The sequence below is a fragment of the Typopeltis vanoorti genome, chromosome 17, assembly GCF_054136105.1.
Source record: "Typopeltis vanoorti isolate ZY-2024b chromosome 17, IOZ_Tvanoo_1.0, whole genome shotgun sequence".
In the NCBI taxonomy this organism is placed as follows: Eukaryota; Metazoa; Arthropoda; class Arachnida; order Uropygi; family Thelyphonidae; genus Typopeltis; species Typopeltis vanoorti.
Genome location: NC_143565.1, coordinates 67047310 through 67331766, shown reverse-complemented (window position 1 = coordinate 67331766; position 284457 = coordinate 67047310). Strand labels below are relative to the sequence as shown.

General features: G+C 35.9%; 3 protein-coding genes across 7 annotated transcripts; 2 read left to right on the top strand and 1 right to left on the bottom strand.

Annotated features, from left to right (window-relative positions):
• Positions 1–40221: 40221 nt before the first annotated feature.
• Positions 40222–94875, top strand: LOC150097457 (uncharacterized). The gene is made up of 5 exons (XM_090406925.1): positions 40222–40384; positions 85901–85981; positions 87286–87521; positions 89690–89731; positions 94794–94875. Exons 1-5 carry the CDS (start codon positions 40222–40224, stop codon positions 94797–94799), a joined length of 528 nt encoding a protein of 175 aa, XP_090263051.1. The 3' UTR covers positions 94800–94875.
• A 24774-nt stretch (positions 94876–119649) lies between these two features.
• LOC150097456 (zinc finger BED domain-containing protein 5-like) lies at positions 119650–120228 on the bottom strand. The gene has a single exon (XM_090406924.1). The coding sequence runs from the start codon at positions 120226–120228 to the stop codon at positions 119650–119652; it is 579 nt and encodes a 192-aa protein (XP_090263050.1).
• A 5896-nt stretch (positions 120229–126124) lies between these two features.
• On the top strand, positions 126125–281010 carry LOC150097455 (tribbles homolog 2-like). Of its 5 annotated transcripts, XM_090407245.1 has the most exons (6): positions 126125–126212; positions 140494–140630; positions 155426–155542; positions 265722–266030; positions 272454–272746; positions 279778–281010. In XM_090407245.1, the coding sequence occupies exons 4-6, from the start codon at positions 265785–265787 to the stop codon at positions 280268–280270; spliced, it is 1032 nt and encodes a 343-aa protein (XP_090263371.1). In that variant the 5' UTR covers positions 126125–126212; positions 140494–140630; positions 155426–155542; positions 265722–265784; the 3' UTR covers positions 280271–281010. The 5 variants fall into 5 exon arrangements, with proteins under 5 accessions (XP_090263371.1, XP_090263374.1, XP_090263369.1 ...); XM_090407248.1 differs by lacking the exons at positions 126125–126212; positions 140494–140630; positions 155426–155542 and adding an exon at positions 251219–251325; XM_090407243.1 differs by lacking the exons at positions 126125–126212; positions 140494–140630; positions 155426–155542 and adding an exon at positions 251492–251649.
• The last annotated feature ends 3447 nt before the right edge of the window (positions 281011–284457 follow it).

Genomic DNA, 284457 nt, shown 5'->3' with positions numbered 1-284457 from the left:
ACACTTATCTAGTTACTTCACTGGAGAATTATATGGAAGATGTGAAGAAAACAATTAATGTTAAAAGTTTTGAGTGAAAAAGAAAGAACATGTCAGTGATGTGTATCACAAAAGAAAAGTCTAAGCTAGCTCACCAAACTTTGACTACAAATCACACTGTTGGTTACATCATCAATGGCCTATTTAGGAGAGAACTTTTTTCTAGACAAATCACAAAATCTATAGCAGTAATTCGTCGTTCCCTTAGCAGAAACCAAGGATTTATTTTAAATTATGTCTGTAAATCATTAAATAGATCTCTTGACATATCAGACTAACTACAACAATTATAGTTTGCCCACCGATTAGAGGTCCCTCAACACTTCTGTGCATGTCAGAAAAAGGAGAATCCATTCCAATAATAGGGTAATCAATCTGTCTTCTGGGATGTGTTTGTTTATTATTACAGGTTGGAAAAGTTAGCTTTTCTTTTACGAACATTGTAGTTTTTAAAGCGTAACTATTTTGCTTGTATAACAGTTGGAAAAATGTACGTCGAGTATTAACAAAATTAAAAAAAGGTATAGCATAAAACAAAAATTTAACTAAGTTTATTTTAAAGAAAGTTTTCTATAAAATAAAAATAATTATACAGAAAAACAGAAATTTTTTCAAATGAACTTAGATATTCTAAACTTACAGTTGAAAGAACTGAGACACTTTAATGTCCTAAACCGATTAATTATTTATGACTTGTTGTGACTCTTTTAACAAACCCATGCAAAAAAAGGTTGGAAAAAAATACCATTATCAAATCCTTTTAATCTTCATAGTCATCTGAATCGGTGTCCGAATCGCACTTCACTTAAACTGATCACCAAAGGTTCGCATAATTCTTCAATAATTCCGTCTCTGTCCCAATACATATTTTCCAATGAGGTGACATGAAAGCAATATTTTCCCCAGTTTTGAACTGTAATATTTTCAATCGCCTGGTCTGAATGCTTAAAAATTTTTTTACATGTCAATATCTCTAGTTACGTTGCGATGGCGAATGAAACTTTTCACTTCTGCCCAAACATACTCGATAGCATTAATATCGCAATGATATGGTGGTAGCCTCAAAGCTAAAAATCCATGCTCTTTGAGCATCGTGTCGAATTTAAATAGTTTAGTTGTGGGCGAGTTTCTTTTGACCAAATTAAGCAATTCAATTTTTTGCATATCTGGGGAATGAGAAATGTTATTTGCAGAGAGCTAATCCATAAGAACTTGCTTCTTATTAGACCAATTTGGAACTTTGTTTAATCGGATAGAGTGATATGAAGAGTTATCAATTATAACAACAGCATTTTTAGGAAGGTTTGGAATCAGTTTTTCTTCTTCCCACTTTTCGAAGATCGTAGAATTCATTTGCCTATGGTAATCGACTTTGTATAGTAAGTTTGAATTCGGTAAAAAACCCATCTCTCCATCCGCACACAAAATTATTATGCGCTGCAAGGCATTTCCGGTTTGTAGCACTCCACATTCTTCTTTAGACTGCCAACATTTCCATAAGTTAAATTACTATCAATCAAAGTTTCATCTAGATACACAATCGGTTTTTTCTCTTCCCTGAAACATCTTATTGCTCTCTCAAATACTGCGTTCTAGATAAAAACAATGTCACTTCGCTCCATGATAAGCTTCCTTTTATTCTGGGACTTTTTAAAACAAAATCCGATTTCATGAAGTATTTTCCTTAAAGTTTCTCTTTTCCAAGGAAAATTAATTTTTTCTTTAAGCACAGGAATCAATTTCGGAACAGTTGGCACTCTTTTCTCGACCATGTAAAATTCATGAATGGTTCTTCTTATAACATTTACATCAAAATCATTCAAAGCTATGGTTCTGATGGTTTTCTTTGCTCTGGCGCTTTTTTTTTTTTTTTTTTAGGAGATTTATTCACCTTTTGATTCCCTACGAATTCTTTTAACAGTCGACCCCGATACACCCGCAATTGCACTTGCACGTTTTATGGCTTGAGAAAGGGGAACAAGGAGACGATTCTTTTTCGCAGAATGTTAGCACATTATTCAATATTTTTTTGCAAGAGCTACTGAAACATTCCATTGGATGAGCATGGAATACTCACCCTTAATGTTACCTGGTGTTTATGAGATTCCATGCTCATGCAAATTATCTTACTTTGGACAGACAGGTAGGTCTGTTCAGAAACACATCTTGGAACATCAAGACCACATTCGTCTTCTTAAACCGCAGAAATCTGGCCTCTCTCAACACGGAATTGAAAATCCAAACCATAGGATCCATTGGGAAAAGGCTAAACTTTTACATAGATCTTTATTTAAACATGAATGTTTGTACAAAGAAATTTCTGAAGCCCTACTACACAGACCAAACCTAAACCGCAACGACGTTCTTACTATTCCTAAAGTATGGGAAATTATCATACAAAACTGTGTTAAATAATTAACGTTTTTTTTTTTTTTTTTTTTTTGTACTACTTTAGCACGTTATGCACGTTTTCATGAGATTCTATTGTAATCATGCGCCCTATCTGTATGTTATTCCTAATTTTGTTTAAATACTGTACTGATGATGTCCTAAGATACTTAGGATGAAATATTTACAATTAAATAATTTTCACTGTGGTTTATACGTGTGTTTATTCTAACTATGTCTCATTGTAGTCATATTTAATTTACACTGAATTGTGCTCTTTTAACAATTTTTTTAATGTCAACTGCTTTCTTCATTTTTTCCATAAAAAGTCACCAGACACGTTTTCAAAAGTAGTCAGTTTTGATTTATCTCTAGCATATTATGCAATGACTAATATACATTCCTTAATATCTGTATAAGTTTTTATAGTTGTAAAATACAATCGATGTCTACATGAAAATCAAAAAGTACGTGTATGCATAGGATAATAATATTCTATGGGTTCTGAATTTTTTCTATGGAAGATTCATATAAAAAGAACATTACATTCTAGACCACCAGTCCTACAGAAATCTGGAATTATGACATTTACTAGTAAAGGAAAAGATCTCGATGAGAAGCATTTCGCTTACAACACTTAAGAATTAATAATCAGTCAGTTTGAAGGAAACAACTTTAACAAACATATTCAGAACATTTCTTCTGGTATAAAACCACAAAGATGTCAAATAGAAACTGCGTTTTTATTTCGATTAGTTTCATGAAATACTTTGTTTCACTTCATCAAGAAATACTTTGTTTCACTTCATCAAGAAATACTTTGTTTCACTTCATCAAGAAATACTTTGTTTCACTTCATCAAGAAATAACATGAACTAAAAACTAGAAAGCAAGTAATAACAGCATTTCATGTTTATCTGTTAAAATCATGTTTCCCTGGTGCAAAAATTCATGATATTAGTCATGTCATCCAGATGGGAAAAAAAGGTAAGGCAAAGAAACTGATTGTCTTGATTGGCACAAACAAATGATTTGAGAGGTATTTGATGAGAGAGAATATAAAGGAGTTGTTAGAGGAAGCGAAACGGAAGAACAAGAAGGCAAACGCTGCAAGTCTCCTGTCAATGGATCAATACATAGGTTGTGCAGAAAGAATGATGCAGGATTTTTGAATCTGTGATCAGAGGAAGCGAAACAGAAGAGCAAGAAGGCAAACACTGCAAGTCTCCTGTCATGCTATAACAGAGGTGAACTGAGAGCGTTAATAGCTAATGGATCAATATATAGGTTGTGCAGAAAGAATGATGCAGGATTTTTGAATCTGTGATCTATGACTGAAGGAAAGAAGGATCTGTATAAAGCTGATGGACTGCATCTGAATAGTTTTTGTGTTAGGTATCTAGAGAAAGCTTTGTTCACTGAGCATACTCAAGCGCAAAGAACATACTCAAATTCAGGAAAACTTAGCAATTAAGGTAAAAGCAGGTGGGTTTGTGTGAAGGTATCCATGAGACAAGTGAGTGTAAGAATGACCAAGTGCAGAATTTAGTCTCTCAAACAAAAATAATAAATAGGGTCATCAATTCAGGAAGTAAAGGTGGGTGTAGACTAAAGGGATGCTGCAGTTTCTATACACCGTGGTGTTCAACCTTTTTTACTACATGAACTACTTTTCTATAAAAAGTTATTCGGCGATCTACTCTCTTATATATAAGTCATTCAGCGATCTACTCTCTTATAAAGATCAAGTTCCCCCAACCTGATATCTGATTACGCAGAAATAAACAACTAAAAACCAATACACAACTAAAAACTTTATTTGTGTAATTAAAAATTTATTTATCATTTTTAATTATTTTAATACAACAACAACAACAAAAAAAATATTGGAATAAAATATTTATTTTTCTATTTTGGAAAACCAAAGTTAGAAAAAAACAACAGATTGATTACAAACTCACAAGTTACAGGAAATGCTGGTTGATTAAAAAAAAAAAAAAGCTAATGTGAAATTTGGCATTGTTTGGACCTCACAATATTTTCATAGTCAAGTTGATATGAAGAAGTAGCCAATCGCAGACAATCATCCAAATGTTCATTTGTAATTTGGTTTCTTAATCGATTTTTTATGACTGTCATATTTGAAAAAGCGGATTCTAACAAGTATGTCGATCCGAAACACGACAGAATTTTTAGCGTAATATCAGTTAATATTCGGAATTTTTCATGTGCATACTTCCAAATTACTTCATTGTTTATTGATTTTAAATGTAAACTATTTTGAATGTTTATTATCTCAAGTTCTACTTCAGCTTGGTTTATATCAAACAGCCCACTAATTTTATTTGAAATTTCTGTGATGTTCAAGTTTTCTTGAAATGGATTATTGATAAAAGATACAATCATTTCAGTTTTATTAAAATCTTTAAATCTTGAATTTATTTCTTCCTCAACTAATTCTATTTCACAAATAAATTCTTTTAAATCATAGCAAAGCATCTCTTGATTTCGTTCAAAAAATTTTAATAAATATGGGAGATGTCTAAATTAGCGGTCATTTATATTTTTCTTTAATAAAAGTAAGTATTGTTGGAAAGTTTTTATTGAACTTAACATGTCAATTATATTTTTATCCCTACCTTTTAACTCTAAATTTAAATTGCTTAATTTCATACAGAAACCTACTAAAAATGATAAGTGTAACAACCATCTTTTATCACTCAATTGTGGATAAATTTCTCCTTTTTCATCAAGAAAATTTTTTATATCGTTAATTAATACAAGAAATCTTTCTAAAAATTGACTTTTGCTGAGCCAGTGAATATTATTGTACAACAGAAGTTCCCTTTCATCATCTGCCTGTAATTTAAATAACAGCCATTGTAGGGCTTTTCCTCAAAAGCCCTGCAATGGTTTTACTGAATTTACAATTTTAAATGTAACATCCAAAACATCTTTTGTGTTTAATCTTTTACTACACAGTACTTGTTGGTGAATAATACAGGGGTACGTTAAAAAATCTGGATATTTGTCATCGTTTTTACATAATGAAATGAAGCCTGATTTATTACCTATCATTGGAGGAGCACCATCAGTAGTACTAGACACAAGTTTAAAAAGCGGAAGTTTGTGATGAATTTGTGAAATTCATCAAATGCCGAAAAAATGTCTTCTTCCCAAGTCCTTCCGAATAATAGTATAATTTTCAAAAGTTCTTCTTTAATTGAATAATCTTGAAATAACATGAATAAATACCATTAACTGAGCAATATCAGTGAAGTCATTTGATTCATCAAATTGTAATGAAAACGCAACACACTGGTGAATGTCTGACATTAACCTGGCCTGGAAACTTTTCTACAGTAATTGGAATTCTTGTCTTCGGCCAAGAAGTAGTCTCTCTATAGAGACGCCTCAAACCGAGAAGCTCCTTTCTGGAAGTGGGAAACTCCTCTCTCAAGCAACGCGGATCCGGGCAGTCTCTCTGACGACGACTCTGGACTGGATGGCCTCCTCTCTGATAGCAATTCTGGAACCACGACCCCTTCTGCTTGCTTCAGTCCCTTTTTATTAGGCCTCCTCTGAAACCTCGCATGAAGTTTGGCAACCCCCAAAGAATTGGTATGAGGCTTTCATCTTAAGTTTCAAGTTCAGCATGCCTTTTGTTCTCCTCCGCTTTCTTTTGATTGTAAGTTGCCGGCCATCAGAAAGTTTTTTGAACTCTTTCTGACTGACTTCGGAGATGTTTACACTTCGAGTCTGCAAGCCTTTCTCATACATACAAGTTTCAATAACGATCTTTCTAATGCTGGCATGTACAGCTTCGGCGACATAAACATTGCCTTTGTTTTTAACACTCTAACATATTCTTATTAAAGCAGTAAAAGCAGTATATTCACTCGACTCGCTGTTTGACTTCCACTGATCCAAATTAATTCATTTACCCAGACATATAAGAAAATTACTGATTTGACAATTTTAACGAAAAATAAATAAACAATAGCAATTAAATTAAATTTGTAAGTAAGGAGGAATACACAAGAGATTGACCAAAAATCGCTCTGCGATCGATAGGTTGAACACCCTATATACTAATACCAGAAGTATCAGGTACAAAAGTCTGTGAATAGTCCGTTTTTCCCCCTCATTTTTCTACGTTTTTGAGTGCTAAATTGTTTCTCTGAATATGAGTGTACTTCAGTGGTTGTTTTTTGGAAGTTAGTTGCTGTCGCGATATAATATATTTTGGTTACCGTCGGAATCGAATGCAATAACGGTGGAAGACAAAACGAAGCTAAGTTTTCATTACTGTATTTAGTTATATTTCATTTTATTTAATTATATTTAGTGTACTTAAATGTTGTTTTGCTTGTAACTGTTTGTACTTTTTTTCTTATTTATTTAACGGAATTTATTAATTGAATAATTATTAAAGATTACGCTACTCGGTAGTAAGGAACGATGGCGGATTCAGCTGCAGTCGCAAGTGGCATATCACCAAGTCCTCTGCCATTTAAGAACTCTATAATAAGTAATAGCATAAGGAACTTTGTGGCGTGCAGTACTTGCGGCATGTATGCATCTCGGGAACTGGATATCTGGCTTGTGAAAGAGAGCATAGAGAGTATGTTAGCAAAATGCAGGGAGGTGGAGGAAATAAGTGCATTAGAAATATCGATATCCGACCTTGTTGCTCCAGGAACTGGGAATGAATGTAGGAAGACAAGTAGTGTGATAGGAGAGAATGAAAAAAATATATATATGAATGAGAAAATAATAGTTGATAGTGTGAAAGGTGTGAGTGACTATGAAAGTTTAGGAGATGGTTTGGTTTGGGAGAGTGAATTTAGATTAAGAGTGACTGACCTGCAGATGGAGATAGATGAGCTGAAAGAGGAGGTGAAATGTCTTGTGAATGAGAGCAGAAGTATGAAAGATAAGATTAGGAGAATGGAATAGATAAATGCAAGGCGAATCAGAGTAGGGGAGAGAGAGAATTTAGGGAGTATGAGTGAGAGGTATGGGGGTACTAGACGAGGAGAGAATGGAAACAGTAGAAGAGAGGGAATGAGAGAGAGGTATGGGAATGCTAGCAGATGAGAGGATGGAAACAGTAGGAGAGACAGAATGAGAGAGGGATATGGAAGTGCTAGAAGTGGAGAGAATGGAAACGGCAGGAGAGATGGAATGAGAGAGAGGTATGGGAATGCTAAAAGATGAGAGGATGGAAACAGTAGGAGAGACAGAATGAGAGAGGGATATGGAAGTGCTAGAAGTGGAGAAAATGGAAACAGTAGGAGAGATGGAATGAGAGAGATGTATGGGAGTGCTAGATGAGGAGAGAATGGAAACAGTAGGATAGAGAGAGGGGTATGAGAATGCTAGAGGAGAGAATAGCAGTAGAGGAGAGGGAATGAGAGAGACCTATGGGAATGAAAGAAGAGGAGAGAATGGAAACAATAGGAGAGAGGGAATGGCAAGAGGTATAATGTATGGCAACTCAATGATCCGTGGTGTTCAAGATAGGATGCGTGAGGAGTGTTTGCCAGGAAATGGCAATTAAGGGAGGTGCACCTATGGCAATTAAGAGAGGTGAAAGGGTGGATGAGATGATTGTGATGGTAGGAACGAATGACTTGAGTGGTAATGTAAGTCGGGCAGCGAGAGATATGAGATTTTTGCTTGAGACTGTACGGAAGAAGACAGAGAGAGGAAAAATAGTGTGCATGTTGCCTAGGTATGATAATCATGAGCTGAGCAGAAGATTAGTGATACTGAATGGCATAATAGCAAGAATGTGTGACAAGAGAGGACTGGTATATGTGGATGCTTAGAATGCGTTTGAGGAAAGAGAGGAATTGTATGCGAGAGACCATTTACATTTGAATGAGGAAGGACGTAGGCATCTGGAGAGATTGCTGTTCTGAACGAGTCAGTGTGTCCCAGGGAGGATGATAGCAGGGGTGGCCTCTTGTGGGAATGGATACTTGGGAGAAGGGAGACGATGTCAGGTAACACTGAGCCCAGTGGAGTCTAGAAGGGATAATGCTGGGTATAGAAACAATGGCATTTATATGCTTTATACTAATGCCAGGAGTATCTGGAATAAGGGAGAGGAATTGGTGGCGCAGATAGCATCAGCCTGGGCAAAAATTATTGCGATTACTGAGACATGGTTGATAGAAAGGGATATAACAACAGGAATAGAAGTCGCTGGGTATAGCATTTTTCGTCAGGATAGGAGGGGAAAGCATGGTGGTGGTGGTGGGGTACTGCTTATGATAAGTGATGAGCTATGTCCTCTAAGAGTGGAGGCTTTGGAAGGAAGTGAGACAAATGATTTTGAGAGTGTATGGTGTGAGGTAGAGGTAGGCAAGACAGGATATTTAGTGGGGTGTTGCTACAGAACCAGAAGCACAGAGGATGGGGACCAAGAGAGATGTTTAGACAGCTAAGTTTGGCAAGTGCAAGAAACATGATTGTTATGGCAGATTTTAACTACAGTATTATAAATTGGAGAGAGGAAGATGCATGTAGCAATAGGAGAATGGAATTTCTAGAATTCTTGAGGGACAAATGTCTTAGGCAAAATGTAACAGAGGGAACAAGAGGCTCAAGAGTTTTGGATTTGGTTATAGCATCAGAAGAGTTGATAATAACTGAGTTGACATCTCTCCCACCAGTTGGAGAGAGTGACCATATGGTTTGACTTGGAAAATGAGTGGACATGCAGGAGTATCAAAGAGATGGGAACTTATGTGGAATTATAATGCAGGTGAATATAACAGTCTTAGAAGTCAACTTCGGGAAGTTTCATGGAGGGAGGAATTGGAAGGCCAGGATATCATTAGTGCTTAGGAAATTGTGAAAGAATATTTGTTAGCAGCAATGGTAAGTTGCATACCACGAGTGAAGAAGAGGACACAATTTGGAGTAAAGTGGATGACAAACAATATTAAACAGGAATTGCATGCAAAAAAGAGGCTATGGAAGAGATATAAGGAGACAGGTGAAGAGAAGATGCATGAAGAATATAAGACACAGGCCAGAAGAGTGACTAGTGTGGTAAGGAAAGCGAAACTGGAATATGAGAGGAGACTGGCGCTAAGATCCAAAGAAAATCCTAGAGAATTTTTTAACTATGTGGCCAGTAGGAGGAGAAATGACTGAGGAAGAATGATATTGTGGGATAAAAATGGGAATAGAGTGACTGATGCAGAGGACATAGTGGAATTGTTCAATGAACACTTTATTGGAGTATTTCATCCTAGAGGAGTCAGTTTTAATGCTAGAGGGATAGGGCTGGTTTGAGGTTTAGAAGTACAAGAGGAGAGTGTGTTTCAGATACTGAGTACTCTGGATGTCAATAAAGCTGTGGGACTGGATGGTATTTCACCATGAGTTTTGAGAGAACGTGCTAGGGAACTGACAGTGCCTTTAACCTGGCTTTTCAATGAAAGTCTGGCTTTGGCAAAGGTGCACAGGGAATGGAAGGAAGGCAAGATAGTGCCATTGCATAAGGGTGGTAACAGACTGGAAGTGTCTAATTATAGGCCAGTCTGTGTGTCATCAGTAGTTGTTAAGATCTTGGAGAAAGTAGTGAGGGACGTATACAGCATTGGGCAGATGAGGGTAATGTTATCTGTGAGAGTCAACATGGATTTGTGAAAGGGTGCTCTTGTTTTAGCAATATGCTAGCCTTTTATAATAAAGTTACAAGAACATTAGATGAGGGAAAGGCATATACTGCAATTTTCTTAGACTTAGCGAAGGCATTTGACAGGGTGCCACATGATAAGCTGATATTTAAGTTGCAGCACATGGGTCTGGATGTCAGATTGGTCAACTGGATTCAGGATTGGCTGTCTGATAGGTATCAGAGAGTTGTGTATGGTGGAGCAGTTTCAAGGAGGCAGAGGGTTACAAGTGGGGTCTCACTGGGCTCAGTACTAGGACCTATATTGTTTAACCTTTATATCAATGACATTGCCAGTGGATTGCAAGGGGATATTCAGTTGTTTGCAGATGATGCGAAGCTGGGAAGGATTATTAGTAATAGTGCAGATGTGGTAGCCCTGCAAGAGGATTTAAATAAGCTAGATAGATGGGCAAAGGAATGGGGATATCAGTTTAATGCAGCAAAATGTAAGGTCTTGAGGTTTGGGAAGCATCGATGGGATGCTGCATACTCTATGGGAGGAGTTATACTGGAGGAAGTAGGGGAGACAAGAGATCTGGGGTTGATGATTGATAGAAACCTGAAGTTTAGGGGGACATATTGCAAAAGTGGTAAAGGTAACACAGAGGATTGCTGCAATTATGAGAAGGACACTGACCGGCAGAGATAAGAGGGTTATCATTCGGTTGTATAAGTCTCTGATCAGACCACACTTGGACTATTGTTCTCAGATTTGCTCCCCAGGATTTGAAGGGGATAAATTAACTGTGGAAAGGATACAAAGCGGATGACAAAGATATTTTCAGGACTGTACAAGGATAGTTGTGAGGATCGGCTGAGGGAATGTGGACTGCAGAGTTTGGTGGATAGAAGAAGGAGAGGTGATATGATTGAGACTTTTAAACTGTTGAGAGGTGGTTACAGGGTTGACACTGGAGAGTTCTTTTGCTTGGTTGAACAGCGGGAAGGAGTGATGACAAGAGGCCATCCCGGGAAGTTAAGAAAGGAAACTGTCAGCAAGAGGGTAAGGAGTGGTTTCTTTGCGTGGAGGGTGGTTGAACCGTGGAATGCATTGCCTGATGGAGTGGTGGGAGACGAGAACAGTCAATGAGTTTAAAGAGTGGTATGATAGACTATGTGTTTCTTGGGGGGGGGGACCTCCCCTTGATGAGTCTTGACAGACTATGTTCTTAGGAAGGACCTCCCACAATGAGTCTTTTGACTCCATGGAGGCCTGAATAATAATAATAATAATAATAATAATAATAATAATAATAAAAAGGAGGAGTTTTTTGCATTGGTTTTTTGCAGTGCAACCTAACTAAAAGTTATAGGCATCAGTGAGACTTGGCTAACATCTGATGATGTAGTTACAGGGATAGAATGAATTAGAAGGGTTTAATATTTTCAGAGAAGAGAAGATGGTGGTGGTGGGGGGATTACTGCTGATGATACCAGATGAACTGTAGCGAAAAAGAATAGAAGATAGGCAGGAGGATGGCTGTTCATTTGAAGCAGTCTGATGTGAGATCAAGGTCAATAAGACAAAATATACAGTTGGTTGTTGCCAGGGAGTAACAGATGATCTGAAACCCATGCACTGGCAAATTAGTACAATGAATACAGGTCAAGTGTTTATTATTATGGGGAACTTCAACTATGGAGGTATAAACTGTAAGGAAGAAAGATCACTCGGAAAAAAGGAAATGTATACCACTACTGAGAAATAATTACTTGAAGCAACCATGATAGAGGGGCCTAGGGATGTGAGAGTACTGGATCTGGTGATAGGATCAGAAGAGCTCTCAGTATCCAAGGGGGCTACTGCTTCCAATTGGCAAAAGTGACTATGTAGTCTTGACCTGGGAGATTGTAAAACGTGAAGAATATGATGTCAAGAAGGGATATGTGTGGAACTATAAGACAGGTGATTATGACAAGCTTAGGAGGAAACTTAAATCGGTACACTGGCATAAAACACTGCAGGGTAGGGATGTTAGTAGTGCATTGGAGATAGTCAAGAGTTATCATATGAAGCAATATTAAATTGTATACCTAAGGTAAGGAGGGTTAATCAGGTAGGAGTTAGCTGGATGAGTAATATCATTAACCCATGAGCTACAGAAAAAAGAAAAAAGAAAATGCTGTGAAGGTACGAGGGTGGTCTGAAAAGTTCTCGGCCTCGACCATAGATGGCAACACTATCAGCAAGATTTTTTTTCCTAAGTTCAAGCAACACATCTGTCATAAGCATCAATGTGAAATTGCAAGTCATCCTATCAGGTAGTTTGTTTTATACAGCCGTCTGAAGCAAAAGTGTTGTCTGTATCCCTTGAAATGGATAAAATTGCGTATCGTGCAGTTATAACATTCTTTGTAAAAGAAGGTTTAACGCCAAAAGAAATTCATTAGAAGTTCATAAAAGTTTATGGCACTCTTCTCCTTTTTTCCGAGAATTAAGAAATGGGCTGCTGCATTTAAACGTGGCTGTACCAGCCTTGAAGATGATCCATGTGAAGGACGTCTAAAATGGGACACCAGAATTCATTTATCAAGTGCACGATATGGTATTGGATGACCGGTGAGTCAAAGTGCGTGAAATTGCTGAGAAAATAGGCCTTTCAAAAGAATGTGTAGGATATATTTGCATGAAGAATTGCAAATGAAAAAGCTTTGCACAAGATGGGTACTGCACTTGCTCACAGCAGATCAAAAACGCACTTGTATGAAAATCTCTGAATAGTGCTTGGAACTTTTTAACAAGAATACAACTGATTTTGTGCATCGATTTATTGCTATGGATGAGACTTGGATTCACCATTACACACAAGAATCCAAACAGCAGTCAAAACAGTGGAGAGAAGCCTGTTGTTCAGTGTCAAAGAAGACAGTCGGTTCCATCAGCAGGAAAGGTCAAGCATCAGTGTTTTGGGATGCTAAAGCCATTTTGTTTATTAATTATCTTGAAAATGGTAACACAATAACCGTAGAATATTATTCTGATCTTTTAACCAGACTAGATGAAAAAAGTCGTGACAAAAAACCCGGTTTTCACAAGAAAAAAATCATCTTTTATGTGGACAATGCACCTGCCCACAAAGGTGTTTTGGCAATGGGAAAATTAAGGGATCTGTACCACCCTACTGCAGAGATTTGGCTCCCTGTTACTTATCTCTTCCTCGCTGGCCAGCATTTTTCTTCAAATCAAGAGATGATTGAAGCTGTAGAGGGGTATTTTGCAGATCTTCTGAGAACCACTATAGGGACGGGATAATGGTGCTGGAGCATCACTGGAATAAATGTAATTAGTCTTAAGGGAGATTATGTTGAAAAATAAAAATAATTTTGAAATTATAAATTTGTTTTTTCATTGTTAAGCCAAGAACTTTTCAGACCACCCTCGTATATCAATACAATATACTTACTGAATCATTTACAACTATAGCTCTCCTCCTCCTCTTCTCAACTACTATTATGCAGTGGCAAGAGATAAAGAGTGGGACTCTTTTGCTGTTCTTTTTTTAGCTCTTAACACCACTGTCAGATCTTCTCATTAGTTATGATTCATTCCAACTAACAAAATAGCAATATCCACTTATTCTACTTGCTTAGATATTGCTTGAGTCATGTTACAAATCTTCACTCCAGTAAAACATGATTTCACTGTTCACTTATCCAGTATGCCCATAATCATGTAATCATTTTATATGACTATATCATTTTTTCATACACTTCTTTTGAGCCTTACTTTAATTCTTCACAGTTTTAATTTCTTTGTATACCTTTACAGTTTTTGATAACAGTTTGATAATACCTGTGGTATTATAAAACTCAAAATTTCCAACATTGTACCAGACTCATCAGTGTTTCATTTCTTTCATATCATCTTTTTCATATTATTATTATTCCAAGACCCCATGGAGTCACAGAATTTTAAGTGATCTTTTTTGGCATACACCTAGCTCATCATACCACGCCTCAAACACATTCAAATTCTATGCACACATCACGCTCTCAGGCAATGCATTTCAATCATTCACAGCTCTCCATACAACAAAACCTGCTTCTCACTCCTTTGCTCACTACCTCTTTATACAGCTTGCAGGAATGACCTCTTATTCTTCCCCAATCTCCCACCATTTTATAAAAAACGTCTTCAACGTTAATTCTATAACAACCCCTTACTAATTTGTATATCTCTATAATATATCATCCCTCTTCCTCCTATCCTCTGCAAATTGAGTCGTTTCAATCTTTCCTCACATTCAACATTCCAGAGATCAGAAACTATTTTGGTCAATTGCCTCTGGACCCTCTCTTCTTCATCCTTTGAAAACCAGATGACAATCTGTGCACAGTAGTCCATATGTGGCCTAATCAGAACCTTTTACAATGGAACCTTCTTGCTTCCACAGGTGTCCTCTGCATCATTCCCAAAATTTGTTGTGTTGTCCTCACAAGATCTCTAATTTCCTGCACCTCCAACAATATATCTCCACCAAGAGGTAAATTCTACATCCCATCTTTATTTTCCAAATTTTAAACCTTACATTTCACAACACTGAACTGACATCCCCATTCCCATTCACTAAGTTTATTCAAATCTTCTTGTAAGGCCACAACATGTGCTCTAATCCTCATAGTTCTTTCCAACTTTGCATCATCTTCAAACAACTGAATATCCCCATTGAAATTTTCCCCAATATACAGGTTAAACATACCCTTGAGGGCACAGCACTAATGACTTTCCTCTTCAAGGATACTGCTCCCATATACATCTTGCTGTTATCTATCAGACAGCCAATCTCCAATCCAATGCACTAGTCTAATATATAAATCCATCCACTCTAGTTTGACTATCACCTTATTGTGTGGTAATTTATCAAAAGTCTTTGCAAAATCTACTTATTCTACTGCATATCCAACCTTGTCCAATGCAGCTGTCACCTTATTGTAATAAATAAATAGATTACTAAAACATGACCTCCCTTTAGCAAATCCATGCTGTCCAACAAAGATAATACCACTCTTATCAATCCAATTCTGGATCATGGTTCTCACTAGCCTCTCCAATACTCTAACTACAACTCCTGACACACAAATTGACCTATAATTTGATGTAAGACTCATATTAAACAAATATACCAAGGCAGATGTCAACTCCCTGGCATATTCCTTCAAAATACGTGGTGATATATCATCAAGTCCCACAGCCTTATTAACATCAAGTCTGCTCAATTCCCCATATACCACTAGCTAACTCACAGTTGGTCTCTTCTCCTCATTCATTGCTCTCAAACTCTTCATGATGTCACATCACTTTTTTTTTTTTTTTTTTTTTTTGCTAGCTAGTATGTTAGAATATGTTACCCAGGTATGACAGTGATGAGAGGAGTTGGAGAACAAGAATTGTGAATATTATTATTATTATGTGATACTTCCAGGGAGAGTGTGCCAACAGCATCGAACGATTGAACCCCTTTCAACTACTAACCGTGCTCAAACTTGCTTAAGTTTTTGCTGAACCATTAGTAGCAGAGGCTCTACCAATCGACCAACCTTTGCTGGCTAACATGTCAACAAAAATCTGTGAAAAAGAAGGGCAGTGCAATTTGTTAATGTGTGCAGAATGTTAATGTGTGAAGAATGAATCAAACTGTATAAGAGTAACAGACTACATTTGAATGGTTTTAATGCGAGTCATTTGGAAAGACTGCTGCTGCTGGAAGGGAGAATAATGAGTGCAGAGAATGAATCTGAGCAAGTAGCGATGTGAAAGAGCAGAAGAGTAAGGAGGGAGGGATGAAATGGTGCTTACGAATGGAAAAAAGAATGAGACAGCATGGGTGCAAAACAAAGAGGGAAATGAGGAGACTCAGAGTGGACAGGAGAACACAGTGTGAGAAAGGGCAATCCTCAGAGCGGAAGTGAATGTGTAGACAAGACAGGAATGGAGAACAGTTGGATTTGAAGAAGGGTCTGGGATGGGTAAGGAGAAAAAGAAATGGCTTGAGAAAGGTATTGAGAAGTCATATCTAATCCAATGGTATCAGTGAAATTTGTTATAGATCCAGGAATGAGCTGTTATATTTGTATACAAATGCTAGAGGTATTATCAGAAACAAGGGAAATGAAATGGTTGCAGTGATCGAGTTTGTTCACCCATAAAGGTTCGATATGATAGACATGCTGCTAGTTGAGTAAGGCCTCACACAGTAAGTCAACTGACTCCATGGAGGTTACTGTAATAATTATCATTTACTTTTTTTTTCTTTTTTTTCCAAATTGGTATATTACTTATTAGGTTGCCAATCTGATATTGGCTTACATTTCTGTCTTTTAAAGCACTCCTGACTTAATCAAAATATTCCTGTGGGGTCTTTTACAAGTCACATTTGCTTCAGGCACTCCCATTCTACTAATCTTTTATCTTCCGTTCTGTTCTGATAGCTATATAATAAAATGTGATATTGATGAGTGAGTTATAACTTTGAGTTTTCCCACAGCGAAAATTAAAAATATAAAAGAAGCAATTCAAAAACAGAAAAGAAAAGTAAACGAGATTGTAATTGTAGTAGGTACTAACGACTTAACTAGCGATAAGTTCAGTATGAGAGAGGACATGAAAGGATTGTTGGAAGAGGCAAAAGTGAAGAGCGAGAAAGTGAAAATGGTCAGTATTTTATCTTGCTATGATAAAAATGAATTAAAATGAAGGGCTATGATGGCAAACGATTTGATGCGTAGACTATGTAGAAGGAATGGATGCGAGTTTTTGGATGGGTGGAGTGAGTTTGAGGGAAGATTGGATTTGTATAAGAGGAACCACCTACAACTGAATGCATTTAGTATCAGAAGTCTCAAAAAACTAATAACTGGTATGAGATCTAACACAGAGAGTCAGGGAAATAAATTATAAGGGAGGAATGGCAGGAATGTGAGTGTAAGAGCGAAGTTATCTAACTCTGTTAAATAACATCGCTCTTATGGGAATGGGCTTTATCATGGAAACGCTGACAAGGAGAGAATGATTTTGACTTTGTGTTAGTCCAGTTCGGACCCTTGAAATGTGTGCAAAAATGTCTACAAGTATAAGGCACTAGAGAAGAATAGAGATCCACAAGTTGCCCAACTATGTCATGCAGACTGTAAACAACAGTATGCAAAAGAACATGCAGGTAGATTATTATGTCTGTACATGAATGCTAGGCGTCTCAGAAACAAAGGGATAGAGTTTATTGCCTTGGTCAATATTTTGGGACCTGAGATTGTAGGCATTAGTGACACCTGGCTATCAGAATCAGACATACTAACTGGTATCAAGTGTAAAAGTACAGTATTTTTAGGAAGGATAGAGAAGATAGGAGAGGAGGGGTGTGCTGCTAATGATATCGGATGGTTTGAATCCAGTTAGAGTTGAGACCTATGATTGTAGTACTACTACTACTAACTGTATTTCATGTGGCAGTTAGTTTGAAGCCATCTGATGTGAGATGGAATCTAAGAAGATCAATTATATTGTGGGCATTGTTACAGAACTGGTGTATGGTTGCTAGTGATGAAGAAATGCGTCACCAAATAGAAAAGATGAGCACAAAAACAAGAATCATAATGAGTGACTTTAATTATCCAAATATTGATTGGGTAGCAGTAGAATCTCATAAGAAGAATGAAAATGAATTTATTCAGCTGCTGCAGGACAGCTTCCTCAAGCAGCATGTGACAGAAGGAACAGCATGTAGTATTTTCTGAATGGAACATTCAAAAAAGGTTACATGTTGAACTACAAAGCATGAAATTACCAACCAAGGAGTATACTGAGTTCAGTGGAATGGGATCTGTTGCTGGATGAGAAGAATATCAACAGTGCATGGAAAACATTTAAAAATTACACAAATTATGCAATATCAGAATGTGTCCCAAGAGCTCAAAGAATAAATAGGGTAGGAGGCAAAGGGATGTGTAATCTTATTAAGAAAGAGATTAATAAGAAAAGGAGGATGTGAAATGAATACCATGTGCATAAGGATGATGTCCGTTATGAAAATTATAAGCAGCAGGCTAGAATAGTCACAACTGTTGTACAGAGAGCAAAGTCTGAGTATGAAAAGAAACTGCTTCTACATGCTCAAGAAAACCTACACAATTTTATCAATATACTGCAAGTAAAAGAAAGAATGAATATCAAAGAATAAATCTTCTAAATGCAAATGGCATGAGAGTAAAAAATGTAGAAGAGGGTGTTCAACTAATCAATGCCCATTTTGTTAAAAGCTATTAACAAACAGCTATCAAAGCACAATGTATGCAACATTGAGCTCACTGCTTCTTCTTGTTTACAAATACCTCGTCCTTGTAAACTCGTCCAGGTTTACAAGGACGAGGTATTAGAGCTGTTGCACAAATTGAATAAGAATTCAGCAATAGGGACTGATAGGATATCAGCATATGTGCTAAAAGCGCGTTGAGCTAAACTGGCTATTCCTTTGACCAGGCTGTTTAATATGAGTCACAGAACAGGGAATATTCTGCAGGAATGGAAAGAATGTATGGTAATTCCAATGCACAAGGGCAGTGTAAAGAACGATGTATCCAACTATCGACCAATTAGCATCTCAGGAGTAGTGGTGAAATTTTGGAAAAATTGGTTAAGGCTCACATTCAGAAATGGGTTGAATCTCTACTTTGCAATGAGCAACATGGGAAGGGAAGGTCACGTTTAGCAACTTGCCTGCATTCTATAACAATGTTACCATTGAACTAGACAAGGGGAATGGATACACCATATTACTTTTGGATTTGCTAAGGCTTTTGACAGAACACAGCATGGCAAACTGTTGCATAAATTGGAGAATATGGGTTTGGATTATAGAATATTAGCATGGATAAGAGGATGGCTGAATGACAGATATCAAAAAGTGGTACGTGGCAGATGTGAGTCTGCAAGTTTTAAGGTAACCAGTGGTGTACCACAAGGATCAGTGCTTGGCTCACTGTTATTCAATCTGTACATTAATGATATGGGAAAGAATTTGGCAAGATTGCCATACAGCTATTTGCTGATGATACAATGATAACTAGGGTAATCAAGAATGCCTGATATGCAGTACTTGCAAAATGATTTGGGCATGAGAAAATGGATGTCTGTTCAATGTCAGTAAATGTAAAGTCATTCACTTTGGCGTGATTAGATATCCAATGTAGTATTATATTGGTGGCAATATAATGCTAAAAGAAACTGATGAATGCCATACAGCTATTTGCTGATGATGCAAAGATAAGTAGGGTAATCAAGAATGCCTGATATGCAGTACTTGCAAAATGATTTGGGCATGGGAAAATGGATGTCTGTTCAATGTCAGTAAATGTAAAGTCATTCACTTTGGCGTGATTAGATATCCAATGTAGTAATATATTGGTGGCAATATAATGCTAAAAGAAACTGATGAATGCCATACAGCTATTTGCTGATGATGCAAAGATAAGTAGGGTAATCAAGAATGCCTGATATGCAGTACTTGCAAAATGATTTGAACAGGCTGGAATTATGGGCATGGGAAAATGGATATCTGTTCAATGTCAGTAAATGTAGAGTTATTCACTTTGGCGTGATTAGATATCCAATGTCATATTATATTGGTGGCAATATAATGCTAAAAGAAACTGATGAGGCTAGGGATCTTGGAGTGTTAGTAAGTAGGAGGTTGAAGTTAAGGGCCATGTAGCAAAGATTGCTAATACAACTCAAAAGATAATTGCAATGCTGAAACAAGCATTCACATGTACAGATAAGTATGTCATTTTGCCTCTTTATAAGGCTTTGATAAGACCTCACTTGGACTACTGTGCACAGGTCTGGTCTCATGTTTTCCGTTGTGATTCTGGTATAGTGGAGAGAGAGTGAAAGAGAGTGATAAAATGATATCAGGATCGTGGAATACAGATTATGAAGACAGACTGAGAATTTGTAGACTGCAGACACTAGCAAACAGAAGAAAGACGGTGATATGATTGAGACTTACAAACTTCTAAAAGGGCCACCATACAGGATTTCAGTTAATGGAATATTTCAAATTATGGAGGGTGGGTAAAGAACAAGAAGGCAACCTTGGAAGCTGAGAATGAATGCCACTAAAAAGGGGGTAAGGGCTAGATTTTTTTTCTCATAGGGTGGCGTGTGATTTTCAAAATTTATTGCCACTGGATGTAAGTGCAAGCAGTGTGAATGAATTCAAGAATAAGTATGGTAGCTGGTGCATGTAGTATGTGGTCTCCCTTGATTAGTCTCTGGAGGTCTCTCTTAATAATATCACTTCAGGTTAGTTCTGTTTACAGATTCTGGAATATTAAGGTATCAAGTTCTTTTCTTTTCTGATATCTCAATAGAACATGCATGTTAGAAATCAGTTTTATGTTCATTTGGGTAGAACGAACAGGTAAAATACACTAAGAGCATATGGAAGGGAAATAAAACCCCTCAAGACTGTTAACCACAGTGCTGAAAAACAAACAACAGGCGAATTATATCACAGGAGAATTATAATCAACTTTGTGGCCAAATTAATATGCATAACATGAGATTTTCCACTGTGTGTGTGTGTACAGTAGGCCCCCCCCCCCATATCCGGGTTTTGGTTCCATCGTCTTCCACGGATACCTGAAACTGCAGATAGTAGCAAACCCTATATATACTATGTTTTTTCCTATACATAAATATCTATGACAAAGTTTAATTTATAAATTATGCACAGTAAGAGATTAACAACAATAACTAATAATAAAACAAAACAATTATAACATACTGTAATAAAGTTATCTGAATGTGAATGGAATATCAGCAACTCAGATGTATGTAGCTTTCTCCACCTTTGCAACAAGTTGCCCTGGTGTTGGACAATCTCTGCAATCAGCCAAACTGTCTATTACTAAAAGAAAGAGCCACACGGCTTCATTTCGGCTATGTAAAATTACATAAGCAAAGTGGATATTAGATCCAACATTATTTCAAAGCCGAATGTTTGTAGAGACTATGAAAGTTTCTTAAGTAGACCTTTCGTATGTTAATATCTTCGGACCGGGGTTGACCGCGGATAAGTGAAACCGCAGATACGGGGGGGGTCCTATTGTGTGTGTGTGTGTGTGTGTGTGTGTGTGTGTGTATATGTGTGTGTGTGTGTGTGTGTGTGTGTGTGTGTGTATATATATATATACTGATAGATAGATAGATCTGGTTTTTCTCCCTCACTTCCATTATATATATCTTTTTAATTTTATTTATAGATATATATATTATGATACATAATATAAAAATATGAAAATAAACATATAACATTTTACATGTATGTGCGTGTGAGAGAGAGCATATAAGAATAATACTGACATGTTAAACTGTACTAATAACACAAAAACCTATAATTAACTTATACTCCAGCCATAACAACTAATCCATTATTTAAGATGCATAAATGGAATGCTTCTATAACTAGTTATTGACCATTCTACATATTATAAACTACAACAATAAAATATAAACTTTGTACATTCATTCTCTCTTCTTCACTATCTATTCATCATGTTCTCTAACATGATGAATAATGATATGGACTAAAGCAAGAAATTCATAACATCTATCTCATATGCTGTATCCTGAACTAATAACTTATATAACTTTATTAAATCTCCTCTCCATCCCTTCTTGGCTAAATTCCACAAATTACAACTAACCAACAAATTCTTACAACCATCATGATACAAGTCAGCCTGGTTGGCTGAGTGTTAGTGTTCTCTCCAACCAACAGGCTGCAGATTCAAATCCCACCATGGATGTTTGTGATTGTCCTTAGATGGCAGAAGAATTTCATTGTCCGGTGTGAGACCACCACCTACTGGAGTCCTAAAGTATGTTGAAAAAGTTTCATATCTAGTCTCTAGGGCAGGGTTTCCAGACTATGCAAATATATAGTACAGTAACCAGGGTATGAAGTGCATGTGGCAAGTGTCTAACTTGCGCCCCCTAACCCCCAAATGACAAAAATTTAAATGTAATAAGTTAAATTTTACTCAATGCAATAATATGTTAAATACTTAGCATTAACCCCACCAAAATGAGTTGCAGAATTTGTGTGTCTAAACGGCGTATTGCCGAAATTTAAAAATACAATATAAAATAGCGGACTTTTATATCTATTTCTTTATTTTCAACGTTTTGCGCCCCAAACCCAGTTGCGCCCGTGGCGGGCGCCTCTTTCGCCACGTCGTCGTTACGACACTGCAAATATATAAACTAAGTAAATATTTTCAGAATACCTCCGATTCTCTTGACAGCCATTAAATTCCTAGGTGAACAAAGTTGTGGACCATAATTCAAACATTGGCATGATCAGATATCTGTATAACAGTATCACAATTTCCCTTGTTCTAGAAAGTGAAGAGCCTACAATCTACTGAACTTGACTAGTTAGCCTATCAATATGACCCCTAAATTTAAATTCCTTATCAACTCATACACAAAAACTGTTTTCAGTAACTAGGCTAAAGCCATTCATGAAAATATGTTCAAATTCTACCTTCTTATCAAATAGCATATACTTGAATATTGTTCACACTAAATTTCGAACCACACTTCCCTGCCTAATAGTTATGTAGAAATGAGTTTGTAATTTAAATTTGTTGCACTTAAAAGTGTTGTCACTAAGTATTTTACATAGTTCAATACACGATAAATTTTCCCATAGGTGCATATATAGGAACATGTAAGAAAAATTATAAAAAGCAGACGACTAAAACTAAGAATTCAACTTACGCTGCTAAATAAATTAAAATTTTCATATTATACTTTAAATTAACATTTGGAAGAAATCAATACCACTGTAATTCCTTTGGATACAATTTTTATTTTATTTTAATTAATCACATAAGAATAATTTTCTCTTAATAACCTTCCCATTAGCACGCCGTATGTTGTCAACACACATACACAAAGCCACCTGTGAGCATTTTCTAACAGATCAGTCGAATACCGATCACTTTAATGTGAACACGGTGTTACCCGTCATCATTTCTGTCACGAGCTAAAAAGCTCGATTGTTAAGGGTAAACTTTAACATGGGCGACAGAATCTATATTCTGTTAGTACCTGATAAATTTTATCTAACTCTGCTTTTAGAAGGGAGGGAAAAAGCCTCCCTTCTAAGTAGCAGTGTACCAGCTAGTTTTAACCTAATACTAATAGTTTTGTAAAGCCTCTGTGTTACACTTCCTAGGCATGATTACTTAATTAAATTTTAAATTGTAAATTTTAATTTTAATTTATATTTTAATTTATGCCTTGGCGCGGCCTGAATAGGCCTGTTAAATCAATCGCCAAGACTCTTTAAGCAAGGTGTTTCTTCCTTTTATCTACTGGGCGTGTGCCGCCAGAAGCTTGTTCATCAGCTCCCTCTCATCCAAGTTGGACAGCACGTTTAGAGCTTTGGAAATTTCTGTTATGCCTTTTCCACTTTGTCCAGGTATTATTTTTAGCTGTTTTTTTTGTAATCTTTCTTATATTTGGGAATGTTGTTTCCCCCCATCTGACTCCGAAGGTCGCATAGTCCTTGGTGAAGATGTAAGGGGACCCTATGGTACCAACTACGTTTTCAATTTCTTCTGGGTGGTTAACTTGGAGGGGAAAGCCCAAGGGCTCTTTGGCGTCTTCCTCCTCGTCCGGTTTGGTCTTCTTCCCCTCGTTCTGTTTTATACTGCCTGGACGTTTTTTCAGACTTTGAGCGACAATGTTGCTCCATGATGGTGGGTTCGATGTACTTTCTTTAAAATCCTCTCCTGAGGAATCTTCATTATCAGTGCTCCAGTTTAAGGCCGGACGGCTTTCTGAGGCTGACTGCCCTTTATCTGTGGGTGCGGTTGAAATGGTTTGGACTGTTGCTGGAGGTAGGTGGAACTTCCATTGACGTTTTTGCTTTGTCAATTTCATTAGCAGCTTCGACTGTGAGAGTCGGCTCTGTAACTGTTGGAGAGGATGTAGTCACTGCATTCTCTGTACTAGAAGTAGTAGCAGGATCTTTATCTTTACTGGGGAGGGAGGGAAAAAACTTCCGGTAATGATGAAAACGTGCAATGATATCTTCTGTGGTCTTTTTTGCATAGGCTACAAGGTGCCGTACACGTTGGCTGGGAGTGGCCGATAATTCCACAATTCCCGCACTTGTTCTTCGGGCAGTCTTTTGCCGTGTGACCGGCGTGGCGGCAGCGGCTACAGTCTTGTCATGCCTGTGTAGCTTGCCATCACACTGTACCCATCTATATTAATAAAATTAGGAATAGATTTTTTCATTTTAATTTTTATGCAGATTTTGTCTCCTTGCTCTATCGTTGGATATCCATCCAGGTGGGACCTGCAAACACATTCTACGTCCCCGTATTGCTGAAATTTAGCTTTTAGGGTTTCGTCTGTCACTTCCGCCGGTAATTTTTTTAAATATACGTATTTTAAGTTCTGGTTCTGTACTGGAACAGGGTGGAAACGTTCATTATCAAGTACGATTCCTTCCGTTATGAGTTTGTCTTTGCTAGGATGAAACTTCATAGTCACCTCATAAAGGCCACGCTGGTAGTCCCAGCAGTTGATGTACTTTACATGGTCTAGCTGTACTACTTGAATTGTGGCTTCTGCCAAACTTGCTGGATCGAAAGGTCTTTTCAGGGAGAACCTAACAGTCAAATCCCTCGAGCCTTTTATGGAAGCCATTACAAAGGAGGGGGGGGCCTAGCCCTAGTCCCACCACCAAGTGTTTATTTTTTCCCCGGTCCGGGGTTTGCTGTGGATCTGTGCTCGATGCTTGATATCAAGAGTCTCTAAGAAACCCACACTGATGTCAAGCGTCTACGAACAGATGCTACACTTTGCCCTTAGCTTAAGAGCTTTCAATTACGTTCACGTTTGGATCTAAGCCAAAAGGCAAGCATTTTCTAACAGATTAACCAAATAAGTAACATTAAGAAAGTTCTGGTAAATCAGCTAACAGTTAGGTTGTTTTTTATATTATGATCCATGTCATTTATTATTATTATTATTATTATTATTATTATTATTATTATTATTATTATTATTATTATTATTATTATTTGACACCTCCAGGGAGTCCAAAGACTCATCGAGATAAAGTTTGCCAACAGCATCGAACCAGGGAAAGTAAAGCTCTTAGATACATTCCCCCCTACAGCAGTCACAGAAGATAGGATGGATCATTCTAATGAAGGAAGTATGTTGACTGAACCAGAATCAAGTCACTCCACGAATACAGAGAATGCTGCATCTCAGGATAATGCTCCGCAGTTTGTGGAAACCAACACAGAATTTCAAACAGTCAAAAAGAAAAGGAAAATCTCCTCTACTGCAGATACACTCAAAACAGTGGAGATAGAACCAGATAATGTAATTAAAGAAAGGGTACCCCCAGTCGTCCTAAGGGCCAAGGAGCACTGGACGTCCGTTGCATCCACACTGAAATCTTCAGATATCACTTTCATTAAAGCCACAAACACAGAAGAAGGGATTCGCATACAACCTAAAACATCATCAGATTACAGAAAAATGACCAAACTTCTAGACAAGAACAACTTGCCATATCACACTTTTGCACTCAACAGTGAAAAAAATTTAAAAGTAGTGTTAAGGGGAGTAACTGAAACATTACAAATAGAAGACCTCACTGCAGACCTCCAACTTAAGGGATTTAGCCCAATTAAAGTCAGCCGAATGCGGAGGGCTGATAAAACACCCTATCCCCTAATTCTAGTGGAAATAAGCAAAGACCAAAATCATATATACAATCTCCAAACCATCTGTGATCTAGTCATAAAAGTTGATGCATTGAAACACAAATCAACTACAACCCAGTGCCATAAATGCCAGAAGATTGGGCATGCCCAACGATGCTGCAAGGCTGAATTTCGTTGCGTTAAATGTGGTGGCAAACATGCATCAAATGAATGCCATAAACCTCGTACACTTCCAGCAAAGTGTGCAAACTGAGGAGGACCACACCCTGCAAACTATAGGGGCTGTATAGCATTTCCTCAAAACCAAAAATTACAACTCAAAACCAGTAAACCTCTTCAAGAACAAGCGTCTTCCCATCAAACCATAGTCTCCACAACGGATGGAAGATCGTATGCTGAAGTTACAAGATCAACCTTCCAAAAAGACCCAAAACCAAAGCAGTCACAGCAAACCAACAAACCTATCCTACTGAACATAACAAGCCACTTAGGTGAAATGCTTGCTGAACTCCAACAAACCAACCCAACTCAAGAAGCCAAAGATATCATCTTAAGGCATACACAATCACTCTTTATGGAAATTCTTAATGGATAAATCTAAAAGAAAACCGAAATCATTACAAATTGTTTCATGGAATGCAAATGGTTTATCTATCAAATTACAGGAGCTGCAGGAGTTTGCAGCAGAAACTCAAGCAGACATCATCCTCATAAATGAAACACATCTTCGTCCAAGTGACAAAATCAGAATCAATAGTTATAGCACTTACCGAACAGACAGATGCTTTGCTAGAGGTGGAGGCACTGCCATCTTTGTGAAAAGTAACATAAAACATAATTCAATAGCAGAACCCCAAACAGAACACATGGAAACTACAGGGATAGAAATACATATGGAAAATACAAGCAGCATTACGATATATGCAGCCTACAACCCCCCAAATAAAAAACTCCTTGAATCTGACTTAGAGGTGATACTAAATACAGGCAGAGCAGTGATTATAGCTGGAGATCTTAATGCCAAACACTCCGTCTGGAATAGCAGAAACTCAAATATTAATGGAAGAATACTCAACTCTTACACCACTTCAAGAAATATAACAGTAATAGGACCCACTGAACCCACACATTATGGAGCTACCGGTCGTCCTGATGTACTAGATATAGCTATATTAAAAAACATAGCGCACAGCTATCAGATACAAGCAATCAACGACTTAAGTTCTGATCATAACCCCATCATATTACAACTAGGCACCATACAAGATATAACAGAAAACACCACCGCATTTATAAATTGGAAACAACTTCTCTCAGCCTTCCAGGAAAACCTTGGTCCAATACCGCATATAACATCTGCTGAAGATGTAGAAAAAGCAGTGAAGACTCTTGAAAAACAACTACTGACAGCTATAACGCAGGTAACAAATATAACCAAATGTACACCATCAAATAAACTTCCACAGGATATAAAACGTCTTATCCAAGAGAAAAACAGATTAAGAAGACAATATCAGAGAACAATGGACCCAGCGGATAAACAAGCAGTCAATAGAGCAACAAACCAGGTTCGATATGCCCTAAAGGACCACCGTAACCAACTCTGGAATAACAAAATTCTCCAATTAAACACAGAGGATCAATCAATATGGAAAATGATGAAATCACTCCGTTCAAAGCGTTTTACATTTCCTCCAATCCAAGGTGAATCTAATGTTGTCTACAACGACGAGGAAAAAGCTGAAGCATTTGCTGACAGTTTAGAAAAACAATGCAGCCCCAATTATATCAATACAGATATAAATTTCATAAGTAAAATTCACACCCAAGTGCGTAAAATAACTCAAAATGCCTCATTCCAATCCAATAACAAATCCGTATCACCAACAGAAGTATATGAGATTTTAAGAAAACTAAATAACAAAAAGGCTCCAGGTCCAGATGGAATAACAAATAAGGTACTCAAGTTACTTCCTCGCAAAGGGGTTATGCATCTAGTAGCCATCATTAATGCCATCTTCCGGCTAAATTATTTCCCACAACGATGGAAAATTGCCGACGTTTTCCTAATTCCCAAACCTGGGGAAAATACACAGTTTCCTGTAAATTACAGACCAATCAGCCTTCTTTCATGCATAGGTAAGATAGCCGAACGTGCTATTCTCACACGGCTTCAAGAGGCAACAGATATCAACCATATAATTCAAGATGAACAATTCGGCTTTAGGAAATATCACTCCACAACGCTACAAATTTATAGAGTTATCGAACATATAACCCAAGGGTATGAATGGCACCAACACACTGGCGCAGTTTTTCTAGACATCACTCAAGCATTTGATAGAGTATGGCATCATGGACTAATTTTTAATCTACACGAAGTTGGTATTCCATTGCCACTAGTGCTACTTATCAAATCATATCTACACAACAGAAAATTTAAAATAAAACTCAACGGTATCAGATCCACGGAGAGGAGAATCACGGCCGGAGTACCTCAAGGCTCTCTACTATCTCCCCTACTCTTCTCCATATACATGGCAGATCTCCCCAAACTATCTCCAGCTATCACCGCTCTGTATGCCGACGATACAATCATTATAGCCAGATCCCTCCGTCCACACCTGGCCACAATCAAGCTGCAGAGAGCAGTCAATGAATTGGAGGATTGGTACACCAAGTGGCGTATCGCAATTAATCCAAACAAAAGCTCTGCAGTACTTTTCACCAGACGTAAGGCAGAACCGAATACAAGCATACAAATGTTTGGTAAAATCATCCCTTGGCGCAATTCTACCAAATATCTGGGAATTCATCTTGATAGACGTCTAAACTTCAAGTCACATATGGATAGTGTTACCACTAAGGCAAGTCAGACTATAGCACAGCTATATCCACTTTTGAACAGGAACAGCTTCCTAAGCATAAGCAACAAAATCTTACTTTTCAAATCGGTAATCAGACCGCAACTAACTTATGCCTCTCCAACCTGGGGTCACACGACTAAAAGCAACATCAACAGACTTCAGATAATTCAGAATAAATGCCTAAGAATGGCATTTAATGCCCCATGGTTCATCAGAAACATCCAGTTACATCAAGAAGCCAATCTTCCAGATATTAAGACCTACATGACAAACATTGCAGAGAAATTCTTCACAATCACGGATAATCACCCAAATCAGTTAGTTCGACAGGCAGCGGACTACAAGCCCTCAGATCGTTTCAAACATAAAAAACCGAAATCCTCCATCGCAAGAGAAAGCTGATACAGCCTCAATGCTCACAATGAGCGGGTAAATTACCCACAATAATCTCATCACCCACAATCTAAAATCCAGATGAAGGGATAAAGAGTCAAGGACTCAGTCCATCAACCAATTAAGTTCAAGTTCAAGTTCAAGAACGATTGGTCCCCTTCCAATTTTCAACAGAAAAATCAAAAACTATGCCCTTTAAAGGACAACATCCCGCAAGAACTAAAATAGTAATAGATAACAAGATCTTAGAACAGGTGAATTCATTTAACTACCTAGGATGTATAATCACATATGAAAATGAAAAAGTTATAAACGTAAAAATTGCAAAAATTTAAAAATAACAGGTGTAATTAACTCTATATTTAAACCAAACCTAGTTCAAAAGCAAACCAGACTAAAAGTGACAATAAAATAAAAAGACAAACAAAGATTAATAACAGCAGAAATGAAGTTTATGAGAAAAACTACAAAGTATGCCCTATTTGATCACAAAAGAAATTATGAAAGAATTAAACCAAGAACCAGTAATTGAAAAATTAAAAAAATATAAACATAAATGGATGGAACACGTTTAAAGAATGAAAACAGAAAGATTACCAAAACAAGCCTTAAAGTACAAGCCATTAGGAAAAAGAAAAACAGGACGTCCTCTTAAACGATTCAACGATGACTTCTAAGGCCGGAACAGGACAAGCTAGGCCTAAATCCTTGATAACATGATGATGATGATGATGATGATGAAAGTTCTGGAACGACCTGTTACACAGGTATATTAAATTCGATGATTTAGAATTAAATCAGCTAATAGTTAGGTTGTTTTTTATATGATCCATGTCACTTACAATACGTCAATCCACTAATGCTTTTTATTATCAGAGGAAGTAGGCGGGGTCCCTTTAGATGAGTAACTTTCGGTATATCGACTGGCGACCACATTTCAATAGTAGTCCAGGGTGACCACCCAGCGAAACAAGTTTGTACCAATTTATGCAGGAAATAGGTACTAAATCTGAAAAACAAATGTACTAGATTTTTATGTAACATTTTATGTAAATAATGTAATATTAAATTTTCAGTTATTTAATATGCTATTTACATATATAGAGGTTACAACTCACAAGAAAACACTGGAAGTATTTATCCATCATTTTTAACAGATTTGATAAATTAATTAACTCTTCAGAAATAGTAAAGTCTGTAGCTGATAAATGTCTCAATTTTTCTTTTGTCAAAAGGAGTTCATTCATCAAGGGAGATTGTAGTTCATTTCTTATTTTATTTTTATTTATTGTCACTGCTGAAAATATTCTTTCGGTTGCTGCTGATGAATGAGGGAGGCACAGTACAGCTTAAACTAATGTTGTTAAATTAGGAAACATTTTTTCTCCTACCGCATTTTTCATTTCAAAAACTTTATTCCAAAAAAACATGAATTCTTGACCTTTTTCCAATGCTTCTACAGTTTTCAATAGTTGCCATTTTCTATCGAGGTTTTCATAACTATTTACTTCAATAACATTAGGAAAATTTACAGCAAGTGGCATTATACTGTAAAAACAGTCTGACTTGCACATTTCAGGATTCAGCATCGCTAAACTTTTGAATACAGGATCTTTGAAATTTATTCGTTTGAAAACTTGGCTACAGAACTCAACATAGAAGGACAAACCTTTCACATTAGGGTCTTATGTCTCTTTCTGGAACTTCATTCTTATCTAAACTCATTAGAAGGGCTTCCACTCTCACCCCTAGATATACATTTTCTATGTCTAAAAACTGACCATTGTCAACTGGATTTATCTTTTCAATTGGTGAATTTGTAACAAATTGAGAATTCATGATCATTTTCATTTTATCTCCTACTGAGGATAGAAGATGAAGATGATATTCAGTCCATTGGTAATCTAAATTTAGATTTACTACTGTTGGTAAGATGAATGCTAAGAAGGGAAAATCTACCTTAATTAAGGGATTTTGTAGTGCAGTTAAAACTGATTTGGCTTGCTCAATTCCATCTTCCACTGCGCTCAAGATAAAGTAGGAAACTAAAGCATTCCATTGTTCTACTATTCTTTGCACAACATCATGCATTGAGAGCCAAAGAGGTTGCTGAGGTTGGGTAAATCCCAACCTCAGCAAATTATGTGGTTTCAAGTGTGATAGTTCCTGAATTTGTTTGAATTCTGTTAATCTTTTCAGCTTCTTTTGTATGAAATTGTAAATATCTGCACATAGTTCTGCTAATGAATTTGGTAATTTCTTACATCCTTCAGCTGCACATAAATTAAAGCTGTGACATACATCTGGCGACATATAAATGTTCATTTAATGATTTAAGGCGAGCCTGAATGCCGAATTTTGTCCCATCATGACTGAAGCATTATCAGCAGCAAAGCCTAATAAGTTTGCAAGAGGCACATTCAGCTTGTTTAATAATTATATTAGAGCTTCAAACAAAGCTGAACTTGTTTTGTCACTAACATCAATGACATTTAAAAACGAATCCTCTGCTGATTTTGTGAAATCATCATCACGAAACACAACTGCTAGAGATTTATTTTCTGTGATGTCAGTTGACTCATCAATAATTAAAGAAAAATAAGTAGTTTGAAGGTTTTTGAGATTTTATTGAGTGAATCTACAGCCAAAACATTTTTTATAAGACAGTTACATTTAGTGTGTCCACACTGTATTTTCATAGCAATTTCACTACCAGGGGCAATTGTTTTCAATAGAGTTGGAAGAGAATCCGTAAGCCTCGAAGGCAGATTGTGTTCTGCAACATATGCACATAATCTTAATTCTGCCTCTTTAATTTTTTTTTCCAACTGGTATTTGGAACTGAATTTAAACAATGACATTATACCTGGTGTGTGCTTCTTTTAGATTCTACATTCTGCTTGTGTGTTGGAGTGTTTGCATGACAAATCATTAGACTTTTTCTACCATTAATGCTTTTATCACAAAGTTTACATTAAACAGTTTCTCCTTTACTTTCACCTGAACTGATCCATGATTTAAGAATGGGATCCTCCAAACAGTCTTCTTCGAATTTTTGCTTATATGATTTTAAAAGAACCTTGTAAACCTGAATCTGAATTTGAATCATAACTAGCATCATTTTCTCTTTTATCTGAATTACCTGTGCCAGAAGTGGTTTCTTGTAAGTGGGAAGGGATTGAGACCTTCACTTTCAATGATTCGTTTATGTACCTTCCAAACTGATGCACAGCACTTTTTTCCCTGAGATTTAGAATTAAATTTAAATTTAGAAAGTTTTTCTTGCCACTTGTCCATGTTTAAAGGAAAAATCAAAATAATAATATTTTTGATGAAGAACCGAACAAATTTTTTTAATAAAATTAATTTGGACTTCTAAACCCACGAGTACTTCAAATCAAATCTGCTACAGCGAGCAATGAATTGAAATTCGTACAACATCGATTGTATCTCATTGGTGAAGTTTTATATTTTTTAAACATCTGACAGTTTAAATATCCCGACACGCAGAACGCAGAACGTTACTGGTTTGATGGATGAAGCATATATGCTTTACATATTCCCCTTTGTCTGAGAGGGAAGTTCTATGAGTGGAGAGTTATTGAGTTTTAAGCTTGCCATGGAAGGGCAGTGAGATTAGTTGTGTTCAGCTGAGCATAGAATTGACTTGGGTCTTTTGTATTTGTAGAATTCTGCTTTATTGTAATTTGAAGCTTGCTTGATCAGTGGGTTTGGATGATTGCTTGTCTTGGTGAAGAACTTTTCTGCTAGATCATGAAGGAGGGATGAGATGTAGGGAGTGTTGACTTCTCTGTGAATGTGGGAATTTCTAATGAACCATGGGGTGGCCAGAATCATTCTCAGGCATTTATTCTGTATCCTCTACAGCTTTTGAATATTTGTATCCAAGGTATGGCTCCATGTCTGAGATGTGTAAGTGATGACTGGAAGTATTACCATCCTGTATATGAGTAGTTTGTTCCAAGTATCTAATTTGCTTCTTCTGTTGATCATGGGGTAGAGTTGACGATTACTTTGGATCTCTTCGAGCTTATGAGTTTTATGTGACTGGTTAATTTGAGTTTTTTGTCAAGCATCACATCGAGATATTTGACCTCAGTCTGACATGGAATATTGACTTCTAGCAGGTGTATGTCCTCATTGGTCTGGACCTTCTTTTTGGAGAACAGTATGGCTGAACTCTTCTAAGGGGTTGACTTGGACCCTTCAGTCCATCAGCCACTTCTCTAATCTATGAATATTGGTTTGCAGTCTTGTGATAGCCAATTTGGGGCTGAGAGATCTTGCTAATGAAGAGTAGCATCAGCATATGATTCTGTGATTGTGGAGCTTGGGTTTTGAGGGATATCAGCTATGTAGATAGAAAACAGCAAGGGATCCAGAAGTGATTCCTGTGGCACATCTGCCAGGATCTTGCGTCTGGTTGATACAGTTTCATTTATTTTGACCTGCATGTATCTGTTTTTGAGGTATGTGTCAATTATTGTTACTAGATTAATTGGTATATTGAATTTGATGAGTTTGTAGAGAAGACCCTGATGTCACACCTTATCAAAAGCCTTTGCAGCATCTATAAACACCGTAACTGACAATTGACAATTGACATTTATTCTTTAAGTGTGAAGCAAAATGCTTTTCATATTCCCCGCTATCTGTTGTGGTTACAGTGAGGGTAAAATTTACGAGCAGTTTGCTCGCCCTGAATGGGCATGGAGATTATGTATCGCTATAGGAGGCTAATATAGTTTTTGGTCTTCTATATTTAAATATGTCCGTTGGCTCGTATGCTGCAGCTTGTTGAACCAAATCGTTGGGATGTGTGAACGTCTTTAGAAAAAATTTGGAAGCTAAGGATTGTAGATAAGAGAGAATATAGGGAATATTTGTGTCTCTGTGGAGTTGGCTGTTTCTAACATACCACGGGGCGTTCAAAATCATTCTCAAGCACTTGTTCTGCACTCGCTGTATCTTAATAATGTTAGTATTAGAGGTGTGGCTCCAGGATGGAAAGGCATAGGTGATTATAGAACGAATCGTCATCTGGTATAGCTGAAATTTGATTCTGTTGCTGAGTTTGCTATTTCTATTAATTAGCTGGTAGATCTGAGCTATGGCTTTAGATGCTTTTGCACATGCAGAGTTGATATGTTGGTTGAAAGATAGCTTTTTGTCGAGAATCACACCCAGGTAATTTGTTTCTTTCTGCCAGGGAATTTTAGTATTGAATAGTAATACATCTCCTGCAGGAGACATTGGCCTTTTTGAGAAGAGAACCGCTGAGCTTTTCAGGGGGTTGACTTCCAATCTCCACTTGGAGAACCAACCCTCCAGCTTTAGAAGATTTTCTTGAAGCTTTCTGGTAACGAAGTGGGGTCTGAGAGATCTGGTTAGTATTGCCGTATCGTCCGCATACAGTGCTAAAATGGAAGTCATCGGATTGTGTGGGATGTCTGACATGTATACAGAAAACAGCAATGGAGCCAGTAGAGATCCCTGCGGCACTCCAGCAAAGATATGGCGCTGGGGCGATGTAGAACCGTTAATTTTAACTTGCATTGATCTATTCTGAAGATATGAACGGATTAGATGAACCATTTTTAGTGAGATACCGGCTGAGATAAGTTTGTGCAGGAGTCCAAAATGCCAGATTTTGTCAAATGCTTTAGATAGGTCTAGGAATACCGCTCCTGTGCACTGGCGCCAGTTGTAGCTGGTGGTGATATATTCCACAATTCTGTGGATTTGCTGGGTAGTACTATGGTGTTGTCGAAATCCAAACTGTTCTTTAGGGAGGATGTTTAGGTCATTTACTGAGGTTTGGAGTCGTGAGAGGATGACCTTCTCTGCAACCTTACCCAGATTGGAGATGAGACTGATTGGACGATAATTCTGCGGTAAGTGTGGGTCTTTGCCTAGCTTATGTATAGGAATCACATCAGCCATTTTCCAGGTGGAAGGAAAATAGTGAAGTCTTAAGATTGCATTAATTATACTGGTCAGATGCACTATAGCTTTTCGAGGCAGCAGCTTGATCACCCTGTTTGAGATGCTGTCTGGTCCAGGAGCTTTATTGTTCTTAAGTTTTTTAATAATATCATATAATTCAACAGGTGATGCGGGTGCAATATGATCGGCACTGGTGTCCGGGAGGTTTAGTGCATGCCTAACCTGTCTGTGGATTTTGTACAGATGATTGAAATCAATGTTGTTATAAGAAGGTTTGCACTGATCCTCAAGATTTTTAAGTATGGCTTCTGCCTTATCTGCATCTGTGTGGACTAGGCCCTGGTTTGAGATTATAGGGGGGGAGGGATCTAGTTTTATTTTTGATATTTCTCAGTAGGCCCCAGATAGAGTGATCAATAGGTGAGATAGAGGCTAACTTTTTATCCCAAACTTCGTTTCTATGTGTATTAAGTGCATCTCTTACTGCTCCATTCAATCTGTTAAGCACTGTCTTATCCTGAGGTGCGCGAGTGTTATGAAATCTCTTCCTAGCTCTGCTCTTCTCTCTGATCAGGTCCATAATGTCCTCAGGCAAACGATCAGGCTTGGGAACAGGTTTCTGGTAGGATGCAACCATTATAGCGGACTTAATCTGTTGGGTGAGGCTAGTCACTGCAGATTCCACATCTTCTGGTGTACATATGTGAGGGACGGGTCCTATTTGATCCCGAAGTGCTTTAGACAATCTCTCCCACGATATGCCTGAATGAGAAGGAGGAGACAGGCATTTTTGTTCTCCCAATTGCAGTAGAATTGGGTTGTGATCCGACGACAGCTCGTTTAGTGATGTAAGGCTGTACTGTAGATTAATGTCTTGCAGGATGGCTATATCCAGGATATCAGCAGTGCCAGATGTACTGAGATGAGTTGGTTCGGTAGGTCCAGCCACAACAGCATGGTTTAATCCTGTGTAGCTAGAAAGGATGCGACCATTTTTGTTGGTAGATTTACTGTTCAAAGCAGGATGCTTTGCATTGAGGTCTCCAGCAATGATGACCGGTCCTTTTACTCCAAGGATGGCATCCAGATCTGAGGTCAATAATGTCTTTAATGGAGAGTTGTATGCAGAAAAAATTTTGAGGTTTCCAATTGAGTTTGTGAGAACATTGATTCCTGTGATTTCGAGGTTGGTGGTAGTAGGGTTGGTTATTGAGTGATGATTGATATAGTTTTTGATAAGGGTGGCTGTACCTCCACCTCTATACCCAAGCCTGTCGTTTCTGTAAATGTGATACCCTCTGATTTTCAGGGTGTCAGCAGGCCTCAGGTGAGTTTCATTAATTAGCAGTATATCTGGGTTGTATCTATTATTAAATTCCTGGATTTCTAACAGTTTGTTTTTTATACCGTTGGCATTCCAACCGATAATCCTAAGAGAGTTTGGGACGATTTTTTCCTATGCATCAGAGAGTGCCGATAATATGGATTGTGTTTGCTGTAGGAATCTTTTTTTGTGACACTTAAGGATGGATTTGAGTTGCTGAAATCCTGCAGCATGTTTGCAAGAGAAGAGGTGATAACAGCTGATAGATTTGAGTGTGGATTATTCCGGTTCTGGGTTTGTACTATCTGATTGGAGCGGGCCACATCAGCATATGTTCTTACTTGATGTTCAAGATTCGTTTTCTTAAGGGGCTCAGTTAATGATGGATGAGCACCTGTTGTCATGTATTCACTCTTGGAGAACTGAGTAGCCTGAGCTTCAGGAACTCTCTCACTAGATGACGAGGTAGATTGATGACTTGTATCATTCCATCTGTTTTTGGGGTGATATATACACCCTCTATAATTAGCAGGGTGAGGACCCCCACAATTAGCGCACTTAGCCGGGGTGGATTTTGGCTTGGCGCAGGTGTTTGTGGGGTGATTCTCGCCACATTTTAGGCATTTGAACTGAGCTTTGCATAGCTTCTGGGCATGGCCAAATTTTTGGCATCGGTGGCACTGCCCAGAAGATGATTTCTTTCTCAATGGTTCTGGGGTGATTTTGAGTCCACAGATTGATTTTAAATTATAAATGTCTTTGTAAATGTTATGAATTTCTACTAAAACTAAAGGCATAGGTGTCTTATTTGATCTAAACATTCTAGTAACCTTTATGGGGGGGGGTAGTTCTTGTAGGTTAAGGTCAGCAACTATTTCATCTGTGTCAATATCCTCGGAGACTCCACGTAAGACTACTTTCAGATTTTTTTCGGAGGCAAGTGAAAATGTGTGATATTGGGTTCCTCTAGTGTCCAGTTCCTTTGTAAGATTCTATAGTCAGCCACCGTGGTGGGCTGAATACGTATTCCCTCGTCTGAATTTTTAGCAGACGTGTAACGAATCTGTGAATTAGCCATGATGGTTCTGAGTGATGACCATCTCTGCTTTTCCCTTAGGATAATCGGTGGCACCTTTTAATTGGGGGAAACAGAAGGATCTGAAATGGGAACATCCTCGTCCATACCAACATTTGTTGACTCAGCAGCAAGAATTTTTCTCTTCTTACGTGCGTGGGTTTCTTCTTGATCAGAAGGATTAGAGGTAGAGACAACTAGATTGAGTTTTCCCTCCATTTGAGGGGAGTCTTCATTTTCCTCAGCATCGACTTCAGGTGATGAATACAAATTTAAGTAGCCGGGCCAATCCCGTTCAAACTTTTTGAGGAGCTTTTTAATGAAACTGAGTGCTAGCTTTTTATCGAGTGACTCGATAACAGTGTCGGGGTCAATCATACTAGTAGGCCATGTGAGCTTGAACTTCTTTTGGAGTTTATCAATGAGTTCAAGAGCTGGCTCTTTATCGAGCAAATCAGTGAATACGTCTAGGTCAGGTACGCTCATATCGATTTAACTTCGTATGTGCGTTAATAAAATATCCCGCAGGTCTGAAGACCTGCCAGCAGAAATTTTTGTAAAATATCCCGCAGCCGCAAAGGACTGCCTGCAATATCAATCATAGGCGTGTCAACCAGCAATAAGATGTTAAAGTACAACAACAATGGCGATACTAATGATAGTAAGCCTAGAGTATCGCCTTTGCGAAGTCAGTTGACTTACCTGGATGGAAACCAGTATGGAAAATAAAATGCCTGTTTATGGCAGCAGCAAATAACTGATATTACTAAAGAATAAGCATAAATCTCTAAAAATTTATCAGTCAAATTCACAATTCACCATCAAAATACACGACACGAAACACTAACACGCGAGCCGCCATCTTACCTTCTTTCCAGCTCCCTTTCTCCACACCGTAACTGTGTGGAGGTTCCAGTTGAAACCTTTAGTGATATATTCAACCAGATGGTGTATTGTTGTTCAATGCTATGGTTTTTTGTGAATCTGAACTGCTCGTCAAGAATAATTCCTAACTTGTCCGTTGCTGTCTGAAGCCTTATAAGGATAACATTTTCCACTACCTTTCCAAGGCTGGATAGAAGACTGATAGGTCTGTAGCTTTCTTGCAGTTGAGAGTTCTTTCCAATCTTTTTATTGGCGTGATATCCGGCGTCTTCCAAGTTATGGGAAAATGCTTGAATCGGAGGATGGCATTGATTATATTGACTAGATGAGCAATGGCTTTTCTGGGAAGTAGTTTGATTCTTCTGTTTGTGATTCCGTCTGGACCTGGAGCCTCGTTGTTGTTCAAATGGGTTATGATATTTATAACTTCTACTGGAGAAGTGGGTGTGATTATCCTTTCGTTATGTTATGACCTGTTTGACTCAGCGGTGAATCTGTAGACAAGATTAATGTTCAGATTTTCATAAGAAGGGTTACATTGAGTTTCCAAGCTGTCAACTAGAGTTTCTGCTTTTTCTTTGTCAGTGTGGGCTATTCCCTTTTTGGTCTGAATTGGGGGTATAAGTTGCCTTTTAGTGCGGAGGGTTTTTAAGAATTTCCAGAAGGAATTATCCTCTGGGTTTAGTTTCGTCTGTTTGGTTTCCCAATCTTGGTTTCAATATTTTTGCAGACCTTCACGGACTTGTCTATTTAGATTATTCAGAGTTGTTTTATCTTGTGGGGATCTTGTGTTATTGTACCTCTTACTGCTTTGTTTTTCAATGTGATTAAATCCATGATTTCCTTGGGGATCCTACAACCAGGGTGAAAGACTGTATTTTGGGTGACTGACTTTATTGCTTTTTTGATTTGACTGGTTAGGTTGTTTACAGCAGAATCTATCTCCTCTTTATTGTGGATTACAGAGACTGGGCCAATGTACTCTTGGAGAATTTTGGAGAGTTTGTCCCAAGATATAAAAGAGTGCGGAGGAGAGAATTGCTCTTACGTACTGAGCTTAAGAAGAGTGGAGTTGTGGTCGGAAGACAGCTCATTTAATGTTTCCAACTGATACTGGTATCTAATGTTTCTGAGGATGACTATGTCAAGTATATCTTAGCTTCCAGCTAGGCTGTGATGGCTGGACTCTGTGGATCCGGCTATAACAATAGAATTTTGCGTTCAGTAATGGTTTAGACTACGATCTTTATCATTGACTGTGGAGCTCAACCACGCTGTATGCGTGGCATTAAAGTCTCCAGCCATGATGGTGGAGTCTGTGGAGCCGCGAATGGAGTCCAAGTCAGATACCAGTAATGGAATGCTGGATGGATTGTATGCAGCGTAGATTTTGATGCTGCCGGTATTGTTAGTGTGAACTTCAATACCTGTTATCGCAAGGTTCTTGGTTTGTGGGTTGATCAGGACGTTGTGGCTTAAATAGTCTTTGATGTATACAGCTGTGCCTCCTCCACCGACGGTAAATCTGTCTGTTTTATACATCGTAAAGCATCGTAATTTTGGACTATTAGCTGGCCTAAGGTGCGTTTCGTTAGCTAAAACTATATCAGGGTTGTATCTGTGAGGGTACTCTTGCAGTTCGAGGATTTTGTTTAGTAGGCCATTCGCATTCCATACTATTATCGTAAGTGAGTTTGGTTTGAGTTTTTAAGTCAGTAAGGATTGGGTTTGTAGATAAAATCTCTTTTTGGAAGATTCTGAGGAGCTTGATTTGCTGAATTCCTGCAGAACGGTGGCAAGAGACATAGTTAGAACTCATGTTAACATGGAGCTTACTTGCTCATGTGATGAAGGAATCAGAGTTCGAGCTGCCCCTGCATGTGTCTTGGTCATGGATGAAGATTGCGTGCCTTCTTGTGCTGCTGAAGTTGAAGTATTTCGAACAGCAGAGGAACCTGCTTGGTTGCTTATGGTGTCGTTACTTGGAGGCGCAGGGTTCACTCTTGCTGTCTCAAGATTTTTTGGGTGAAAAAGGCACCCCTTGTAGTTTGAGGGGTGAGGTCCTCTACAATTGGCACAAGAGGCAGGTGCAGGAGCTGTTCTGGTGTCCTTCACCACATTTCAGACATCTGTAGGCTGCACTGCACAAATTTTTGGCATGTATGGCATGGCCTGCCAATGCCCTTTTCCTGAGAGGCTCAGTAGTAATTTTGAGCCTGCAGATATCTGTCACTTCGTATATCCTTTTCTGGGTGTTACTAATTTCTACTAGTACTAAAGGCATTGGTCTTTTGTCAGATCTCAGCATTCTGCTGACTTTGATTTGGGTAAGTCCTTGACTGATGAGCAGGGTGACCACTCAGCAAAAATATTTCGTATCAACTTATGCAAGAAAAAGGTACTAAATCTGAAAAAAAAGTACTAGATTTTTATTTGCTTTCGTTTCACTCTGTTTTGGGCATTTTATGATATCACTACCTTATTATCATAGATGAACTCGATGTAAAACCTCTAAATTAACACATGTACGACAAAAATGAAAAGAAAAAAGTCAAAACTCATCTCACTGTAGTCATCTATGAGTCCAAGAGCTGCAGTTGCCATTCATCATAACAGAAGTCCCAGTTGTAACTCTAGCACTTAATATGTGTATTAATTTAATATATAATTTTTATTGTTTAAAATAATATAATGCATATTGTTTAGTGTTTAAAATAATATAATGCATATTGTTTAGTGCTTAAAATAATGTAACATTAAATTTTCAGTTATTTAATTTGCTATTTACATATATACATATACAGAGGTGCCCATTCACAAGAAAAACACTGGAAATATTTATTCGTTATTTTTAGCAGATTTTGCTAAATTAATTAACTCTTCAGAAATAGTAAAATCTGTAGGTGATGAAAGTTTCAATTTTTCTTTTGTCAAAAGGAGTCCATTCATCAAATGAGTTTGTAGTTGAGTTCTTATTTATTATCACTGCTGAAAATATTCTTTCAGTTGCTGCTGATGAATGAGAGAGGCACAGTATAACTTTAACCGATGTTGTTAAATTAGGGAATATTTGTTCTCCTACAGCATTTTTCATTTCAAAAACTTTTTTCAAATGCTTCTACAGTCTTCAAGAATTGCTATTCTCTATCAAGCTCTTCGTAACGCCCCTAGATATACATTTCCATGACTAAAAACTGCTCATTGTCGGTTGGATGTATCTTTTCAACGGGGTCCAAATGACGCTGTGTATAAATAAAAGGTGGTTACTCATATTAAAATATTTAATTTTACGGCTTGTTTTAATTGCTGTAGTGATCGTATGGCCCGCGAGAGAGGTGTTTGAATAGCAAAGAATATATTTTCATTGGCTAATACCAGTCAGATTGTGTGAGTATGGGTTCGGAGGTGGGGAAGAGAAGGTTAGCGAACAGTGAGAAGGGGAGAAAAAAAGAGAGAAATCATGCTTGTGTCACTGAATATGACATATGGGATGGTGGGAGAAGACAAAAATATTAAACTCATATGTCTAACTCTCATGTTGGTGTTATTATTATTATTCGGAAGGAAGGGAGTACTAGATCTGTTGGTGAACGTACTAGAACACTAAAAATTTATAAAAAGTACTAGATCTAGTACGAATGTACTAGATGTGGTCAGCCTGCTGATGAAGTCGGCAGTGACCTCATCTGTTGTGATGCCCTCGGAAACCCCTCTGAGGACCACTTCTAGATTTTTCTCGCTTGCCAGTGTAAATGAGTGGAAGGGAAATTTGGAATTGTCCAACATTTTTGTCATTTTACAATAATCTGAGACAGTAGCAGGATGAATCTTAACTCCCTCATCTATGTTTTTGCCCTGGAAAAGTTGATGTTTTGTTCCTCAAGGGTCCTTGAAACCGATGTCCACTTTTCTTTGTCTTGTAGAATCACTGGTGGGACTGTTTATTTTTTGTCTTCTGAAATTTGTGGTGTTAAATCTTCGATAAGATTTTCAGCGGTCCTCCATCTTTTGGTCGCCTGCGCACCCTGGGAGTCGATCTGTCGAGGGTTCTTGGGTGATGGGACTTTTTTGAATTCGCCTCTGTATCCTCATCCTCTCCTTCTTGATCATTGACCTGGACGTATATGTTTATAAATCCCAGGAATTCTGTATCAAACCTTTTTAATATCTTCTTGAACAGGTAAAGCAACTGCTCTTTCCTAAACGCTTGAACAATATCATCCGTGATGTCCATACTTGGATAAAAAGCGTCGGTAGTTATACCACTTGTTCAGTTTTGCCTGTTTTGGAAATCCTGTAGGCTTATAGCCTACTATTAGTTCCTGTAGACTCACATGAAAGTCCTAACTAAGTAAAGCAAGTTTGTAATGCCTACTAAAGGGGAAAGGAGTGTCAAGAACTCACTTGGCCACAGAGCAGTGGCGGCCCGTACATAAACGCTGCGACACTGCAGCACCCTCCAAGGAAAAAATGAAAAATTTAAAATTTGTTTGTGTTTATAAATAATAACAATGCTTACAACATTATATAAATGCAATGCCACATGTTAAAGGTTACAGCTTATGTTTTAACATTCATTGAATAGTTAATAATTGGAATTGTTCGAATAACACTTTAGTTTACAAAACGAATGCACTGCGATCTAACGAAGATATTCGTTTGCGCTTGTCATTGAATGTTACGTCATTCCCACACTGCGCAAACGGCAGTGTATCTTTAGTATGCTTACGTGCGTTATTTCTGTGAGATCAAAAAAAAAAACAAAAAATCAGCTAACACCTTTTTATTCCCGTACATGGAGTAGGCGAGGCCGTTTAGCCCTATCTAACTTTTGGAGACTGAGTGGGCAGTTCAATCTCTACTGGCAGCCAATCAGAGATAGCTGTGTCACCTTGTGGTAGCCGACCACACGGCTATCGATGCTTTCAGCGGCATCAACAGAGAGGGAGAATACAGCATGTAACTGAAATTTATAAAAAAAAAATTAGCGCAGTGCAAGTGGCGTTTGAACTCCATGACACTTGACTGCACGAAGGAAGACTTAGGTTCAAATATAGTAGCTGACCAGAGGGAAATTTTCTAACCTTCTTTCGACCGGTTCTCAAGTTAGTCGATCTCTCGCACTGGCAAGAGGACTTTTTTACGAGAAACTGGGGTTTTTCGTCCCGTAAATTCAAGAAAACCGACCGTATAACCAACACGATTTTCAGACATTAAAAATACTGTGTTCGATCTAGGTGGACACGTGATAGACACTTCTTAGCCGTCTCTTCACTTCCTCCTGATTAAATTGGTGATAGCCTTGGGCCAGTTATCTCTGATTGGCTACCAGTGGAGAATGAACCACTGACTGAGTCTCCAAAGGTTATACAGTGCTAAAACGATCTCGCCTACTCACTATACAGGAATAAAAGGTGTTAGCTACTTTTTTATTTATATTATATATATATAGGTTGACGCTATACTCTATACAAATAATACAAATAAAGATAGGGGATGGCATTTTCGCAATGCCATCCCCTATCTCTGTAGTTTTCGCATATTATGCGAAACTACGGAGCAATGATTATGACTATTTTCCCGTCCTTGCTAACCACAGCTTCCAGGGATGACTTCTTGGTTGGCTCCCACTAGCCAAGTGCTGAAACATTTCCTCTGCATCAATCCTATAAAATCCTTTAAGTAACTTAAATGCTTTTTAAAAAACATCTAAAAAGCTTGAAAACTTAAATCATATCCCCCCTCCTCATTTTCGCCTATCAACTTACTTTTGCATCCACAAACCTTCAATCTATCCTCGTAGGACGCATTCCACAGACCCCCTCACCATCTTGGTCACTTGGCTCTGGATCCTCTTTATAAAGCATTGATATGACCAGATGTGGTCATATCAATGCTTTATAAAGAGGAATGATAATTTGCTTATCTCTACTTTTTAGTGTTTTGCAATGACCATGTTCTGTGAGCTACCCTGCATACTTTAGCAATATCCCCCCTAAACTTCAACACTCTATATATTACTACTACCCCTGAAATCCCCACCTTCGTCTCCTAGAGTACACTTCCCTCAATGTGGAACACAGCATGTAATCTTTGTATTGCAAAATGCCTAACTTTATTACTTTCCCTTGGCCTCCATAGCACGGTCGGTGGAGCTAAGGAGCCTGAAGTCCCCTCCCCCCTCTTATTTCTGATGGTTTTAGCATTAGTGCATAGAAACTGTAGCATCTCGTTTGGCTCCAACCACCTTTACATTTTGAATAGACTACACCTCTTCTTTCACTACGCGTTATTCTCGCTTCCTATGCAGGGTCCAGGTTCCGCGTGTTACTTAGATGCGACTTCTTGTTAGTACCACTCTCAACCGACCTGTCGTCTAGCCTGCCGCTGGGGGTGGGATATATTTTTTGACTGTAGAAGCATATGTTCACGGGGCCGGTTTGCCTGCTTGCTAGATGAAAAACGCCAGATAAACTGGCGGAAAAAACCCTACTGCCCGTGCCCAAGACCGGCTAACTTGGCTATTGCTGAGGAAGATCCTCAAGTTCTTCACGTCTTCGACGGGAATCGAACCTGGGACACTCCTTCCCCAGGCATATGGTTGCGAAGCACAAAGCCACTAAGCTAACCTCGCGGACTTTTGAATAGACTACACCATGAGATATTATTGCCTGGGAGACTAAATTCCGAATTTTTTTTTGTTCACTCGCACAAAAAATGCTGACTTGTATCTGCCCTAATTTTTATAGTTTTCATGAAATTGCGCTTCTATACGCCTAGTCAACAAAGCTCTCTGGACACCAACTTCTGAATCCATTTAAGGTCAATATAAATCTTTCTGTCTATCAAACTCAGGTGATAAATTCACAAACGATGCATCATTGCTTTTACACAACCTAAATATTGATTCATTAGTTATCATTGCCCTCCTCATTTCGCCTATGGAATAACATGGCAGCAGACTTCCTCTCGTTCTTCTTTTTGTCTTCTTTCAATAAGTCGTTCTTCTTTTTGTCTCTCTTTCACATCCTATCTCACATCTCAGGCCATTGGTTCCTGACATCAATTTTTTCGCCTTCTCTTTTTTTTTCATTCTGACGTCATATTATTATAAGTAGTAGTATTGTAGTATTGATAATGTTATTTATTCCCCACCAGGAAAACAAGGTTTTTTGTAGCGCTTTTGTAAAGTAATATCCTTATCAGAGAATCGCTGTCAAACATTGTCTGCTTATTCTCTTTCTCTTGTTTATTCTTACACTTTTGTTTTGTCATAATGAACAACATAAGGGTATGGTAAGGGTGTGTATCGCACTGCGTCCATGTCTGTGGTTATCAGTTTAAGATAACCACAGACTCACTTTCAGATGTGAATTGCTCGGGGTTCTATGAACTGATAAAAATGACACAACTTTTTGAAAGAAAGTTTATTATGAATGGTAAAGAAAAATATGATTGGTACAGTTAAAGTGAATAAATATTTATTTGAAGATCTTTAATGTCCTTCTGTCTTTAAAACATCAGTAATGCCCTAAGAATTGAGTAAAAGGCCAATGACATTATAAAAAGGAGTACTCCTAAACAAAAATAAACAAAAATAGCCATAAAAATTAATATTTATTTAGAGGAGTAACTTGGAAATTTTTCCAGAAATAATACTATAATAACCAAAGATTATATTCTTATGACAATGTTAAAAAATATGTGTATTGGTTTAAAAAATAAAAATTGTAGTAATTAATATTGCTACAGTAAAATTTCCCAGACTGGCAAAGAACATGAATAAGATTTGCTCTATGACGTCGCAGTGTAGGATAACATCACAGCAAGGAGACACCGAGAAGCATAAGAAAACAAGTGCACAAAGTCATCTCCATGAATGATTACATTTTAAGGAAACAAACGGGCTAAACTAACCTATAAGAAACAAGACTCGAGTGCATTTTCAGTTCAGTTCATTGCATTTCATTACAAAATCATATTGTGTTGTGTGTCTGTTAAAGTAATATGAAAACTATAATGGATGAGCAACAAAAGCCACTGAAATTTTCTTTCTTCAGGAAAATAGCACAATACAAAATATAAAAATAGCGCTCCACATATCTTTAAAAGGATAAGAACCATTGTTTTGGAAGATATTATTATTATTATTATTATTATTATTATTATTATTCGTGACACCTCCAAGGAGTCCAAAGACTCATTGTCTGAGGACACTGACTGTGCAACTCTCCATATCCACCACTACACTGAACCTCTACCACCAATCATCTACATCAACGCCATCTACTGCCCACCACCACCACAACTAGTATTTTTGTCTGTAAATTGTGTGTGTTCTAAAGGGCCAATTTTCTGGGAGAAAAAACCCTACTACCTCCACATAAAATCGGCTAACTCACCTTCAATTTAAAATGCCCATATAAAGATTCCTCCCATCACGACGAGAATCGAACTTATGCCTTTTCTAATCGCAGGGTGCAACGTACCGTCGTTCTTCCAATTGCGCTACGGAGGCTTAAAAATTGAGCCGGACGTGATACATACAATGTGATGATACGATATCCTTGGTTATCTGCAGTGCTGACTACATTATGAAGTAAACATCGGAGACTAATATTCTCAAATGCCAAGATGGTAAACTTACCACCCATGCAACAAAAGATGATGTAAGTAAAGTTTTCTCTTTTACCTATGGAGAACCTGGCCGATTTTCAACCAAAATGTACGACATTGATAATCAGTTACTGGTTTTGGAAACTGAATTACCAGCTATACGAATTATGAGTCGGATAGTAGTAACTCTTCGATGATAAAATTAGACTTCCAAGACTTTATTCCGTTCGATAAAGATTCTTTAATTTGGGACATTTACGAACACTATACGGAGACCGCTTGTGCATATTTGGTGACAAAGGAATATATGGAATCTTTAACAATGCATCGTGTACTTTCCAGGCTAACACCGTTCAAACGGTTCCGGATCTAAAGGTTGTTTTGCGTGACCAGCTATTTTGATGTACTCTAACCAAAAAACAGTGAGTAATGAGCAATTTAATTATTAAACTCATTGGAAATGCGAAGAATGAAAACTAAATCTTGTGAAATATTTTTAGGTAATTACATGTTCGAATTATTCTCTGAATATGTAAATACTATTTCAGTAAAATAAAATGTTAATTTGTAAACTTAAATGAATGCATTTTTGTCTCGTTGGTGTGTTCTCCATGTTTAAGTTACATCACGTCTATTTTTAAAGTCACAGTAAAATTTTTACTTAGTTATTCTTCTTAGAAGTTGATATACAAATCCATAATTTTATGCCTTAATACAATTCTGTTTCATTAGGGTAAAAAAAGAAGTTAACATTTAATTAGGAAAAAAGTAATGACCTTTTAAGATCTATAAAATGTATCTATATGAAGACTGCTTGTGTATATTTGGTGACAAAGGAATAAATGGAATCTTTAACACAGATCAAAATATTGGTTGAGTTTTATATGTAAAAAGATTATTGAAAACATAAAGATTTCTGCATGCAAAAATATTTAATATTGAAAATTACCAAACTGTAGTATAAATACTACAGTGAAATTAATACAGGAATGAAAAAGTGGGGAGAACAGTGATATCCAGTAATGAATTATTTTAGAAAAATGTGTACTGCTACCTATTGACAAGAAGATGTGAATGTAAAAAAAAATGTGGCGGCATCTCTTGACACTAAACTAAAAATTCCTAGTCTAAATTAGGGAGGAAATACCAAACACTTAAATTATTTGAAAACTCTTGCTGCCACACATATAAACAAATGTTCTCCCCCATAATTCCAGATTTGAGCAAATTACCCCAACATTTGTTCAAACACCTTCAAAATTTCACTCTCTAATCATAACCCATAATTTCACACTCGAACCAAAGGCCCATGTGATATCATTTACAGATGGCATCACCAGGGCACGTCCCAGAATTCCACACTCAAACCAAAGACCCAATATGACATCATAGGTAGCTGGGTCTCCCAGGGCAATTCCCAATGTTCCATACCCTAACCAGAATTCCAAATTCTAACCATTACCCAGAATTCCACACCTGATCCAAAGCCACAATATGATGTCATACATAGCTGGATCACCAGGGCATTTCCAGGATTCCATGCTCTAAGCAACACCCAGAATTACATACTCGAATTGCATTATGGAACTCCAGAATTCCATAATACACCACTTCAACCAAACAAAAAGGGGCACTCACATAACTCATACTTCCAGGATACAGATGTCATCACTTATCTAATCTGATAAATGATGTCACTTATCTCAAATCGAAAACCTCAGACAGGAACGTCAACAGTGACGTCACATCCTCCCTTTATCCTACTCCTATTTTGTCATAGTGACCAGACATCTTCTGTCCTGTTAAGGACTACATGCCAGCACACTATTTCTTCGTTCACATACTGGACTACCTCCACTGCACCTTGTATATTATCACTGATATTTATATTTCTGGACTTATCAATCAATCCTCTCAACTAAACTGTCACAAATGCATCTCACAAACTTTACACAGTACAAAATCATGTAAATTTAATTACCCAACAGAGAAGTCTTGGCTTGCATTGTTCCTCTCGCATAGGTATCATGTTGCCAATATGTGGCAAGGCAACGTTTCCCTCAACTTAACAAAACTTGAGATATTAGTCGAAGTGACTTAAGCTGAGAATTGTTACTTAAAATAAAAACTAGTAAATATAATAATATTGGGAAACCCATGTAAAAAGAATGCAGAAATATCGACTTGGAAGAATTTGCAGATATCTTGCAAATGCTAATATGCAACTAAAATGGTATTTAAATTTTATAACAAAAACGGTCATAATATTTTCATATTCATATAATGAAATCTCATGGTGATAAATTCTATTGGATGAAAGTAAGCCAAGCTGCTTCTGTTTTATGAAAAATTGTAAATGTCAGACTTCATGATCCTCATCTTCAAAAAGAATCTTGTTTGTGTATTGCCAAAACTGTTTTCTTGTTCTTCCTCTTTTTCCTTGTCCACTGGTTTACATTTTGAGAGCAAGAGCACTGAACGTAGGTGAAGGTGAAGGTCTAATTTCTGTGTCCCAACCATCTCAGTTGACGTTTTTTGAATTGTTTATCTTAGGGGTATTTGCTGGCTTTCTTCAAGAATGATACTATTAGGAATATAATCTTGCCATTTATACACTAGTATTGTTCGAAGGATGTTGTTCCAAAGCCCTTGATGATAAATACTTGTTGAGCAGTGATATTCTATGTCTAGGAACCATATGTGATTATAGCTCGACTGATGGTTATATACAGACAAATTAGGGTATTTGTGGTGATGAGATTTTATTTCAGGATATGACTTAGGCTTATGGAATTGAAGAGCATTGGAGTTTCTTTTCGCAATGAGTATTAGAGGATCTATGTAGGAATCAAAATACTGTAAACATTTACATCTTGAATAATTTGGTTATTTGGCCTAACATTTCCTTCTATTCTGTTCTCTAGGACTTTACATTTACTTCTGTTCACTGACAACCCAATCAGTGCTGAATTTTTACATAAATGATCTAAGTGGATTTAGGAAGTCAGAATGTTAGAGTGAATCAATATATCTGCAAAATACTGCTTATGTGTGTTTGTCATGCTGAACCTTTGAGAGTTATTCGGTACAAATTACTTATGAGTCTGAATACATAATTAATGGTAATAATAAAGAGATACAGTGCCAAAGATTCTGCCTGAAGAACTCCATTGGATATAGAAAAGCTCTCAGTTAACACTTCACTGACCATTATTGTTTCATGATAACCTCAAGGACGGTTCTACTATTGGTTTGATCATTTTCACTGATTTGCCATAATAACTGAGAATTTTAACATCCTTGGTCTATTGAACGAATCGAAAGCTTTGAATAAATCTATGAAGTTTATCATTAAGTTTTATTTTCATTAAGTATCATTATGAAGTTTTATCTCTTGCTGAAACGAAGAATAACCTTTTTTCTAGTGAAATTGCTGAATGAAATGAAAAGCAGGAAATTGTGATGAAAATATTTTTGAAGGTAATGAAAACAAGTTAAAAATTTACCAAAAGTTACACAGGGCTAAAACACCTTACTTGTTCCCTTTAAGGAATGAAAGACATTAACTAATTTGTTATATTAATATACTATAATGTATTTAATTTATTCAAAGAAATACAGAAATTGAAGTATAATCATTTACTTATGTTTTCAATATATCTTATTGACACATCTGTCATATGCTTGTTTTGAAAATTTTCTTCTATATTTGCTTCTTTTAATCTGGTGTTTATTTCAAGTCTCCTGAAGTGTGAATGCTTATTTGTTGTAGTACACATGCTGGCCACTGAATTAGAAACCTCTATGCAGAAGTACGTAAACGATTCTTATGCTGTGTACATGCAAAATATTTGGTCAAGTGGGAGAAAAACAAAGGATCTTTCGAAGTTCAATTAAAATGGACTTATTGTAGATCCCATCTGTCTGGCACCACGATTCTGTAAACAGCAGAGATGACCAGTTTCTGAAAAGGTGAGATATCCCAGTTTTTTAATCAGTGGAAAAATTACCCACATTGCTTGTCTAAGAGGCGTAATGGTTGTCCGAAGACAGTCTGGCAGGAACGATATCGCCGTCATGTAAGAAGATTTGTACGGACAAACAGAGCTTTCGTGAACGAAGCATTTAATGAAGGCTGTTCTTGACCCATATCTGATCATGCTATATGTAGGGAATTCAGGAGGATTGATATTGGAATTTGCATGCCTATGCGGTAACCGTTGTTTTATGAGAAGAACTGAAAATTTGTCTACAGCGTCGAGAACACCATGCCTGGAAGAATGGACAAAAGTCATGTGGTGTGACAAGTCATGGTTCACCTTGTTCTGTACCCCAATGGGGGGAGAGAGAGAGAGAGAGAGAGAGAGAGAGAGAGTTTGGCAGTAGTCCCATGAAACAATGAATCCAGCTTGCCTTGTAAACACAAATCAAGGTTCTGGAGGTGGTGTTATAGCGTGAGGCATTGTCTGTTGGTAGGAAATGGGTCCCGTGACATTGCTGGAAGGCCGAATGTCCTCCAAGGAATATCTGAATATTGTTGCCGGTCAAGTCCATCCTGCAATGTTGACTTTTCATTCATCAGGTGTCAGAGTTGTTTCGTGGACAACAATGCTACTGACCATCACTTTAGAATTGTTCATCAGTGGTTCAGGGAGCATGACAGCGACTTCTACCATCTTTTCTGGCCACCACCACAAAGCCTGGATCCGAACCCCATTGAAAATGTATGGGACATATTAGGAAAACAGATCTGGGAGCAAAGTCCTCTTCCATCAAATGTGAGACATATCAAGGACTGTCTGGTGAATGCCTAGTATGTTGTAGATGTAGATGAAAGCCAACATATTATGTTCAATGGAATTGAGGTCAGGACTCTGCATTGGGAGGGCAGTCGTTTAACGTCCATCTCTTCATATCTTTCCATAACAGCTGCAGGTTTGTGGCATGAGGCATTGTTGTCTTGATAGTATCAAGGGTCCATTCCATAAAAGCTCCATGTTGTAAACAGCACTTGATTATCCAGAATATCAAACTACTGAGCGGCCTTCATGGAACCATGAGCAACAACCAGTGGTCCCACTCCAAACCAGTTGAATGCACGTCACGTGATTACTCCTCTACCACCATCACCATCAAACTTTACTGTGGGCAGGCCCGGCTCGAGGCAGGGGCGGAATGGGTGAATGCTGCAGGTGGTAAAGTAAAAGGGTGGGAAACTTACAAAGAGTTTATGTTACAATTATACTGGAGGCAGAAAAAATAAAAAATAAAAAATAATAATTAAATTGAATATATCATATATTTAAAAAATATTAAATTTATATATGCATATTTATAAAGATAATCTTATTTTATTCTAATTATATAAGCTCCAAATAATTATTTTTATTTTGATAATCCCTGGAACAGAAACATTTAGATCCAATTTCACTGAGAAAATTTGAAAAAAAAATCAGCTAACGCCTTTTTATTCCCGTATACGGAGTAGGCGAGGCCATTTAGCCCTATCTAACTTTTGGAAACTGAGTGGGCAGTTCAATCTCCACTGGTACCAATCAGAGATAGATGGCCCAAGGCTATCACTAATTAAGTGGTACACAGTGAAGAGAGACGGCTTGAATGTGCAGCCATCTCGTGGTCCCTAACCCTAACACAATATATTTTAATGTCTGAAATAATGTGGGGTCTACGGTCGATTTTCTTGAGTTTACAGGACGAAAAACCCGAGTTTCCGGGAGGAAAAACCTGCTTGCCCGTGCCAGAGATCGACTAACTCGGGAAACCGGTCGAAAAAAGGCTTAGAAAAATTTCCTCTAGTCGCCGACTAGACTCGAAACCAAGTCTTCCTTCGTGCGGCCAAGCGCCGTGGTATGAAAACGCCACATCCACTGAGCTACACACTCTCTTGAGAAAATTTGATTCTCTTATAAATAGAATATTTTTATTTAAGAAACAAAATTAATCGGGAATTTTTATTTAGTAATTTAATATTTTAATATAAAAAATTTGATATATTAATAAATAATATAAATATGAAAATTTTTTTGAAAAAATCAAAAAAATTTAAACTATATTGTAGTCGTATAAGATATTATTATCTATAATTACAAATTGTTCACATATCCGCAAAATTTTCTTAGATGCCAGTTCGCTATCCCTGTATTAGTGTGTATTATATTATTAGCTTGCTGAATGAATTTTGTTACCTCGTATTTATGGAGGTAAGTTTGTAGTTAAATATGTGATTTATCTTAGTAATGATTTTTGAAATAAATTACTAATTTCGTTTTCTTTGTAGCAGTGGTTGTTTTTAACTTTTTTTATTTTTTATTTTACGAACTCTTGCATATATTTGAAATTGTGCCCATTGACTAATAATATACGGAGTTTAACGTTAATATTAAACAAGGAAATTTTTAATTTTACTTTGCTAATTTATTTGTTTTCTTAATGCAGTAAAATCAGATAAAAGATGATTGTATAAAGGGGCGAGACTTGGCAAATGACAATTCAATTCTAAATTTTGTACGTTGTTTTGTGCCCATACTTTATGAAAAATAAATAAAGTTTTTTTATGATTGTAGAAACAGACAAAAATGGCAGAGCAGAGTGTGTAAAGTTAACAGCAAAGAAGAATAAAAAAATCCCATCATGTTAGCAATATTATTAAGAAAAAGGCTTATATAATAACATATATTAATAATTTAGGGGGAAAACTGTAATTATTATGATGAATAAGTTTATTCTTGATGATGAGGAATCAATAGACAAAAGACATTTATAACATATGCAGACAAAAATATCATTATATTTAGACACACTTCATGATGAACTTATGACTTATGAGGCCTTATCTATATTAAAAATGAATGGATCCAAGAAAAATCATGATACAGACAGAATCAGTGGCGGATTACCCATTAAGGCAATGAGGTACGTGCCTAGGGGCCCCAGGCTTTGGGGGACTCCAAGCCAAGACATTTTCCTAAAATAGATTAATGTTTTCAGTAAACATAATAAAAATCTTGATTATTTTAAGCGAAAATGTTTTCAAAACAATTATTACGTTTTAATACGTATTTTGAACAGCGCGCACTATCTACGCTTTAAATAATGCCGCAATACCAATGTCAGTGCTAGTTGACAAGCTTCGTATTTTGTATTTTGAACAGTGCGCTATCTACGCTTTAAATTAAACCGCATTACCAATGTCGGCGGACGGCGCTGTTGACAGCTTCGAGGTCATGAAAACTGATTGCATTGCCGAGATGGGAAGTTTCACCTCGTTGCTCCTTAACTTTATTTGTTATTGAATCGTGCAAGAGTGAGGTGTTTGTTTCAAAAATAACTTTTTAGTGTGACTTTTCGTGTTTTCGTTATTTGAGTGTAGTGCAAGTAAAAAAAACTTTGTAAAATTGTAAAAAAAATTGATAAACAATCAGATGATTGTTTATCATTTTTTATAATTTGTAAAAACGACATAAAAATTATTCATTAAACTAAAAAGTTTTATTATTTATGATCCTTTAACCCTTTAAACTAGGGTTAAAGGATCATAAATGCCTAGGGGCCCCAACTATCCTTAATCCTCCACTGGACAGGATGCTACAGACTTCTAATAGATTGATACATTGGCCTATACAAGAGACTTATTAAGTTGTAATTAGTTTATATTTAGACTCCAGTCAAGTTAGCATAGACACTATCGCAGAAGTTAATAACAAATCATAAAACACATCCTGAACTAAAAACATGATGTACAACTGATGGAGATGGATGGATGTTCAGAACACGAGTCTTCAGTGGAAGCATGGTAACCCTTTCAGTCCCTTAATTATAAAGGGACTGAAAGTCTAAAAATTATTTTATCTTACAAAAAATATTTAATAATAGAGGGGCAGCTATAACAAAGGAAACTACATCAGTACTAAAACCTGTCAAACGAAGCTCTCCACAAAATACATGTAGTGGACCAGAATTCAGGAACGTCTAATATGGTTACTTATTGAAACTTTCTTAAACAAAATTTTTTGCTTTTGCCAATAATGTAACAATCATGATTAAACAATAAATGTGGCTTACAGTTTCGAAGCAATAATCAATAAAGAACAGAACGTTTCAAAATTTCAAAACGGGAGCGTGAGAGGAAAGTAACATTTAACAGTACCAAGGTGAAACGTGTTATATATCTCACATAAGTGTCCAAAACAATCAATTAATGGTTTTCTTAAGCGGTGAGATTCTAGAAGTAGTCATTGAAATTAAATATTTGGGAATAATCACTGACAGCAAACTTAACTTTAATAAACATATCTCATATTGCTGACAACGGCTTGCAAAGAGAAATTGTAGAGAAATTAGCAAGGATTAACTGGGAGTAAGGCCTTCTATAAATTATTAGGCTAGCAATATAAAATGCTGCAGGAATTAGAGATAAACTTTTGAACACTGCAACAATTTATATTGACAGTTAGATAGATCACTATAGATGACATAACAAACCAAAACAGCCACCTACCATTAAACAGAATAGGCAAGGAATTTGGTAAGGATTCTCAACCTATATAAAGATGGAAAATTGAATTCTGCCGAATAAAGGCACACACCAGAATGGTTAGAAATGACAAACAGATATCAGATGGAAGTATTCATGAACAGTTAGAAATCATGTATGTAAACTTTTCAAAACCAACTATAAAAAACATGCAGAGGAATTAAGTATAATTTCCTGGAAAGAAGAATGAAGAAAGTCTAAAAATGGATCAAACAAATTAATTTTTACGACTTATCAAAAGCAGATTCTATATGAAAGCAGACACCGTCCCTTCAGGATTAACGATGCAACTAACTGGATATTAAAAAACAGTTCATTATCTTCACAGATTTGACATTGGGAATCACTATCTTATCAAAGTTTAATACCTTGATGGAATTTTTTTTTTCCATATTAACATTATTCATTCAGGGTTGTCCCCTCTCAGCAACTCTTTTCATATTGAAAAGAGTTGCTGAGAGGGGACATCCCTGTCGGACTCCTTGGATTATCTCTCTTGTATATGATAGTTCATGATTTAATCTTATTTGTATTTGATTATTTTCATATATACTTATGATAGCTTTTAGGATATTATTTGGTATTTGTCTTTCTTTTGTCAAAGGAATTTAGTATACTTTTACCTCTATAGTGTTTAGGGTCATCTCTACTACCTTTTTTATAGGTAGGAATCACAGTTGCTTTTTTCCATTCTATTGGGAGGTTACTAGTTGAATAGATTTTAAAATGTGGTATGTGGTATGTAAAAAAATATCTTGCCCCTCCCCCAGCACTGCCTTCGCACTCACTCCACACACACACACACACACACACACACACACACACACACACACACGGTTTCAAGAAAATCTGATTCTAATCTGTCAAACGCAGAAAAAAATGTGTTATTCATGACAGTTTACATCAGTTTAACAAAATAATAATAATAATAATAATAATAATAATAATAATAATAATAATAATAATAATAATAATAATAATAATAAATATATTGTTATATCAGTATATTAAGCTAATAAAGATATTAAATAAATGAGCACAATGGATAGCTAATAATTGTTTAGAATATTATGATGGCATTGTTGGCACTGTAACATAAAAGGTTAAGGAAGTTACTGCGTTCGTAAGGAACATCATTTCTATGGCAAAATCGATATGAAAAAAATCGTGTGCTTTCTTCTCATCCTACTAGTGTGGTACCAGGATTTTCCGTGGAGAAAGGAGGATTTTCAACAAGGTTTTGTAGCATTTTCAGATTGCTCTATGATGGATTTAATTTCATAAATGTTAGTTCTAGCCAAAACAGCTTCCGTCAATTAGTTTAATTAGAAATTTTCCAATTGAATGATGTTGTAGATTGTTGGTAATTTTCTATGAAAATGTTATTTTCAGTAAACCGTACGTCTCACAAGCCAGTTGACCCATTTTAAAACAAAATGTAATACAAATGCGTTATTTAGCGCCAATCTTATGACAAACATGGTAAAAAACGAAATAGAAAAAACTATATAGCCTTACTCATAAAAAAAATAAGATACAATAAGCGACAACCGACAGCTCATAGCGTAGTTGCCTATGGCAACTTACGCTATGAGCACATATTTTATTCCATGTGACACTTTTTCTTGTACTTGCTAGTCACATTTGGCTTGCATACAAAAAATATATTTACATAACACGTCTATTTCTAAATTTATTATGCATGTGTGTGTGTGTGTGTCTATATATACATACACATATATACAATAAAACCCCGTTTTTACGTTCCCGCAATTTACGTTTTCCTGTCATTTACGTCATTTTCCGTTGGCCTCGTCTTAATGCCTATTCTTACGATATATTATTTTCCCGCCATTAACAACTTGATGTGGACGTCATTTCCCGTGATTTGCGTTTTTTTCTCGGGTAGCAATACTGATTTTCGAATCGATTTCTGTGGAAATCTGCGCTTTTCTGTTCCCAGATGGCGTTACTTTCGTCTGTAGTTTCGCTTCCGCCATCACGGTGACCTGCACGCTTGCAGCAGTAATGTAGTGATGAGCGATACCGTGATTTTTCAATCACAGTACGAATTAATATAGCAGAATTTCTGCTACGTAATTTAGCGTGTGAAAGTAGCTTTCATGTTGGGGTAGTGGATTATCCATGTGAGAAACATGGAGAAAAAAGACAGAAAATTTATTTCGGTAGAAGAAAAGATGGCAATTCTGCGACGTGTAGATTGGCATGTCAGAACACGTGTGCATTTAGCAAAAGATCTTGGACTCTCCGTGTCCACTTTGAACACGATAATAAAAAACAGGTCAAGCATTGAACTCAATTCAAAACAATCTGGCGCTATGTCCAAAAAAAAAAAAAAAAAAAAAAAAGCAAAAACAATCAACAATTAAAGTTTTTTTTTTTTAAATAGATAAATGTAAGTAATTGTAAATTCATTTATTTTCAGTTATTAAATTTTGTAATCGAGTATGTAGCCTCACATACCAGCAGTAAGTCATCTTTTAGCCCTTTTTTTAAATGTTTTTTTTACATTTCCTGCTATTTACAATTTTTTCCATCAGGCCTCTGAAAAGTGTAAAAAAGGGGTTTTACTGTATATATCGATTTTAATGCAAATAATTTCCCAATCTAGTCACTGAAAATAAAAAAATACGGAAGTCCAATAGCCTTTCAGCAACATTCTGATTCCATTATGCTAGACCACTTCAATATCGTAAGTCCGACTACACTCACTTATTAGAAGAAATTTTCAGTCAGGCGCTTTCCAGTCAGTTCCCGAGCAATTCGATGTTTGACACAAGTAAATCAAGTATTTTTACCTCTCTGAAACTCGGAAATGAGAAAAAATTCAACCGCCGGATTTATAATCTTGTAGGCAATACGAAGTAGTCCGCGCGGTTAGCCTAGTGGCTTTGCGCTTCGCAACCATATGCCTGGGGAAGGAGTGTCCTAGGTTCGATTCCCGTCGGAGACGTGAGGAGCTGAAGGATCTTCCTCAGCCATAGCCAAGTTAGCCGGTCTTGGGCGCGGGCAGTAGGGTTTTTTCCACCAGTTTATCTGGTGTTTTTCATCCCGCAAGCAGGCAAACCGGCCCCTTGAACACACAGGGATACAGCCAAGAATACCTTGAGGCATAGGAGTGACCATTCTATCCTCGTATTTCGGTTACGAAATCCAAGCATGCTTGGAAGGTTGTGGGCCTTAAAAAAAAAAAGGCCTGTTAAAGCCATTGGGATAGAGGGGAATACGAAGTGGAGTTTAAGATCGCGAGATAGTGGTGGTAGTTGTCTGCGATATTTTTTCCTTTATGCCTTTAAAATCATCGGTAGCCATGAACTCATCTAATGGTGACGATTAAAGGTGGAGCCCAGCTATTCCTGCTAAAAGAGCTCCACTTACTTCCTTTAGGAATAAAGGTATACATCCATCCATCCATCAGTGGCTTTAACGAGCACTTAAGCGCCCATAGCTCTCTGCCTCCATATGAGACCAGCTCACCTTTAGTCGAAAGAGACCAGATGATTCCTCACGTCACTGACGGGTATCGAACCAACCCAGGTCTTTCCGACCAAAGGGCTTCGTCTATACTGACTGAGCTACAGAAGCTCAGGAATAAAAGCAGTCCCATAGAAATACATCCATAGCACTTTGGCCGTCCAAAGAATGTCCGTCTTTTGGCTCGATTCTAATCGCCAACTAGAGAACCTTTTCCTAAATCTTTCTTTGGCGAATTAGTTCCTAAATTATTTGATCTTTGGGGGGGAAGTAGGGTTCCCGCCTCTCCCCACAGAAATTCGATTATTTGTAATCCCATATATATAAAAAAAAGACTATAGAACTATAGACTATAGACTGTAGATTGTTGGTAATTTTCTATGAAAATGTTATTTTCAGTAAACGCAGCACTCTCTCTCCTGAAAAGCTTTAATTCATTAACAGCTTCGGTTCACTATTCTGTAGTTAATAGATGTTGTTTTTTTAATTAATTTATCTCTTCCTTCATATTTACGAATTTAGGGACACAAAACATACGTGTTGAAATGATTATTTTACTTATTATTAATAAAATAACAAATGACGTTTCGACCCCTGTATTGAGGTTATCATCAGAAAAATACATGTGTATATGAAAACAAGCTACATGCTCTTGCACTCTACAAATATAAATTGAATCTACGCTGTGAACTGATCTTTTACTTAGCCTGACATCTAGTGGTAAAAAAACTCCACAGTACTAAACTAAACTAAGCTACACTACTAAACCCTGCTGAAGTCCTCCGTACTAAGATTTTATTATTATTATTATTATTATTATTATTATTATTATTATTATTATTATTATTATTATTATTATTATTATTATTGGCGACTCCAAGGAGTCCTTAGGCTCATCGAGGGAGGCCCTAAACATCATGTCCACACAACTATATGACATTCTCACAGTATCTATCATACCTTGCTTTGAACTCACTCACCGTCATAGCACCCACAACAGACTCCGGCAGCTTATTCCACTCATTTACCACTCTAAAAGTAAAGAACCCAGCTCTAACACCCTTGCTAACCACACTCTTGCCCAGCTTCCATAGGTGTCCCCTAGTTCTCCCACAACCAGTCCTGATCTCAAAAATATCCTCGGAATTAATCCTATAGAAACCCTTTAGCAATTTGAATGTCTCAATCATATCTCCCCTTTTCTGCCTATCAACTAATTTCTGCAACCCACAAATCTTCAACCTGTTCTCATATGGTTCATTCCATAGACCTGCTATCATCTTAGCCACTCGCTTCTGGATCCTTTCCACCTCCTCCCCATCAAGAAGAAACCTAGGGGACCAAATCTGGGCACAGTAGTCGAGATGAGGTCTTATCAAGGCTCGGTACAGAAGTACAATAACTTGCTAGTCTCTGCTCGTCAAAGTATTTTTCAACAACCAAGTGAGTTGATGAGCTGATTTAGCCACTTTTGCAATGTTCTCCCTAAACTTCATCTCCCTATCCACCAACACTCCCAAGTCCCTGGCCTCATCACCCTCCTGGAGTACAGTTCCACCAATGTGGTATACTGCTGTACTTTTTCACCCCAAAATGCATAACCTTACATTTTGTCACATTAAATTGACATCTATTCTCCTTAGCCCAGAACTCCAATCTATCCAAGTCGTCCTGCAAGATTTTTTGACATCTTCGGCATTCACTATTGCCCTATACAACTTTGCATCACCAGCGAACAAATGAACTGTTCCTCTGAGATCATTCCCTATATCGTTAATGAACAAATTAAACAGCAGTGGTCCAAGAACAGAACCCTGCGGCACACCACTAGTCACAGGCCATCTTTTGGACTCTACTCCTGAATAAACTACTCTCTGATATCTCCCCATCGACCATCCACCTATCCGTCTCACCAACCCTATATCCATTCCCACATGTTGCAGTTTACGGATTAGAATTCCATATGGTATCCTGTGAAATGCCTTTGCCAGGTCCAGCAGTATCACTGTAAACGCATTACCCTTATCCAGTTCAGCCATCACCTTCTTATAAAACTTGAGCAAGTTAATGAGGCATGATCTACCCTTCACAAAGCCATGCTGTCCCCGTACAGTATCTCATTTTCATCAATCCATTGCTGTATTTTTCCCTTGACTTCTTTCTCCAAGACCTTGACAACGACTCCTGATATGCTGATCGGTCGGTATTTTGCAACCGTAGTCTTGGATCCTCCTTTATGCAGTGGAACTATTTTCCCCTCTTTCCACACCTTCGGGACTAAACCAGACCCGAGACTCAGATGAAACAACATGGTCAAGGGCACTGATAATTCATTAGCCGCTTCACGTAAGACCCGTGCCGGTATACCATCCAATCCCACAGATGTATCCACATTAAGGTTCTGTAATAGACTATTTACCTCCACTTCATTCATCACAATTCCCGTAAAAACTAATGGTTCCTTCATTTTTTCAATGTCACCACCTGGATGATATACTCTTGCAAAGTGCTCGCTCAATAATTCCAATCGACTGATTCAGTGACCTCCTTACCATCGTCATTCCTTAAAATCATTCTGCCGTGTACAGTTTTTTTTTTTTTTTGCTTGCAGCATATTGAAAGAACTGTTTGGGATTCTCTTTAGCTTGCATAGCTAGTTTCCTTTCATAATCCGCTTTTGCTTTTTTCTTACCACACTGGTTACCCTTCTGGCCTGCGCTTTATACCGTTCGTGTGCCTGCAGGTCACCTTTCTCTTTAAATTCCCTCCACAGTTGTTTCTCTTTTTTTTTTTTTTTTTGCAGCTCAAGCTTAATAGTGTTATTCATCCATTTAACCCTTACTTCTTTTACTATTCGGACCCTAGGTATACAATCAGCCATAACCTCCTATAAATGACCATTTCCCATGCTCTATCGACATCCAGCCCTTGCAGTTTTACATGCCATGGCACTAAACCAAGCAATCTCCTAAGCTTGTCATACTTGCCAGCACGGTAATTCCACATATACCCTGTCTTAATCGAAAATTCCACACCTTTAGCCACCTCCCAGGTCAAGACCTTATGATCACTCTCACCAATAGGTGGCAACATGGTCATATTCATTACAGTCAAATTCTCAGATGCTATTACCAGGCCAAGCACTTTAAAACCCCTAGTATTTTCAATTACATGCTGTCTCAGATAGTTATCCCTTAATAACTGTAAAATCCAGTTCCTTCCTCACATGTGTCCTCTCCTCCTTCTGATCAATGTTACCATAGTTGAAATCCCCCATAATAATTACCCCTCCTTCCACTCATTGCTTCTATTTGCTTTTGCATACTATCTCCACCATCTATTCCATCATCTGGTCTATAGCACCCAACTGTATATTTTGTTCTGCCAATCTCAATCACACATAAAATAGACTCAAATGAGCTCTTTTCACTATTCTGCAATACAACTTCAATTCTCCTTGGCTGCAGTTCATCAGCTATCATCAGTAACACTCCTCCCCCCATTTTATTCTCTCTGTCCCTCCTAAACACACTATAACCTACGCATTCTATCCCACTAACTATATCATCTTCCGTCAGCCATGTTTCACTAATGCCAATAACCTGTGGCCAGGAAGAGCCAATCAAGGCCAAAAATTCTTCCTTCTTGTTCGTAATACTACTGGCATTAGTATACATGAAATGCAGAGGTCCCTTTGTCCCACCCCTATCTTGATGCGTTATTTTAACTATCCCATTCCGATTTCTTGTCCTTAGTAGTGGCTCGGGTACATTATATACATTCTTACACTCAACTGTCTCACTGATGTCCGTATATCCACTTCCCCCCCCCCCCTTGGTAGTTCTAGTTTCCCTGGTTCTGTACATCCATTTTCACTTCATTCAGCAACACTTTTTCCAGTCTTCGCACAACAAATCCATTCAAATACAGGCCATCCATCTTGTATAAATCCTTTTTGTCCATCAAACTCATTCCACACGTTCACGAATTCCACTCCACACCATCTGCATAACCTGCGCATAAAGTCATTTGCGATTATGGCCCTCCTTGTAAACTCCTCTCTATCGTACCGCTGCAAGAGGCTCACCATCCTAACTCTGTCACTCTTTTCTTTCGCTACCTTTAACAATACTTTCAAGTCCTCTCTCACAAAAAATTTATCACCTTTCAATTCATTCGTACCCGCCACAACTATCAATTCTTTCACCCTCTGTTTTTGCACTCTAATACTCTCACTTACATCCTTAAATTTCGCATCCGGTAAGTACGATTTAATTAAACTCCCATCTTTCACTCCTCTTAATAACGAGTCACCATACAACACTTTTTCCTTCATTTCAGAAACTCTCCCACTCTTACGCTTATTTTTCCCTTTCAAACACTTGTTTATTTCCGTTAGCCAAGGCACTCTGGAAAGAGTTTTGCAGGTGCTCCAACTACCGCTGCGCACTGTGTATCACCGTGCGGAACCTAGCGATCTCACTTTCTACAAATAATTCCTCATTTTTTTCATCATTTAAACCCTTTTCTCTCTCTCTCTCTGTACAGTTGCTTTCACTCTCTCTTTGATCACCGCTCTCATTGCCATCTTGTACAACATCGCAATTCCCTATCAAGCCACTATTTTTACTCACATTCTGGCTTTTTTCAACCATAACTATCTCACGACCTGACACATACTTCAATTCCTCACTTTGCTTACACTTTCGGCACATTCTCCCACCACTATCACTTTTCCATCGAAACTCCAGCCTCCTTCGGGAATGCATACATCCCACACACATATCACATTGGACAAACTCCTTCACATTACAGTTTTTGAACAAAGGCATCGTACGTTTTGGACGCCATTATCTTATGTCGCATTGGCGCCATGTGCTATTCTATGAAACTTATCTTTAATATACTAAGTTAAATAAAACGGAATTCACACAAACACAACAAGCTACCAAAAATAAAGAATACTACGTTAAGATTTAAACCAATATTCCAATTGTCACTCAAAATTATACTTAGCTTTCAGGAGCTCTCTGAAAACAGTACAGACCATGCAGCCCTCTAGCAGCAACATGTCTATTCTTCTTTCTTCTGGACTTGTACAGATCAGGTTGCTATACTAAGATTTTACTTTCGAACTTGTACAATTCAGGTCGCTATTGAATGTTAAAAAAAAATAAATAAATAAAAAAAACTTCTCCAAGTCTTCTTGTATCAAGATTTTTCTTTGGCTTGTTCTGGTTGCTATTATCGTTGCAAATGGATCCTCCAGGAATGGTTAGACCATCATTTTTGTTCAGGTTAGAAGTGTGTTTGAGCATTACACATGCTTCTTTAAATTTCCTCTCGAATTAGGTTTTGGTGCCGTGTAGGATACCTTGGTACCTCTCCAATCAATTCTGTGGAATGTCTGAAGTCTGTGGTCTGAAAGGCCGGTTTTTCCAAAATGGAGGTATTTAATGTGTTCGTCCTTCCTAATTGGGATGGACTTACCATACATAGGGCAAACAGGGCGAACATGTGTTCGCCCTGTTTGCCCTATGTATGGTAGGTTACATGTACATTGTATTTTGTAAACCCCTGGGTGACCTAGGTGTGGAAGAGGATCCCCTGTTTCCCCTACCATACATAGGGGAAACAGGGCAGACTATCCCAATTAGGAAGGGTGAAACAAACGACACGTTAAATACCTCCATTTTGTAAAAACCTGCCTTTCAGACGCACTTCAGACATAGCACAGAATCGACTGCAAATGCATCAAGTCCCTACACGGCACCAAAACCTGGTTCGAAAGGAAATTTAAAGAAGCATGTGAAATGCTCAAACACAATCCTAACCTGGACAAAAATGATGGTCTGACCATTCCAAGAATGTTGAGGACCCATTTGCAACCATTATAGCAACCAGAAAAAAGCCAAAGAAAAATCTCAATACAAGAAGACTTGCTGAAGTGTTTTTTTTTTTTTAAACATTCAATAACGACCTGAATTGTACAAGTCCAAAAGGAAAATCTTAGTATAGCAACCTGATCTGTACAAATCCAGAAGAAAATCTTAGTACGGGAGGACTTTAGCAGGGTTTAGTGTAGTGTAGTTTTTTTTTTGTTTGTTTGTTTTTGTTTTTACCACTAGAGGTCAGGCTAAGTAAAAGATCAGTTAACAGTGTAGATTCAATTTACCTTTGAAAAAAAATGTAGCTTGTTTTCATATACATGTATTTTTCTGATGATGACCTCAATACAGGGGTCGAAACGTCAATTGTTATTTATTAATAGTAAGTAAAATAATCATTTCAACACGTGTGTTTTGTGTCCCTAAATTCGTAAATATGAATGCTGATCACCATGTAGCATTAAAAGAAAGAGTAATTTATCTCTTATTTCAATTTATGTAGTTACGACCTTGGTGTATTTTAAATAATGGCATTCTGTATCATGTCATGTACGTGTTTTTACTGTGTACGCTTCCGGTTATACAATATACTACTTGTTTAACTTGGAAGTCTAACTAAAGATACTCTAGATATTAGGTAGAAAATTTTATGCTAAATAAAACGCTTGATGTACGTTTTTCGTTCTTAATAATTGCTTATTTCGTTACACTCGCGTAGTTTCAAAGACTAATGAAGAGCCGATCTCTAAACAATTCAACCGCTATGGAAAACTCTCAGCTTAACATGCAAAATGCGATAACCGAATCAGATTCTTAAAAAAAAAAAAAAAAATTGCAGGATAATAGAAACTTTTCAGTCATCAAGAGCTCACTATCCTGCACTGGCTCACAGGTCCTTATTAATCTTACTGCTCGGTGAGGCTAAAAATGTTTAGCCTTGTTAAATATAGACATTAATTCTACTAATGATGAATTGGTCTCAACTTTGTCTCCTGTGTTCGAGGTTGTATCATACACCGTATCTCTACCGTTTCTGCCAGCATTGTCTTTGCCGCTACATGCAATAGACTTATAAGAAAATTTTATCCTCTAGTTAACCGTCATCAGTCATATTTCTAATCTGCTAGGGAGCCTAAAAGGATAGAATTAATATTTCAGGTCGACCTCTCTCTCTCTCTCCACTGAAGAAATAAATGCTCACTGGATTTTGCTATACCTCCGAAAGTCGATCCTGTTATAGATTTGTTTTTAGTTATGAATAAAACGCTAGTGATATTCCTCCAGCTACAACTAACCGCCATTTCACTTTCGATTTGCACACAAATTCTTTTCAAATCCAAGCCTCAACCTTCTAATTTATCTTACACAGAACTAAAGTCCTTACTCTCTCTCTCTCTCTCTCTCTCTCTCTCTCTTTCTCTCTCTTTTTCTCTTTTTCTCTTTCTCTCTCTTTTTCTCTTTTTCTCTTTCTCTCTCTCTTTCTCTCTCTCTCTCTTTCTCTCTCTCTCTGTCTCTCTCTCTTTCTCTCTTTCTCTCTCTCTCTTTCTCTCTTTCTCTCTTTCTCTCTCTCTCTCTCTAGGGAAGAACATTCATTTTATTATTACTAAAAGTGATAAAGGAAAAGCATTAATACCGAGATACCATCAAAACGGGAATGAATATTACATAAAACCTAACTTCTTAACTTAATGGTCTAGGGCTACTCCACGTATCGTCCTTTTCCTAATGATCTGACTACTACTAGACAAATTAAAAGACCACGCTCATTGAGAGTGTTTCTTCTTGGGATGAAGAAAGTAAAAAAGGAACTTGAGACTTCTCTTACATCTTCCCTTGGTTCTCCTTCAAAATTGCAATGCACTTCTAAATTCATGGGAAAATCCTCTTCATTTATTATGAACAGTTCTCGTTTTAAACAAAAGATCTCAAAGCTTTGTCTTCGCCCTAGTGATCTCTTATTTTGCAAAGATATTGTGTCTCTGGTTGCTAATATTCCCTCCCCCTCCCATCCTGCATAAATCACTGGAGATTCTTTAGAAAGGCTTTCCTGTAGATATTATTCGCCTCTTTGACTTTGTGATCCACTCTAGCAACTTCACATATTAGAATAAACTCTATCAGCGGATTGACGGTACAACTATGGGCAATCCTCTTCCTACAACAGTAACTATTCGATGGAGCAATTTGAACAATCCACTGGATGGTATCTCTCATAAACCTTACTTATAGTGACAAGTATGTGGATAAGTTCATGGACAAGTTTGGCATCGTCCCCTCACTGAAGATGAAGATTTCGTCGCGAGATTAACAGAGTCCATCATAACATCCAGTTCACTTTTGTTGTAGAAGAAGATAATTGGACTGCCTTTTTGGACCTTCTTTCTCCTCATCAAACAGATGGTGCTCTTCCCTTCTGCAGTGTTTAGAATGAAAAAACCCAGACAGGACTTTACATTCATGCTCTTTCACATTATTCTTTTCAAAGAATATGTCGCAAGCACGTCAAGTTTACGCTCTGTAGTCTATTGAAGCCCTGATGTCTGAAGAAATAAATTAAAAAAATTATTCCACCTTCATTGCTAATGGCTTCAAAGAATCTTATTTTAACAAATTCGTCAATAGCCATAGGGTTTCCCTGTCACCTTCCTCCCAAGAAGCGATCCATCTTGCTACCATTGTTTCTACAGGTGTATAGCCAAATTCCTTAAATATGTTGTCCTTCAGGTATCCTTTCGCCCTACTGAAAAAAAAAAAAAAAAAAAAATCCCGCTTTTGCAAGATTTTTGCAAAAAATCTTGCAAAAGCAGGATTTAGTCCATCCTGCTTTTAGCCCATCCTGGAGTTTTCAAATACTTTGCCGGTGTGAGTTATATTTTGGCTAAACACAGATCAGCGGCTATTCGTCCTGAAACATATTGATCACATTAAATTTCAAGAGTCAGAATAGTGTGTGGACTAGCAGAGCATGCCAACTTTACCAAACATCGGGTCCATTGGGAAAAAAAAGGATTAAGGTCCTTTACAAAAGCAATTATCCCATGTTTATAAAAAGAATGTCGTGAAAGTTAGCTTCACCATTCAAATCTGAACAGAAATTATTGCCCTAGAGTATCCCTCCTATGGGAACTTATTTCTTCTCCATATGTTAAGTAGTTAATAGCCTTTTTTTTTTTTAGATGAACAATTTCTCTCGTTTCAATTTATGCAGCTAGGAATTTAGTGTCATTTAAATCTTGCTACTCGTGTTATGTCATGTTTGTGTAGCTCGTGCTTTCGAGTTATCTATTCCACTCGTTTAATTTGCGTTATACAGAATCAGAATGTGTTCTAGATCAGGAGTCAGCAAAGTTTTTCCACGAAGTGCTGGATAGTAAATTTTTACGTTTCGCGGACAAAGAGGTAAAATCGAGGAGATCATCTATGCATATGTTAGAAGAAAACAACTTACACTTTTTATTGACAACAAAATATAACTGTGTACAAGCATATTTTTGATAAATTACTGAAAAGTGTATTTGTTCGTAAGACATAATTACGTTTATTTGACATTCAAAGGTAAGTGTTCCCAATCGTCGAAACTGATTGCAAAATATAGCATCAGATAAGAATGATCTGAAATCGCATTTTGCGCATTTCATCTTAGAAATGTCTTTTTCAAGATATCGAATTTGAATATTAGAAAATATGTACCAGTGTTCAACCACATAAACTCGTGATACGTGAGACTAAGACATGTGTGGCATGAAATATTTGAGACACAACTACCTTAGGCAGTAGTATGTAACAGAGGGTACACGGGGATCAAAGGTCTAGGATCTGATCATCTCATTAGATGATGTTACTATAAATGGGGTGTTCAAATCTTCCGCCACTTGGAGGATGAAAACCATATGAAGATGTCTGTTAGAAAGGGATATATGTGGAACTATAAGGCTGAAGACAGTTTGCAGCAATTATATGGAATGAGAAACTGGATGCAAAGGATATCAATGCTGCTTGGACCTTACTCAAGAACCACCTAGTAGAGGCAATATAATATATATATATATATATATTAAAGGTTAAGAGGCCAAATAGAACAGTGTTAAATGGATGAACGAAGAGGTAAGCGTTCCCAATCATCGAAACCGATTGTTTTTTCAAGGAGTTTTTTCGATACGTAGTCAGTAAAAGAAAGAATTATTATGAAAAGATGATACTAGTTGGTGAAAATGGTAGAATGACAACTTCAGAGGATAAAGTCGAGATGTTTAATGAGCATTTCATAAAGGTATTTAATTCTTATAAATGTGACATCATACAGATGAAAACAGTGGGAAGGATGGAAGAGAAGGTACTCTTGGTCAGTGAAGAGGAGGTATATGAGGAATATTGAGTGAACGTGAGGTTAAGTCAGTAGGGCTTGATAACATATCACCACGTATTTTGAAAGAATGTTCCCAAAAGTTAAAAACACCTTTGACATAGCTTTTTAACATGAGTCTTGCACTGGGCCGAGTTTCAAAGTCGTGGAAAGAGGGTAAAGTTGTTCCGCTTCATAAGGGAGGTGATAAGACTAAAGTTTCGAATTTATAAACCGATCTGTGTGTCTGGAGTTGTGGTTAAAGTATTGCAGAAGTTGGGACCAAGATTCAGAACTGGAATGATAACAGCAGCATTCTCTTTGATGGTCAGCATGGGTTTACTGAAGGAAGATCGTGTTTTATTAATCTGTTTACTTATGTAACAAGGTGACCAATGCATTGAATAAATGTGATGGATACACAGTGGAATATTTAGTTTTGCAAAGGCCTTCGATAGACTGCCATATTATAAGCTGGTGATTAAACTGGAAAGCATGAGGTTGTATAGTAAGTAAGTTGTTACTTACGTAGTAAGTACGTTGAACAAGGGATTGGCTGTCTGATAGGCATCAGCAAGTTGTGCATGGAGGAGGAGCGATATCCCAGAAAATGAAAATTACTAGTGGTGTAACTCAAGAGTCAATTTTGGGGGTGTTGCTGTTCAACTTGTATGTTAATGATATCGGGAAGGGTTTCAATGATTATATTCAGTTGTTTGCAGATGATGCAAATTTGTGGAGGACACACAGAAATGACGTTGATGTTATGGCTTTGCAAGAGCACTTGAATGTGCTGACTAATTGAGAAAGTGATTGAGGTTTACAGTTCAATGTTGCAAAGCGTAAAGTTTTAAAATTTGGAAAGCAAAGATGGGATCCAGAGTATACAATTGGTGGTAGTATCTTAGAGGAAGTGGTGGAGATGAGGGATTTGGGAGTGATAGGGAGTGATAGAGAGATAAGGACCTAAAATGTCGGGTACATTGCCAGAATAGTGAATACAACAGAAAAAAGGATTATGGCAATGATTTGAAGGACACTAACTTGTAGAAGTCAAGATATTATGGTTCCACTATATAAGATTTTGAGTAGGCCACATATGGACTATCATGTACAGATTTGTCCCAATACCTTTTAAAAGGATGAGGAGATATTGCAAAACATCCAGAGACGATTGACTAAGAAGGTTTCTGGAATGTTAAGTATGAAGACAGATTGAGAAAATGTAAATTGCAAAGTCAAGTGAATAGGAGGAGGAGGGGAGATATGATTGAGACATACAAGTTATTAAGGGGTTGTTACCAGATTAATGTGTATGATATTTCACATAGAATGGGGGAGAACAAAAGGAAAACAAAAGATTATTTGTGGAAGCTGTATACGCAGGATGTTAGCAGATTTTTTGCATAGAGAGTGTTGTGGATGTGGAGACTGAATATATTTAAAGCACGGTATGATAAACTGTGTGTAATACTGGGACCTCCCACGATGTTTCACTTGACTCCATGGAGGTCAGTAATTTAATAATAATAATAATAGTAATAATAATAATTGGATTTGGATTTACTGCAGCGTGACTGTAAAAACGGCGATGTCCTTTGTTCTTCGCGCGTTGGTGACCACAGTTCACTCTGTCTTAAACTTTCAGCACTCAAAATTTGGGATTCAACTTAGCCGATTTTGATGAATTGTATCTCACTGTCTTCAGCGTGACAAGTAGAGTTACTTTGCAACACTTTCAAATTAAAACAACAATTAGAACTACTTTAAAACTAAAAAAAAAAAAAAAAAACCGGAGCAGCGATAACACCGTGTGCTTACGTGAATAATAATAATAACACTGTCAAGTTATTGACAGTGTTATTGTAGTATGATTGCGAGCGGCATTGGTGAAAGTGCAGACGACGACAGTGCAACATACGGTCACCGTTGGATAATCCGCAATGAATGGAAATGACACATTAACACCTCTCTCTTTAGATAAACTTTTATAACTGTCACGAAATACATTGAAAAACAGTCCTTAGCTCTCGGCAGTAGTTTGCTGATCTCTAGATATTGGTGTGAAAAAAAAAAAGAATTATGCTGAAAAAAACGTAAGCTATTCCGCAGTTAATAAATTATTTATTTCGTTATGCCAGCTTACGTCTTTTAGTCGTGCAATAATAATAATAATAATAATAATAATAATAAAACTTTCATACACGTATCATGATGCGATCTGTACCTTCTGTCTTCCTCCATTTGGGGGAAGAGTGAAGAAATTTTCATTCAGTATTAAATTTAATTATGTTTATCAATATATATTTCTAACAGGCATTTTTATTTTTTCTTTTGTAGGCATCTTTTCACGAATAGCCAAACTAAACGTATATAATAACTATGAGGATTATGCTCCGTCAAGATTTGGAGATTACTCTATAATAATATATTTTACGAAGATCTTTCAGGCATTTTTTCACCCAGAACCTATATCCATTTGGTATACAAAGAGTCCAAGTTGCACTGAAAAAATGATCAGCGAAGTAGTCCGGATAATGTTTGCTATCCATCAGTTTGTAGCCGATCAATTTAACAAATTGACTGGAAAACCAGCACCAGAAGGATGGCTAAGAAAATATTTTAATTATCTTTCCAGCAAGTTAACCACAATGTTTACTAACGAACCATACTGCCACAAATTTAGACATATTTTGAATTATGATTGTCTAAAAAAATTTTTGACAGAAACTGATTCTGACTTTGAAGAAGACTGTCAGCAAATTTCCTTCATACATTGCGGCGTTTATTTTTTTCTCAGAAAACTGACGTCTCATATAGACATGCTGTTGTTAATTACGGTGATACTTATTATATGGTTTACGATTAAGTGGATGCAGGTAGGATATTTTTTTTTTAAAAAAAAGCTTAGTGTCTTGAATAACAATTATGAAATTTTAATGTCACTACAGGCCTACATTAAGCATGGTCCATTTTTCGTTATGAGTAGGAAGAGAGAAAGAAAAATTAAATTAATTGTCATATCCTATTCCTTTTTTGTTAATTTAAAGTGTACTCAACTACAGCGGCTTATCGATTATAAAGAAAGAAAGAAAGAGAGAAAAGACACTGAGTGATGTAAAATGTATTGTTGCTTTTAAGTGAATAAGACCACGCTAAGGTTCTGGCAAAAAATTGTCACTGCATTCATACATGAAATATTTGTAAATCCAAGTCTTTTTAAAGAATTTTTAATATAAATTGGAGCCGTTTTAAACTTATTATTTCTATAAAGGCTCACCTTTTTAATTAAATATTGCAGACAAGTTCTTTGAAATTGCATTTTTTTCTTTATAAATTATTTACTATCATTTGCACACGATTTTTCGCAATCTAAGGCGTTTTTAATCCTGCAACAAATTAAAGGGAAACAAATTAACAGGAGTCTACTGCTTCGGATACGTCTGTGAACTGAAGATTGTTAAAAGTTTAAGTCCGTTATATATGCTGCCTAGGAAAGGTTTATTGAATAAGTTTTAATCCCTACTTATAATTTTAATTATAAGTACACGTCTTCAGGTAGTTTAAAAAATACTGATATTACATCGACTGGATTTTGCAACAACGAAGTTTAATGTATCAGTAATAAGGAATATAATAAATTTAGTTTAATACTTTATCCAAGTGTGAACAAACAAAATTTTCGCCTGAAAGTATATTCAGGACTGGGGTAAGGTGGTACAACACCTTATATAGGAGTGATGTAAGCTTGCTCCAACTTTGCAACGAGTTTCCCGGTGTTGTACCACCTTACCCCAGTCCTGAAGATACTTTCAGGCGCAAACTTTGTTTGCTCACACTTGGATAAAGGATTAAACTGAATTTATTATAGTCTAACCAAGTGAAAAATAAACTTTAAACATCTTTCTCTGAATCCAGAGTAATTTAATAAAAAGGTGACACACCATTTGGCAACTCCTATAGGTAGAGATGACCTGCGAATGCTTCTGCCTCGTATCTCAAGCTTGGGCCTGGCTCCCACCGAGGAGACCTCAATAAAGGTCGAAACTAGTCTGGGTAGTGGCCCTTCCCTTAATGCATAACATTAGACATATCCGCAAGGAGATGTGTTTTGCATAATGGGAGATACTGAGCTAACATCACTCATCTCAGTATCTCCCATAATGCAAAACACATCTCCTTGCGGATATGTATAATGTTATGCATTAAGAGAAGGGCCACTACCCAGACTAGTTTCGACCTTTATTGAGGTCTCTTCAGTGGGAGCCAGGCCTTTGCAACGAGTCTCCCGGTATTGTACCACCTTACCCCAGTCCTGAAGATACTTTCAGGCGCAAACTTTGTTTGCTCACACTTGGATAAAGGATTAAACTGAATTTATTATAGTCTAACCAAGTGAAAAATAAACTTTCAACAGTAATAAGGAAGATCTGCATATATGGCATGTATACTTTTAACATATTTAGACATTAGCTACAGATTCTTCCTTAGTATGAAAAAAAAAGAAAAAAGAAAAAGAGAGCGAGACGCTGACTGACATATACGTGTTGTTGAACCTGTCAGCGAACTGGCTCATGTAAGGCATTCATGGAAAACCGTCTCTATGCCTGATATGGTGTAACCTACTATAATAATAATAATAATAATAATAATAATAAATTTTTTTAACATTTTATTATTTCTCAGAAAAATTACATACATTATATGAACACAATTATGCATAACAAATACTTTCTCGTACATAAAGTTTTTTTAAATAATAATAATAACAATAACTGTTTACAACGTATATTATTATAATATTCATAATAATGATTATTACAGATGTTTCTTTGCAATTTTACACTCTATATATACAATATCAATGGATATAATCACTCTATATTGCATACTTTTGTTACAGTTATTACATACATTTGATTACATATGATACATTACTTACATTTGTTTATTATCTATGATACTTACATTACTTACATTTGTTTACATATGATACTTACATTACTCACATTTGTTTACATATAATACATACATGACATACATTGGTTTAGATGTGATATGTACATTACATGCATTTGGTTACATATGATACATCTTAGATGAGAACTAATTTCTCTGCTTTCATCCTCGAAGCTTATATGTAAGCTTATCTGAGGATGACGCCAGTTGTTTATTATTATTTTGTTTTTGCTGTGTTGGGAAGCTACGAAATCTATGATTGAGAAATTCGCGCGCGCGCTCGCTCACACACACACACACACACACACACACACACACACACACACACACACACACACACACACACACACACACACACACACACACACACATGCACACACACACGCACACACAAATAACTTGGATGTATTGATGCGTCGCTGAACTGGAAATCTGAACGAATATGTTGTGTTTCATTAAGTTTGTATGGTATTTTGGGCGTGTTTCTTGTAGTATGTCCTTAGAGCTCTTTTCAGGCAATTGTAGTTTGTAAAGTTTCTGTATTCAAAAGGTAATTTGTTTATCATGTCTGGGATGAAGAAGTTTCGAGTGGCCTTTCCGTAATGATTATTGAATTTATATGCGATATAATTAGTTGTCTGAGGTCTTGTTATACGGTATGTATTTCTGACTGTCCTGTAGTTGGCATCGAAATAATGTTTTAGCAAAGCTGCATAGTGACATAAATGTCTTGCTGTCAGTATTTTGTGTTCTGACATTGCAATGTATATATTATTATTATTATTATTATTATTATTCCTGATATCTCCAAGGAGTCCGAAGACTCATCGTGGGAGGACACATACAACTGTCTCTACATCTAACCTCTACTACGAATCATCTCCATCAACGCCATCTACCGCCCACCTCCAACACCACCACAACTAGTAATTTTTGTCTGTAAATTGCGTGTGTTCTGAAGGGCCGATTTGTATGTATGAGGGATGAAAAACCCGAGTTTCCGGGAGGAAAAACCCTGCTACCTCCGTATGAGATCGGCTAACTCACCTTCGATTGAAATCGACCAGATAAAGATTCCTCCCGTAGCGACGAAAATCGAACTTAGGCCTATTCCAATCGAAGGGCGCAATGTACCGTCGTTCTTCCAATTGCGCTACGGAGGCGCTCAAAATGCATAATGCTGTGCATTATGGGAAGAATCATTACCCAGACCAGTTTTGATCTATATTGAGGTCTCATCATTGAGAGCCCGACCCAGAATTGATATAAGGTCGTATTTTCTCTTTGTTCCCAAAAGATCAGTTTTATCATTTTGCAGTGTAGCGACATTAATCTATTTAATTCGTAGGGTGCAGAAAGCATACGTTGTTATAGCGTATCTTAGTATATTTTGGCATACTGCTTTGTATATTAGTGTTTTTAGGCGTATGGGAACTATGTCTTTTAACCTGTAGAGTTTGCCACTTATTGTTAGGAGTTTGTTGTGTAGATGGTTTATGTGGCTATTCCAGTTCATATCTGCATCGAAGTAAATTCCAAGGTATCGTATTGTTTCAACCTGAGTGATTGTAGTGGTTTTGCTGTTCTGTGTGTTTTTTATGTTGGAAAGTGGATGTTGGATGGTTATATATTTGTTATCGGCTGGTCGTGTCAGTGGATTTCTGAATATCATTAATTTTGTCTTTTCTGAGTTTAGGTGTGTGGAGTTTTTCGTGAGCCAGTCTATGATAAGATTTATGTCATGTTGCATATTTGTTTGGGCTATGCTTGCGTTATTATGGATGGATATTATAGCTGTATCGTCTGCGTATTGGAATATCTTACCTTTGAGTGAGTTGATTAATATCGTGCGTGTAAATGTTGAATAGAGTTAGGGAGGGTACAGCTCCCTGTGGCACTCCACAGGTTACTGGTAGCTCTCTACTTCGGTTTGACCCGATACGTGTGATATGCTTTCTATTTTGAAGGTAGTTTGTAAATCACCTGTGAAGAGGCCCGTCTATTCCAACATGCCTCGGCTTTTCTAACAAGGTTTGATGTGTGAGTGTATCGAATGCTTTAGTTAGATCGATAAAGACTACCATGGCAATTTAGTTTTTTTAAGTGGTATTAATTACGCCTGTAAAGTCTTCCAAGAGAGATGTTGTTCCCTTATTTTTCTGAAAACCATATTGTGTTTTGGGGATAATATGAAAGGTCTCTGTGTGTGCTGTGAGTTTCTTCAGTATGATCCGCTCCATAATTTGATTGATAATTGGTAATGTTGCTATGGGTCTGTAATTACTGATTAAATTTCTTTTTCCATGTTTGTATATGGGTGTGATTATGGCGGTCTTTAGCATACTTGGTATCTGTCTGTTTTAAATATTTTATTTATTAATTTTAGTAGGATAGGACTTAAACTAGTTGCATGTTGCTGGGTGGAGTCTGCAAAGTATTGGTTAAAATCATTTGCTAGTTGTTGGATAGGTTTTGCATCTTTCATGAAGCTGTGTTGTATGCTTTCGGAGGCAGTGGTGTTGGGAACACAATCTAGCATCCCACTGATCAGATGCCAGGTTTGTTTCATGTTGTTTTGTGCAGAGGTTAGTTTGTCTCTGTTAGTAGCTTCTTTTTGCATTTCTGATTTGTGTTGTAATGCGATTCTTTGTTATCTTATATTCAGTTTTTAAAGCTGTGTTATTTGGATATCGCTTTAATTCTTTCCATAAAGCGTCCTTTCTGTGTATTTCTAGGATTAAGTTTTGTGTTATCCAAGGATTTTGTGTTGTTTTTGAACGAATTCTGACTTTCTTTGTGGCTTTCTTATATATTTCCTCCAGTGTGAGTTTAATGTTGTTGCATAAGATATCTGCTGAATCTGATGCCAAGTGTTCCCAGTCTGTTTTTCTTATTTCGTGGTTGACTATTTCTTCGTCGATTATTGTTTTCTGTCGCTTTTCTTGGGACAGTGCATGGATATTGTCTTGGTGTGCAGGTTTAGAGCGGTGAAGTAATGGTCTGCTACTTTGCACTTTATGACTGATGCAGTGTAACTGTTTAGTGGTGCTCAGGAATTTATATGATCTAGACAGGAGGCAGTGATAGTATTTCTGAATATTTCTTCTCTAGTACATGATGTTATTGTTGGTATTAGATTATACATGGATAGCGTGTCTAGGTATTGTACAGTGTTGTTCTGGTTTTCGTTTGCAATATTTATGTTTATGTCGCCAATAATAATAATAATAATAATAATAATAATAATAATAATAATTTTTTTTAAACATTTTATTGTCTCAGATAAATTACATACATAGATACAACAATAGTTTTATATACACGTGTATATATATACATAATTTTTATAATAGATTACAATTGTGAATAACAAACGCTGGCATGTTATTAATATTTTTAAATAACAGTAATTTTTTTAAATAAATAATATTTTTGTTCACTGCTAAAATATTTACACATATATATACAATAGTTATCTTTGGGTTACGACAGATGATGGAAAAATATCGAGAGAAACAAAGGGAGCTACATCTGGTATTTATTGATCTGGAGAAAGCATACGATAGAGTGCCAAGGCAAGAAGTCTGGAGGTGTCTGAGGGAGAAGAAGGTGCCGGAGAAATATGTCAGGTTGGTGCAGGAAATGTACAGAAATGTGAAGACAAGTGTTCGGACCTGTTTGGGACAGACAGAAAGTTTTCAAGTAACAGTTGGCTTGCATCAAGGGTCAGCATTAAGTCCGTTTCTGTTTAATATTGTGATGGAGGTGGTAACAGAGGAGGTGAGAGAAGATGCACCTTGGACAATGCTGTATGCAGATGACATCTTGCTGTGTGTAGATTCAAGAGAAGAAGCGGAAACTAAACTGGAAAGATGGAGAAAAGCACTGGAAGTGAGAGGTATGAGACTGAGCAGAAGTAAGACAGAGTATATGTGTTGCGCAGTGGGCGGTGGCCAGGAGACAGACCTGGAGCTGCAAGGAAATGTCATCAGGAAGGTGAGAGACTTTAGATACTTAGGTTCGACAGTGGAAGAAGATGGAGGAGGTGAGAAGGAAGTGGGATGCAGGATACAAGCAGGTTGGAGGAACTGGAGGGAGATGGCTGGAGTGTTATGTGATAAGAGGGTGCCGATCAATCTGAAAGGCAAAATTTATAGGACAGTAGTGAGGCCAGCTATGACATATGCTATAGAAACTGTGGCCCTGAGGAAAAATAACATTAGCAGGATGGAAGTAGCAGAGATGAGAATGCTTAGGTGGATGTGCGGTGTGACCAGATAGGATCATCTGAGAAATGACTATGTCAGGGGAACAGTGAAAGTTACGAACTTAGGAGCGAAAATACAGGAGGCAAGGTTGAGATGGTTTGGTCATGTGATGAGGAGGGAGGACGAATATGTGGGAAGAAAGGTCATGCAGATGGATGTGCAAGGAAGGCGGAAGCGTGGGCGGCCAAAGAAGAGATGGAGGGAGCTGGTAGAAGAGGACTTGAAGATGAAGAACTTGGATGTGGTGACAGCCCAAGACAGGAAGGTGTGGAGGAGACTCATAATAAACAGTGACCCCACTTAAGTGGGAGAAGCTACAGAAGAAGAAGAAGAATACAATAGTTATCTTGAGTATAATAATAATATTTTTTTTTTAAAAAAAAAACATTTTATTATGTCTCAGTATAAGTTACTTACAATAATAATATTTACAGTGTTTACAATAAGGATTATACAGAATTTTTTTTTTTATGTCTCAGATGAATTGCATACATAGTTGCTGTAGTAATTATGTATATATAATATTTATAACGCATTACAAGTGTGTATAACAGATACTTGCAAGTTAGTAATTTTCTTCCTCGAAGCTTAGCAGAGCTTATCTGAGGAAGATAATAGATGACAGAGGGTGGTGGTGGTTTCATGGTTGTGTTCCTATACTGGTCTCAAGCCAGGTGTTGATTTTACTGTTTGTTGGTACGTGCTTGAAAGACTTCGACTGCTATTACAGTTTAACTTTTTTTTTCTTTTTTTTCTTTCTTTTTTTGTGCAAATAGGGTTGGATTTAGACATGGTGTGTTTGTTTCTTTGTGTTCTTGTAGTGATAGTTTTTGAGAGGGAGGGGTTTGTCATAGGTTTGTGTGTGTGTGCATGTGCGGTGGGGGAGAGAGAAACAGGAATTGCTCTAATTTTCATTCTCGCTATAATATTTATATAGTGCCTGTTTCAGCTCCCTGTATGTTCCTAGGTTTCTGTTGTCGAACGGCAGTTTGTTTATCATGTCAGGTACGTAGAAGTTTCGGGTGGCTTTGCTGTTGTGATTGTTGTACTTATATGTTATGTAGTTTGTTGACTGTGATCTTGTTATTTGATATGTTGTTCTGGTTACTCTATATGTTGGGCTGTAGTAGTGTTTTAACATGACTGTGTAGTGGCATAAGTGTTTCACCTTAAATATTTTGTGTTTTGTCCATGCTTCCTGCATAAGAGTGATAATAATAATTTTTTTAATAATAATAATAATAATAATAATAATAATAATAATAATAATAATAGTAATAATAATAATAATAATAGGAGCCTGTGTAGCTCAGTGGATGTGCCGTTTGCATACCACCGCGCTTGGCCGCACGAAGGAAGGCTTGGTTTCGGCGCCTAGAGGAAATTTTTCTAAGACTTTTTTCGACCGGTTCCCGAGTTAGTCGATCTCTGGCACGGGCAAGCAGGTTTTTCCTCCCAGAAACTCGGGTTTTTCGTCCTGTAAACTCAAGAAAATCGACCGTAGAACCCATATTATTTCAGACATTAAATATATTGTGTTAGGGTTAGGGACCACGAGATGGCGGCACATTTGAGCCGTCTCTCTTCACTGCGTACCGCTTAATTAGTGATAGCCTTGGGCCATCTGTCTCTGATTGGGTACCAGTGGAGATTGAACTGCCGACTCAGTCTCCAAAAAGTTAGATAGGGCTAAATGGCCTCGCCTACTCCTGTATACGGGAAAATAAAAAGGCGTTAGCTGATTTTTTTTTGATAATAATAATAATAATAATAATAATAATTTTTCAGACTATCAAGGGCAAAACGAAGGTAAAAACCTTCGTTTTGCCCTTGATAGTCTGAAAAACTAAGTGACAAATAATTTTATGGTTCGCTATAATCCTACCTTGCTTAACACTTTCATTGCCAAGCTGAAAATTGGAATTTCGTGTGGTGGCTAAATTTTTTTATTTTTTTATTTAGTTAGCGACGTCCACGCGATAACGCGTGATCGACCGTTTGGTGAGAACTCGCATCGCGCGATATCACGTGATTGGCAATGAACCTGTTAAGAGAAACCTAATGCGGGTAACATATTTTGGTTCTTCGGAACAGATTTTCGTAATCCCATTTTTGACTCACGCCTATTAGTACTGTATTGCAGATGCTCAACAACCTATTGTAGGGTTGAGGGTGATTCAAAAAAAAAAAAAAAATCAGATATCTCATACCGACTCACGTGATAGTTATTGTTGCAATAGTGAATGCATAATTCGCATTCGGTAAAAATAAACAGGAGTTTCTTATCCGAACATTAGCTTAAAATTTAGTTTTCTCAGTGAAATTATCTATTTCCCCCCTTATTACTAAATGTATATCCATTTATTTCTACTATAGCATAAAATCGGGTTGGTTGGCCGAGTGGATATCATCTCCGCTCTGCAGCTGTTGATACAAATCCCACTATGCCGTGCATGTTTATGAATGTCTTTAGGTGGTAGATGATTTTCATCATCTTGCCTTTAACCACCTCTTTGTTTATTGGATGTATGAAAAAGAAAACGACTTTAAAATGTGCCCACCATGTGTGATATTTTGGGGTAGGGTTTGTCGGATTATTTAAACGATTGACCCATCCGCGATACTAAAGGGCTTTATGTTCATGTCTTGGATAAGATTGTCACAAGAATCAAATACAAAATTATCTCATTAATGGACACCTATGAGGCATCGTTCAACTGATGTGTTGTTTCCACGTTTACAGAATTTGTCTGTGCAGCTGATTTGCACACCTCGTCTTATCTTTGCTAGCCATCTTTAAGCTATGGTCTATAATTTTTTCTGTCAAACTTGTGTCACACTTCAATATCTTTAGTATCGTCTGATCATGATATGCTAATTATAAATTCGAAAATTTAAATACTTGCAGATATTTTTCTTACTTGGGTTTCGTTGCTTTTTTCGTTACATTTTTATTTAGAAAATGCTGTGATTCATTTAATTAATTCATTCATTTCGACTGTTTCCGCGTACGCGCGTGAGTCTTATACAAATAATTACATTATTTATTAGTCTTACTTCACTGAAGAACTGACCAAGAAACCTGTGAGAAAGATGTCTTACCCATCTGTTTTTGTTTACATCGGTGTCCATATGCCATCTACCCTGAACATGAACTGAGTTTCAAAGTAAAAATATGCCTTCAAGAAAAAAAAAAAAAAAAAGCTTTCTTTTATATAAAAATTGAACTGCCAACTCGGTCTCAAAAAGCTAGATAGGGTTAAAAGGCCTCGCCTGCTCCCAATAAAAGAATACAAGGCGTTAGCTCATTTGAATTGATTATATAAATGACCTATGCTAAACGCATTTTGGATGAAATTAGTAAAATTTATGCGTTTGAAATGCTTTATATAATTAGGGTTAATTTCAATTTCCAGTAAATGAACCTGAAAACAATATTTTTTCCTTTATAGTTACTCCATTTGGATATCAAGAATAAAAGGAAACATTTATGGCAAGGTATGATTTTATAAAGAAAAATGCTAGAAGTAAGGCTATTCTAATTACACCCCACACAGTAACATTATCAAAATATCTTACATAATTTCACTGAACATCAGGAAATTCCGTACGGTTCACTCAGCGACTCGGCGATGTGCCACACGAATTTTTCGGCGGCAGGTCCTACTGTTGGATTTTTTTGAGGCTTCAACTTTCTGAAGACCAGTCACCCAAGACACCGTCCGTCCATTTAAGAGCCTGTATAGCTCAGTAGAAGTGGCGTTTGCACTCCACGACGCTTGACCGCACAAAGAAAGATTTATAAGTTCGAGTCTAGTCTCCACCTGGAGGAACATTTCCTAAGACTTTTTTCGATCGGTTCCCGAGTTAATTGATCTACAGGCAAGCAGTTATTTTCTCCCGGAAACTCGCCTTTGTCGTCCAGTAAACTCAAGAAAATCGGCCATCAAACCCACACTATTTTCTGACATTAAAAATATTGTATTAGGGTTATGGACCACTAGATGGCGGCACTTGTTAGCCGCTTTCTTCACTGCGTGGTGATTAACTTAGTGATAGCCTTGGGCCAGCTATCTCTAATTGGCTACCCGTGTAAATTGAATTGCCCAGTCAGTTTCCAAATGTTAGACAGGGCTAAAACGGCCTCGCCTACTCTCTGTACAGGAACAAGAAAAACGTTAGCTGATTTTTTTTTTATTTTAAATTTCAGCTTTCTTCTTTCAATGCTCTTAAGGAATCTTAAAATTCTACAGCGCTTTTCTTGGACCAATGTTTTTCAAAAGCAGCTATCATTTTCCTATCAGACTTCTTTAGGTTCCATGTATCACATCCATAAATGGTTAGCGAAAAAAAAAGTTTTCAGAATTCTTAACTTTGTACTTGTAGTGAGAGATCTGTCCTTACAAAATTTAGATAGGTCTCTAGCCATTGTTCTAGCCATTCGTAATCTTCTGATGTCTTCTGAACTGCACTTCTTCACATTAATAATGGATCACAAATACTGAAATTTGTAGACCTCAATCATTTCTCTATTAAGGGGTATTTGTATGCTGCATGTGGTTATATAATACAGATGTTGCCTTCGTTTGGTAGAGAGAAATATTGTTCATACACTAAATTCAATTGCCTGGTGTGTGCGAACATTACACCTAATTAGAGGTCTGAAATGGCTTGAAAAAGTTGACGTTTTATCTAGAGCAGCATTCTGGTTTATTTAACCCTTACCCCAAAAACCGTACTCCAACTAATGTGCAACAGGTTTACAACCTTTTGTAGGTGGAATTCATGTAAAAATAAACACTGATCAACATCTACAACTTCTCTAACTAACCATCTCTGGATAGTTTATTATTTTTTACACAATTTACATGCATGCTATATCAGCTAACGGATGAGAAAGATGAGTAAGTGATTTTTCTGGCGAGTGAAAAAAAAAAAAAATTGGAGCTAAAGTACTTGTTGCTGTAATATCCTAACTCCAGTACATCTTCTACTGAACACTTCCCACACACACAATCGGCAAGAGGGAACTTAAAAAAAAGGGCGGTAGAAGGAAAAAGTTACTGTATTTAGTTTGATACCACGACACAATTTCCGAATTATTTAAAGAAGCTGTCCAGAGGCTCGCTTGAGAGAGACGAGAGAGAGAATTACGGCAGCCCTTTGGAAATGACATTTTCATCCACCCTGATAGGCCACCCCAGAAGAAAGAGTGCTTTCTACTCTGTGAGCAAGGGGAGATTTTCTCCCATAAACTTTGGTTTTTAATTCCTCAATTCATGAAAAGAGACAATACATTTCATAGTATTTCAGACAACAAGATGTGAGGTTATGGTTAAGGACACGACATGACGGCAGTTGTCTGCCATACTCTCTTTACCGAATGTCGGTTAAAACCATTGATAATTTGGGCCAGCTATGCACAAAAGGAATAAGAATTCAGCAATAGGGACTGATGGGATATCAGCACGGATGCAAAAAGAGTGTTCAGATGAACTGGCCATTCTTTTGACTAGGCTATATATCAGGCTCTCAGATCAGGAAAGATTCCACAGGAATGGAAAGAATACATGGTAATTCCATTGCACAAAAGTGCTACAAAGACTGATGTATCTTTGGGGTGGTGGTAAATATTTCAGAAAAGTTGGTTAGGGCTCGCATTCAGAAATGGCTTGACAGTGAATCTCTACTTTGCAATGAGCAACATGTTTTTAATAAGAGAGGTTCATGTTTGAGCAAATTTCTCACATTCTATAATAATATTTCATTGATCTAGACAAGGGGATTGGATATATATATATATATCGTGATGCGTTGGGATTTTGCTAAGGCTTTTAACAGAATATCGTGATGCGTTGGGATATTGCTACGGCTTTTAACAGAATACAGCATGGAAAACTGTTTTCATAAATTGGATTATACTGGTTTGGATTATAAAATATTAGCGTAGATAAGAGGATGGCTGACTGACATATATCAAAAGTGGTATATGAGATATGTGAGTCTTCAAGATTTATGGTAGCCAGTGGTGTATCGCGAGGATCCGTCCTTGGTCCACTGTTATTCAATCTGCACATTAATTACATTTGGAAGGATTTCATAGGCGACGTATAGTTATTTGCAGAATAATTTGAATAGGCTGGAATTGTGAGCATTTGAAAATGGCTGTCAGTTCAATCTTAGCAAATGCCAAGTGTCCTCGTGGTAAGCCTAGTGGCTGTGCGCTTCGCAACCATATGCCTGGAGAATGAGTGTTCTAGGTTCGATTCCCGTCAGTGACGGGAATTGAACCTAGAAGATCTTTGAGGTTTAGTAGATAGAAAGTTGAAGTTCAAGGGCTATATAGTAAAGTTTGCTATATAATTTCAGCATTGCGATAGAACTTTGACATGTAAAGATAAGGATGCCATTTTGCCACAATACAGGCCTTATTAATACCTCACTTGGCCTATTGTGCGCAGGTCCTGTCTCCTTGTTTCCATTGTGAATCTGATGCCGTGGAGAGAGAGAGAAAGAGAGAGAGAGAGAGAGAGAGAAAGTGCAAAGGAGAGTCTTAAAAATTATATCAGGATTGTGAGATACTGATCATGAAGACGGATTGAGAATTTGTGGACTGCAAGCAGGAGAAAGTGGGGCGATATGATTGAATCTTTCAAACTGCTGAAAGGTTCATAAAGGATTTCAGTTGATGGAATTTTTCAGTTTATGAGAATGGGGAAACGACGAGAGGGCACCCTTGGAAGCTGAAAATGTATGCAATCAAGAAAGGAGTGAGAGCTAAATTTTTATCTCATACAGTGCTGCGTGATTGTAATGGATTGCCATTTGTGTGTGTGTGTGTGTGTGTGTGTGTGTGTGTGTGTGTGTGTGTGTGTGTGTGTGTGTGTGTGTGTGTGTGTGTGTGTGTGTGTGTGTGTGTGTGTGTGTGTGTGTGTGTGTGTGTGTGTGTGTGTGTGTGTGTGTGTGTGTGTGTGTGTGTGAATGAGTTCAAGAACGAGTAGAACAGCTGGCACTTGTAGTATGTGGTCTTCCTCGATGAGTCCCTAACTCCCTGAAGGTCTCTCTTAATAATAATGATAGGTCTTCCTGGGGTAGATATTCTTTCCAAAATTGCTGGAGACGAAATAAAAAAAAAAGAAATGTATAAAGTTCCTGTTTAGAATAGAATCACCGACGAGAGCACATAATTGCGATGAAAAGAATTTCTTTGAAGTACTTAAATTATTATTTGCGATGCGATTTTGTAAAATGCACAGTGGCTCTGTTTCAATCATATTTAAATATGGTTAATCTTATAAGGAAAAAAAATACTAATAAGTGCATTTATTTTGGCTTTATTAGCTTTCTGACAGAAAATTTCGTTTATTTCTCTTATATTAAAGGAATTTGTGTTGGATGTCTAGCCTGTATTTCTGCTATTCTACTGTGGAATACTCTCAGTATTGGGCATGCTTATTTAATAGGTAAGTGTTGAAATATTTTTTTTGAATGATTATCGCAATGAATTATGTAAGTTTATTTGTAAGAGCTGTACTTATTGTCAAAAAGTTCTAATTCACATATTTTCAAGAGAAAAATTAATTTGTAATCTGTTGAATCATTCCGCAGTCTATACACAACAATTTCCGGAATACAAAGAAGGGGAAAAAAAAGAGAGAGAGCTTTAAATTATGTCAGGATCGAAATCATGAATATTGCAGTCACTGATGGACAGCCGTACGACAGCCGTACGATTCAAAGGGGTTTGATCAATTTCTGCAAACCTTTAACTACGGATTCTTTTGTGGCGGTCAATTGTCATATCGGAAACGACACGAGTCTCTGACTCTGAATTGGTGTAATGCAAACGAGAATGGCCAGTACAGTTTTCGAGTCGTAATCAATCCAAACACTTTGAGCACTAACGGTAAACTTGATCGTTGCGTGTGGAAGTTTTTTTTTTTTTTTTTTTTTTTTTGAGTTTTCGCGTTTTCATGCCAATAGTAACCCTACCAGGAAGTAATTTATTTCCTACATTCTCCATTGCATACAATACGAGTACATATATGTAGCTTCCAAGTGTGTTTAAAGTGTGGCTAACAAATGCATGGTGGCGATTCCAGGTTATGGAATCAGTATAGGTAATGTCTTAATTTTCCATGGCCAGTTAGTAGCGTTGTTAAACCTGGAGAGATGGTATGTATTTTCAGCTGGGGTCTGCCTCTGATACTTAACAAGAATTCTTTTGTTGATAATCTGTTTTTAGATGCTTTCCATTCTTCTTCTCACAAGTTCTGGCTTATTTCTTATATTGTGTTTACACATACTGTTAGTTAAATATATGAAGCAAGTGTATATTTCAACAGAAGTACTATTTTAATAGGAAAAAGGCGAATAATCCTTTATAAAAAAACAGCTTTTATAATAATTGGTAAAAAATGAACTCTGATAATTATTTACTTTTTTTCCAGTCATTACTGAAATTACAGAAAAATTAAAATTACCATCTATATCTGACTTCTTAACAAATAGCGACTGTTTTTATTGATGTTGTTTGATAGACACATTTTCGTTGATTCACAATTTGGCTAGATTGAATTTCGATTTTGAATAATTCAAATAATTTTAAAGAACGATGCTATCAGTTTTTTTATATGGCTCATCCATAAATTACATAACGCTTTTGTGGTAGAAAGATATCAACGTTTTGTAACAGTAGACCAAAGAGCATTTCATAACTTGAAGACAATCCTAAATGAAATAAAAACAATTTTTTTCTACAATTTAGGCTCCCAGAAACTATTGCAACGGAGTAAGCAAGCTACAGCTTTTTCGCTAAGGAAAATTTTTTCCAAAAACAGCAACAAACAGTATCCCACTTGGAAACATTTTTTAGTTGGAAATATGATTTTGGGCAAAGTGTGCCTCTGTACCGAACGGGTTTTATCTTTGATTGTTATCATTTACCGGAAGAATGAGCTGATTATTTCCGCACTAGCGCTGACTGTTGTCGTTGTGATAATGGTAAGATTTATTTCATTGTGCAATTTTTGCATTTAGTTCTACTTGTAATATTTTAATTCTTTCACTGTTTTCAGAAAAAGAGTGAAAAATAGAAGTTGTTAATTGTATTATATTTAACAATGATAAATTTATACAATTAATACAAATTCAGATTTATTAAAAATTAGAATAATTAATAGTGATTTATTAAGTATTATTTGTGTATTAATATATTAGTGACATTTATTATGTAATTAATTTATTACACTAATATTGATATAAATTTATTATTCAATTACCGTGCATTGATAAGTGTGCTAAAAGATTTAGATCGTTATTATGCGCTTTGTCGTTTTCATAAAATCACCAAATACTATTCTTTCTTCCTTTTTTTTTTCTTCTTTTTTTTCCCTGACGTTATTGCATATGGAATGATCTTGGTAATGTCTATTTTTCTTTTCCCTGCTTTCAGTCCTCTGTACCACACACTCACATTGCTTTATCAGAAAGATAATTCTGATATTAAAAAAAAAAATTATTGATCAGTTAACTTAAAAATATATCAAAATCTATATATCAAAAATATAACCGCAGTTTATTTATTCATTATAGAGATTTATGACAAACAAATAATTGGGGGGGGGGAATGATTTCAAGATGCCAAAAACAGAAAGCTTATCTCATGTATAAAACGGCAGTTATGTGTTTCCGTTTCTTTGAAGGAAAAAAAAAATATCGTTATTGGTATCTCCTGTTCTACATCAATCGTGTAATATAGCACAATTCACTGAAGGCTTTTTATTTGGCCTTCAACTTCTGCATTAAAGTAGGAGGTGATTTAAACAAATCATTTTCGTATCATGCAGCTTTTTCTTTAAGTGGGAACTTTTTTTTTTTGTCATTAAGTTATTGTTCTGATATTCTTACTCCAGTCATTTCTGAAATAGATTTGTACCAACTTAAAACTAATCATTAATGATCACCCATTTGATTTCGCAACTATCGACCAATGAGATTTTTCTTTCACACATCGCTCTCTATGGTAGAAATACATGTTTTTTTAATGACATTTCGAGGCATGAAAACTGGAAAAAAAATAAATAAAAAATCTAATACATAGTACCATAGGCGTGGTAGAGACACTCGAGCAATTAATATTTCTATGACATTTGTTCTTATTGTATAGCAAAAAGATTTTCTAAATAAATTCTAATTTCCGTGTAGTTAATTCTATATTAAAAAAAAAAAAAAACTCTTCTTATACACTTCATCCTCTCAACTGGCATCGAAAGATACTGGACACATTCTTCTTACATAGATTTTTCGACTCTTCCCATATAGACTGTCTTTAGAAGGTGGTATCCAGTGAAAAAATGAAAAAATATTTGTTTGCAAGTTTTCTGATTTTCCCACATACAGCCATTTAATAAAAGCAGTGATTGAAACTTAATAAATTAGCGAATTTTTTTTAAAAAATATTTCTATAATCCAGGTAATTATTAGTACACTTTACTCTCACAGTATTCTTATAAATTTGAAAGTTCTCTTCTCATTTCATTACTATTTCATTATAAGGCATAGTTATCAGGTGTCATCTTGCAATAGAAAGAACCGTGCATTAATTCGATTGGCCTGCCTCTAATAGTAGTAATAGTTGAAAAATGTTAAAAGCAATAAAAGTACAGTTTTTTTTATTTTAACGTATCGTTTTAAGCAATAGCTTTTCGCAGATGTAAAAATTCGATAAGAAATGTAAAGATTAATGACGGTTTTCACATGTAGGAAGTAGTCAATACACAGGACCGATGAAAATGTTGACAATAAATATTAATAATTAGGTTTTCTTATATAGACACTTAACTACATGATTGATGTTAGGAGAATTAGAACAGAAAGGTGTTTTGAAATTATTAAAAAAAAAACCTATAACACTTGGCATTCGAAAGAGAGAGTGCTGAGATGAACAGCACTTGGAAAATATGAATTAGCCAGGTGTAAACTTCAAATTGACACATTTGAAAGGATAAGTCATTTCGACTATCAATCAAAATATGTTTATTGTCTTATTACTGTTATAGAATGCTAGTATGTATTTTGATTGTATCTGAATATGTTATACAAGTAACAAATGAATAAAGAAGTTTCATAGGAACATTAAATCTTTTAAATTTTTTCCCGCTTTTATTCAGGTAAAAGTATACCGAATGAGACCCTCTAGGGAAGTCAGATTGGTATGTATTGATATTTGTATTATTTCTCAACGATATAGTTGTATATACAGTCCTACAGAATATAATGGACAATTTTTTTAAAAAAAAATCGAAGTTTTTTATTTCTCCAAACTGCCAATCTATCATGTAATTATTATTTTGGCCTTCTATTTCAGTAACAAATAACACTAACACTCCCCCCCCCCCCAAAGGAGCATCATGACAGCCAAAAATTACGCCTTTTTTTATGTGCCTCCTACTCACGAAGGATTATAAACACGATCATTTTTTAACCATGCATTATTTTTAATTTCTTACATAATCTGAAAACCCTCTTCTAGAGACTTAACATGGACCCTTTAATCCGCATCAGGCCTCCAGTAAGTGGGACAGTAATCTTACAACGAACAATGAAATTGATACTCCACCTCGCCAACTGTTGCCCAGCACAAGATTCGAAACTGCAGTCTGCTGGTTAGTTGGAGAGTGGTTACACTAACTAGTCGGCCAACCAAGCCTCACCATTATTTGTTAATGGTTATGTGGGTCATAATATAATCTATTAGTAAACTGGATTTTCTATTAAATATAAGCAGTAAACTAAAGGACTTTTTATTTTCTATTTCCAATTAGACTCCTTTTACAACATTGCAAAAATACATAGAAGAGATTTCACACTCAGTCCCTGCCATTCATTTTGTGATGTTGGTGGTATAGCCCCTATATTTATCTCCAGAAAAAATATATTGGTGAGTAATTCTGAATGCGGCTTTAAAAATACTTAGCAGACAAGCTGCGGTCCTCGAACGACCAGGTTCACATACCCGCCAGAGATGTTTACGAGATGCTAAAATTCATTATGATAAACATTCTATTACAAAATTTATATGACCACCCTTAATTTTTTTCTTGAAAACACTACGTATCAGTGATAGGCCACTTAGCATATAAAGGCAAGAAATGAGTGCTAAATAATTATAATTCAGTACCTGACTAGACACGAGGCATGGTTTTTAGTTAAATTACGGTGAAGTAATTGCATTGCATATGTTGACACCATTAGTCAGTTATAACAAAGGTAAAGCATTCGAAATTAACTATAGCTGACGTCATAAAAGATGAAAACGTGAATCTAAAAATATTACAAGAAATAATCAAGCAGAGCACATAAAGCTGACGGATGGGAGAGTCCGAAAGGGTAAAAAAAAGCTGCACATCTTATCGTGTCGAGAGGACATTGCAATGTTCAAACGTCGGTGGGAAAACTTGGATTTGATTCCCATCTAGGACGCCAGAAATGGTATGGACTTTTTCACTGAAGGTGATCCAGCCTCATAGGAATACGGCAACATGTTTTTTTTTTGTTTTTTTTTTCAGAAACTGCTGTTTCATTCGGCAAATCAGGCAAACTTACCAGAGAACAGAATTAACAATCATAGTACACGGTCTTAAAAGTTTTAGTTGCTTCGGCTATATCTTCCAACTTAACCAACCCTTTCTATACTCGTGTATTGGTACATTCTCTTAGTATTTAAAAAAATATACAGATTACATATCGAATCCACACCATGGAGTAGTGATTGCAGAGTAGATCGTTCGAAAATCTGTGGTATTTTCGGCCTTGACGATGAATCACGATACACAATTTTTTTTATTTTTTTCTAATCCGATGGATATGTTTGTGTGTAGTGACTATTAGGAGAATGTTATTTAACAGTGTTCATCCTGGTAGAATACGTCTCCTGGTTTGCACTATCATATTAACTGAAAAAAAGTTAATATCAAACGGTTCACTAATATTTGGAGATGAAATCTGTCTTGTCTACGCTGTAGTGGTTTTACGAAAACGAATTAGTTGAATATCAACAGGATGATGCGCCATGTCATATCGCAGGTGCTGCACCTGGGAGACATATTCTGGAAATGGGAGTGCAAAGATTATATTATTCAGGACACAGTCCGATCTGAGCTGACAAAGCACTTACAGGAGATCACAATGTATGATGAGAACATATCCTAGGAGCTGACTACCATTTTGTTTGTTTTAAAATCTAAGCGAGTAGTATCTGGCTAAATGTGTATTGATGTTGATGTTTTGGGGAGGGGGGGGGGTGAAATACTAAAAAGGTATCCATATAGGTTTTACAGAATAGTGGAAATTACCAAGGAACAACCCTCATCTGGTCTCACGTTCATAAAAGCTTTGCTTTAGAAGAGTGCCAGTTAGGTCGATTAGAATTATGGCCGAATCAACTTAAAGCTATGAGACCAGTATTTTAATATAATTATATATGTTGACAGCGGGTGCTCATCCGGCAACAGTTCTCTGACTCACCTTCAATTCAAGCATTCTTAATACTGACTGAGATACAGAAGATCTTTTGAAAAGAGTTCTCTACTGCTTAAGTAGAAGACAAGCATTTTTAAATTAAATATATAATTTATAGTCTAACCAAGTGGGAAAAAACTTCCACCACCTTTCTCTAATCCAGAGTAATTTAATAATAAGGGATGACACCTTTTGGTAACTGGCATATGGAAATATGAATTCTGCATTGCTTCAACCTTTGTATCACCTCTAGGTCTTGCTCCCACCGATGAGATCTCAAAAAGGTCGAAACCGGTCTGGGTAGTAACCCTTCCCATAATGCATAGCAGTATACATGTCGACAAGGAGATGTGCTTTGCATTATGGGATACTAAGGAAAGTGATGAGAACTTAGTCCACCTTTGCCACGAGTTGCCCCAGTCCTGAAGATACTTCAGGCGCAAACTTTGTTTGCTTACACTTGGATAAAGGATTAAATTAAATATATAATTTAAAGCATTTTAGAAACTTTTTTATATACTCTTCAATTTTATGTAAGTTCTGCAAATTTTTTGTATTTCATGATCTCAGTCTCTCTGAATGTAATTACATTCCAAGATGTAAATAGGGAGGGGGGGAGAGAACAGTAGCATATGCACAACTGTTTATGGTATAGTGTACATTTGTTTGCATATGACTTACCCATCTCATAACAGTCGTACCTCAATGAACTTACAAATTTTGCATTTGTTCTAATAGAAACACTTTAGCTCAATTAAATTTTCTTTCAAAAATCAACTTAAATGCATTAATCAAGCCCACTAAGTTTTCTTCTGTAAAATTTTCACATGTTTTCACATGTAAAATTCTGTGCACATCTTCAAATTAAACAAATGAAAATCATGCCTGAGATATCCATTATAGCTTTAAACTGTATTATGAACCACGAATAAGAAACATCAAAGAAGAAAAAAAATTAGTTAATCGACAAGTTTCGAACTACTTCCACGTATATCTTCAGGATAAATTATAGAATTGGAGGGGAGGGGAAATCTTGCATTAACAGAGTGATTTCTAAAGTAACTACTGCTCGTATATAGAATGAACTTAAACTACATGCTGAACATACCATCAAGATGCCAGACGAGTGGTTCATTTTGAGTTGTGTTGTGTAACAACTATCGTATCCTAATTCACAGTTATGCAGGACTATTGATATAAGCGGACGGACCAAAGCTGGCATTACATCAAATGAGACCTTGGTTTTCTTTACACTGGACATTTCTGTGATTTCTTTGAAGCTATGAACATTAATGGATTCAATATATGGCATTCCTGTGAGCAGCAGAAGTACCTGCTGCTCACGGGATCTGGCCAGACTTCAAAAAATCGATGCTTCAAAAAAAAACTTTACAATTGCAGCGAGTTTCTCAACAGCTTAAACCACAATTCAATTCACAGTGGATGTTGAAAGAAATACTTTTTTTTAATGTTCTTATCTCAGTAGCGGACCATAACAGAACAGAAAAAAGTTCAACACTGGAAGATAATTGAATGCTATGCCACACCATCATTTGGCCCAGAATACCGTTTTTTACGTGAGAAAAAAACAATTCAAATAAAAAAATCGTAAAGAATGATTTAAAAGTTGCAGGAAAATAGCAATAACTAACCCGATTTTTTTGAAAATTGCTTTTTTCCTGCAACTTTAAATCGTTCTTTATGATTTTTGTATTTTAATTTTTAATGGTCTCCCAGAAATCAAACTAGAAGTCACGAATAGAATCAGAAAGGAAAAGGAAATCGCAATATTATCTTAATGTGTGGCGCGACTTCATACGTTAAAAAAAAAAAAGGATAAGAAATCAAAAACAAAACTAAACAGCACAACTGAAACCATTTCTAGTTAATTTAGAAACAATTACGATATGAGAAATTCTTTTAAAAAAATTAGCTGGTAATGAGAAGGCCCAAAATATAAATGTTTTGAAAATTTAGGTAATCAGCATAATTTAACTCCTGATAATTTATATGGCTGATTAAGCCGAACTTTTATAGTAAATGTTTATCTGATGAACTTTATCGGATTCCTAAGGACAACGTGCCACGAATACCGAAGGTCATCATAATTGATGAGCTTCGGTATTCGTGGATGGATGGATTCATGCCTGGGTGGATGATTAGATAGATTCTCGCTCTCCAAAAGTCTGTGTTCGAATTTCACTGGAATATAAATGTTTGTGAATGCATTTATATGACAAATAAATCTCACTCTCCAGTACAACACCTCAACCCTGCTTACCGGACACCTGAAATGGCTTGAAAAAGTTCCATGTTTGCTCTTCGCTAGAGCAGTTACCCACTCACGGTGATAGGTTTACAGCTTCGAGTGGGATTTATATTATACAAATAAAGAAATAATAAAAATACGAGTATTCGTTGTTGGCAGTTGATTCACTTAAATTCGTGTTGTCATGTGAACTCATAATTGTCCTACAAATTAATTATTCATTTTTCCAAAAGATATTATCCCAGAAATTTAACTTATAGTATGTATTAATATTAATTTATAACCACAGGTATTCTAATCTTAAACTTTAAAACTGGTTTAATCTATTCAGTATTAGTAATAATGACAATACTATCTGAGTCGATAATGATTAATTACTCCTTTTAGTTAATGTTTAGTATATTGTTCCCCATTTTCTAAAATATTTAGGAGGCATTTAAATCGTTAATTTTAATGTGCTAATGAATTACTTCTTTCAATTCTAGATGTAAGACATCAGTCCTGCACCAAGTAATTAGCCTGCACCAAAGCTGGTTGTTTTAAAGAGAAAAATATTTTGGCTTTTCTTTCATGTGTTTAAATTTCTGTTGTTCAAGTTCTATTCTTTTTTTTTTTTTTTTGAATAACTACTCATGCATTTTATATTAAATGTAAACATTGTTGTAAAGCAATAAAATTAATCGAAGAAATGCGACTGTGAAGTACTTTAAATCTGATTTAAACCATACCGTCTGGAACCAGTGTGCGTTATTTCTTTAGGAGAGTGAAATAAAAAAATAAACTGATATAACAATGACTAGGTCTTACAACAAACGTAGTTGCACAAATAAGATATATGCATCCTGCCATCTGTGGTTTCCACAATTCAAACGTTACACTTAAGAACGTTAAATTGGGACAAACCATTTATTGGGCCTTTACAGCTTATTCATATCATCCTGAAGTGCCATTACAGTTATCATATCTAATAATCCTCCCTAGTTTATCCTCAGACAAATGAATATTTCTCTCTGTAGTCCACAACAATATTTGCATTGAGGTTGAACAGTAATGACCCCCAATACCGAGCCCAGTAGAAACGCCCTTATAACTTTCCTTTTTCAGGAAATTGTTCACCAACACAACACTGATATCTGTCAGTAAGTGAATTATTAATCAAATCCATTAACTGATAAATAAATTGATACGTCGCAAATTAAATATGTACCTGTCGTATGGAAGCCTGTCAAATGCTCTCGCAAAATCCAATAAAATTACAGTATGCATTTCCCTCATCAATTATCGTGTTATTAACAAAAACAAAAAAAAAAAAAAAGAAAGAAAGAAAGGGCCATAGTAATCCTCATTAATAAAATTATACTCATCTGCTAATCTTGTACACAAACTCCTACTAATTTCTCCAAAATCTTAACCACCACAGAATTATAGCTTCATGTCTCCATTCTACCATCACCTTTAAGAAACGATCTTACCGCACATTTTTTAAACAAGTGGCGAAATATCATTCAGTCCCACCACCTTGTTGACATCAGTGATACGTATTATAAATACATCTACTTCAGTCAATGCTAAATTCTCTTTAGGGTTCCGAGTATAAGAATATTTATGATTAATTCTATAATGTTTTTATTCCGAAAATGGAGTGAGCAGACATCTAGTCCTAATACTTGGAAACAAGATTATCCTTATTCATCACTGGTAACCGAATTGGTTACCAACGGCTTGAAAACATGAAAGAAAAGAAATGGAAAAAAAAAAAAAAAAAACTCATATGCTAAATCCTAGCTGTAACATTGTCTGAAAATGCTTTCGTTATCTCCTTTTTTTTTTTTTTTTGAGTTGGCGGGATTAAAAACCAGTTTCAGGAAGAAGAATCCTACTTGCCTGTATCAGTGACCAACTCTGGAAAAAGCTATGAGTTATAGTTCATTATAATGGTCTTTCTTCTTTCAATCTATTGCTATATATGCAGAAGTCTTGTCACACTGAATATAAAACAGTTTTTTCTATCTTTAGTAGTCTAATCTTATGAGCAGAAGACGTTACCAGGCCAGACACACTGATATGCAGGCCCCTTCACGAAGAGTTGTATACCATCAGTATTGTAGGTAGATTACGGGCTAACAGTCTGGAAACCTCACTGAAAATAAAAATTGTGCTTTTTCAAGCCATTTCAGTCTTCCATTTTTTTTTTCACAACAAATCCCCCCCCCCGCGCCCAAACTCCTAGTTAGTTTCATTAAAACTTATAAACGCTTATTATGTTTATAATAGTTTATACAAGGTTGAAAAGCATATATCTAATGAGACATCATTCTACGTTGTACAGGTATACTGCAGCTGTCTACTTCACATTTCCTGTTATTTTCACAAGACTTCTGCAATCCAATTCGGATATTGATAAAATAAGTGAATATCCGTTATGTAATTTCGCTTTACTGGAATAGGGAAAATAACCAAAAGCATACACGAGGGGAGGGTCTGGAAAGTTCTGATAAACACCTAGAACAAAAATGATATCAAAGCAACTGATAACCACAAGAAAGAACATACGAAGATATACTGTAAGTTACCTTCATAACTTTGCTACTAGTACGTTCTTTCTTGTGGTTATATTAGCAAAGAAATGATATAAGAAGCATGTATATTAAAATATACAGTTAATTTTTTTCTAAAATTGCATGAAGTTCTGTCTTTAGTGCACGCAAATAATATCGATATAGAAATTAATGCACAGGTTTGAGTGGTATCGTAGTAATTTTCAAGATGCTAGATCTGCGGGAAAGATTAGAATGTGCCGATTCTAATCCTGATTATTTTTCAGCAGATTCCAGAGGTGAGCGATGTTTAGCAGATACATATAAGAGTTTCTATATATATATTAACGCAGATTTCATATATCCTAGAAGAAAACTGTGTTTTCCGTTTCAGCTCAAAATAACTGACCTTTCTAACACACACACACACACACACACACACACACACCAGTATATGAATAAATAATTAACCACCACCCCCCTTACCTGGAAATGGAATACGCTCGACTTCCGCAAGGCTAAAAGAATGCCATCTACCCATTGAAGAATGAAAAGCGTTAGAGATTTCTTCCTTATCTAGAAATTGAAAGCACTCAACGTCCGTAAGGCTAGAAGAGCGCCACATGCTCGTGAAGAATGAAAAGCGTCAGAAGATTTATTTATTTGGATATTATACACTATAAGAAAGAAAAAAAATTCATTGATATAAATTCCATAATTTCTATTTCATTAGCATTCTCAGCTGCATATGTAGAGCATGCTGTAAATTTGAGAGAACAGGAAAGCTTAATATTTGGTATCAGCAAATTTTCCTTCCTGGAGAATAAAATAAAGCATACGTGATAAGAATATTGTTCTTGTTTTCGTTTTACCCCAACGTAAGCTGCTGCTGCTCTTGGAAAGATGGAAGAAGCAACTAAGACTATGAGGCTAGTGCATTATGTCAGTTAATTGAGTGCTTATTCTAGCATTATATCTTTATTGTATGATTTAAAGTTTTTCAGGGAAATCATTCTACCACCCAAGACTCGATAAATTATGCTAACGACGTTATTCGCTCAAGAACTCCTTTCTCCATTTTTTTTTTTTTTTTTAATGATATATACCCCAATAGGTCAACAAGAGTTCCTTAAAGTGTTTAGGGATATTGTATGCTTTGAGAAGTTTATTATTATATTTTTTTATTAATTACAAAAAATATGTTTTGTCCAATCTGCCTCTTCTCGCCAACTAGCAAAATTCATTTCCACGGTTGAGTGGAGAAGCGCATTTGTTGAATGCTTCTAACACCATAAATGAAATGAGACCAACTCATTTTATTTGAACAATCCTTATATAAAGGTTTGCATCAGCGAGGGAATTCGAATCCAGCTTTTTCACACCATAGGGCAGTGGTGTTCAACCTTTTTTTACTATGCGAGATACTTTTCTATAAAACGTTATTCGGCGATCTACTCTCTTATATAGATCACGTTCCCCTAACCTGATATCTGATTACGCACAAATAACCAACTAAAAAAAATACACAACTAAAAACTTTATTTGTGTATTTAAAAAATTATTTATCACTTTTAATTATTTTAATACAACAAAAAATAATAATTTATTTAAAATAAAGAGCCCAATAGGCTTCAATTCGGCGATGTAAACATTATTTAAATTAAGGGGATATTAAATCCCACATTGTTATAAAACCGAATAAGAAACTCAAAGATCGGAATCAAGGAGTTTCATGCCGAATATAGTAACTGTAAAAGTATCGGCGACTACTAGCGTAAGCCAAAGCACGTAGTTCAAGTACGTAGTACAAACTAGGGTAGTCGTCGCCGATACTTTTACAGTTACTATATTCGGCATGAAACTCCTTGATTCCGATCTTTGAGTTTCTTATTCGGTTTTATAACAATGTGGGATTTAATATCCCCTTAATTTAAATTAAAAAAATAATATATGGGAATAAAATATTTATTTCTCTATTTTGGAAAACCAAAGTAAGAAAAAACAACAGATTGATTACAAATTCACAAGTTACAGGAAATGCTGCTTTCTTAAAAAAATAATTAAAAAAAAGTTAATGTGAAATTTGGCATTGCTTGGACCTCGCAATATTATCATAGTCAAGTTGATATGAAGAAGTGGCCAATCGCAGACAATCATCCAAATGATCATTTGTAATTTGGTTTCTTAATTGATTTTTTATGACGGTCACATTTGAAAAAGCGGATTCCGACAAGTATCTCGATCCGAAACACAACAGAATTTTTCGCGTAATATTAGTTAATATTGAGAATTTTTTTATGTGCATACTTCCAAATGACTTCATTGTTTATTGAGTTTAAATGTAAACTATTCTGAATGTTTATTATCTCAAGTTCTACTTCAGCTTGGTTTATATCAAACAGCCCACTAATTTTATTTGAAATTTCTGTGATGTTCAAGTTTTCCTGAAATGGATTATTGATAAAAGATACAATCATTTCAGTTTTATTAAAATCTTTAAACTTTGAATTTATTTCTTCCTCAACTAATTCTATTTCACGAATAAATTCTTTTAAATCATGGCGAAGCATTTCTTGATTTCGTTCAAAAAATTTAAATAAATATGGAAGATGTCTAAATTCGCGGTCATTTATATTTTTCTTTAATAAAAGTAAGTATTGTTGGAAAGTTTTTATTGAACTTAACATGTCAATTAAATTTTTATCTCTACCTTGTAACTTTAAATTTAAATTACTTAATTTCGTACAGAAATCTACTAAAAATGATAAGTGTAGCAACCATCTTTTATCACTCAATTGCGGATAAATATCTCCTTTTTCATCAAGAAAAAATTTTATATCGTTAATTAATACAAGAAATCTTCCTAAAAATCGACTTCTGCCGAGCCAGCGAACATTATTGTACAACAGAAGTTCCCTATCATCATCTGCCTGTAATTTAAATAACTGCCGTTGCAGGGCTTTTCATCGAACAGAATTTACAATTTTAAATGTAATATCCAAAACATCTTTTGTGTTTAATCTTTTACTACATTGTTGGTGAATAACACAGTGGTACGTTAAAAAATCTGGATATTTGTCATCGTTTTTACATAATGAAATGAAGCCTGATTTATTACCTATCATTGCAGGAGCACCATCAGTAGTAGTAGACACAAGTTTAAAAGGCAGAAGTTTGTGTTGTTTCACAAATTCATTAAATGCCGAAAAAATGTCTTCTTCCCTAGTCCTTTCCAATAATGGTATAATTTTCAAAAGTTTTTCTTTACTTGAATAATCTTGAAATAACATGCGAATAAATACCATTAACTGAGCAATATCAGTGAAGTCGTTTGGTTCATCAAATTGTAATGAAAACGCAACACACTGGTGAATGTCTGACATTAACCTGGCCTGGAAACGTTTCTCCGGCAATGGAACTATTCCTTTCGGCTTGAAACCTTGTCTGCGGCCTAGAAGTAGTCTCTCTCTAGCGACGTCTCGAACCGAGAAGCTCCTTTCTGGAAGTGGGAAACTCCTCTCTCAAGCAACGTGGATCGGGGCAGTCTCTCTGACGACGACTCTGGACCGGGCGGCCTCCTCTCTGACAGCAATTCTGGAAACGGGAGACCCTTCTGCTTGCTTCAGTCCCTTTTTATTAGGCCTTCTCTGAGACCTCGCATGAAGTTTGGCAACCCCCAGAGAATCGGTATGAGTCTTTCATCTTAAGTTTCAAGTTCGGCCCGCTTTCTGTTCTCCTCCGCTTTCTTTTGATTGTAAGTTGCCGGCCATCGGAAAGTTGTTTGAACTCTTTCTGACTGACTTCGGAGATGTTTACACTTAGAGCCTGCAAGCCTTTCTCATACATACAAATTTCTAATGCCGCCATGTACAGCTTCCGCGACAAAAAACATTGCCTTTGTTTTTAACACTCTAACATATTCTTATTAAAGCAGTATATACAGTTAGCTTCAAAAGAGTTATTTACAAAAACATCGAATATAAACTATACCGAGACAAACAAAGTTTAATATTTTTACAATATTCACATGGGGCTTAACCTAAGTAAAAATATCGATGTAATGTGCTTTTGAATATTTAATGTTTAAGCTACAATCGAGTTTTTACACTTTGCTTATAATCGTATTCATTCAGCTCGCTGTTTGACTTCCACTGATCCAAATTAATTCATTTATCAGGACTTATAAGAAAATTACTGATTTGACAATTTTAACGAAAAATAAATAAACAATACCAATACACTTAAAGCGAATTAAAAATAATGATAAATAAAATATTATGTTTTCAGTTTTAATTAAATTTGTAAGTAAGGAGGAATACACAAGAGATCGACCAAAAATCGCTCCGCGATCGATCGCGATGAACACCCCTGCCACAGGACATCAGTGCTGGCTTTAACAAAGCACTGATGGGGCCTAACCGGACTGAAGCAAGAAAATTAATATTTGATAAAAGTTTGGAATATTTTGCTGAACAAAAAAAAAGCAAGAAAAACTTTATAATCTCGATTTTGCTAAAGTAAATATATTATTTCATCTTTAATATCGTTTAAGAGCATATATTCCCAATAACTATATTAAGTTAGGGATCTCAATGATTCTAGTTGTGTCCTACATTTGCCCAGCAAGTTGCAAATGCAGGACCCAGTTGGAATAATTTTGGTTTGCTAGTGATGGGAATGCCAATAATAAGTAGCATATTCCCCAAGAAGGGAGCATGCTGTACGTTACTAAATTCTAGTGCCACTTCATGTGAAGTCATCTGCTTCTATATACAAGTCGACTAGGCTTGAAAACGTTTCAAGATCAAACTTTTTATTTCATTTTGCTATCATTTTTTCCCCGAACAACTGGATGAAATAAGGATAAGAATTTTATTTCTTAAAAGTAACTTATGCGTGGCACTTCCAATGAAAAATCTTGTTGCAACTATTCTAATCCGAGTATTGTAATACATTTTGATATTTGTATATGGAGGTACGATATCTGTCACTACGTTATTTCCATTATCTCCTTGCGTCTAGCTTCGAATGATAAGACAGCTTATCAGAAGAGTAGTAGGGGGGTCACTAGTGTGGGGGGGGGGGGGTGGGGGGGGGGGGGGGTGGGGGGGGGGGGGGGTGGGGGGGGGGGGGGGTGGGGGGGGGGGGGGGTGGGGGGGGGGGGGGGTGGGGGGGGGGGGGGGTGGGGGGGGGGGGGGGTGGGGGGGGGGGGGGGTGGGGGGGGGGGGGGGTGGGGGGGGGGGGGGGTGGGGGGGGGGGGGGGTGGGGGGGGGGGGGGGTGGGGGGGGGGGGGGGTGGGGGGGGGGGGGGGTGGGGGGGGGGGGGGGTGGGGGGGGGGGGGGGTGGGGGGGGGGGGGGGTGGGGGGGGGGGGGGGTGGGGGGGGGGGGGGGTGGGGGGGGGGGGGGGTGGGGGGGGGGGGGGGTGGGGGGGGGGGGGGGTGGGGGGGGGGGGGGGTGGGGGGGGGGGGGGGTGGGGGGGGGGGGGGGTGGGGGGGGGGGGGGGTGGGGGGGGGGGGGGGTGGGGGGGGGGGGGGGTGGGGGGGGGGGGGGGTGGGGGGGGGGGGGGGTGGGGGGGAATGTTCGAAAGCATGTGGGGCAATAATAGATTCCCCCAAACAGAGCTGGCACGCTATGCACTAAATCATAATGAGAGTTGCAGTATAAAAGGCAGATCTGTTTACTTGCATTTGGGCCCTGAAATACCACAGAAAAATCAGCATCTGCTGAAAAAATTACGATTTGGTATTCCGGAGTCAAATGCTTTTGAAAGAGATCTGCTTCTGGAATACCGCAAGAAATGAGCAGAACCCCTGCAATTTTGTGCAAAGTTAAAGACCTCTTTGTTTGTAACTTTTTACGATCTAATCGCTCTTGTCTGTATGTTTGGACATCTTCAGTTTGTGCAGAAACACCCAGAACAAGTGCTCAGGCCATGCAAAGATTGTCTTCATTGTTAATTTCCACAACAGCTCTTTTGATTTTCATAAATTCATCCAGGCTAAGCAGCGTTCTTCTTTTAACATTGGTTCTGCCGCCACCATTGTTACTGATATTGATAAGTACGACATCGATCACAAGATCATTTGCCAAAAGAAACTCATGTTTCGAATGGGTGACAGCATAAAAAGCATCAATCCTTTGGATAGTTAGTTCAGAAAGCAACATGAACGGTAAGTTTGTTGCTTTCTAAACTGGATGCACTAACGCCTAACCGAACGTGAGAAAAAGTTCCAGAACCCGATAAACGCTGAATGATCTCATTAAGCATATCTTGAAAAATATCAAAAAAACACTCCGGTGAAAAGAGTTCCAGATCACGAAATCGAACTTGATACTCTAATTGTCGTTTGATACTTGATAGATTTACGTGATCGGGCCACCGAAACAGTATAAAAGTCCCTGTAGAGTGAGGGTTCGATAGTTGTAGAAGTAGAGAGTTTAGTTTCACATCCAGTAACTGAATGTGAATCATATAAATTTTGGGGAGGGTCACGACTTCCTCCAGCCACACCAGCGATTGTTATATTAGAATTAATACCACGTCCTGTGATTTCCTCATTTTCTCCAGTCAAATCTACCTCTACAATGGTGGGTTGATGATTGAATATATTCCCATTACCATCAATAAACCGAATAACAGATGATCGCTATTAAAAAAATAAATAAATAAATAAATTACTTTCTAGATTTCAGAAATATCGTTTAGAAATAAAAACTCAAGGTGATTTTAGCAATTTCAATACTACATAAGAGTTTCACTAACACACTTTTACTAAACATCACCACTCAAAATTTTCCCCCAAAAAATCCTAATAAGCAAAAAATAAATTAAATGTTACTCATCATAATTTATTAGCAATTTCGACACTATGCGATGGTTTCACTAATACAATATTAGTAAATAACTACACTCAATATCTTTTCCCAATCAAAAAAAAAAATATATATATATATATATAATGACTTATGGGATTTCACTTAACACAAAACAGATTGAATATCATGAACATGATTATTCGTTTTCCATTGCAAAAACCACCTTATAACATTATAGACAAAAAATGACAAAATTAACTTACCTTTTCTCCAGGAAAACTCATTTTGAAACTATAATAATCTTCTGAATGCATACAAATTTACCAATACTAGAAACTCAAACAAATGAAACGTGCGACCCTTGAGTCTATTTATAAAAAATTAGAACCAATGGAAAACGAATAATCACATCATGTGACAATGAATAACTTAGTTCTCAACGATCACACAAAGTCAAATTACGAACCTTTGCTACCTATCAGAAAGTTGACTAATACGCATCCCTGAGAAAAATTTTACCTTTGAAGTAACCGTTATCTATACGGTTAAGAAAAGAACGATGACCGACTGATCGGAAATGAGTCATTCAGTTATCTACAAACAAGGTTAATGAAAATAAATACTGTGGGAAAAAATTCGCAAATAAATTCTACTTACAGAAATAGGTTAAGAGCACAAGGAATCGAAGGTAAAATTAATAGTTATATTGGTAATTTCCCAACGGAAACCAAGAGTTCGAAACAAAACACACGATTTCTCACCTACGTACAACAAAAGGCGACCGGATACCTTAAAGATAAGACATAATGAGAAATATACAGTGTTGGAAAATAAATTCTCATATATTCTATATATATTCATTAATTCTGCTCAGTTATTCTGTTAGAATATGACCTGTAAAAGTAAAATACAGAAAATAACCAATCAATTTGAAAAAAAATAAATAAATAAAAATGTCACTTGTCTGAATTCCATACTCTAACAGCCATCAGAATTCGAAACTGGAAATAACACTTACCCTAAACAAAACAGCGCATAGACTTTCCCACCAAACGGATACTAAAGTAAATGAAGTAGTCCACTAGCTTTTCTGGTTATTTACAGAAATATCTTTCAACTCCTATGTTTTGTATGTTTTGTGGTGTGAATATATGTTAGCCACAGTATCCTATAATGAAAAGTCTTTTCAGATTTGTGTTTGTGTTCTGTGAATATATGTTAATCAACAATTTGGAATATTCAGAAAACCTAGATAGTACCACGATGTTCCCATTCTGGAAAGAAATGTAAGTTTTTTTTTTTTCAAAGAAATGTTACGCCAAGAAAAATACCATTTGCATTGGTGATATATGTAAATTCAATTCCGATTTCTGCATATTGCAATGTAAATAATATCTGTGAAATAAATATGTAAACTTAAAAGAACAAAAGTGTCTTTGATGTGTTATGTATGTTTAAGTAAGAACACTTTTGAAATAACCGTGAATACACACACGATTTGTTTATTTATTTATTTATTGAATTTTAAGATCTTAATTTTAGACAAATCAAAATATTCGGATGAATTATGAATAAAATATGAACTTGATTAGAATATGTATATAGAAGAAAATACAGATGAGTTATGGAAATTATTAATTATAATTATTCAGAAAAGCTCGAAAGACTGCCGCCATCACGACTTACTCTAAGAATTCCCACCCTTTAACAGGAAACAAATACCCCAAATGTATTGGAAAATTAGTACAACCATCTATATAAAATAAAATAAAATAAAAACCGTATGTTTGAGTGACACCAGTATATAATTAATTATTCAGAAAAATCTAATCACGCCTGACATCACGACATACTCTAAGAATTCCCACAGACGACAATGACGGATGTGTGTCACCCTGGGAAATTCAAAGATATCTTATCTCAAAACATAGCCCACAGTTCCATAGCCAAACCAAAATACCGCACAAAGACATAACGTCACGATTCTTATCTCTAAATATCACCCATCACACCACGTGATGTCCCCGACAGACGAGGGTCCCAGCGAAATTCCAAACTCAATAACAACAAACATTCGCGTCACGATTCCTTATCTTATCTTGATCTTGTTTAAAGTGTCCCACCAATCACGACACGATTTCTTATCCACTAATATCATCCATTCCATTCAAAACAACAATGTCACTTATTTACAAATAACAAATGGCGACATTTATTTACAAATAACAAATGATGTCACTTATCTACATCTGAAAACAACACACACCCACGACACGAATCCTTATCTCTACCATCACCCATAATCCCATACGCGAACCAAAACACAAGAACTGAAGCCAGTGACACATATGCTCCCAGGGAAATTCCAAACATTCCACACCCATGAAGCCACGCATACCGGAAGCATTTGATTTAAAGTGTCCCACCAATCACAACACGATTCCTTATCTCTACCATCACCCATAATTCCATACGCGAACCGAAAAATCACCCATAATTCCATACGCGAACCAAAACACAAGAACTGAAGCCATTCACACAGTTGCCCACAGGGAAATTCCTAACATTCCAAGCTCATGACGTCACTCACAATGACGTCAGGAAGCCACGCCCACCGGAAGCATTTGGTCAGAACTGTCACCCCTACTAGAAGCTGAAGCCATTGACACATATACCCTCAGGGTAAAGCCACACCCACCGGAAGCATTTGGTCACTAGTGACCCCCCTACTACTGAAGAGTATAATAAGTTTTTGCCTCTTGCAGAACCTCAACAGAGTTGAGGTTCTGCACAGCGCTAGAGGAACCAACGCTGATTATTCTGAATTAATCCACGTTTAGTGTTAAATTTCAGATGACTTTTTGAAACACTTTTTATACGTTCTTTACGTCCATTTAAAGGTCAGTGTTTTGCTGCTAGCTATAGCCAAGCTAAGGCAGGCTGGTAGGTTTGTGCCTACCTTCGCGGTTCACAGTACCGTCTAACTGGAACCCAGCTAATAATTTCAAAACGATCTAGGTTTTGAGTGATGCGGTCTAACTTTTTTTTAGATTCAGTTTTATGGAAATTCTTTGGGTTTTTCCATAAGGTCAAAACCGGTTAGGTAGTGATCATTTACATAATTTACAGCATTATATACATCTGACACAGGGTTTGTGCATTATGGATCAGGGCAACTTGGTGTGAAGCCAACTGCTCAAACAAGTAACCCAGTCGTGAAGATGTTGCATAATGTGCAAACTTGTCTGCTCACGCTTGGGTAAAATAAGGATGGAAACAAGAATATATTTCTCGAGTGCAATTTACCTGGTAACATAGGGAAGAATGTCAAGAAATAAGTGTTGTAAATCAGGTTTTATTTTTTAAAACCTTAAAAAAATAAAAAAAATAAAAAAACGCCATCTACAGAAGCGCGTGGTAACTGCTCGCCATAACTGGAAAAAATATTCAAATATTTCATTTAGGAAACTCGAATTTGTAACAACTTTCTTGTCTTGTCATTTTCCAATATTTTGCCAACTAAGTTCTACACAAGAGAGCTCTACAATGCAAAACGTCGTAAGAATTGTGTGTTTTTTATTTTAAATAAAAAACCGAGTAATGCCATTCAAGCTAGTCCTTTAACTACACATTCGTCACTTACTGACACATGAAGCATGCGCTGCACTCTACTTACAATTCTGAGTTGTTCATATAGATTCTAACACCTCGTTGACAGTAATATACTCTCACTATACCAAACCAAGCTTGGTATAGGGAATTTTCTTAATATTCACTATGAGGCTTCGGTCAGTGCTTGGTTATAATAAATGCCTTTGCAATGAAGGTATTTGCTATAGCTACAGTGAACTGTATTCTGTAATTTACATGCTGTGCGTTATTAACTGCTTATATTGAATAATTCAGCAGTCTATAATATAAGCAGTAGTGCTGATACTTATTTGTAGTGTCAAATGGAAGTAAAAATAATACGTCACGAAGTAAGACTAATTATAATATACAGTACATGACAATATTTTAGTTAATGCATTGGATATCATTATAACTTAGTTTTTAAAAAAGTGTAAAATGCTAAATCTGAAAGTTTCAAAACATTTTTTAAAAACCTTTTTAGATTGATATGTGTTGTACGTATCGATATTTTAATACGTACAACACAAGTTGTTTATCTGAGAATAAAACTCTATTAATCCATTGAGTGACTGATTACCAATCGCTGAAACCCATATTTTCTTCTGAATGCTGTAGAAACACTCTTCAAAACTCATGAAAAAAAAAATTGTTGGGAAAAGACTAAGATAATTGACTGGAAAAGTAAAGTGTGAAATTCATAAAAGCTCGGAGAATCCCTCACAAACTTTCACTGTACTAATCGGTCCCACACACACACATACCTCTACTGTTCGCTTTGCAGAGCGATAATTCTGTCGCCGTTCAGTGCCATTCAGACCAATATTAACTGAACTTTTAAGCCGTTTATTTGACCTTATACAATGTAATAACATAAAAGATGCAGAAATATAAACCACAATAAAATTACAAAATATTAAATAAGACTTGTTTGAACATTTTAAAAAAAATAAAATAAAATAAATACATTTTGCAACACAAACTAGCCGAATAAATTATATAACGTATTTAATTCCATGAATTCGTCTCGCTAAATGTATGTCTCTGGGCATTAAAGTGATTCTTTTTGCATGGAGACTGCACAGATATGAATCCTCAAATAATTGAATTAAGTAAGCTTCTGTAGCTGTTTGAAGAGCTTCGATAGCTAGAGCTTCCCAACGGTAACAATCTCTATTTAATGATAAACCCATACAAATCTCGCGGACAAGTCGAGAAAATGGCAATTTTTTAAGCAAAAGATTACTACTTGTCTGATACTTTCGAATCTCCTGCAGTGCCCGTGATTTCCTTTTCAACCTTGTTCGACGTCGAAGTCGTTTAGTTACGATTTTAGATGCACTCGTTACCGGAGTTGACGTGATTGGCTTCGGCACGCCATCTGATATTTGATCACTAGTTGAAGTAATTGATCTCGCTGAATTTTCTACACGTTTCATTTTTTTCTGCTTTTTGCGCATTTCCAGTCGTAACTTTCAGCAAAGAAAGCTTCCACCTCCAAAATTATTTATAGCGATATTTATTAACCTCGCACCTTTCAGAAATTTACAGAGGGTCAACAGCTACTAGATGTCACACTGTGACATAGGCAATATATCAGAATATCGCCCATTTTGTGTGAGTGTGTGTGAAAGGGGGGATGGAATTTGACTCCGGGATATGTTTGTGTATAATAATAATTTTGTAAGGAGGCACATCTAGATCTATGTATAGTATTGGAGAAGCAGGTGCCAGAAAGCCAGTGATAGGATATATTTACCAGTTATCATTGAAAGAAAGAAAAAAAAATGCGTTTAGATACGAATTTGCCAAGGGCATCGAAAACTAGCTATGCATGTGTGTGTGAATTTTCTACGCGTTTCATTTTTTTCTTCTGCGTTTTGCGCATTCTCAATCGTAACTTTCAGCAAAGAAAAGTAAAGAAATACCCACAGACACAAATGTGTGTGTGTGTGTGTGTGTGTGTGTGTGTGTGTGTGTGTGTGTGTGTGTGTGTGTGTGTGTGTGTGTGTGTGTATTCATTTTTCTAAATTAACTGACTTAAAACCCGAGAATTATAACACAAGGACATTTATTTGAAAAAACGCAACATGTTTCGTCAAGAATGACTTCATCGGGCGATAAGAACATAGAAAGATATTAAAAGACACGAAATTAACATTGACACACTCTAAAGCTATACAATTATAAAGCCATAATATTCGATTGTAAATTACAGTTATTATGAGCTTGAACTACAGTCCGAGTTAAAGTTCTATTGTTGTACACCTGTGCGTGTGTGGAATCACGCGATCTCCAGTATCTAATAGTAGAGTTGAAAGAGTCAGGCAAATTATAGCTAAGATTGTTATTCATGTGAAAAGGGTCCAAAGTGATTTACTCTATAAAAAATATTAACAACCAATTATCCCACCATCAACGTAGCAACGTAGAGACATAGGACGACTCCAAAGGTCATATCGTCTTGCCATATATCAGCACACTATCCAAAAAGCTGAGTAGAATTCTAAAGAAGTTTAACATAAAAACGTGCTTCTCGACTATGCCAAAAATAAGATCACGCTTCAACAACTATAAACAACCTCACAACCTTCTACAATTCCCAGGTGTATACAAGATCACTTGTGAATGCGGAAAGCCTTACTATGGGCAGACAGAGAAATCTATCTTACTACGTCTCGAAGAGCACCAGCGTGACATTGCTTATAAAAGAACCAGAGCAACTGCTCTGTCAAGCCATGTCCTGTTTTCAATAAACACGAACAACGAAAGCCACCAACATGAAATAAACTAGACATCAACTTCAAATCTACACATCTGCCATGATGAAGTAGAGCGCCGCATTGTCGAGTCAAAAGAAATCACCTTGGACCCTTTTCACATGAATAACAATCTTAGCTATAATTTGCCTGACTCTTTCAACTCTACTATTAGATACTGTAGATCGCGTGATTCCACACACGCACAGGTGTACAACAATAGAACTTTAACTCGGACTGTAGTTAAAGCTCATAATAACTGTAATTTACAGTCGAATATTATGGCTTTATAACTGTATAGCTTTAGAGTGTGTCAATGTTAATTTCGTGTCTTTTAATATCTTTCTATGTTCTTATCGCCTGATGAAGTCATTCTTGACGAAACATGTTGCGTTTTTTCAAATACATGTCATTGTGTTATAATTCTCGGGTTTTAAGTCAGTTAATTTAGAAAAATGAACATATCCCAACCCCGAGTTAATAGTACTAATCATATATATATATATACACACATACACACACACACACACACATCAAGTGCCTCCATAACGCAGTTGAAAGAACGACTGAACATGCGATTAGAAACGATTCGAATTCTCTTCAGTTCAGGAAAATTTGACAGAGACTGCATCCATTAATAGACTAAAATGCTATTGGTGGGTAGTATGTGATGATGTAGTGTGGATGATGGATTGGCGTGGTGTGTAGATGATGGAAGATTAAGTTCTGTAGATGGTAGGCTGGTGGTGTAGATTGCCTTGGCGCAATGAGTCCTTGTACGCCATGGAGATGTTATGCAATATCCATACACAGGGTGATCAAAATTAAATTATCCCCGTTTAAGGCCTTGTGGAGCGCCATCCCGTGATCCAAATGCTGCGAAACTTTTCAGGAATACATTGTGCGTCATGCGAAAGCGATATCTGAGTGGGAAAAAAAAAAAAAAAACAGTCGCTCCAAAATTCACCACCAAATGCATGGAATTTGCATGTCACGCAACTCGGCAGGCGCCAGAGGATTTAAGAAGATGGACACGAGATTTTTCCCTTCATTGTAGTTGTCGATCGTTAGTGATAACACTAATCTTGCCCCACTGAAGCTGTATTACCTAAACAACTGCAAAGCTAACACTCCGCGAATTTCGTCGCCTGAACAAATGTCGACGAGGTCCACTATTTCCATGTGCTCTGCGATGAATGATTAGTCGTTTTGCAGAAAGATATTTGGGAGTTAGACCCGACAGAGGTCGCAAACCAATAAGTTCACAAGTGAATGAAGTTGCTACTGTTGTTGTAGAGCAGGCCATGAATAACGGCGTTGGTTCCTGCAGTGCATATCAAGACACACGAATGTGCCTTACACAACTGTGTGGAAAATTCTACGGAAGATTCTGCATTTCTACTATCCGTTCAAGATGACCCTGCCACGGGAGTTCCGCCCGCAGGACTTTGAAAGTCGACTGACATTTGCTTTAACATTCCTTGCTCGAGTAGAGTTGGAGCTGCGTGGCCACACAATTTTGTGGGGAAATGAGGCTCATTTTCACCCGAATGGAGTTGTGAATACCCACAATTGCAAAACTCACATGCATACATATGTTGGTGGGCAACACTGTCTGTTGTTGGTTTACAACTTCGTTTATCATTAGACCATTCCTCTCTGAGGACATTCGCCACTTGGGTCCTACCGAGAGGAATCGCGATATGATAAACATTTTTGTTGTGTTACAGCAGCGCGCATGTATGGATTCAGTCATTTTCATGCAGGATTCCCCCCCCCCTCCACACATCGGTCGATCCTTACAGGAAGTTCTTCAAGAACATTTCACGAAAACCAGAGTGATCAGCCGTGCTTTTCCCACTACATGGCCGCCTCGTTCACTTGATCTGATTCCCTTGGCTTCTTACTCAGGGGATGTCTCAAAAACGGTTTATCAGGATCATCCTGATAATTTGCCAGCGTTGCAAGACAGCACAACGCAGCATGTGCACAATATCAGTTTCGACCAGCTGCATTCTGCCGTTAAACACACCGTGCAAAGGGGCAGTTTGTGACATACTGGGAAGGGCAGTACATTGAACACTACAGCCCGTGAATGCATAATAGAAGTGAATAAAAATGTGTTATTTATGCTTGTGTCGCTTTTCACCTTCTTATACACACAGAAAATTACTACATCTACATCATACAACGCTCCTGCTGGTTAACTACATTTTTTTTTTCTTGGCTATTGCTTTCGCATGACACATAATGTATTCCTGCAAAGTTCTGCAGCATTTAGATCACTGAATGGCACTCCACAAGGACTTAAACAGGGATACGCTAATTTGAATCACCTTGCATATGGGAGTTGGGAGTGAAAACATAACCGCTTACTATATTTTAAAAATAATTAAAAAATTCAAATATATATATACAGGGTGTTCGGGATAAATTTGACAGTTTCGTAAGGAAAAAGAAAATCTTCTTTGTATCTATTAAATTTAACGAATTGACAAAAAAACATTACAGGCAGAGTTAATTACAATACTATCAACAAGATTTACTCAAAATAACCACCATTAGCATCGATCACAGCTTCAATTCTGCTTCGGAACCTCGAACAAGCTGATGCTACAGTCTCCCTGGGAAGGGCCGCAAAAACTGTTTTAATTTTATCCATTAACTGGGCTTTTGTATTACTGGAAGTGCGATTGGTGTCTTTTTCAACTGCGCCCCATACAAAATAATCCATGGGGTTAAGGTCTGGGGAGTTTGGAGGCCAAACATTTGAACTGGTGAAGTCGTAGAAATTTTCAGACAACCATTTTTGACTTTTCCCAGAGGTGTGGCAAGGGGCCGAATCCTGCTGCCATACATACGGCCTACCATTGGCTACCCTTGTTATCCAGGGCTTGACTACAGTTAGCAACTCCACGAACAAAGCCCGAATTCCAATGCCAGGGTTCTTCAACACCTGTTCCTGCAGATTTGCGAGGAATTCTGCTGTACGAACGCAATCAGATCGTCTGCTAGGGATCTTTCTTCTTGCTACATCCTCGTAGTCACCATTGCAAGTCTCTAGTTCATGCCTGATTGTTTTTACTGTATTCAGGGAGCATTGGGCAGCAGTCGTAATATCCTTATTTTGATGGCGGGCACGAATCATCATGATACAAGTTATTCTCTTCCATGATTCAGGTGGGTTCCAGCTATCCATCCTTTCTGACATCTTGTATATGAATGAAGAAGGGTCCAAACTTTTAAATGAAGAGAAGTGTGTGTTAATACATGTAACTTACGGAAAAATATAATTAATTATAAATATGTCAAATTTATCCCGAACACCCTGTATATATACATAGAATCCAATGATTAAGTTATGCACATGAAGCATTTGAAAAATCCTCCCCCCCCCCCGTGTAATGAGACCGTATCACCTTCATATGAGAACATGAAAAAAAAATATCCTTCAGAAAGGTACTTTGCATTCTAAACAGGATTCGGACCTAGGTCTTGCTGATCAAATGCATTGATTTCGTACTGATTGATCTACAGAGGCTTGCTGAAAGCCATACCTCATTACAATGGTGTAGGAATAAATGGTTGGTTAAGCATATATTAATATCATTCGCGTACGTCAATGTCGTGATGAAAAACAAAATGCTTAATATTCATCATATCCTAGGCTTGGGTGGTTAAGATGTTTTATGATGGAGTATTACATCTAATGTGAAACGTCCTTCGTTTTTTATTACACGTTTGGGAGATATGTAGAATACGGAACGCCTCCTTGAATTAACTACGTAAGTGTTGTAGGCAGTATAGGTAATTTCGGTTTGTTACAGGATAAGGTGTTCTACCATGCAAATTTCTCCGGAGTAGCAAAGTTGTTCTACATAGCAGATGCCACACAGGTAATGGAATGTGATTTTTTTTTTTTTTTTTTTTTTTCAATGGAGGATGTGGTAGTTTAGGCAGGTGGTAAAAATATGAAGATCTTCACCACCAAATGCATGGAATTTGCATGCCACGCAACTCCGCAGGCACCGGAGGATTTAAAAAGATGGACACGAGATTATACTATACCACCAAATCCTGTTAGATTTGGTGGTATAGCGTCCGTAGCAGTTTCAATACCACCAATGATATACACCCTCTGTCCAAAAAGAAACCGAACTTTTCGAAAATAGAAAAAACTAGTGGCGCCACCTGTTGTATCTTTTTGTTGTCGAAAGCGGCAACCTTCATTAGTGTTGTGTCAACTGTTTATGACATTCGTTTCATCAGAAGCCGAGTTATAGTGCCAAGAGTGACAGTGTGTTTTGACGAACGGTCGGGAAATGAGTTCCAAACAAAGAGCTGTGATTGACTTTTGTGTTAAACTTGGTAAACGTTTTACCGAAACGCATCAAATGCTTCAAAAAGCATAAATGCTTATCCCGTACTAAAGTTTACGAGTGGTTTAAGCGATTTCAAAGTGGTTGTGAGACGCTTGAGGACGACGAAAAGCAGGGCCTTCCAAAAATTGTACTGATCGAAGTTAACATCCAAAAACTGCGTGATTTCATCAAAGAAAACCCGAAATCATCCGTGAGATTGATTGAAGATGAATTGGGGATTCCAAAATCAACTCTGCGCAACGTTTTGACCGAGAGTTTGGGCCTTCGTCTCTTCTATTGCCTTCGTAAATTGAATTGGCGATTTGTTCACCACAAGTTGACCGACAACCAAAAAATGTATCGAATTGAACACTGCAAGGACCTCATTAAAACCGCTCGTAAGGACTCAAATTTCCTTGAAATGATCGTTACTGGTGACGAAACGTGGTGTTTTGAGTATGAGCCCGAAACAAAGAGTGCTGAGTGGATACCACCAGAAGAGGGGGCATCCGAAAAAAAAGTCGCTTGGAGAAGTCAAAAGTAAAACAATGCTGATTTGTTTCTGCGATTCCAAGGGCATTATCCACAAAGAATCCGTTCCTCCTGGCCACATGGTTAATTGTGAGTTTTATGTCAAAGTTTAGAAGCGATTGATAGCGAGAATTCGTCGCGTACGGCAGGAATATCGTGACGACCGGCCGTTCGTCAAAACACACTGTCACTCTTGGCGCTATAACTCAGCTTTTAATAATGAAACAAATGTCATAAACAGTTGACACAACACTAATGAAGGTTGCCGCTTTCGACAACGAAAAGATATAACAGGTGGTGCCACTAGTTTCTTCTATTTTCGAAAAGTTCGTTTTCTTTTTGGATAGAGGATGTAGATGCTGTTGTATCCTTGAACCTAATAGAACTGTTCACTTTGTTCACTGATACAGAAACGAAAGTGGAATCGCCTCAGATGGTACAGGCGATGACAACAGACATTCGATATTATGCATCAAGATATTATGCCACTTCCATTAACAAACAAGCTATCATTCTAACCATGACTGTATTAATCGACATTTAATCTCATATCGCGGAATTGTGATGATGTGGAGATGAGCAAGCATTAATTCTTTATTCTGCAATTCTCCTGTTCAGCATATTGAAAAATATGAATGTGAACACATCAGTGAGTGTGGATGGTGTGTCAGCCCATCTACTATGTAATGTGCAAGATAACTGGCACTGACTCTGATGACGTTGTTCATTGTACGCCTCAGCTCTGGCAGGGTTCTGGGGGAGTGGAAAGAGATTAGGAAAGTTCCATTGCATAAAGGTGGCTCCAAGACAGCAGTAGCAAACAACAAACTAATTAGTATATCAGGGGAGGTTGTTAAAGTATTGGAAAAGTTGGTTAAACACAAAATATAACAGTGGATTGTATTTGCAGGAAATGAGGCTAGGGACTTGGAGCTAATGGTGGACAGAGAGTTGAAGTTCAAACAGCATAATGCAAAAGTTGGTAAAATAGCTCAAAGGATTATTTGAACGTTAAAAAACACTCTAGCAAGTAAAGATATGGAAGTTATTATCTCGCTTTATAAGACCATGATTTGACCACATCTTAATTACTGTGCGCAGATTTGGTCACCTGAGTAGTAGGGTGGTCACTTTGAACCAGATCAAGATCAAGTTAAGATAAGGAATCGTGACGTGATTGGTTGTTCATTTGATGACGTCATTATGGGCGTGACTTCATGGGGTTGGAATGTTAGGAATTTCCCTGGGGGCATATGTGTCAGTGACATCGGTTTTTGTGTTTTGGTTCGCGTATGGAATTATGGGTGATGTAGAGATAAGGATTCGTGTTGTGATTGGTGAGACACTTTGAACCAGATCAAGATAAGATAAGGATCGTGACGTGAATGTTTGTTGTTATCAGATGAAGATAAGTGACGTCATTTGTTAGTTGTAAATAAGTGACGCGTTATTGTTTTGAATGGAAAAGGGAAATATATTAGTGTATAAGGAATCGTGTTGTGATTGGTGGGACACTTCTGACCAGATCAAGATCAAGATAAGATAAGGAATCGTGACGTGAATGTTTGTTGTTATAGTGTTTGGAATTTCGCTGGGGCCTTCGTCTGTCAGGGACATCACGTGGTGTTTTTGGTTCGCTTCATGCATTGTGGGTATTATTTAGGGATAAGAATCATGACGTTATGTGTTTGGAAATTCCTAGGGAACATATGTCTCTCTGTGATATCATATGATGTTTTGGTTTGGCTATGGAATTGTGGGCGATGTTTTTGAGATAAGATATCTTGGAATTTTCACAGGGTGACACACATCCGTCATGTTTTGTGCTTGGTTGTCTATTGATGGCTGTACTAATTTTTTTCGAAATTAACTTATTCGAATTAACGTTATCTTGTTTACAAATATTTCGGTAATGGTTTTTTTTTAGTTTACATGAAGAGAAAAAAACAAACGGTATTTTAAAAATAAACGGAGATTTAAAAGGTTACAATAACCTTTTTGTATGTAGTCTAGAAATTCTAATGATAATTTAAATTTACTTACAGTTTTCCAGAATGATTCTTCTTAATGCAAATAGAAATTCCAAAATAGTTGAATTTTTATCCACACCACAACATACAAAAACACAATCTTGAAAGAACGAAATTTCTGTTATAACCTGAAAAGCTATATGACTCTTGTTCCTTAGATTTTCTGTCCATTTAGTACAGTATGTTAATTCCTTACCATTGGGTCACAGTATGTTTTTATTCCCAAAGTGGTGAGTAACCTAATATATCCAGCGATCGTTAATTGTTGTGGCTACTTGTGAACTTTTCTGACTGGTGAGGATTGGAATTCTCCTGGTCTTATTTGAGGGTTTGATAATCCGAACGTCACCTTTTTCATGACTCATGTTCTCCCTTTGATGTTTTCCCCGGTATTATCAGTTCAGGGAAGTACGACTGTTTTTCTAGTGTAAAAGTCTTATGACACATATCCTAAAATTATTCATTCCAGATTAAGGATTTTATGCAGTTATTGTTTTCAAGTAGATGGGTTGTTTATTTGATTACATTTTGTGTAGCTAGGAAACTGGAATTTATTTCAAATGAATATTAGCTCTGTAAATCTCTCTTATCCGGTCGCCAATTTTGTTGTACGTAGGTGAGAAATCATGTGTTTAGGTTGGAACTCTTCGTTCCCGTGGGAAATTATTGGGAGGAGGTTAACGAAAATCAATTAACTGCCAAAATAGCGAAGTTGAAGCAGATCGTTAGAGAGACGATGCGGGAATTGCAAAAAGTTGAGAGGTGTTTAAATGAGCATAGGGAGAAAAAAGAAAAATGAACAGTAAAATAAGAAACAACAAAGCAAGGAAACAGGTAAGTCAGGAAATGACGGAAATCAGGTATGTGAAGTTGTTAGTAAAAAAAAGCATTTATTTGGTATGGTGACTGTATAAAAAAACATGCTATAGATTAGCGAGTTATAACATCGTGTTTTTCCTGGAACGAAAATTAAAAATATAATTCAAGCAATTCAAAAACAAAAAAGAAAGTAAATGAAATCGTCGTTTTGGTAGGTATGAACGATTTAACTGGCGATAAGTTCAGTATGAGAGAGGACATGAAAGGGTTGTTGGGAGAGTGAAGAGTGAGAAAGTGAAAATCGTTAATATTTTACCTCGCTATGATAAAAATGAATTAAAAGAAGGCTATGATGGCAAACGATTCCATGCGTAGGCTGTGTAGAAGGAATGGATGCGAGTTTTTGGATGTGTGGAGTGAGTTTGAGGGAAGACTGGATTTGTATAAGAGTGACGGCCTACACCTGAATGCGTTTGGTATCAGGAGTCTGGAAAAACTAATAACTGGTATGAGACCTAACACAGAGAGTCAGTGAAACTAAATTATAAAGGGAGGAACGGTGTGAGTGTAAGTGCGACAATGTTATATAACTGTGTTAATGACGTGAATGGGCTTTGTCATGGAAATGTTGACGAGGAGAGAACGATTTCGGGTTTGTGTTCGTCCGGTTCGAACCCATCAAATGCGTGCAAAGATGTCTACATGTGTAAGGCATTAAATAGAGCTGCAAGTTGTTCAACTGTGTCAGGCAGACTGCAGACTCGACAATACAAAAAAAAAGCAGGTAGATTATTATGTCTGTACACGAATACTAGAAGTATCAAAAACAAAGGGATAGAGTTTGTTGCCTTAGTCAATATGTTGCAACCTCAGATTGTAGGTATTAGTGAAACCTGGCTATCAGAATCAGTGTCAATATACTGTCAAGGGTACAGTATTTTTAGGAAGGATAGAGAGGATAGCAGAGCAGGGGATGTGCTGCTAATGATATCGGATGACTTGAATCTAGTTAGAGTTGAGTCCTATGATTGTAGTACTAGTAGTACCACTAACAATATTTCATGTGGCACTGAGTTTGAAGCCATCTGATGTGAGGTGGAATCTAACAAGATAAATTACATAGTGGGGTGTTGTTACACAGTGCTTCCCAACCTTTTTCCCGTCACGGCACACCTCACAAGCATAAATAATTTCACGACACACTATGAATGAACATTTTTCTATTAACATGATTAATTTCTTCTATTTCATACAGGGATTCGATTAATAAGATCTTTCTTTAAAATATTTTTGCATTATAATACATAAACATTCCAGCTAGACATTCGTTTCAGATAAGTCTTCTTATGCAGTCATAAGCACGAAATAAACGAAACAAATGGAATGAAAATACCTAATCCATACATCCTCAGTGATTGATATTTGACATAGTTTTTATATCACATCTATGAACTAAATTGTCAGATTTGACTGAGTGAAACTGTGATTAAATTTTTAGAACACTTATTTTATAAAATTATGATGTGAAAATACAAAAGTAAAATTAATTATACACAAAAGAATTACTGACTATTATAAATATGCTAATAATAATAATTTAATGACAACATAAACATTTAAAGTATTAATATAAATATCTACAATATTCTTTTGAATATTGTAGATATTTATAGTTTGAATCCATTAATTTTGTCAGTACAAGTTAATATATTCTCAAGCGGTCCTTGCATTTTTCGATTAAGTTCATTTAGGTATTCAAATATGTCAGCAAAGTAGGCCATTTTTTGCAACCAGTAATTGTCTTCCAACTTAGCTGAATACTGAGAGTTACCCTCAAAAAATACTTTTAATTCTTCTTTCAACTCATGAACTCTGGACAGAACTCTCCCTCTCGACAGCTAACGAACTTCAGTATGGAGCAACAAAGATTGATGCTCTGATCCCATTTCATCACATAAAATTGTAAAAGATGCGATTTAAGTGGTCTACTTTTGATCAAATTCACCATTTTTATAATGTCATTAAGTGTGGACTTTAATTCTAGAGGTAAACTATTTGACATGAGAGCTTCTCTATGAATAAAGCAGTGTATTATTTGAACATCAGGGTTTTCAGACCGAACTTCGGACGCCAAGCCTCTGACCCTTCCTGTCATTGCAGCTGCGCCATCAGTACATAAACTTACGCAATTTTTCCATGAAATTTTGTTTGTATCAAAGTATTCATTGATCACTTTAAAGATTTCCTTCCCAGTTGTTTGTTTCTGAAGTTCTTTGCAGAATAAATAATGCTCTTTCAACCGTTTCTCATCAGGAATTCGAGCAAGTGCAATTAGCTGACAACAGTTGCTAACATCTGTTGATTCATCAACCTGTAAGGAAAATTTCTTAACTTCACAAATTTTCTGGATTAGTGTTACTTCTATGCTAACTGACATGTCTTCAAGGCGCCTGCTGATCGTATTATTTGAAAGCGGTACTTTTTCAACTTCATTTTCCAAGCATAGTTTTGACAATTTCCACACAAGTTGGTAAAATGAGAGATTCCGCAATTGTGTGAGGCTTCTTGGCTTTAGCTATCAATCTCGCGACTTTGTAACTTACTTCTAGAGCTCCATTAGATACCGTTGTGGCTGATCTCATGAAAGAGCTTTGCATTTGAATTTGAGTTCGCAGACGTTTAAAATAGTTAAAATCCTTATCTATGTACGAAGGCTGCTTGGTAGAAAGGCGGATGCAGTGTACTTGGCAGCATCGCTTCATTTGACAACTTTTCCAGGCATATGAGACATTGAGGCAAAGAAGAATTATCGGAGTACACGAAATAAATTTCAGATACTCCTCTTTATATAGTCTATGACTATGTTGCAAAAATGATACGCCCTTGAAACACTCGACTGGTACTCTCTCAACACAACAGATGAGTTGGAACTGAAGCAGTGTAATGATCTTCTGAGTAATAGATACATAGATACAAAATGTGAGGGTGGGAGGAATGTCGCCTATGACATTCTGGGAGGTCGTTAAAAGAAGGGCAATAAAGCGAAAAGGGAACCACTCGGCAGCCTAGCCCTCCGGTACCGTCGTCCCCATAATCAGGACTTTGCGGTTAAATTTTTAGCGGCACACTTCCAGTCCTTTTGCGGCACACCAGTGTGCCGCGGCACGCCGGTTGGGGAAGCACTGTTGTTACAAACCTGGTGGATCGGTTGCTAGTGATGAAGAAATGCATTACCAGATAGAAAAGATGAACACGAAAAGAATAATCATAATGGGAGACTTTAATTATCTAAATATTGATTGGGTAGCAGTAGAATCTCAGGAGAAGAATGAAAATGCATTTATTTAGCTTGCGGAAAACTTCCTCAAGCAGCATGTGACAGAAGGAACTTTAGTCAAAGAGTGTTAGATTTGATTATAGTGTAAGAGGGCGTTTCAGTTAAAGACTATTCTGCCTCCGGTTGATGACGGTGATCATGCGGTACTCACATGGGAAGTGACTAAATTACTACTGAATTTCAAAGCAGGAAATTATGACCAACTGAGGAGTATACTGAGTTCAGTGGGACGGTTGCTGGATGGAAAGAATATAGACAGTGCACAGGAAGCATTTAAACATGATGCGATATCAGAATGTGTCCCGAGAGTTCGAAGAATAAATAGAGTACGAGTCAAAGATACCAAGCTATTTTAAACCTGATTTTACTCCATTTCCCAAGTAAGCAAACAGACAAATAACTTGTTCTGGCAAAATACTTATAAGCTCTGTATTACTAAAATCTTGATATTTCTAGCCTGGCTCCCACTGATGAGACCTCAATAAAGGTCGAAACCAGTCTGGGTAGTGGCCCCATTCCTTTAATACAAAGCATCATACATCTCCTCCAGGAGATGTACTTTGCATTATGGGTAAATATTAAGATTAGTGATCAGAGCTTATTCTACTTTTACCATGAGTTATCTTGGTCTTGCACTACCTGCAGGGTCAGCTAGACTTGCATTACGTGCAGGCGCAAACTTGACTTATTTGTCTGTTTGCTTACTTGGGAAATGGAGAAAAACCAGGTTTAAAATAGCTTGGTATCTTTAACGTTCAATATACCCAAGGTAAAATACTTTCTACAGAGTAAGAGTAAAATGGATGTGTAATCTTATTAATCAAGAAATTCGTAAGAAAAGGACGATGTGCAAGGAACACCGTTTGCAAAAGGATGACGTCCTTTATGAAACGTTATAAGCAGCAGGCTAGAATAGTCACAACTGTTGTACGTAAAGCAAAGTCTGAGTATGAAAAGAAACTCGCTCTGCGTGCTAAAGACAATCCACGAGAATTCTATCGATATGCTGCAAGTAAAAGAAAGGATGAATATGAAAGAATAACTCATAAATCCAGATGGCGTGAGGATTACTGATGCAGAAGAGGTTGTTCAGTTAATGAGTGTCCATTTTTTGAAAGCTATCAACCTGGTGAACACAACATTGAGCTCACTGTTACCTCTTCACTAGATGAAGAAACGCGTGTGTGCGGAAGAGGTTTTAGAGCTGTTGCACAAAGGGTTTTTTCTCCTGGAAACTCGGGATTTTCATCCCTCATACAGACAAATCGGCCCTTCGGAACACACGCAATTTACAGGAAAAAAAACTAGCTGTGGTGGTGAGCAGTAGAAGGCGCTGATGCAGATGATTGGTGGTAGAGGTTCGGTAGGGTGGAGATGGAGAATTGTACAATAGGTGTCCTCCCGCGATGAGTCTTCGGACTCCTTGGACGTGTCACGAATAATAATAATAATAATAAATTGAATAAGAATTCAGTAATATGGACTGATGGAATATCAGCACGTGTGTTAAAAGAGTATTCAGCTGAACTGGCTATTCCTTTGACCAGGCTGTTTAATATGAGTCTCAGAACAGAGAAGATTCCGCAGGAATGGAAGGAATGTATGGTAATTCCATGCACAAAGGTGGTACAAAGACCAATGTATCCAACTATCGATCAATTAATATCTCAGGAGTGGTGGTGAAGATTTTGGTAAAAATTGATTAGGGCTCACGTGACAGTGAATCTCTACTTTGCAATGAACAATATGGGTTTACTAAGGGAAAGCCATGTCTTAGCAACTTGCTCACATTCTATAACAATATTACCATTCAACTAGAAAAGGGGATGGATACGCCATGATACTTTTGTATTTTGCTAAGGCTTTTGACAGAATACAGCATGGTAGACTGTTGCATAAATTGGAGAAAATCGGTTTGGGTTATACAATAGTTGCATGAATAAGAGGATGGCTGACTGGCAGATATCAAAAAGTGGTATACGGGGGATCTCAGTCTGCAAGGCTTAAGGTAACAAGTGGTGTGCCACAAGGATCAGTACTTTGGCCACTGTTATTCAATTTGTACATTAATGATATTGCAAAGGATTTGACAAGTGACATACAGCTATTTGCTGACGATGCAAAGATAGGTAAGATAATCAGGAATGCTGCTGATTTGTATTTGCAGAATGATTTGAATAGGCTGGAATTGTGCGCATGGGAAAATGGGTGTCAGATCAATGTGAATAAATATAAAGTCTTTCATTTCGGCATGATTAGATATCCAATGTCGTGTTATATTGGTGGGATGAGGCAAAGGATCTTGGAGTGTTAATAGATAGGAAGTCGAAGTTTAGGAGCCATGTGGCAAAGATTGCAAATACAACTCAAAAGATAATTGCAATACTGAAACGAACGTTCACATGTAAAGATAAGGATGTTATTTTGCCTCTTTACAAGGCATTGATAAGACCTCAGTTGGGCTATTATGCGCAAGTCTGGTTTCCATTGTGATTCTGATATATTGGAGAGAGTACAAAGGAGAGTGTTAAAATGATATCATGATTCTGGAATACTGATTATGAAGACAGATTGAGAATTTGTAGACTTCACACACTAGCAAACAGGAGAAAGAAGGGTGATATGATTGAGACTTACAAACTTCTAAAAGGATCATACAAGATTTCAATTGACGGAATTTTTTAATTTATGGAAGGTGGGGAAAGAATGAGAGGGCATCCTTGGAAGCTGAGAATGAAGGCCGCCAAGAAAGTTGTGAGGACTAAATTTTTCTCTCAGAGGGTGGTGCGTGATTGGAATGGATTGCCATTTGATGTTGTGAATGCAAGCAATGTGAATAAATTCAAAAATAAGTATGATAGCTGATGTGTGTAGTATGTGGTCTCCCTCGATGAGTCTCTGACTCCCTGGAGGTCTCTCTTAATAATAATAACAATAATAATAAAATTGATACAAAGGAACATTTTAATATAATTATGACAGATAGAGAAGTAGGGGCCATCCGTGGAAGTTGTGTAAGAGTGTGCAGAGATCTGTTGCGTGGAGAGTGGTGAATAAGTGGAATGAACTGCGAATTCCCTGACAGTGAATGAGTTTAAGGAAAGTTATGAAAGGTATTGTATATAAAAGTAGTTAGTTTGGGTCTCCCACGATAAATTTCTAGATTGCATGGGGATGCCGTGTAATAATAATTTTTTTTTTAATATTTACTCTCTTTCAAAGAAATTGCATGTTCAAAAAATTAGATAGTAATACTAGTGTCTATGAAAAAGTATAATTATAATGTTTTTTTTTTATTTCTTGGTCTCGCACCTGTGTACAGGAGGTTTATTATTATTACGTGCACCCAGTGGCGGATTGGCGAGGGTATCAGCTAGCTCGATGGCAAGTGAGCCCCTTAAACATGAGACAATATGTTAAAAACGTAATGACCTTTTAGCAGCTTGAAAATATAATAGAAGTTTCAATATTATCAGTAGTTAAATTCCGCCGGGGCCCGGCTCTGGAACTTTTTTATGCACTGGACCTAGAACATTTTTCCGTTTTGTGACTTTTCTCTCTTTACAATAATTAAGCCTAAAGCGAAACAGACAGCAATGGCAGGTTATTAAGACGCGCATATGATTGGTGCGGTATTAACAAAAGATCGCGCGACGGAAAGATAAAAGGAAGCCGACAACTGAGTTGAAATGCTATGTATGTATATTACAAGTTTCATAAGTGGTATTTACAAAGACAGTAATAAAATGTTAATTTTATTATTTTAGTAATAATAACAGTTTTATTATTATGTATTATATAAGTTGTTTCAAGCTTAAACGATTGCATTTTTATATCTGTATATTTTTAATTATAATACCAACCAAACTGTTGAAATTTAATATTTCTGAATTCTTTATCAACCACTGACTTTTCACGAAGCCTCCTTTTCGTGCTGCCATCTAGTGTCACTGCTGTTAATCCCACCCCCCGCCCCCGACAATTATTTGGAGGTTATATGCATGTGAGAGGCATGAATACTTGCATCGCACGTCCCATTTCTAGAGGTACGGAATAATTCGGATCGTCTCTTGTGGCATGGTTTTTCATACAGAATATCAAAATATTACATCAATTTATTGTTTAGCAGCTATTATAAAGGGAAGACAGATAATGCCAGTCTTATGATCTCAATTTCCTTGTAGAGTAAATAAATAAATTTCCTAATCCTTTTCATTTATTCAAAAAATTAGATAAATAAATTAATTAATAAGCTAAAATGAATTTAAAGTAGTAGCGGTACTACTACTACTAATAATAATAATTTTGAGAGGTATCTGTACTGCTCCCTCTATGTAAGTTTTAATTAAACTGAACGTTTCCGGAAGAGTTTTAGTTTCGAACGTTCGATTAAATATACGTCCATATAAATCTGGATATGATTCTGTAACACCTATTGAATAACATGAATAAGAAGTGCAAGTTGTCTCACTATTTCATCCACCTCGGCCGATAGAGAGGTTAAAGCGTAGTCTGCGTTCCAACCCACGTTTATTCAGCGTCGTGTAAATAGAATCGAGCTTCATTATTGTCGTGGGCATTATCCGAATTTGAAAAGCGAACACATGCAAAAGCGTAATTCCAAATTGAAATGGATGCACATCTTAAAATAAAATTAAGAAATTACATAAAAAAAAAAAAAAAACGTTTTGATTCTTATGACTGCAGCTATTTACCTTACGTAAAAAAAGCAAAGTTTTTGTGTTTACACATTTCCCATTCTGGATTAATTTATTAACCATTTAGCAGCTTAGCTTAAATCTGCTTTTATCTTTAATTTTGATTTCATTCTTCGTCTGCCGTGCCAGATTGCAAATGATGCACATTTTAGTTTTGGTTTTGATTTCAACACATTAGCTTGCACACAAGGAAACAAAATCCAGCTGATACTGCTAATATTTCGCAATCCGCTAAGCTGCCACGTAGTAAGCTGAGAGGGGTGTTTTTCTTTTATCTTGAAAATAGTTGATCTGCAGTGACATGTACATATACTTTACAGTAGCGTTTCCTATAGTGTTGGATTACAAGCTCGCTCAACTTTTGAGGTAATTTTACTCTACTTTTTTTTTTTTAATATATAATAATACTAAAAGCTAATCTTTCTGTAAATTCGTTTAATTGCATTTAGCATTTTATGTTAAAATTTTTGGGTATCTGCAAAAAATAATTTCAAATGAGAAGTTCTCATCTTTTTTTTTTTTTAATGAAAACACATTAGATTTATTTATTTATAAAATAAAAATAAGTCCTCGAAAGCCTTTTATTTTACGGAAAGAGTAAGCGAGAACTTTTTAAAACTACTAATCACTCATTACTTCAACTGTTTGAAAGTAAAATGACTCATTTCTTTTTCAAACAATTGCACTCAGCTGCTGAGCTCAGTTTTATAGTACGTTATTTTCGGATACGTACATTGTGAAAACGAAAAGTCTTGATTTTCAGTGTCAGTAAAGTGTATATTTAAACATAAATATGAAGAAATGCCCATTCCTCTTCAATCAGCATCTCTGCAAGGCAGTAACAATATTTACCTCGGTTGGAAAAACCTGCGTTCGAATCCCGTTAACTCGAGTAGCCTTTATAAGGATCTTCACTGAAGGTGGGTTGCCTGGTTTTTATAAGGACTTTTAACTGAAGGTGGGTTGTCTGTTTTGCAAATGAAAAACTCTGGTTTTTCATTTGAAAAACAGAACCAGCACGAAAATGCATAATCAAAACATGTGGGATACTGACCTCATAATCTTACTTATGATACAATTCCAAGCAATATCCTTCCAAGGTAAATATTATGCCGTGTTTATGTTGTGCTCAGTAATAGGGAGAAATGGAGGTTCATAAATATCGTCGCCGTAGGTCAAAAAACTACATGTTACCAATTGGTGACTTCAGTATCTTCCACTACACTGAGGCGGTAGGAAGAATGCTTAAGCTTAACGATTAGCAACCGGTTTGATATGTCCCAAACATCGATTTGAGTAACTTTTGGACTTGCTTTGTGTTTTGATCAGTCACTCTTGAAGATCCTGCAATAACATAGTTTTTAGATGCTACTCGGAGATCTTAAAGAATTTTAGCAAAGTCTGAGAGAGAGATTTTTATAATCATTTCCACCACAATTAGTGCAGTTCTACAGTTATTCGACAAAATAACTGTTAATTGACTCCAAAATTAGCATTACACAATATTGAACTGGCCTTTAACGACTTAAACGATTACGATATCAACACCCGTATTGGTTTTATGAAGAAATACAGGCGGGTCTTCCAGTTCAACTAAAGATGAACAGTCAGCTTCATACCGAAGTGGCAAGGTTTTTCTTCTCGGGAGCTTTGTTTCCTGTCTCCTCCCCCCCCCCTCCCTCGCAAAAAGACATAAATCATCTGCTGACATCGAAACAAAACAATACGTTATTTGAGGAATAATCACAATCGTTTTCGTAATATTTAAATTTCGGAATTCCTTACCATTGTATATTAGATTAATAGAATAAAAAAGATACAAGAAAATCTTCGCTATTCAGAATTAACTTGAGACAACCAGACGATTCACAGACTTTAAAATTGCTTAAATAGACATTAATGAATTAAATAATAATAATAATTAATTACATTTATTTATTTTGAAAAATCACCATAGACGTTAGGAAGCAAACGATATTGTATGGATTATTTTCTTTTGCTCAAATTGTTGATATTTGAGTAATTACTAATCAATCAGTTTCCATGGCTCAGTCGGTTTCAAAGAAGCCCGTTGGAAGACTTAGGTTCGAATTCGTCCATGACACGAAGACCTCTTCTGTGGAAAGTTAATTAGACGATCTCATACGGAGGTAGAAGAATTTTTTCCTATCGGAAACTCAGCTTTTTTATTCAAGAGGATATTAAATTTTTTAATAATAAGCATAACCACTTTAACCTAAAAGGGCGTTTACGGAAACCAATTTGGGCAGAAAGCACATGTGAGTACTGTGGATTATTAGAGTAATTAAATCAAACATTTTTGTATTATTTATTATTCTTCTCTTTCAAGAGAAAAATCATGGTTAGAACTCGTAACGAATGAGGTAGTTTTTGTCGTGATTAATTAGTCTACAGAAGATAAAGCCATGAGTCAAATGGGTTATGTCTCACAAATGCGTTGGTCTTAAGAGGATTCATCTGTTTTCCGGTAGTAAAACTCCTAACTTCGTATGACAAGGAATGAACCAAAGCCTTGAGAGCATGACATAGCTAAATGCTTTATATTCAAGAGCTTATACACATACTGGTCACTGAATTAAAAAACTTTATACAGATATATGTAAACGTCACTTACGCTATCTTGGTCACGTGCATCACCACGTGTTCTAGACAACTATTTAAGAATGTTTGCTGCTGCTCAGTAATCCTCGAAAAAGCGGTGCAAAACAGAAATGGGCTTTGAGAGTCATTGTGTGTTGTAAATTAGTGAGAAGTGAAGAGTTTTGAAAAATTTGAGTAGTGCGATAGTTTACCAGAGCAATTTCTTGTCTGTACCTAAGGAAGGTATGATGTTTATGCTAGCAGCGTGCTAGTCCATCAACGCAGTTTCTCTTTGGCATCTAAAGTAGGTAAAATTTCCGATTTTATACATCAAATTTCTTCAGGCCCTCTTCTGTGCCCGGTAGCAGTCTTCTGCCTTTAAAAAGGAGATTTCCACTGCTAGCCTACATTTGGTGGCTGGAAGGAGCAAGGCAGGTCCTGTTCCCCCAACAAAGTTTAGGCCTAACCATGGATACGCCATACGATGACCTCAACTTTAAAGAACTTTTGGCTATATTCAGACATGTAGGCAACCTACTACACACAAAATGGCCAGGAAAAATTATAATCCACCAGATCAAAGAAGTAGAAACAGAGGATCCCAACACTCTGAACTTTTTCCCAGCCTTTCCCAAGACAGCGCCAGTGAGCCAGAAATAATAGCTGACATCTCCTGTGCAGACTCTAGCGACTATCAGGTCATTAGCAGGAAGAAGAGGAAGAAAGTCTCCTGCTGTAGAACCTGAAATAATACTCCAATCCTTGGAAAGAGCATCTCCATGTGATGAAAGAATATGTAGAGCTGACTACAATACTGTAAAGTCAGGTGAAAACCATCCCTCGCACACTTGCGCCAAACCACAGACCACACCTGCTAAGAGTACAAATTGTGGCAGGCCACACCCAGCCAACTACAAGGGCTGTTCACTTCACCCATCTACAGAAGACTAGGGAGGCGTTAGCCCTGCCCACTCACAAGCGAGCCACACAACCTACACCAGAATTCAAAGCGCACGTTGTCACACCCGAGAAATCGTACGCTTCTGCAGCCTCTCCACTTAACAAACTGGCAGCTTGCAGCCAAAACTCTGCAGCAATTCATGCTGCTACATTAGGAGAAATGTTAACAGCCTTTAGCAAAACAAATCCCAGCCAGCCCAACACCAAAAAATTCCTCAATAATACACAAGTCATCTCCTCCATGATCAATGAATAATCTGACCACCACAACAAACTCTATACAGATCGCATTCTGGAATGCAAAAGGTCTCAACAACAAAATTTTGGAACTACAGGAATTTGCAGATCACTTTCAAATTGATATTCTCCTCATTAACGGGACTCGTCTATGGCCCTGAGATAACCCCAAACTCAGATACTACTCGTTAGTCAGAAATGACAGGCTCAATGCCAGAGGTGGAGGCACTGCCATCTTTTTCAAAAAAAAAATATCCGTTACAATATCCGTTACAAAATATCCGTTAGAATGAAATTAAAAAGACCACTACAACTAATCTTGAAGGAATATAGAAATTCATACCAATAATGCAGGCAGCTTAAAAATATATTCAGTTTACAACCCTCCAGGCAAAACTTTCTTATCCTCTGACCTCTCCCAGCTGCTCGATACAAATGAAGCAACAATTGTGGCAGGAGATCTCAATTCAAAGCATCCTCTATGGAACAGCAAGAACTTCAATAACAACGGAATGACTCTCTACAATTTTGCTTTGAAGAGAAACATTGTCATTATAGGCCCAATTGAACCAACATACTACGGGCTGTTTGGCAGACTTGATGTTCTGGATATTGCTATTTTCAAAAACACTTCTCATCAGTTCCAACTTCCAACTTAATGAGCTCAGCTCTGATCACATTCCAATGCTTTTAAGCCTAGAAGGGGATCCTGAACTCATTCCCAGTCAGTCACATACTAATTTCGCAAAATTCAAAGCTACAGTCAACACTATAATAGACTCAGTACCTAATATCTCCTCCCGTGAAGAAATAGACGCTGCAGTCAACAACCAGAAAATAAAATTCAAACTGGCTTATCTGCAGCCTCTTCTATTTTCACCTCAGCTCAAGTAAACCTACTCCCAGAAGAAATCCTTGCTCTAATCCCAAACAAAAATAGAATTACACGCCGCTATCACAATACGTTATCTCCCCAGGATTGCCAAGAACTAAACAGGGCAACCAATTTAGTCCGATATGCTCTATTTTAGCAACATCTAAAAGACTTCAGGAATCAACAATGGGAAAGAAAAACTGTATTCCTTAAAAGTTGAGGATAACTCGCTATGGAAATTGGCTAAAGTTCTCCGCATGAATCGTTCCAACACACAGCCCATCCACGGCGAAAGAGGCATAGCGTACAGAGATGATGAGAAGGCTGAAGCTTTTCCAGATTCCCTGGAGCTTCAATGTAGGCCTAACTACACGCATGCGAATTTCCTTTTCATTGAGAAAATCCACCGACATGTTCGCTGCGCTTTACGTCATCTCCGCAACCATGAAAATATTAGTTTCACTTCACCTAAGGAAGTTTATACCATCATAAAGAAGCTCAAAACAAAAAGGCTCCAGGTGGCCTTTTTGTTGCTTATAATAGCTACCAGTTATGTGCCTGGTAGCCATCATAAATGCATTACTCAGACTCAGTTACTTTCCCATTCGATGGAAACAAGCAGATATAATTCTCTTTTATAAACCAGGGAAATCACCACTGTTCCCACAATTATAGGCCTATCATCCTCTTGTCATGCGTAAGGAAAATTGCGGAAAAAAGCCATTCTCAATCGTCTGCAAGATGAGGTAAACTAAAACAACATTATTCCAAAAGAGCAATTTGGGTTCCGGGCACAGCACAACTCAACAAGTTCATAGATTGACAGAATTTACTACAACTGGATTTAAATGGAGACAGCACACAGGAGCTATCTTTCTAGATGTAGCAAAAGTGTTTGATAAGGTTTGGCATAAAGGCCTTATCTATAAAATTATTACAGCTAACATTCCATTTTACCTTACTAAGCTCATCGACTCCTTTCTAAAAGACCGAAAATTTCAAGTTAAGCTGTGCGGACTCAGATACTCTTTGAAAAGAATCACTGCCGGTGTTCCTCAAGGCTCGCTGCTTTTTAACATCTTCGTTGCAGACGTCTCTAGCACGACATCAACCACCATAGCTTGCTATAGGAACGATATGGCAATTCTGAGCAGATCTCTCAGACCGCATCCAGCCACGCAGCGCTAACAAATCGCAGCAATTAATCTAGAAAAATGGTTCAGAAAATGGTGAGAAAAAGACAATAGCTGTAAATGCTGACAAAAGCACTGCCATTCTTTTTACAAAACGGAAAGCATCCCACTACGGAGAGGTCAAACTTTTCAACACAGCTATTCCATGGAAATCCAAAACAAAATATCTAGGTATACAGCTAGATAACCGTCTCAATTTTAACCCTCACATCGTCTATGCCTGGAACAAATCAAATTCCGCAATTGCACAGCTCTACTCTCTTCTCAACCGAAGAAGCCAAGTCAACACTGAAAGCAAGCTACTGATCTACAAAACAATAACCAGACCTACTTTAACGTACGGATCACCGGCTTGGGGGTCACACTTCCCACAGCAACATCAAAAAACTACAAGTTATCCAAAACAAATGTCTCCGCATGATATTTGATGCTCCATGGTTTGTCAGGAATGCTCTCCTCCATCGAGATGCTAACATACCAGATATTTCCATGTTTCTCCTTGAAACTGCCTCTACATATTTCACCAAAACAGCTATTCACCCCAATCGATTCATTCGAGAGTCATCTAACTACGATGAAAACGACAGTTGGAAACACAAGCACCCGAAAGCAGCTCTGCTCATCGGTACATGCGTTTCCACACCGCCTTAATTTCGGAGAGCCAAGTGCTCGATAATTCTCATTAAATTAACCCAACTTCTTAGAGATGAAGGGATTGAGATCCATCCAGCCATAAAAGTCAACAGTCAGTAATCCTCAACTGGGTTGATCACAATGGGGAAAAACAAAGAATGCCGGCAAAGGGTTGGTCAATTGGTAGAGCCTCTACTACTAATGGCTTAGTTAAGTAAGTTTGAGCGCGGTTAGTAGTTGGAACGGACCAATCGTTCGATGTTGTTGGCACACTCTCTCTCGATGAGTCTTTGGACTCCCTGGAGGTGTCAAATAATAATAATAATAATAATAATAATAATAATAATCTTTCTGTTTCCATATCTCGGTCGGTTTCAAAGAAGCCCGTTGAATGGGAAGACTTAGGTTCGAACGATGGGTGCAGGTCTGGCTGGAGCCACAATTTTGAAAACAGCAGAGCTGACTGGTTTCTCAAAAGGTGATATATCTTGGGTGGAGAAATGACCTACATTGCTAACTGCGGTCCTAAGACGTCCCTCAGGAACGATATCGCCGTAGTCTGAGAAAACTTGTTTGGACAAACAGAACTTCCTGTGTGCAGCAATTTACCGAAGCATTAATGAAGGCTGTTCCCGAATCATATCTCACCGAACTATGCGAATGGAATTGAAGGGGGATCGGTATTGGCAGTCACATGCCTATACGGAAACTGAAAATACACGAAAAGTTTCGAATTCAGTGACCGTGATGTGCATTGAAACTAGTTGAGATTTTTTCTTGTACATATAAATTCCAAAATTTTATTTTATAGTATCCGGTAAACCGAAAATAAATTGACGTTATTATGACCTGCAACATCCGATCAAGAATCTAAAAACTGGTTATTTTTATACTGTAGAAATAAATATTTTTCTTAGAACAGCTTATTATTCAGCCACAAAAAATTATGGTAATGGTCCCATCTCCATATTAATTCACGCGTCTCAATGAAGAATATTTTGGGATAAACTTTCGTCACACATCCTCATGCCTGACTCTACTTATCCTATCATTATTATATACAACAGCAATGAGACGGGTGTAGAAAGTAACATTTTCTCATTTAAAAAAAAAAAAAAAATTTTTTTTAGTATCGGCTGAACGGTGTTACTTAGTCTTGAAGTAGTTATTAGATGTAGTCCTAAATGAACATCAAGAGATATGTTGGTTAAAAAATAATCATTAAATTAAAAGGTAATTTAGCTTAATTAGTACTTAAGTCAAAAATGGTTCGCTTTTGATCATGATAATAAGTTCCATATCAAGGCTTCTAGATTAACTAACCTCAGTCCACCCACGATACTAAATTGCTATAGGTTTACAACATTTTGTGCGTGTGATTATCATAAAAAAACAGATACCGTTCTACTATTTCGATTAAATTTGATAACAAAATCATGATATCTAAAAACTAAAACGAGATGTGCGTTTTCGATATTTGTATTTTGATAGGTAATCTTCCGTGACAGAGATAATAATGCCTGATGATAATGATAACAACAAATACAATCCACTGAAGTCATTTTCTGATAAAGTGAACAGAATTTCATTATAGTTAAAATGTAAACTGGAAAATATTTGCAAATAAAAAATATTAAATAAGTCACAATAACGTCTTCTTAGCAGCTATCAACTTATTTGAAGGATTCAAGACTTTTCGCCTATTAATTATTGCAACTAATAATTTGTCATATTGAGATCTCTAAGCACCATCTCACTGAATGACGCAAAAGACATTCCACACACACACAGGGAAAAAAAAAACCATAATAAGCTATATGACGAAAACAGCTTCATGACTCATTGAGCTTGGCTCACGGTTTCTAATTTTGTCCCTTCGTAAATCGATTCGGTGATATAATCTGCCTTCCTACCTCCAGGATTACCAAGTGAAACGCATGCAAGCACAAAAACGAAGTGATTAAGGAAGAAGAAAAAAATAAATAAAACATGTTATTTAAGGGAAGTGAGCTACTCGCTAACTCATTTTTAGGTTCTCTGATCTGCACATATTTTTATTTATTTACATGTGTTAACACGTAGAAGTTGCAAAAACGAAAAAGAAAAAGAAAAAAGGAATCATACAAAAATCTTTTGGCATGCATTGGTACAAATACAGTTTTATTTTACATTAAGTTTTACCGGAATCCATGAAATATGATGTTAATGACTGTAAAAGATTAAAGATGGAAACTTAAACTTACGTGAAATAAAAATTATATAAAATTTTCGTCTGTGGGCATCTTCACTGAGAGAACAATAGTGCTACACTAGATAAAATACAATAAACGACTCAATTTTAAAAAGCGCCACTACAGCGTACGATAACAGAAGGTCAGTAAATGTAAAATTAAATAAATATAGGAATGCAATTTTAATGAGCGATTAAAAGAATGGACAAGAAAAGCAAAACTAAATCATGCCAGCTTAATAAGTTTCTTACATATCGGTAAAAAAGAACGTTTGTTTCAAATTTACAGTAGCCCTCTCGCGCCTGAAATGCAGCACTATATATATAGTATCGCCAATTTCTAATCGTAAATGTCGCTAGATGGATCCTCAGAAAAGAGAAAGAGAGAGAGAGATTTAAAATCGCTAAAAAGAAAGGTCGTGAAATCGTAAAAATATTACGAAAATGAGGGCGTAAATATTGCTTGTATTAGTATATTCTACATTCAGATTCTGGTGATTATACGAGCTTATTTAAATACATTCATTGATTTATTAAAGACAGATCTTTACGTAAATATTTATAAATTCAGTAGGTGTAATGTAATATTGGAATACATTTATAATTTATACAATTACACAAATTTAGGGGCGAATTCAATGAAGCAGAGGTAATTATTCCTGCACTCCCTAAGGTATTCCAAAAGCATAACACATTTATGTTTTTATAATTTTTTTAGAAAACAGTTAGGGTGCCGAAAGAAGTACCTGACGTCATCACGAAAGACTAAAGAGGCCTTCATACACATTTACTGAAATACTGACATGGATATTAATAATCTAATAAATGTTAGCAATTCAAAATAACATTTAGGAATCATTTCTTTTCATGTTACCTATATGTTCAGTTCTTGACACTGTCGCTTGGACCTGGATGATCCAAATTCATATTTCTATTGATTCTGAAAGGTTGGTAAAATCCAGTGCCGTAACGAGGGCGTGGCTAAAGAGGCGCCCGCCACGGGCGCTACTAGGTTTGGGACGCAAATTTTTTATATTTCGGCAATACGCCGCTTTAGACACACAAATTCTGCAACACACTGCAACTCATTTTGATGGGGTTAATAGTAAGTATTTAGCATATTGCATTTAGTAAAATTAACTTGTTACATTTAAATTTTTCAAAATTTTTGTCATTTTTCGGTTGAGGGGGGGATCAAGTTAGACACTTGCCACAGGCGCTTCATACCCTCGTTACTGTACTGGTAAAATCTAGAATATATTAATGCTATCGGAAAGCTTGAGAGCTCTGTGCTTGAGACAAAGGGGTAGTGAGTACCACTTAAGGAGTAGTGGTTTTAAAGAGAGTGATGAAAATAATTTACAGTTTATGTTATTGTGAGATTTGAATCCGCAGCTTATTGGAACAGCGTGAAAGGTTATCTGGGGAGCTCATCAGACTGGTATGTAGAATTACTATATCACCAAAAATCTAATCATCCTTTACCTTCAGCTTTGATATGAACGGTCTACGGACTATGTCGCTTGTATTGATGTCCAATCACAAGGGCATCACTGTAGCAACAAGCAGCATTTAAGTCCTACTCCACTCATTCAAACATCGCTGTGCTGGTTTTATTTAAAAGCCGCAGATAATTCCTAGTCATGAAAGTTCTTTTTTTTTTTTTTTTTCTATTGCAATTACATTACATTTATCTAAGATTTCATACCGGTATTTGTAGTAATTTTTTTCTTTCCTGAAACCATTTTTAAGCTCATAGGATCAATGAAACACAGCAAATAATCCAACAACTGCGAGTTAGGGGAGTAAATAAATTTAAGATTGTTTGAAGAGAGAGCCATTCCATTATTCATTTTATCAGCGTGTAAAACTCCTTCCGCTGAGTGACCGTTTACCAGCTCACTGATTAAGAATCTTGAGTTCCTGAATTTTCACCAGACTTGCTACGGGTGAATTCCTGTCACAGCATTTCTTTCTATCACGTGTGTACAATTCCTAACACTGAACTGCAGATTATTGGTGATATCCACAGTGAGGTTTCAAAACAGCCTTCATCCTCCAGGGGAGTCTTCCAGAAAGACTCCATAAGTATTCAACCAGATGAGGACACGATTCATTCTACATTTTCATCAAACAGAGAGGGATTTCTGGAAACGCCACGTTCCATCACATCCTAATGATACTCAATGGACGTTAATTAATTTATTTTCGTATAATTCGACCAAACTGGATTTTTGTCAGTACCAAATTAACTAGGAGTCTAATAGTAATGATTTCATTTGTTTCATAATCGTGTTCATTCAAAATGATAGAAGCATTACCTTTGCCTTTGCTTTCAAAATCAGAAATCAAATGCAAAATAATAAAATATTTAATTAACCATGAATTAGGAAATAAGTCGCAACATAATTTAAAAGGTATGTTTGAAAAATTACGCTATCCCTTGTCACTACCAAAAATACACAAATGAGACACCAGTCAATCCTAGTTTGGGTGGCACGAGTTCTCAGCATTTACCTATTATCAAAATATTTAGTCAAGCTTTTAAAGAATCATATTAATTACATTTCTTGCAAAAAAGACGGTAAGAGATTTGATCGGAATTCGAAGCTCACCATTTGCCAGCCACTCTAGCCAGTTTAGATTTTTTTAAATATTTTTAAGCAAGTTTAGATGTGGTCATAATTGAAACTTTCTGACATGTTTCCATTGATCCTTTTTTAAAACACAACCAATAGTGCAATTTGGTTACAAAATGGCCATTATTACCTTTAACTGCCAATTTATTTTTTAAAAAATCGAGGAAGCAATTATACACCCTCGCTATGATAACTATATATTAACCACTTTTTTACAGTGTTTTAGTAAGATTTATTATGTTTCCAAATAACTTCCTCGATTTACTCAACATATCATGAAAAATTTGAATTAATTTGGAAAGTAACCATAAACTACCTTTATTAGATGCTACATAACTGGGTAGAATCCCTGAGCCTATAGGAAACCAATCCAGACCAATCTTTCTCTTTATGTAAAATCCTTCTACCAGGATATCCTAGCCAAATGTTTGATATATGTGAAATGAGAACGAAAGAAAGTAATAACTTGATTTTCTATTAAATCAAACTCTCCAAATGTTTGTCTTGAGAAACTACCTAAAATTTAGTAAAGAAAAGCCACCTTGTCTAATAAAGATATTACATACAAGGACAGTATTTCTTCACCATTCATTAGGTTGTACTACTTTGACCTACATTGCATCTTTATTGCAGTAACTAAACCTTCAAATCAGCCTTTTCTAAACTGTCCGAAATATCCCATTCCTTATCAAAAATGATTTTTATATAAGTATTGTAGTAAGTCTTACTACAATAGCAAAAGACTACAATACAATAGTCTTACTACCGAGGCCATAGCTGTGAATAAAAGAAAAAAGAATAGCATAGTGATGTAACTCATAAAATATAGGATGAGTCATCATTCTATGGGCTAGTCTATCTACAGCAACGATACCTTATCTACAAGATAATCGTTTGTCTCATCGTTTCAAAAAAATCTAATGAAGTCATCGCAAACTTGGGGCTACGTATAATATAAACCAAAGCTCGAGTTTTGCATGATGTTTGGAAATCACTGCTTGACACTTTAAGACCTAAATTACACCAATATAAGTAATTATCACTGTAAGGCTGCAGTTGGCATTATATACGGCTCACTTCCGGGTTCCATTATCTCTAACTTTTTGAAGAACAGAGGGCAGCTAGTTTCGATCTTTCATTAATAAACAGCTTACACCATCAATTAATGAAAGCTTTTGAGGCAGAGAGAGAGTACAACAGCCAACGTCTGCCATTTCGTGCACACAAACCCTAAAATTCCTATTGGTATCGGTAATTGTGTGAAATTCTAACGATTTTTGCAATAAAGGATTAAAATCTCGAGTTTCCCGACTTGTAAATGCCAAAAATCTAATTTGGAGAGTAGAATCGAAACTACGATGGTCTTTTTTTAGACAGCCTAGTAGTATGGAAGCAAACTGAGTTTCTGCAGGGCTACATAGACGTTTTGTAACTGCCTTTGTTTAAATTTGTTTGGATATATGTTATATAAATACAAAAATAAATATTCTGTTGCCTTTTCATTTCGCAAAAGAGAGTAACAAAACTTTTTACTCCAAACATTTTGGCAATTAGTAGATTGGTGGTTTCCACCTTTCATCAACACTGCAATTGAGTGTAATCTTGCTATAAAGTAGATAAAAGACGACGTTTACTAATTTTCACTTGTATTTATTACTAAGTACTTGTGTATGTACACATACTAGCAACTGAATTAGAAACTTTTATTTAATACAGTAGTTTCCGTATGGGCGTACGATTGGCAGTTACTACCTACCGATCTCCATCAATTCCCTGTGCATAGTTTGGTGAGATAGGAGTCAAGAACAGCGGAGTTTCTGTTTGTCCGTACAAGCCTTCTCAGACGACGATCTCGTTCCTGACAGACTGTCTTAGGACCATAGCGCCTCTTAGACAAGCAATTAGGTTGTTTTTCCTCTGATTAAACACTGGGGATATCTCATCTTCTTGAGAAATCAGTCAGCTCTGCTGTGTTCAGAATCATGGCTCTAGCCAGAGATGGGCACCCATAATAAGTCCTTTGTGGAACTCCAAAGATCCTTTGTTTTTCCTATTGTGATCAACACTGTTGATGGTTACTGACCAGCAGCATTCTTAAATAGTTGCCTAGAACATGTGGTGACGCACGTGACCAGGTATTTTGCATATTCGCTACGTAATTGACTTTTACGTACATCTGCATAAAGTTGTCTAATTCAGTAGCTGATATGTGTATATTCTGTGGAAGATTTTGACGAGTTGAAGAATTAAAAACCCAAGTTTCTTTTGGATGTATTAACTTGGGTTTTCTTCTAGAATTGAGTGAAGAAGAAATATGTCTTTTCTTTGGATAAGTACCTGTTGAAAACATCCCTAGAAAAACGTATCAGCTATAATATTCAGTGAAAGAAGACAGTGTGAATAATAATAATAATAATGATATGATACCTTATAGAGACTCCATAGCTCAGTTGGTATAAAAGAGCCCTTTTGTAGGGAAGACCCAAGTTCGAATCCTTTCTACCAGAAGTACCTTTATCAGGTCCTCCTAAAAATGATGAATTAGCCAGTCTCATATGGAGTTAAAGATTTTTTTTCTCCCGGAAGCTTGGGTTTTCTTTCTTCAGAATAGGCAAGTCATATGAATACACAGATCTATAGGCATATTAGTGGATGCAGCAGAGGAATGATATGCTGGCTGCTGCATTAATTCGTCATAATCCCTTATCGGGAAACTACTCGTCCTAAGAAACGGATAAGCTTGAAGAAAAATTCCTTTTATTTCCTAAAGGGAGGTAGGTGAGGCCGTTTTAGTCCTATCTAATTTCTGAAGACTGACAGACAGTCAATCTTCACCCTCAGCTAATCAGAGATAGCTGGCACACGCTATCAGTGAATTTAAATGGCATCCAATAAAGAATGTACAGCACGTCTGTAGTAATCTCGTAGTCCGTACCCTAATGCAAGTTACTGCAAAAAATATATTGGTGAGCTTTATTATACATGGTTCGTTGTGAAAAAAGTTAATTTTACATTTGATATTTCAAACAATTTATTTACAATTACTATTTTAATTATGCACATGGACCTCTCTTAGTAAATTTGTAAATTACAAGCACAGCTGTTTGACAAATATTTCACAGAAAACAACCTGAAATATTTATATATTTGGAAATTATTATTTTTTATGTTCTACCCACAAAAGTTATTTGCAAACTGATAGTAAATTCTGTGCTATGGGTGGGCTAAGGATTATTTTCCATTTTTATGCATTTTTGCATTTTTAATTTATTTTACATAGTTCTGGGAACTGTTCTAAAGGCCAACCATCGAACTTTTCAAGTCACTCCATACCTCCAGTAAGTGGGGAGGTGGTCTCACACCAGGCGATAAAATTCATCTTCCACCTAAAGACAATCACGAACATCTATGCCCAAGGTAAGATTCAAACCTGCAGAAGAAACTATATGGTGTTAAGGTTAAAGTCCACAAAATGACAGCAATGTCATTTTGTGACATTGCTGTGAAGACCACAAAATGACAGCGTTTTAAATGTCATCTCCCAGATGCCATTTAAAACGTTTGATATTCTGGGCTAACCAGGACCGGCGCATAGTATTTTTCTTGTGTGTGCGATTAATGTTCGGCGCCTTTCCAAAAACGTTTTTTTTTTTTTTTTTTTTGAATAAAGTGAATAAAACGAACAGGAAATGAAAAACAAATGAAAACCACTTTACAGTATAATGTTACTTACGGATTAGTCCTGCTTATACAATTTTTTTCAAGTTATATAAATTTTCAAAATAATATGAAGTTAAGAGATTTATTCAAATATTCTTTACATTAATTTTGCATTAATAAATAAATTAATTTTGAAGATTCAACGAAAATAGATAAGAGAATTTTACAAGAATGTTTCGCATTTGACTCGAGAGTTCGCCGATTATTTTGTGTCGCTGACGCCGCCCTAACAACCCGCTAATAGAGCAGGCTCGAATGTCGAGAAGAATGAGTTATCAGTAGAAAGCCGACTTTTAGGGCCGGATTCGATCCGATTAAAATTAGGATACGGCTCTTACACGGAATTCAACAATTAATCAAGTTGATTTATGATACATCAAAAAATAAAGAACTATATTTTAGGTATATTTTCGTAAATTTTAATCAAAAATTAGTGATATAATCGGGTCCAGGATACAATTTCAGAATTTATTTGTTCGTTTGCAGGAAGATCTGAAGGGGCCCGAACGGAGGACGATGTACATTCATAATTATATATACCATTCGTTGTTCATTTAAACTCTTATCTCATATTTTTTGACATCTTTTTGGTCCCTTTTCTTCTGCAGCGCCTGTGTATATTGCACACTTCGCACACGCCACCAGCCGGACCTGGGGCTAACTATCCTTGCTTGGCTGAGGATGGCGATTGCTTCGTTCACTTTCCAAAAGTTTGGAATAATTGGCCTCGCCAACTCACGTTAGGGATTCTCCTTTTAAAATTGGTGGTCTCTTATAGAGAGTAAGCAAAGGTCATTTTAGCTCTATCCAATTTTTGGAAGCAGTATGCAGTTCAGTCTTCACTGGTAGCCTATCATAGATAGCTGGCTCAAGGCTGTCACTAAATATAAGTGGTATCCGATGAAGAGACGACTGACATGTGTCGCTATTTCTTAGTCCCTAACAGAATATGTTATTGCCTGAAATAGTGTGGATTCTATGGTCGATTTTCTGGAATTTCCGGGATCAAAAATTAGAAATAATTGCATTACTTTATGATGTCCACAAATTAAGGCACATATATCGTTTACTACCACCAAACAAAATTTAATTCATATGATCTTTAATAAGTTATTCTGCAATGAAACAAGAGCCAAACGTTTTTGAATAATCTTCACCAACTCTCTAGAAGGGCATGCCACTAAGGTAAAAAGTAGTTTCTGCTTTCTATTGTTTAGTTATCTTCCACTTTTTTTTGTCGATGTCAATTAACTTCGTCATCAATATGCACTAAGAGAGCGTTTGATATCGCTACTATCTAATTCACAATTCACTTAACTACTGTTTAAATCCAGAATCATTGAATCATTGTGCATTACATGCTAAATATATCACGGGCTTATTATATTGAAGGTTAAAAGCTGTTTTTTACTCCTTACGTTTTCGTTTTTGGTCTCAGTAGATTTTTAAAACAATTCTTACTTATTAGACATTGATATCTCTTCATCTCATAAAACTGGTGGAATGTCGTCCCTTACAGGAATGATTTATTGCATCATGTGATCATCAATATTTTAATGCCTTCGTGCATGCTCTCCGAATCCAATAATAGAAAAATCTGAACTTTTCAAAGGCTGTTAGTTGAAATTTTACTGTGACCTGGATGTTTGTGATAGTCTTTATATAATAGATAATTTTCTCTGTCCTGTGTGAGACCACTACTCTGCTGAATGGAAATTATTTGGAAATGTTCAAAAGTTGATTTAAGAATCTACTTAAATCAATAAAGGACTATAAATTTATAACCGTTTGAAGGTGGGAGACTCTCAAAACAATCAAATGAAATGAAAGGCTATTTGATAAAACCGTGACTTTTTCGTTAAGAACGCTAGTATTATCAGAGCCACCCCTAGGAATTTTGCCGCACTCCTTCTCCCTTATTGTTTATGCCAATTTTTGGCCCCAAAAAAACTTGCCGCCCAATACTGCACCTTTGATAGAGCATGAGTATTATTATTACTATTACTACTACTACTACCACAAGGGAACCCTCACTGAAGGCTCATACTGACCATTAATCACACAATAGCATATCAGGCAGAATGACATATTATTTGTTCTAATGTGCGTGAACTTTTACATTGTCCATGCAAATATGAACAGTCGAGTTGCAGGATTAAAAGCCCAAGTTTTCCCTGGAGAAAAACTAAATCTACTAATTCTGGAATCCGCTAAGCGAAAATCTAGTCTCTTCAGTAGAAAGGAATGGCGAGAAGACAATCACTACGTAAAAGCAAAAACAAACGAATACATAATCAAAGATTGGTTTACTTTACAAGTACGGAAGTTAAATTGTCGCTACACAGTTTCTTGAAATATTTGAGGGCTTGTATGAACAAATAAGACTTTTAATTCACTGAGTGGATTGGATTTTGAAAAAAAAAAAAAAAAAGTGGTTAGTTTGTCGCAAGAAATTCGTCAACTTATAGCTAACCAAAGTCGCTAAATAAACGCATAGACGCAAAGTACTGTAGAAAAACTGAAAATTTCATTGTTTAATTGGAAAGTTTACGCAGTTACTGAAGTAGCCAGCCGCGAGTATCTGTGACAAGAGTGTAGTGGTTATTTTATACATTACAGGGGTATCTCGCTAATCCGAACTAATAAAAACCGCGCTCGTTCGGATTAGCGAAAAGTTCGGATTAGCGAATTTTCCCCAAGAGACAACAATAACTAGAGTTTAAGACAAAAATATCACATTCTAATGGTACATCAATTTAATTCTGTAAATGAATGAAGTAACTGATAGAAAAAAAAAGCTACTGTGCTGTAATGTAAAACTTAAAAAATAATACAGTACACAAGGTTATTTTGGTAAAAAATTTAGTTTGTATGTACCTGTATTGTTGAGGATTCTGATTTAATAAAATTGCATAGTTCTGTACATGACTTAATTTGTGTAAAAAATACCACTTGTACACAACACAAAAAAAAAAATTCACAAAATAGCACAAAAAAGTTTTTTATTTCTTCGTAAAAAAAGTCACCGATTTTCTTTTGCTTCTTGGAAGCTAAACTTTTTTTCGAATGCTTCTTCTCAGAGCTGCATTAGCAATAAAATTTTATGGAATGGCGTATCATTCTGCATAGCCCATTCTATACACATATTAAAACTGTCAACTGCCTCTTCGTGTTTTACTTTTTTTTCTTCGAGTTCTTTATCGTCATCATCGTCTTCTATGTCATTCTACATCGTCATATTTATAATTTCAGCATCTGATTTGATTTCGACTTTTGGTTCTCCCTGTAATCTATTCCGTAACATCTGTTTGTGAAATTTCAACATCTGGATTTATATTTTTTACCAAATTATGCACGTTTTGAATTTCCTCTTTTGGTGTATCACCGAAGTTATCTTGGTAAATTCTCGAAGGGCACAGTTTTTTCCATGACGCTCGAATTGCTTCAGGTTCGACGGCTTCTCAAGCAAACGTGAACACACAATAAATCAAAATAGGCCTATAGTATAACCGTACAATTGACAGTATGAAAAAATACTGTATTGTAATAATAATAAAATAAATAATAATAGTTAAAATAATAATAATTAAAAAAAATAACAGTACAAAATAATAATACGTATTAAATAAAACTTTTTTTTTTCAAACCGCAGTTCGGATTACTGGAGGGTTCGGATTAGCGGGATGCCACTGTAATTTCCAATCAAGTAGATTTTCAACTTGATGTGAGGTTACATTTTCAGTATTTATATGCCTTGTTCATTTTCGATTCAAATCACTCGTTTCCAAATGCATTGCGATCGATCCTATAAATGTCGCAAATGTCATTGGAATGAGTTGTTTATTAAACATCAACCGTATTTCAAGGAAATTGATTTTGTTTGACCTGGATGTTTGTGATACTTTTCAAAACAAAAACGAAAGAAGCATAAATAGTCCAAATATTTTTCCATCAGCACCATTTGACTCGTTAATCTCAATCAGTGTAGTAGGTAATATTGTGAGCTTAAAACTTCTTTCTACTGATTTTCGTACTAAGTATAAGCGGGCGAAGTGAAAACATACTGCATTTCTTTCGGAAAGAATAAACCAACCCACTGTTTTTCTTTTTCATTTTTTTTTTACGTCAAGCACTGACTATGAGTACTACTGTACTTTGGCAGTAGGTACTGTGTCTGTTTTTAACATCAACTTGTTGTTGCAAGTAAACAGGATAAGTACATGAATCTCAACCTTTGTGATGGTAAGGTCATACAACGTGTTCTGCTTATATCTTGCAATATCTGAGTTCAAAACATTTGCACGTTGATGAATTCCTTTGAAAAGATAATACAAACAAACAGATTAAACTGAACCCGAATATAAACATACAGAAGGTCTTGAACTTTCTTTAAATTCAGTTTCCTCTACTACATAACAAGCATTTACTTTTCGAAGCATTTTTGCAACTCGTAACTATAAAGACACCAGTGATGTTGTGGGAAATATTGTAAAAAAAATTAAAAAGTAAAAAAATTCTACGAAACATAATCGCTGATGTAATAAAACATGCCAAAGCAACTTGCTTGATAAAATTTTAAGCATCTCATTACCTCTTCGAACAGTAAATGTTCCTCTGATGATATCGCACATAACCTATTTCGAAAAGTAAATGAAAAATATAATTGTAAATTATTTAATCTGTAAAATGACCTAGCTATATATATAGCTAGGTCATTCTCTCTTGCAATATCTGAGTTCAAAACATTTGCACGTTGCTGAATTCCATTGAAAAGAGAATACAAACAAACAGATTAAACTGAGCTAATAATATATATATATATATATATATATATATATATATATATATATATATATATATATATATATATATATATATATATATATATATATATATAGCTAGGTCATTCTCTCTTGCAATATCTGAGTTCAAAACATTTGCACGTTGCTGAATTCCTTTGAAAAGAGAATACAAACAAACAGATTAAACTGAACTAATAAAAATATAATTAATTATAAATATGTCAAATTTATCCCGAACACCCTGTACATATATATTATGCGAATTCATTTTTACTCGGTTGGAATATTATGAAAAAGTTTTAATGACTGTTACCGAGAGATAAATTTTTTTATCTCTCGGTAACAGTCATTAAAACTTTTTCATATATATATATATAGTCTCATACGGAGGTAGGGGGTTTCTTCACCCGGAAACTCGGGTTTTTCGTCCCTCAGAAAAGGCAAACGATCCCCGTAAACACACATGGATTACAGTCATGAATACATCCCAGATATACTCAGGTCCCGAGCCCGATAAAAATTGGGGAGATTGGAGAAAGCTATGGTGAACTACACTGTTACAAATCTGACCAAGAACACTTTGTAGGCAATGCAAAGAAACGACTGAAAGGGAAAAACCAACACCATATATATATATATATGATATATATATATATATAACATCACGCTACCCGAGTAGACAACGTCTGGACTCTTTAGAACAACAGGCTGTAGGTGGTAGATAAATTTCACATCTGATGTGAAACCCCCAAGCTCCTTCTGCAAGGGAGGCAAACCAGCCAGAAGGCTGGTTTGCCTGTCTTGCAGAATGGAAAACCGAGTTACAGGTAGGAAAAAACCATGCCAATCCTCATATGGGACCGGTTAACTTGCCTTCAGTTAATTTGTGTCCCAGACGGGATGGGTATATAAGTACTATATATATATGTGTGTGTGTGTGTGTGAAAAGTTTTTTATCTTGGGGATAATATATATTAAGGATACCAAGTAATTTTATAAACTTAGCTTTTTTACTCCTTCTCCCAAGTAATCAAGTAAATAAGTTTGCGCCTGAACGCAGTTCAAGTCTAAAGGTGGTGCAACACCAGGGCAACTCGTTGTAAAAGTGAGTAATGCTCTGATCACTATTCTTAGTATTTCCCATAATGTAAAACACATCTCACTAAGAGATGTATACTGTTATACATTATGGGTGGGGGGTCATTACCCAGACCGGTTTCAACCGTTTTTGAGGTCTCCTCAGTGAGTAGCTAGAAACCTTGGTATTGGGTCTAGCTAATCACTGAGGAGACCTCAAAAAAGGTTGAAACCGCTCTGGGTAGTGACCTCACCCATAATGTATAACAGTATACATCTCTTAGTGAGATGTGTTTTACATTATGGGAAATACTAAGAATAGTTATCAGAGCTTTACCCACCTTTACAATGAGTTGCCCTGTTGTTGTACTACCTTTAGACTTGAACTACGTTCAGGCGCAAACTTAACTGTTTTGCTTACTTGGGAGAAGGAATAATAAAACCAAGTTTATAAAATTACTTGGTATCCTTAATATATATATATATATATATACAAATTTCCATCATACAAATAAATTATATGTCACAAAAAATGTGTCATCAATTTCGTACAAATTAAATTGCAATATGTTTTTGGCAAAAATTACATATTTCCTAAGAACGTAGCTATGGAATTAAGCTACAGTTCTTATAGAAAACTGTGCGGAGAGACATTTCAGTATGGAATTTGTCCACTATGGACTGCAATGCAGCCTCACAACGTTGTACGATGCTTAGCACCAAGTGATTCAGGAGTTCTTGAGACAAACTGAACCGCTCCTCCACCTTCAGAGCAAGAATAGGGCATTGTTTATTTTCTGGAGAGGAATTTAGAGCAGTAATGCGTCTCCCTATTGGGTCCTGAATGTGTTCTAGGGGATTGAGATATGGAGAGCGTGCTGGCCACTAAATTCGATTAATATTTCCATCTCCAGAACTATCTCCACTGTTCGTAAGATGAAGCTTTGGACACTGTGTTGAAGTCGACCAGTGGGGTGCTTAAGGGTCAAAGCTGTATAACTGAGAGGAGACCTCCACATAGCCTTTAAAGGAATGCGGAGAACCGACCAGGGCTTCTGACCTAATGTCAAATCCTCACCTTCTCGTGGTGCACCCAACAGGTATCTACCTGGATATTGAACGAACGAGGATGGGCTGGCAATTTGGGATTTAGCCGACCAAATTGTATTCTTATTGGTTAAACCAAAATTAAAAATGATGGTACAACATGACAAAATTTCATGCCGGCTGGGGCGTCGCCCGGTTAAACAAGGCCCCCCGTTGTTTTCGCAAGGGAACCAGAGCGAACAGCGAAAAGTCAGCTACTGGAACAAATCTAAAAACACACCCCAACTCAAAATCACCAGAGTTAAAATCGGTACCATCAACATAAGAAGATTGAATAGCAAAGAAATGGAGCTAGTTGAGGAATTAGATAAGTACCAGATCGACATAATAAGGGTGACTGGAACAAAAAAGACAAAAACTCTGGTGAGATCTTTCTGAGCAATAAATACAAATGTTATATTCAGGCAATGACAATCAAGGAAAATAAGGCGTAGCCATAGTATTCAACACAAAATACGAGGCTAATCTTCTTGAATGGCAGCCAGTCTCAAGTAGAGTGATGTGGGCAAATATGAGAATGGAGAACTGGACAATCAGACTTATTTGTGCCTATGGTCCCACAGAAGGTTCTACAAAAGTAGAAGTGGAGGAATTTTTTGATGCTTTTAGAAAAAGCAACTGACACAATGAAAAAGGAAAAGTTGGTCCTTGTTGGGGATCTGAATAGAAGAATAGGAAATGATTGTCAGACATACAAAAATATTTTGGGAAAATTTGGAGAAAAGAACAAAGCTAATAATAATGGCAAATACCTGTTGGATTTCTGCTCAGGACTTGGACTGGTTATTACTAACACCATGTTCCAACTAAAAATGTGCACAAATTCACATGGAGAGAAAAGGCAAGGAATAAGAAAAGTCTCATTGACTATGTTATTGTTGATAGTCATGTTTTCTCCCTCTTTACAGAGGATTTGATGTTTTCAAATCCTCTGTACACTCTGGTGCAGGACACCAGAGTGTACAGAGGATTCGAAATTGGAAGTGATCACTATTTAGTCTTGAGCAGGATAAAATTGAATTTCATATTGAAAAGAATAACATGAAAGAAAGTTTTAAAGCGAATAAAAGTTGAGCAGCTCTCAGATGTGAACTGTAGACTAATATACACAAAGATTATTGAAGAAAAAATTAAAGAGTTTGAGAACAGGAACCAAACTTTAGAGATTCAGTGACAAGCCTTGAAGAAAACCCTGATTGATTCAGCCAGAGAGGCATGTGGTGAGGTTGTCTGCAAGGATAGAAAAATCAGAACTCCATGGCGGACACAGGAAGTTAAAGAGGCAGTGAAGGAAAAGAAGAAATCATATCAAAAGTTCCTGGCAAATAAGTCAGCTTTTGCTCTTAAAGAATACAGAGACAAATGTAAGAAAGCGAGATACTGTGTAAAACAAAAAAACAGAAGCTAAACAAAAGTCATGGGAGGACTTTGGCCAGAACATAGAAAATAAGTATCAAGAAGGTGGTAAGATATTCCGGAGGTTGTTGAAGAAGCTTAGAAATGGAGGAAAGAGTGCTATAAAAGGAGTTAGAGATGATAAAGGTGACATGAAAACAGGAGAAAAAGATAAAGAAAAAGTAATTACTCCTTAAAGTATGGAGTAATTACTTCGAAAAATTGCTAAATGATACAAGCAGTGATAGCACAGTGCTAAAAAAACACAACAGACATACAGTCAGGAATACCTATCCATGCTTGAAGTGGAAAAAGCCATCAAAGAATTGAAATGATAGGCAGCAGGAGTAGATGATATTCGACCAGAAATACTGAAGTATGGTGGTATAAAAGTCTTACAGTGGCTGGACTGCATAGTTCAGAAACCTGGACAGAGGGACGAATTCTCGATGATTGGAGTAGAGCCCTAATAGTGCCCATATATAAAAAGGGAAATAAAACTAAATGTGAGAATTACAGAGGTATTTTCCTAATGAGTGTTCCTGGCAAGATCTATGCAAGTATACTTGAGAAACGGTTGAGAAGAATTGTGGAAGAAAAGCTTGGTGAAGAACAAGCTGGATTCAGGCAAAATAGAGGCTGTTAGGATCAGACCTTCACTTTACGACAAATAGTCGAGAAAGCATGGGAATGTAACAAAGATCTGTGTTTAAGTTTTGTCGATCTGGAAAAGGCATATAACAATGTGCCAAGAGAGGAGCTATTCAATACGCTACAGTTATATGGTGTCAATGGGACATTATATCAAGCAACAAGTAGTCTTTATTTGAGTTGTAAGTCGGCAGTTAGAATTCGAGGATGTACAGGAAGATGGTTTAATGTTAAATCTGGTGTGACACAAAGATGTACATTATCCCCTCTGTTATACATTATCGATATGGATCACATTATGAAGGAAGTTGGTATTAAACATGATATCAGAATTGGAGATGTTAATGTCAGCTCTTTGCTTTATGCGGACGATGTTATACTTCTGAATAAATCCGCTACAAGTTTGCAAGATTCCCTGACTAAACTGAATAACTGTTGTAATAGATATGGTATGGAGGTCAGCATTAAAAAGACAAAGACAATGAAAATAGATAGAATTGTTGAAAATGTCAACTGTGTTGTAAACGGGGAACCTGTGGAACAAGTAAAATATTTCAGCTACTTAGGCACGATTTTTAGTGAAGATGGTAAATTAAAAATGGAAATAGACAACAGAATCAACAAAGCTGGTATGGTAGGAAGTCAATTGAATAAATTCATATGGAATAAGAGAGAAATTAGTCGGAACACTAAATTAACTGTATACAAGACAGTGTTCAAACTAGTTTTAACTTATGGATCTCAGAGCTGGGTCAGAAGTAAAACACTTGACCAAAGACTATAGACTGAGAGTCATGAGAAAGATTAGAGGCGTGAATAGATGGCATCAATGGCAATATCAGATTAAAAACGAGGATATTACGAAAGAACTTGACATTGTCAGCATCCAGGAATGCGTTAGCAGAGCTAATCTCGGGTGGTATCGTTACTTAAACAGAATGGGCGAGGAAAGATTAGTAAAACAAGTGTTCTCTGCCAGGTTGGCAGGAAAACGACCCAGAGGAAGACCAAGATATAGGTGGATTGATACGGTACAATGTGCCTTAGACGATAGAAATATAAGATCTGATAATGATAATATTGGAGTCTTGACAAGTAATAGACTGAAAATAAGGGGATAAACAACCTATGTTGTTTTATAGCCAGTAAGCGAAACTAAAGATCAATTACTACTTTCTATAAGTTTCATGCCGAAAAACTATCGGCGAAGACAATTCGAAGCAAAGGTGGAGCAAGATCCCTCACTATTCTTGGTAGTTTCTCATAATGTAAAACACAGCTCCTAGGAGATGTAATACTGTCATTACATTATGAGGAGAGGTTACTACCCAGACCGGTTTCAACCTTTTTTGAGGTCTCATCAGTGAGTAGGTAGACCATTTGGCTTTTTATCTTAACTAAGTAATAGACTGATTAGGAGGGAAATTGTAGATAAGAAGTTAGTAATGATGTAAATTTTTCATATAGTACTATCATATTTTATACACCCCTTGAGGGTACATGTCAGAATTTGATGATGATGATGATGGTGGTGGTGGAGTCGATCGCTGTGTGTTGACAAAGACGTTTGGAGAAGAATTTATTTTTTCGAAAAGAAAGGTTTTATCCTACGATGCAATTATACTCGTACATGTATAGTGTATTGTTCGTTTATCTCATAAAATAGACAAACTGGCAAGAGACCAATAGTTGACATACATTATACATTGGCCTTATTATCTTAGTTGCTTTCAAACAATTGAACTCGATCAATTTGTTCGTAACCTTTGTAAAAGAGTGCATTACTCAAAATTAGCCAATGCATATGTGAGGAGCTCACTCAACCAAGAAATGCACAGAAAGATCCAAACATTGGATTAAACAACTAAGGCTATAAGGCCAGTGTATTATCTCTGATAATTTTCGTGTTTTGTTAAATGAAAGCCAATTACTGCCTTTTAAGAGCGACCCAATTCGCTTTCGGGTAGCAAGTCCTTACAAAGGTTCTTTGAATCCCAGAAGAGTCTCATCACTGCGTTAAGGATGTACCCAGAATCACATCCTATCTTGTAGGGTATGAAAATATCGACAGTCCGGTTTGGAAAGAATTCATGAGGGATTTAAAGAGTCTATGAATGGCTTGCACACAGTCACGATTTCAATCCGTATAACACATCTGGATTGAAATGGAACCGTCGAATGTGGGCCAATATTTCCAAAATTTTCATGGACTGGTCATATTGAAGAATGAATATGCTAAAATAAGTCACTCTTATTATCAGAAACTTCTGGAAAGTATATCTAGAAACGTAGAAAGTGTGATCAGGACCAAATAAGGAGCATACTATTAAGGTGTATGCAATTAACGTTCCTCTGAATATAGTGCTGTCCCAATAGCTTATTTCATTGTAGCGCAGTGAAAATATCGTAGTAATCTAAGACATTACGAATAAAGTTGATTAGTATTGCACCTGTTTCTAGTCATTTCATTTGTGATTAATTCAAAGGAACCTCAGAAGTTTTATATACATTATTATTTTATTGTTATTTTTGTATGTAAATCACACACACACACACACACACACACACACACACACACACGCGCGAACGATTGTAAAGCGATCCCACATTAGTGCTATGGTACGTTTTTCAGAAAAGAGTAAAACAAACAATACAGTACAATACAATAACGGCGCACTTTTGTATAGCACTTTTGTATAGCATATATTTTGCCATCAAAATATAAAAATATGATAAAGTAACTTGCTATATTTATTATGAAATATTCATAAAAGAAATTTATTAATCATAAACAGGTTTATCATAAGTGGAAGGAGAGTTGAGGAGTGGCTGAGAGGATGGTCCAAAATGGCTGGAGATATTGTGTACGATTTAGGCAAAGTAACTAATCAGTTGCCTGAGATGGCTGGGGAGTTGTCGATGGGAGAACGTTGGTGGAGTAGAATGGAAACGAATGGAGGTGAGGTGAGGTTTTGAATAAGGAATGGAGGTTGTAGGTTCAACATTTAAGATTGTTGAGTTAGTAATGAGTAAATTACATTCAAGAAAATTTCAGACAAAAATAAGTTGACATAAGCTTAGAATTTGAATGGAGGTGATTTTAGTGAATGAGGAGATTAATCGATATCTGCTCACTGCTGTAGGAAAGAAGGAAGGAAGGAGTGTGATATACAGATAATGAACGGTTTAGCTATATATTGAAATTAGAAATAAATTCATGATAATTGTTATTTGATTATGTAAACCATTAATCCCATTATTTTATTATGTGATTATGATGGGATAGGTTAACTCATCTTAATTGCTACTTGACTATGTGATAGATAAATTAACTTCTATTATGTTGTACTATACAGGAGAGATCACAAAGAAAAACTGAGTGCCTGAAAATTGCCTCATGTGATAATACACCAAACAATTTTGTTTAATGGACATGTATGTGCCGATGTTACTGTTGCAGAGGTCATTAATAAGTATACGGAGAATTTAATCCGATTTGATCCTTTGCGAATATTTTTCAATAAAATATCAGTCTTACCGTGTGTAATACGTTAATTATGGAAAGCGTAGTTCACACTTTCGATGATTAAGTATGCACTATAAAATTTTCTTCATTTACTAAGTACTGTATATTAAATACTTAACTTAGTGATTCATTGTGCTAAGTATGCTATGCATAAGAAACTAAAACTTGTATAAGTATGAGAAGAATTTACTACTCCGTTTTAAATATAACGCACAATAAGATCGCAATTAACATAGCTTGAGCTAATTTACACAATATATATTAATTTCACGTAACTTATATTATATATATTCTATCTAAGACTAATGTCGAGTATCCATTGTAAAGAGTATTCTAGAAACACTAACCTAATCATATGCACATTACTAAGTGTTAAATTAAAGCGCAGTTAAGTCAACGTGTATCAGTTTTCAGCAAGTTATTCAGAAGAGCGACATCAGAAAGTCGGTTTTTTTTAACAGTGAACTGCCTTACATAGTAAAGAGGAAACAAGATACCTTAGTCTAAAGCTATGTGCAAGGTCCAGTACAGAAAGATTAATACAGAGGAAAGAGATAAGAGATTCCTCAAAGAAATCTTATAGGATGAGAGTTCATGGGAAAAAGAATCAATAAAGCTTTAGTGTGGAATAAGAATTTACTACAATGCTACTGAAATGTATTCCACAAATTATAAAAATGAAAAGGATTTGAAAGAGTGAATGAAGATGAAAGGAAATAGGAACAAGTGAAAAAGTGTGTGTGTGTGTGTGTGTGAGAGAGAGAGAGAGAGAGAGAGATGCTACCGAAGAGAAAGATTGATAAGTGTAGTATGGAAAGAAAAATCAGAATATGGAAGGAAAGAAAAAACTTTTCATCCCGCATACATACAGGTATGTATGAGGGATGAAAAACCAGAGTTTCCGAAAAAGAAAAACCTGCTACACTTATATGAGATCGGTTAACTCACCTTCAATTAACTCGTCACGGCGACAATCGAATTCGGTTCTTTTCCAATCGCAGAACGCAATATATCGCCAGTCTTTCAATTGCACTACGGAGGCGCTTAATGCTATTTTTAGCATTAAGAGATGAATCAATGCTATTTTTTATACATGAATCCCACACATGAGAGATCCCAAAAATTTGTAACACAGCATGGCACGTATGGGACAAAACTTGGACATCCTGCAAATAATATGAGTGTGGAGTTATAACAGAGGTATTGTTCCATTACTGTTGTTGTTCGTTATTAATAAACTTATTTCCACAAATATTTAAATATATATTTTTAAATTTCTGTTCTTATAATCTGTACAACGCTACCTGTGTGACAGACGTGAAATATGACCGATTTTCAAAATAACCGTTTCCATAACAACCGTAACGATCGGCAGCCTCTCTCTCTCTCTCTCTCTCTCTCTCTCTCAGAACAGGAAAACAGTTTCACATTTCACTCTGACCGCTGGCTTCAGTTTCATGAAAAAAAAAATCTGGAAATTTTATGGAAAGAAGATTACAAAGGTGGAAATATGCTGCAAATTTGTCGCATCCTATAAACATCTGCAAAATTCAATTTATTAGAAAATAACCATCTGCAGAAAATAATATTTTTAAACGAAGTTTGGACTGTTAATTATTTTTGCATTTACACTTCCAGTATATGAAATTATACGAAAACTGTTGCAGTTTAGTTTACTTTTAATAATATCTATTTCCATTATGTGTAGAAATGAGAGTGATTTAAAGTTTTTAAATTAATAAGTATTCTGTGTTAATTGTTTAACATTTAAGTATTATGATCAGAGACGGCTCTAGGGCATTAGCAAAGTTATTATATATATATATATATATATATATATATATATATATATTTTTTTTTTTTTTTTTTTTTATTAAATGATTTTAAAATAAAATAAAAAAAAGCTGAAGTTTGTTTTTAAATACTGATTTCAGCTGACAATAAGTTTGCTCTGAAAATACACTGAACGAAGAAAAAAAAAAAGAAATCCCAAATGGCTGCGAATTCAATTCTCGCTTTGTGACTGGATGCATATCAATTAAAATCATTTGGTAAGTAACATATTTTGCACTTTGTAATAAATGAAATGAAATGTTTGCTGGACTTAATGGATTCGATATACAAGAATGTTATAGCATATCTAACCTAGAATTAAGGTTTTGCGAGTAGGGAGGAGGAACTAAACCAGGACGCGCAGTGAAGTTTCCGAAGTCTGAGACAGAATTAAAATAGTAATTCTAATTTAAATTTCCACATATTTTTATATGTATTATTATACTTTTAGTGTTTATAATTAAAATTAGAATTTGAAAATGGGTATAACTGCGTCAACTGCTGATGCCTAAAAGTATTTGGACTTCAGTTTATTTATAGGTCGAGTATTTTTTTTTTTTTTTTTACAAGGCATTTGCTCAAGCGTTCATAATAGACCAGGGGTCAGCAACCTGTAGCTTTCTCAGTACATACACTTGGGCCTTTATATTAAACTCCATGCATGTGGTTCTTTAATAGCTAATGTCGATAACTTGTCTATTATCGTAATTGGAATGTACAGTAGCCAACCACAAACAAAACACAGAATGCAGTCAATGTTGCATCAACTGCATTTTATGAATGTCACTTTTAATTATAACTGACCGAACCCAGATGTTAATGTGTTAATGTGTCATCTGAAGACAAGAGAAAGTGTGCTCTTTTAAGCACTGTCAGAGAGGGATTATTTGGAATTCATATGTGAAGATATCAAAAAAAAAAAAAAAAAAAGAGGGGGGGGAGAGAAAGTTGAACAGCAAAATTTTCGAAACAGTCAGGCGGAATCTTCTACATTTATTTAAAAAACAAAAATCTAACCGTAAGAAACATTTTTTTAGGAATTGTCTAGTTGAAAGCTCTCAAAAAATCTTCAAAGAAAAGCGTTGTCAATATCTGGTTGGCAACCTTTCAAAGAAACTAAAAAAAAAAAAAAAATCTCATTTTATTCATATTTTCTTTTTAAAATAGTAATTCTAATTTAAATTTCCACATATTTTTATATGTATTATTATACTTTTAGTGTTTATAATTAAAATTAGAATTTGAAAATGGGTATAACTGCGTCAACTGCTGATGCCTAAAAGTATTTGGACTTCAGTTTATTTATAGGTCGAGTATTTTTTTTTTTTTTTTTTACAAGGCATTTGCTCAAGCGTTCATAATAGACCAGGGGCCAGCAACCTGTAGCTTTCTCAGTACATACACTTGGGCCTTTATATTAAACTCCATGCATGTGGTTCTTTAATAGCTAATGTCGATAACTTGTCTATTATCGTAATTGGAATGTACAGTAGCCAACCACAAACAAAACACAGAATGCAGTCAATGTTGCATCAACTGCATTTTATGAATGTCACTTTTAATTATAACTGACCGAACCCAGATGTTAATGTGTTAATGTGTCATCTGAAGACAAGAGAAAGTGTGCTCTTTTAAGCACTGTCAGAGAGGGATTATTTGGAATTCATATGTGAAGATATCAAAAAAAAAAAAAAAAAAAGAGGGGGGGGAGAGAAAGTTGAACAGCAAAATTTTCGAAACAGTCAGGCGGAATCTTCTACATTTATTTAAAAAACAAAAATCTAACCGTAAGAAACATTTTTTTAGGAATTGTCTAGTTGAAAGCTCTCAAAAAATCTTCAAAGAAAAGCGTTGTCAATATCTGGTTGGCAACCTTTCAAAGAAACTAAAAAAAAAAAAAAAATCTCATTTTATTCATATTTTCTTTTTAATATATACTGCCGATATGCAAGTGACCAACCAAGACCAGATTCAGCCCTTTAGCAATTCTATCCTTAGTGGCATTTAGGAATCGAGTTACTACCAAGAGAAAGAGCAGCACATTTTGTGTACCCATTTTCTACAATGTTTCCCTGTTTTTCCAATTCGCATTGTGTGTATGCTCAACAGCCTGTCATCAAGGTCAAGTAATCTGATTAATTAATGCTCCGAGGCTAAATTCTATATGCGTAGGGTATTATGATTGTCAATTGCGTATATTCTTCTGGCCAGTTTGCCTGTTTTGCGTGAAGAAAAATCCGAGTTTCAGAGAATAAAAACCATTCCACCATGATGAAGCTGTCGTGAAGCGCTACCTACACTGTAGGTGGGCTCAAATATATCACACAACAAATATTGTTCTGTTTATTTTTGGATAGTTTTTGACATCTTTTTTTTTCTTCTTTTTTTTTGCGGATCGCAAAAAAATGAGCACTTTTTCGACATAGAGAATAGTTTGGGTTGAAGTTGAATGAATACAATCACCACTGTCTTTCCCACATGAAATCTTAATGTGCATGTCTAGTGGGTCCGGGCTTCATGTGAACTGTTACTGTTCGTTTTCTTCGCCTTTATTTATTTTTTTACTTTTTTTAACATTTCAAATGTCTAGCAAAAAAAAAAAAGTCAAGTAGTATGATAACATTAAGGATAAAAAAATAAAGAAAGAAAAGGAATGTGTTTATCTAATGAAGTGTAGCTGTTAGGCCAGTTAGAGGACTGTCAATGCTATGGTTCGATAGGTCCAGATTACATCGGAAACAAGTCTACTTCGCTTCCTTAAAAATTGAACACCACGTGTATTGAAGAATTCTGGTGCAACTTCAAGTGGAAAATTATTTATTTTCGTAAAACTCGTCGAGATTCTCATAGGGGAACAAAAAAAATAAATAAATAACGTTTGGCTTGATCATTTCGGTAACTAATCTCAGGAAGCTGTTTGTTTAGGTCATATCATAGGGGAGGAGCTGTAAGCATCTACAAGCATCTCGTAAACCTATGGATGTGCAAAATTAATAAAGGATGAATGTTTTAATTAAACACTATTCCATTGTTGAAATTTCTGTTGAAAGGAAATAGTGCGTGCAAGAGAGAGAGAGAGAGAGAGAGAGAGAGAGAGAGACTTGCTTAAGTATATCGCTTAGATAAATCAGCACTCCGTGTAGATTAAAAAAATAATAATAAAGTATAAACATAAATAAATAAAATAAACAAATAAAATAAAATAAAAGAATAAATAAATTAATTAAAAATGAGAGGAAACGTAGGTTGACACTATGACACAATATGAAAGAAAATATCTTTCTTTCTTTCTTTTCTCATGAAGTTTGACTTCTTCGAATAATAATAATAATAATAATAATAATAATAATAATAATATATATATATATATATATATATATATATATATATATATATATATATATATCAAGGTGGTTTCCTGTTTGCCTTCCTTGCCGTACTATACCCTATGACTGTAGCCTGCTAGCGGGATGAAAAACCCCAGATAAACTGGTGAAAAAAAAACCCTGCTGTCAATGCTCAAGACCGGCTAACTTGGCTATGGCTGAGAAAGATCCTTAAGCTTCTCACGTCGTCGACGGGAATCGAACCTATATAAATTGGTTACTGATTAGGGAAAAAAAATCTTTTTTTCCTAATCAGTAACCAATTTATTAATAAATAAATTTACATATTAAAAAATTGCTTTATTAAAAATATTTCACTCTCACCACGAACAAAGACCAATAATAAACGTTTCGTATCTCACAGAAATAACGCGCGCATGCATACAATTTATCTGTAAGCGACACTACCCAAACGAGCAGTGTCGGAATCACCGATAACGTGCAAACGAATATCGGTGAGTGTAGCTGTTTAGCCGAACGCGATAATTCTGACACTGCGTTAGATCGCAGTGTATTTGTTTCGTGTAACGATAATTGAGAAAATATAATTATTTTCATATTTTCAACAGTGACATTCGTCATACTTCAGACTTGTATCTATAATAAAGAAATAATTATATGTTATTTTAACAAAATGAAATAAGATTTATAAAAAATAGTTTAACCTCAACACGAACACGCACCAATAACAAAAGTTTCGTATATCACAGAAATAACGCGCACACGCATACGATTTATCTGTAAGCGACACTTCCCAAACGAGCAGTGTCGGAATTAATTGTAACGTGCAATCACAAGGGCAAACGAATATCAGCGAGTCTAGCTTCAATTCGCCGAACGTGATAATTCCGACACGCGTTAGATCGTAGTGCATTTATTTCGTAATCTAAAGCGTTAATCGAACCATTCCAATTATTAACTATTCAATCAATGTCAAAACATAAGCTGTAACCTTTAACATTTTGTATTGCATTTATATAATGTTGTAAGCAGTGTTATTATTTATAAACACAAACCAAATTTAATTTTTTCAGTTTTTCCTTGGGGGTATTGCAGTGTCGCAGTGCTTATGTACGAGCCACCACTGATATATATATATATATATATATATATATATATATATATATCAGGAACAGTTTCTGAATTTACTTAATCCTTAGAACTATGGTTGAAAATAATATCTTTCTTTCTTTCTTTTTTTTTTTTCTCATGAAGTTTGACCTCTTCGAAAAATCCATACATCCCTAAGGGCATCAATTCTTAGGCTGTAATTTTAAATAAAACAACAACTGACTAAATAATGCATTTTTTTAATAGTTAGATCTAAAAAAGTGAAACACATTCAGTCGATCATGACGCATTCTAAAATATTCAGTAGTTAGCAAGAGAGAGAGATCCTGTTAGTATTAATATATTATAGGATTAAAGTCTTCTGTGAATGGGACCAGCTGGGACATTAACCATCGTGGTTTATCACTTATTACGGCAGATAAGTGATAAACCACTGTTGATCACTTATCTCTCTCTCTCTCTCTTTCTTTCTCTCTCTCTCTCTCTCTCTCTCTCTCTCTCTCTCTCTTGTTAACTACTGAATATTTTAGAATGCGTCATGATCGACTGAATGTGTTTTACTTGTTTAGATCTAACTATTAAAAAAAATGCATTATTTAGTCAGTTGTTGTTTTATTTAAAATTACAGCCTAAGCAATTGATGCCCTTTGGGATGTATGGATTTTTCGAAGAGGTAAAACTTCATGAGAAAAGAAAGAAAGAAAGATATTACAGGTAACCCTCGTATAACGCGGATGTTAGGTTCCGCAGAAATGCCGCGTTATATAAATCGCGTTATGTGAGTCTCAGATCACATAGAAAAAGTAGAGTTATGTTCCGAAATCGTTTTTTTTTTAATTATATAAACAACAATGACATATCCAACGAAAAAAATCTTTTTATTTAATTCAGGTAATTCATGCAAGTTAAGAAAACATATAAACTATGAAACAAATACATAGTATAAAAGTATAAAAATTACAAATTGTACTTAAACTTCATTGTACATAATGCATAAATGTTTTAGGCAAAATAAAATAGCGCATATTTTAATCTTTCATAGCACAAGGATTTGAGGATTGGTTAATAAATACTTTTTTTTGTCATGTAATCACCTGATGCGTTACTACAAAACAGTAGAGTAATTCTATCTTTGGAAATGAATCCAGGAGCTGATCTTTGATTTTTCGAAATATAGGTGCGTTTTTGCACTTTTTTCCGATATAACCCGGATTCATTCGCATTGAACACCTGGTCTGCACTATAAATGTTTATAAACTTTGAGCGTTTTTTGTTTAATAAGATTTCCATCCGTAGGAATTTTCTTTTGAATTGCAATCTTCTATCGAAATCATTAGAGATTTCTCCATTTTTCATTAGAATATCGCGTACACGAGCAACGCGCTTTGCATTTATCGTTGATCCAGCAATAAACAGTTTCTCGGATTTTATGTTCATTTTGTTTGATTGTTCGAATTGTTGATTCATTTAAATTCAAAGTCCCTGCAATAACTCCTGGTTTTTCAACATTTTTCAACCGATCCAAGATTTTGAATATTTTTCTTCGAGAGAAATTAATTTTTTTTTCAATGTTGGTTTTTCCCTTTCGTTGTTTGCGGCCATTACTATAAAAATAATTTTTTACACAAAAAAGCAAGCATTACATATTGTATGTAACTCACCAGAAAATAAAGTGCTCAGCTTGAGGACACACTTATGATTTTTAATGCACTTTGCTGGCAGAAACGAGGACAATTTTCAACAATAAACGTTTTATACGGTAAACAATTGAGGTACATGCGTCCTAAAGGGTATTTCCCCCAATATGAATTCGCTACTTATAATTACATGCGGGATACAGGCAGACTCAAATTTATCGATGATAAAATTTGATTTTTAAGTCGCGCAGTGAAAAACATATGAAAAGATAAAGGGTTACTACAATTTGTAGACCGTGTTTTTATCGGAACCGTGTTGTATAAGTACCGCGTTCAACAAGGGTTACTACAATTTTAGACAGCGTTATATCGAAACCGCGTTGTATAAGTACCATGTTATACGAGGGTTACCTGTATTTTCAACCATAGTTCTAAGGATTAAATGAATTCAGAAACTGTTCCTGATTATGATGAAGATAAACATTTTATTTTGACTAATTTTTAATTAGTAATTAATGGAAATATTAAAAAAATCGGTTTTATAGAGGTTCTAATTGGGAATTTCGTTTAAACACATAACCTTTAAAATTATAACCTAGAGAAGAAAATAGGAATGAAGCTAATCATTCGTTTTTACAAAACGCACTAAATATGAAAATTCCTGAAGTCTTCTTACTTTCAGGTTGTTAGAAATGGTAGCAAAGCTTTCATTCGTAAAGATAATTTAACGCAAATGAAACACTACCAATAATCATTCGTTTTTGGTTGGTGTTGGAAATGTGGAATTTTCTTTCTTTTTTTCTTTTCTTTTCTTTTTTTTTTTTCCCGGTTCTTGTTGTCTCGCTTTCGTCTTTCTGTTTTTTTTTTTTTTTTTTCATCTAGTTTTTTTTTTTGTTGTTGTTGTTAAGTTTCCATGAACCAGTTTGATAACCTCGAGACCAGATATTTCAGAAATCGAATGGGTAGCAAATTTTTATTGAAATAAATAAATAGATGTAGTCCAAAATAAGTCATAAGTTCAATTTTCTGAAACCTTTGTTTCAGAAGCCCTAATGGCTATTAGCAGAAAAGAGATAAATTAACTTTAATAAATAAGTCGATAAATAAAGAGAGAATAGCTTTTTAATCTTTCATTAAAGATTTAAGTTTTGAACCAATGCATCTGAAATTTAACTCCAGTTTTCCCTGCCACATAATGCAGTAATAAAAATCGACACAAATCAAATCATATCAACAAACCATAAATGAATATCGTATTAACAAGTGAGTCATCCGATGAAAATAAATATCAGAAGTTAAAGGTTAAAAGATTCACTTCATTTACATTGAAATTAAGCTATATATCTATATTCAGTTTTCTCTCTTCTCTTTGTAAGTATAATGCGAACGTATTTAAAGAAAGAAAAAAAAAAAAGAAAAGTTATCCATAATGCTAAAATGGTCGCCCTAAGTTTGAAGTATATAAATAATTAATTTCTAAATTTAATCAATAGTGAATTGGGGAAGGAGACAAAATGAATCCATCAGAAGTTAGCACTGGAAAGAAACAAACAAATAAAAAAGAATCGCCTTTTATTAAGCCTATAGGAGCTTTTTCATCAGTCTATTGTTTAACCAAAGCTTGCAAAAATGGTACAAAGGGTGACCTTCTTCTCTGATTAAAGACACTACATACCATGTTAAATGACGCAATTCTGTTTAAATTTAACCAGCTGTCTTCTTACGTCAGAGCAGCTTACGTGCCAAACTGAATAAGGCGCTTATGTTATTGCCATTCAGATTCGTATCTTGTCAACTCATCGCAACGTCCACTGATATGTGCCCTATGGACAGTGTGGATGCTTTGCTGCTGAACACTGTTTCTTTCGCATCTTGTCAATTGGCAGTCTTGAAAATCTCCATCGAAACCGAAAGTTTTTATATGTTTATTAATGTTTTTTCGTTGCAAATATGAAAACTGAACCAAAAGTGAAAACAACTAAGACCTGTTGGTAATATGCCACGATTTCGTGCCAACGACGGATAGCCTTCAGCATCAATACTGAGGTAGTGATACGACTTTTTGTATACACGAAACTGACAATAAATTTCCAAAATAACAGTTTTCATAAAATGTCTGCTGCTTGGTTTTATCGGAGTCATGCAGTGACAATGATATACCCTGGTACCATTTGTATTATGAAAACAAAGCAAACATAAAAAGATACACAAGATTTTCACTTGATCATTTTCTGCATTATTTTATCAAATAAAATAATCAGTCGATTTAAAATGGAATAAAAAATAGCCCTGATAGTTTATTCTAGTTTGTCATTCTGCCTCCCAAAAACTTGTCGAACTAAGATTATTATTATTATTATTATTATTATTATTATTATTATTATTATTATTATTATTATTATTATTATTATTATTATTTTATTTTATTTTTTATTTTTAACTAACAGAGGAGAAATCCCCTTACAGTGACATTTACGCCCTTATTCCTCTTGTTTATAAATATCCTGGATTTTAGTTTGATAACCTTCAGCATTGCTTTTTGAAATGCAATAATCAATGCTGAAGGTCATATATACGATCATACACGTGATAAGTATCACCATGAGTACGTTACATGAATATGCTTTTAAAAATATATAGAAGGAACTCTACTTTAAAAAAAAAAAAGTACAGATTTTATAAGCTCTAAATTTCAATGTCATATTCATAAATTCTAAAAAAAAAAAAAAAAAAGAATCATGTGACTTAAGCAAACTGAATTTTTTATTGATTAGGTCCTTCTCCGAAATATTTATATTTGCTGATTTGCAAGATTAGTTGAGAAATAAAATCCATTGAGTACCACTCCACCATTACGTACTGAATCCATTATTCCGTAAATTTACAGAATTAGAAAATATTTATCTCGCTTGAAGCCATGTAAACATCTTCAAGAACTATTGTACAGACAATGGTTTGGACATCCATGTTTTTATGGCAGAGTTTTCAAGCCGTGATACGCCAAGCTAAAATAATAAAAAATAAAAAACTAGCTACTATGAAAGAAATTTATAGTGGTTCTTTATTTATTTTTTTTTCACTCTGTCAGAATAGTATTATCACTACCCACTGAAGGTTTATTCTGCCTTTTATTCCCTCTTTTATTGTGAGTCTGTTTATCCAATACTTTTTGAAGATTGGTTGGCAACTAGTCTTTTCCCTTATCCATTGTCGCCCTGAGGTTATCAATGAATTTCATAGAGAAGAGAGAACAGCAGACATCTGCCACCATCTCTTGGTCATTAACCTTAAATCTGTACATTATTGTGTCTAAAATAGCGTAAGCTCTGCGATCAATTTTCTTGAATTTGGGGGAGAAAAAAAAAACAAAAAAACTACTTGCCAGTGCCAAAGATTGACTAACTCAGGAACCCGCTGAAGAAAGTTCTTCTATTAGCGACTAGAATCGAACTTATAGCAGTCATTCTCTGGACTGCCTAGCGCTATGGAATCAAATGCCCTTTCCACATGCAAAAGAACATGTACAGAAAAAAAAAAAATTATTATTTATTCATGTTACTTGTGGGTGTGTAAAAAACATCTTCAATAACAGAGTATGGACCTTAATTTGGTTATTCCTGTTTTTATAATAGAATTTTTGACGTGATACGCAGAAGTCTAGGGTTTAAGGAAAGACAATTGTGGTTATTTATTATTATTATTATTATTATTATTATTATTATTATTATTATTATTATTATTGGATATATTTCCCTTCCATGCGCGCGCATGTAATTTCCCCCTTCTAGCCGGACAGATTATATGGAAATTCTTGGTTTTGTCTGAAAAATTTCTCAAATCGTCGGAACAAAATTTAATAAACACTTTGAAATGATACAAAGCAACACTTGTACCTGGTCGGTTTAATTTTTTCAATATATTCTTATATAGCAACACTTAATTATTAGAACAAATGACGTCTATTTCACTATTAAAATGGTCCAGTTGAAAAAAAACGATCACACATATTTTATGAGTGATTTAAATACCAAATTTTATTTTAAACTCCCTCAAACTAGGGAGTAATTTCTTTATCATTTTTGATAATCTTTCGAATCAAAAGCAATCTATCAGTTCATTTGCCAATAAACACTGATTTTTCAGGACAGAATAAAAAAAAAATAAGCATCCATTAATTTTCAGACTTGTTCAACAACGAAAAATATAGCTTTGCAATGTATTGCATATAATCAAATATACATCGTAATAGCATGCTCTTTTAATTGTTTACATTCAGTACTCTTTGGACCTGTTCAGAATCGAACTATTTGTCAATACTTCGGTTGTTTTCGGTAGAATTTGACATTCTGCTGTAGAAATGTTTCAGGACTCTGGATGATCCTGATATCAAATTTGTTATTCGGAATTTGTGATTTATTTTAATTTTTTGTGTAGTTTCTCTTCTTTATCAATTTGTTATATACTTTGTTTATTTGTGTTAATTTTTAGGGGGGGGGGATCTCCAAACAGAACGAAGAAAAATTCTTCTTTATCTATTTGTTTTTACTCTATGTTTTTGGAATTGGTAAAAGACATGGAGGAAACAAGTTGAGAACCCCCCCCCCCCACACACACACACATACATACATACACTCCACAAATTTGTTTATTTTATTTTTTTTCGTAGTGGGCTGAATTTTGAACCAAAAATCATTTTCACGCTGTGTTAAAGTAATTTTAAGTTATGTTAAGTTTTCCTTCCTTTGTACGTCGACATGCACTCACAATTGCTGTTAATTACACGCATGAAAACAACAAAGTGACGTTGAAGGCACTAGACGGCGCTAATGTCATTTCTCGTAGGTTTTTATTTTTATTTAAGAGCAAAGTACATATTATTTCTCTACGCATTGTCGGTCCATCAGTAGACCGCGATCGCTACCTGGCTCAAGATTTGCTGTAAAGTGAATCTTGTTAATAACATTCCACTTTATTCCAATGATATTTGAGGGTTTTTTTTTTTTTTACTTTTATTTATTTTTTATTTTATGTATGTGTATTGTGCAAATGGTTTGGTCTGTTGAACAGACCAAAAGTTTATATATGTTTATACGAACAGACTATGTTGGTATAAACATATAATCTGCAAGTTTCCTCTGAATCATATAAGAAAATACCGAATACGATATAAGGATGTTTATACAGATGATACATGCTTGAACAAAAAAACAACAACAACAAAAAAATCTATTATTAAAAGACAAAGCAAGAGCTTAAATTATGATTTATGTAAATTCAACTTCATAAATATTTACATTACACTGTGCCGGCTGAAACGTACTTTATGTAAATAGAAATTCTGGCAAATTTTATGCAAGACTATGTGCATCACCACAATAAACTTTTACATTCTGACTCAAGCACTCCTTTTTTTTTTTTTTTTTTTTGCTTTTAAAACACGCCTTCCATGTCCAATTCGGAAAATTTCCATTGTCGCGCACTGACGTCATAATATTGACGTCAATACATGCAGTACGTGAGTCAGAGGATACGGTATTGGCAAGGAAAACAGTGCCGTAGGTCGCTAACATGTTACTGAAAACTCCAGAAGGGAACAGCAGAAACCACTTTTAGAAGTGACGGCTCACGTACTAGAATCGCATACTGAAAAATGTCTGGAATTTATTTCTTGTCTGTTGCTAAGAGACTGATGCGAAGTTGTGATTCAGATCGCCATGCTTAGGAATGCCAAGAAAGAATAACTTATTTTATTTTGCTTCTTTTTATATGTTTTCGTTACATCGATTTCTGTCTCTTCTTCACCTTTCTCTCCCTTTTACGAGAAAAGCGGAAGGGACAGATTTATTTCATAGTTTATGATATTCATAATTGAATTATATTTTTAATTATTTTAACTTTTGATTATAATGTTGCATATTTAAACTCGTAATACAAATACTTCTTTCCGTCAATGGTGTTTAAAAGTGCGGAATTTTATCGCGAAGTCCTATATAGGGCAAGTGCGAAAAGGCTTACAAGTCACACGAAGTTGACATTTAAAAAATAATCGAAGGCAGTCTGTTTTTTTTTTTTTTTTAATTATTATGTGTGTGCTTATATACAAAATGTAACAAAAGTGAAATCCTCAAAGGTAAATAAGACAAGAAACAGTGATAATAGCTGCTGGACGTATATTAACATATTCATTATTAACGGGTATCTCCATGGAGTCCAAACACTCATCGCGGGAGGCCCAGAAACATCGTTCACAATATACCTTTCATATCTCCCACAATGTAACCAGAATTTCACAATGCCAATTCTGACCACGTCGAGACCACACATTTGTGCCAAACCCGATGAAAGGCCTTACATGATATCAAGGACAACCACTTGAGATTTCCGAAATCTTTTTTCCTATTGACCGACAGTGATAAAATCCGCTGGCGATCGTTTACTATTTGAGAGGCTTTAAAGGAATAGAAGTAGACTGGCAATACCTTTCTCCATTACGTTAGAAGGAATGGAAATAAAAGAAGTTGAATGGGAACTTCAATGATAAGGATTTATCCACCTCCTCCTCTTTTTTTTTTTTTTTTGAATACTGAATATGGACTAATTTCAAAGCTGTAGGATGAATTCCAGTGGAATACGATAGTATAAAAAGCGGCAACATAATGTAGGAGCCAACTATGAAGCACAGACTTTCAGAATTACGAGAAATGCCATCAAGACCAAAGACTTTTTTTTTTTTTTTTGTTCAATTGGGACAAGAAAAATCAGAAAGGGGGATGGAACATTGAATGTTGAGTGTTTGGACCAGATGTAATCTTCGAGAGTGGAATGATACAAGTTTGTCTGTGTGCGTTTGAAAATATGTATAGTTTATTGTGTTTTTTATGTTTCTTTCGACTTAATTAGTTATATAAAACTTAGACATTCTTGTCGCGAAAAAATGACTGACAAGTGACTGGGAAGATGTGGAAGAAGTCTAAGCAATGGCTATTGCAATGTGCAGATTCATATAGGAAAATTTTAAAATGGGTCGTGATCGGAAGGATCTTTGACACTATTGCACATGCATTTGCACTTTTTCAAGATTAGCGTTTGATGCAAAATATTTGAAAAAGAAGACGACTTTATTCACACCCTTTTTTCCCCTCAGAATTAAAAAAATATAAAACTGCTGAGGTTAAGTATTTTGGAAATTACTCCACTTCTTAAAAAATGATTTGGCAAGAATAATTTAAATTTTAACATTTCAAACTTTTCTAAATTTACATGCATTCTTAAGATTTTTCATTATCGATCATTATCTTGTTATTCAGAAAAATTAATTAATAAAAGTACTTCATTATTAGCGTCAGCAATATACTATAAATATAATAATAAACTTTCCTACAGCATTTTTGGTTGTTTTCTACCATTTGAGGAAACAATGAAAAATTTCCACTAGAGAAACCAGATTATTCTCTCAGCGTACATGCGTAGTTCGCATATTTTATGTTAAGGAAATATCCTTGAAGCGAAGGTAAAAATCTAGAATCACGTTTCTGTAAGCAAAAGGTAACAGGTGCATAAATGCAAGCCTTGAACACTTTACTTGTTCATGAGCCCTATGTATGGGCAGATGACGTAGTCTTACTGTATAGCATGTGCACTGAAGGAAAGGCGGCTGGCAATACTGAAGAAGGAAAGCCTTGGTGACTTCCGGTGGCTAATTAAACGAACGAAACTGTGATATTAAGACCGTGAAGCTTTAAGAGAGAGAACATACAGTGTAGAAGTTTCTTGTCTCCTCTTTAAGGACACTGACCTAGATAGTATGTGATACTGTCCTTAAGAAAACTGTTAGATTTCCTTATGAAAATAAGGGAGGAGGATCTAACTTCTCACGTCAAGTGAGGTTATTGAACGGACAAGGACCTTTTAAATAGCATGCTCAACTTGGAGGAGTTGCTAGAAAAAAAACGGAAGTATCTAAAAAGGAATATGGTTGGAATTTGAGTCCTTTCGAGAATTTTATTTTAAAGAAAGATATTCACTTTAAAATGAAAAATGATTTTAAACGGAAAGCATTGTTCAAAGCGTCGTTCAAATTTAACTTGTGAAAATTAGACAGTGATGTAATAACCGTCTTAAACTATTTCTTCAAAATCAGAATAAACTGTTCAGATAAGCTAGAGCTAATAATAGCATTTGTGAATCCCTGAAATATATCCATTCAGCTCCAAGGTTACCCCACGTGAATATGAATTTTGGGAAGCATATTATATATCGTAATAACGCAAGTGAACTATCTGTATTACTTTTGGCAGAAGGAATTGGGTTCATTTTATCAGTGTGTGTGTGTGTGTGTAAGTGCGCATGCTGAACAGCATATTCTTCCGCAGTCATTGTTTTTTCCTATTAGTTACTTAAAAATTCAGTTTTCTCAGATCGTAATTTCTCTATCTTTAAGTATACTTGCTGCTCTCCTTGTTTGCACTATGCTTTTCATAAACACTGCCTTCTCTTCTGCAACCGCATCTTGATCTCTATTGATCCCATTTGATCCTTCCTTAACATTTCTTGCTTAATGTATAAAATCATTAGCATTTGGCCAGCTTGGTTTTCCTAGTAGATGGCATCTCCCCTCCCCAACCAACAAGTCTTGGGTTCGAATCCCATGTTGCATGAATGTTTATAAAAGTATTGATCAAGTAAGTGAATTTCATCGTCTGATGTGAAATTACCATCTTCCTTAATGGAAGCCTGAAATGGCTTAAGATAAGTGCTGTGCGATATCCGGAGAGTTCATCGAAAAGGCGATTAATCGAAAGACAATTCATCGAACAACAATTCACCGAAGATGCAAATCATCGAAAAAACAATTCACCCGAAAATTTTAACTTTTCGAAAATGTTATGATAAAAGTGATCCATTTAAAACAAATACTGAATCGTGCTGTGTTTGGTCTCTATAACGGGATTTCTAACGGGATATGTAACCCGTAAGCAACCAGTGCTAAACTGCTGTCTCACACACACACACACACACACACACACACACACACACACACACACACACACACACACACACACACACACACACACACACACACACACACACACACACACACACACACACACACACACACACACACACACGCACGCGCACACACACACACACACACACACACACACACACACACACACACACACACACACACACACACACACACACACAATAATATTGTACTAATTGAAGTTAGTACAATAATACTAACTTCAATAATACTTTCCCTGTCATTACTCTTAGCATTTTTTAATCCTATAACAAACATCTTGCACCTCACACCAAATTATTCAAAATCACTGCCAATACTTTCTCCCTTTTCCACCCAAAGGAGGCGCACTTCTACTATCATTGACAATATTCTCTCTCTTCACCGGCTGCATGTGTTTCCTTCAAACGAACGCAAGAATATATTTACGTAATTAATTTATATATAAAATAATTACATAAATATATTCTTGCTATTTTTGAAATGTTTCTTTTTTTGAGATTTCAGTATAAGGATTATATAACTAATTCTAAGATTTTTTTAAAAAATCTTAGAATTAGTTATGTAATTCTCATATCTGAATTTTCAAGAATTGCAATATAACCACAAATATTTTGACTAATTTTACTTTTTGTTCTGATCTAAATGAACTTCAATGAGATTACCATAAAACCAGAAAGAAAAGATGTAGATTAAAAAGTTGCATTCATTTCTAATTCAGCTTTGCGTTTCTTTAAAAGTCAACTAGTCTAACCGGTTTTTACTGGCTCTGATTTCTTCGGGATATCTGATATTATATTTCGCAGTAACAAGTCTAGCTTTCAACACAGGTTCCTCACGTACAATAACTATCAGTTTGAAATAAAAAACTTATATACAGTGAAGAAAAAAATTCGTTTTTACACATTTAATTAATTTTTGTTATTATTAAATATAAACGAATCTTGTGGTTACATTTCCTACAAAAAAAAAAAAAATTAAGTGTTACTACTTGTAAAGAGATTAATTATTGATAAAGTCATGAAGAATCGTTTATTAATCAGTAAGATTGTGTAGAAATAACGTGTTTTAAAAAATAAATTGAGGACAAAGAAAGTCAGATTATTTGACTTAGTATTGTACATATACTTAGTAATATACCGTGATGATGAATAAAATAATTATGTATTAGATACGTATACGTTGTCAACTTCCTAGGTCAAAGATAATATGGCTTATTATTATATACTGCTGTACTTTAGTAATAATAATACATTCAGTACCGTCTTAACAGTATTGTAGGCCCCTATCCGCCCACCTACGGGAATAAAAATGTAAACGGTCAATAAAATTAAGCATGGGCCCCCTGGGCAATGAGTTCAAAGATAAATATCACGGGTATTGTGTAATCAGTATTGATGTTAGTGGATTTCAGAAGATGACTCTATAGGCTTTATGGAGGTGTCCATATAATAATAAAAAAAAGTTGAAGATCAGGAAGAACTATTTATATAAATCAAAGGCGTAAATGAAATATAGTCCAACAAGAGTTCAAGATAGAGATATTGCTCCTATTAAAGCATTATATCCACATTTTCTTGAATATGAAAAGGTACTTTGGGTGCAAAGCCATATTTTTTCCCCAAGGAGCATATTTTCGCACTTTACATAATATGTATTTCGAAAATCTGGAGGATGATTCATTTTCAGAGGGAAGGTTCAACGAATTCAAAATTTTCTGAGAATATGAATGCAAACAACAGCTACTGGTCACTATCACAAGCCGCCATTCTATTTCTTATATTGGTATAAATAATTCTTGTAACATTTTGAACCAAGATTCTTTACTCTGATTGATAAGTTATGTGATAATGTCCTTTTCCGTTCTTGTTGGGTACGCATCATCTTTCACATAAGTGACAATTACTGAGTGCGCCATTAACAAATTTGTGTGCGTGTGTGTGTGTCTGCGTGCGTGTGTGCGTGCGCGCGCGTGTGCGTGCGTGTGTGTGTGTGATTGCAGTGAACTTTCCTACTAGTCGCAACACAGCACGCGGATTGGTACGTTATCTATAAATGATACTGTACCTTGAATCATTGTAATCTGGGGATGGTCTGAATACCTTTATCTTTGTTTTGTCTTTTACTTTGCTTTCGATTTACAATATTTGCAACGTCTACTTAAACAGACATCTAATGCTTTTTTAAATCATGTAATAAAATAATAATACATAAGTCATAATAATAAAAAACACAACACACTAGTCACGTAATGAATGCATTTTCCAGATAATTTAAATTATCTAGAAATTATTAAATAATAATTTTTTAGAAATAAATTGATTTACATTTACAATGTTACAGTTATACACAAAGTAATTCCCAATAGGTTAGGGAAATGGTTTACATCAGAGTTATCAGGAAGGTTATTATTACATAATATATGTTGGCGTAATATATCGTATAGTAACATTATTTTAATCACAATTCTAAATGGCATCATCGAATCTACTTGGTTAGCATTTCTTGAAGATGATAATAACTTTTGGCTACTTGTAACACTTATCACAAGAAAGGAGATAAGAAATTCTGTTTCGAAAATACTACTTTGCCTAATAGAGATCTCGCTAGGGCGTGGAATAGAAGAGTTGACATTGATATAAGTGTCTGGATTTTCGCAATCGCTACAGCTTTGATATGTACACTTTTAACAATCAGAAATTACTAATGTAAATATATGGGTGATACGCCTTGGTTTAGTCCATAACTCCTTGAAATTGTGTTACAAGGTGGGGGGGGGGGGAGTATTGATGCTGGGCAGTTTCCCAAAATCGCATCCTTTGTCTACTTAATAAAACTAAAGGAATAAAAATTAGAAGGGACAAAGAAGCACTTAATTTGGAAGTAAAAGAAAATAAAATTAAAAAAAAGGTTTAAAGAAATTAATTTGGTATGTTAATCACACAGCTACCTCTAGGTGGCATGGTTATAGCTCTTGACCTCTTGTGCATGGAACTGATATACAATAATAATATTAATGAATAACAAAGAAGAAGAAAAAGACAAATTAAATTATGAAGAAACTATTAAATATCCAGTGTACTATTGACAAACTTACAAATACATTTTCTAAAGAATTTAACATTTATGATACTCCGTACATTTCTTCATAGAGCAAAGACTTGACTTGTCAACAAAAGGAAGAACAAAAATTACAGGTTTTGAAATTGTTCAAGAAAAATAAATAAAACAGTATGGACTGAAGTGAAACACTGAAAATATCAGAAAATAATTAAAGTGCTATATTCCAAAAATCAAAGAACAACTACATTATTACAGACTTGAACAGAGAATGCATATTAAAAGGCTTCTGCAAATTCACAAAAAGGGAAAGAGATCTAAAGAAAGAAATTAATAGAAAACATCAGTAACATAGCTGCGCTGAACTTCTACATAAACATAAGTATAGGACTTCAATTTTATAACTTGTCTGCAGATAGATGTGTTATTGGAAAGATATTATTTTTGGTAGACTCTATTCGTCATGGGTGGATGATGATGATGGTGGTCCATCCGATTTTCTCTCAGTAACTACTTACTGAGCAGCATGTTAGAGTCAATAATTGGGTTGCTGTTTTTGTTTTTTTTCTTTCCTTTTTATTATCATCAGATAAGACAACTAAGTCGCGAAATGTGTATTATACGTCAGTCAATTGCATCTGTTCTCGGAAAGGTTTGATATTTTAAGGGACTAATTTGATTTACATTGTTATTTACTTCCGTTTAAATGAAGCTATTGAAGATTTAGTTGTCTTATCGCAATGTATGGAACTATACTTACTTATTTCTTGAGTTAATATTGAGTCTTTCAGATTTCTTTAATATTATGAGTATTTCACATCAGCATGTGCAGAATCCCGAATTTACTGTTTTTATATTAATATAACGTTAATGATCGTTGGCATAAAGATGTGCATAAAAATATGCGGTAATTAAATTAAATATTTGTTTATATAAATTAAATGCTGGGTAATTAATTAATTAATTAATCCATCTTCAGTTTCGCATTTAGATCATAACTGTATGTTTAAAATTATGAGGTATAAAGAATGCTAATTTACTGCGTAATATTGTCATATTAATTTTCTCAAAAAATTAAATAAAGTAATTGATGATTATTTTGCCCATAATTATGCTTTATCTTTGTGAAGAAGTTTTTTTTTTTCTGCAAGAAAATAATTTTTTTTTTGTCCATTTCAGTATCTAACAAATTCATTTCTGTTCAAAACATGATTAAATCTCTTAATCTTGTCGAGCAGATAATTCATTTACCCATTCTGAAGACTTTATACTCTTAAAAAGCTAACTGATAGCATGAAATAACGAGTGCTGCTAAGTAACGATTACAGAACAGTTAGATTCGCAGAATTTATGCATATTTATGCACACTTTCCCTGAAAAAAAAGGATGGGTGATGAAATATTCCAATTTAAGATATGACGATTTTTTTCTAGTATTGGCATTTTTAATATATATATATTTTTTTTTATTGTAAACATAACAATCTTATATACAGGATTAACCGGTTTTTGGTTCTCTGCAGTCAGGCAGAGAGGTTACATGCTCATACTCTTGTTGAGGTATGTTACATCGAAGTCACTTATAAGACTAATTACATTTTTTTTAAAATTAAATTAAAGCCATTAAGAGTTATTTTAACATGATACTGTATAAGAACATAAATGTGGAAGAACATAGAAGTTACTATTGCACAATATTATCTATTTACATGAGAGTGCCAGCTGATTAATTTTCGCACTGTTAAGCACAACAATCCTTCTTTCTTCCCACTTTCTTTTGGGGGGGGGGTTAAAGGTGTCACTTCTATGCTGGAAAGTGGATTATAATGCAGTCGCCCTGCTGCTCAATCAGGAGTTGATTCCGTGGATTCCATTCTTGGTGGAAAAGATCTAAGGTGTTGTTTTGCCTATGGTGGTGATGCTCGTGTAGGATCCGACATCTCACCTTTTGTTGGAAGGCTGCAGTGAGTTGGTCAGTTGCCTCTCTCTGTGAAGTTGCTGTGCTGTCTGGTCTTGTATGTCTGAGGTAGAAGTTGTATATTACCGCTTTCGCGGTGATGAAAAGGTAATTGCAGAATGAATGGTTATTTGACTCCACATGGATGAGATTGAAATATTCCTCTTCTGTATGAAGACTACCACAGGTAAGAGCTGCCGTTTCCCGAGTCAAACTGATTAATTTAGTGTTGACTGGGCATTCCAAGTAGATATGCCAGACCGTTCCTAATTGGTAGCAGAAGAGGCAGTTATCTAAGACGTTTGAGTTAAATTTTCGTAATATAGTAGGAGTGGGTAATATATTATGCCACATTCTCCACTGAATATCTGCGTCAGGTTTGATGGCTCTTGTGCGATATGGTAGATCCCATTGAAATAGTGTTTGATCAGATGAAGCAGGATTTTCCAACAAAGTGCTTTGGTTCGACTGTTGTGTTAGAGTGCTGTAGATCTTGTTGGTGTTGCTGGGTGTAAGTTTCTCCCATGAGTTATTGGTTTTTATTAGAAAGATAGGAGCCAAAACTTCTGAGTTTGGAGGGCTAAGCCCCACTTCTGTTATGCTATCAGGCATAGCGGCTTGAAAAGCGGCCTTTACGGCCACTATCTGCTCAGACTCATTCCCATATTCCAGGTTTTCGAGCGAATTTGGAAAGCGCCAGGTGAGGCTTGGAGAAAGAATGTCACCCAAGATCCTCACGTTTCGCCAGCTCCATGGAGGAAAGAAAAATTCTTTCTGAGTGATTGGGCTTCTTACCATGGTGTTGTGAAAGATGGGTTCCATGAGGATTTCAGGTAGGGATGCTGTCTTCACTGTGTGCTGGAGGTTTAGCTTCTTCCATCGTCGAAGGGTATCTTTGTAGAAGTTTGTTAAATTTACAGGTACTTGAGCTGTTGTCATTCTTAAGGTGGTGGAGAGAGAGAGACCTCTAGTGTCAGAAGTGAAAATATACTCAGTGGTGCATTTGTGTGATATTTCCTGTTGTAGGGCATTAATGAGAAATCGAGCGCGGAATGTTATTATCCTGTTGTCAATGGAGACCAAATTTTGTCCTCCATCTTTGAGAGAAGTACATAGTTTGGAGTAGGAAAGCCAGTTTGTTTTGTTCCATATGAATCGATATATGGTTGACTTTATTTGTTTGATGAATTGCACTGGTGGTGTAAGAATCTTTAGTGTATGCCAAAGGACACTGGTGGCTATTTGGTTAACGATTATTGTTCTCCCTCTTGTGGAAGCAGAGGCTCGTATTGCTGCCCACTTTCCTAGAACTTGCTTGAAACGCTTGTTTAGTGTTTCCCAGTTCTTATCCACATAAGGGGGGGCGTATTTCCTAGGTAAATCCCCAGGTATTTGTTTCCCTCTGTGGACCAGGTACCAGACATTGGGGAATCGGTTCGGTTTTTCCATTTGCCACACCAAGTCCTATGGTTTTGTGTGTGTTTAGTTTGGCTCCTGAGGCTGCCTGATATTGTTGGTATGCCATTTGTATGTTATGGAAGTCCTCTTCTTTGCGGGCTATGATTGTAACATCATCAGCATATGCTGTCAGGGTTATGGTTTGGTAGGGAAGTTTAGGGCGGCATGCTCTGAGCAGTATGCTGAGTCTACACAAAAAGGGTTCAATGGCAATTGTGTAAAGAGGACCGGAGAGTGGACAGCCTTGTTTAATACATCTGCTGTATGGTGCAGTTATGGTAAGCCTGTTGTTTATTTTCATGCAAAACTGTGCCTTGGCATACAACATTTTAATAGAGTGAATGATGCCTGAGCCAAAGCCAAATGCTTTCAAGCAGTTGAAGAGGTAAAGGTGTTCAACGCGGTCGAAAGCTTTTTCTTGGTCTAGTGTTACAAGACCCATTGTTTCACTGTTGTTGTTCGCTATGCTTATGAGATCCCTTATGAGGTGTAAGTTTTCGTGGATAGATCTTCCAGGGATGGAATAGCTCTGATGCCTATTTATTATTTCGCTCAGAGCGGGTTTAAGTTTGTTGGCAATGGCTTTGGATATAATTTTGCAGTAGGTGTTTGTGATAGAGATGGGTCTCCAGTTTCCTAGTTTCGTCACGTCTCCTTTCTTTGGAATGAGTTTAATAACTGATGTTGTCATATTGAGTGGAAAGCCATTGGTATTCGCTTCGACAAAAACTCTGTAGAGGATAGGTCCAAGCTGTTCCCAGAAGGACTGATAAAATTCAGTGGTGAGCCCGTCTATGCCAGGAGATTTATCTTTAGGTAAGGAGGTGCAGGCAGTTTTCAGATCGTGTAACGTGATGGGGAGTTCTGTGTTACTCGTTGTTGGTGAGAGTCTTTTCACATCGGAGAGAATTATATTCGTGGCCTCCATAGATGTTGGGTTGGCTTGGTACAAATTTTTGTAGTACTGCAAGGTATATAAGAGGATTTCGTCATGATTTTCTATGATGTTTCCATTATCTGTTTTAATAGCAGATATAGTGGTGCACTCTTGTTGGCGTTTTTCTAGTGAGAAGAAATACTTTGTCGGGGCATCTGCGAAGTTAATATGTTTGTGTCGTGCTCTTATTAGTGCCCCTCTTGCAGAGTGCTCTAGGTGTGAGCGTATGGTGGCTTCTAGGGACTGGTACTCCTCAGATTCTGGATGATGCAATTGCTGTTGTTGTTGCAAATTTTTAATGGCTGAATGCTTATTCAAATTTCTTCGGTGACTATATTTTTGGGTAAATACCCTAACTTTGGACTTAAAAAGTGACCACCACTCGGAAATTGATTGTGAAGCAGGTACAGGGTGTTCGGGATAAATTTGACATATTTATAATTAATTATATTTTTCCGTAAGTTACATGTATTAACACACACTTCTCTTCATTTAAAAGTTTGGACCCTTCTTCATTCACATACAAGATGTCAGAAAGGATGGATAGCTGGAACCCACCTGAATCATGGAAGAGAATAACTTGTATCATGATGATTCGTGCCCGCCATCAAAATAAGGATATTACGACTGCTGCCCAATGCTCCCTGAATACAGTAAAAACAATCAGGCATGAACTAGAGACTTGCAATGGTGACTACGAGGATGTAGCAAGAAGAAAGATCCCTAGCAGACGATCTGATTGCGTTCGTACAGCAGAATTCCTCGCAAATCTGCAGGAACAGGTGTTGAAGAACCCTGGCATTGGAATTCGGGCTTTGTTCGTGGAGTTGCTAACTGTAGTCAAGCCCTGGATAACAAGGGTAGGCAATGGTAGGCCGTATGTATGGCAGCAGGATTCGGCCCCTTGCCACACCTCTGGGAAAAGTCAAAAATGGTTGTCTGAAAATTTCTACGACTTCACCAGTCCAAATGTTTGGCCTCCAAACTCCCCAGACCTTAACCCCATGGATTATTTTGTATGGGGCGCAGTTGAAAAAGACACCAATCGCACTTCCAGTAATACAAAAGCCCAGTTAATGGATAAAATTAAAACAGTTTTTGCGGCCCTTCCCAGGGAGACCGTAGCATCAGCTTGTTCGAAGTTCCGAAGCAGAATTGAAGCTGTGATCGATGCTAATGGTGGTTATTTTGAGTAAATCTTGTTGATAGTATTGTAATTAACTCTGCCTGTAATTTTTTTTGTCAATTCATTAAATTTAATAGATACAAAGAAGATTTTCTTTTTCCTTACGAAACTGTCAAATTTATCCCGAACACCCTGTATATCTGATGAGAGTTTCGATATAGATTTTAGAGGTTCTGAGATATTCTGTATCCTTTAGTAGGCTGTTGTTAAATATCCAGTATGCTCCTCCTTTGTATCTGGTGTGTCCAGGAATGCAAATGTTAAGAAGGATGGAATCATGGTCTGATGCATGAGATGGATGGTATGTGACTCTCCTGATGTAGGGTATTGTGTGCATCGATGTGTAGTATCTGTCGAGCCGTGCCTGGTATAGGACACTGGTAGGACCACCTTTGGCTCTCCAGGAGAACCCTTTCTCATGTGGGTGCAAGTGTCTGAAGGTGTCAGTCAGCTCGAAGTCATTTATTACATCCTGGAGAAGCTGAGCTAGTGAGTGTTGATGTTCTTGGCATTGCTGTCTGTCCATTACAGGATCCAGAGTGCAGTTGAAATCCCCTGCCAGTATGATGTGGTCATTGACCTTGCTGAGGTGGTTTCGCACAAACTCCAGTACCTGCACTGCAAGCTGGTCATTTTGTGGGATGTATATGTTAATGATATATATTTTCTTTCCTGTCTGAGTTGTAATGAGTGCATATATAATGAGTGCATATATTGCACATCCAGGAAAGGTATCGATTAGTTCTACTTTTAGAGCGCTGTTTTGGTGAATTCCAATGCTGACTCCAGATCCATGAAGTTGTATGGCAGGACAGTGGTGCATGGTATAAGGCCAGTTCTTCCAGTGTTGATATGAAGCTTTGCTGTTGCAATGGAAGTTTGTTTCCTGCAGCATCACTATTTCTGACCAGTGGGCAAGGATATGCTGCAGGACCAGCCTGTTTCGCAGTGGTGTGGCACATCCTCTAGCGTTTAGTGAGAGAAGGTTTATTGAGGTGCTCATTATTTTATGGTTTAGTTTTATTTGGTGCGGTAATCCTCACTTCCTTTATGGATAGTTACACTGCCGCTGGAATTCAAGCCCGTTTATCAGGTAGTATATCCTTTTCCTGAGATTGGTGTTTTTTTTCCCTCTTTTTCCTGCCAGAATAGTTCTTAATTCTTCCAGCTGGGTGATAAGGCCACTGATGTCGGCGGTGTAGTCATAGGCTGTCAGCAGTTTTTGTGAAGAGCCTCGAACTTTTTTAAGAAAGCTCTGAAGCTGCTCACTTGTAAGTGGGCCTTCAGTGAGAGGAAGACCTGCATTTCCAGTTTCCTCTTTATCATCTGAGGACTCAAGAAGCTCGATCTCTTCATCCCCCTCTACAGGCTGTTGGGAGGGTTCCAGAATGCTTGGAGGCAAAGGTTCCCTACTGCAGCTGCGCTGGTTTGTCTTTGGCTTTTTTTTCGTTTTTGTTTCTTGCTCCTCTTCGTTATTTTTATCTTTATCAGAGTTAGTTAGTTGTCTGTGTTCCATTTCCTTTTCTCTAGGATTGCTTTTAATCGATGTTGGTGGAGGTTCTTCCGAAAGTTGGGTTTCGTTAGTGCTACCACTTGATTTTGTCTCCTCGGTACTCGACTGAGAGCTGTTTCCTTGAGATCTTTGTTGTTTGTTAGGGATGCTCTGTTTTTTGGAGTTGGCTGCTTGCTGCTTCTGATTCTCTGATCTGCTAGGGTTGGTAGTATTGTTAACCGGTTTCTCATTTCTGGGTATATATGGGCATAACTTCCTTACATGGCCTTCTTCGTGGTAGTAAAAGCACTGAGCAGCAACAGTAATATAAAAGGTGTAGGGTACTCAGTCTATTTCTGTGTTGATTATTTTGGGTATGGAGCCGATTGTATTGTCGCCAAAGTGCATTAGAGCCTGTCTTCTAAAGCTCTTGATGTGAGCGAATTCAGGCCTAGTTGTAGAGGCGCGTAGCTTTCGGATTTTACCTGTCACTGCGCCGTATTTTGATAGTAATCCGCGAAGCATTTGATGGCTTATTTCCGGTTGGACATTTGACACTGTTACTTTTGTGGGAGCAAGTGCGATTGGTGAGACATTCACGTGGCATGCTCCGATGTCTATTCCCTTTTCAATTAATGTCTCAGACCAAGATGCGTTGTTAAGGTACATTTGTACGGTTCCGGCAACTCTTGAAATGTGAGTTATATTTTTTGGGGGAACATGTTGAGCTACTGTGTCTAGATACTTTTCCAGTGGGGTATTTTCGATTGCAAAAATTACAATTCCGTTGTCTCGGGAAACGCGGTTGGCTAGGTGAACGTTTGTACGTGCGGTGGTCGTTGTTGCAGTAGTATTCGCGCGGAGGTATTAGCTACAATGTTGGCATAAGAGACAGAGAGTACTGACCTTTGTCCGTTGTTGTCCGGGGGTGGGGGCTGAGACTGATATCTTTTCCTTCTCTGGAGCTGTGGCTGGCATCTTTTCCTTGATCGGAATTCTGCGACCTTTGACCGATTCCTGCTGAGCTCGGGCGTGGACCGGCTGCTGCTGGTGGTGATATGCTGTGGTTTATACTGGCCATTGCTTCGGGCGAATAAGGGGAAACGCAAGCTATCACAATTTCCCGGTACTCGAAGGCATACCATTGTAACAATAAGCACACGAACAATGAAGATTTTAAAATTTTAAATTTTTTTTTTTAATTTAACTTGTTAAAAATAAACATTACACGATAGGTAACAAGGACTATTTACATATTATATATTATAAGTTTTTAAGTATATATATTTCAGAGAAAGAAACATTTTCCTTTCGGGTGTACAATACAGAATGCAACAAATGAATTAAAAATTTACAGTTCAGTTTCAATCTGAGTTATCTTTCAGATGAAGCACATTGTCGTCGTCAATCCAGAAGAGGGTACCAGTCGGATTCCACGCCTCTATGAATTTCGCGACAGTTCTTGTTTCTTTGAAGTGCTTAAGTTCCAATATCAGCCTACTTTTTAGTTTCCGACGGAGGATATACATGAGGGTTTGTGCAGTTTCAGTGATGGATAGGTGCTGGTTACTTCTTGTCTGTTTTAGGTAGAAGCTGTAGATGATGGCCTTAGCGCAGATGAAGAGGAAATTGCATGTTCTGTGTGGACTAAATTCCAGTAGTCTTCTTGGCTGTGTGCGTAGTTACAGGTGCTAGAGACTGTATTCAGGACGTAGGTGATCATCGTTTTGTTTGCAGGACAGATTAGATATGTGTGTGTTCCAAGGTGCCTGAAACTTCGCAGAATAGACATTGATCCGATTGTCTTAGCTGAAATTTGTAGGAGCTTAGTAGGAGTTGGCAAGATGTTATGCCATAGCCTCCACTGTATGTCGGAATCTGGCATGTCCTGGTTTGGCACACCTCGATTTATATGGAAGATCCCACTGAAAACTGAGTGGCATGTGCAGCTTAGTAAATGAGAGAGTTAAGGATGAATATAAGAAGGGCGAAGTTGGAGGCACTGATATGAGGAAGTGGCATATTTTCTTGTAGTTGGAGGGAATAATTGGAAGTGAGGCTTCAGATGATGCAAGATGAAAGGTAGTCTCCCCGCAGTTTCTAGAAGAAATACGGATTCCCTGAGGTATAGCGATATCTGGATAGGCTTTTCTAATAGCAGCTTGCATCTGTTGGTATTTCTTATCAGTTTTTGGGTTCTTCATTGGTAGGCTTGTGAATGTTTTCCACTTTAGGGTTTGGGTCACGAGGTCCCCTATGATTCTTATTCCTGCCCAGTTCCATGTAGGGAAAAGAAAGGGCTGGCCAGTTGTGAGATTTACTATGTTTCTCTTCGAAAACAGTGGTTCTGATAGTACAGCTGACTCTGTTGATCCTGTCAGTGTGATGAAGTTCTGTGTTTTTCCACCCGCTGTAGAGCATCTTAGTAAAAATGAGGTAGTTTAAGAGGAGATAGTGCAGGACTGGCCATTCGGAGGATTGTGGAAAGTGTAAGTCCTTGGGTGGATGATTTCATGATGTAATCGAAGGTGGTTACGTAAGCTTGACTGGACTGAAGTGTCTTTAAGAAAAGGATTATCCTGAAGGATGTAATCTTGTTTTCAAGGGAAATCAGGCCTTGACCTCCCTTATTGAGTGGCTTGCAGAGTTCAGAGTATGTTGTCCAGTTAGTATTATTCCAGAGAAAACGTTTGATTGTCTTTTGAATGTGATGGATAAATTCTTCATGGGGTGTGAGTGCTTTGAGGGTATGCCATAACACACTCGCAGCCATCTGGTTAACTATTAGTACTCTTCCTCTAAGTGAAGACATGGAACGAATGATGTTCCATTTACCTAGCATATGTTTAAAACGGTTGTGCAGCTGTGTCCAGTTCAGTGTGTTATATATATGCTGGTGTTGCCAAGGTACACACCTAAGTATCTTTGTCATTCACTTGACCAGATACATTCGATCGGAGAATCATTTCTATTCTTCCATCTGCCTGACCACAAGCCAGTAGTTTTTGAAGAAATTAATTTGGCCCCTGAGGCTTGTGCATATCTAGTCTGTGTGCTTCCTCGGTTACTGTCATTTCTTCTTCATTTCGGATTATTACAGTGACGTCATTGGCATATGCTGATAGGGTTATTTTTTTATGTGGATCTGCTATGCTGGTTCGTTTGGAGATGATGGTGTCGTGTACTCTTTTTAAGAAGGATTCTATGGCCAATGTGTATAATTGTCCAGGGAGAGGACATCCTTGCTTGATCCCTCGAGAGTATGACAAAGTGCGAGTGAGCATGCTGTTAATTTTTAAGCAGAAGTGTGCATATCTGTATAGCAATTGCATGTTTCAATGATGAGAGGACCATAGCCAAATGCCTTTACAACTTCATAAAGGTACTCGTGCTCTACCCTGTCGAAAGCCTTCTCTTGATCAAGGCTTACGAGTGCTAGGTTTCATGTTGGCTGTTCACGAAGTGGATGAGATCACTTATTAAATGGGGGTTTTCATGTATTGATCTTCCTGGGGACAGAGTACGTTTGATATTGGCCAATAACTTTAGGCAGTGTTGGCTTTATTCGGTTTGCTATAACTTTGGAAATGCTTTTGCAATCGATATTAATTAGGGAGATTGGACGCCAGTTTCGGATATCCGTGTGCTCTCCCTTCTTCGGTTTCAATCGCGCTATTGAGGTCGTGATGGATTGTGGGACCCGTTAAGGTAGGCTTCTTGCAGTGTTTTGAGGAGAAGTAGTCAGAGCTGATTCCAGAAGACTTGGAAAAACTCTGACGTGAGACCATCAAGGCGTTCTTTGGCAAGGATGTGCATGCAGTTTTCAGTTCATCTAGCGTGATTTTGTTTTCTAAGTGGTTCCTTTCTGTTCTCACTTACAATTAATGCTGTTTATTCTCAAATCAGAATACTTAAATGGGGGTTTTATTTTTACCATGGACAAGTTCAAGGACTATTGGTGGGGCGTTGTTTATACTCAAAGCACTAAACATTATTTTTAACATCTATGAGGAATATTTTCTATTTTCACAGGGCATATTTAAACCAGCTAGTGTTAGGAAGACACTGGCATTGATAGACATTCTTCAGAGATCTTGAAAAATGAAATTCCGGAACAAATAAATAAATAAATAAATAAATAAAAGGTTAGTTTTTGCTTTCTCTGCACTTATCAATATTTACTACTATGTGGTGATACCTATTACCAGATTCCAAGGGAAGAACTGATTTAGAGAAGTCACTCATCATTGTGGACAGTTGACATAGGATTTATAATCTACGGATGCGTTATATGAGTTGTCAGAGATGGTTGATAGTGAAGGATTCTTCCCGCCTTCTGGTTATGATCAGGTGCCATTTATGTTTAAATAAACTGTTAAAGCCCTCTGAGTTATGGTTTTTCTGGACTGCATCATAAAATTGTTACTTTTCTGACGTATAACTTTTCGTTGTCCACATAAAGAAAGAAAAATGTGTGGAAAAATGTGCACGAAACTTAGTAAATATTTAAGATTCAATAAATTTTACTGCTATCTTTATCACTAATCATACTGGAGACTGCTTTCCAATTGTAGATCTAGGGGTAGGCTGAATTGAATGGTGACTTATTCTATTCCTGTGAATGTTATACTTCCTCATGGAATGATTCACTGAAAGTGCAATGAAGACATAAAATCATCAATTTCAGTTAAAACCATTTCAGATTTTCCAATATGGTAAAAGAAACATTGCTTTAGCGTTATTGCCAGTGGCGGCCGGTGAAAATTTTAAGTGGGGATGCTGCATATATATTAAAAAAATAAAAATAAATAAATAATAAAAAAAAACTTTTTTTTCTTAATCAGTAACGAATTTATTAATAAATAAATTTACATATTAAAAAATTGCTTTATTAAAAATATTTCATCCTCACCATGAACAAACACCAATAATAAAAGTTTCGTATCAATAGCAATGACAAGCGCAAACGAATATCCGCGTTAGCTCGCAGTACATTTGTTTCGTGTAACGATAATTGAAAAAATATTATTCTTTTTATATTTTCAACAGTGACGCTCGTCATAATTCAGCCTTGTATCTATAATAAATAAATAATTATATGCTATTTTACCAAAATAAAATAAGATTTACAAAAAATAGTTCACCACGCACCAATAATAAACGTTTCATATCTCTCACAGAAATAACGCGCGCAAGCATATGATAAACGGCCTAAGCGGTAGTGTATCTAATGACGTAACGTGCAATGACAAGCACAAACGAATATTGGCGTTAGATCACAGTGCATTTGTTTCTTAATCTAAAGTGTTAATAACAATTCCAATTATTAACTATTCAGTCAATGTCAGAACATAAGTGTAAGCTTTAACATGTTGTATTGCATTTATATAATGTTGTAAGCATTGTTATTATTTATTTTTTTTTTACAGACAAAATTTATTTTTTTCATTGGGGGTGCTGCAGTGTCGCAGTGCTTATGTACGAGCCGCCACTGGTTATTGCAGAAATTGTGAACCCTCTTCGTGGAATAACCAACTTTCGACAATGGCTGCACTGTTTAAATTGGCCTTCGTTTTTGTTGCAGCTTAGTATCGTCAGCGCCATTTATTCTGAAATAAGCGATGGCATTGTTAAAGCTTGCAACTGGCTGTTTTAACCGTTAGTTGAGTCTTGTCAATGTTTTACTTTTTTTCTTTAACTCATAGTACATTTGTTTCGTGTAACGATAATTGAAAAAATATTATTCTTTTTATATTTTCAACAGTGACGCTCGTCATAATTCAGCCTTGTATCTATAATAAATAAATAATTATATGCTATTTTACCAAAATAAAATAAGATTTACAAAAAATAGTTCACCACGCACCAATAATAAACGTTTCATATCTCACAGAAATAACGCGCGCAAGCATATGATAAACGGCCTAAGCGGTAGTGTATCTAATGACGTAACGTGCAATGACAAGCACAAACGAATATTGGCGTTAGATCACAGTGCATTTGTTTCTTAATCTAAAGTGTTAATAACAATTCCAATTATTAACTATTCAGTCAATGTCAGAACATAAGTGTAAGCTTTAACATGTTGTATTGCATTTATATAATGTTGTAAGCATTGTTATTATTTATTTTTTTTTACAGACAAAATTTATTTTTTTCATATTTTTCATTGGGGGTGCTGCAGTGTCGCAGTGCTTATGTACGAGCCGCCACTGGTTATTGCAGAAATTGTGAACCCTCTTCGTGGAATAACCAACTTTCGACAATGGCTGCACTGTTTAAATTGGCCTTCGTTTTTGTTGCAGCTTAGTATCGTCAGCGCCATTTATTCTGAAATAAGCGATGGCATTGTTAAAGCTTGCAACTGGCTGTTTTAACCGTTAGTTGAGTCTTGTCAATGTTTTACTTTTTTTCTTTAACTCAAAATACCTTGCCTGTTTCATTCTTTATGTTTTCTATACTGTTCTTGAAGTCATTCTCAAAGCTTTCAATTTCATAATTTCGTTCTTCTTCCATTCGTGTAAGTTGAGTACGCTTTATAAATAAATAACACTATAAAACGAATATGCTGTTAAGTAGTAGAGTAACAAACTAAAAAAAAATAAAAACTTCAATAAATGGCGATGACAATACTAAGCTGCAACAAAATCGGAGGCGAATCTAAACAGTGCAGCCATTGTCGAAGGCTGGTTATTCCGCGAAGAACTGGAATGGGGATTTTTAGTATAAAACAATATCTTTTATTTACGTTTTAGTAATATTTTATACTATTATTATTAGTACGTGGCACCCCCAAGGAATGCAAGGACTCCTCACGGAAGGGTATTCTCTCCACAATTTACCATCTATACTACTCGAACCTCATCTAAGCACTGCACGATAATCCGTCAACCATACACCACACCATCTGCTGCAACTAATGGTACTTAATGTTTTTAAATGCATGTATATTAGGAGTAAGTTGTCTCTAACCCGGAGAAAAACCTGAGTTTCGGGGAGAAACTGGGATTTTTGCATACATCGCACAGGATTCCCATCATCATCATCATCATTATCAGTGGTTTTAACAGGCACTTAAGAGCTCAAGACCTTCCAAGTATTCTTGGATTTCGTGACCGTAATTCGAGGATAAGGTGATTATCCCTATGCTATATAAGTATTCTTCTGTCTGTAAGTTGCGTGTATTCTACTGACCAGTTTGCTGGTTGCGGAAACGAAAAACCCGAGCTTTAGGGAGGAAAAAACCTCCGACCTCATTATGAGACCGACTAACTCACATCCAGTTAAAAAGTCAGTTGAAATTATATACATATTAATTACATATATATTGCATACATAATAGAAATCACACACACACACACACACACACACACATATATATATATATATATATATTATTATTATTATATTTTATATAATAAAAGAACCGCACATACAATCTCATTCTTTATCTACGTGCGAATGCTATGATGATTGCAAGAATTTCATCGTCAATATGCAATTCAAATAAACATAAACTGCACTGAGGAAGTAGCAAGAATATCAATAAGATTATCGAGAATTATTATCACTCATTGCTGATAATTCTGAATCAAGATATCAAAACAAAGCTTCATTATCGCGATAATGAACAATAATCAGAAATAAAAATTTTATTCATTGCGAATTACTTTTAAAAGTTCTTTCGTACTGATCATATCAACATAAGCATATCTAAATAATCTTCCATTATTCAAATTCTCTCTCTCTCTCTCTCTCTCTCTCTCTCTCTCTTTCCACAGTTTGTTATATCGGTAAATTTGTGTGTTTTACAAAAAGGAGGATTAGGAACCAAGTATCTGGGAGGGAAATCGTGCCAGTTTCATATGGCGAATTCATCAGTTGAAATATTTTAGTAAAGATATTTCACGTCCTTGAAGAACATGAAGTACCTTTATCAAAGAGCGTCGTTGCTACTGGCTGCACTTCGAAAGTGCTCATTTAAACATACTGACCTTCGAAAATTTTTAAGACGAGAACATAAATTTATTCCGCAAGAGGTGTGTCAAATATTATAGTTGAAGATAAGAATATGAAGAAGGCCGACTAGTGATGAGTAGTGGACATATGTAATAGGCATAAAAATAATCGTGAAGCGTGAGAAAATCACAAAGACCGGTTTAAAAATTATACTCTGAGTAGAATTTACCATTTGTAACAGTGGAAGGAATATGTAAATATGCTTTCTCCAGCAGAATCTCAAGCCATCATCAAAACAGCAACTTTGGCCATTTCATGTTCCAAAGTACAGGCAGTAACGTGATTCTACAGGGTGACCATAAAATCACGTTACTGCCTGTACTTTGGAGGCATCCGTAGCTAAAACCAATAAACAGAATGAGACCAAATTTTATTTTGAGACTTTTGAAGGCATGGAGAGATGAATTCCGCGAAAAAAAGATTTAGTACCAAAAGTCGCCGATAGGGGAAATTTTGGCGCTGGCTGAGCCAAAAGCAGTCAAATATTTGCAGTAAACGTAGGTAAAAAAGATTATGCAAATTTTACTGTGCGTACATAACAGCAGCACCACCAATTCCACTTAAAAAGGGATTAGAAACGTTCAGGCAGTTATTCGAATGACTGACGAATTGTGCTCAATATGCGTCCTACCCGGCCTCAGCGTGCTTTACTTTTTAAGTTGTTTTACCGTAAACAGTATTTGAAATCCGTTGTGTATGTTGGTGGCGTTCCCAACTTGCATGTCTTGAAAGTGAACATAAAATGGGCTGTTATGAACATCCAATCCGACACCTCACGCTCAGCTGTAGAGCATGTCGCACACCGGATGCAATTTGTTGTACACAAGAAAGGTCATCACATTGAAAATCGTGTATGTGGTCCAGGGGACCCTGATTCTGATGAATAAAACATTTCCTGTGAGTTCAATCACTACATTAATTTCTGTGTCTCTCGCAAGTTGTTGTTTTTGTTTAGTTATTATTAATCTTATTATCATTAACGCACCACATATCCAGCTGGAATGAGTGATGCGGTTGTCGCTTACACCGTCTAAATGTTATTATTCCATTTTATCTGCCTTTAATGTAATTATCCGTTTGTTTTCCTCCGCAACCGCCAAAAATTCCCCTGTCGGCGACTTTTGGTACTAAATCTTTTTTTTTACGGAATTCATCTCCCCATGCCTTCAAAAGTCTCAATATAAAATTTGGTCTCATTCCGTTTATTGGTTTTAGCTACAGATGTCTCCAAAGAGGGAAAATTATTTTATGGCCACCCTGTAGTTTACCAGCGATGCTGAGGATTGTTATATCACGAATGCCTAAGAATCGACATTATTTAGTATTGTAATCTGTGACGTGAAGAAAGCTATTCAAGTAAAAAAATTAAATTCGTCCATCTTTCCCTATTTAAAAGGACGATTTGCTAGCTGTAAAATACATGCAAATTCGTTCGATCAACAGATATCAACCAAAATAAAGCCCATATTGTTCTCATAAAACTGAAAATGATTAGAACTGCTGTAGAAATTCATTTATTCATTGGTTGCTTGTCAAATATTCGCTTGTCGTCTGGTGAGCAGGTGATACAATTTGGATTCAAATTCAGTAAGCAGAGTGTGGTTATTATTACTGTGGTTATCATATTATCAGATGATATTTTAAATTGTTAATGCTACGAGCTTTATATTTTGAATAGAAACATTACCAGTAAGAGTTCGATTTGTATGCACTTTGCAGTGTCTTTGAAGCTAATTTCATTTCTTTCTGTGTTTTGATTCGGATATGTTCTTTATGACGCATATTTCTTTAAAATTTCAAAACAACAACAAAAAAAATAAGGGGAAAAAAAATCTCGGATTTTTCCTACGCGTGAAAATCAGAACGACTTTATAGCGGACTAACAAGTTCTCCTACTAAAAGATAACAGGTTTTTCCACCTGAAACGCCAAATTCTGAAGAAACAGAAATATGAGGTCACTACAAGGTAAACCGTATCAAACTCTTAAAATGAATATATTGCATTAAATGCGAAATTTATTTGAACCATAGAAGGAAAATAATTGACAAATCTCTAAAGTTGCTGAGTCAACATGTAGTGATTATTTTGCGATCACCTGTCGAAAATGCCTATAACTGATAAGCTTGCGTTAGGCAAACAGCATACTACTTGTACATCTAAAAAGCACAAAGTGCAATGGAATATTTCATTCTGAAACACTTCCCGAGACACAGCGAATGAGCTACTTAACATTTAATGTATTGTACAAACATTCAAGCAGGGATTGAAAATATGTTTAATTAGTGTTTGCATCAGAGATGATTTCTGGTATTTAATTTTTTATAAGGAAATACGATAAAATAATAATAATACGTCTTATCTCCTTTCAAGGAATTAAGAAGACATTGTAACATTCTAAAAAGATTCTCGTTTATTTTTTCTTTTTTAATTTTTTTCGTATTCAGTCTTTCAATAAGTAGGTTAGTGTTCTCATAACGGACGACGAAATCATCTGCCATCTAAAGACATTCACAAAAATCCGTGCCGCAGTGGGATTTGAAACCCAGGCTTTATAAACTGGACTATCCACTTGGCTGATCGATGTTACACTGTAAAGTATTATAAATTCACTCAAATTTATATTTGACAAGGAATTGTATTATTGTTTTCATTTATCTTTTGATACTCATACAATGAAAGTTTGCACTTGAAGTGACTTCACGACTTCCTTTTCGTACACCGAGAACTTGAAAACTACCTACTATCATTACAAAGCACCTTATATGTCGAGTGACGTAAGGTTTGCTAGGAAGTTGTGCAGTAGCTTAACTTATTAATTGATAATTTTTGATGAATTCCTTTTCATAATTCACCGAAACACTTCGTTTCTCACGAAATAATTGGATGTTTCGTTAAAATTATCTAATATTACCTAAGATGCAGACAACATGGTCTACGATTTTAAGAACTGTTTGTTCTATCTTGGAATATTATATAAGCTTTGCGACACAGATGAGTCATCCTTCAGTACCAGCAATAATTTAAATTACACTAATAGAGTGTTATCAATGAAAGAGAAGGTGAGGAGTGTTCCTGCAAATCTTGACTGAAAATATTATTTGCCTATTTTGAATTTCTGTAAATTTTGTTTTCTTGCGAAACCTCAATATTGTGTAACCTGATAACCATAAATTCTAACAATAATAATATTTTTTATGAAACATGTTACGATTTACTCTTGTCACTTAACAACAAATATTATTGTAATAAGTTTTGCTGCATCATGCAGTCTCAATTATTTCAGAATCACTTCTGCTAAATTTAGCTTAAAAATAATACAGATGAATCCATTTTTCCCCCTTCCAGTCCTCTCAATAATGTAACTGAGTAGGTATATAACGTTTAGTAGGTGTAACCCACAGCCTATTGATTGAATAGCTGCGACGGCTACTTATTCATCTACATATAATCCACTTTCTTTCGTTTTTTATTTTATTTTATTTTTTTTTATTTGACATTATCCCAGTGGAGACCATGTGTCTCCATTCATTAGTATTTTGAATATGGCAGTCACTCTGAAAATTAATCAATGAACAGCAAAGGAATATGAAAGACAAAATATAGTCCACATAGGAATCTCGTCTTTTAAGGTGTCCAGTACCCTTCGCATAGACGGGAAAAGTCCCAATACAAGTACAATCACCAAAAATTACTATTATTTTCAGACATTGAGGTGCATTTGTTTCAAAAAGATTGATTTTTTTTTATCCTTCTTATTACCGCTTTCCAACCAACGGGACTTGTTCGAATCCCACTGTAGCACAAATGCTCGTATATATCGTTAAGTGGTAAATGATTTTCATCTCCCGGTTCGAGATCCTCATCCTGTTTACTGGAAGCCCGAAGTGAAACCCAGATTATGTTACTAGTCCGCTTATAATACCTAATGATTTTAATACTTCTTTAGCTTCATATACTGTATGTAATTTCTTATATTTCCTGTTGTCATTTAACACCTGTAACTATCCTGAGGAAGGTCATAGAAACTTATGACTTAATTAGAAAATAACATTTTATGTAGAATAATACCCTTGCAGACTTTCTGTTAATAATTGATTTTTATTTCTTAACGTTTTGGATCAGTCATTGTAGTCTCCATTGGATGCGATGCAAGACCTACTGGGTATGCATTGGGTAAGCGTACTCAATTAGTAGACGCACGCTGCTGTAAAGTATTACATTTATTATTAGTATTAATTAATATCGTAGTGTATGTACAAAATAAATTATGTTTTCTTGAATATGAAAGAATGAATATTTATATTTCGATTCATGAATATAAGTTATTTGACTGATGGAATATGATAATTATTTTTTTAACAAGAGCTGTAATTAAGGGTACCTTCCTCCCTTTTTATTTTTACAAGAGAATAATTTTTTTTTACATTGCATACATTTGTTACAGTTATTACATACATTACATACATTTGTTACAGTTATTACATACATTACATACATTTGATTACATATGATACATTACTTACATTTGTTTACATATGATACTTACATTACGTACATTTGTTTACATATAATATATACATTACATATATTGGTTTAGATGTGATACGTACATTACATGCATTTGGTTACATATGATACATCTTGGATGAGAACTAATTTCTCTGCTTTCATCCTCGAAGCTTATATGTAAGCTTATCTGAGGATGACACCAGTTGGTTATTATTTATTGGTTTTTTTTGCTGTGTTGTGGAGCTACGAAATCTATGATTGAGAAATTCTCTCTCGCTCTCTCTCTCTCTCTCTCTCTCTCTCTCACACACACACACACACACACACACACACACACACACACACACACACACACACACACACACACACACACACACACACACACACACACACACACACACACACACACACACACACACACACACGCACGCACGCACGCACGCACGCACGCACGCACTTGGAATATATTGATGCGTCGCTGAACTGGAAGCCTGAACGATTATATTGTGTTTCATTAAGTTTGTATGATATTTTGGTGCATGTTTCTTGTTCATAGTATGACCTTAGAGCTCTTTTTAGGCTATTGTAGTTTGTAAAGTTTCTGTATTCAAAAGGTAATTTGTTTATTATGTCTGGGATGTAGAAGTTTCGTGTAGCTTTTCCTTGTGATTATTGTATTTATATGTGATATAATTAGTTGTCTGAGGTCTTGTTATGCGATATGTGTTTCTGACTGTCCTATAGTTGGCAACGAAATAATGTTTTAGCAAAGCTGCATAGTGACATAAATGTTTTGGTGTCAGTATTTTGTGTTCTGACATTGCAGTGTATATAAAGTCGTTATTGTCTCTTTGTTCCCGAAAGATCAGTTTTATGATTTTGTATTGTAACGAGATTAATCTATTTAGTTTGTAAGGTGCACCGAAAGCATATGTTGTTATAGCGTATCTTAGTATATTTTGGAATAGTGCTTTGTATATTAGTGTTTTAAGGCGTGTGGGAACTATGTCTTTTAACCTGTAGAGTTTGCCAGGTATTGTTCGGAGTTGTGTAGATAGCTTATGTGGCTGTTCCAATTCATATCTGCATCGAAGTAAATTCCAAGGTATCGTATTGTTTCAATCTGAGTGATTATAGTGGTTTCGCTGTTCTGTGTGATTTTTATATTGGAGAGTGGATGTTGGATGGTTATATATTTGTTATCGGCTGGTCGAGTCAGTGGATTTCTGAATATCATTAATTTTGTCTTATCTGAGTTTAGGTGTATGGAGTTTTCAGTGAGCCAGTCTGTGATCAGATTTATGTCATGTTGCATATTTGCTTGGGCTATGTTTGCGTTATTATGGATGGATATTATAGCTGTATCGTCTGCGTATTGGAAGATCTTACCTTTGAGAGGTAGCTGATTAATACTGTGCGTGTAAATGTTGAATAGAGTTGGGGAGAGTACAGCTCCCTGTGGCACTCCACAGGTTACTGGTAGCTCTCTACTTCGGTTTGACCCGATACGTGTGATATGCTTTCTATTTTGGAGGTAGTTTGTAAACCACCTGTGAAGAGGCCCGTCTATTCCAACATGCGTCAGTTTTTCTAATAAGGTTTGATGTGTGAGTGTATCAAATGCTTTAGTTAGATCAATAAAGACTACCATGGCAATTTTGTTTTTGTCTAAGGCGGTATTAATTACGTCTGTAAAGTCTTCCACGAGAGATGTTGTTCCCTTATTTTTCTGAAAACCATATTGTGTTTTGGGGATAATATGAACGGTCTCTGTATATGTTGTGAGTTACTTCAGTACAACCCGCTTCATAATTTGATTGATAATTGGTAATGTTGCTATGGGTCTGTAATTGCTGATTAAATTTCTTTTTCCATGTTTGTATATGGGTGTGATTATGGCGGTCTTTAGCATACTTGGTATCTGTCCTGTTTTAAATATTTTGTTTATTAATTTTAGTAGGATAGGACGTAAGCTAGTTGCATGTTGTTTGATATCCTTAGGTCTTATACCATCAATTCCTGGGCCTTTGTTTGATTTAATTTGATATATTGCAGAGAGAAGTTCTGCGTCTTTTATCGTTGGGAACCATAATGTCTGTTTTGATTGTTGTCCTAAGTGGAGAGTAATAATAATAATAATAATAATAATAATAATAATAATAATAACAATACTAAACGATTTCTTCTTCTTCTTCTTCTTCTTCTTCTTCTTCTTCTTCTTCTTCTTCTTCTTCTTCTTCTCTCTGTCATTACAAAAAAAGGAAAAAAAAACGTAGTTTAAAGTTGTAAGACGTATAATGTTGAAATCAGTTCTAGGTTTCAATTTAAATGCATTTATGATTCATTCACTGATTATTACAGTCAGTGAATGAATCATAAATGTATGTACATAAATGTACGTAATAAATGTATATAAATGTATCCTGTCACCCACTGGGAATGCTGTTCGAAACTTTCAGTATCACACAACTCACTAACGTGATTTCAAACCACAGCTAGTTTTAGATAAAGGCTTAGGTACAAAAACTATATGTATGCGTTTATAACAAGACCTGAAACTATATGTCAACTACCTGTGCAATATATTTCCAATGTTTGTGAAAGTGGTAACGTCGTTATGTAACACCTAGCCTTTTTTACATCATCGACAAATGCTTGCTTCATTATGCTTTCAGTAAAACCAAGAATAGTGTTGGAGAAAACTTTCGAAGCTCTGAGTTTATATTGCTTTAGGTAAGTATATATATAGATAGTACAAATATTACTGAATTCTCCTCAGCTAATAATAACTTGCCCTGAATTCCCATTATCCCGTTTTTTTTTGTTTTGTTTTGTTTTACTAATGAACCTGATAGTAGCAGAACATCTTATAGGCAAGCCGTTTCTTTTCGTTTTGTTGAAGAAGGGCCGTGTCACGTTTTTCATTTAAATATGACTTATTTTTTAAAATGCAACAGCCAAATTAAATTTGATCAGATAATGTTTTGAACTACCACTTTCTACAAAATGAAGTTTATTTACTCTAATCGCAGAAAAAAAGCATTTTCTGTTATTGCTTAACATTTCTTTTAACAAGAAACGAAAAGATTGTTACCATGACAGCAGACGTGCATGCGTCACGTGATGAAGGTCCTGATTAAAGCTATAAACAAGTTTTTCCGTCGGCTTTTATTAAATTAGCAGCTTTAAAAGTAATGTAGATATTAAAATATTATTCCAGTGATGATTCGTAATTGGTACTTGAATTTTAAATCGTAATCGAATGCTCAAGACGATTTCAAACTAAAGGTTTCCAAAGGAAGAATACTGAAAATTCGCTTGACAATAGCAAATAATGTCTATAAAAATTGTACGTATTCTTTATGGAGCAGTAATAGTAGTAGTACCCTCTTCATGTTATTTTAACGAATTTCATGAAACTGATACAACTACATACGATTACATATCTCAATACACTTGTAGTTCTCAATTAAGTGCTTTAATAGAAATTAATGTATCGGATGATTAATTCATGAAATATTAAGACGGTATTAAATTAATATTAAAAATCAATAAATGTATACAAAGTAATGTATTTTACATTATAACATAATCGGGCTTTTATTTATAATATAATATAATATAATATAATATAATATAATATAATATAATATAATATAATATAATATAATATAATAGTTCAACGTAGATGCTTAGTAACTTTGTGATCAGCCTATTTTAGTTATAATTGCAGTGAAGCAATTATCACTATGAAGAAAGTACTGTATATAATATCTATTAGTTGTGTCGCCCCACCCCAACTGCACTACTACCTGGGTGGTTTCAATTAGCATGTAAATCCATGATAGTATGTGGAAAAACTGTTTATTTTCCCTCTTGATACTATTCTTTAATTTTTTCCTAAGCCTTTAAAACAAAGATACTAGATACTCAATATGTCATTGATTCTTAAGAGACTCATGCAACTCACCCAAATTGTAAATTTTAAAGAATATTTTAAGAAAATGCACATTTTTAAAGCAAATTTTAATTGCAATTTATATGGTTTAACTCCAGCAATGTGATAATTTTGTCTCTATATCTAATTGTTTAATCATATTAGCTTCGATGCTGAGAACAACGAAGTTTGATAGCTCGTTTTTAGTTTATTTATTTATTTATTATTATTATTCATTTTAATTTGGTAAACAATCGTTTTTTTTTCGCATTACGGATGGATAAACATAAACATTGTTAATATAAACAGAGAAGCCGCATTTCTCTGAGGTAAGGTAACTATGCAATATACATGGGTAGCATAATATGTATAAATAATTTAGCTACACTGCTTTTTATTTATTCAAGCAACTTGCATCAATATTTCCTCTATGCATGCTTATATACATAATTTTCATTCTATTTATTTCAAACCCTTAACAAAGCTTTATTTTATTTTAGCTACTTTAACGTCACTGAGGTCGTTAAGTCATTTTACATGTACTTCTAGCAAAGAACCTCTTTCTTTGAGAGGAGAGAGAGAGAGAGAGAGAGAGAGAGAGAGAGAGAGAGAGAGAGAGAGAGAGAGGAGACAAGATTGATTCGAGTGAATGTGTTACTCCTGCTCCAAAGCTCTCCTCCACCCACCTTGTGTTTCTCGACAATTAAATCAGACTCGGCACCATTAGTGATACGCTGTAATATGTCAAAGAATTGAAAATTTAATTTCAGATTTCAAAATCAAGTGCGACTGACCTTTCCATTAAAGTCATACAATAGTATGCTAGCAGTACTAAGACTTGCAAGTGTTGCAAGTCTTAGACTAGCAACACTTGCAGGCGCAAACTTGACTGACTTGTCTGTTTGCTTACTTGGAAAATGGAGTAAATAAAACCAGGTTTATATTTAAAATAACCTGGTATCTTTAACATATGTTATACTCAAGGTAAAAAACTTTCTACATCTATCTCTCATCCTGAGATTTTTATTTAATAAGGCCAAAGCACCTTATGGTAACTTGTGTTGGTAAAATATTTATAAGCTCTGTATTACTTAAAACTTATTTCTTAGCCTGGCTCCCACTGATGAGACCTCAATAAAGGTCGAAACCGGGTTTCGACCTTTATGAGGTCTGGGTAGTTGCCTTTAATACATAGCAGCATACATCTTCTCCAGGAGATGTACTTTGCATTAAGGGTAAATATTAAGAATAGTGATCAGAGCTTAATCTACCTTTACCACGAGTTGCCTTGGTCTTGCACTACGTACAGGATCAGCTAGACTTGCAACACTTGCAGGCGCAAACTTGACTGACTTGTCTGTTTGCTTACTTGGGAAATGGAGTAAATAAAACCAGGTTTATATTTAAAATAACCTGGTATCTTTAACATATATTATACCCAAGGTAAAAAAAAACTTTCTCGAAAAGCCATGAACTGTAAAACTGTAAATATAATAATTTTACATGAAATGTAAAATTATTATTAAAACTTGGCATATGAACTTATTCTAACATATGCCAAGTTTTAATAATAATAATAATAATAATAATAATAATAATAATAATAATAATAATAATAATAATAATAGTGTCCCGAATATCAGCAATGAAGCAAGAAAAACGTGAATCATTAGAAGGTGCATGTTTGTTAAAACAATAACAATAATAATAATAAAAAAAACTCAGTGACGAACCTTAGTAGCACCTTATAAGACTGTAAATTAAGAACTACTTTACTACAACTTCAGGATGATTTCGAAAAATGTGCTGTTCGTTATTTATTTATTTATTTTTTTACTTGAAGGTATGCTTTTCTTAAACGTATGAAGTAACTGAAAAAGTATAAATAATTAACTCTTCGGAGATTAATTATTTAATTTAATATTTTTGTTTTGAGTATTTACATAAGTAACCAGCTTGATAAGTTGGGCTAATTATTCATATGGGAAAAGAAAATGCTTGGACAAACAGCCTATAACAAAACTTACACCATTCTTCTCTTTTGCAACTGTAAAAATTCGTTTGTATACATAATAACCACCTTGACGTAATCGTCAATACCAATTGGAACTGATAATGTCACACAGTGTGTTTATAATTTGTAGTTGTTTTAGTCATGCTTGTTTCCAATTGCGTTTCTTTTGTATTTTATGATGAAACTCTATTATTTCACGTTATTATACATCATCAGTAATTTCGTTAGCGAATTCGACTCAGCTGACCTGTTTCGGTTTGAAATCTTTCAAAACTCTTAATTTGGGGTCAAACGTTGATAATGCCAAGAAATTTCATAAAACGCTTGCATTTTATTATAAATTCCTAAAAGTTTTTTTTTTTAATTTTCGCAAATATTTAATGAAATACAAATAACTTTTAGAATAAGTTTTATTCTAAAAGCTATTTACTTTTAGAATAAAAGTTTTAACAGAATAACGAAGGGAATTCTTATTTTAGCAGAAATTACACACACATTTCACATCCAAGGAAAACTAAACAAATAAATAAGAATCGCATTCCCAGAATGCAACATTAAAGCAAGTTTTCCAGACCATTAATTGTAAGCTTTCTACGAAAAATGAATCATGATTTCTGAGAATGATTTTTTTGGAGTGCTATTTCAGACTATAACCAATAGCTTTAAACGACCGCTCGCCTCTAATGTTTTGCCTAATGAACTGTCTGAGGCGTGGTGACTCCGCAAGTTCCTCTACCAGTGGTTGTCAAGCTCTAGACGGTCTTGGTCATTTTATAGTTCTCATTATTATTCATATCCTTTTACGGACAGGGTTAAGGTGGGTCAGTCAACCTTGTATGGAATTGACAGTGCTGTATTATTTAAACAAGAGGAATGGATCGCTAAAGGTGGGTTACCCATTCATCTAAAGGCATCTAGGGAGTGTTAATGTAAATGTACTAACATGTCAGGAGTAGGAGGGTATCCTGCTGTTCCTCATTTATCCACCTTCGCATCAGCCAGCTTATTTTGTTTTTGTTCGACTAATTCATATAATATACTGCGACATTAAGAATGTTAACGCCACACATTGAAGTCAATGAATGACTAACATTCATAATAACTGAAAATGGATATTTAAAGTTAAATACCCAGTTTTTCCTCACAAGTTATGCTTATTAAATTTATGATTTTTTTTTCTGATCAGCAACTACCTTGTTGTGCACTCCCATAATATTTCGTCTTATCCATTCGATAAGCTGAGATGACGTCAGCGGAAGCTAAGCTCTGTTATATCGATCGGTGAGAAATGTCTTTTACCTTGCCTGCAGTTTACTGCTAAATTCTCCTCATCGGAAACAGCACGGACACTATCAAAATTCGTATTAAATCCAAGAACAAAGAATTTATAGGCCATTGTGAATTACTCGTTTTCCTTTAGCCCTTTTCAGTGACATCCTCTCGGATATTTCCGGGAAATCTAGGAAATAAGATACTCTTATATATATTATTATTATCTTATATGTTGTAATATTAAATTGTATTCACCATAAATGGTGATTATTTATTATTTTTAAACATAATTTTTGCCATGCTATTCATCAACAAAAGACAAATAAAAGGCTAAAATTATATTTCTTTAATTATAATTAAGTATATTTGCAAACTAAAAAAGAGAAAGAAATTTCGTTCAAAAAATAAAAAGTGTTGAGATATTCTTTAATCTCAACAAATTTTATTTTAAAATATTTAGCAACGCAACAATATAATAAATCATTAATAGAAATAATTTTATTTCTTTATCTTCAAATATTTTTAAAATATTTATCTTAAAATACATAAAGATTCTATTTTTTTATTATTAAAACTTCTTAAAAAAAGGGGGGGGGGGGAACACCAAGACAGACGAGGCTCTCAATCTGTTTATAAATAATCTACTGCAGAAAAGGCTTTTCTGATTCAACAGAAGTTGGTGTAATGGTTTTCAATGCATTAAACAAATTTATGTTTGAAGTTCTCTTCCCTTGTCTCGAATAATAGCAGCTCATGCTTCAAATGCTTGTTGAAACTGAGCCTCGGCACAACAATGTATAACCACACTTCTTACATTTTCTACTTTCTTCGTTGGATTTCTTAATTGGATCAGACATTGAAGAATTTGAAATTTTAAACAAGTAATATGACAGTAAATATAACTAAAATATGGATGGGAGGTTGCGGCTGACACTTAATCTGTGAGCAGCGTTTAGAATATCAAAGTTTAAAAAAATATTTATCCATGAGAGTAAAAAAAAATATTATTCTGTTAATCAAAAAATATACAGGAAATACGTATGATTCTACATTTTATAATAGTTTTATGAGTAACATTAGTATGCTATTAGTCTTATTTCGTATGTAGAAAGAAAAATTAAAATTCCAGGATTTCCGGAATATCCATCTTGGGATTTCCAAATCCTGTTTATTAGATTAAACATTTTGGCCTCTAAGCAAAAAAGTATGTGATCCTTATTTGCGATTTTTTTTTCTTTTAGTTAGTACTGTAGAAATTTTGGGCTATCTTGTAAATTAATATTAAATATAGAATCATATTTTAAAATAAATGTATCACATACTTAAATCCATCAACAGTTAACGTCATCCTGAACGTGGATGAAAGACGAAATCGTTTTATTTAAATTAATGCTCAGTGATTGATTTGGACAAGCAAACTGTTATTTACAAATTCTTTTTACTAACGGGTCATATTCCGAGGATCATATTATATGATATTTCAGTTTAGAGAAGCTGTTTCTCTCACCCCCCCCCCAAAAAAAAGAGAAAAAAAAAATCACGAAAAATTCACGAATATCCTTTTTGGAATACACTGCTCTGTTATTTTCTTGGTATTCAAAAACAGGAAGCTAGACGGCTTCCTGTTTTTTTCCCCTCTTAAAAAAAGAACGAACCAAAAAAGATGTTGGATTGTCGTTAACCCAACATTATCATCATATATATATATATATATATATATATATATATATATATATATATATATATATATATATATATATATATATATATATATATCTTTGTTTTTAGTACCGAATTCGTAATCGACCACTCAGACGGTTGTATAGGACATGCTCCGGAGACGTCAGATACAGTACCGTGATAGTTTCGCTTCGCAATTTAAAAGTGCCACCAGTTGAGTTATCGACATGGGAAAAAAAAAAGTTGGCCCCAATATGAAAGTTTTTTTTTCTTCTTCCTTTTTTTAAGGAAGGGGAGGATGGATCTTAAACGAACGAGGAGAAGTGCACTCGAAATGCTTTTCGTCTGCGACGAATCATTTGGTTAAGAATCGGCTCTGGTTGTTGTTCATATGTTTGTAATGCATCAACTTATGTGTTAGGATTTAGAACATTAAAAAAAAAAAGAAGAAGAAGAAGAACTCGAAGGATTAAATAAAACTTGAAACGTGAAAACAGCGCAGTCTCTTTATCTCTCGTTTTCTGTGCAAAATAAATATCGCTCACGCTATCTGTTTAAATGGAGCTGGAGCAGATCGTACCAGACATATTTCTTTGTACATATTTTTGATGTATTATAAACATAATTTATTTAAATTAATATCTTCTTTCCAAAACACTGTACTTCTTTATAGCACCTTTTTTTATTGAAAGAGAGTGAGAAGAAAGAGAGAGGAGAGAGAGAGAGAGGATCCCTTTCCCCCATTAATGATTATAATAATAATGATACACTAATATATGCGCGCAACGTTAAGATTTCTTGGAGCTTCTAGATAACCATTTAAACAGCAGTTACATCATACTTATTCCAATTCCACCGAAAACCGGCACAAACCAGACTATATGGCGTAAGCCTCACCCTTAAGCTAGGAAACAATATGACGTGGAGATACCACATCCGGAACTATGCGAAAAAACTTCAAATAATTTGAAGATTACCATGCCGTTAAAAGGTTAACGGTTAAATTTACTTCCTGTTGAAGGTTTATCGTGACTGAAAATGCTTTTCATGAGAACAGATAAAGTATGATAACACAAATGTAACAGATCATAAAATACTGTATATCTAAATGACGTCTTTAGCTTAGGATAAATGCATTGTTAAAAGTATAGAATTTCTTACTATACAACCTCATACATATAAACAGAAATCCCCATAACGTTTTATTTTCAGTTGTAATACAGTGACGTAACCGCGATTTCTCCGCATCCCTCTCTCAAATTTTTTTTTTTAAATTAGTGCTTTCAAGGGGACCCAATGCTAGTTCTCAACTTCCCTCGGCTTGAAAGTTTCGCTGCGCTGTAATTATGCCACATCCATAAACATGCTAACAGAAACTTATCATTGCCATTTAATCATGTATGAATAAGGAATTATATCAATATACAGAAATATTCATAGAGCAAAAAACTCATGGAGATAAAGTCTATAGATGAAAGTGAGCCAGATTGTCCTGTTTTGTCGCAAATGGCAAATGTCGGATGGTTCGTGAGCATCATCTTCAAAATGGTTTGCTTATGTATTGCCAAAACTGTTTCCTTGGTCTTCCACTCCTTCCTTCTGTGTCTATTAGTTGGCCTGTAGAGAGCAAGAACGCTGAACGTAGGTGAAGGTGGATGTCTAAGTTGGTATTCCAACCATCTCAGTTAAGCTTGGTCCACCTTTGCTCGGAGTTGCCTGGTGTTGCACTACCTTACCTCAGTCCTGAAGATATTTTCAAACTTTGTTTGCTTACACTTGGATAGAGGATTAAACTAAATTTATTACATCTCAGTTGACGTTTTAGAATTGCTTCTGTTAGGGGTTTTTTCTGGCTTTCTTCAAGAATGACAGTATTAGGAATGGGATCTTGCCATTTATACATATATCCTAGATTGTTCGAAGGCATATTATCCCACAGCTATTGATAATATTAACTACTCGTTGAGTAGTGACATTCCATGTCTGAGCACCATATGCAAATATGGCTGGACTGGTGGTTTTGTACACACGAATTTTGGTATTTATGGTGATGAGGTTACATTTCTAGATATTAGTTATACTTTTATGGAATTGAAGAGCTTTGTGCTTTCTTTTCACTGTCAGTTAGAGTATCGATGTAGGAACTAAGGTGCTGAAAATCGTTTATTTCTTTAAGAGTTTGGCCATTTAGCCTAATGTTTACTTCCAAACCAATTAATGCTGCAATTTTACGTAAATGGTCTAAGTGGTTTTGGGCAGTATGAATGTTAGAGTCAGTCAATACAACATCATCTGCAAAGCAGAGCCTGCTTATGTGGTGTCCTGCAGAATCTTCGAAAGTTAGTCCGTACTCATTTCCTGCGAGTCTGAATACATAATCAAGGGTAATAATGAAAAGATGCAAAGACACTCCCCGAAGAACTCCCGTGGAAATAGAAAAGCTCTCGGTCATCTCTCCATTTCCCATTATTCTTGCATGATAGTTCTGGTACGCTTCTACTATTGCTTTGATTATTTTCAAGAGTAGGCCATAATAACTGAGAAGTCTGAAAATCTTTTTTCTATTAACTGACTAGAAAGATTTTGAGAAATCTATGATGTTTAAGATTAAGAGAATGTTTTTTATCTCTTGCTTCTTCTAGCAACCTTTAGAGACAGTGGATGTGTTCAATAGTGCTTCTGTTTTTCAAGAAACCTACTTGATTTTTAAGTAGAAGAGGTACCACATGTAGATCAATTCGGTTAAAAGCATCCTGTTGTAGATTTTCACTATGGTAGGAAGTGGTGTGATTCCTCTGTAATTTACTGGGTTGTTCAGATTGCCTTTCTTGGGTACTGGTATTATTAGGCCTTCTCTCCATTGTGAAAGTATGTTGGATGTAGTTGTTTCCAAAGTATACCATCTAATCCAGGGTGTTTTTTTTTTTTGAAGTGGTTCTTTCACAGTAAGAGTTCTTCACTTTTATCTTCAGGTATCTTGCTGTTTTAAGCCCAATATTCTTAATATTTGCTTCCTTTCTTTGATGCATAAAGAATTAGCTACCTCGTATATTTCTCTGGTTTTATGAGTATTTTGTTAGAGTTTTAGTTTTTGACAGATAACATGGATATGGTTTTCCTTGTCATTTCGAAAGGCCATATATACTTGATCATTTAGTTCTTTTAACTGAGTATGAAGACTGTGCGTTTTCTGATTCCTATGCTTCAGCTTAAAGTCGTTGAAAACTATTGTACAACCTGGTGATTGGCCCTAACATGCTTCACCAGATACATTAGCCTACTGGAAGTATACCCAGCGTTTCAAAGGGGTGGTCAACAACTGGGAAGTGAGTTTTACTCCCAAGAAATTTACAGAAACTAGCTAACATATACTGTATGTCAGACGAGACGATCTGTCGACAATATGTCAACAGCCCTTAGCCAAGAGGCGTTACGTATATAATGCTCATGAGTAGTTTAGTTGGAGCTTTGTTGTAAAGTGATATAGTTAGGAAAGGGTATGGATTGGCAATAAACTAGAATGTGACGCTTTTCGACAAAGAGCGCGCTATATATACATATATAATTTATATATTTATAATATATATAAGTATTTATTAATATACTCTAATTAAAATTTATCTCTTTTATATAAAAGATAATTTAATCTATTAATAATCTAACGTAATATTAATAAATAACTGCAATTTTTTCAAGGATATTACAACGTAGACTAATATTAACTACAATACATTTATTAATAATTTTATGAATAGCCAACGTATAAGCCTTACTGCCACACTTAATGTGATCAGAGTTTAGTATAAAACAAATCTATTTTTAAGGGTTAAACATTTTCAGATGTTTAATTATAAAACTAATGGGATGAAGTTGTGCAACTCTTTAATGAGCAGTGCTTATAATTAGTTATCTCATTCAAGTTTAAATCGTTCCATTTATAAATGGTATAATATAATAAATATATATAATGGTAGATCAAATTGTCAGACACAGTGCCCTAAGTGGTTCCTATACTGTTACTGTAGTTTCACTGGTAAAGCATTAAAATAAAGAATAAAAATTGTACAACCCAAAGATTTGTTGCTGTTGTTGTTGTTTTCTCTCTTTTGTGGAAAGAGAAGGATGACGGATGTTATGTAACTTTTCTGGAACAGTTTAGGATGTACTAGTTTTTGCAATCCTACATTTGATTTTACGATTGAACGATTTTAACTTGTATGTATATTTAGACAAAGCGGTGAAAAGTGTTACGATGATCAGACATCGAGATCCACGAGCAGATGATTTCATAAAAGTTTGTTATTTATATATATTCGTGTCGCATACAATTACAATTTAATGTTGCTTTATCGAACAAGCACAAATCTTTATCAGTCTTCATTTACAAAAAAAGTCTAACAATTTTAGTTAATTTCTCCCGTTTATTGTGTCAAAGCTTGTGGTGGTGGTGCTGACTTATCGTTGGCTTAAATAACACTTGGTCCCATCAACTCCAAAATAAATAAGTGCCTTTGAGACCACTACTCTTCTTGGTGTGTATTTGTGAGCTACACAATGTGTAGCTCAAAAAGTTGTTGGCATTTATAGATTACACGAAAATTGTTAATTTAATGAACAACAGGACGGACTCTGCCGATAAAGTGGAATCGAAATCTCTAAAATGGCAGATAAAACTGAATGTTTCAAATTGTCAGACATTGCGTTAGGCTGGAATCACTTGTAAAAGTAAACATGATATGAAAGATATTGAAAGTGATGTCATCAACGTTTGTAGAACAATGAAATATGAAATTTGATATGCATGTAGGAAAAACTACAAAATCCACTAATGAAGTTGCATCAGTGATAGTATAAACCTGTGCATCTCGACAGAAATAAATAATAGTCCGTGTATAGACTTTAGTGGCGTCTGTACTTGAATTACAGGAATGTCACTGATTTGAAAGAAAGGGTACAGAGAAAAGCAACACCGGTAGTAATTGGGAAAGTGGGAAATTTTATTAAAAATAAAAATATTTTCTATACAGAGACAAGATATAACTTGTCTCTGTATAGAAAGATGTAAAAGTTTATTCATAAACTGAACGAGTTTAACACTTTTTTTTCTTTTAATTAGTTCTTGAATTAAAGGAAAAGTTGAATAAGTGTTTATCGAAGAACAGAATTTGATAATATTGGAAAGAGGAAGAATATCGCGAAAAGACGGTATAGCAATAGAAGTCATACAATATTTGAAATTTTGAAAATGATTTCTTCAAGAATTTTCATCATCATCTCATTTCTAATATTCGTCCTCAAGAAGTGTTTGTATACAGGATAGTACCACAGGATTAATTACATTATTACTAAGTTCCTACCGAGTGGAAAGTCTATATCTCTTGCTATAGCTAGAAATAATGAGCAGCTCTTTCTAGGAAGACCGGGAATATCGTTTTCTGTGAAATGGCTTTTTTAATTTTTTTTTAATTTTTATTTTGTCTACCAACTCCGACAAAACAAAAAAGAAGCTATGTAAACACTACTTCGTGGCATCGGATTCTGTTTACTAAAGCAAACTTTACAGGTTTTAAAATATTGAATTTCAAAGGACAGATTTGGTAATTTATCCTTCAAAACATTTTGTAACTTGTCCCTTAAGGCAAAAAATTTTGGCGCACGCTTCTCTCTCTCTCTCTCTCTCTCTCTCTCTCTCTCTCAATCTCTCTCTCTCTCCATTCTACGGGGGTGGGGAATACTTCTATATTTTTCCTAGGAAGGGAAAATATAGAAGTTGGGAGGAAGAAGCATGCAAATAATCTTATTTTAAAGTAGTTAAATTACAAGCTTTTTAAATTTAATCTATTTAAATAGTTTTTATTAAAATTTATCCGGAAAAAGAAAACTAGGTTTATAACTGTATAGTCAGATTCAAGGTCACCTTGAATCTACTCATGTTTGTGGCAAAAGGGAAGGAGTTAGTTATTAGCATGAGTCGAAATTAGCAAGTATTGTACTACGTTCCAAGTCTCTCGTGAATACACTTCTTATTTAAATTTAATTTTTAATATTTAAGGTGTTCAGCTAGATGAATTTCATTGCCCTGTGTTTAAGATCACCACGACCCAGCTCATTAGAAACTTAAAATAGTCTGGAAAAGACTATGGATTATCCAAATTATTGCTACTGTAAATCAAATAGCAGCAATAACTGCTTTCTTTGAATTTTTCACATATTCCAGCCAGTACGCGCGCACACGCACACACACACACACACACACACACACACACACACACACACACACACACACACACACACACACACACACACACACACACACACACACACACACACACACACACACAGTATATCCAGAGGCTCTATAATTATTTGTATTAATTTCGTCTGTTTAGTTTGACTTCGACTGTAACAGGACTTCTAAATTTCAGTTTCTGTTCGAGGGAAAAAAAAAACTGTTTTATAAAATACTGCATTTAATGACATTGTTGAATTTTAATCACCGGTAGGACAGTTACAAATGGCGCCAATACATTTAAATTCACAACAGTAAAATTCACTTAACAAAACACAGACAAAGAAGCAAATCATTTTTTTAAATATGTTTTTTTTTTTTTTTTTTTTTTTTTTTTTTGTAATCTCTGCTTCCATACACTTCAAACTGTTCAGAAACTGGTGGGGAGAGAGAGAGAGAGAGAGAGATCGGGGCTCCATAACGCTGTTGAAAGAATCTCTCTCTGGCGATCAGGTTTTCTTTGTTGGTAAGAAGGAAGAATAATTGTTAGGAATCTTTTTTTTTTTTTGTTGAAATAAATGTTCAGTTTTACTTTCAAAATTTTAAGCAGTAAATGCCTTGAAGGTTTCTTATGCCTATACTGTTATCTTTCTAAATATAAACCAAAAAATACAAAACTATAACTTACTCAATCGAAAATTAAAACTGTAATTTGCGTAGAGCAGTAGTTCTTTTTTGAGAAGATTCACAGAAGAAAATAATAGTGGAAGTAAAAGAGTTTGCCTATAAAAAAAATCGCATTAAGTACAATGAAACATGCAATCGTAAAATGTTTTTTTTTTTTTTTAGTTTTATCCTTTACTGTAATCAGTTATTCTAATTGAAACCTACTTTTATGGTAAAGAATAACGTTTTGAGATTTATTGATTTTTAAGGGGGGGAGGGGATTTGACAGATTTGAAATTTGCAGAGCATGCTAGTTTTAGAACCTAGCCTTATTCTGGAACTTATTCCAGAGCTAGTAATAGGGTATTTATTTAGACGAGTCATTGAAAAAAAAAAAAAAAAAAAAAACTGATCGCATATTCTAATACTTGATAGATAATTCCAAATCCTGCTTCAAAATGTACTGAAGCTCTGTTTTCAATTGCCCAAGTCAAATTAAAAATTTTCCACTTCCCTTTCCCGAAGAAAAATTTTTCAACAAAAATAGCTTATAAAAGAAGAAATGAGCTTTTCCTTTTATAGTATAGAGCAGGGGTCGCCAAACTTCTTTGACCGTCGACCCCTTCAAGAGTTTCTTGACTTTTTATCGACCCCCTCTATTTTACTATTACGTAATTATAATAGGACAAGCAAAAAAAAGACGCTTATGTGAGTTTTTAGATTGTTTATTTTATAATTACAGTGTTTCTTGTATGTATAATATAGTATATATTATTATATTGGCTTAACGTCAAAGGGATAAGTTTTTGTTTTTGACGTCCTTCTTAACATTACATATTTGATAGGAGGGATAAATAATATGCAAACTATAAAATTTAATTTAGATAACAAAATAACAATAATACAATCTTCCTTATATATATGAAAATAAGACTTAAATAAAAGAGCCAATGGGCTTCACTTCGGCGATGTAACATTATTTAAATGAAGGGGATATTAAATCCCTGATTCGGCATGAAACTCTTTGATTTCGATCTTTGAGTTTCTTATTCGGCTTTGAAATAATGTGGGATTTAATATCCCCTTCATTTAAATAATGAAAATAAGACTTTTATTAACTTTACTAACTTTTTAGTATACAATTTACTAACGTTGTCAATGTGAAGGATGTGCTTCGTGACTCTTGACAAGATTAGAAATGTCGAGTTCAAAATTAGTAAGTTTCAGCCTTAAATCGCCACGGAATTCTATATCTAGCTTATTTCTTTGTTTTTGTTTGATTAAAATGGAATTAACATGACTGAAACCAGCTTCAACCATGTACTGTTCCCACGATTCACTCTTAATTGCGTTGTCATTCAGGATGGAGGTAATCCAAGTTAACCGAATTAAATATTACCCATACAATGATGTCTTATATTTTTCTATCGACCCCCAATCGACCCCTGAGCCCGAATCGACCCCTAACAATGTTATATCGATCCCTGGGGGTCGAAATCGACCACTGGTGTAGAGCATGGGTCAGCCGTTCGGCTCTTTGAACGTGTAACTGCGGTTCTTTGAATTTTAGTCTCTACATGTACGACAAGCATTTGACGCAAACATTTCTCAATTTAGTTTGCTGGGCATCGCGAGCAGAGCACACGTCCGGCAACGTGTGGAAGGTTAATCGTTGCGGCAGTGGTGAGTATAAAATAATTAAAACGGAATAGTATCCGCGTGTTCGGTGTAACCAAATTGTGTTCGATGCGTGGAGTAGGCTTGTCGAATGGAAGGTGACCATAGAATGGCAGGTTACCAAGTATTCCCCTGCGTCAAACTGATCAAATGCTTTTGAGATGTCGAGAGCGACCACATTAGTTTCTTCGACTTTTTCCATTGTGTGAGTCCATAAGTGGATAGTGAAGGCAAGAAGAGCGCTGTAAATCAAGTGATGGGATTCTTATTGCTGGTCACTGATTAGTTGGTGGATCTCCAGGTGATGCAGAAGTTGGATGTTGATGACCTTCTCCATGGTTTCAGAGAGAACAGAAGTGAAAGCAATTGGACGGACGTTTGTTGACTGAATTTTATCCCCTTCTTTGGAATGTGCTGGATGCGGGCATGTTTCAATGCTGTAGGGGAGATGCTAGTTGAATAGTATAGATTGAAGAAGCGATTTAAGATAGATGTTAGTTCTGGTGCACAAGTTTTTAACACAATAGGTGGGATACAATCAGGACCAGGTGCCTTGCTTATGTTCAAATTATTAAGAATTCTTCGGATTTCTTTCTGACCAAAGACCAGGTGACATGAAGTGAGAAGTTCTTGGGTAAAGTGGGGGAAACTTTGCGCTGTCATGAATGCATCACTCCGTGTCTTTGAGTGAGGCAGCTATGGTACCATCTGGATGTGAGAGTGATGGAAATATGGGCGGACAAAATTTTCGCCTAATGGCATCGGCATGGGACCAAAAGACTCGATTGCCATGTAAACAGGAGGCGAGTTTGAAGCATCTAACAATTTAAAAGTCTGGTTTGGATTTGTTGATGGTTCTTTTATAGTTTATGCGAGCTGCGGTATACGTGGAGTGAGCAGCTGGAATTTTGGTCTTGAGCCACTCGTAAGCTGAGTTTTTTTTTTTTTTCCTTCTACTGCGTTTGCACACTTTTTTCAGAACCAAAGCTTGGATAGTAAGCGGAGATTTTGTGTGGAATATGGGATGAAGGCCTTGAATTCTGTGAGGATGATTTCGGTTATTCGATCTGAGCAAGTGTTTGGATCAGGCGAACTGAAATAATAGTGGGACCAGGGAAAGTAGAAGTCACAGAGATCATCTCATTTGGCATCCTTGTAATGCCAAAGGATACGAGATTGAGAACAGTTGGGTGAAGGTCGTTCCACTGATAGAGGAGATTTGTATGAGTTGTGGTCAAAGTTACAAATTATGATTTGATTGTTGTATTCAGTTGAAGAAAATTACGTAGAATAAGAGAGAGAGAGGGAGAGAAAAATTAGCCAAGAAACTAGATGTTAGGCAGTATGTGAGATGAAGTGTAGATCAGTATTAATATGTGGATCTGAGAGCTTTGTTAGAAATAAATAAGCTGATGATCAACTGGTAGATACAGATGTATTAGAGAGAGAGAGTTCCGAGGAAAATTAGGGGAGTGAACAGACAGTATCAATGACAGAGCTATATTTAAAAAAAAAAAAAAAAAAAAAAAACTTCATAGATAGATTGATGTAAACGGGAGTAGAGTGCTTTACAGGACTGAAACTTAAGATCTGAGAAAACAAGAATGAAACCCGACAAATAAGTTGTTGTTCGGAAACTAGTACTGAAGTCTTAATTTTATTAGCATCTCATAATATATCCACTGAGGAATACACCAGAAAATGATGATGATGATGATCACGTTACGAAAGAGAGAATACTGATTTTAATCTGATTTCATTTTCAAAGATAAAATATTTTGGCAATAAATAAATACTCTTGAAATAAATGGGATATCAGAGTTTTATTTTCTTTATCATTAAGCAAAAGGAATTCTCTCATTATTAAGGAGGCACTATTTAAGATGATTAATTTTTGAAGGTTTTGATAGAGAGTTTGTACTTCAGATGCCATTTTTAATATGCACAGTTATGGAAAGAAATATGAATGAAATGTGGAGTTCTTTACAGAGACAAATTACTGATAGATATTTGTAGCGATGGTAACGAAGTTATATATGATATACGTATGTATAGCAATATATCTATAACAGAATCCTGCTGACTAAACAACTGCACTGCTGCTTCAGTGTATTTGTAATATTTATAATTCTTTCTTGTTTTACTGTTATTGAACTGCCTGCCAGTATTATTAATATTTTAACTTGAAGTTTCTATTCATTTTAGTTGCTTTGTCCGTAAATTCAAAACAACCAACCAAGTAGTGCTTCCATGGTAATAAGCTTCTGCTTGCGTATACCAGGTTTTAAAAAGATGAATGGACGATAATTCAGTGCGTTAAAATGCTGAAGCTTGAATCTTAGGATGAAACCTTCACTGACTAGTAGCAATTCGGAAACTCCTTTAGGTGCTCATTAAACAAAAATAAATAAATAAAAATAAATAAAATAAATAATTTTGTTCGGGAATATTACTGTCAACTAATACTTGAATTTTTTTTTTTAAAAATGTTGAAAATATTTAACAAATGAAGAACATGTTAGCATATGATTTTTTTTTTTCAGATTTAGTACAACTCCTGGATGACTCTTATTGTACTGAGCATCATGAAAATAAAATAAAAATTAATTCATGATATGAGAATTCTCTAAAAAATTCAGATAGAGAAGCAGGCAGTTTATATTTCTTTGGTCTTTAATAGCATAAAATGTATTCGATTTCGGATTTGAAGTGGGATGAAGAAAGAATTTAAACACTGAGAAGATAACTGCAGTACCGATGCAATTACTAATACGTTTGCGGATTTTTTTTTTTTTTAATGTGAATACCAACTACAAACGCGCGTAAACCGTATAGTATATTAATGTCGTGGGCTAAATGTTGTAAAGATAATCAGGAAACCCTTAGACTCTGAAAAAAAGGGGAATATGTATGTGCAATTTTAACGAGTTATTTAACTGCTGGATAGAAAATTTGTCTTCGAAATCAAGTGCCCTTCGTTCCTGTCTTAAAGAGTGTTTCTCGAGAGAGCTTTTTTTTATACAACATTATTAAAAAGTGTGCCTTTGTAATCCGTTTATGAATACAGAAGAAGGGAGTGGCTGTAATTCGTTGCTGTGAATAATACTGTGGTTCTGTTCTGTAATGACGCACGCATTCACTCCTATGAATGCAGCACAAAAGAGAACTCAAACACAGTTCTAGTGACCTGATAAAAAAAAAATCATTTGTATTATGTACACAGTATATTGCTGATAATGATAATATCTTATGAATGATACTGATAAATACTGATATTAATATCAATAATAAAATATTGATCTGTCGAAGAATAATTGTAATACTTTTTTTTGAACAGATAGAAACTGAGAAGAGGGAATCAGCGTATTCACCCACGATCGGAAAGTTTCTTAAAATTATATTTTGATAGTAGGCGTTTGATATTAATGTGATTATTATTTTGTCTGTAGTAAACTTTTATTTTTTTTTTTTTAAAGTGTTTGATTCTTGATTTAAAATATGTGTAGAAAGAAAAAGAAATTTATCTGGTGTAATGGACAGGAACAGTATGGGTATTAGCGTAGCAACGACGTTTGGCTTCCTGGTCCTTCTCCTCTCCCCGTTTGGCTTGTTAAAATTACGCTCAGATACCTAAAGCCAGGCGAGAGTGTTATGCCTGCTACTTACGTGTGCTCTGGTTAGTTGGTTTGCCTGTTTTGCTGCTGAAAAATTCCTGTCTCCAAGATAAACTTCTCCACATTCCTATGAGACTAGCCAACTAATCTTCAGGTGAAATGCCCTTATAAATTTTATTCGTATCCTAGACGGAATTCGAACTCAGACGCTTCCGTCTCTCTCTCTCTCTCCTAATATGCTGTCATTGGGAATCCCCCCCCCATCGCATTCTAAGGTTTGATGATAGAGTAGTTAATGATAGCTATGTGTATATACTTATACTACAATACAGTACATGTTGAGGAAAAGTTAGTATTTTAATTGTGTGTGTTTTGCAATGCAATTGCAACTCTCTTGTCATCATAAATGAGTGTATGAGTGAGTATTCTTAGAAATAAATATACTGATATACTGCTGCATTTGCATGTCTTTTTTTTTATCAGATATTAATCAATTTTTCATTGTTAAGAACTTGGACAAAAATTCTAGCTTCCTTTTACGCCACTTTCAGCTGTTCTCTGCTTGTCATTGACTACTTCGAGACTGTCCTCGAAGACAGGTTTCGAAAGGTATCACAGGCATCCTGTTTACATATGTTTGAAGGCCAGATGTATTCACGGCGCTTCAGAATATTCTAGCAAGTCTCGCTGAGAAGTAATTGCGTTGTTTGAATTAAGAAAGTATCGCATTCGATAACGTGTAAACTCATAGGCGCGCAGAATCTCAGCGAGAATGGAAGATAATTTATCTCTCAAAAATTTAATGTACTCGGTATTACTTCTTGTTCAAATATATGCAAAAAAAAAAAAAAAAAAAGAGGGGAGGATAATACAAGTTTCAAACTGATCCTACGATAGAGTGAATAAGAATGCTCTGAGTTTATTAAAATAACATTCCATGTGGAAGTATTGGATCATTTCGATGATCAAATGATGACACAACATCAGTGTAAGTGGAAATCATGACCGAACTATGATTTATGCGCGTTAACGACTAATTTAAAACCAGCAATTACCAAATGCCAGACTTTTACATTTTAAATTTCAAGTAAAAGAAACACATTTTAAAATGCGTGTTTCTTTCTACTGTTAACATAAGTAAACCTATTATAAATAAAAGTGATTTTTGTTAGCTATTCTGAGCTCGAGGGTAGACTGAATCCCCAGAATGAACTTAAACTTGTTGCATTACACGGTTCAGAACCCTTCATGTTTTAGTTAATGACCATAAAATCCCCTTCCAAGACAAAATAATCCGAGAAACTATTAATATTTATCATATTTGGTTTTCTGCATAGATCGCTGCTTTTAGGAACTTTTTATAGTTCTAGGAGATGATGCTTTTATTAAAAAAAAAACAAAAAAACTAACTATTTTATTATTATTTGTTGTTATTGTTATTGTTTCAGAGATTTAATTTTTTTTGACCCGCAAACCATTCTCCAAAACTATATCACATGTATCACAAGTAAGTACATTTACCAAATTTAATAACACAATGCTCATGGAACCAACATTACTAATTGGTTTTTCATGTAAAATTTTGTGCTTCGGTCACTGTATGATTATCACATTATCCAAAACACAGTTTTGTCTTTTTTTCTCGTAAAAAGAGAAAAAAAAAAGTTCTTCTTACCTTGACAATGCTCAACTTAATAACCAAGACTAGACTATTTTCTGACTGCTCTTCTTTCTCACCTTTCCTATCGTAATCACATCACTTCTATAACATTCTTTTCGGCTTCTAAAAATCTTGGCATCATTTGTTATTGTCGCTGAAGACGTTACTTTTCATCCGAAATCCGCCTAACCTTGGTATTCTGCTCTCACATTTGAAGCGGTACACCTAAAACCTTTCTAAATATTCTTGATGCTGTGCAGAAGAGAAGAGTTCGGTTGATTGATGATTCCTCTCTTACAAACTCTTCAGCCATCTCATACACGATCAGTTTCCGCATTGAGTCTCTTCTACAGATATTTCCTTGGGCGCTATTTAGCAGAATTGGCATCCGTTCAACTCCCCCCCCCCCAACACACACACACACACACACACACACACACACACACACACACACACACACACACACACACACACACACACACACACACACACACACACACACACACACACACACACACACACACACAATCTCCATGCTAAACCAATAGTAAATATTTTAAATTTACTATAGGTAAATTTGATACAATAGCTGCTCAATATTTACTATAGTAAATATTTGGCAGGTATTGCTAGAAACACTAGCAATAGCTGCCCAACATCCTTTTATAGTTAAACTGCTGACTCGCCGAGTCTGCTTCTCCCATTCAACTTTCAACTCTGTGGAACAACCATTCCCATAAAAGTATCCTCTATTGCCCACAACCTCCAGCTCTTCAAAAATAAATATCAACATATTACTTTGCCCTTTACTCCAAGCTCCCATATGGCATTAAGGTTCGCATTATGGGCATCGCTGTTCTCACTTATGGTTTGCAGTCGGAATAAAATTCATAAAACATATCGCAAAACTAAGACTAATTGGTCAAAATGTCATACATATCCAGGGTAAAAAAAAAAAAAAAAAAAAAGTCTAGTTAAGTGCTGCTGCTTCTTCTTCTTCAACTCATCTGTCCCTTAGGGACGAGTTGCGATCCCTTTGAGTACGGATCGCAACGAATTAATGTACCCATGCCGGATCACTTCATCCCCTAAAGGCAAATAAGGGCTGTAGATCTATGTGTTCACTGAATAAATCTGGCAATGCCATTACAAGATGCATAAACAAGTATCGTTATTACTTCCAGTGAAAATTGTACGGAAGCGTTTTTATAGTTTATTTATTAAACAAGTTTTATCAGTTCTTTAAGAAAGGATAGTCTCGTCTTATTTGAATGGTAGAAAGGATATTTATTTCGGACTAGTATGCTGAAACACAGCATTTAATATGAAATTACATGATCTCACCTGTAGCTATGGTCCCTCTTGGTGGAGCAGAAGGCACCTCGATGTTCGGATTATTATCAGTAAAGTGTTAGTTTTAAAGAATTAGGAAAAGGAAAGAAAGCGAAGTAGAAAGTTCCAACAACTGTTTCTTTCTGTGCTCAGTCTTGAATAAAACGAACAGTTCCTACTCTTCTCTCTCTCCTTAACCACTCTGTCCCATCTCTCTTTATTCCTTTCCTTTCATTTTCTTTACTTCACTCATTCACTACGACCCAACACAGACAACCCCAAAATAAAATAGCCTTACTACTAGTATTTTATGCAGGAGTATATTGGCTCTACTAAAATCTACTTTTATGAATATAAAATTATCTAAAATCACCCCGTTTTTTTAGTTGTGTTTGGTAAATGCAGCTTGAAATTTTATGGTGATACTGGGTCATGGCTCTAGGACGATACACCGAAAGCCTATTTATCATAGGACACTGCAGTCATTTTAAACACCATTAAAAAATCGCCGTTTTTGTTAATGTCATCACTTAATTTAATTTTTTTTAAAGGATCTATAAAACTGTTATTAATTTATCTTCCTAAGAACGATTATAATACCATAGAAGATTTACACTGCAGTAATTTAAATCCAATACAGATTCATTTACTCGATTATAATACAAATGCAGCAAATCAAGTCGCGGAATCTAGAACCTAGTGAGATAAAACGTATAGTTGCAACATGGGACTGTCAAAGTTGCCAATAGTTATTTCGAATTTACTGGTGCTGTTTGTTGTAAAAGCACGAGCCTGTGAGTCGATTTTTAGTTGAAGAGTGAAACTGTGAAGTTAGCAGGTAGTACTTTTCCAAATAAAGTTTTAACTGTCCCCTTTATGAGAAGAAATTTGCGGAGAAAACTATATACTGTAATTGCTTTTACAATTTATAGTCGGAAAAAAAAAATCGATCGAATCGAAATATATTTACTTTTTAGGAGGGAATTTGCAACAGTGGTGTAGCTAGAGCTTTTGCCGCCCGGGGCAGGCCCTGAGTTTGTCGCCCCCTCTCAATAAACTACAAAAAGTCAAAACGACGTATAGGGAAATAAATTAAAACACTATGTTTAATTTTGAAGTAAAACTTTAATTTCAACATTCTAAAATGTTATTTTTCTTGCTTTTCTGTTAGCAAAATCGTCGATGACATTGGCGAAGTCTATTTCATTATAATGTAGATAATTCTTAATCAATTTTATTTAGAAAAACTCCGCTCACAACTAGCAACACTTACAGCAATTGTGAGGAAAATTCGCAGTAGTATTACAATATTTGGAACTGAGTTCTCGAGACTGTATTTTAGAATTAACTGCAAAAGTTCAAAGTGCTGCAGGGGCGAACCATCCCCTCCTCCCCAACCTAGCTACGCCTCTGATTTGCAAGATGTGAAATTTTATTAAATTAGCAATACGCTCAATTGGAGGAGACTGTTTGAAAGTTTACATCTTTTGGACCTATAGATACAGCCTACTGTTATGTCTTAATTGTCCTAGTCGATTTATTCTTGTTGGCTTTCAATACTTTTGTTGTGTCTGGTATTTGGTTGGATAATAATACCAGACAACAACAACAACGAATATGCATTTGTAATAAATTAATAAATAAAAATAAAAACTTGAGCTTAATATACTGCTGATTTTTTTTTTCATGATATTCCTTTCATGAAAGGTTGAAAATCCGTAAGTCGGTTTACTCTTGTTAGCTTCAGTGCTTTTGTTGTGATTCTGTTGAATAATAGTACTACACACTAGACAACAACAACAACAAATACGCATTTGTAAAAATAAGTAAATAAATAAAAATAAAAACTTGAGATTAATATACTGTTGCTTTCCTCCCCCCTTCATGAAAATCCCCTTTCACGAAAGCTCGAAAATTCGTAATAAGGACGGTTAAATAAAGCTTTACTTTGGAGACTAGGCAACAACAACTAATTGGAATTTTCACTTTCCTAGATAATCGATAAATACTACATTGTTCCGAAGTAAATCACTATCAATAAAATGGCATTTTAAACTCATTTTTAGGGGCTTTATTTATTTAAATAATTTTTAGGTACAAAAGAGTTGGGAAATTTAAACGAGAGCTGAAATAGCATGAAACATTTTAGTTAAGATTTCAAGTATCAGATTTTGTCAACAGTTTTATCATTAAATTTTATTCTGTTAGAATGGTTGTGCCTTATGAATACAGGATTGATAGGCGTACAAAGTAATTCCAAATAGATTACGCACTGTTGCGAAACTAAAAATTGTTGCACTATTTCGTAACAATTTACGCATAATCCAAGTTGTATAACGTGGTATAATGAAGGTATTAAGAAAGTAAGCGTACGGCGTATGGAGCAATAAATTACAGAATATTCTAGACAATGATTTCAGTTATGATTTCTCAGAGAAAGACGAGGTACGTTTAAAAGAGTATATTTGCGTTCTGGACTGACTATATGCACTAAATACTTTTCTGTCTTCCAATGTAGAGTAATACGCATAACCAAATCACAACAATTTGTTAAATGCGGTATTTTTATTTAGATATTATTAGCAGAATAGAATGCACTGAATATATTTGCATATTTCTATTCTTTTTAATGTGAAAAATTTAATTATTATTTTTTTTATCTAATCACATAAGATTAAGTTATGGTGTATATTACTAAAACGAAGTCATTAAATTCTTCAAGTTATTATTAGATAAGCTAGTTTATTTATTTATTTATTTTTATGAAATTCATGATCAGGAAAGAAGTAATACACACACACACACACACACACACACACATATATATATATATATATTTTTTTTTTGTTTTAAAATATGTTTTCATGTTAAAAATCATGTGGTAAATGCATATTTACTAAATTTATTCATGTCCCTTATATTTCAGTATGAGAAAGGGTTATGTGATTAGCATTCGTCCCCGAATCCTGTTGAAGATGCGAAAATCTTTTAATTCTTCAAATATCAGATAGTAGTTTATGCAGGTGCACAGTCCTGTGGAAGGCCAGTGACTAGTGGCGTGCCACATGGACCACTACTGCTTAATTTGTTCATTAATGAGACAGGAAATAATCTAAGGGGAAATATTCAGTTGTTTGCAGATGATGCAAAATTAGGTAGAGCAATAGTCATGGGGGAGGGGAGCAAAGATGATGTTGATATTTTACAGGGTGATTTAAATAGACTGGCGGTATGGACAAAGGAGAACGGATATCAATTTAATGTTATGAATTTTGGAGGGAAAAGATTATTGGCTTTGTGCCATATCGATGGGACTATTCCAGGAATTTGATGAAGCCAGGGATGTAGTGGTATTGGTGGATAGGGAGTTGAAATTCAGAGGACCTATTGCAAAAGTGGCTAAAACAGCTCATAGGATTAACCAGTTATTGAGGAAAATCCTGACATGTAGATATAAGAAGGTTATTATTCTTCTTTATAAGGCCTCATCTGGATTGCTGCGCACAAATTTGGTAGCTTGGGTTTCTTGGAGATGTGGATGAAGTGGAACGAATTAAGAGGCAAGTAACTAAGATGGTGGCAGGACTGTATGATGCTCCATGTGAGAAGAGACTGAAGATTTGTGGGTTACGGAAGCTGATTGATCGGCGGATAAGGGGAGATATGATAGAGACAATTTTTTGCTTGGGGGGGGGGGGAGTTATAGGATTGATGTGGACGAAATATTTCAGTACATGAACATGTGAGGAAAACTAGAGGTTATCCATTTAAAATGAGTAGGAATGTGGTTAGCAAAGGAGTGAAGGCTAGATTTTTTTTTTTTTGCTCGGAAAGCGGTAAATGAGTGCAACAGATTGCCAGTCAGTTGTGTGTGCTTTGTCGGTGAATGATTTCAAAGCAAAATATTGACAACTGTTGATTAATGTTTTTAAAATGGACCTCCCACGAGGAGTCTACGAACTCAACGGAGGTGACTTCATATAATAATAATAATAATAATAAATAAAAGTATAAAATTAAATCTAGTGTTGTGGTGTAGGATGGTCTCCTGTGGAGAGCTCTGGGACTGCATGGAGGTGTCATATCATTATAACTATATCTATATAATTCTAAACATGAAAAGTTTCAAAACCACAGTCATATCGTATATGGTACAGAACTAAGAAAGACTGAATTATTGAACAGTCCTTAGCCAACATTTCGTGAGGAACGCTGTTCCGTGGAATAAAGTAACTAGAATGAAAGAGGAATATGAGAAGCAAGCTTATTCTGCTGGCTATATTAACACTCAAAGCAGCTGGACAGCTACTTTGAGTGTTAATATAGATTTAGCAGAAGGGGGGAAGCAAATTGTGATATCAATATCACGTAACGTTTTTAGTCTTTAGTTTAACCATACTAGTCAAATATATGTATAATACTAAAGTGTAATATTTTGTTCAAATACAAAATTCTATTTTCATGAAAACCAACTCTAGATTTTTAATACCATCTCCCCTTTATCGATTTTTGCTTTTCTTTACTTCAAAATTTAAAACGAATGAAACAGAAAATTTTACATTTCACGAAATAGTAATTAAAAACTTTTACTACTATGTACTCCTTATTCATCTGTAGCCTTACTTGTTATGACAATGCTTATTACTTTCTTTATATTTCTTCATTTTTGATTTTATCGACTTTTGTTTTATCCCCACAATTTTCCTAAGAGTTTTCATATCTGTTATAGAGTGAAACTGTTTGATCTTAACTGACAGGGTGGCCATAATTAAAAGAGGAGGTATTCAGAACCTTTTAGTAAAAAATGTATTGCACGAAATTCAGCCAAACTTGGTTTACACTTGAGAACATTCTAGAACATGAGGTTATCGATTTACAGAAAAAAGGTACAAAATTTTGCCACAGCAGACAATTGGCACTAGAATCGCATGATATTTGCATAATTGCACTGTTTCTACTGATGTGTTGGTGGATATAAGGAAGACCGAAACGGATTCACTCATTCTGATAAGACTGAAATGCTATGGGTCTCATCTTACTGGAACGTGCGTTGCTAGTCAAGCTTTGTTATCAACAATGAGGTAACGCTAATGCCGCACTTCGAGAATTCCAGGGTTTGAAGGTTAGGAGAAAAGGTCCAATGACAATAACAAATCTCAGAAAAATGATTTTACGATTTGAAAATAGCGGATCTTTAGCAGTGAGGCCAGAACAAGGTGCAAATGGCTTATTCCTCAACAATTTGATGAAGTTTTTCACCTACAAGATTTCTCATACTCAAGCTTTGCTTGAGTATGAGAAATGCAGTCGAGTTTCTGCATGGTGATGCAGAAACTCGACTGCAGTTTGCTCTGACGTTTTCTTAGCTCGAATGGAGGTGGATGTTAGTCCCTAGGGGATGGAAAGAGGGCAAAATAATTCCATTGCATAAAGGAGGTTCCAAGAACTGCTTTGCAAATTACCTACCGATCAGCACATCAGGAATCATTGTCAAGGTTTTGGAGATATTAGTCAAGAGCAAAATATAGGAATGGATGGATGAAAATGGGATACTGTATGGAGGACAGCATGGATTTGTGAAGGGTGGATCATGCATCAGTCACTTGCTCACGTTTTATAATACAGTGACGGCTGAACTGGATAAGGGTAGTGGATTTACAGTGTTACTGCTGGACTTTGCTAAGGCCTTTGACAGGATAACACATGGAATTCTAATCAGTAAACTGCAGCACATGGGGATGGATATAGGGTTGGTGAGATGGATAGGAGGGTGGTTGATGGAGAGATATCAGAGAGTAGTTTATTCAGGAATGGAGTCCAAAAGAAGGCCTGTTCCTTGTGCTGTGCTGCATGGTTCTGTTCTTGGACCATTGCTATTTAATTTGTTCATTAATGATATGGGAAAGGATCTGAGAGGAACTCTTAATTTATTTGCTGATGATGCAAAGTTGGGTAGAGAAATAGTGAATGCACATGATGTCAAAATTTTGCAGGATGATTTGGATAGATTGGCAGTCTTGGCTAATGAGAATGGCGAAAAAATTAGCAGCAGTATATCACATTGGTGGAACTGTACTCCAGGAGGTTGACGGAGCCAGAGAGTTGGGCGTGTTGGTAGATAGGGAGTTGAAGTTTAGGGGGCACATAGCAAAAGTGACTCAGCTCATCAGATCACTTGGTTACTGAAGAATACTTTGACGAGCAGAGATAAGCAAGTTATTATTCCTCTTTATCGAGCCTTAATAAGACCCCCATATTGACTACTGTGCCCAGATCTGGGCCCCTCGATTTCTTCTTGATTGGGAGGAGGTAGAGAGGATCCAGAGGCGAGTGACCAAGATGATAGCTGGTCTATGGAATGAACCTTACGAGAACAGGTTGAAGATCTGTGGGTTACAGAAATTGGGTGATAGGTGGAAAAGGGTGATATGATTGAGACATTCAAATTACTGAAGGGTTTGTACAAGATTAATTCAGAGGAAATTTTTCAGAACAGATCTGGTGATGGGAGAACTAGGGGCCATCCATGGAAACTGAGCAAGAGTGTAGTTAGCAAGGGTGTTAGAACTAGGTTTTTTACTTTGAGAATGGTGAATGAGTGGAATAAGCCGCCAGAGTTTGTTGTGGGTGCCATGACTGTAAATGAGGTCAAAGCAAAGTATGATAGATACTGTGCGAACCGAATAACTTTTTCTTGATATCATGTTTTGGGCCTCCCTCGATGAGTCTAAGGACTCCTTGGAGTTGCCCGTAATAATAATAATAATAATAATAATAATAATAATAATAATAATAATAATAATAATAATGCATGGCCATGGAAGATCTTGTGGAGTGACGAGGCACGTTTTTGTCTGAACGGCGGTGTTAACTCACACAATTGCTGCATTTTGGCTGCGAATAACCCTCATGTGATCCACAGACCCCCTTTACATTCACCGTTCGTCGGTCTGTTCTTTTTCGAAGCACTTTGCCAGACAGGACATGTGACTTGTACGATCTCTGCTGTTAGGTATCGAGAGATGTTGAGCAACTTTGGTCACGCAACTATAGCGGTGAAGATGCATTGACTCTACCATATTCATGCAGGAAGGAGCACCACCTGACATTGGATTGCCGGCACAGCGAATGTTACGAAAACACTTCACAAAATACAGAGTGATTACTCGTGCATTTCTCACAGTAACCAAGAATGGCCACCCTTTTTCGTCTGATCTCAACCCCTGTGACTTTGGTTGTGGCGCAATCTGAAATGCATGGTGTATGAAGGACATGTTCCTGATTTAGCAATCTTGAAAGATAGAATAATCTAGCATGTGAGGCAAATCAATGCAGATCTGTTGCATTCCAGTGTAGAAAATGTCATTCACAGAATGCAGTTCTTAGAACAACTAAAAGAAGGACATACTGAACTACATTTCTTATTTATACGAACATGAAAATATGATTTGTTGTTTCTTCTAGCCATTACTTTTTTCCCACTACACGGCTCTGAACACCTCCTCTTTAATTATGGTCTTGCTGTATACATATATATCAACTCCCTAACATAAAATTCACATATGAATTGGAGTATAATGGTTCACTCCCATTTCTGGATCTTCGACTAAGGAATCAAGAAAAATGAAGTCTATATTTCGAAAGTCTACACACACACACACACACACACACACACACGCACGCACGCACGCACGCACGCGCGCACGCACACACACACACACACACACACACACACACACACACACACACACACACACACACACACACACACACACACACACACACACACACACACACACACACAGAGAGAGAGAGAGAGAGAGAGAGAGATCTACATGTCTCTTCCCATCATTATAGACCTCAAAAATTTGGTATTATTTCAACACTAAGAGCAAGAGTGTTGAAATAACAGACTTGACTTAATTGTCTGTTTGCTTACTTGGGAAATGGATTAAAACCAGGTTTAAAATAGCTTTGTATCTTTAATGTATATTATACCCAAGGTAAAAAAACTTTCTACATATATATATAACGAATCCAGTATTTCTTAAAGCAACTTGGGGAGATATGCCACAAAAACTAAATAAGTAAAATAAAATAAATAAAAAATAACACTCTGATCTAAACTAAAAGTAGATGTTTACTGGCAAATAATTTTAGTTTAGATGATTTCAATAAAGTTTACTTTCGCAAGAGCATTGACATCCTGTTACCTGTAATAATGAATGAAAGAGATCTGTAATTATCAGTGCAGTTAATTTATACCATATATCGTGGTTCAGATGCACCATACTTGGAAATTTCTCAGCTATGAAATAAATCACTAGACTGTTATATTCACTATACCAATATTGCTCTCCCAGGCATATTTTATATCTGTATGTTGTTGCAGTTCGGATATTTAAATATTTTTTATTGTCTTTGGATGAAACCAAAACCGTAATCAAAACCTTCAAGATGCATTCGATGGTCTAGATATGCGATTAAGTTATGCAATCATATTGTTCGTTGTAAATTTGAAGTTTAGCAGACAAGTGAGAAGCACTCATATTACTTCAGCAAAAATAACGTAAGTAATTTTAAACAAAAAAGAAATCCGTGAGAGCATGAAAGCTTATTGTTTTAATTAGCATGTCGTTTCGCACATATGATAAAAATAAAGTTCCTTTGTTCCATTAATCAAATTTTAGGAATATAAATTATTCATAATAGAGAAGTTATTGGAATTTAATTAATTTTATCTGAACGCTTTATTAAAATCAGTCACATTCTTCATATAGTCTACTAACAACGTCATGTGCGGCTTACACAATTTTTTGCGTTTCTCATTCTCTTCTGGAGAGAATCTAATGCAGAATACTTACTACGAATGCTAGTGGACTACTTAATAAAAATCGTTCTTTAAATAAATTACAAAAATCTAATATCAAACAATTTAAATAAATGGGTAGAATTTCAGGAATGGGTGGATAAGAATACGAGGGCCGACATGGTTTTGTTAAAGGTCGGTCTTGCCTTAGTAATTCGGTGGAAATATTTCCACAATCGGTGGAAATATCTTGGAGGAGGTAGAGGAGATGAGAAATCTGAGAGTGATTGGAGACAAGGACCTAAAATTTCGGGGACATGTTACTAAAATTGTGAAGACAACACAGTAGATAATAAAAATGATGTGGAGGACATTGAATTGTAGAAGTAAGGATGTTATGGTTCCTTTATAAGGCGTTGATCAGGCCACATGGATTACTGTGCACAGATCTGGTCACCTGGTTTTCAAAATTATTTTATTTCAAAAAAGATAAAAATGCGTTGGAAAAACTTCAGAGGCGATTGACTATGGTGGTTTCTGGTCTCTGGAATGTAGAGTATGAAGACAGATTGACAAAATGCAATTTGCAGAAATTGGTGGATAGAAGGAAGGGGGGGGGATATGATTGAGACATATAAGCTGTTAAGAGGTTATTACCAGATTAATGTCAGGGAGGTTTTGCACAGAATGGGTGAGGATAGCAGGAGAACAAGAGGTCATCCTTGGAAGCTGTATAAGGAGGGTGTGAGCAAGGGAGTGAGGTGCAGGTTTGTTTCATGGAGAATGGTGACTGATTGGAATGCATTCCCCAAGAGTGTGGTGAGTGCAGAGACAGTGAATATATTTAAGGCGCAGTATGATAAACTGTGTGTATAATAGTGGACCTCCCACAATGAGTCTTTGACTCCATGGAGGATTTTATAATAATAATAATAATAATAATAATAATAATAATTTATTAACTTTTTATAATAGAGTAACAGCTGATTTAGACGAGGGGAACGCAGTGGCACTGCTAGAGCTTTTACTGCCCCTCTCAATACACACCAAAAATACCATAAAAAGTCAAAACGATGGGCGGACCGCTTCCCCCTAGCTACACCACTGGGGGAACGGCTACACAGTGATACTGCTGGGGTTTGCTAAAGGCTTTTGACAGGATACCCGCATAGAATACTGTTACGCAAATTGGAACAAATGGTTAATAGGCAGAGAAGAGGGGATATGATAGAAACATTTAAGTTACTAAAAGGTTTTTTTATAAGATTGATGCAGGGGAAATATTTCAGCAGTAGGAGAATAATAGGTTATCCCTGGAAATTGAGTAAGAGTGTGGTTAACAAGGATGTGAGGACTTGATTTTTCGCTTGGAGAGTGGCGAATCAATGGAATGTGTTGCCTGACTCAGTTGTCAGTGTTTCGTCTGTAAATGAGTTCAAGAAGAGGTATGATAGATATTGTAAGAAGAGGTATGATAGATAATAATTAGCTTTCTTGTAGTAATATTTTGGAGTTGGCATTGTTTTCTTTTCATGGAGTATATTTGTAGATTCAAAAGTTTAGAGAGCATTGTTACCAGTACTATTGATTTCTATCTCCGTCATTACTAGCAGAGGTTAGTTCGTTGCAGTGGCGGCCCGTACATAAGCACTGCGACACTGCAGCACCCCCAAGGAAAAAATTAAATTTTCTTTGTGTTTATAAATAATAACAATGCTTATAACATTATAAAAATGCAGTACAACATGTTAAAGGTTACAGCTTATGTTTTGACATTGATTGAATAGTTAATAATTGGATTGTCCGATTAACGTTTTAACGCATTTACGCAATTTACAGACAAAAAATACTAGTTATGGTGGGCGGTAGATGGTGTTGATGGAGATGATTCGTAGTAGAGGTCCGGTGTAGTGGTTGAGACAGTTGTAGGTATCCTCCCGCGATGAATCTTCGGACTAATTATGAAACAAATGCACTGCGATCCAATGCCGATATTCGTTTGCTCTTGTCATTGCACGTTACGTCATTCAAAACTGTAACTGCTCAAACGGCAGTGTTTTTTAGTATGCTTATGTGCCTTATTTCTGTGAGATGTTCTGTAAATCTTATTTTATTTTGTTAAAATAACATATAATTATTTATTTATTATAGATACAAGGCTGAATTATGACGAGTATCACTGTTGAAAATATGAAAATAATATTTTTTCAATTATCGTTACACGAAACAAATGCACTGCGATCTAAGCCGATATTCGTTTGATGTTGTTGCACGTTACGTAATTATATACACTGCCGTTTGGGCAGTGTATCTTATGACTGCCTCGTTATTTCTATGAGATGGGATTTGAGCTTTAAAGCGTTGATGTCTGACATGCGGGATTTTGATAGTTGATATAAAATGTGATTCAAGAAATTTTGACTACTAAATTTACTAGTAGTAAATAGTTTTACTACTATAATCAATCGGTTTACTTTTCAAAGAGGTCCAAAGAATCAGCTAAGTAGGTAAGTCAACAAATTTCAAACCAAGGGTGATACGCTAGACCTACTGCCATTAGTATTGCCATTGTTTCATTGCTTCATTTACTTCATTCGAAACTGTCTACTTATTATTGTGGAAAGGGAAAGTCATGTCCTGCTCTACAGAACCATGGATGCACCGTACGAAGACCTTAATTTTAAACCTCTTCTGGCAATATTTAAACACGTAGGCAATCTGCTTCACACAAAATGGCCAGGAAAAGTTGTAGTTAATGAAATAAAAGAAGTTGATACAGATGACTCTCAACTCTTAGAACTTCTTCAAGACAGCGTTAGCGAAATAGCAACAACTGCTGAGGATAATACCCTTACTGACCACACCGATTATCAGGAAGTTCGGGCTCGTGAAAAACGCAAAACTGCAGCCTCTGAACCACCCAATGCAGATGAAATGGAAGAAGATGGCCCTGGCCCAGACTCTCCTACCTCCTCAATGGAAAAGATACCCGTTTATTCTGCATGAAAAGAATAAATGGATGTCGCTAAGGACTATGATGTACAACTTACGGATCTCATACAGCCAAGCGAAAAATGTCACAGACGGTATTAAAATCCAACCCATGACAGTGATGGATTATTATTATTATTATTATTATTATTATTCCTGATACCTCCAAGGAGTCCGAAGACTCATCGCAGGAGGACACCTACAACTGTCTCTACACCTAACCTCTACTACGAATCATCTCCATCAACACCATCTACTGCCCACCTCCAACACCACCACAACTAGTAATTTTTGTCTGTAAATTGCGTGTGTTCTGAATATCGACGGTTAATCTCTGAATTGAATACCAGAGGTATTCAGTAACACAATTTTTCACTAGGATCAGAAAAAAACCTCAAGGTAGTGATTAGAGGTGTATCTGAAGATGTTTCCACAGAAGAAATCATGGCAGATCTACAGCAGCAAGATTTACCACCCGTAAAGGTCAGCAGAATGACCAGGAGAGACAGAACTCTAATGCCACTGGTATTAGTAGAGATCAGTCAAATCTACAAGCACATATATGATCTGATGTCCATCTGTGAACTGAAAATCACTATAGAACCATTAAGGAAAAGGGCTTCAACAGAGCAATGCCACAGATGTCAGAAGTTTGGTCATGCCCAGAAAATGTGCAAGGCTGAATTTAAATGCTTAAAATGTGGGTCAGCCACCCAACAAATACATGCTCTAAGCCAAAATCCACCCCAGCTAAATGTGCCAACTACAGAGGATGCTCGCACAATCCAAGAAATAGAAAACCAGAAAAAGGAACATACTCTTCCTCTCTCACAGCCTACTAAAGATCAACATAAAGGGTCAGAAGCGTATCTGTTGAAGTCAGAGGCCCCTAAAAGAACAACTCAGAAACAACAGTCTAGGACATATGCAGATGTAACTTGTCCTAAACAGACATCCCTGGAACAGCCAACATCACATCCAAATCTGACCACTATCATTACCTCTTCCTTAGCAAATATGCTCTTTGATTTTAGCAGATCCAACCCCTCACCATGCTCTAGAAATAGATTTCTGAAGGACACACAAGTCATTAACTCAGCAGTAACTATTTCCAGACCTACCACTAGATCTAATCACTTGCCAGAAGACATTATGAACTTCATCAGAGAAAAGAACAGAGCATGAAAAAGATACCACAACACATTAGCACCTCATGATAAAAGAATCTTGAACAGATTCAACTCTGCAATTAGAGATGCATTCACAGCGCACAGAAATCAAATTTGGGAAGGAAAATTGAATTCTATCTCTCCTGACAATCACTCCATATGAAATCTTATCAAAAACATCAAGAATAAAACAAACCTCTTCCTCCTCTCCAAACAGATACTGGCCTTATCCATACCGACGCAGACAAAGCCGAGGCAATAGTAACATCTCTAGAAAAGCAATGCAAACCCTCATATGACCATCTCAATTTCAATCACATATACAAGGTTCATCGACATGTCAGATCTTTGTTCAAACTTTCTGTCACATGCTCTAGTCAAATTGCACCAACATCACCTGTAAAATTATGCGACAATCAAGAAACTTAAAAACAAAAAGGCTCTTTTACCTGATGGAATCACAAACAGGGCGATAAAACTACTACCCTACACAGCTATTGTGCATCTGACTAACATTATAAACTCCATCTTATATACAAATATTTTCATTCCCACTGGTAACTAGCAGATGTAATCCCAATCCATAAACCTGGAAAAGACCCGCGATCACCTCAAAACTACAGACCAATTAGCTTCATCTCCAACCTAGGCAAAATTGCCGAGAAAGTCATTCTCACTAGACTTCAAGAACTAGCGCACAAATTAAACATTCTTCCTGAGGAGCAATTTGGATTCCAACAATTTCACAGTACTATACAACAAGTATACAGATTGGTAGAATATGTTACCAAGGGATTTAACTGGCGTCAATGAACTGGGGCTGTTTTCCTTGACATAGCCAGTGCATTCGACAAAGTCTGGCACTAGGGCTTGCCATATAATATGATAACATCTGAAATACCATTGGAAGTGGTTCACCTGGTCAGATCATACCTCTATGATTGGTGCATGCAAGTTAAGTTAAATGGCACAGTCTCCATACAAAAATGCATCTTGGCAGGATCACTACTGGCACCAACTCTTTTCTCCATTTATATGTGTGATATTCTGCACAACCCACTGTTATCTATCAAAGCTTTATATGCAGATGATACAGCGATATTAGCCAGATCTTTAAAACCGCACCTAGCAATCAAAAGACTGCAGGAAAATTTACTGATAATTGAACAATATTTCACCAAATGGTAACTCAAAATAAATCCTCAGAAAAGCATAGCCATACTGTTCGCCAGAAGATCAATGCTTCCTACTGGACACGTTCTCCTGTTTAACACAGAAATCTCTTGGCAGTCTGAGATCTTGGCATATTGTTGGACAGAAAATTGACTTTCAGCTCCCATATCAAGTCTCATTGTTTAAAGACATCAAAAATCATTGCACAGCTCTATCCTCTAATAAACAGAAATAGTAAATTGAGCACCAGAATCAAACTACTTATATATAAATTGAGGATTCGTCGTATAGTCATCTATGCTTCTCCGACTTGGAGTCATACTGCTAATACTAATATCCTCAAACTACAACGTGTGCAGAATAAATGTTTCAGAATAATCCTGAACACACCATGGTTAATACGCACTGTGCAACTTCACTGGGACACAGAAGTCCCTTATATTTATACCTTCATGCAGACTATAGCAACTAAGTTCTTTTCAATAGCATCTGCACATCCTAATAATCTAATTCAACTAGCTGCAAATTACAACACAAAGATTACATCAAGTACAAAAGACCAAAAGCTATTTTAAACTGCAACCTCAATGATTAATCCTCAGGCCCACTCAAGGCGAGCAACAGTCTCATTAATATTTTTCCTCTCACAGTTTTTCTCATCAGACAGCGGAGAATATTATTATTATTATTTATTATTATTATTTCGAGCGACTCCAGGAGTCCTTAAACTCATCGAGGGAGGCTCTAAACATCATGTCCACACAACTATGCGATTACATTCTCACAGTATCTATCATACCTTGCGTTGAACTTGTTCACCGTCATAGCACCCACAACAGACTCTGGCAGCTTATTCCACTCATTTACCACTCTAAAAGTAAAGAATCCAGCTCTAACACCCCTGCTAACAACACTCTTGCCCAGCTTCCATAGGTGTCCCCTAGTTCTCCCACCACCAGTCCTGATCTCAAAAATATCCTCTGAATTAATCCTATAGAATCCCTTTAGCAATTTGAATGTCTCAATCATATCTCCCCTTTTCCGCCTATCAACTAGTTTCTGCAACCCACAGATCTTCAACCCATTCTCATATGGTTCATTCCATAGACTTGTTATCATCTTAGTCACTCGCCTCTGGATCCTCTCCACCTCCTCCCCATCAAGAAGGAACCGAGGTGACCAAATCTGGGCACAGTAGTCGAGATCAGGTCTTATCAAGGCTCGGTACAGAGGTACAATAACTTGCTTGTCTCTGCTCGTCAAGGTATTTTTCAACAACCAAGTGAGTTGATGAGCTGATTTAGCTACTTTTGCAATGTGCCCCCTAAACTTCATCTCCCTATCCACCAAGACTCCCAAGTCCCTGGCCTCATCAATCTCTTGGAGTACAGTTCCACCAATGTGGTATACTGCTGCTTATCTTTTCACCCCAAAATGCATAACCTTACATTTTGTCACATTAAATTGACATCCATTCTCCTTTGCCCAGAACTCCAGTCTATCTAAGTCATCCTGCATGACTTTGACATCTTCTGCATTCGCTATTGCCCTGCCAAACTTTGCATCATCAGCGAACAAATGAATTGTTCCACTTAGATCCTTCCCTATATTGTTAATGAACAAATTAAACAGCAGTGGTCCAAGAACAGCAGTGGTCCCTGCGGCACACCACTAGTCACAGGCCGTCTTTTGGACTCTACTCCTGAATAAACTACTCTTTGATCTCTCTCCATCAACCAACCACCTATCCATCTCACCAATCCTATATCCATTCCCATATGTTGTAGTTTACGGATTAGTATTCCATGTGGTATCCTGTCAAATGCCTTTGCCAGGTCCAGCAGTATCACTGTAAACCCATTTCCCTTATCCAGTTCAGCCGTCACCTTGTTATAAACTTGAGCAAGTTACTGAAGCATGATCTACCCTTCACAAAGCCATGCTGTCCCCTGTACAGTATCTCATTTTCATCAATCCATTCCTGTATTTTTCCCTTGACTACTTTCTCCAAGACCTTGACAGCGACTCCTGATATGCTGATCGGTCGATAATTTGCAACCGAAGTCTTGGATTCTCCTTTATGCAGTGAAACTATTTTCCCCTCTTTCCACACCTTCGGGACTAAACCAGACCCGAGACTCAGATTAAACAACATGGTCAAGGGCACTGATAATTCCTTAGCCGCTTCACGCAAGACCTGTGCCAGTATACCATCCAATCCCACAGATGTATTCACATTAAGGTTCTGTAATAGACTAGTCACTTCCACTTCATTCATCACTATTCCCGTATAAACTAATGGTTCCTTCATTTTTTCAATGTCACCACCTGGATGATATGCTTTTGCAAAGTGCGTGCTCAGTAACTCCACTATACCGACTGATTCAGTGACCTCCTTACCATCGTCATTCCTTAAAATTATTTTGCCGTGTACAGTTTTTTTCTTACTTGCAGCATATTGAAAGAACTGTTTGGGATTCTCTTTTGCTTGCATAGCTAGTTTCCTTTCATAATCCGCTTTTGCTTTTTTTACCACACTCGTTACCTTTCTGGCCTGCACTTTATACCGTTCGTGTGCTTGCAGGTCACCCCTTTCTTTAAATTCCCTCCACAGTTGTTTCTTTTTTTTGCAGCTAAAGCTTAATGGTGTTATTCATTCATTTAACCCCTACTTGTTTTACTATTCGGACCCTAGGTATACAATCAGCGATAACCTCCTGTAAATGCTCCTTGACCACTTCTCATGCTCTATCGACGTCCAGCCCTTGCAGTTGTACATGCCATGGCACTGATTCAAGCAATCTCCTAAGCTTGTCATACTTGCCAGCACGGTAATTCCACATATACCCTGTCTTAATCGAAAATTCCACACTTTAGCCACCTCCCAGGTCAAGACCTTATGATCACTCTCACCAATAGGTGACAACATGGTCATATTCATTACAGTCAAATTCTCAGATGCTATTACCAGGTCAAGCACTCTCACACCCCTAGTATTTTCAATTACATGCTGTCTCAGATAGTTATCCCTTAATAATTGAATAAAATCCTTTCCCTTCCTCACATGTGTCCTCTCCTCCTTCCAATCAATGTTACCATAGTTGAAATCCCCCATAATAATTACCCTCCTTCCACTCATTTCATCAATTTCCCTATGCATACTATCTCTACCATCTATTCCATCACCTGGTCTATAGCAGCACCCAACTGTATATTTTATTCTGCCAGTCTCAATCTCACACCAAATAGCCTCAAATGAGCTCCTTTCACTATCCTGCGATACAACTTCAATTCTCGTTGGCTGCAGTTCATCAGCTATCATCACTAATACCCCTACCCCATTTTATTCTCTCTGTCCCTCCTAAACACACTATAACCTATACATTCTATCCCACTAACTATATCATCTTACGTCAGCCATGCTTCACTAATGCCAATAACCTGTGGCCAGGAAGAGCCAATCAAGGCCAAAAATTCTTCCTTCTTGTTCATAATACTACTGGCATTAGTATACCTGAAATGCAGAGGTCCCTTTGTCCCACCCCTATCTTGATGCGTTATTCTAAATGACCCATTCCCATTTTTTGTCCTTAGTGCTGGCTCGGGTACATTATATACATACTTACACTCATCTGTCTCACTGATGTCTGCATATCCATTCCCCCCCCCCTCCTTGGTAGTTCTAGTTTCCCTGGTTTTGCACATCCATTTTCACTTCATTCAGCAACACTCTTTCCAGTCTCCGCACACCAAGTCCATTCAAATGCAGGCCATCCATCTTGTATAAGTCCTTTCGCCCTTCAAACTCATTCCACACATCCACGAATTCCATACCACACCGTCTGCATAACCTGCACATAATGTCATTTGCGATTATGGCCCTCCTTCTAAACTCCTCTCTGTCATACCGCGGCAACAGACTAACCATTCTAACTCTGTCACTCTTTTCTTTCGCTACTTTTAACAATACTTTCAAGTCCTCTCTCAAATGTGAATATGAAAAGCATCTCTCGAATATGAAAAGCATCTGCTTCACTCTTTAAGCCAATAAAGTTGAAAGTTGAATTTCTGCGAGATATGAAACCCTTATTATTGGCACGTGTTTGTGGTGAACTATTTTTTGTAAATCTTATTTTATTTTGTTAAAATAACATATTTATTTATTTATTATAGATACAAGGCTGAATTATGACGAGTGTCACTGTTAAAAATATGAAAAGAATTATATTTTTTCAATTATCGTTACACAAAACAAATGCACTGCGATCTAACGCCGATATTCGGTTACACTTGTCATTACCATTGATATGAAACTTTTATTATTGGTGTTTGTTTGTGGTGAGGATGAAATATTTGTAACAAAGCAATTTTTAATATGTAAATTTATTCATTAATAAATTTGTTGCTGATTAGGAAAAAAAAAGTGTTTTTTTTTTTTTTTTTTTGTATATGCAGCACCCCCACTTAAAATTTTCCCCGGCCGCCACTTGTTGGTTGTTTAAATTACGCCAAAGTATGTAGAGGATAGGTGTTGGTGTAATAATTTTTCCACCTTTAATAACATTGACAGATGATGATGATATTGCTGAACTTTGCAAAGACATCTCAACAGGATACTACATAGACGTCTGTTATATAAACTGTAGTGAACGTGTCAGGGTTGATTCGTGCATAGGCACTGAGTAACTGCTGCAGCACCTCCAATTTTTCTCAATATATATAAATATATTTATTAATTTATTTATATTTGCTTGTAATATTTAATTTTATCATCAACAATCCCATACAATTCTCTTATTTTGTATAACAAATAATAAAAATTGATCTTGTAGCACTTTGGAGGGCGAAGGATGCTGTGTTTACCACAGTGTCATGTTGCTATGCGAGCAAGCATATCATAGTCAGATGCAAGCTATTAGCGTAATGCGGCACTGGCCGTTGCACAGTTCCACTGTTGTTTATATGCAGTTTGCGCCAGTAGTAGAGTATTCGTAGTGTTTATTGTTTACTTTGTCTCTTTAAATATTTGGACATTACAATTAAAGGATTTAATTGTAATGTCCAAAAATTGTAAACCCAATTTTATTTTTTTTAAGTAATTTTGAATTATACCAAACTGTATAATTTTATCCATAATAAACAATTTTTTTCATGTTTAATTTTTTTCTAATTTTTACCTGGATTACTTGTGTTGAGGCTTAAACCTCTAACATGAACCTGGATTACTGTAGACCAGACCTGAGCACAGTAATCCAGATGTGGACATATCAGGGCCCTTATAAAGAGGATTAACAACTTCCTTATTTCTACTTGATGAGCCTAGGGATTTGGGGATGATAGTGATAATTTGGACGATAATTTTGATATTTTATCCAAACACGTATACACTGTACTTACAGTGTGTATGTATATTTCAAAAGTTGCAGCACCCCTATGATTTCAAGCCACGAGCCGCCACTGGAACAGGTATGGATATGAAGCTGGCGATACAGATAAGAAGGTGGCTGGTGGCTAGGCATTAAGGGGTATTATATAGAGGAGTTAAATCCAGGAGACTGAGTTATGAATGTTGTGTTTCAGAGCTCTGTACTTACTTGGGTCGCTGACTATTTAATTTGTACATTATTGATATGGGAAATGATTAATGGGAAAAATATCCAGTTGTTTGCTGATGATGCAAAACTAGTATAGCAATTTGATGGCTATGTGAGTAGTGTACCCACCTGCTAACCAACTGGTTATAGGTTTGAATCATTGTGGACACGGATGTTTTATACATATAAAACATCCATGTCAGTGGTTCCCAAACTGGGAACTGCAGTGAAGTTACAGAAATTCTGCAGGATATTTTAAATTTTTTAAACATTTACTTAAGTAGTTTGAATAACTACTTAATAATGGGAACTGTTAGGTAATTCTCTTGGCCTAGGAGACACAATGAAAAAATTCTGAGACACTAAGAACGGCATGAACCAAAAAAAAGTTTGAGAACTTCTGCTTTAGGTAGCAGATGATTTTTGCTGTCAGATGTGAGACTACCACTGCCTTGCATAATAACAAATGGTGTGAAAAAATACCATGTTTGATCTCTAGAGCAGGATTTTTGTATCCATAACCCTATCCCACTCATAATGCTAAAGTACTATAGGCTTCCAGTCTTTCATGGATGGGATTCACATAAAAAAAATTATCAATATAGATGATGTAGAGATCTGTAGGATGAATTAATTAGGTTCAAAGTGTAGACTAAGAATAATGGCGGTCAGTTTAATGTGGTTAAGTGTAAGGCTATGTACTCTGGGATGAAAAGATTGCATGCTGTGTACTACATTGATTGAACTGGACTGCAGGAAATTGATGAGCCTAGGGATTTGGAGATGATAGTGGACAGGGAGTTGACATCAGAGCCAAAATTTTACATAGATCTACTTATAAATATGAATGTTTATTCACAGTAAGTGCTGAAGACCTACTTCATCGACTAAACCTTATTATTCTTTTTATTATTATTGTACCTCCATGGAGTCCGAAGACGCATCGCAGGAGACCAAAACTCTCCACATAATCTGTCATACCTCTCCTTGAACCTATTAACAGACATCTAGCAACCCATTCCATTCATTCACAACTCTCCAAGTGAAAAATCTAGTCCTCATGCCCCTGCTAACCGCACTTTACTTAACTTCCAGGGATGACCTCTTGTTCTGTACCCCCCCCCCTAGCCAAGTGCTGAAATATCTCCCCTGCACCAGTCCTATAAAACCCTTTACGTAACTAAAATGGTTCTATCATACCCTCTCTTTTTTGCCTGTCAACCAACTTTTGCAGCCCACTCACTATCTTGGTTGCTCCCCTCTGAATTCTCTCCACCACTTTCTCATCCCTGCCAGCTTAGTTGGCTGAGGGGTTAGCATATCTGCTCTCCGGGCTGTGGATTTGAATCCCACCGTGGGCATTGCGATTGTCTGTGGAAACACTAGTGGGGTGGTGATGGGCAGTAGATGGCATTGGTGTAGTTGCAGTTAGTTGTAGCCAGTAGATTTGAGTGGTGGAGACAGAGTTGTAGAGTAGGTGCCCTTCCTCGATGAGTCTTTGGACTCCATGGAGGTGTGACGTAATAATAATAATAATAATCCCCAAGAAACCCAGTAGACCAGACCTGAGCACAGTAATCCAGATGTGGACATATTAGGGCCTTATAAAGAGGAATAAGGCCAAATCCCTAAGCTCATCGCTACTTGATGAGCCTAGGGATTTGGGGATGATAGTGGATAGGGATGACAGTGGACAACTTCATCTATTTCCTTCATTATGATTAAACCTTAATCATAATGACACATAAAGATGAAATATTTGTACAAGAAATGATACTAGATGTATACTACATAAACAATCATGTTTACTGTAGTATACATGTGATTTTATAATTATCTGAGGATATAAATTAAAGATACCAAGAAATTATATACTTGGTTTAATCCTTTATCCAAGTGTAAGCAAACAAAGTTTTCCCCTGAAGTATTTTCAGAACTGGGGCAACTTGTATATAGAAGTTAATGACTTCACATCACTTGCCTTAGTATCCCATAATATAAATCACATATCCTTACGAACATGTATAATGCTATGCATTATGGGAAGGGTCATACCCAGACCACACATGGACTTCTGTGCACAGATTGGTCACTTGGTTTTCAAAAGGATGAAGAGATGTTGGAAAGGGTCCAGAGATGACTTACTAAGGTAGTTTCTGATCTCTGGAATGTCGAATATGGGAAAAGGTTGAGAGGATGCAATTTACAGAGTCTACTGGATAGGAGGAAGAGGGGTGATATGATAGAAACCTACAAGTTAGTAAGGGGGTTGTATAGGATCTTTGTTGGAGAGGTTTTACAGCAAACAGTGGGAGATCAGGGGAGAATCAGAATACATCTCTGGAAGCTGTATAAGGAAGGTGGGAGCAAGGGAGTGAGGAACAGGTGTTTTGTATGCAGAGTTGTGAATGCCTTGCCTGAGAGCGTGATGTCTGCAGAGAATTTGAGTGTGTTTAGGGCACAGTATGATTAGCTATGTGTATGACAAAAGGACCGCCTAGATGAGTCTTTGACTCCATGGGGTCTTGGGATAATAATAATAATAACTTGCTGGTACCACTGAGAGAGCCAGTTTCCTATCCATGTAACCAATCTATTTTCTATCACCATCTTCACAACTTGTACACTAATTCTTCTAGAAGTTGCTGAGGATAAATGACATAATTTCTCAGTGTACATAAAACCCACCAACAATGGTAGATTCCTACATGCTTCCTCTCATCAGCACCACCCATTACAGAGATAGGAATGATCAAAACACTAAGTGACAGAGCCTACAACATCTCCATAACAGAAAAAAAAAAAAGAAACAAAGAAGTTTGTTACCTCACTCGTACCCTATCCCTTAATTGATATGAATGTAAGACAATGATTTTAAAAACTCTACCTAAGACATTGGACATTGACTAATAACAAGACATCAGAAGTGAAGTTCTTCCTTATGCCTGAAATCTCATTTCCCCACCTCCTAAGAAACTAGAGGTCTACAAGATTCACTATTCATGTTCATGCAATATTTACTATCTTGGGCAAACAGGACATTACATTCCAGAGAGATCTTCATGTCAGAGCATTTTACAGATGTCCAAAATAAAAGAAAAGACAACACATGTCTGTCTTAGCTTTTCACACAGCTAGTGACAAACATCCAGTATCTTGCAAAAACACCTTATGTGGAAAATAATTGTTTTGTCAGAAAATCCAAGGAAGCTTCCAAAATGCTGCACACCACTACTCATTGTAATAAAAACTAAGGCTTGATCTGCACCAGGTTTGGTCTTCATTTATCAAAAATCTGGCATTTACAGACCTAGGCTGCTATGGCACACATTACATTACAGACCGTGACAGTAGCAACTAGTATACACTTGCTTTCATGCATTCATTGTTTTTCATTAATTTTATCATCCATTGTATTCCTTCATTGTTTAATATTATATGTTTACCTTCTCTAGTTATTTAACATTTTTTGTAACATAAGTAAGCGCCTCATGAATTTTAGTCTTATACAATGGAACAAGAATCTCCTTACTTCTACAAGTCAGTGTCCTCTGCATCATTCCTAGAATTCTTTGTATTGTCCTCACAATTTTGGTAATGTGTCCCCTAAATTTCAGATCTTTATCCACTATCACCCCTAAGATCTCTTATTTCCACCACCTCCAACAATATATCCCATCTCATTCTACATCTCACCTTTCTTTCCCAAATTTTAAAACCTTTTATTTTGCAATATTGACCTCGCATCTCCATTTTCGTGCCCATTCACTCAATTTATTCAAGTCTTCTTGTAAGGCCACAACAGCTTCTCTACTCTTCATAGTTTGTCCTAACTTTGCATCATCTGCAAACAACTGAATATCCCCATCCAAATCTTTGCTAATATCATTAACATACAGGTTAAACAGCAGTGGCCCTAAAACAGACTCCTGAGACACACCACTAGTAACTTTCCTCTTCCTGGATATTGCTCCCCCATACACAACTTGCTGATACCTATCAGATAGCCAGTCTCCGATCCAATGCACTGATCTAATATCCAATACAATCCACTCTGGCTTGACTATCAACTTATTCATGTGGTAATCGATCAAAAGCCTTTATGAAATCTAAGTATACTACTGTGTATCCCTCTCCTCTGTCCAAAGAAGCTGTCACCTTAAGTATGTATGGGGAGGGTCAGTATCCCAGAAAATAATGGTACCAGTAGTGTGCTGTAGTAGAGTTTTGTTTCTGAGCTCCTATAGTGTTTAATTTAGGAATAAATAATTTTTCATCTCAACTGATAAGATATATTCAGCTGTTTGCTGTTGATGCAAAGTTGAAGAAAGTTATATGGAGTGATGTTGATGTCTCCCTTCAGAAGGATTTCAAAAGAATTTTAGTTTGGATAAATGGGTGAGGGTGCTGTTTTAATAAGTGTTCAACATGCTTCACCTTGGAGTGGAGAAGTATAGAGTTGTGACTGTATTGGGAACACTTATATTCAAAATAATAATATTTTGAACTGATAATTATCAAAAAAAATTTATCCAAGGAAGGGAGTTTAGTTATGCATTATGCTTACTAGTTTTATACACCATTACTATTGATTGCAAAGACAGTCTGTACTGAATTTGCAGTACTGCGTAAACATGCAAGAATGCATCTACTCTGTTTCATCCACCTGAATGATGCATGATATTAGTACACTTCCCCTCAGCCAGATGTACTCTGGCTAAATCATATGTGAATGGCATATTATTTAATAAGTGCTCCAGGAGATTGATGAAGCCAGGGACTTGGGAGTGTTGGTGGATAGGGAGATGAAGTTTAGGGGGCACATTGCAAAAGTAGCTAAATCAGCTCATCAACTCACTTGGTTGTTGAAAAATACCTTGATGAGCAGAGACAAGCAAGTTATTGTACCTCTGTACCGAGCCTTGATAAGCTCTCATCTCGACTATTGCACCCAGATTTGGTCACCTAGGTTCCTTCTTGATGGGGAGGAGGTGGAGGGGGATCCAGAGGCGAGTGACTAAAATGATAGCGGGTCTATGGAATGAACCATATGAGAACAGGTTGAAGATTTGTGGGTTGCAGAAATTAGTTGATAGGCAGAAAAGGGGAGATATGATTGAGACATTCAAATTGCTAAAGGGTTTCTATAGGATTAATTCAGAGGATATTTTTGAGATCAGGACTGGTGGTGGGAGAACTAGGGGACACCTATGGAAGCTGGGCAAGAGTGTGGTTAGCAGGGGTGTTAGAGCTGCGTTCTTTACTTTTAGAGTGGTAAATGAGTGGAATAAGCTGCCTGCGTCTGTTGTGGGTGCTATGACGGTGAGTGAGTTCAAGTCAAGGTATGATAGATACTGTGAGAATGTCGTATAGTTGTGTGGACATGATGTTTAGGGCCTCCCTCGATGAGTCTAAGGACTCCCCGGAGTCGCCCGTAATAATAATAATAATATTCTTCATGTGACTGATTACCATTATTCATCTTGTACTGTCTTTTTCCAGATTTCATGCTTAAGCTCCACATTCATCCATTTTACATCTACCTTATTCAGCCTTTTGGCCTTTGGAATATATTCACACATTGATGCCGTTATGTATTTCTTTGTCATTTCTCATGCAGCATTTATTTCCTTACTGCTCAACTCCTTGTTCCATGTTATAGCTCCAAGTTGTCTCCTAAGCTTGTCATAATCACCAGCCTTATAATTCCACATATATCCTTTCCTTGTAAAAGCCTGCATATGACTAGCCACAACACAGGTGATTACTTCATGATCACTTTCACCAACTGGAGGAAAATGTGAAACTCCTAACAATTACATCCTCTGATGAAATGATCAGATCTAGAACTCTTGATCCTCATGCCTTCCTTTATGTGCTACCTGACTTAGTTATCTCTCAAGAACCTGAGAAAGTTACTTTCCTTATTCCCAAATGCTATCTCTTCATTCCAATTCTTCCTGCCATAATTAAAATCACCCATAATAATTACCCTTCCTTTGTTCACTAATCCAAGTTGTTTATACATTTCTTCATCACCACTTTCCACATTAGCAGGCCTATAGCAACATCCAACTAAATATGTCTTCCTCTCAACCTCCACGTTACACCACACTGACTCATAACCATTGCTACTATTTCCCCCTTTCACGTCTACCTTATGTGGACTTAATTACCCTTCTATCATCAGCACTTCCCCTCCCTTGCTGCTCTTTCTATCCTCATGAAAAATACTGTACCTTTCCATTTCTATTCCCGTTATGATATCATCTTCATTCAACCATGTTTCACTTATTCTAATGATTTGGACACAAGCAGAATTGAGGCAAGAATTAGGAGAATTAAAGGTGAAAGAATCAGAAGTGTATCAAGTGTAGCTTGTGTTAGATGTTAATAAGGCTGTGGGAATGGATGACATATTACCATGTATTTTTAAATGGACAAGGGCATGGTAAACCATGCCCTTGTCCTGGTTATTTAATGAAAGTCTCGCAGTGGGTAAGGTTCCTAATGCGTGGAAAGAAGACAAATAATACCTCTCCACAAGCATAATTGAGAACAGAAGTTTCCAATTATAGACTGGTCTGTATATCCAGTTGTGACCAAAGTGTTGAAAAAATTGGTCAGAAATGGAATACAGGATTGGATTGATCGACATAAGATTCTCTATGATGGTCAGCATAGTTTTGTGAAGGGGCAGATCTCAGCAATCTTCTTCTTCTTATTATTATTATTATTTGTCACCTCCAGGAAGTCCAACGACTCATCCAGGGAGGGCACCTATTCTACAACCCAGTTTCCACCAACTGACCGTACCTACACCAATGTCATCTACAGTAGACTACTACCACTAGTATTTCCACAGATAATCACATGTTTTATGATAAGATGACAAATGTGTTGGATAAGGGAGAATCATATACAGTGATATTCTTCGACTTTGCAAAAGCATTTGATAGATTACCACATGATAAGTTGGTGTACAAACTGTAGAGGATAGGAATAGATAGTATATTGGTTAGATGGATTGGAGATTGGCTCTGAACGATACCAGCAAGTTGTGTAGGATGGAGCCATGTCTCAGAAAAGGAAGGTGACTAGTGGTGTGTGCCTCAGGGTTCTGTTTTTGGGCCCTACTGTTTGACTTATTTGTTAATGATATTTCATGTGGATTGACTAGGGATCTTCAAATGTTTGTTGTTGATGCAAAATTAGGTAGAATTATCAGGAGTAGTGCTGATGTTAATTCTCTATAGAAAGATTTGAATAGACTTTTAGCTTGGACAAATGAGTAGGATTCCAGTTTTAATGTTAATAAATGCAAGGTGTTATACTTTGGGATAGAGAGATATAAGAATATGTACTGTATCAGTGGAGCTGTACTTCAGGAAGTCGGTGAGAATCGGGATCTTGGAGCGATGGTAGACAGTGGACTGAAGTTCTGAGGGCACATCGCATGTGCTACAAAAACTGCAAAACGTATTGCTACTGTGATAAAAAGCACATTGACATATAAGATTAAGGAGGTGGTGCCTCTATATAAGGCATTAGTCAGACCACATATGGACTGTTGCGCTCAGATTTGGTCACCTAGTTTTTATTGTGATATGGAAACACTAGAGAGGGTCCAAAGACGAATAACCCAAGTGATATCAGGACTCTGGAGTGATGGTTATGAAGAGTTGAGAGAATGTGGTTTACATAGGTTGGCAGATAGGAGGAAAAGAGGAGATATGATAGAGACCTTCAAGTTAGTTCAGGGATTCTATCAGATTAATATAGAAGAAATTATAAAAAGAGTGGATGTTAAGTTGGGAAGAACGAAAGGCCATCCCTGGAAGTTGTATAAAGATGTGGTGAAGAAGGATGTGAGGAGTAATTTTTTTACATGGAGAGTTGTTAGTGAGTCGAATGCATTGCCTGAGTGCATTGTGATTGCAGGTCGTGTAAATAACTTCAAAGCTCATTATGATAGAAATGTTGCTGGTTGAGTTGGCCCTCTTATGATGAGTGTTGACTCCATGGAGGTTTAACATTACCTTGCTTATGCATATAACAAGGTGATGAATATATTGGACACAAGGGAGATGCATATATAGTTGTATACTTGGATTTTGCAAAGGCTTTTGATAGAGTGCCACACCACAAGTTTGTAACAAAACTGGAGCAGATGGAATTGAATGATAGATTAATGAGTTGGATAGGCAACTGACTCTCAGTTAGGAATCAGCAAATTGTGTATGAAGAATGCTATAGCATTAATATACAGTAAACTTAAAGCCATCCCAATATTATTAATATACAGTACTTTGTATATTAATGATATTGGGATGGGTTTAACTGGTGACATACAACTGTTTGCAGATGATGCAAAACTGAGAAGAGTGATTAGGAATCAAGCAGATGTGACAGTAACATAACTCATAGAATCTATTCAAGTCCTCCTGTAAGGAGGACTTGAATAGATTGTGTGAGTTATGTTACTGTCAGTTCAATGTTGCAAGGTGAAAGTTTCTGGAATTTGATATGCAACAATGGGATGCAAAATATATATCTGGTAGGAGGAGATTGAGGAGACCAGAGACCTTGCAGTAGTGGTGGACAAGGATTTGAAGTTCGGAGGTCACATTGCACAAGTTGTGAAGTTCGGAGGTCACATTGCACAAGTTGTGAAGTCATCACGTCAGATTATGGCAATGATGCAAAGGACCTTAACGTGCAGAAATAAAGAGGTTATGGTTCCATTGCATAAGGCCTTGATCAGGCCGCATACAGATTATTGAGGATAGATTTGGTCCCCCTGTTTATCATTGTCACAAGGATATACTGGAAAGGGTCCAGAGAAGACTAATGTGTTAAGTGATCGCTGGGATGTTAGATATGAAGACAGACTGAAGAACATAGCTTTGTGAATAGGAGGAAGATAGGGGATATGATTAAGATTAAAACATATGATTATGATTAAGTTGATCAAGGGTTGTTACTGGGTTAATGTGGAAGAAAGTTTTCCTAGAATGGGAGAGGAAAGGGGGAGGAACAAGGGGACATCCCTGGAAGCTGTATAAGGAGTGTGTGAGTAGGGACATAAGGAACAGATTCTTTGCATGGAGCATGGTTGGTGAGTAGAATACATTGCCTGACATTGGTGAATATGGATACATTGAATACGTTTAAAGCACGATTTGATGGGCTTTATGTGTACCAGTGTGTACCTCCCATGCTAAGTCTTTCGACTCAGTGAAGGTATGGTCTTAACAATAATAATGATGATGATGGGACAGTCACTTCCCAGACTGGTTTCAGTCCTTATTACTGAGGTTCCCTTAGTGGTAACTAGACTAAGGAAGGTGCCAAGGTGCTAAATCAATGTACAATAGAGGCAGGTACACTATTTTGTTACATGTATATGGAAAATATATGACTTCTACAGTTACCATAATAACTTCTAGCTCCATTCAATAAATAGGCAGAAACCGGTCTGCGTTTCTACCTACAGTGACCGACATTGACAACTCTTCCTGATAATATCAAAAGCCCCCCCCTAAGTTGAACTAGTCGGAATGATACTTCACGATCAAATGTCATTTCTTTATGTTTGGTTAAAGATTAAAACAAAAATATAATTTCATTTCTAGTATAATATAAGATTAACTTTTATACTGCACACAAGCAAGGCAAGTTTTTTTTTTCTATCACGAGCTATAAATGCTAGTAAGAGTTCGTTTTTGTTCATAGGAGTGGGATTTTTGGATTAGTTTTAAAGCGATGATGTCTGACGTGCAGGATTTTGATAGTTGAAATAAAATGTGATTCAAGGAATTTTGACTAGTAAATTTACTAGTAGTAAATAGTTTTACTACTATAATCAATCGGTTTACTTTTCAAAGAGGTCCAAAGAATCAGCTAAGTAGGTAAGTCAACAAATTTCAAACCAACGGCGATATGCTAGGCCTACTGCCATTAGCATCGCCATTGTTTCATTGCTTCATTTACTTCATTCGAAACTGTCTACTTATTATTGTGGAAAGGGAAAGTCATATCCTGCTCTACAGAACAATCCTTGGGTCTAACCATGGATGCACCTTACGAAGAACTTAATTTTAAACAGCTTCTGGCAATATTTAAACACGTAGGCAATCTACTTCACACAAAATAGCCAGGAAAAGTTGTAGTTAATGAAATAAAAGAAGTTGATACAGATGACTCTCAACTCTTAGAACTTCTTCAAGACAGTATTAGCGAAATAGCAACAACTGCTGAGGATAATACCCTTACTAACCACACCGATTATCAGGAAGTTCGGGCTCGTGAAAAACGCAAAACTGCAGCCTCTGAACCACCCAATGCAGATGAAATGGAAGAAGATGGCCCTGTCCTGGACTCTCCTACCTCTTCAAGGGAAATGATACCCCCGATTATCCTGCATGAAAAGAATAAATGGATGTCGCTAAGGACTACAATGTACAACTTACAGATCTTGTACAGCCAAGCGAAAAATGTCACAGACGGTATTAAAATCCAACCCACGACAGTGATGGATTATCGACAGTTAATCTCTGAATTGAATACCAGAGGTATTCAGTAACACAATTTTTCGCTAGGATCAGAAAAAAAACCTCAAGGTAGTGATTAGAGGTGTATCTGAAGATGTTTCCACAGAAGAAATCATGGCAGATCTACAGCAGCAAGATTTACTACCCGTAAAGGTCAGCAGAATGACCAGGAGAGACAGAACTCTAATGCCACTGGTATTAGTAGAGATCAGTCAAATCTACAACTGGCGGTCCCTCACACTGCCAACTACAGAGGATGCGTGCACAATCCAAGAAATAGAAAACCAGAAAAAGGAACATACTCTTCCTCTCTACATCAGAGACTACTTCACAGCCTACTAAAGATCAACATAAAGGGTCAGAAGCCTATCTGTTGAATTCAGAGGCCCCTAAAAGAACAACTCAGAAACAACAGTCTAGGATATATGCGGATGTAACTCGTACTAAACAGACATCCCTGGAACAGCCAACATCACATCGAAATCTGACAGCTATCATTACCTCTTCCTTGGAAAATATGTTCTTGGATTTTAGCAGATCCAACCCCTCGCCATGCTCTACAAATAGATTTCTGAAGGACACAAGTCATTAACTCAGTGCTCACTGATGAACAGAAATAAAATAAAACCAGATTCTTTACAGATCATAGCATGGAATGCGAATGGATTAAGAGGTAGAATCTTGGAGCTCTGGGAGTTCGTTCAAAGGCATCAGCCAGATATACTCTTGATAAATGAAACCAATCTCCGACCATCAGATAATCCTAAAATAAATGGATACCAGATGTACAGAACTGACAGATTATCCTGCAGAGGAAGCGGCACTGCTATTTACATTAAAAATTACATCAATCATCACTCTATAAATATTCCATCCACCATTAATCTTGAGATTACAGGCATAGAAATTCCCACGTGCATGGTGGGCAAACTAAAGATTTTCGCAGCATATAATCCTCTGCAAAAAACATTACTGTTTTCAGATCTGAACGCTGTACTGATAAACAGGGAGCCTGTTATCATGGCTGGCGGCTTAAACACCTAGCATCTTATCTGGAATATCCGTTCCACAAATAAAAATGGTCACATCCTCGCTAACTACTCCAGATCCAACAATGTGGTTGTGGCAGGTCCCACAGCACCTTCCCATCACAACACATACGGCTGATGTACTAGACATAACTATCCTACAGAATGTAAGACTCCAGTACAGTGTAGTGACTCTAAATGATCCTTCATTTGACCACAATCCCATTCTATTAAAGCTGGTAAACCAGGATAACCTGACTCCTCCCCCCCCACTCATATATACCTTGGGAGAAGCTATCTAAAGTATTCCCAAAATATATTGGTCCTGTACCATTGATTAAATCCACAGAGGAAATTGAAACAGCTATAAAGGATCTAACTAAACAAATCAACATAGTTAGATTGATTTGTTTTGTAGTAACTGGAAATTTAATTGATTTGTAGTAACTATTTCCAGAACTACCACCAGATCTAATCACTTGCCAGAAGACATTATGAACTTCATCAGAGAAAAGAACAGAGCAAGAAAAAGATACCACAACAACACGAGCACCTCAAGATAAAAGAATCTTGAACAGATTCAACTCTGCAATTAGAGATGCCCTCACAGCACACAGAAATCAAATTTTGGAAGGAAAACTGATTTCTATCTCTCCTGACAATCACTCCATATGGAATCTTATCAAAAACATCAAGAATAAAACAAACCTCTTCCTCCTCTCCAAACAGATACTGGCCTTATCCATACTGACGCAGACAAAGCCAAGGCAATAGTAACATCTCTAGAAAAGCAATGCAAACCCATATGAGGGTTTGCATTGCTTTTCTAGAGATGTTATCTCGACCATCTCGACTTCAATCACATATACAAGGTTCATCAACATGTCAGATCTTCGCTCAAACTTTCTGTCACATGCTCTAGTCGAATTGCACATCACCTATAGAATTATACGACATAATCAAGAAACTTAAAAACAAAAAGGCTCCTTTACCTGATGGAATCACAAACAGGGCGATAAAACTACTACCCCACACAGCTATCGTGCATCTGACTAACATTATAAACTCCATCTTACACTACAAATATTTTCCTTCCCACTGGAAACTAGCAGATGTAATCCCAATCCATAAACCTGGAAAAGACCCGCGATCACCTCAATTAGCTACAGACCAATTAGCTTCATCTCCAACCTAGGCAAAATTGCCGAGAAAGTCATTCTCACTAGACTTCAAGAACTAGCACACAAATTAAACATTCTTCCTGAGGAGCAATTTGGATTCCAACAATTTCACAGTACTATACAACAAGTATACAGATTGGTAGAATATGTTACCAAGGGATTTAACTGGCGTCAATGAACTGGGGCTGTTTTCCTTGACATAGCCAGTGCATTCGACAAAGTCTGGCACTAGGGCTTGCCATATAATATGATAACATCTGAAATACCATTGGAAGTGGTTCACCTGATTGGATCATACCTCTATGATAGGCGCATGCAAGTAAAGTTAAATGGCACATTTTCCATACAAAAGGATCACTACTGGCACCAACTCTTTTCTCCATTTATATGTATGCTATTCTGCACAACCCACTGTCATCTATCAAAGCTTTATATGCAGATGATACAGTGATATTAGCCAGATCTTTAAAACCGCACCTAGCAATCAAAAGACTGCAGGAAAATCTACTGGTAATTGAACAATATTTCACAAAATGGTGACTCAAAATAAATCCTCAGAAAAGCGTAGCCGTACTGTTCGCCAGAAGATCAATGCTTCCTACTGGACACGTTCTCCAGTTTAACACAGAAATCTCTTGGCAGTCTGAGATCTTGGCATATTGTTGGACAGAAAATTGACTTTCAGCTCCCATATCAAGTCTCATTGTTTAAAGACATCAAAAATCATTGCACAGCTCTATCCTCTAATAAACAGAAATAGTAAATTGAGCACCAGAATCAAACTACTTATATATAAATTGAGGATTCGTCGTATAGTCATCTATGCTTCTCCGACTTGGAGTCATACTGCTAATACTAATATCCTCAAACTACAACGTGTGCAGAATAAATGTTTCAGAATAATCCTGAACACACCATGGTTAATACGCACTGTGCAACTTCACTGGGACACAGAAGTCCCTTATATTTATACCTTCATGCAGACTATAGCAACTAAGTTCTTTTCAATAGCATCTGCACATCCTAATAATCTAATTCAACTAGCTGCAAATTACAACACAAAGATTACATCAAGTACAAAAGACCAAAAGCTATTTTAAACTGCAACCTCAATGATTAATCCTCAGGCCACTCAAGGCGACAAGTCTCATTAATATTTTCCATCTCACAGTTTTCCTCATCAGACAGGGGGGAATATGAAAAGCATCTGCTTCACCCTTTAAGCCAATACAGTTGAAAGTTTTTGTTCGTACTCCTTATTTAACTCTGCACAAGTTGCACTCTGATATACGGACGTAATTTTTTAAAACATTTACATTTGCTATGAAATTAGCGATGATTATTCGATGTCCAGTTTTGTGAATTATTTTTCGTTTCAAAGGCTTTTGCTGTTCAATCAGATTTTATCATATCATATAAATAAAAGCTGAACATCATACTTTATAAAACGTAATTAAGTTCGGCCGAGGTTCTTTTCGATATTTGTCTTAGTCGCCATGTTGCATGAATGAAATCGTTCAAATAATACCTACACGAACGATTTACTGATCCCTGTTTGGATCAGACAAGATATGTGTTAGTTACGAAATTTTGTGTTATGGCGTATTCTAATTAAGTGGGACAAATATCTTTTCTGATTAACAGTGTTTTCTGAAACGTTATGATATTACCCACCTTCTTTCTTGGTTAGTAACTACAGCTTAATAAATTGTAAAGTTTTGGTTTTTATTTCGTTATTGTTTTCCTTCTTTATCGTGCGCACTACATTTTAAGTCTGAGTTCCGGGGATGGGATTGTCACTGTATTATTGGGCGCCACACGCGTCTTTATTGCACAATGGCGGTAGTTCAGTAATTCTACGTCCTTTCTATTAGAGTGGGTTCGAGTTTTGGTTGATTTTTCTTATACGTAAGAAATTCGAAGAACGAAGACGACATTAAAGGTTAAAATCGACTTACTTAATTTAAGAAATATCACCTTACTCGGCCCAGTCTGGAAATTTTGTAAAGGTAAGAGCTGCGTGCGTTGTGATATTCTATAGTTTGGGTTTCCTGTTTTTTTTTTTTTTTTTTTCTTCGCTTGTGTGAGTGGCGTATATTTGAGGAAGCTTGTTGTGATCATGTAGTTTTTTTCTTTCTTTTTTTTTTTTTCCCCCGTAAGTGGTGATGAAACTGGGAATTTAATGGAACTTTACGGTTACTTTGAGAGTTACTCAGTTGAGGGATAAGGCGACGTTTATTTACTATCAATAAGTGTTTGAAATAGGCTTTTCAAATATGTGTGCCAGCGTGCATTGCTTTGTAGTGTTTTTGGCTTTTATTACTTTCAATCATGATCTTTTAAAAAATCAGGTTTCACGTATGATTAACAAAAACCAGATGGAGGAGGGCCTTGTGTACATCGCCCAGTCGAAATTGAAAATGTTCTTCCAGTAAGAATGAAGACTCTGAAAGTAAGAGAATTTACGAGCGTTTTCAGTGTGTGTACACACACAAATGGAAAGTAAACATTCGTTCATGCATTACTATCATGTATTATTCATTTTTTAAAATATCAGGTTTTTTTATATTTTTATAGAATGCTAATTGAAATCCCAACGAAGACGTATCTTTAAGGTATAGCATTACTGTACTTATATCTGTGTGTATCGATTAATCAGTTGCCGCCATTGTGGTACTTCCCATAAGCTTGAATTTTCTAGAGAACTTGGATAATCTTGCTACGATATCACAGGAAGTCCGTAAATCTACTCGTACATGAATTCTTCATTAATACGATGTCGCCTTTCTTTAAGCGTATTTTGATAGGTCTTTATACCGTATATGAAGTGATTTAATGGTGTAAATTTGCGATTCCTTCTCTGTTCTCCGACAAATATTACTAATTTTAATGTAACTATTTTTTTTTATTATAAATTAAGGAAGTTTTTGCAGTAATACTGTGTGCATAATTTTACTTCGACATTCGCTGGCGGCTGCTAGTTCTGCAGTGGAGTGAACTCTGTATTAGTAACAAAAAATAAAATACTGGTTACCTACCTTTTTACCAATCTTTTGCCGCGAAGTTTGTGAAAAATAATTCCCAAGTTTGGCTGTTGGTAAAAGTGGACATTTGGTTGAAATGACCAGTAGGTTGCCATACTGACGTTTAAACCTATACGGTTTGTAAGTTTTCGGATTGCTTTATTGACACGAAGTCATCTTTAATGCGTGGTGTTCATTGATAGGACTACTACTGGTTCTTGGCTGTAGTCATCACTAATGAAACAACGAAATGAACCTAAGCGTTAATACGAATGAAAGTTTTAAGAAGTTCATCCAATGCTCTTAATAAACACCAATGAAAAACGTCTTACCGGAGGCGAGTGTTTAAGATACATAGTTGTGCTGCTGAGCAAGTTAGCACATTAGAGCTGTTGATTGAATTTTGTTCATAATATAAGATGCATTTATAGTATGGTATGGCTAGATTTTAAGGGCATTTGATAAATACCACATTACAAATATAAATATGTTCTTCAAGGAGCCAGAAGTAGATGGGGAAAGCCCACTAAGGGATGGTATTACTGACAGGTACCACAGTGATGTGAAAGTGATTTCAAGTGAAATGAAAGTGACTAATAGAGTGCTTCAGGATCTGTTTTGGATCTCTTCCTGTTTAATCTGTATATTGATAGCATTATGATGGAGTTCTGTTGGGATATGCAGTGATTGAAAGTGCAAATCAGATCGATGACCTTTTGGTGCTCGAGTCTAATTTGAATCTAAAAGTTTTTAATCATTGTATGGAAGGTTGCAGAACCTATAGTACATCAGTACCATGTGTTGAACAGCATAATGAATTACAATCAATGAAGTAATTATAGAGAATATATATAAGCAGAATTGAGCATATGGTTTAAACTGTTATGAGTCACTGAGAGAGAGAGAGATCATTAATTGATAAATACCACATTATAAATATAAATTTGTTCTGCAAGTAGCCAGAAGTAGATGGGGAAAGCCCATTAAGGGATGTTATTACTGACAGGTGCCACAGTGATGTGAATATGATAGTAATTTCAAGTGAAATGAAAGTGACTAATAGAGTGTTTCAGGATCTGTTTTGGATCTTTTCCTGTTTAATCTATATATTGATAGCATTATGATAGAGTGCTGTTGGGATGTGCAATGATTGAAAGTGCAAATCAGAAGGACGACCTTTTGGTGCTCAAGTCTGATTTGAATCTGAAAGTTTTTTAATCATTGTATGGAAGGTTGCAGAACCTATAGTACATCGGTACCATGTGTTGAACAGCATAGTGAATTACAGGTGTCCATTTAGTGAAACAATCAATGAAGTAATTAAGGAGAAGATATATAAGCAGAATTCAGCACATGGTTTAAACTGTTATATGAGTCACTTAGAGAGATCATTAATTGAACATGTATTAAGTTTTCAGGAGCATCCCTCCATCTGTAGTTTGAAAGGTTCATGTGTAAAATGTCTAAAACAGGAAAAAAAGCCTAGCTGTTTGGGGATGCAGCTATATATCAGGAGAAGCTTGTGGTTATAGTTATTTCAATATTGGAAATTTGAATACCTGTATTATTAATCCTGAAAGATTAATATAACAAAAAATCTGAAAACAGGTTGGCAAGAATTTTTACTTATACCCATGAGAGGTTGTAAATATAGTACCTTAGTACAGTGGATGGGCTAAGAATTTTTTCTATTTTTATTAATTTCCTATGATTTTTTATAGTATCTGGAAACTCCCTGCTCCAAAATGTTTTAAGAAACTTCAGGTATCCAAAAAGTGTGGCAGTGGTCTCATACCAGAAGGTATTAGGTATTTTCATCTGACAAAAGAGCACATAAAATTATTGGTGATGATTGAGCCTAATGCACTGAGGAGTAATGATAATTACTGGCCATAATGTCACTCAGGCCAAGCAAAAAGGAATCCTTACCTTTCATTTTTGCTTTTGACAATACCATAATCATTTAGATTTGGAAGGGGGAGTACTATGGTCTCCGATTACTCCAGGCCTCTCCACCCTTTCACACAGATATTCAGTTTTTGCTGCATGTATTTGCTACGTATATTTTCATAAACACATCAGAATTTGACATTGGTAATCTTCCACTTATAAATTTTATGTGATGTGCTAACCAGTTATCTTTTTGCATTTCAACTCTAAAAGTTGCAGAACAAGTTTTTTTCCTTTTGTTCATTTTCTCCATTGCTGTCCTTTTGAACAGTTCCTTAGTTATGTTTCTAAGAGGACAATATGCCTTGAATTCTAATGGTAGCAAGTTTTGTCCGTCATTGGTTGTGATGTGATGTAGGTTGGACAATCTATTATATGTGGAATTACTATTAAAAAAAAAATTGATCTGAAATTAATGACTCAGACCTCTAGTCCTTATCTTTGGCACTTGAAGGTGCTATTTTGCTACTGTGAGGTATAGCAATCACTGATCTGCCAGTGAGCAGTAGACAAACCTCAATACCACACATAGTTTACAGATGTAGCGACTCCATTTCTAATTCAAAGCATCCTGAGCCATTGAGTGTAGCAGGGTTTCCCAAATTGTGTTCAGCGGAAAGTGAATAAGTGTTCCGTGAAAAATTATCAAAATTAATATTAATATGAGCATGGAATAGTTTTAAAATGCTGCGACTCTAACCAGTGTGTTCCGTTAAAATTTCAGGAATTTGTGAAGTGTTGCGTCGTAGGAAGAATTTGGGAATATAGGATTGCTGGAGTATAGGATTGCCTCTTCTTCATTACTTGTCAGTAAGGACTGCCTTGGCAACAAGTCCTTTGCCTTAGCATAGGCAAGTTGTTAAATTGATTTGTTCCAAAAATGACTAGACTGGCAACACATCTTCACACATAATATAATTCGACCAACTTTAAAGCCAGTATAGAAAACTTCACACTCCAACACATTGACATAATGGCCAATTTTGACGTCTCCTCCTTTTTCACTAATATCTCACTCTAAGATATCTTAGACCAAGCCATATTTCCTCCCTATATCTCAGCCCTGTTTCAGTTCACCATGAACTCGAGCTATTTCATTTGGCCAGAAAAATTCTACAAACAGATAGAAGGGACAGCAATGGGTTCTCCACTGCTGGCCAACTTCTTCGTGGAGACCTTTGAAGAAAAAGCTTTAAACTCTGCCTTACATAAACCCACTATCTGGCTATGTAGATATGTCCTCCATTTAGCCACATGGCCTGGATACTCTCCTCAATTACTTATACATCTAAACAATCAACACCCCAGAATTTATCATCCATCCAGAAGTTTGACTACAATGATGACGCATGGTTGACTATTGATGTAAGGAGAATGTGGTAAGAACACTATCACTTCCATATTATTGAATATTCATAGCAGTATCCGTGTGTGTGTTCAAGGGGTCAGTTTGCCTGTTCTGAGAGACAAAAAACTTGAGTTTCTGGGTGAAAAAACCTTCTACCTTCATATGAGACTGGCTAACTCACCTTTTGTTGAAAGAGACTAGATCCTCACTTCATGGACAGGAACCAAACTCAGGTGTTTCTGACCAAAGGACTTCATCTGTACTGACTGAGCTACAGAGGCTCACCCCAGGATCCAGTTTACCTTAAAGGAAAACGATAGTCTCCCATTCCTAGACACTGATTACATGCCAGTCTGATGGATCCCTGGCATTTTCTGTTTACAGAAAACCTGTACATACAGGTAGATACATACCTGTATGGCATGAAATGTAAAGAATTTGTCAGTTACTGTTGATGTTATTAAACAAAAATTAGTTAAGGAAATCATACTCCAGTAGCAAGTCTTCTAGATGCTTCTATAGATATTTCAAATAAGGAGAAATTCGTCTGTGATGCAAGTTGCATAGATAAAAATCCGAAGAGGCATTAGTTTACATAATTCCTCTTCAGAACTCAGTTACAGTATACTTTGATAAATGAGAGAGGGGAAACAGTTTCTTCCTGTCATAGAAGGTTGGTGATTGGTTAGCAAGCAGTGGAACAGAAGTAGCATATAACATGCTTGGGGAGGGGGAAAATTAATGGTAAACTTAAAGAAAGATATGCCAGATATTACAAATTATTTCATATGATTTGAATTTGAGCTTTTAAATTCTATTAAACCTGTTCTGTGTATTTATATATAATGTATTATAGTTTACTCTAATTATATTACATACACCTTTTACCACAATTCATATAATTGGCAAGTAACTTTTTTTTTTTTTTTTTTGTGACCACAAGATTTAAGTGGTATTTTTGTAGCCCTGAGTGTGACATTTCTTTAGGCTTCATTTGGAAGACCTGGGTGAATTTTATCTAGGATATGAGGAACCTTTAACTAAGAACTTTCACCTGAAGGCAAGTTAGTTAGCCTAATGGAGGTGCTGGCCTGGTTGGCCAAGTGGTTAGTATACTTGCTCTCCGACCAACAGGTCATGGATTCGAATCCTGTTGCGGGCATGGATCTTTGTGATTGTCTTACCCTGTGTACTGCTGTAACATTTGATATGGCACAGTATGATATGACCTTTGCTGTCTGTCCTTGTGCGATTTAAAAAAAAAAAAAAAAAACCTGGAAGTAACAAGGTTTTCCTCCCCCCCTCTGAACTCCTTCCCCCATATTACATGCTGGTTGGATGCAGTGCAGTTAACATATGTAATATATTGGCCTTGTACTATTAGTTGATTTGGCTGTAATTCCAACCACACCAAACCTAGTTACATGTGATATTTTTTGACAAACAATAAATAGCTATTGACCTTGATAGGGATCACAGACTCATCATGAGTGTTTTGTTCAACTAACGACATATTCATCATATTAGACCTTAAATTCCTTAGCACTCAGCATTTATGATGCATTGTGGTAATGTGTTCCATTTACCCATGAAACACATTAGTCCCTGTCCATTAGGACAGGGACTTCTCTTTGAAAAATTAAACATAGCTACTTGGAATGTCCCTGGAATCACCACAAAATTGACAAGCTAAACAGCGAATTAAAGAATAGAAACATTGATATAGCATCAATAACTGAGGCAAAAAAAGAAGGGATCGCAAATTCTGGAAGATTATGTTATAATCTTCTCCACAGTTCCAGAAGACAAATGGGCTTCATGGTTTCAATTTGGATTAATAAAAAATTGGAAAAACAAAATCTCAGATTATACTTGGGTGTCAGAATGAAGATTATGAATCAAACATTCAATATTTTCAGAATTTATGCATTAGTAGATGGAAAAGAGGAAGCGACAAAAGAATTTTATGGAAAACTTCAGGAACATATTGATGAAACAAATAAAAAATGAAGCAATAATCTTAAGGGGAGATTTCAATGATACAGTGAGAAGTAATCAATAACAATGGAGTTTTATTAAGGGACTTCTGCATATTTAACAATCTAAAAATCAGCAATACTTTCTTCAGGCATAAAATTATACATAAGTACATATGGGAAGCAAGAGGAACTAAATCGATAATAGATTACATTATTATTAACAACTAACTAAATAATAAGGGTTTTTTGAGGGAGCGAAATTGATGGTGATCACATGTTAGTTGAAAGCAGATTTGGATTCATTAAGAGAACGATGTACTTCAAAAAAAAAGATAAAGAACCAACAAGTAATAAATGGTTCAAAATTCACCTCCTAGAACAGGAGTGTTGGGAACTTATATAAAAGCAGAATAAGAGATAAAATAAAACCAACCACAAACAATATTGAAACTGACTGGAAAAATATAGAAGAAATCACATTAAAAGCAGCAGAAGAAAGCTTAGGATACAAATTAAGAAAACAAAAAATGGCTCAGAACTTGGAATAATGACTTAAAGGAATTGATCTAAAGGAAAAAAACAGATTTTAAAATCTATCTGCAGAGCAAAAACACTGCTGACTATATACAATATAAAAAATTATGGGCTGAATTCAGAAAGCTTGACTGCCCAGCCTGGCTGGCTGAGTGGTTAGCATGTCCGCTCTCCAGTCAAGAGGCTGCAGGTTCAAATCCCACGTGGGCATGGATGTTTGTGATTATCTGTGGAAATACTAGTGGTGGCGGTTGGCGGTAGATGGCATTGGTATAGTTGTGGTCAATTGGTGGATTGTGAGTGGTGGAAGCAGAACTGTCGGGTAGATGCCCTCCCTCGATGAGTCCAAAGACTCATCGAGGGAGGCATATACTTTATTATTATTATTTGTCACCTCCTGGTGACAAATAATAATAATAATAAAGTATATGCAGAGAAGATTGGAGTAAATATATTAAATCATTAGAGCATAATATCACTGGACCACAAAGAACAGGTTTTAAAATTTTCAGGCAGCTACAAACAACAGAAAATGACATTAAGAAATAATCTAATTATGGTATGAAAAACAAGAAATAGAAAACAATGACAAAACTCACAAAACTGAAGATATCCATATACAGGAAAGTAAAGAAGAAATAGCAATGGAAAAATTAGAAAAATAATTTAAAAATTCAAGAAATAGAAAAAGCCTGGGCCTAGATGCAATATGCATTGAGCTCTTTAAATATGCGGACGATAGCTTAACAGAAAACTTAAACTCTTCAATAATATCTGGAAATATCAAAAAATCCCAGAAGAAACATCCATGCCCACTGTAGGATTTGAACCCACAGCCTGGAGAGCGACATGCTAACCACTCAGCCATCCAGGCTGGGGTGGAAAGCTTTCTGACTTCAGCCCATAATTTCTTATATTACTGGAGTAGTAATAAATATTCACCAAAAAAGGTCCCAAGGACAAATCAAATGTGGAAATTACAGAGGCATTAATAATAACATCTAAACTATATGCAAATATCTTAAAGAACAGACTAATTAAATACACAGAAAATTATTTAGAAGAAGAACAATGTGGTTTTAGAAGAGGGAGAGGATGCACAGATGCCCGTTTCACAATGCAACAGAACATAGAAAAAAAAAGAAAAGAAAAGAATTTAACCTGCCCGCTTTCCTTCTGTTTATTGACTATGAAAAAGTGTATGATAACTTGAACAGAAGTCTACTCTGGAAAATATTACAAGAATTAAAGCAATAAAAAGTCTATATAGAAAAACAAAAATTTGCAGATGGAACATTATCAGAACCTATAACCATACATAAAGGAATGAGACAAGGCTGTGGCTTATCCCCAATTATTCAACATTTATATAAACAGAATCCTAAAAAAAATGGAAAACAGCTGTCAAAGATGGAATTAAACTAACAAATAATATACTAAATATAATATTTTATGATGATCGAGTACTAATTTCAAATTCAGAAGATAAAACAAAAACAAAAGCTATGGCAATGTGTGGAGAAACGCCATTCATAAAGTCAAAATTATGCTTAACAGTAAAATAATAGAACAAGCTACAGAATTCAGATTCTTGCAAATTGGAAGAAAGACTACAAATTTACAATAGAATGAATGACATAATTAAACGAAATTTTGGAAAACAAATGACTAAAGAAACTTGATTACAATAGAATGAATGGCATAATTAAAAGAAATTTTGGAAAACAAATGACTAAAGAAACTCGGTTAAGATTACATAATATTACCTCTAAAACAGTGTTTCTCAAACTTCAGATATCTGTGGACCCCCTTCTTAAATTTTCATTATTACCAGGTACCCCTAATTAATTTAAAAAAAAACAATTAATTAAATTGAATAAATTAATTAATTTAAAATATTAAAAAATTAAATATTTTATTTGAATTTATATGTTCATGTAAACAAAAAATATGATTTATTTTTAATAGAACAAACTTCATAAAGATACTATAAAGTTTTACTTACTTTAAATAATTTATCATCAATGAGAGGAGTGAAATTGCTTATGGTGAGATAAAATTTCAGCAAAATTTGGCTCTATAGTTGTTAATTTCAATCTCAGATGCAGTTCGACATCTATAATGCAATTCCTCTTCTTCATCTTAATATCTACAAGGGCCGAAAATCCAACTTCGCACAGATATGAACTTGGAAATAGAAAAATGAACCTTAGAGCTTTATCTGTTAATTCAGGAAATTCATTCTGTATTTGTAGCCAAAACGATGATTCTCACTGTATTTATTTTTTAGGAAACCATCAGAAGCTAGTTCTAAAAGTTGTTGTTCTTCTATTGACGATAGACCCTTTGGCATAAATTTGTTTTTATTGAAAGGGTATCTTATCCACTCAATATTAATGTCCAATTCAGGGAAATACTTTTCTAGATTCGTTTATAAGCTTTTTAAATGCTGTATGATAGTAATTTTCACATCATCATCATCAATTTGTTCATTTGAACTTGCGAGCAATTCATGAAGCATTACCAACCCGCTTTTGCCATAACTTCATTTTTGCCAATGTGGCGTTTTCACTTTATCTTGGACATGAAATATAGAAATTTTCTTGCCTTGTAAAGATAAATTAAGACTATTTAATACAGTAAATATATCTGCCAGGTATGCTAATTGACTGAGCCATTTCCAATTATGTAAATACTTTTTCAATTCAAACTTTTCATCAAGAAAAACTTGTAGTTCATTCCGAAGTTCAAATAAACGAGTAAGAACTTTTCCACGAGAAAGCCAATGAACATCGGTATGGAAAAAAATTGTGTATAGTTGCTTCCCATTTCTTTGCAAAGTTGAGAGAAAAGTCTGGCATTTAGAGGACGGCCTTTAATATAATTTGATTTTTACAGCTTCATCAAGAACTTTTCTTAGGTCTGTAGACATCATATGTGTAGCCAAAGCCTCCCTGTGTATGCAGCAGTGTGTCAACTTTGCATTTGGTGCAACAGCTTGAATCCTTGAAACAAGCCCTTTTTTAGATCCGACCATGGATTTCGCTCCGTCCATGCTTATTCCAACACAACTTTTCCAATCAAGCTTGTTTTGAATGCATAAAGGTATTTATGCTGTTGAATATTTCTTCTCCTGTTGTATGTTCTGGCAAGGGTTGGCAATATAAAAGGTCGTCATGAATTTTTTGATTTTTTTCGTACCTAACGAACACTAGAAGATTTGCAAAATTTGTAATGTCGGTGGATTCATCTACCTGCAACGCATAATAACGACTCTTACGTATATCGGATAACAATGTTTGTTTTGTATTTTCAGTGATTCTTCGATGAACGGTACTATATGAAAGACAAATCCTATCAAAAGATCTTTTTGCATTATCTCCGATCATAATTTCAGCTATTATTTTTGCTGCAGGCTTGACCAAAGTTTCACCAATTGTTTCCGCTGCACCACTTTTTGCTATTAATAGCGACACACGATATGAAGCTTCTAAAGCCTTCATGTTTTCACCTCCTGACATGATTGACATCACTTTTTGAGATTCTTTTAAATTTTTTAGTTTATTTTGAAAAAATTCGACAGGTTTGTCCTTGCGTTCATTATGTTTTGATTCAAAATGGCGATTTAAATTACGTGGTTTCATGCTTTCATTTTTTAAAGTTTCACTGCAAATTACACATAATGGAATAGGTTCCTCTTCATTTCCCGTCCATGAAAATCCACATTTCAAGTAATTTATATCTCGTACTTACGCAGTTTTCTCATCTTCTTCCTAGTTGGTTCTTTAGAGATGTCAGACGACACACACTTATCAATTTCACTTGATCCAGATACAATATCAACATTTTCTTGTTGCTGACAGCTACTTGTATCTACTATGTTCCTCTCTTTTGCGCATTTTAAAAATCCAGTCTTTAACCAGTGATCCATACTTAAGAATTTGAAAGCTAAAAAAAATTACCATATTTAACGAACAGTCCTTCAACAAATGGCTAGTGAAAGCAGAACGCGAAACAGACAGCAATGGTAGGCCAGTAGAGATAAAGCAGCTATGAAGACGTCCATATGATTGGTGCGGTATTAACAAAAGATCGTGCTACTAATTGACAAAAGCAAGTCGACAGTTCAGTTGAAATGCTAATTCTCTTCAACCGAATTCCTTATATAATATCTGAAACACATTCGCTATATATTTCTTAGTTTTAACACGTTCACTCAAACAAAACCACATGTTGCCGGTGCACCATATGGTTTTGATTGTCTACTGTACAGCATTTTATGTGGGCGGGGTCATGCAATTCATTAGTTCCGTTTTTACCCAGTTATCTCTAATTGCACTATTTGTTGAGAAACATATTACACAGCCTGCAGATGTCTGTACCTTATTCAGTGATACAATAGGAACATTTTACGATCTCAAACTTAAATTTTATTCCATGCATTAATGATGCATAGCTGAAAATTGCCACGGACCCCCTGAAGACCTTTCGCAGACCCTGGGGGTCCGCATACCACACTTTGAGAAACACTGCTCTAAAACAGCTCTCAAATTTGGGAGTGAAACTTAGATTCTAAAATAAACAAAACAGACAAAGATTGGAAGCAGCACAGATGAAGTTTCTAAGACCTCTCCTGAGACTCACTAGGTTAGATAAAAAGAAAAACACAGAAATAAGAATGATTACATACAAGAAACAGAAGACTACGAGCAAAACTGTCTACACCACATAGAAAGGATGAATAACAATAGGATTCCTAGCACTAGAATATAAACCTACAGGAAGAAGAGACTGTGGATGTCCAAGATTAAGATGGAAAGATCAACCTCATCTGCACAGTAGGAATAGGACATAAAATGCCTATACCTAAATTGTTCAGATGACGACGACTTAGTTTTTTTAATTTGAATTAAAAAAGAAAACCTAATATAGTACAAAAAGTTAAAAATTGGTCGAATTTTTTTTTTAATGTAAATTTTTAAATAATTGTGTTCAAATATATTAATGATTTATTAAAACAGTTTGAAATGGACTGTAATAAATATTTAGAATAGTTGCTTTATTGAAAGCTAAAACAAATTATACAGATATGTGGAGTTGAAGGCATTGTGGCAGATCCTTTATTCACACACTACCTGTCATACTTCTCCTTAAATTCATTCACTGACAAAGCAATCACAGCCACCTCTGGAAACCATTCACCACCCTCCTAGCAAAAAATTATGCAGTTGCCATGGGTGATCCCTTGTTCTTTCTCATCCTGCCAAGTACTGAAAAAAAGTCCGGTGTCAATCCTATAAAATCCCTTTAGAAATTTATGTTTCTATCGCCTCTTTTTAGCCTATCAGCTAGTTTTTGAAGTCCACAGACCATTAATCTATTCTCATAGGGAACATTTCATAGACCCATCACAATTTTTTTCACTTACTTCTGGATCCTTTCCACCACTTCATCTCCACAGAATCTGACTGTACAGATCTGTACACAGTAGATCTGGACACCAGGATTTTGATCTGGCCTTATAAAGGGGAACAATAACTTGTCTCTCTCTCTCTCTCTGCTTGTTAATGTATTCTTTAACAACGAGGTAATCTGGTGTGCTACATTTGCAGTATGCCCTCTAAATCTTGACTTCCTGTCTTCAATCATCCACCAAGTCCCTGGCCTCATCAGTTTCTTTCAGTTCAGTTCTATCAATATAGTACACAGCTTGTGATCTCTTCTTCCCAAAGTGTCACATTACACCTGGCTACATTAAACTTGAAGCCATTTATCGTTGCCTATACTGCTAATCTGTTTGTCATTCTGCAGGATATCTACATTACTTCATTTACTATCACTCTTCCTAGTTTAGCATCATCAGCAAACAACTGAATATTTCTTCCAGTCATTTCCTATATCATTGATGTACAAAATAAGCAACAAAGGACCGAGTACTATGGTATGCCACACTAGTCACCTGCCTTCTCTTGGACTCATCTCCATAAACCACTCCTTGATATCTGTTCATCAGTCACCTTCTGAACAAAATCACCAGATTCATATCCATCCCCATTTGCTCCAGTTTATTCAACAGAATTCTAGGATCCTGTTAAATGCCTTTGTGAAGTCTAGCAGTATCACTGATTAGGCATTTCCCTTATCCAGCTCCATTATCACTTTGTTATAAAAAGTAATCAAATACTAAGGCAGGACCTACCTTTCAAAGAATCATGTTGCCTATTATAAAGTATTCCTATCCACCCAGCTCTTTCACTAATTTCTCTAATACCTTAAATCACTCCTGAGATGCTAATTTACCTATAATTTACTACTGCTGTCTTGGTGCCTCCTTTATGCCTTGGGAGGTCTGTGTTACTTAGGAAATTATTTCTGAAGGGGAGGACACTTCAGATGCTACTGATGATACAACAAATTTTGGGGTCCAAATGGACCACGTTCTCAATTTAGGTGGGAAAAATCTGCACCTAGATGAGGATTACTGAAAAGTATAATAAATATCAGGAATGGGAAACCTCCAGATATATAAGTGTCTACAGAATAATTAAATTTCTGGCATTTACCATAATTTGTATACTGAATATCCTGGGAGGAGTAAGTTGCATTTTCCATGCATGTGATGCTGGTTGTAATGATTGACTGTCTTATTTTCAGACAGGAGGGATACATTCTAAACATTGTGAAGACTGTTTGGGGTTGCTCTGATTGGATGTTGACAATTAGAGATAAGTTCTTTGTTATAAGAATGATTTCAAACCTGGTTTCTTTTGAGATGAGTAAATTGAAAGGGATTCAGAGATAACTGAGGCAGTATCAGCATTCAGAAATGTTGGTTGAGGAAAGATTGAGTTTAAGTTGCAAATGTGGTGGATAGGATGAAGTACTGTAATATGATAAACACATCCAAATAGGTGAGGAGATCTCATCGGATTAATGTGAAATGTAATTCATATTAGATGGAGGAGAGCTAAAGAATGAGAGGCCATGTTACTCGCTTCTGTTACTCACATAAGTAAATTGTGTGAGTAACAAGTACATTTCTACAGCGAGTGGTAGATCACTGGAATGCATTACTAAAAGATTGGCAAGTAAAGCTATAATATCGCAGATATGCTAGTAACTAATGGGACCCACCATGGTGTGTCTGTGACACTCTGTTAATGATAATTTAAAAATTAATACATGTGTATTTATTCTTAAAGTTGCTTGTGTTTTTATGTTTCTAATAGTTTTTTTTTTTTTTTCAGTTTAATTATTCAGACTTGAAACTCCTGCTTATTTCATCATAGTAAATCATTTATAATTAAAGAATGAATGCTTCACAGCTAAAATTAAAAATAAGTCAGGCTTCACATTTACAGCAACAGAATGCTGAAAAATTATTTGAAGGAAGTAATTTAAGTTCTTCAGGCCTTCCATTGACTCCTCCTGTTTTGACACCTGTTGATAATACAGATACCAAAAAGATTGGAAACTATCTGCTGTTGAAAGGAGTCGAAGGCAGCACTTTAAAAAGCTGTATAAACATTCAAACAAATGAGGAATGTGCATATAAGGTATGTACCATGTTATTTTGACTTTTTTGACTTTTTTTTTTTTTTTTCTAATAACAATAATTCAACTTCCAGTGCATGCAACATGCTCATTTTCAACTATATTATGTATTAAAAACAAAAAGGCAAAGCAGTTTGATGTTATGCATTCTCAAGAACAAAAGGTGATTTGGCACTATGCTGTCGCTAGAATATCATCTGATTACTGATGTTACCAGTTGTCCCTGTGACATAATTTACTTTTATTTTTAATTACAATCATTGCTTCATTATTATTCCACAGAATGCTTTGAGAACACAGAGGGATATTCTTGTGATGAACAAAATAGGCATATATAATAATGATGCAGTGGCTATTTCTGTTTCTAATGGTTGGCCGAGTGGTTAGCGTATCTGCTCTCCAGCCAAAAGGGTTCGAAGCCTGCTGTGGGCATGGATGTTTGTGAAAATACTAATGGTGTTGATCAGCATTAGATGGCGTTGGTGTAGATGATGAAGGTAGTTGCTGTTGGTGGAGATGGAAGTTGTGGAGTAGGTGCCCTTCCTCTGAGTCTTTGGACTCCCGGAGGTGTTATGTAATAATAATAATTATTATTATGTTAGAATATAGTACTCCTAAGTGCTCAAAACAAAAATTCTTAATAGTAGTTTATGGTGTTGGTTTATGACACTCAGGATAGTATTATTGACATGTCACTGAATTTCATAAAACAGCATAAATTATATCCTTTGGGATCATGATGTAAATCATTTCATTTTTTGTGGTACTCACTTCAGAGGGCAAAGCTACATAATTTGTTATTTTATCACCCTATCCTTTAGATGGAAGAAATTTTTTTTTGTGGCAGCCATATCCACAGAATGGATCACAATTTCAGAAAGTTTTTAATTGCAGCTTATTTCCAGATTGTCCAGTTTCAGTTTTTTCCATCCATTTGTGAATGCTCAGGATGTTTAGTTTATTTCTTATTTGCATTTTCAGATAAACTAATTTTTTTTCAAAATGGTAACCACCTACTTTAGGTATACCTGCAGGCTTTAGGCTGAATCCATAAGTCTAATTTTTTGTGTTTTATTTATACATGTAATCAATAAATATGCCCCTTGATTGAAGTGTTTTTCTTCAAAATGGTCGACTTTGAACCCCTAAAGTTATGTGGGAGACTAAATAAATATTTTTAATGATCAGTACTCATGATAGGTGATTATAAAGCAAAATTGATTCCATTCTGTTATTTTCATCCCTTTATCCTATATATATACAGGGTGTTCGGGATAAATTTGACATATTTATAATTAATTATATTTTTCCGTAAGTTACATGTATTAACACACACTTCTCTTCATTTAAAAGTTTGGACCCTTCTTCATTCATATACAAGATGTCAGAAAGGATGGATAGCTGGAACCCACCTGAATCATGGAAGAGAATAACTTGTATCATGATGATTCGTGCCCGCCATCAAAATAAGGATATTACGACTGCTGCCCAATGCTCCCTGAATACAGTAAAAACAATCAGGCATGAACTAGAGACTTGCAATGGTGACTACGAGGATGTAGCAAGAAGAAAGATCCCTAGCAGACGATCTGATTGCGTTCGTACAGCAGAATTCCTCGCAAATCTGCAGGAACAGGTGTTGAAGAACCCTGGCATTGGAATTCGGGCTTTGTTCGTGGAGTTGCTAACTGTAGTCAAGCCCTGGATAACAAGGGTAGCCAATGGTAGGCCGTATGTATGGCAGCAGGATTCGGCCCCTTGCCACACCTCTGGGAAAAGTCAAAAATGGTTGTCTGAAAATTTCTACGACTTCACCAGTCCAAATGTTTGGCCTCCAAACTCCCCAGACCTTAACCCCATGGATTATTTTGTATGGGGCGCAGTTGAAAAAGACACCAATCGCACTTCCAGTAATACAAAAGCCCAGTTAATGGATAAAATTAAAACAGTTTTTGCGGCCCTTCCCAGGGAGACTGTAGCATCAGCTTGTTCGAGGTTCCGAAGCAGAATTGAAGCTGTGATCGATGCTAATGGTGGTTATTTTGAGTAAATCTTGTTGATAGTATTGTAATTAACTCTGCCTGTAATGTTTTTTTGTCAATTCATTAAATTTAATAGATACAAAGAAGATTTTCTTTTTCCTTACGAAACTGTCAAATTTATCCCGAACACCCTGTATATGGCCTTTGAAAGTGAAGAAAAACCACTTTTTTTCTTTTTTTTTTTTGTTGCATTGAAAAAGGTAGTGAATACTGAAAAGCATATTTACTACACCCACTTATCAAAGACCGTTTTTTAGCACCTCCTGTGTGGCATGAAATAAGCAAATTACATGCTGAGAGCATAAAATGTCACTAGTATTAATGTAGAATTAGAATGAAATTTTTTTTTTTTTTTTTTCACTTTTAATTTCATATAGCTAGAATTTGTAAAGAAAATAGGTGCACTGCTTTTTTTAGTTCTCATAAAATTTTGTTCTATTTTAACCAGTTTTACTTAGCTGGATAATAAAAATAATTGGTACTCACTTTTTACATGTAATTTATTTTTCCAAAGGATATATATATTGTCAATATTAATAACAGTTCTTACAGGTTTGGGCATGAAGATTTTAGTGTTTTATATAATTTCTTTTTTCATCATCTCATCTCATCCGCTTGATAACTGGTTGAGTCCACTAAGAAGAAAGGTTCTCCACTTATTGCGATCTTTAGCCATCTCAATCATGACTATAGCTGGGTAGATGGGAATGTTTTTTCAGCAACTTTATCCAACTACTTCTTGGTCTGCCTCTAGGTCTTTTTCTTCCTATATATCCATTTAGAGCTAAATATGGGAGTCCATGAGGAGCCATTCTCTGAATATGACCAAACCATCTCAGTTGATGCTTAATGACTGTGTCTATTATATTATCTGGGAAGTTTAAATTTATTCTTATTTGATCATCCAATGGGTGTTATTAATTTTTCTGAGGCATTTCATTTCAGATGCTTCAAGTTTCTTGATTGGTTGTTGAGTTAATCGCCAGGCTTCTGAAGCATAAGTAGCCGTTGGGATAATAATTGTTTTATATAATTTTAATTTTAGACTTGTTGGGATTTTTTTATTTTTCAATATTTTGTTTAGTTTATTCATGTTGGTTCAACCTAGGTTTAGCCTGTGTTTTACTGTTTCCATATTGTTGAGGTTACTAGATATAAGACTGCCGAGATGAACATATTTATTAGCTTGTTTCAGTAGGTGATTTTCGAGATTTATAGAAATATTTTCTTCTTCTGTACCTGTCGTCATTATTTTTGTTTTATGAAGATTTATTTTCATACCATAAGTTTTACAAGAGTCATTTAAAATATTAATAGTTTTTTCTAGCCGTGGTTTAGAATCTGCTAAAATAATGATATCATCTTCGTATTTTATGTGATTAATGGTGGTACCATTGATTTTTACACCTGGTTCATCAGCTATGGTTTTACAAACTTCTTCTAGGAAGATGATAAAAGAGTTGAGGTGAGAGAGGGCATCCCTGTATTATGCCTTCCTCGGTTTTAATTTGTTCATTTTAACAAAAGCTTTAGAATTCTTAAGATTTGAAAGATGCTAACATTGATGTTTTGACAGGTTGCACCATGTAGTGAGGCAATGATTGTCATTGCAAACTTCATTGAATTGGTTTTGTCATCTATTCTAGATAGCTACTCCTCCAGTGGATGCTTGTTTTGAAACTGGAGGAGAGACAGAAAACAAGGAGGGAAAAAATGAAACACTTCAATGATAATCTCCAAGTGATTGTGAAGAAATGTGATATCAACTTAAACAGCTTGAAAAGCTAGGGCTAAAAATGCTTCTTGATCTCTGGGAAACGTTATTGTAGAAGGTCATGTAGTCATGTGTCTGCCTAATCATCCATTTTCAGACCTACCAATAGATCAGACTTTAGAACACCAACATACCTGTTCACAAGGGATTGCTAGTGATGATATGTCATTTCTCCCATAGGTAATTTTTGAATCAAACCTTGGACTTCAAGTATCTTCTGAATGAAAAAATAAATACAATTTTGGTTGTGTTGGATCCTGTTTATTTAAAATTTGAATTCAAATTTTAAATTACATTACCTTGATGACCAGTGTTTCACTCAGGATTTCTCCATGAGTGCAGGTCACAAAGATGCCTCCAACGATCTCGATCTTTAGCCTTTCTCTTCCATGTTATACCCATAGATTTCACTAGTGGATCTTCCCATCTTGTAGGTGGTCTTCCTGGTTTTCTCTTTATTCTTGGTTGCCAGTTGAGTATTCTATATGTCCTTATATTATCTGAGTCTGGCTATGTGACCTGCCCATCTCATCTTGCTTTCGTATACTCCAGTTACCACATCTTTTATGCCTGATCTCTTTCTTAGTTCCGTGTTTCTAACATGTTCCATTCTGTTGATGTTACAAATCCTGCGTTCTATTGTACACTGAGATATTCTGAGAGTCTCTTCTTCTTTTCTTGTCGTGTTCCATGTTTCTGATCCGTATGTGAGTGATGGTAGAATATCACTATTAAATAGTTTTTGCCTTCGGAGAGATGTCAAGATTTGGATCAGTAAGTGTTTCTTTTAATCTGTTGAATGATAGCCATGCAGCATTCTTTCTTTTTGCTAGTTCTTCAGATAAATCGTTATTCATTTTTATTGTTTGTCCTAAGTACTTGTATGAGTCAACTTGTTCTATAGAGATGTTATCAATACATAGGCGACTGTCACTTTGTGTAGATGTTTTTGATCCATTTTGTTTTTTCTAGAATCATTTCTAAGCCTATCTTACTGCTGTTTGTGTATACTTTTTCGCCCATTTCTTCTAGGTCTTTTGGGTTGTGAGATATCAGTACTTGATCATTGGCAAACATAAGAATTTGCAGCTTTTCACCATCTATGCTTGTTCCTCCATTTAGGTCTATTTTTTTCAGAATGTATTCTAAAGTGCTGGTTAATAGATTTGGGGAGATCACATTGCCTTGGAGGACCCCTCTCTATCATGTGGATATAAGTAAGATCCACATTTATTTCTAGTAAGGCACTGATGACTGCATTGTCTTCTATGGTATCAAATGCTTTTCTAAAATCAATAAAGAGGAAACATAGAGGGATTCGGTATTCTCTGCATTTTTCTGTTAGTTGTGAAATGATCTATTGTGGAGAAGCCTCTTCTGAATCCTGCCTGCTCTCTGCTGGAGTTGTCTTCTAGAGTGTTTTGGATTCTGTTCATGATCTTATATATGTGAGAGAGAGTAGGCAGATTGGACGGTAGTTTTTTGTCTTCCTTATTCCCTTTTTTGAATAGAAGTATGGTTTTTGAGATTTTCCATTCCTCTGGAATCTTTCCTTGAAGTACCACATGAATCTGGCAGCCAAGGCTTTGAAAATAATTGGTCCACCTTGTTGGATTTCTTCAGCCTTAACATGATCAAGTTCTGAGGCTTTACCTTTACTCATTTTCTTAAGGGCATGTTATGTTTCTTCTGGAAGTACATCTGGTATATCGCTTGGTTTTGGAATGATAGGTTCTAAAACTTGGCACTTAGTAGCATAGAGATCATTATAAAAATTCTGCACAATTTCTTCTATCCTTTTTCTATTAGTATGTTTTTCTCCATTTTGATCCTGTAAAGTAGATGGAATTGACTGTTTAAAATTTAAGTCTTTCTCTATTTTTTTCAGGCTGGTTTTTGCCTGCACTACTTCTCTTAATTTTTGTATCCAGAAAGTCTTCTGGAATTCTTTTCCTTGGTAACTTACAGATAATTTTGTATTCTAGAAAATTTTCTTCAGTTCTTTTCTCTTTTTCAGTAGTTCTATACTTTGAGGTGAGAGTTGTTCTCTTTTCTTTTGTTTCACAGGAATTTCTGATTTTTTCTTGCACTTGCTGAATTTATTAATAAAGTCAATATAGTCATCATTTATGTAACAGTTTTTAATAGTCCATTCGGTCTCTTCTATGTACTTCCTGAACTTGTGGTAGTCTATTTGTTTGGGTTGTCTTTTATAGTTTGATTTTTCCCTGATATGTTGTTCTTTTTTGTGGTCTATTCTTATAATGGCTCTGAGGAGCCTGTGGTCAGAATTTTAAATAAATTGAAAAAATTTAATTTTTCTCTGCTTTTACATTTTGAAAAATTTGCTATATTAATATTTCAATTCCTGTAATTGTTTAACCACTGATCATGTTTACATGTCAGTAATTACATGGATGCAACGTGTCCATTGAAATTTAACATATGGATACTATAAAAATAACATGAATACGAAGCATATACTTTTGATATATATGTATATATAATCCATATGGCCACTTGGGTTGTTAAATATTGGAGTTGATTATTTGCAATAGGACAGTATTTTTACATATGTTAATAAAGTATAACTTTTACTTATTTTTTAGGTTGTACCTAATAGCCATTATAATGAAGCTTTGATGGGCCACTTTAGAGTTGATAATCATTCAAATGTAAATTCAGTTCAGGAAGTAATAGTAGGTGTAACGCATACGTATATCATCTTTCCTCGGTCATATGGAGACCTTCATACATATATTCGTAATAAAAAACGCTTAAGAGAACATGAAGCTGTCCTTCTGTTTCATCAAGTTGTTTCTGCCGTGGCTGCATGCCATGAAGCAGGAATTGTTTTGAGAGACTTGAAATTAAGAAAATTTGTGTTTAAGGACTCTGAAAAGTAAGTATTGAAATGAATATTAGTTTCATATTAAATTTTTATTGCCATTGTATATAAATTTCCTTTTTTGTCCCACAGTCTCATTCCTGTCTCTCTTATCCTGGTCTGTCTTTTTTAAAGCACTTCAATGGGGTGCTGGTTCTATTGAACTGCACTTGATGGTCTTTTCTTCTTCCATCTATTTTATTTTCTAACTTCACACTGAAACAGTGCTTCATCCCTGGTATTTTAGAACAACCTGCCATATTTAGAATTCTCCTAAGGACTAGTTATTCAGGAAGAACATTAGTGGGCTTTTTCTTAATCTCAATTCCACATATGACATTAATGGGCTAAGAGTTTCACAATCTTGCATGCGAAAGAAAAGATTGCTTACTTGCTTTGTTACCACTTGGCCAAACATGCCAGTGATTTGCTGGGTAGTTGACCAAGTGGTTAACATCTTGTTTTTGCAATCATCAGGCTGCAGGTTCAAATCCTGCCATGGACATGAATGTTTATGATTTGTCTTTAGGTAGGAGATGAATTTCACTGTCCAGTGTGATGCTGCTGTCCTTATTATTGGAGCCTGATGAAGTGGCTTGAAAAAATTCCATGTTTGGTTTCTAAAGGAGGGTTTCTGATATATATATATATATATATAAATTTAAAAAAAAATTCTGTAGCCTGTCAATACTAATCATGCTCTAGGTTTACAACCTTTTGTGGGTTTGGAAACATATTTAAAAAGAGAAGAAAAAATTTAGAAGATGCTCTAAAGTGCTGAGATTATTTTTAAGTATTTAGTGTTGAATACTATGCCTACTCCTTCTTTTCCTTGATTGTCATTGCCTGATTATAACATTTTGTATTTATTGCTCAGAAAGATCTCGCCAATTTTTGTCTTTTTTGTTTCAGTCATCACCTCTAATATGTTGATCTCGTACTTATCCAATTCCTCAGCTAGCTCCATTTCTTTACCATTCAGGCTTCTTATGTCGATAGTACTGATCTTGAACTCTGGTGATATTGAGTTGGAAGGCTGTTTTAGGATTTGTTCCAGTAGCTGACTTTTTGCTGTTTGCCCTGCTCTCCTGGCAAAAACGGGGGGGGGGGGCTTGTTTAACCAGGTGATGCCCAAGCCGGCATGAAATTCTGTTATGTTATACCATCATTTTGTATTGTGGTTTAAGCCAATAAGAATACAATTTGGTTGGCGCTAAATCCAGAAGATCTTTCTGAGCAATAAATACAAAATGTTATATTCAGGCAATGACAATCAAGGTAAAGAAGGAGTAGCCATAGTATTCAACACAAAATACGAGGCTAATCATCTTGAATGGCAGGCAATGTCAAGTAGAGTAATGTGGGCAAATTACTCTAAATGGGGAACTAGACAATGAGACTTATTTGTGCCTATGGTCCCACAGACGGTTCTACTAAGGTAGAAGTGAAGGAATTTTTGGGGGCTTTAGAAAAAGCAACTAACACAATGAAAAAGGAAAAGTTGGTCCTTGTTGGGGGTCTAAATAGCAGGAAATGATTGTGAGACATACAAAAATATTTTGGGAAAATTTGGAGAAAAGAGCAAAGCTAATAATAATGCAAATATCTGTTGGATTTCTGCTCAAGACATGGACTGGTTATTACTAACACTATGTATGTTCCAACATAAAAATGTGCACAAATTCACATGGAGAGAAGAGGCAAGGAATAAGAAAAGTCTCATTGACTATGTTATTGTTGATAGTGATGTTTTCCTACTGGTGCAGGACACCAGAGTGTACAGAGAATTTGAAATTGGAAGTTATCACTATCTAGTCTTGAGCAGGATAAAATTGAATTTCATATTGAAAAGAATAACATGTATGAAAGTTTTAAAGTCAATAAAAGTTGAGCAGCTCGCAGATGTGAACTGTAGACTAAAATACACAAAGATTATTGAAGAAAAAAATTAAAGAGTTTGAGCAAGCCTTGAAGAAAACCCTGATGTGGTGAAGTTATTTGCAAGGATAGAAAAATTAGAACTCCATGGTGGACACATGAAGTTAAAGAGGCAGTGAAGGAAAAGAAGAAAGCATATCAAAAGTTCTGGGAAAATAAGTCAGCTTGTGCTCTTAGAGAACACAGAGACAAATGTAAGAAAGCTAAACACTGTGTAAAACTAGCTAAACAAAAGTCATGGGAGGACTTTGGCAAGAACATAGAAAATAAATATCAAGAAGGTGGCAAAATATTCTAGAGGTTGTTGAAGAAGTTTGGGAATGGAGGAAAGAGTGCTGTAAAAGCAGTTAGAGATGATAAAGGTGACATGAAAACGGGAGAAAAGGATATTCTTAAGTATGGAGTAATTACTTTGAAAAACTGCTAAATGAAACAAGCAGTGATGACAGCACAGTGGTAAAAAACATTGACCAGGCATGCAGTCAGGAATACATATCCATACTTGAAGTAGAAAAAGCCATCAAAGGCTTGAAATGTGGAAAGGCTGCAGGAGTAGATGATATTCGACCAGAAATGTTGAAGTATGGTGGTATAAAAGTCTTACAATGGCTGCACTGCATAGTTCAGACTGCCTGGACAGAGGGTCGAATTCCTGATGATTGGAGTAGAGCTCTAATAGTACCCATATATAAAAAGGGAAATAAAACTGCATGTGAGAATTACAGAGGTATTTCCCTACTGAGTGTTCCTGGTAAGATATATGCAAGCATACTTGAGAAACAGTTGAGAAGAATTGCAAAAGAACAAGCTGGATTCAGGTCAAATAGAGGCTGTCAGGATGAGATCTTCACTTTAACAAATAGTGGAGAAATCATGGGAATATAACAAAGATCTCTATTTGAGTTTTGTCGATCTGGAAAAGGCATGTGACAAGGTGCCAAGACAGAAGCTATTCAATATGCTACAGTTATATGGTGTCGATGGGGCATTATATCAAGCAATACTTTAGTCTTTATTTGAATTGTAAGTCAGCAGTTAGAATTGAAGGAAGTACAGGAAGATGGTTTAATGTTAAATCTGGTGTGAGACAAGGATGTACGTTATCCCCCCTCTGTTATTCATTATCTATATGGATCACATTATTAAGGAAAGTGGTATTAAACATGATATCAAAATTGAAGATGTTAATGTCAGTTCTTTCCTTTATGCAGACGATGTTATACTTCTAAATAAATCTGCTACAAGTCTTCAAGATTCACTGACTAAATTGAATAACTGTTGTAATAGATATGGTATGAAGGTCAGCATTAAAAAGACAAGGACAATGAAAATAGCTAGAATTGTTGTGAATGGGGAATGTGTGGAACAAGCAAACCATTTCAGCTACTTAGGCACAATTTTTAGTGAAAATGATAAATTTAATATAGAAATAGACAACAGAATCAACAAAGCTGGTATGGTAGGAAGTCAATTGAATAAATTCATATGGAATTAGAGAGAAATTAGTCGGAAAATTAGCTGTATACAAGATGTATACAGCTAATTTTCCAACTACAGCTAATGTTTGAACACTGTCTTGTATATAGCTAAATTAGCTGTGTACAAGACAGTGTTCAAACCAGTTTTAACTTATGGATCTGAGAGCTGGGTCAGAAGTGAAACACTTGACCAAAAACTAGAGACTGCAGATATGAGAGTTCTGGGAAAGATTGGAGGCGTGATCAGATGGCATCAATGGCAGTATCATATTAAAAATGAGGATATTAGGAAAGAACTTGACATTGTCAACATCTAGGACTGCGTTATCAGAGCTAATCTCAGGTGGTATATGGTCACTTAAACAGAATGGGCAAGGAAAGATTAGCAAAACAGGTGTTCTCTGCCAGGTTTGCAGGAAAAACCACCCAGAGGAAGACCAAGAAATAGGTGGATTGATACGGTACGAAGTGCCTTAGAAGATAGAAATATAAGATCTGATAATGTTGGAGTCTTGACAAGTAACAGAGTGATTTTGAGGAAAATTGTAGATAGGAAGTTAGTAATGGTGTAAATTTTTCATGTAGTACTATCATATTCTGTACACCCCTTGAGGGTACATGGCATGAATTTGATAATGAAATCCAAAATTGCCAGCCCATCCTCATTCATTCAGTATCTAGGTAGATCCTAACAGGGTGCACCAGAAGAAGGTGAGGATTGGACATTAGGTCAGAATCTCTGGTAGGTTCTCTGCATTCCTTTAAAGGCTGTGCTGTGGAAGTCTCCTCTCAGTTATACACCTCTGACCTTTAAGTATGTTTAAATTCTTGATGTAAAGCACGATGAAAACAGATATCCATACTATTTGGAAGTTGATTTCAGGTGACAATAGTTGTGACTTTGACAGTGCCAAATTAACATTTTTTGTCTATGGCTAACTTCCTAATCCTGTTCAAACTTTGCTGTTACAGTTTAGAGAGAGTAAGAATGTTGATGACATGAGCAGTCTTTCACTTCAGAAATAATATTTTGACATGCAACTATATATGGTGCTCTCAAATTAAATTCAAGACTTGCATAGATATACTTAGTCTGTAGCCATTTTATAATTCACCCGAAGATTTCAATCCTCTTCATTTTTGTTTTTCTATTTCTATTTCTGAAAAGTGTAGTAATTTTAAGAATTATACAATTCAAACTTTTAACATATATAATTTTGTATTTTTATGTTAATCCTAGCCAAGATAGGTTGTAAACTCTTAAACATTAATGCCATGAGCAGACATGGTGACAATGGTCTGATATCTCATCTTGGCTTGAAGGTTGTTCAGATGTATTTCTTCTATAACTAGGAAAGTAAGACCTTTACTTAGTAGAGTGTTGCTTATTTTTTTTTAGGTACTAATAATCAATTATATCTGAATGCTAATGCCTCCATGCTGCAGTCAGAAGAACAATATTCATTTCGGTCAGACCCAGATTTGAATCATGAATGGAAATCAAATGCAAGTCACAAAGAACACAGCTAGATTTATGAAGTGAAACTGAGTTAGCTAGGCTGAGCAAATCTAGCAGGAAACTTGTAGAAACCTATTTTGTTCTGTTTGTACATGATAGTCTTGAACAAACCAACCTAAGCTTTCCTTGTTTGCTGGGAGGACTTTTGTAACTAAGGCTTGGAGATGGTGAAGTTCTCACTGAAAAGTCTGTGATTTGATTACACCTTGCTAACTGACACGACATAATTTTTGAAGGATGTAATCTGACAATACTGCAGTAATTTTGCATGGCATAATGATTTCTGAAATTTGACACTTTTTAGAATCAATTACTGAAAACAAAAAATGAAGATTAATTTATTAACTTGCATATATCACTTTTTAAATCAGAACATTGTTTTCTCCAATACTTCTAATTTTTGTTGGAAGCTGATTATCATTCTTTTTTTGTTTTACATTCATCATGCTGGATTGTTGATTTCAATGTCTTCATAAATTTTTTGATCATAAGCATATCTTGAATGATGGAGAAAGACATTCCTGGGTGTTGGGAAGTCTACTTGAAGATCTGGTTCCTTAGTTCAAAGTTTTCTGGATTATAGCATTGAATATCCCTATAGTTTTTTCATTCTTGTAAAAAGAGGTTACTTCATCTGTCCATGTAAGCAACCAACACATTTCTTGTGTGTTGGGTAATAGCAACCATTGTGTTTTTTTTGCAGTAACACTGCCAAGTATGCCTCAGAAAGCTATTCAGAAGAGTTAAAATGACAATACCAAAATACTTACTCGTTCAGTTTATTATAGGGGTTTCATTTGTCAGTCATTTTGTTGATTTTTGGTTGTAAAGAATGTTTGGTTGCTTTAATACCTATTTTAAAGGATCCTTGTGGGCAGCGAGTTTTTTTCGACTTCCATCCACAACAGGTTTACAACCTTTTGTGGGTAATAAACCTATAGTTCATTGGCACTGTAGCTGGCTAAGGGTTTTTATTAACATAACCTAGAAACCAAAAAGGAAACTTTTTTGAAGCTACTTGGAAATATAGGCCTTCAATAATCAAGGTGATAGTTTCTCAGTGGGGAGTGAAACTCATCTTCCACCTGAAGACAATCACAAACATATGTGCCCATGGTGGGATTTGAACCCAGAGCCTGTTGGTTAGAGAACAAGTATATTAACCAGTTAGTCAATCAAGTGGGCAAATTTGCTCCTGTTATGACTATTTTTAGACAGATCATAAGATAATAAGAGTTGGATTAGAAATAAATTATACATTTCCTTCTGAGAAAAGGAAATTCTCAAAAAAAAAAAAAAAAAATCAATGATGGAGGAGAGGTTAGCAAAACAAGTATTTGATGCTAGAATGGTAAGAAAAGAGGAAGACCAAGGGCTAGGTGGATTAATATGGCGAGGAGTGAGTTAAAAGACTAAAACGTAAAATTTGACATCATTGGAATCCTGACAAATTTGGAAAAAAAAGTGCTGATAGGAAGCTAGTAATAACCAGCTTAATCATTACTACTATTATCATAGTTTATCCTGTTTACACTCCCATTTGGTACCTGTCAGAAATTTGATGTGTGATAAATTTTGACCTTTTGCTTTCCACTTTTAGATGTTCAAAAATGGTAATGGTTGAATTAATTCCATTCCCACTGTGGACTTGTAATGTTATCACGACTCTTTTTTTGGGGGGGGGGGGATTACCAAATACCATCATCCAGAAGGCTTGGAACTAGCAGATTATTTAATCATCAAAGATTTTCAAATAGGTTTTCTTACTCTATTGTTGAAGACAATAAAAAGATTTTGTGAAAACTGTAGAAATAGCAAATAACCGGGAATGCAAATCTCATAATAGAAAACTTCTGGTTGTTATTTCTGCATCACAGTGTTTAAATGCTTCTGTATGTTCAAAGTATGCATTTTTAATATACAATTAAGTTAGTTTAAATTTAATGTCTGGTAGATAAGATTTTTTAATTAATTCTTGAATTCTAGATGTATTTTCAAGTAATGATGTATAAAATGCTATTTTTTCACTAAGCTTTTGAAATACATTGTGATGTATGTATATGTGTGTGTGTGTGTGTACGTATATATATAATTTTTTTTTTTTTTAATAGAAAACATTTGAAATTGGAAACTTTAGATGATGCTGTTATATTGGACACTGATAGTGATGATTTAAGTGACAAACATGGATGTCCAGCTTATGTAAGCCCAGAAATTTTAACAACATCAGGATCTTATTCGGGCAAACTTGCAGACTGTTGGAGTTTAGGAGTTATGCTATATGCAATGCTTGTAGGAAGATATCCTTTTCATGATAACCATCCTGGTAATCTGTTCTGTAAAATTAGGAGTGGCAATTATACTATCCCAGTATCTTTACCATATAAAGCAAAATTATTGATTTGCAGCTTATTACAAAAAAATCCTAGTCAACGTCTTAATTCTGCAGAAGTTTTAGATCATCCATGGTTTAAACTGGAGTCTCAAGGAACACCTTCTCTTAACGATAATCATCAAAAAACTGCAGATGGAAGCGATGCACAAGTACCAGACCAAACTGTACCAGATTTATCATCGGAAGACAATCCATCACTTTTTACATAAACACTCTATACATTTTACATTCTAAATTGATGTATTATATTAGTTAATTATTATTATATTATGTAGATAACTCCTTATTAGAAATTGTTTCTAATAGGAGTGTGGGAGAGGGGGGGGTCTTAATCAGCTGGAAACAGAAGCTGTTGCTGTGCTCTCTGCCTGCTGCATTCCCTTTATAAAAGATTATTTGTTTTCTTCATAGTATTAAATATACTGTGAAGAAAATAGATATGGTTCATGCAGTAACGAAATTCATTAGATAGGGAATGCTGCTAAAGCATACAGTGAAAAGTATGTTTTAAGCATAATATAACAACTCAGCAGTGAGCATAGATGATGGGATGTTAAGTACCTTTGAAAGCAGGGAAACAATTGCAAGAACAGCTTTTTTGTAGTCACTTTATGCAAAATAGCTGTTTAGAAAAAAATAAGCACTAATGCTACCTTTTGTGAATTTGAAAAGTTATATTGAAATTCCAACAGATGCTTCCTCTCGTATTTGGTGCTTATTGATTTGCTTTATAAAAACACACAACCTCATACTATTATTTCTTTTCCTCTTCAAAAAATATGAAAACATATGAATGTTTTCATTTTAGTGATTATCGTAATTTCTGAAATGTATTAAACACTGTAGTTTGATAATATTGTCAAAAATTTCTTCAACCTTACATAAGTGTTTAATGTATTGGTGGGTTAACATTCTGTGAGATTCTTCAGCAGCCAGCTGAAAGGAGGTACGATGTCTATAAATTAACAGAAATTAAATCTGAAGTAATTTCAGAGATCAATTTCTGTACTACTTTTGTTGTGACTGCTGCTAGAATTAATGTTTATGTGAAGTTTATGCAGTCATGGATAAAAAAAATCTTGTTACAATCTGAAAAGATTGCATGTGTGTGTATATATATATATATATATAGTTTGATAAGAAGAAAGAATGACAATACATGTGTAAGACTATCCACATTGTTACACACATTTAAAAAATTACTCTACATATATTTTTTAAATGTTTGTAACTGTTTTATTTCACTCATTTCTGTTTAGATTCATCAAAATTCATTTGTGATAAAAAGGATAGTGTTTTCGGTAATTTCTTTTAAAAAAAGGGGGGGGACTAGATATTTGTGATTTATTTCTAGCATACTTTTTTCTTCAAAATATGATCATCACATTTCACAACTGAAACATGAAGATTATATTATCAGTTACAGCAGCATATTATAAAAGCTTAAATGCAAAAACAGTTTTGTAAACAGACAGAGACTTGAATGAACAAGCTTTTATGAAATGTTTTCACCAGCACTAGAAAAAGAATGTAGATTCTATGCTAAAATAGTGTGCTCATGTAATACTTCCCACAGAAGCTTAAATCTGGTGAACAGTTTAGTTATTAAAATATTATTACTCTTGAAATAATAAAATTAATCATTGTTTTTATTTATACTTATATTTAGAGTGAAAAACTATACAAAATGAAATTTCTTTGGTAGTAAAAAAAAAAAAATTATGCTGGAACCAACTTTTTCATTTTGAGAACTTTGGGACCAGACTGAATCTAGATTATTAGTTGTTTTTTTTTTTTTTTTTTTTAAGGACTGTGCACTTTAATTAATCATTATAGGGAAGTAAGAGATGCTATAAAATATGTTGAAGCAGTATATGTAAGAATGTGGAACTGACACACCTACCCAAGTTAAGTAGCCACCATTGAAAATACTCCATGAATAATAGGAGATTGCCAGGTTATTCTTTCTATATACACTAACTCAAGTTGTTCAGTTGTATAATGATCAGAGTTTTTTTTAGTTAAATGGAAAGGGGAAATAATCCTTGATTTGGGTGGTTACTGGTCTTTAATTTTTTATTTTTTTATTAATTAATATATTAACAAAACAATAAGAAAAAATGAAAGACCAGTATTCATACTGCATATTTTATGCATATGTAGCATTCTTTAGAAAAAATGTGCAGTATGAAATATTGTTAAACGCATTCATGCCCATGAATCTGGTGCCTCATGCAAATTGTAGCTTGATGGAAGGCACTGGGGGAAGAGGGAATTGACCTGCTGTGGGACCTGTTCATGAAAGTTTGCCAACAGGAAAATATACCTGAGGAATGGAGGGAGAGTACTCTTGTTCCCCATCTACAAGGGTAAAGGGGATGCACAAGACTGTAAAAACTACAGAGGAATAAAGCTGATGTCCCACACAATGAAGATCCTAGAAATTTCTACAGCTATTGAGCTGTAGAAATTCATACAACATATTGTGCTTTAAATTGAAAGCAGAACTGAGGTTAAGTGAATTGATTGCAATAAGTTAAGCAATGCCACAAAACATGTAAAAAAAGCACACATTAAGTAATTTCTGAAATTAAGCAAAAATTATTAGTCACTTTTGCATTACTTTTCATCATGTAACATAGTGGAAAAAAAGTGTTTCTATTACTTTATACACTATTTTAGTATAAAATTTTAGACCTCCACTGAGCTATAAAGCTTATTTATAAGAAATCCACTCCAGCCATTAATGTCTTTGCATAAATTCATGTAATATCAGTATATTCACCACTCCATTTGACATGTATTTCATTCCCTACCACTCCAAAAAAAAAAAAAAAAAAAACTTTTACTAATGATCTCTTGTTGCTGTGGTATTTGTGCAAAACATTTTTGCCTATCGAGTTGAACACTTCTCATCACTTGTAGTAGTCCTCTTCTCTTTTAACAGAAAACTTTGTGTTTCCTGACATGTAAACTTCTACCTGCAATGATTTCATGTGATATGTACACCATTTATCTGTGTCAGAATTTTGAAATCCTGTTGGAGGAAATTGCAAATTTATTTTTCAGACTGCTCCTTGATTTCATTTCATCTGTAATGACTGTTCCCTTTCAGAACGTCAATTTTATATCCAAATATATAACTAGAATGTGTTATATAAATTGAAATTAGTCTGCCAGAATTTGACTGTTATTGGCTACAATGCTTGGAACAAACATTGTAGTTCAGTTATAGAAATAAGATTCATAAAAGACCATGATGGACAAAACTATGTAGATTAGCATTATCTGTTACTATACTTTTAAAGAATATTAATTTAAGTTCCTAATTCATCAAAAGAATTGCTTTACCACATTTCATCCTGTTCTGTATTGTATTATAATGAAGAAGTGGAAGCAGGCTTATGCAGTGATTTTTACATGCTACTTTGGATAGGTTCTCCCCCCCCCCCCCCAATTGTTTAATACTGATGCTAATTTCCATATTTTTTTTAGTATTTTTATTGATATTCTTTTTAGGGATTAATTAACACTAAATGTCTAAAGGCATAATAATAATAAAAAAAAATTTCTAACCAGCATTCCCTCCCCCCCAAGCTCACATCATCAAGGTATACATTTGATTCCTGTTACGGGATAATAAGGTGCATATTTTTTTTGTCTGTCATGATTTATCTGCATTGCCAACATGTAGATTAGCCTCCTTTATTATTAATTTGCTTTTTCTAAAGCCAGTTGATTGTTTTCATTTATAGATTTGCTTGCAGTGGAAAACATTACAAAACAGAAAATTGTTTTTTTTTTCTCATGGACATTTAAAGAATAAGATGGATTATGTGGTCAGTGTATGTATCCCAAAGTATCAGTGGTTATTTAACTAGTTGTTTTTAACACAGCTGAGATGCTTCAGACAGCTTTGTATTAATGATATTATGGAGTAGTTTTAATTGTCACATATCGTTTTCATTGTGTACCTCAGTTTTTTTTTTTTTTTCCCCTCTGCTTGTGAAAACCACACAAGTTATGCAGGATAGTGTTTGAGAATCAGAAAAATCATATCTAAAATATTATGCAGAAAATTTGCAAATCTTCAAAATTTTTGTCACATCCTCCAAGGTTAAAAGATGCTGTCCAATAATTGAAATTTTATTACTAATTTCCTATCAATTTTTATCTTCTAAGGTAGTTGTGACTCCATCATTCCATTTATATTTTGGTTTTCTAAGATAGTAGATACTTTGTTACGTGTGTAGAGGCTTAAGTGCTGTGAGGACATCATGTTGGAGGCTTAATGGATTTTTTTTTACAACCCTCAAAAAGAATTAAAATAGAATCTAATACTTCCTATATTTCGTCCTAGTCACTAGGACATCTACAGGGATTACAAAAACAATTA

Bases quoted from the DNA above. Each gene is read 5' to 3' on its own strand.
- LOC150097455 (XM_090407245.1), top strand. From the start codon at position 265,785: ATGAATGCTTCACAGCTAAAATTAAAAATAAGTCAGGCTTCACATTTA. The intron at 266,031-272,453 runs GTATGTACCATG...CTTATTTTTTAG, and splicing joins ATGAGGAATGTGCATATAAG to GTTGTACCTAATAGCCATTA. The intron at 272,747-279,777 runs GTAAGTATTGAA...TTTTTTTAATAG, and splicing joins GTGTTTAAGGACTCTGAAAA to AAAACATTTGAAATTGGAAA.
- LOC150097456 (XM_090406924.1), bottom strand. From the start codon at position 120,228: ATGTCAGTTAGCATAGAAGTAACACTAATCCAGAAAATTTGTGAAGTT.
- LOC150097457 (XM_090406925.1), top strand. From the start codon at position 40,222: ATGGAGCTTACTTGCTCATGTGATGAAGGAATCAGAGTTCGAGCTGCC. The intron at 40,385-85,900 runs GCGCAGGGTTCA...CTTATATTAAAG, and splicing joins TATGGTGTCGTTACTTGGAG to GAATTTGTGTTGGATGTCTA. The intron at 85,982-87,285 runs GTAAGTGTTGAA...TCTACAATTTAG, and splicing joins TGGGCATGCTTATTTAATAG to GCTCCCAGAAACTATTGCAA.